The sequence below is a fragment of the Helicoverpa armigera genome, chromosome 17 (genome assembly GCF_030705265.1).
Source record: "Helicoverpa armigera isolate CAAS_96S chromosome 17, ASM3070526v1, whole genome shotgun sequence".
Lineage (NCBI taxonomy): Eukaryota > Metazoa > Arthropoda > Insecta > Lepidoptera > Noctuidae > Helicoverpa > Helicoverpa armigera.
Window position 1 is genome coordinate 8,835,179 of NC_087136.1, and position 232,766 is coordinate 9,067,944.

The 232,766-nt window shown below is 35.1% G+C and overlaps 4 protein-coding genes and 3 long non-coding RNA genes across 8 annotated transcripts; 4 read left to right on the forward strand and 3 right to left on the reverse strand.

The window, feature by feature from the left end:
- Positions 1–83,931: 83,931 nt before the first annotated feature.
- LOC135118059 (uncharacterized) lies at positions 83,932–85,473 on the reverse strand. Its single transcript, XR_010277335.1, has 3 exons — positions 85,330–85,473; positions 84,795–84,845; positions 83,932–84,063 (listed from the first exon to the last, which is right to left on the reverse strand). It is a non-coding gene; the product is annotated as an uncharacterized LOC135118059 (long non-coding RNA).
- A 4,273-nt stretch (positions 85,474–89,746) lies between these two features.
- On the reverse strand, positions 89,747–225,272 carry LOC110384298 (limbic system-associated membrane protein). Its single transcript, XM_064039008.1, has 7 exons — positions 225,025–225,272; positions 182,669–182,827; positions 119,831–119,958; positions 104,680–104,887; positions 101,645–101,818; positions 99,151–99,875; positions 89,747–89,880 (listed from the first exon to the last, which is right to left on the reverse strand). The coding sequence occupies exons 2-6, from the start codon at positions 182,739–182,741 to the stop codon at positions 99,727–99,729; spliced, it is 732 nt and encodes a 243-aa protein (XP_063895078.1). The 5' UTR covers positions 182,742–182,827; positions 225,025–225,272; the 3' UTR covers positions 89,747–89,880; positions 99,151–99,726.
- On the reverse strand, positions 96,625–99,029 carry LOC126054446 (uncharacterized). Its single transcript, XM_049840165.2, has 2 exons — positions 96,901–99,029; positions 96,625–96,815 (listed from the first exon to the last, which is right to left on the reverse strand). Exons 1-2 carry the CDS (start codon positions 98,778–98,780, stop codon positions 96,782–96,784), a joined length of 1,914 nt encoding a protein of 637 aa, XP_049696122.2. The 5' UTR covers positions 98,781–99,029; the 3' UTR covers positions 96,625–96,781.
- LOC126055164 (uncharacterized) lies at positions 137,725–142,067 on the forward strand. The gene is made up of 2 exons (XR_010277313.1): positions 137,725–138,141; positions 141,289–142,067. It is a non-coding gene; the product is annotated as an uncharacterized LOC126055164 (long non-coding RNA).
- Positions 208,331–211,658, forward strand: LOC110384276 (uncharacterized). 2 transcript variants are annotated; one of them, XM_064038869.1, is made up of 6 exons: positions 208,331–208,451; positions 208,731–208,844; positions 208,938–209,075; positions 209,601–209,669; positions 209,814–210,764; positions 211,087–211,658. In XM_064038869.1, exons 1-6 carry the CDS (start codon positions 208,409–208,411, stop codon positions 211,200–211,202), a joined length of 1,431 nt encoding a protein of 476 aa, XP_063894939.1. In that variant the 5' UTR covers positions 208,331–208,408; the 3' UTR covers positions 211,203–211,658. The 2 variants fall into 2 exon arrangements, with proteins under 2 accessions (XP_063894939.1, XP_063894940.1); XM_064038870.1 differs by having other exon boundaries at positions 211,090–211,658.
- LOC135118020 (uncharacterized) lies at positions 214,474–215,784 on the forward strand. The gene is made up of 3 exons (XR_010277312.1): positions 214,474–214,651; positions 215,227–215,340; positions 215,653–215,784. It is a non-coding gene; the product is annotated as an uncharacterized LOC135118020 (long non-coding RNA).
- Positions 215,897–219,005, forward strand: LOC135118048 (uncharacterized). The gene is made up of 4 exons (XM_064038974.1): positions 215,897–216,047; positions 216,425–217,114; positions 217,355–218,167; positions 218,821–219,005. The coding sequence occupies exons 1-4, from the start codon at positions 215,897–215,899 to the stop codon at positions 218,934–218,936; spliced, it is 1,770 nt and encodes a 589-aa protein (XP_063895044.1). The 3' UTR covers positions 218,937–219,005.
- Positions 225,273–232,766: the final 7,494 nt, after the last annotated feature.

The window sequence follows — 232,766 nt, forward strand, 5'->3', positions numbered from 1 at the left end:
ATACTTTTTCCTATCATTAGGCCAACTGTCGGCCAATTGACCTATAGTCAGTCTACAGTATGCGGGTAGGCTAAGTATACCTAGAATTTTGACCTTAAATTCGTTTCACTTCAAGTAATAAATCTATGAATAATAATCACATGTATGGTTAAGTAAATTCTAAAAATATAACCATCTACATTTTCGTCCATCCAAAAATGTCCAATTTACGTCACACCACACCGTCTCACGCTTAAAAATTAAAAACGAGGAAACGTAATTCAATTACTTTGTTTCAATTCTTGTAAATATTGTCTTAAGGTATATCTTTAAATGTAATGTAAAGACAACGATAAAAATAATTGTGAGATTAGAACGTGTATTCGCTTAGAAAACCAGCCAAATTGAAATATTGTTTACGTATAAAAATAAAATGTAAACTCATCGCTCGATTATAAGACTGTTTACAACAAATAAAAAGGATGGAAAAAATCTTTCTTGTTTTATTATTTTTTTACTCCTTTTTGTGTTAAAAATAGCTACAAAGTGGTAAGTGGTTTACCTGCTACTTATGGGTTGAAACAGGTAATACCCAAATCTTAACTTTTCTTGCAATGGATATTTTTCTTTCCCATACTTCGCAAATGGCAAACACCTGTCTATATAAACGATCGTAAGTATTTCTAAATCATATATTCTACATGATATCCTGTGGTAAGAAGTCACCATTTTAACCGACTTCAAAAAAGAGTTTTTTCAGTTTGACTGAATTGTCTCAAGTTTGTCTGTACCGACTTAGACGCAGTCTTCAGCATAGTATTTGTCAGATATAGGAGAAGATTAAAGCCATATTATTGAAGTCGCTTTAACTTTTTCGTAAAAAGGTTTTTTTTCAATTCAGAGTCTCTAAAATACCTGAACCACTCAACACCACAAATAAACAATAGCCAAATCAATTTACTACCCCTGTATATGAAGCTAAGTACTACTCTTCTAGTCAGCTTGACATAAGTCTAGTGTTCCGCATTGCGCTACAGACACAACTTTATACCACTACTGTACCTTTTCTGCACTGTACATGGACAGACTTTATTGCTCCAGTGTTCAACTGTAAGGTGTTTTTGAAGACTTAAGTATAGTTGGTAAGTTTATTTAATCGTATTTTTATTTTGGAAAAATATGTTAAGTTTATGATGCGGTAATATGGTAGGTCAAATAATTTATTTTAGTTGGTTTCTGGGAATATTCCAATTATGAAAACAATGTGGTTTTCGCATGGAGAAATTAAAGCAATTATCTTGTTTCATTATAGGCTACTACTTCAACCTGTACCTATTTTTATTTTATCTACTGCAAAAAGTATTTCTTGTTTATGATATTTATCAGCTGAACATATCAATATCAATATGGGTAAGTATAACGTTCATATGCGAAGAAAAAAATACTTCTAAACTTGATATCATCACGTAGCAACCATATTCGATTAAGTAGGTACCTACTCTGTAATTCTTCTTTTCACATTCCATTTATTCTTACCAACAAGTTAGATACAAAGAAAAGTCTAAAAACAGGGAAAAAGGCTTTGAAACGAAAGCTCCGTCATTAAAGCACATAAAATGTGAAACGCGAAGAACACACGTTATATTATATTTCTGCACGAAACATTCGAATACTTTACAATTCCTGAACGTTAAGGAAATACTAAGTATTGCTGTTTTTTTGTATGAAGAACAATTCTTGCCTGCTTTGGTGTGCTGCTAAGGTGTTAAAGTTAATTAAACCTTTATGTACTAATATAACAAATGTGTAGGTGGTATATTATACTTAGTCTACTACAGTCTGAAAAGCTTTTTACTAGGTCGCAGAAAGTAGTTCTTCCTGAATGTAGCTAAACCTACGGGGAACGGTTAGTAATAAATACTTAGTATTATATGTTTTATAGAATGGAAAAGTGGACATTAAATTAAAGTGGATTAAACAAAGGTTAAAAACCTACTTAAGAAACATTCTATGTTTTAGCACTTGAGAGTTTCCAACCATGACCTAATTGCCTCTACCATACTAGACCATAATTTTTAATAAAACGACAATAGAAACATCACATTTACTCACAGTTTCATATTTTCGTAAATAATGCAAAAAATAACAATTTCACAGCACGGCCGAGTCCAGTGACGGTGGCGACGCAAAGCGAAGAAAACGCAATTTATTTGATAAAATATTCAGTTGCACAGTTTTGTTTCTAGCTCCTACGCTGTAAAACTATGCAGCTGGGACAAGTTTCTTGCGTTACTGTGTTTGTATTAGATACTTTTGTTGCAGCGGGTTAGGAGATTCAGGCAGGATAAAGCGAAAATGTGCCTAATGCGATTGGCATTACGTTCATTTTCATTTACAAAGCTATATTTCAGGTTCAGTAAGCATGTTATCCGAGTGTTAATTAATATTTTCAATATTAGATTTCTAATTACTTTTTCTATCGATAGAAAATACAGTTCCAAGACTCTATTCAAAAATTCTGTTACCTAGTCATTTTTGACTATAAAAAAAACACTTGGCAAAAACTTACCACAAAATTAAATAGCAAAAAGCTATGCAAGAGTGATGATTTTGAAAATGATATTTTTCAAAACAAAAATCAGCCACAAAGGTATAATATTTTCAATAAAATCACAAGCAAAATGTGACCACCCCTTATAAAACAGCCAAACAGCCACGCCAGAGTAAAGGGTGTGTCTAATGTGTTGGCGTGACACAAGCGGACACAATTTATACAATATTCAAGCTTTACCAGCAAATGTTTTGACCTTTCCACTATTGATGGGGTTTTGTGAGCAATTTATACATGCAATGTTGTACAATTTAGAGTCATTTACTTAATAATGTTTTTGTTTAATTTAAATTATCAGATATTACATGCAAAAAATCCTACGTTAAATATTTGTATTAATATAGGTAACGCATAAGCTATAAGATTTATTTTGATGTAACTTGGCTGTAATGTAGCTTATATGTCAGTATAATATATAGACTACTTTTTATACGGATGCAGAAAGCATCGAAAAGCGGGTGGAAAGGCTGGCAGAATCTAGTGTTTAAGTTAAGGAGACAAAATATATATACATATGTATGTACCTGTAACTTATGTCAAAGTAGTAGTGACCTCTTCAAATAAGGTAAGTAGAACACCACCAATCCGCAGACATACCTGCAAACAACGAGCAGATTCAATATAAAGCCAGAATATTGATCTACTGAGCACTTCAAAAAACATTATAATAAAGTAAGTATGCTTCTTAATGAATTACAAGCGTTGGTTTGAAAAAGCGTTAACATTAAGTCTCTCCCACGGCCATCATGACATGGACTAACCACGGAGAACAAAATTGCTAGCGGAGGTGTCACATCAGAAAATCGCCTAAGAAAGTAGCGGTCCAAAATGCAGGTGAGCGGGAGACGAGAAAAGTTATCTACTGTTTTCGTTCTTACACGCCTTATTTGGACCCGACCATTTTTTGTAATACCAAAAATCGTTGACAGGTGTCTCAAAGAATTCAAACGAATCGCTTGTTCACTCGTAACTGATCCTTTTGGTCATGCCCACTGTACAAATTTGACCTAGAAGAAGGCGTCTGACCTATCTGCATTATCCCATCTCCGCTATCTTTCCTTACTCTGTGGGACTAACCAATTGACAGAACAATAAAATCCTACACGTGGACGAATGTGCTAAAATTATCTGCGACTATTATTGTATAGGAAGGATTTTTATTAACACGAACCCCGTTTATTTGTCCCGTAAATATTGGATGTACAGTCAACTTCAGGTCAGTGGTAACAGTTTTATAGGAAAATCGTACTTATTACTATTGAGTTAAGGTGCATGACAGTTACCACTGATGTGCGGTCTACCGTACTCTAAATAGAGTAAATAAAGAAAATAAAAACGTTTTTATTTTTTAATACAGCAGGATTTTTAGAGAGTATGTTTTAGACTTCAATCCAGGTGATTCGGTTGTTTAAAGCATTAAATCAGACTTGGCATGTCATTTGTGACGTAGTATGTAACTACTTATTTTTCTATGTGTGTAACCTATATATCTCATTGTATTAATCGTAATAATTATAAATCTTGCATCATACCTTGTGATGTTTCAATCAATCTGACATCCGTCCTTTTATGGCGACCCTGCCACTAAACAGGGCTTGAACACCCGAGTAGTAACTATACAGTAATCTTTGCCCGAGTACTAAAACGCTACTTATTTTCAAGAAACAAATAAAAAAAGGATTGCACTTACGTCAATTTATGCAACAGAAATATGTACATTAAAATAGTAGGTACTTTAAACGACCTTTCAGTAGTTTGAAATTTAACTTTACTATATGGAGAGCAACTAATCCTTCATTCAACCAAATTGACATTAGCATAAACCCTGATAAACCCAACACCCAAATCACTGACGCTAACACTAAATCAATTACAAAATAAACAGCAATAAATAAAAATAATGCCAGTCAGTATCAAATGCGGCGTCGTTACCGTAAATCAGTGTGACACACATCGATTCGCGAAGCATTCCCTACGGCGGCAATGAAATATGGCCGCGGTATCTGCCGCATTATGCTCGTTCTGATTAATATCTGATTATTGTGTGAACTATGTTTAACACTATTCAATTATGAGGTGATGAAAAGAAATAGGTTTTGGTATCTGTGGAGATCTAAGGGGGAGGCCTAAGTTCACCAGTGGACGTCTTATGGCTGAGATGATGGATGATGATGATCCAGTTCTTACAGAAAAATATAGAAGACAAAAAGAGTCCAGAAAAAATGACTGTAACTAACATCTCTGGCTTCGACTACCGGCTTTAATGATATGTTTAAAACATTAGCTTGGTTGAATGATGATTGAATCCTGTATGGAAGTCTGTTAACAAACTACGTACAGAGGTCGGTAGATGCAAGGACAACCTATCTAGGTTCTAAACTGATGACAAAAGATGCGGGTACGGTGTCGCACCACAAACAATGCGACACCTTCTGTGTTGCCCAAAATGCTTCAACACTTGCACATTGAAAGGCCTACATGTCGTTATTGATACTGAAGTGTGCTTAGTGAAATACTTTTACACACTAAGACCTTCTTCTTTACCTAAATACTGAAATGGTTTGTGCCATCCACAATAATAAATCAAAGCATATAGCACAATCACTCAATTTCTTCATACATTCGTTACATTACATTCAGTAATCTAGATCGCTAATTGTTTGGAACAGCCCTGAGGCGCCATCAATCTTGTGTCGGCCATGACAGATGGCATTGAACGCGAGATATCATTACGGCAAGATGCTTATTACTTTCAGCTATAAGGAATTTATCATAATACTTATCTGTTTCAAAGTTAAGTCATTAATTTTGGTTATATCATCAAGGGGGAGCTTGAATCGTCAAATAGCTGAAAACGTGGCGAAAAAATTGTAAGGACCGTTTGAATTCAAGGCAACAAAATAATCAAGCATTCGTTGGTAGATTTTTAATTCAAAGATTTTGAAAATGATCGAGCATTTCCTTCAACTTTCGAAATGACTTAAAATAAAAAGTCGACTTAAAATAAACACTTAAAGAACTGGCGAGAAACTTTTAAAAACTCGTCCTTTCAAACTTCCACTATCCTTTATCTTTCGTTATATTTTTTTCAACAAAAATGACTAGTGTAAACCAAGGAGCCGCGACAGCCACTTATCTGCAAGATTTATAATAATATCATGACAGTAAGGAATTCTCGTCTCCACTAACAAAGACAGGAAAAAATCGCCCGAAGAATGGCAGAGTTTTTGTGAAAAAAAGTGTTTTATTCGTCTTTTTGTTTGGAACAACGAAGGGGGTTCGCTGTTTTGTAAAATGGATAGTGAGCTCATTTACATGACGATATTTTTCATTCAGACTTAAACCTAAGTCTACATCTACCATAAAAATATAACTAATGCCATATCTTCGTCAAAAACCATGTCGCTTTTCGACTTCAAAAATAAATGAAGATTACGACTTACTAAAAAAAATCGAATAGAAACCCATTATCCCTGTATTCAGAAAAGTATTGAATCCTGTCAAAACCACACGAAAATTCCGAGAAAACCTACAACAAATAGCAAATGGCTCGCTAAAAATGTTTCTGTCAAAAATATATCCTTTTATAGAAAAGAACGTTAAACCTGGATGAAATTTCTCTAGTGTAGGAACTCTCTGAACTATTTTGTGCGTGTTTGGGTAGATACAATAGGCAGTTACAAGAAACCATGTAGGCAAGAAAGCTTAGTAAAATTAAAGTAAAATTATGGGGATAGGTACATAATGTTTTCATTTGGTTGAAGTATTTTTTCAACCATACAAGATTAAGTATTTCATTTCACAATACCAGCTCATTATAACTATTTTTAACTATAAAACGTTTTCAGGAAATAATTTCCATCTGAAAATAAATTCTGAAATTGCATCTATAATCCCGATTTCACAAAGAGTAATTTCATTTATTACTCGAATTCGGTTATACATGAGGAAATAATCTTCTTAATAAAATACTCTATAAATTAATTCTTCTTATTTAATTTACAACCATTTTGTTGAATATAATTTACACAATAATATATTTTTAAACGTGTTTGGAACTACATTGGAACTACAACTAAACATCATCGCATAGTGTATAGAAAATTTGTCGTTTAAAGGTACAGATAATATTTTATTGTAATTGTATGATCTATATTTAATTAAAATGTGAATCTGTCCTGCCTAAATTTGTCATATCATGAAAATATTGTATATACTAAACCTAATAACCCGTTTATCGAAATTATGCGCATGCTCAGTATTTTCAAACTATACTAAGCATTACATTAAAATTAAATATACTAAGGAAATCGGACCCTCAAGACACAGGCTGTAGCCTAGTTTGAGGGTCATTGCCAAACAATTATTGTAAGTTTTTTGATGAATATTTTTTTTTTAATTTTGAATTTTGAAATCGTTACACTAACATCTATCACCACCTCATCATCCTCCGAGCCTTTTTCCCAACTATGTTGGGGTCGGCTTCCAGTCTAACAGGATGCAGCTGAGTACCAGTGCTTTACAAGGAGCAAATGCCCTATCTGACCCCCTCAACCCAGTTACTGTGGCAACCCAACACCCCTCAGTTAGTTCAGTTCAGTTACAGCCTTTTTATCGTCCCACTGCTGGGCACAGGCCTCCTCTCACACGGAGAAGGATTGAGCATTAATCACCACGCTTGCTCAATGCGGGTTGGTGATTTCAGACTATATAGTCCAGGTTTCCTCAAGATGTTTTCCGTCACCTTTTTATCAGCCATTGGTGTCTAAGATATACTTAGAAAGTACATACAAACTTAGAAAAGTTGCATTGGTACTTGCCTGACCTGGATTCGAACCCGCGCCCTCATTCTCGAGAGGTTGGTTCTTTGCCCACTAGGCCACCACGACTATCCCCTCAGTTAGACCACCACATAAACTGAAATAAAATATATCCTCACCTTTACAGAGAAGTGTCACATCGTCTAGAATATATGGAATAAACGATAAACATTGTGTTTCTTGAGAAATATTATTGAAACAGGACAGGATGTTTCAAAAGATATTGAATTTTTCTGTTGCCGTGAATGAAATGAAATTATTTGTATAGAAGTATATTACTTTGAAATGGTTTTTCTGTGGTCTAATTGTCTGTTATATCTAGGGTTTGAGTGTTCATTTTATGTGTGTGCAATTACTCTAATTAATATTATTAGTTTGATGCTGTGTTAAGCGAAAGTTTCTAAGCATATTTTGTTGTTTCACGCAATAGCTACTGAACAAATTTTGTTAACACTTGGCAATAATTTATCCTTATCAAATAACTTGTTACTTTTTTTACCGGCTATGGTAAATAGTTCACCCAGGCAGGTGGAGCCGAAAGCAGCTAGAAAATACCATAAGAATCAACAGGAAAGTGTGAAACGATTAAGTCTTTAGAATATTTGGTTCTTGATAACTGGTCCTTTGATTGCAAAATGATCACTCTATCATCCAACAACCGTCATACAAAACCACCACCATAATTCAAGAAGAACTACATCTTTCTTAACCTTCTAAAATAGCAAGCATGACAAAGTTATGTAAAACAAAAGCCCAACTTCAAGGGGAGTATTCCTAGCGCAGTGTAATAGCATTCTCCATGACAGATTGTATAGAAAATGTCAAACATTAGCTTTACATTCCGTAATTTCGAACGCCATATTGCACGGAAAGTGCATTTTATCATACTGTAGCTTTTTGAACGGATTTGTCGTCTAGTTTTGTTGGGTGGTCTAAGTTATGGACTTTTAGAGTTTTTTAGTAATCTGTCTGTTGATTAGCTTGATAGAAATAGGATTTGGCAGTACTTGAATTACTACACTTTTTAACTTATTCGAATTAGTCAAAATTCAGTCTTCAGTAAGCAAAATAACAGATAGATCTGGTCTGGATCTGGAATCAGCAATTAGACGATTTTTGATCACCGAAATTTCAGAACCTATATGTATATTTTAGACCGAAAAACAACGCTGTGGCGGTACAAGTTTATTTGTTATAATACCATTTTTTTAACATCTCTTTACACACAATCATAATCCCTTCAACCGCTCGTCGCTCCTAACTTGAATCACCGCTAAACCCGTCAGCGCCAAGCGCGGCTTAAATAATAACTTCCCTCCAGCTCGCTCTTAGAGGAAATAGTGGCCCATACTTGTATGGGATTACCTAAATCGGGGATTTGACCTTTACGGGATTATTTCTGAAGGACGCTGAACAAATCATTCGGTTCTTCATCATGGGATTTCGTGTATAATTATGTTATGGGTGTTACTTATGGGGAAGTTGATTGATTTTGGTGGTAATGTTGTTTTGTTTATTTCGGGGTGTTCGTAATGTCGTTAAAGATTATGGGAATAGTATGAGGTATGTCAGCTCTGTAATTAATTTGAAAAAAGAACTAAATAATCGTCATCTTTCAAAGGTAATTTTGGTGATAATATTTATGTAATGAAGCTCCAATGTGCAATTAAATTAACAGTTTTGCTAGCTTAAAATATAGTCAGGAATTAAAATTGATATGAAACAATCAATGGATATATTCGGGACTGAAAAATGTATTTTCCTTTAGCAATTATGAAAAACAAGCATTCTCTTCGACGTTTAAAGAGTACTTTAAAATAATACATTTTTAACACAAGAAATGATACAATAAAAAAATACAATAATACAGGAAATGATTCGATAACTTTAATTGGCCAATTATAAAGGTATCAATCAACTTCGAAACCAATCAATTAATATAGTTTTTATATAGGTAATTTCCATATTTTAATGTATATATAACTATGTAGGTAATATCGTTAGTAATATATAGGTACGTAATGTTTATGCTCCTAGATAAATAGGCTATTAACAGACGAATACTTACATAGATGAAAACATAAACACACAACTTTATAATATACATAGGTATAGAAAGTGTATTGCTGTTACTTTACCTTTACACTTGCTGTTTTCCATAGTTCACATTCCACGGAGATTATAATATTTTATTTTGATATGGGAACCAAAATAGAATATATCCTATGCTTCCGGAGGACAGGGTAGTTCCCAACAGTGACATAATAGGAATCGGTTCAGTACTTTTGGAGCACACAAACAAGCACAAAAATTATTAAAAAATATTTAGTAATCAATTAAAGCTGTAATATCTAATTATAAAAACAGAATAACAACGACAGTACATTCAATAAACTTGTATTATTATTGTTGTACTCTTCAACTGCTGTAGACAGTACACACGAGCGGAGCATGATCGATGGGTTTCGTTATGGGTGGTGTGCACGTAGCCTTACAGGTAAGACAAAGGAAGCATGCAACTCTACTCCATTAGTGATAGCACGGGAGCCGGGATGAGTAAAATATTTTTTTAAAGAAAAAATGTTCTATGAAAAAATAGTTCTTGTTGAAAATAAATATTAATAACTCAAGTTATTGGAGTAAACGAAACAACCACATTTTATACCAAAATATGAATGAAAAAAAAGGTTTTTTTTTTCAAAAAATATACGTCAAAAGATTTTTAGTTTATAACTTTAGAAATAAACACTTTATGACTATGAGTCTTGGAAACAAAATTCCTAACAAACTTGATTCAACTTAATTGTGATATATTAAACTAATAGCAATTACAGCTTAAAAACTTCAAAGGAGTTTATAATCAATCCTTTAAAAAGCTTCTAAATAATCTCAAACAGGTCCTAAACTAAAGCTAAGTCTAGGCTTAATTAATGATCTTAAGACATAATTAATCCTAATAAAAATTTAGACTGAAACCAAAGAGCATGTACTTAGGCTTCAATCAGTAATTAGTTAATTTTCAATCAGAATTCTGATATAAAACTTCAAAGATTTTAATTTACTAATAGAAAGTTGATTAGTTTGATTGACGAAATAAAATTTTATTATAGAATAGTTCACGTTTTAATTTTATATTGATGTATGTCAATATTAACTTGCCATTTAAGTTGTTCTTTTAAATATTCTGTAGACATATTTAAATGTGCTTAGCATTAATAATTTTACTTTGAGTTTAAAATATCAAAAGAGCCATACTCAATAAGATTAAATTTGAATTTAAAAAATGTTAACCACTACTTAGTCTCATTATCATTTTATTATCTTTTAGTAATAGTAAAAAATAAATAGCTAATTAAAAATAAACCGGCCAAGTGCGAGTCGGACTCGCGCACCGAGGGTTCCGTACAAATCCTGTATAGATAAAAAGTGAGTCTCGCGCCAACCGTTCAGTTGAGAACAATCATAGTTATGATTATTTTGTGAGACCAAAATAGTTAATATTTTTTATTTTATAATATAACTAAAATAGTAGGCCAGTACCTTGTAAAAGTTATTTTATTAAAGTTATTTATATACTACATTTTGTAGTCATCATTCAGAAATCTGATTGAAAATAGCTAATTAAGGTCATTGGAAACCCTGAGAAATCGAGGGCAACTCTTGAATATTGTAGGCACGCATCGAGTCAAAACGAGACATGTGAATGTATTTTTGAGGGTACTGGTAAACAGTGAAGGTTTTTAGCTGATTTGATAATGGAGACTACAGAGAGTCGAGGGAACTCCTGAACGGTATGTTGCAACTACCACGTGTTTGGGCTTATTTTATTCGTATTGGCGAAGACTTTCCACATAGATAAGTTTGACTGCCATTGTGGGATCGATAGCAAAGATCAGATATAGTTATGGGAACTCCTTTACAATTTATAACGTAACCTTGTGTTGGAGCTTATTTCATTTTAGGTGGTGAGAATTCAGTACTAATGGGATCTTTTATTTTTGAGGGATTAATCACCTAACGAGCCCCAGTTTCAGGTTTTTTTCGAAACTGCCTGACGACTTGTAACTGTCGAATTGTAACAACGACTGCTAGAGTGTAGGATTCGGGGCTGCTGGCTTTACGTTTCTAGAGCCTTGACAAAAGTGGAATTCTGTCCTTTTCTTTGTTTTATAAAGTCGGCTTTATTTTATTTTGTAGCATTTTACAAACAAATCCAACTTCAAACATATAAAAAAGCAACAAGAAAACAAAAGCAAGAAAGAAATTAAAAAGATGATAGGTGCATCGGTCTAGAAGTCGGTGTCTAGAGAATGCATCTATATTTATTTAACCACCGAGATCTAGACCGATGCATATAAACAATTTTCTTGTTGTTTTTAGAAGTGTTTTTTTTTTTTTGTAAAAAGTTTTTATTTTTAACGTTTGTGAAAAGTTCTCGTCAATACGAATAATATAAGCCCAAACACGACGTTACTAAAACATACCGTTGAGGAGTTCTCTCGACTTTCTCACGTCTCCATCATCAGGTAAGCTCTAAACCTTCACTGTTTGATAGTATCACCAGACATACATCTGAGAATCAAGTTTTAATCCTATGCATGCCTACAATTTCTGATAGTTGCCCTCGATTTCTCAGGATTTCCATCATCAAATCCTGACCTGATGACAATGGAAATAAACGGCGAGTATACTCTTTTACTACAAAGAAATGTTTTCTCAAATCCGTCAAACTTGGTCGTTTAAATTCCCCATTGAAATGAGGAAAATATTTGATTTGATTTGATAATATTTTAATATTTTATGTAACTTCAAATTTATCATTTTCGCAATTTTTCCTTTATCTGTACTATATAACGGTGCTTCTTGCCGAATTTCAAGATTCTGAGTTCACGGAAAGTACCTTGTAGGTTTTGATTCCCTAGCGTGTGACGGAAATTCGTCTAAGGTGTCGGTATAACTACTGTATCTTTTGATCGCGTTAACTTAGAAGTTTGATTTTTTCACTGCCTAAAGGAACAATAGACCTATGTATTTGGTATAAATTTCAATTTGATACCTTTATTCGTTTGTGAGAAATAAGGTAGTAAGTTTCATTTTATTAAAATATTTTTTTTACATTATATAACTAAAAAAATGAGATTTTCGTAATTTTTCCTATATTTGCATTATATGACAATGCTTCATGCCAAATTTCAAGACTCTGAGTTTACGGGAAGTATCCTGTAGGTTTTGATTCCTTTGCGAGTGTCGAAAATTTGTTGAAAATATCGACATAATCGGCTGTATCTTTTGATTGGCTTGGCTTAGAAGTTTGATATTTTCACAGCTTAAAGGGGCAATAGATTCGAGTATTTCATGTGAATTTCAGCTTGATACGTTCACGCGTTCTTGAGATAAAGGGTCTTGACAGACAGACAGACAGACAGACAGACAGACAGACAGACAGACGGACAACAAAGTGATCCTATAAGGGTTCCGTTTTTTCCTTTTGAGGTACGGAACCCTAAAAATTAGTAAAAAATAGAAATAGTAAAAAAAACTCTTTTTAAAAAATAAGTAGATAACTAGCACTATACACTATGTATATCACCTTATCACCCCAACCATCAGAGACCATAAGTTAAGTAATGTTTGAAAGCAGAAAAAAATCCAATCGCTAATTTATATTTATTTAAAAAAACAGTTAACAAAAACCCGAATCCAACTCCCGGTCTACTAGGCCCTACTTAACCGTAACGGAACAATATAAATTGGCTTACTATCTCATTACATTACTGACTAATGGAAAACACTTATTGCCTGCAAACTGAATCAAAGAAAAATACCTTCGTCTTCTTTGCTGTTAAATATAGACTTTACAGGTTCTATTTTGAGATGAAGAATACATTTTGTTTGGCTATTCGTAAATTAAAGGTAGTTCAAAGATATTTTTTGTAACATTGCCCATAATAAAGGCGAAGTGAGTAAAATATGTATATGCGGGTGTGTGTGTGTAAGTGTATGTGTGTGTGTGTTGCTTCTTCAAGCCCAAACAGCCAAATGGGATTGGATGAGATATTTTGATGTATAACATACGATGGTAGTGATATACCTTAAAATATAAAATAGGTCACTTTTATCCCTACGAGGGAAACCGTTCCCTCGGAACGCGGTTGGAAGCTAGATTTATAGCACAGTTTATTAGATTACATTGCTATAAAAATAATGTTAAACCTTTAAATAAAGAGTGCCCTACAAATACAACATGCGTGGGAGTTGCGCAATGTCCTGAAAGACGCGTAGGCATGGCGTGGGCGCAGCAGTAACAAGATCACTGCAATTAAATACTTTAACTACAAAAGACGCTTGAGTGTAGATTGAGAGGACTTTCTTAGTAAGTTTATTAATAGCATAATATCAAGGCTGTGCTTCTTTTCTTGGTTTGTAAGGCAGATATGAATTTTGTAGATATGTTGATGATTTTCTATGGGAGAAAACGTGGTAGAATTAAAAAGAGTTTATGTATACTGGGTTTTCAAAAATTGAGGAAGTATAGGCCAATACTGTGATATTAAGTAATTTAATTAATTAATCCAGGTGTTTAAGAGACTTTTAATTAGACCAGAAAATTAACCATTCATTACGAAAAAAATACTATCAACTTTTTAACTGAAAGCTTATTCGCAAACACACGTAGGTAAATGGCTAACGAAACGTACATTAAAAATACTGGCCGTCTAAAAGTTAGGTTGCTTTTAAAAACTAAATAGAACTAGGTCATTTTGAATACACTGCAAATGAACTACGTGTTTGCAAATGTAAAAACGTCGACATTTCTACCTACTGTACAGTCTACAGTCTACACTGAGGTGCACAAAAACTGTACACGAATTAAAACAATTATGGAAACTTCTGCCGTATCTCGTTTGTGAGTTGTTCTTTTAAAATTAATGTAACACTAAGGATTTGCTTCGCTGTTTGTTCTACATCATGTTTTGAAAGAAAATAAGCTGCGTTTTTAATTCAATGTTAATTTTTCTCACATTTACGTCTTCTATATAAGCTTTAATGAAAACCGACTGATTATATATGTTACAGCCAAAGTGATTAAATATATATTATACATAATGACTGGTCATTGTATATACTACCCAAATTGACTAGACAGTGTGATAGATTAATCACTTTATCTGGATCTAATTCATAATAGCTGGTCAAAGTTAGCCAAAGTAATAAATATAGTATAATCGTCTGACTACTTACTAATTCTTAGAAACGGCTCAAGTTATTATCGACTCTTTATATGATAAATCATCAAATGATTCCTCCCAATGTGACTGTGACTGTGCAGCGTGAGGGACTCAGAGAGTGTGAGCGTGAGCGTGCAGCGTGAGGTCAGACTGTTAGTGGCTTAAACCCACGCGTTGAACAACGGTCCGTGTCTCCCAGGAGACGGAAGGCCGATAAGGCACCCGAACTCATCGCACAGGCCCACGTCTACGGTGGCTGGGAGTCGTCTCTCGACCACACAGAAGGAGACGATGGCATCCCAGTACCTCTCGCCCCGGACCTTGGCTTGAACCAGGGCCGGGCGCGAGAGGTCGCCGCTGCCGACTGCCTCGACGAGGACACAGCGGTGCCCTTCCCGGGCAGGGCACACTCCGGGCTGTCCGTACAGTGGCCCGAGCCACACTTCAAAGAGGGGACTTTTCGCTACTATTATGGGGTGCACTGTGCTAACTAGCCTTTTTCGAATTATATTAAGGTCAGCTACCAGGCACTTTAGTTAGTAAACATGAAAAAATAATCTTTACCTACTTGTTTTATTACATTATCTAAGTCTATGGAGATATTATATAAAATTGCTAGTTAATGTGATTAATTCTGTGTCAATTATCACTTTATCCAAATTGAGTAGATATTATAAATAATAGCTAGATAATATGTATAATATGCGGACTTATTACTTTGGCTGTAACATATACATAAACAACAATCTATCTGCCGAGTCTTTTCCCAACTATGTTGGATTCGGCTTCCAGTCTAACCAGAGGCAGCTGAGTGCCAGTGCTTTACAAGAAATGACTGTTTAAACGTTTGAAACATATTTATTAAACAACACAGAAATAATTTTACTGTACCTAATGTCTGTCATTCTTAGATTCAAACAACTATACCTGAAACAGGGCAGACTTTCAACGGTAATCTCAAATGAATATCAAGTAAACTTATGAAACACACGCTATACAGTTTAATCCCGAAGCATTCCGTGTGTCTGTCATACACATGACGGCTTGGTGAGTGTGGATATGCGTATAATAATAGCTTACTTAAAGCGCATACTTGCCATTTGTAGTTGGTTGCCACGTTTTAGTTCTTAAGAGACGGTGTTGCGTTAAATCTGAGTATAATCCTCGAACATAACTTAATAGTTACTGAAGGCAGGAGATTGTGACTAGAACCGACTACTAGATATGAATAAATGTCAGCCTAATGTCCTTGAGGTAAATGTCTTTCTGAGAATTCCTAAGGCTGACTAAGGCTTTAATTTGAAATTTCAGGTGTTAACTAAGACTATTCAGTTCCATTTAAAACCAGGACAGCTAGAGCAACACTTTTTCATAATGTCAAAATGATTCATAAATCAACTTTATAACAAGTGTGTGCCTACCTTTATAGGCCGCTGCAGAAAGCACGTATCATATTCTTAGAGTAAACCTTTGTGTACCGTAAGATATTGCACTTTTATTTTTATAGCAGTTTATTGAACTTTTGACAGAACATGACGCTGGTGTTTTTGACATTAATATGTCCGCTATATGTCAAAATAGTATGCGTGACAAGAAATAATGAGAACTGCAGGAAATTCACCTTTTTTATGGGAAATCGTCAAATGACCTCTCCCGCCGTGGTTTAGCAGCGTGAGATTTTTTCTATAGACTAAAACCCATCATATTCCTTTTTAAGCCCTTTGTGTACCAAAGTAAGTCTTTCGAACCATCCTGCAGCCCTCGGAGATTCACCTTAGAGCGAAAGAAGTATACAACATACACGTCTAGGTATTATCACATGCCTATAACTTACGCCTTTCCTTTGCCTTCATGTCGAAGAATCATTATTTCAACTGAATAAACAAACATGAATACTGCGTTTCCTATACCGACTTTGTTGACAAAATAACGAAAAGTTTCTAAATCTTAGTGAGTGCTTCGTCTAAAAATAGTGTATTTAAAGGACTCGCACAAAGGACTGGGGGCCACCACTAGCACCACACATTATTACTTTAGTTTATTGGTCAGCGTAATAACGTGGTAAATGGAAGAAAATAAATGTATAATAAAAATATTTGAGGTTGCAGTATTTTGTATTTCATACCGAATATTTTGTAGTTAATACCGAAATCTAATTATGAGATGTGTTAAAGTTTCTATGAGAAATGAAAAAGATACGTCATGATATAACATTTATAGGGTAAAGAATTTTCGAACTAACTGTCACTTGAGTTCCGCATCTCAATTTACCTCACATGGCTATATAAGCTTGAAAATATCTCACTTATACGACTCGTTTTAATATTCTGAGCGTAACGTACAAACATTAAAGTGTGTTATAGCGCTTTATGTAAGAAAATATACGATGATGAAAATACCTATAGGAAAAAATATAATAAACGCGCTTCATGTAGTGTAGTAAATTTACTAGAAGTTTATTGGCAAACGAAATGCCTAAAACATTTTTAGTAAGAAAGTGGAAGTAAAACATTTCATTACTACTACTTTATAAACTTCATATTTTTACGCTATCTTGTAAATATTAAAAGCTTGTACCGAACATAAACGAACATCAAAATTTCACCTAAAGCGATCCAGGTATCTAATTTACCAAAAGCCTAACAATAAAACAAACACCTTAATTTCCAACATTAAAACACCATTGATTTTTTACATTTTTTTTAATACACCAAAAAAAAACTTGTATCCAGTTACCAAGTTCTGCCTTTCAGCAATGTCAGTGTGTTCAGTCCCCGGATATTGCAGCTTGTCGGTCCGGCTTGTAAGCGCGGACACTTCGCCGAACATCCAAGATATTTTGGACTTGATTGAGTAGCTTTTCTAATAGCTACGATTTTTTTTTTCGGCGTTTTATAGGTAAATAGAGGGGCTTAGATTGTGTTGTAAATAGGAGGAAATTAAAGTTCGGCAGTTGTTAGAATTAGTGCTTAGTAAAGTATTATAAACTTTTATATAATATGGCGACTGTGTATGTCTAAAAACGTAATAGCAACGTTTTCTTGTACTGTAAGAATTCTGTCTGTGTATAAGTGTCAATAGTACATGGATATGATTGACTGAAAATGTCGTAGTAGTAGCAGTAGAGGTTCTTATATCTATTATTTCAGCACTTTTTAGAATTAAGCAAAATATTTTAAAATAATGTACAAAGTAATAAACGATTTATTTCATCAGCAAAACTATCACTTCAAATGAATAGTGACAAAAAGATTGGTGCTACAATTACCATCCTCACTCCAACATAATCGTTACACAGAACTAAATTCACAAATCGATGCCATTTAAAAAGCAAATACGACTTGATTCAAAAAGAAAACTAATTCCAACAAGTTTAAAGTACCATTAACATATTTCCCGTTGAAACTGTTCCATGGAACTTAGTTTTAACACAATCTGTTTCTTCTGCCCTCCGTTAAACCGACAAGTTCTTGGTTCATTCATTGTAAGGTGAATGATGCGGTACCTTCTTTGTAATATTGTTTTAAATGATGGGATTTTCTTTCATTCGTTCTGTTACTGTATTAGAAACTTTTGGATTGATCACAATTGTTTCTACTGAAATTTCTGCATTACTATCGCAAAATATCAGTCGCTCCTTGAAAAACACTGGCACTCAGCTAAATCCGGTTAGACTGGAAGCCGACCCCAACATAGTTGGGAAAAGGCTCGGGAGATGATGATGACTATCGCAAAATCTGACAACTTAAGAACCGTTACAATTGACAATGTATTTATTTGACCACGGAAGAGTAGAGGATATATGTAACTGCATATCATTCTATGCATGTTACCTACTTAGAACTCAGTGAGCTTCAACAAAACTTACCCAAATGCTAGCACTAGACTCAGGAACAAAACATGTATTACTTTATTCTAAAACCCATCACTACCCAGAACCGAACATATCTCCCAAAGAAGAATACAGTCCAACTCTTTAAACTCGAATGCTTCCCACAAAAAGATCCAAACCTCAAAAGTAATGCCAGACTAAAAGCCCGCTAGTTGTCCAGAGAAAAGATTTATGTAGCGTGCGGAAACAAAGTCGGTAGCCGTGACGGACTATCCGCGAAACGGAACGAACTACCGCTCGTTAAAAGTTGGAATAAAATAGTGAGCAGTTGCTGGTTGAAGATTTCGGTTTGTCTTGGTTTGCGTTTGACGCGAGGTGTTGGAGGGTTAAGTTTCAAAGTGTTTTGCTAAGACGTGGACTTTTTAAAGGTTTGTTGGTTTTTTGTAAGCCTGTTAAACTTTTTCCTCGTTACTGTATCATTAAGTGAGGTTTAAGAATAAGGTCTGTGTTTAATGAAGAATTTAACGTAGGTACATATTTCACTATAAGAAATCAATACCATGTTTTTCTCCTGTTCCCTCGCAATAAATATCGTACCACCCACACACGTCACATAACAAACATATTTTGGTGACGTAAGGAAAAACACGCATGATACATGCAAATATTTCCTTACATACCTGAAATGCTCACAGTATCATGTACGAACAAAGGGAAAAAACGTTGAAATACAAAAGGTTGATATCTCCCCTAATAGACAGGATGTCGTCAAAGGCACCAAACATCAACTAAACGAGGTAAAACATTCGAAAAATAGCTCCGCCAAAGATGATAAGTTGCCACATAAAATTGCACGAGACTCACTATGGGAACTCGATTTGTTTTCGTAAATGTGAGTTTGGACTGTAGTTGTGCCTAAAAATTTTAACTACTTAAAATTTCGAGCAGGAGAGAAGAGTGTGTATTTTCTATAACCTCAAAAACTATGACGTAGATTTTCATTTGGTTTCACCGTGGATAGTAGGTATGACGATTAATAGACGATACTTCACGGCTATGTAGGGCTATATATGGCTATATTTTGTAACGATTGTCCGCACAAACTTGCGGTCTGTGAAAGCTTTGAGCGGATTTGATCGCGCTAAAATATAGGCACCAATTAATTTATTTAATCCTAAATAATGTACTCATAGGATAATTATTTAGACTTTTTCTGGTATACAGTGTGGGCTAAGTATGAAAATATTAACATCAAAGTAAAAATGTTCTTTCATACATTTTTGTGAATATAAATTGTTGATACTTTGTCATATACGAGGCGTGGATTAGTGAGAGTTAATGAGTACCTCCCACATTACCGCCTACGTAGACAATTTGAAAATAACTTTTTTTTTGTATTTTGTACCTTCACCAGTCAACTGTCCATGGATAAACATGTTTGTGCTGTGACCATGCATAATAATTATTGTTTTATTTTGGGTGTATTCCTAGCGCTGACTCTAAAGATGGCGATTTGAGAATCGTCTCGTTTTTGGGAATTGTCTCATCCATCCTCATCCTCCGAGCCTTTTTCCCAAACTACGTTGGGGTCGGCTTCCAGTCTAACCGGATGTAGCTGAGTACCAGTGCTTTATAAGGAGCGACTGCCCTATCTGACCCCCTCAACCCAGTTACCCGGGCAACCCAATACCCGTTGGTTAGACTGGTGTCAGACTTACTAGCTTCTGACTACCCATAACGACTGCCAAGGATGTTCAATGACAGCCGGGACCTACAGTTTAACGAGCCGTCCGAAACACAGTCATTGGCGTCTAAGATATACTTAGAAAGTACATACAAAAATATAGAAAAGTTGCATTGGTACTTGCCTGACCTGGAATCGAACCCGCGCCCTCATACTCGAGAGGTTGGTTCTTTGCCCACTAGGCCACCACGACTTTTTTTGTTTTTGGGAATTGTCTATAAATACGATTTAATATCGGTCGAATTAACAAGGTAAGTAATGAAAAGAAAAAAATGAGTTTCGTGTAGGTTGACGACAGGATTTGAGTAACAAAAATATCCTTCAGCACACCTACTGGACATAAAATAGGTGTGGAAAAATACACCTACTACTACTTATATTAATGTTTACATTTAGTACAGGCAACAAATATAACTAATTAAGACGTAGGTGTTCCTTATGCTTCATTAAACAAAACTAATTATTTCATATTTACTCGTTAAAAATACTTATCTATAACTGTAAAAAATTAAATCAAAAAAATAATAATCTTAACAGCTTCAAACTTATTTCATAGCCATCTTACCTATTTAACGCACGCGGATATAACCCTTATGAATTAAGCATAGCCCACATCAAAGTACCAGTGGAACAATAACCGACTGACAGTCAGAGAACGAACACGAAATGACACACCGCTTTACAGTACTGGTCATGGAGAACAAATTGACGAACAGAGATATCATAATAACGGAACATCTCTTAAGAAAGTAGCGTCGCACTGTCTTACCTAGGGGTATTGGGTTGCAAGGGTAACTGGGTTGAGGAGGTCAGATATCTGCAGTCGCTGCTTGTAAAACACTGGTACTCAGCTGCATCCAGTTAAACTGCAAGCGAAACTCTACATAGTTGGAAAAAGGCTAGGCTGATGATGAAAGTAGCGTCGCCAAAATGCGAGTGTTCAGGGGACGAGGAACGTTACGGGCTAGATCATACGCTAACTTCAGGACCCACCCGTTTTTTTAAGCCATACCACCAGTCAACCGAGGTTAATCATTGAAAGATAAACCGCCTCGTTGCTGAACTACTTATCGTTGTGGTTACGCGTAAATTGCGTTATTTGACCTACAAGACGGCCTGGCCTACGTGCCTTACAGCAACTCCACTCATCTTTCCATCCTCCGTGGTACACAAGCGTTACGCGAAAATGGTCCTTATGAATCAAGCAAGATCCGCGTCCATACATCAAGCGGTTGAAAGGACCACTTAATCCACTTCACGGGTAAGTGTATGTGTGAGATATGATGTCATTCGTCACACAACTCTGCCACATGTGATACTGTGTGTGACGATTCACGTTGTTCCATGTAATTTGCCGTGAGCGCCATATTTTGGGGCCTAGGTTAGGCTTGTAAGATATCATTTTGGTGTGTAACTGGTAACATTAATATTAAGGTTTAAGTGGATTCTCTTTTCATACTTAGTCTTAGAATAAGTTATTTTAGTATAAAAAATATCGACTTCAATTCGGATGTGTACTCAGTTAGTTATAGGATATTTTTACATTATTTAAATACAGATACCTACACAACTTTTTCATAAAAACTGGCACGATGAATACTAAATTAAGAGGTAGACGAGTCACACAAAAAGTAATACACACTTTATTTTGAAGCCAGCAATATTTCAAGCGCATAATAAAGACAGCTAAAAATGCACTTTCTGCAGCGTAGTGTTAAAAATTTTATGATCACTGCTTGTCACCGCGCGAAACGTCAATTAAACTTTATGACGTCACTCTACAGACTCATTTTAGTGGAAACCACATAAAATTCCTTTGTGTAATTCTCGCCATGGAACCTGCAATAATAGGCAAACAAAGTTTTTTTTAAGAGATAAAATATTTTAAAAGTGATAAAAGCTTTTGCGCATTGAGTAAGGTACAGGTACGTATAGAGCTATTTTTTCCTTAGCATCAATATTTATGTAATAATAATATGTACGATATAAACAACTAATTAGTTGGTCTGTGTTGGAAGCCACTCCTCTGACTATAAGCTTAAATATATAGTTTCTTTATCTAGAACATCATTTATTTCAAGGTTGCCCACAAAATAATACTCTAACTTAAAATAAAATGACTGAATAACTCTAACTTATTAACTGCCACAATCTCAAAGCTTCTTCTTATTGCTTCAAACAAGTAACTTAAGTTATAATAGCTTAACGAAGTCTTAAGGACTGGTCCTAAGGGGTATCTAATAATTACGGCGTACCTACCCTTAAGGTTAGACCGATTTGGTGCTATCAAAATTTATAGACCGTTATTATTTCTGATGGTTCTATCTTGAAGTTTAATCGGACAATTATGGTCTGTTTTGTGGAACGTTATCAGAATTAAAACTTTGTGTCAAATTGTTCAGGTTAAATGACCATAAATAGTAATTAATACTGCTACTAAATTCGTAGTTTGAAATAGTTTGTTCTAGGAACGAAAGTTATAGCGCAACTGTTTGATAAACATGTCTAATGCGTTTGTACAGATAATTTAAATTGGTTTATTGCACAATTATTATTTTTGTATTAATTGTTCACAAGAGCTCGGCGTGAGAGCCTCATAATGGGGCCCACCAGGACGAAAGCCTGACAAAGCTGCGGATCAGTTAAAGTCTGATACTCTCTCAAGGTGCACCTACAAGGTGAGGGGTAAATTTTCCATCAAACAAAAACAAAACGGCATCATAACTTTCTGATTAACCTTGGTACTTCGTAACTTTCTCAGTCGTATCCTACACTGTTATAATATGTCCAGCTAAACATAAAACAGGTCCCGTAGTGTATACCTTTACATAGATTTAGGAAACGCAGAGTAAAATTGAGACTAACAGAACCAAAAACGGTAATACCAATAGCAGAACATTGAAATGCAAATGTATTTCCACCAGCTAATGATATCCCGCAAAACACATTCCACCATAAGATAATAGCATTTCATAATGTTCTAACTCGCGGTTTAAATGGAGCCTAATATCGGTGCTAATAGGCTATTAATAGCCACGTTGATAGGCAAAGGCTAGCCAATGAGATGGCTAACGAAATCATGGTAGCAGTGGGTAATGGATGGTGATTTAGCCAGGTTTTGATATTGAATTAGGATTTAGTTCATTGGATTTGACTTTTGGAGTGGTATGTTAATTTTAGAAGTCGTTGCAGACTTGTGGCTATTGTTGAATGGTTTGGAACCAGATTTGATAAGACTTTAAATTCATTCTCAGCCTTTGTAAATTCCTATTTTATCGAACAGGATGCTTCTCATAGAAAGAAGGAATAAGCCTTAATCGCAACACTTGCTCATGCTGTAAATTTCAGATTTTAAAGTCACGGTTTCCTAGAGATTTTTCCTAATTTCTCAAAAATAAATACTGAGAACTTTAATTTGTTTTGCACATTAAGCAGAATGTGTGTAAACTTATGTAGTTGTACAGCTTTCTAATTTCAGAGACAAGGATCCATTTTTATTTGTTAACGCTCAATGATGCTTCAAAAACAAACCTAAGCCGTGACAATAACAACACCATTCCTTAAACACTACAGTATAACCACCATCATACCAACTAAATACTTGAAACAAAATCTAATCCGCATGACCCGAAGAAAATTCCGGAACACAAAATCACATGTACCGTAGAAACCGCAACACCTGTACCCAAACTATACGAAGCCGCAAAGGTACAAGGGTCAGATCTACCACCATACCGAACTTCGCCGAAACAATCCATACATTAAGGAAGGGATGGCGAACTATTGGTATGAGGCAAAATCTTTGGGCAAACCAATATAATGTTGTGCTGCTAAAATTGTGAGAAGAGCTTTTATATCGATGACTTTGTTGAGGAAGCACGTATGGTTAAAAAAATGGAAGTAATTTTCGCGTCCCATGGATAGAACATAAGGATAGATTTTATGAGATAAAGCGGAAGGAGCTCTTGGCTGAGTAAAGAGGTGCACGAAACAATTGATCATGTCGTCAGTCCAGTCCGGTCGTTTGAATTCAAAACAAAAGTTGCATTCAAAATATTTGGCAAGTGCACCTAAAATTCTCATAACCACTACCTATCTATTTACGTCGCATTAGTTACCTACACGACATGAAAGCAAAACTCTGCATTATTGCAATTTATTTTTTAACTTTCAGCACGTAAACCAAAGGTTCTCAACCCCAGCATTAAGGAGTCAAGTGGCGTGTTTAAAGGAGCGGCCGTCAGGGTCGCAGAGTTATTGGTAGCTACCATTTCTGAACTAACAATTCACGACAAGTTTTTGGAGTTTGGGGTAATTTAAAGGACCCTGTTGTGATTAGATGGGGGTATAGTTATATCAAGGATAGGGTAAATGACCTTTCTGGAATGCGTCAAAGAACATCTTTAGCACTTTCTTTTTTAATTTTGTACCTAAGTTTACGTCGAAGTGAAGTGGTGAAGTGAAGTGTCGTAGTGAGTCGTGAAGTTGGTGAATATTTTGAGATAATTTGATTTACAAGGAATAATTTTCAAATGCATGGGATGATGGGCAATTTTGTATGAACCCTGGCCTGATAACCAATAAAGTTCTAATGTGAATTAGATTATTGCTTATACCCTACAGTTACTGAAATAAAACAGTTCATGTCAAGAATCGACCGGAAATAAGTACAGTCGGGCACAAAAGAGTTATACTTTTTGCACCATTTTTTTTTTGTTAAAATAATATCCATAGTAGTAAAATTCATTGCATGATGTATTTTCGTCAACTTATCACTTATTTAAATAAGCCTAGGGTAGATTATCAATTAAAATCGGTCTTAACTAGGCATAATTGTTTTAATAGCAAAACAAAACATAAAAACTTTTACTTCTACCACCGTATATTATTTCCATTATTGGAGATAGCATTTCCTCGTGTGATATGTCCTGACTAATATGGACAATAATATAATGCACTTAAACATCGCTTCCATACAAAATGAAGTGGTTCAAGTCCATAGGCTGTCCTATGCTATCAAGTGTCATATCTTCGTTCTCCGGTGGTTTACAAGGTTTTGGCGATAACAAAAAATGAAGCTTAGGGTATAAGCTATCATTTGATATGCGAATAGTTTTTATTGGATTTACCGGTTAGACTCACCAGAACGGCGGAATACGTACACCATACGTTGTAAATACTACCTGCTAAATAATCTTTTTTTTTCAATAAACTTGGAAAATATGGGCACAGATACCTTCTGTGACTCGTTCTGACAATTATTGACAATAATAATGCACTTAAACATCCCTTCCATACGCACTGAGGTGGTTCAAGTCCATGGGCTATCCTATGCTATCAGGTGTTATATCTTCGTTCTCCGGTGGTTTACAAGGTGGTGCCCATAACAAAAAATGAAGCTTAGGGTATAAGCTATCATTTGATATGCGAATAGTTTTTATTGGATTTACCGGTTAGACTCACCAGAACGGCGGAATACGTACACCATACGTTGTAAATACTACCTGCTAAATAATCTTTTTTCAATAAACTTGGAAAATATGGGCACAGATACCTTCTGTGACTCGTTCTGACAATTATTGACAATAATAATGCACTTAAACATCCCTCCCATACGCACTGAGGTGGTTCAAGTCCATGGGCTGTCCTATGCTATCAGGTGTTATATCTTCGTTCTCCGGTGTTTTACAAGGTTGTGCCCATAACAAAAAATGAAGCTTAGGGTATAAGCTATCATTTGATATGCGAATAGTTTTTATTGGATTTACCGGTTAGACTCACCAGAACGGCGGAATACGTACACCATACGTTGTAAATACTACCTGCTAAATAATCTTTTTTTTTTTCAATAAACTTGGAAAATATGGGCACAGATACCTTCTGTGACTCGTTCTGACAATTATTGACAATAATAATGCACTTAAACATCCCTCCCATACGCACTGAGGTGGTTCAAGTCCATGGGCTGTCCTATGCTATCAGGTGTTATATCTTCGTTCTCCGGTGTTTTACAAGGTTGTGCCCATAACAAAAAATGAAGCTTAGGGTATAAGCTATCATTTGATATGCGAATGGTTTTCATTGGATATACCGGCCAATTTTACCCATCATCCTCATAGATTTTGTAGGCCGAATTTTTTTTTAAGTAAATGTTCTATAAGTGACTTAATACTGGAACATAAAATAAGTACTTTATCGAACAAAACCTCATACTTCTTATTACTTGCACCACCCAAAACTACGAAACCGTCGGAAATACGACGAACACTAGGTTTTATTTGGTGACGCATATTGCTAGTCCTCACCTATGTGGTATATAGTCCGCCTTATATTCTTGATACTTGAGTCACCTTTACCTAACTTTGGTCCTTGGTCCTTTGAGGATTGTTGGAGCTTATTTATCTTTATTTTTCTTTTGTTTAGGTAGACTCGGATGATATGAGACCTCGGTGCTTCTTATGTGAATTGATATTACGATTGGATTATATAAATATATGTATCTTACAGATAATTTTCTTCCTTCTGAATTGTATTTTAATAAAAATGCTGAAAACATTTTCGCAAGCACTTAATTTATGGAACTTATTAGAAAATGATACATTTCCCTCAAACAATGCCCATGCCGAGAGAGAGCCAAAACAATCTTGATCACTTAAAACTAACTAATGATCCACACAAATCTGCTAAAACCACAAAACATTTACTAACGCCAACAAAATTATAATACAACTCTGAGATAACAGCAGAAATAATTAATGTTATATCCGTTAATTTTGCACAACAACAATTTATCAAGGGTTCTGAGATAGCAGGAAATCTCACGTTTCACTAATAAACTTTGGTTACGACTGTGATCAATGGTAGTGTGATTGTAACTAGTTATCGACAATGTGTGGATGTTGGCGGGTCTTCAATGTATGCGTCAAGCTTGCGAAGATTAGAAAAGAGATATGGCCCGGTTGGGGTCCATTTGAAGCAAGTTATTGTTGGCCAGAACGAGTCATCTTGAGTCAACATGTTAATAAGTAATTTGGATCCTCAATTGACAATTTTTCGAGAGGAATGAGCCAAAAAGTTGGTCTTTATTTTTGGTCCTAAGATCCGAAGAGAGGAAAGAACACATTCAGCCAGGTGTATTGATTACATACTACTTACATCGAAATCGCATAAAAATAAAATACAACCTGTTTAACGTCACACAATTCATATTTACCCCGAAAATTATATCGCGAATACAATCGGAGAACGATAAAAAAATTTGCCGCGCACACAAATTTGGGTATAAGGCTACACTATATTGAATTTCGACGGAATATCTACATTCTAGTATAACAGAGGAAACACAATTGTGGCACCACACTTTACGACATCCTATACCTTTTGGAATATGGGATGAAGGATGTTTATGGATGAATAAATTTATGTATTGTGCGAAGACATGCTTTTCTAGGGAGATGAGAAACTATTTCTTTCCTAGAAATGTTGCGTATTTTTGCTAAATTGAGAATTGTCCTGATGGTGACGAGGCTATAGATGAAATTGGAGAATAATATAGACATGATGAGAAATATACATAAAATGACACAGTTTAGAGGTCACTAGACACAGTTAGCATATTTCAGCAGCAAGATTACATGAGTAGCATTTAATAAAGCTTTTATCGTATTCCAAAAAATAATTACGAACCTTCAGAATCGTATTTTTAGCGATGATGTTAATACTTACTTCAATGCATACTTCAAAGTCAACAAGCGTTTACACAAAGGCACATACATTAGCTGTTATACCAATCATAAGTTAAACTTTTGATATTTTTAATCCAAAACTAGTACACATGTATTTGCTCAGAGAGCTCATACTTGTTTTCGCTTGTCATTCTAAAACTACTCGCGTTATGCATTTTGCATGCTACCAACTTTAGTGCACAGGTACGCCGTAAGTATTGCAATGTATTTCATGGAGGCGACATAAATGTACAGGCAGTATAAAAGTGCAAATTGTTCTTGTAATGTTTTGGCATAAGCCTTTAAGTGGCTCATGGCTCATCCTTGCTTTAAGGGAGACTAAATTAAGTGCAGTATATTTGTTGCTTGATGTGAAATATTTTATAAGATTTTGACATAAGCTATAAAATGGCTCATACATGGTTCATCCTTGCTTTAAGGAAGATTAAATTCAGTTCAATACATTTGAAGCCTGATCTAAAGTCTATTATTTCAGCCTCAAGGAAAGGCCTTGAATTAGAAGCCATTTTGATTTGATTTCAATAGAGATTATTTAATTTGAATAATACAATATTGAAGTTATTGTAGACTAAACCATTATGGAAGCTTTTCAACAAAGAATACATTTACTGAAACAAAAGAATTTTCTAGAACAATAATTTTGGATAATACATTTCAAACGTAGCCTCAATAAATTGTGTGAAATAGTCTAGTTACTGGGTTATAGGTATTTTACTTAACTAGTTTCCCCCAGCGGTTTCACTCACGTGCCGTGGGATCTATACTTTCTGAGGGATAAAAAGTATACGAAATCTTAATAAATGAGCTAACAGTAAACTAGTTTTTCGAGGTAGGGCATTTAAAGAATCTCTTTAACTATGTTATTAGTGTAGATTTTAAAATTCGAATATCTTTCTTTTTTCTTCCAGAAACAAGACTTTTAACACAACCAAAAATCTACAACGTCCTCATAAAACCGAACAACAAGCGGTACATTTTTCTACATCATACACTCTAAAACTTAATACTGCAGTTGTCCAATAAAAATATCGTAAGCAACAGCCTGGTTCGTAAAGTAAACTAAGCATGGCATCCGGCGATCCAACTTTGGTCAACTGACTACAAGACACACTCCGCTCAACTTGGTCACTGGCTAAGGCGAGTTGCAGAACTGCTTTTTGTATGTGGATGACTTAGTTTAGGAAGTACTTCGAAATTTGAAGTATGTATCGTATCATGGATAGGACAAAAATGTAGGGATTTTATTTTAGGAAGTTGGCATATTATAAGACAGTAGACAGTCGATCGATCATAAGGATCTTTGTCATAACTATTTCCTCCGTGTTTCGGAAGGCACGTTAAATTGGTGGGTACCGGTTACCTAAACGTCGAATGTAAGTCTTAGCAAGGGGTACCGGCTTCCTGGAGGAGTTCAAATAGCCGGTCAGGCTAGAAACCGTTTGGAAAAGGCTAAGCAGATGGAAAGGGGAAGGTTGTCTGATTAAAACCCACCCATGTTTGGTACATAGGTGGGCTAGACCCATATGTATTTCAGAGCCATGGTAACTCTTTTGAACAATCCCGCATATTGGACTATTATATTTACCAGATCAGAAGAGGTCTCTTTAGACCAATTCCTGAGCTGTCCGATGAAAATCGGTGACCAACAAAGGCAGCATTCTGTAGCCACCCTAATATAAACTGTTGGTGTTGATCTTCAGAGATATTAATCCTGCAGTTTGCAATGATGGGGGTTTGAGTTTGCTTCGAGTAAGTAGCGATTGATGGTCCAAAGTTCTTAATTAGTCTTATACAGCTCTGTGAAAGCATTTTGCAAATTCTCGGATTTAACAACGGTTATTGGTAAAGGGAATCCGGGTTACTGGGGTTAAATAATTAGGTATGTAGTCGCATCATGCAAACACTGGTATTCAGCTAGACTAGCATTCAATTAGACTGGAGGCCGACCCCAACATATTTAGGTAAAGGCTAGGCAGATGACTTTGATAAAGGAGACAATGCCGAGATTGCTGTAAGAATAAACTATGTATTTCTATTGTTACTATCTCGGCACTTCACGCTTCATTTGAAATTAATATTTAACATCAAAGTAGCAGATTTTAATTAAAAACGTACAAAAATGCAGTTTCGTTTTCAAAAGGCAAAGCTTATCCTAAAAGGACCAACTTTTTCCCAAAGGCTTCATTAACTAAGTAGCACCTCCCTCGTACTCAAATACTTACACAATTAAAATTTCAAACAAACACACCCTTTGGCAACAAAAATCCCTAAAAAGTAACATATAACAAAGCTAATAACTTGTCGTGGGTCTGAGAACATTAAATAAAGGGTCCATAATTATTAATGCCAATCTATGTACTTCACAATTAGCCAAAGGGTTTAATACCTTTGTATTCCTTACCTTGAAACATTCGCGATTTAATTAATTTAATTCTGTTCAACTTTCCTCCCATTATTTGAGTTCTGGGGGTTAATTCTAGTTATTATATTATCCGTAATGCAAACAATACGTAAATAACAAGCTGTGGTTTCTATTTATTTAACATGGCCGGTTTGATTAGGAGCGCTGTATTGTTACTGCGGCGGAGTTTTCGCCAAAGATGAATGGCAGTGTAATATGGAATTTACATGCGCTTTGAATATGAAAAGCTAATGAGGAAACCGGACTAAGTTGTTGTATCAGGCTAACAAGCTTGCAGTGCCGAGATTAATTTTCTTAATTGGAATCGTCGGTCCAAATGTGAAATGTAGTTAAAAATAATTTTGGTCCTTTCTTCCGCAAATGTTAACTACATTCAACTTTCATATTTTATTCCGAAATTGGAATAAGATCCAAGCTTTATCATACTGCGACATAACACAAGGTGAACCAGATTCACCCTCAGTTATCGGTCCTTTTTTCCTCAAACTTTTTCACGTATAAATCATATTAATACAGTTATAAATAACGGCCAACATTGAAAAATAACTAGGTACACGTATTTTAAATCTATCTACACGGCATGGCGCAAAAAGTATTTACGTAATTTTTTTGATTCATGAGCCATTAGGTAGCGTTATTGAACTTTCTGGAAAAAAGGTAAGGTTCCCTGACGACTGAGGGTGGAAGGACCAATATTAAGTCGTCGGCCTCTGGTCTTTTTAATAATGCTATAAGTTATATTCGTTCCTTTGTTGAATTTGGATGTTGATGTTAGTTTTGCTGTGATTGAATTAGATGAAGAGTTTTTAAATAATGAGGAAATAAAGCGACGAAACATGGTGATAAAGATATGTTATACATTCTTAGACATTAAAAGAAATCACTATTAATTATTTACTATACCTTAATTGAGCCATTAAATTCAGTCTTTCCAGGAGTAAGTTCATAGGAAAATTACGTAAAAAACTACGTAGTTTCCCGATCAAGTTTGATTATAGTTACACCAATACTATTTCGAAAAAAATCAAATGGAAACTACAAAACCCCATTCCACCACGTTTCCATACCAATATACGACTACGTATTCCGTATTTTCTACCTAAACATAGATACGTAAGTTATGAAAGTACGGATGGCCGCCAATCTAGTGCTGTCTTCAATCATTCCGGGATTTTGTCGCGACATCCCATTTCCGAATTCGTGACTCCCATATATATGTATATGTATATATAAAGCGGTAGGTAGGTTTGTATGTATAGGTGCGGTAATATCAAGGTGTGTGGGTGATTTTGTGAGAGAAATGTAGGCCTTAATGTGTTGGGTGTGATATGGTCTTTTGGTACAAGTTTTATGATAGGTATTAGTTATTTACTATTGTTAGGTACTATGTATTATCGTCATGAACTGTATCTAAGACGTAATTATCGTAAAAGAATACGCTTAAAGATAACTAAAATTATTGTAGGTTTTTTGACGAATGATCATGCCTTTTTCGACCTGTGTTCAATCCAGCTTTTATGCATTTTTTTTAGATACTTGAAATATTTCATTCAATTGTTTATGTACAAAAAATAACTATGTAGGAAACAAAAGACTAAAATAGTCCAATTATACAAACATCCATATATCAGCTTCACTTTTGTCAGCTTTTGATAAAAATGTTACCAATATCACTCGATATTTCCCTGACGAATATACAAATTAAGTATACAAGTTACCAATTAGTATTTCTTTTTTTATTCTCCGTTATATTGTTTCTCGCGGTTTCACCCGCTTAAAAATATAGCCTAGGTATGTTACTTGGGTATAGTCTATCTTTCCAACAGTGATTTTTTTTCAAATCGAATGTTTTGAATAGTTGACAGCTGTCAGTTTTCACGGGAGAATTTCCATTGTTTGTAATGACTGACACTTATATGGTGTTCTAATTCTCGCACAATTTTATTATATTTATTTTGTTTGAAAAAATCATTTACACGTATTTTATTTTTTCTTTGTACTAATCCACATAATATTAACTTGTATATTTACGTATTTAATTTAATGCGATTAGGTACGACACACTGTGTATAAGTGTGAAAATTAAAAAGTGCCACCGAAATATTATTAATGTGCATATCTAAACGCGATATGCCGCCGTGTTGCCGCCATATTGTAAATATTCATGAATTTATTTATTCGTTTACACCGCACTAGACATGTTTTGATATTTGCGGTCAGATTTGAAATTACGTTTTATATTTTGAAATAGAATTTATAGCATTGTTTTGTGTAATTAGAAGTTATTTTTAGGGATTAGTATATACTTTTACGTCATTTTATTATAAGTAGCCGTGTGGATGATAAGTTTTCCTTTTGTTTTTTTGAAAATATGTATTTTGATTGCTATTTCTGACGTAGTTCTTTCAAGAATTTAGTCTTTATACCAGAGATTTTTTTCTGAATATACTTAAGATTATTTAGTTTTTCATAATACTATAATTTTACGTACATGCAAATCCCGCCAGTCTATCCAAATAGCCATATCTTCACCAAGCAATATCATAAATTTCGCATTTTATAACCATAGTGCCTCACGAAGAGGTGTAAAACTTTTACGGGTTGTAAAATTTAAACTGGGCTCTTGGACACGTTTAAATATACATATACGTAGATATATATTTTTATAGTGTTAGTTTGATTTCAGGGAGTACAGATTTATGGGGTTGGAGAAAATGAAATACGGTATTGGACTTTTATTAATAGAGTTGCTGGTTTTCTCTTTCCGAGGGATCTTATTCAAGCAATGGAAATAAAGTAGGTTATTAAACTATCATCAAAAATGCGAAGCTGCGACAGCTTCAATACTGTTAAGATATTCTTAATTCTTACTAATATTATAAATGAAAACGTAACTATGTATGCATGTCTGTCATGCTTTCTGATCGTAACTATGTAACCCATTTAAATTAAAGGTACAGACACATTTCGTCTAAAGTCTGAGAAAGGGAAATAGGCTACTTTGTATTCAGGTGCGGGAAGCTAATTAAAGATTATTTTTACTAGCTGTTTAAATGTTAAAGATGCGTAATTCGGTGTACTGTCTATTTGACTAGAACTTCTCTATACACAGCTAAATGATTATATTTTTTAAAGAATACAGACATGGAAATAAACTTACCTTTCTATCTATGTACAAGTACACTATATACACCAAAAACCGAGACTATGTCTGACAGACAAAAAATGCAATAACCCATAACCGAAGCCAGGCTACCCAACTAGTACTCGCTAATCTTCGGCCATAATTCCTTCACGTTGGCATTCATGTTCTCAAGTAGAGCATAAGTCGCACATAATGAAATAAGTTTGGTACAACGTTTAAAACTTGAGATTTTTAATGCTTTAATATCATGTCGCTATGAAAGTTGCTCTACTTACTTTATTACGATAATAGCTGAAGTAACTTTGTGTGAAAAGTGTTCGGAATAAGTTGGATTGTCTTTTTTAATTGTTAGTCTGGGCTGTTTGCGTTGATTTTCTCAAACGATTTAAGTTTTTTCTTTGAGGGTTGCCGAAAACATATACAGAGAATTTTTTACGGGGTGTAAGATTGGATTTTGTCTTTCAAAACCAGTTAATAAAAAGATAAATATATCAAAATGTTTTATGTTCATTCCCTACAGTTATACGCTCATGAAAAATACTTTGGTAAAATTAGATATAATTATCACAGGCATGTGAATAAGCAACATAACAAATGAAAAAAAAAAAACAAAAGAAATCTCAACATGGACAATCATCAAAAATATGTCACCACTACCAAAAGTCATGAAAATACATACTTAGAGTCAATATTTCATAACAATTCCCAACAGTAATAATTCGTCGTAAAACTGATATTCTTGTACCTACCCGGTTTTGTACCACTCACCCGGGTTTGTACCACTCACCTTAATGAAAATGTTATTTTCAATTGTCATGGGAGGATTACGTTTCTACTCAGAGATGTATCAATAATATGAATTTATTTTGTATAAGGTATTTTCTGAAATTTTATATCATCATTTCATTTTTGTGGAGTAGGTTATTTTTGTAGTACCTGGAAGGCTATTAGATTTTTCTGGAATTTGTACCTATTTACTTTTACTAAATGAATTTCGATGAAACTGCGGAGTACCTACAAAGCTAATAAAATACATCAGAATTATAAATATAGGTAGGCTACCTACTTTTTATCCACGTGCGATTAATTTCACTTCGGGACACGAGGGAAACCGCGAGCGGCAGATAATTTTACTATAATTTCTAGAGTTCATTTCATTGATGAATTCATTTACATAAGTTACTTATGTGATATTAATTTAATGTTAATAATTATGACATTTCTTCAGCTGTTTCTTAGTCTCAAAGAAAACGTCCTATTACATCATACCTAAGTACACCAAAAGTACCAAACCAAATTCATTGACTCGCTATCGGAACAAACATACAAACAAACAGACAGACAGACATAGTCACTTAACCATTTGGTAATATTAGCGAATATTATCCAATTATTAAATAAATAGCGATTAATATTAAATCGGTTATCAGGAACTAATTTCGTGTAGTATTCCGGACTAATAATTCCTCCATTTGTTTCGGTCCACTTATTAAGCCAATTTAATGTGCTGAATGTCATATTAATATGTCGTATTTAATAATTCTGGAATATTCTATTTGAAATTTTCTAAAGTGAAAATTATTTGCAATGGGATTTGTTGGTTGGTGGATAATACTATGATTAATTGGCCTCTGCCCACGATTTTATCAGTTTTCTAATGGTTCCACTTTCAGCACATGGATGAGAGTAGCTTATTTTTTTATTGTGACAAAAGCTAATTATATTATTGCCCAGTTTCATGAAAATCTGTTGAGTTTTGAGTGTAGTTATAAACACACATCCATATATGATTCAAGGAAATAATTTTATTTTTTAGGAATTTAGTTACAATGAGCATGTATATTGAATTCCATATTCGAGATGTTAATATAATCAAAGTTAATTGGATCAATTTAAATAATTGCGTATTAAATACACCAATTAACAGTATTGCCAAACATTTTTGGATTTCGATTAAGTTTTTGAACACAAAATTCTGAGCACTTTCACTTGTAATTCTCACTCAGAAACAAAAGAGAAATTCCTCCCATTTTAATCTACTCCAAAGATATACTATGGTCGACTCCTTTAAACTTAGATCATGTAACCAACTGGAGCTGCCATGAACACAAAAAAGTCAGTTAATTTACTCGTGGGGCAATTCAATGCCACAAAATTAAGTAGTGATAATCCACTCATGCATTTTCGATTATATAATTTCAACTCGTACCTTCATAAAATTGACGCACACATGTATCATTGAAAAAGATCGGCGGTCTTATAGCTTTCGCAGATGGAAATTATCACGAACGACCGACCATCTCATACTTTTAGCAGGACAAAAGGCATAGCAACACCGTCTCCAGTTGGTTCAATACTCTAAGCCTTAAAGTCACCCGACTTATTTACGTCTTTTACTTTAACCCCTCTGCTCGACAAGATTTTGACATATGACTTTACCGTTGATTCGGCGGGATATTTTGAATCGCGACATGGAAGTCAAAAATTTGTACTAACTTTCAACACATGAATTCTAAGTCCGTAATGCCTGATCAGAAGTATTTTAACTATAACTTTAGGGCTCACTTATTTGACAACAACGTGCAAAGGTCAAATGGGGTCAGTTAATTCAGAAAAAGATAATAATTACGGTGTTTTTAAGTCTATCGAAAAGTTAGGCATTTCAAATTTGGTGAAAACTTACCAATAAATAATCGCATCACTTTCTCAAACACAACACAAACGTCATATTTATAACATTTTCAATCCGTTGCAATACATTTCGTGCACTTATTTATGTTCAATAACTAAAAAATCAGCACATAAAATACACAATAAAAATGAACAATTTACAAGATCAAAGAGAAGTAGACTTTGGAATGGAGTATGTATTTTTTTTTTTTCAATCAGCGGTGTGCATTCGATACCTAAATCGGATATTTATTATAAATAATCGAATACCAATTTTATATATACATACCTATTTTTTAATAGCAACTTATTTCAATTTTATTTATTAATTTTAAATTATAGGTTCAATTTGTTTTTGTTGTTAAGAAAAAACATATTTAAGTTTTATGAAAGTTTTTAGCATTAAATTTTTATATGTATTATTTATTTTGGTGTTGCGTCATTTGTAATAATTTTTAACTTTAATTGAATTTTTATTACCTATTACGGAATTTTAATTTATTCTTATATTATTTCTCAACAATTCTAAGATTTTTGTTTCGGCGGAGGGTAAGCCTGGTGTTCTGAAATATAATGCAATTTGTAACTACCAAAGTAATGTACCTACTTATTTGATGATGAGAAACAATAATAATAATTGATTGATTTTAAAGTCACCAAATATTTTTAACCGAATCCCAAAAAGGAGGTGGTTCTCAATTTGGATGTTTGTTTTTGGTCGAAAGGGTATATTCCCCATATTTGTTATTAGGTCCAGGATCTGATGATGGAAACCTTGAGAAATCGAGGGCAACTCTCGAAAATTGTACCTAAGCGTAGATAAGGGTATAACTTGACACTCAGATGTATGTCTGATAACACTATGAAACAGTAAAGTTTTGGAGCTGACCTGATGATGGAGACCAGAAAAGGTCGAGGGAACTCGACAACCGAACTTCTCTCGTCTACATCTCCTTCACTGTTGCAGAGGCCTCGTAAATACGAATAATATAAGCACAAACACGAGAAAGTTTAAATATTCAGTTGTCGAGTTCCCTCGACCTTCACTGGTCTCCATCATCAGGTCAGCTCAAAGCCTTCACTGTTGAATAATAAGTCGGCGGCGGCCATCTTTCCTTCTTGGACCAGCTTTCGATGAACAGCGAACTATTTGCCCTTTCAAACAATAAAATCGTCATAAAATTTTGCGATAACTACACCTAACTACGGCTCTCGTCAAATTGCTTTGCCGCTCAGTTAAAAAGTTGGAAGTAACGAATCGCCAAGTTTGGCAGGTCTACAGGAATCCTGCACATAAAACACCCGAAGAAATAAATAAGTCTTCATTTGCCGTCTTCAGAATCCCTAAAAACCGAAGATTATTTTATTCCGGCTACAACGTATTTTCTACCACTGATTTTCTAGCATTTTTTTCAAAATAAATTTACTTTTCCTAATTTATTTTCAGATTATGGTAAGTATACATAAATTGAGGTAAAAAATCTTTAAAAACAAGCTTTTATTTAAATGCGCTAAAAAGAAAAAAATAAACTTTTACTGTAACTTATAACGACATTTCATATTTAACATATTTGACACAATTTATATGTTTTAAAAGCTTGTCGCGAGATTTAAGTACTCGTATTTACTTAGTAAAATCGCGACAAGCTTTTAAAACATATAAATTGTGTCAAATATGTTAAATATGAAATGTCGTTATAAGTTACAGTAAAAGTTTATTTTTTTCTTTTTAGCGCATTTAAATAAAAGCTTGTTTTTAAAGATTTTTTACCTCAATTTATTTTATACTTTTTAGTTTTCACCTGGTAAGTTCCTAAGTCTAAATTCTGTAGCGGCGGTCATCTTAGATTTTGATTTAGTAAAGTGCAGTTTATTCTACTTGTTAAGCCCTGTCATTGGATACCCATATGGATGGGATTGAAAAAAATAGGTTATTCAGCATTTTGTAGCGGCGGCCATCTTGGATTTTTATTTCGTAAAGTGCAATGTGTTCTACTTGTCAATCCCTTTCATTTGATACCCATATTGTATAGGTACCTTAAAAATAATAACTAGTCCGCCATCTTGTATAGTTAGCCATGTTGGATTTAGGATGACGTCACATAGCTTAACATGCATTGTCATCCAAACTAAACATGTATGCAAAATTTCAGCTCAATCGGTTGAGAGCAAGTGCCTTAAAATTGAGTTGTAAGATTTCACCCGAACACACATAGTTACATACATACATACATACATACATACATACATACATTGCAAGTTAAATAAAAGCTTGTAAAAAGTGCAATTTAGTAATATTATAATATCAAATAATATAAAATTATTAAATCGATTCTTTATTTTAACGAATCGGATCATTCGATGCAAAACTTCTATCACCGTCGCCATCTTGTCTATGCGTCTTCAAATTTAAAAAAACAACTAATGTAAACAAACATGGCGAGTTCGATCAGAATTCCCGGTAATTACGATTGGATTTTAAAAAGGTATATTTCTAACGGGATGCCAAATATGAAAGGTTTGAATGCGTAAAAATAATTTAAATTTATTTAGTTATTTTATTTAGTACTCACAAATGTGGTTTGATTGGAAAGAAAATAAATATGAGCGTAAATAATTAGGAAAGCATATGACTGATTCGCAGACCCCAATTGGGGTCTAAACCGAGCTTACGGTGACATTGATGTTCAGACCCCGATTGGGGTCCGCTACGGATTTGACGGTTAATAACAGTACTTTAAATGACCGAAATTCCGTTTTAACGATTAAAACAGGAAAGTTTGCCAACTGAAATTTATCGCGAGGACGCTCAGTTATTTTTCAATTTGGTTGATCGTGGGTCGTAGAAACGTAGCGATTACGTTGAGAGAAAACTTTTTGGAAATATTGTCCGGGATGCGAATTGTGTCAATGTGGGCTCTATTTGTGACTGTTTTGAAGTTGAGCTGATTTAAGTGGATATTTCTGAAAGTTAAAGAGATAATAATGTGCTTATTTTTATCTTGACACAAGTGAATCAATCAACTGGGACTTATTACCACATTTTTTTCAGTTTAGTGCAGATATTGCCGAGAAGCTTTGCTTTTCCAAAATTCACAGGTATATAAAAATAGAGTGTAGAGTAATAGGCTGGGGAGTTTGTTCCACCACTTCTTCTTCCCATGCATATGCGTAAGGTTTCAAATGCATAATTTAAATGCATTGCAATGCAATGTTATTTCATGAGAAACCCCATAAACAAGGAAAAACCGGTATATAATAATAATTGTAGCTTTGACCATTTTAATGTTATCTCGCAGTAATACTGCAAAATTAAAAATAATGGGAAAAAAGCCAAAATCAGTTTGTTAGTTTGTCGCATTTAAAAAGCTGCTTTGATTCCAAGTGTTTTGCAACTAGCTGTTTTATTCATACCGTTTTATAGTTGGGAAACTGCTGTTAATTCTTATTACCAGCTTGAAGCGTTACATTTAAAAATGGTAATTTTTTAAATTCCCATTTCCATGGAACCGTGGAATCGGTTGGCTTTCGTTTTTCTTTATTTTAAATTTTTCATACTTTTAGCTTTTCTTTTGTTATTTAGGTTAGGATTATGCTTTGTTATAACTGGTGTCTGTCAGTGGTTTGCGCTTTTCTTGGTATCTATTTCCAGCACACGGATAAAAAGTATCTTATTAGAGGCTACTAGGCTAGGCTAGGTAGGCTACCTACTGGGTCGATTTATATCGGATCAGTCTTTCCTGTGGTGACAGCAATCAAGTTCACAAAAAAAAAACGACAGCTTTATAATAATTAATAGCTTTATTTAGTAAATATTATAAGCTTAATAAGTGCCTACATAATACCTATAACAAGCAAGAGAGATTGAAGATTTACGTCGAACAATACAATTAATACAAAATTCTATAATCCCATTCTAACTAAACCCGACCACTTCGATTTTACAGCGGTAACCAAAAACAAATGAACCCCGCATAAATCTCAATACAAATGACAAAAGCAAACAAAAATAAAAAGTAGAACAAGTCTAGGACATTTCGAGCACATTCGTGTATCTCACAATTTATCTGTGATATTTTATTTTTCTGCATAAACCTGGGAATTTTCCCATAATATTTCACTACTAGTGCACCTGCGGTTCCCGTCTTGTTGGGAATTTTAGAACAATGCGAACTGTATGGCGGTTCATCATTTTTAGTGGTTTGGGATATTTTTACGGAGTCACCTTAATATTGTTGTGGAAATTGTCTTGAAACAGAAGTACATAGTTGTATTTCTTTTAAAAATTAAAGAAAGAAGAACGTCGGTCTGGTCAGTTTTTTTCTTGGCAAGAAAATGGTTTTAGTTATTGAGATGGTGAAGCGTGAATCTACTTTTGTTCAACTTTTATGTAATTAATATTTAATTTTAAGTGTGTGAAGTAGTTTAAATTAAGTAAATGCAAAATTGATAATACACTATTGCATTAGATTCCCCTGTGATAATAGTTGTATTTTGTGGTAAATAAATAAAGTAAAACTGCTTCAGCCGAAGGATATTAAAATTTCTACTGAAAAAGAGCAGTAGGTAGTAAATGCTGAAGGTGCAATGATAGCAATGTGTGTAAGTACGTATAGCTTTAATATAAAAAAATGCTTATGATCTTATCGCTATTTAGCGATAGGACCGCCAATTGTACTGTCAGTTCTTTGTGTCTTGTGATGTCCTGTGTTGTTAATTTTGATGTACAATAAAGAATAATCTCTCTATCTATAAAAATTATATAAAATTTAACAGTTGCATGACTACTTCAATTTGTTCTGAAGCCCCCGATTGGTGGCAACGAAAAAAAAAAAAACAAAAAAAATATTTCGACTTCTCGATGTCGACTTTGACCTTTTTCAATACCTATAATAAATAAACACGTTTGATGTGAACTTAGTTTCTTTTTTCTATTTCGGTACCTGTATTAGAATTCTATTAATTCCTAAAAACAACTTGTCACAAAACAGACGACTTTGTACATGGTCTTTGATTCTGAAATGAAAGAAATAAGTGGATCTCACACTAACATGGGCCTTGTAATGCTTTTGGCGTTATGTCGAGTACCTCCACAGGCATAACAGTTTTTACATGAAGTCTATCTACTCCCCATGGTACCACGAAGGGAACTACATCTCGCACCAAGACGAAAAGTAGCCTTAGTCTTTTTTCAGGCTCTAGACAGGGAAACCAATAACTATATAAAAATGAAATAGCGTGTAGTTACTTGGGTCTATTATGGTCTACATGAGACCCACGTCTCAGTGTGGGATCCGCCAAAAGTTAACTTTCATTTGTAACATGTCGCGAAAAACACCCACTCTTTAATCCTACTAACATATACAGACCTAGTAACATAAACAAAAAGTTAAATGTCACACATTTGTACAAAAATATTTCGGCCTTTCTCTTCATAATTTCTGTACCTATTTGATATAAAAGTCAAACATGTTTTAATATGGAGTTATTACTACGGTCCTGGTAAAAAAGGAATATAAGTCGGTTTTTGTCAGTAAGAGCCTGATATTCTGATATGCGAGAGAGATGGTGCGTGAGTGAGTGTCAGACACTCACTGACTAAGGCCCATGATGTTGGGCTGTAGGATTATTCGAAAGAGTTACCGCGGTCCTGGTACATAACAGGCCTACGACGGAACACCACGGTTTTTAGTCAGTAGGAGTCTGACACTCCTTCACCGCTGCTAACCCACAGCGGGAGGAGCATTTGATGATTTTCAGCGTCATTAGAAAAAAGGCCCGTTATGTTCCTTCTGGAGCCCTTTATGTATCAGGGCCGTGGTAACTCTTTCGAACAATCCCGCAGCACCGACAAACAGGAGAACTTAGCCTACAATTTGAATTAGACCAATGTAATGTAAAGTTGCATAATTCAGCATGTTTTAACCAAAATGACGTCAGTTGCGTACGTTAGTAAAAACAGTAGGTACCTAGTTGTTTGTGTATGTATGTCCCATTCATCATTTTATATTTCACCTCACGTAATATTCACACTTAGTTTTAAATGTTATTACGTACCTCACGGCTGCCAAATATGAGCGCACGTATAGAACTATAACATTTCAATATAAAATCCAAATATTATGGGAAATAACAGAATAATGTAATAATATTTTGACGTGGAGCGCTTTTATTTGAATTCGTACTCGCATCTGTCGCGGGGTACATACAATTTATTACATGTTTTTCGACGAAGCATTGCTGATAGGAGTAGGGTAGAAGAATTTCACTTGATTTTGTTTTTTGAAGAGTTAAAACAATCATTTATGATTAGTTAAAAAATGATTTTGTTGTATATGATTTGGATGGAAAATCCGAAATCCAGGAGAAGTTTTAGTGATACAGGTAGCTATTCGAAAAAATCCAGTTTAAAATAGCTATGGCTACTTCATTTCCAAGTCGTTTAATTCTGTAACCAACGAAATCACAACCAAACCTCCTTATCCACACGAAAATTGTTATGCTAATCTACAAATATAACTCTCACCGTCACCTCGAAAACTTTGGCTAAACGTTAGACATTTACGACGCCACATATATCTGTTTTAAACATGTTTAAACATGCGAGTAATAATGACACAAAACCAGTTACCGTTTTTGCTGTCATCGCGAACAGCGCAAAGTTTCACAAGCAATTAGTAATCCCAGTTAAATTAGCATAATGCAGACAGAATGTGGACAAAAACACAAATATATGAGGAAACTCTTGGATTTGGCTGAGGATGAGGAAATCGTTTGTTCGCTGAAGTGGTTGTGCGAAAAACGGGATGATTTAGTTTGTTTTACATAGTTGAAGTTTTGGTTGGCGTTGGTGTTTATTGGGGTAATTTGCGATTCTATATTGTTATAATGGCTTCTGCCAGCGATTTCGCCCGCGTCCAGTGAGAATTGCTCCGTGCACTGAAATAAAAGGTAGCCTAGTCTTCTCAATTACTAACAGATATTTAAAAATCAGTCCAGCCGTTCCTGCGACTAACGCATTCAACAAACAAAAAAGTTTAGGTCTATGTGCCAAAAGCATTTATTATACGTCCAAAATGATACCCTAGATATTTTTTCAAAAAAAAAAATCTACGCTAAAAAAACAACAAAACTCAAAAAACAAATCCAACAAATTGAAATCTATCCGCGCAATTTACCACGAACACTCGATCCAAACCCCGTAATCCAGAGGTACAGGCCGAAAAAAAAGAAACAAAAAAACGAAAGTCACTCATAATAAGGCCCGTTTATTCCCCGTTAAGGGTCAAGCCACACCTGAAGTAAATTGAATTCCATGAATAAATTTCCCCCTGTGCACCCTAGCGGTGTAAGTTATGAGCTGACCGTTATTTTTTGTTTTGGGAGCAAACATTGGGGGAAACAATTGTTTTGGGGAGAATTGCTTACTTCCGTGTGTAGCGAAAGATATTATTTTCCACGTGTAGTGCGGGTTACTATGAGGACGTTATTATGAGGTTTACCAACACAGTCAAAATGTTGATATTGATTTAGTTAGCAAGTAAAGATTGCCAAGGTAAGGGTTGAGAAGGTCACTCGCAGTCGCTCCATTTAAAACTGTTACTCACTCAGCTACATCTGGTTTGACTGGAAGACAACCCCAATATATTAGGAAACTGCTGGCCCGAAATTTTTGTTATTAATACGTCCATAAAAATTACAGTTACCTAACTACAGGTAAAGTGAACCAAATAAAATGGTCTATTTTTTATGTAGCAAAAGCTTATGTGTTTAATATTAAAATCTCTTTTTACTACTAAAACATAAACATATTATTTTTGCTTCCACCATTTTTATCCCAAAATCATTCATCGCTTATACCACACACGATTTGAGTTCTGTGGCAACATTTCATCGGAAACAAGAACTTATTGCCCTGCGGCCCGTAAATAACTTAATATTATTAGATTACAAATCAAACGTGAGTCCTGTTACTGCTGTTTTTTATATCTATACTAATATTATAAAACTGTAAGTTTGTTTGTTTGGTTGAATAAACTTATCTCGGGAATGAATGGCCCGATTTAATAAAAATCTTTAGGTAGTAGGTTGGTCTTAAAAGGAAAGTCCTAAGTTAGGTACTTTTTACCCGGTTTTGTAAAGTTGTTACCCTAGTTCAGGGGTAGAACCGCGGGGATCAGTTAGTGTTTTTTAAATACAGATTATAGTGACTGTTATCAAATATTTTGGTTTTATATTTATCTGTTAATTAATTAAATATGTAATTTGATGTTGCAAATTATATAGCGGTTAACCCTAAATTGAATAATAGTTTGCGGTTTAAAATATGATAGTTATTGAAGTTGTAATAAGTTACTGTTATTTTTTTAGTTAATGTAAATTAACAGTTTTCACCACGGGTATATATAGAGCAATTATAATTAATAACAAAAATACTTATCTTCATTAATGACTGCTTTCCTCAATATAGCAAAATTCTTAATATTCTCCACTCAAATGGTTAACAATATATATTCTCCAAGTAAACAATATCACGGCATACGAGACGATTGTAAATGATCCACGTGCTGTATAAACGAATGTCCGCATTATACAAATGTGGAGGAGTAGTTCAGTGCAGACCTCTTAGCGGAGGACATACGGGGGAGAAAGGGGAACGGGGACGCAGGTGGGAAAATAACGAAAGATTATAGTTTTTTATTTATATTATTTTAAATTTTGGTGTCCAATGCGATTAATAAAGACCACATTCTCCGAGCCTTTTTCCCAAACTATGTTGGGGTCGGCTTCCAGTCTAACCGGATTCAGCTGAGTACCAGTGCTTTACAAGAAGCGACTGCCTATCTGACCTTCTCAACCCAGTTACCCGGGCAACCCGATACCCCTTGGTTAGACTGGCTTCTGACTACCCGTAACGACTGCCAAGGATGTCAATGACAGCCGGGACCTACAGTTTAACGTGCCATCCGAAACACAGTCATTGGTGTCTAAGATATACTTAGAAAGTACATACAAACTTAGAAAAGTTGCATTGGTACTTGCCTGACCTGGAATCGAACCCGCGCCCTCATACTCGAGAGGTTGGTTCTTTGCCCACTAGGCCACCACGACTTCGGCGATTAATAAAGACCGATAAATGTAAAAAAACAGCACAAAGATATAGGTATAGGAAAAAGACATGCTGCGCTGACTATCAATTCACATTTTGAAATGGGTAGGAAGATGATGTTGATGGTGAAGAAACTGATGAACATATAACGATAAGTGTGGTTGTGTTCCTTTTTTTTTAGCTGAACGAATGGAGTTGAAATTCTTTAAGGAGATTTCCATAAATGCTCGAAACTTCAGAAAATACGTGTGAAATGTTCCGTTCATAATCAATGTTAGCTTATTCTTTGTTCTTGGAACCAAGATAGGCCTTTAGTATCGAACTACATATATTCAAAATCCTGGCTAACAATCTTACCAAGCTACATCATGTTATCAAGTTGCCAGATGTTCATCAGATAGGCAGTCAGTTCCGTTTAAAGTACTGGATTTCATAGGTAGTATGTATACAGGCAGACTGGAAACTGAGCTCAGTATTATAGTAAAATGGAAGGTAAGAGGCGAAATATCTGTTTCGAAACCATAGATGCAAGATACTCTTGGTTTGGATTTTTAGTTGAGACATCGATTACATTACATTTGGATTATAGAGTAGGTCCTGTATCTTGTCATTTGCAGCGGATTTCAATAACCTACCTGTAAAATTGCTATCAGGAGATAGATAAGTGTGAAATGCTAGACAAATCAAAAGGTAGATAGCTTAGTGAAATGGCTATCGTAAGTCTGTTACGCTTATGTAAAAAACTACACAAAACCCAGCAGCTTAATTAGAAATTTTGACATATGCTTATGGTGACGATGAAGAAGAGGATCTTCATTTTTGCATGCGTATTGCGTTTACAAGGAGTTTTTTTACAATTTAAGTGCCAAACCATGGCGATTTAAATTGTCAGATTTTGACCTATCATAATTAAAATCACTCAGTATATTTAACATACGTGACTGCACTTATCAAGGTCCTGTATGTTTTCACATCCAAGTTCCTGCTGAGCGTTTATATTCGGCAAGTGTGCTTTCAGTTTCTTGTTGAAAACGGCAAAGTGGTTATAACGACCGTCTACAAAGTTATTTAGTTAGTATTTCATTCATAATAAACGAAATAAGTTTCCATGTTAATCTAGGACTGGGAGAAAAATCCATTAGGTTTCATTTACTTGAATAGTTATTTTTCTTACGAAGTTTTTTTAATTAAAGTTTTGATTTAAGTAGTAATTTTTCAAATATTATCGTAATGTAGAGTTTTATTGTAGACATTTATTTTTTTGTTTGAAAGTAGCTAGATTCTTGTAATCGACTTGAAACTTAATTTCATAGAATGTCTTAATGAGTTTGTTAAATGAAGTATCTAAGTAATTTTACTTTTGACATTGTCTTAATAATATAATATTACACACTATACAGGTTATTTTTATGTTTAAACTCAAAAGATCGAGAGGTGTGGAGGCAAAATGGGGAGGCCTTTGCCCAGTATGGGCTAAGAAAAAAAAAATTGTTTGTACCATACAGGCTCCTAAACTTCTGCACCGATTCTAAATCTATTTTCACTGTTAGGAAACTGAACGATATCCGGGTGTCATACGCAACTTTATCAGGGTACAATAATATTTTTTAACATCATCATCATCATATCAGCCACTTGCTGTCCACTGCTGAATACAGGCCTTCCCCAAAAAACGCCAGACATACTTTCTATACAGAGATGCAAAATAGTTGCCTCAGAGCGAAACAGACAGTGTTAAATTAAACCAACTCCACTTAATAAAACACAGAAAACAATAGCAATTTAAAACAGTAACACAAAGTTACAAATATAAGCCTGAATTTAATTGCATTTCAAGTTGTATCAACGGATAGCATTTATTCAAATGTAGGTACTTCGTTGCAGTAGCCAGAGAAAACCGGTCGAGGTTCTAAAAATATTACGTTGGGAGTGCTGAGTATTTTTGCGATAAAATTGCTTGTGAGAAACAAATTGTTAGTATGTATTTTAGAGTAACTATTCAAGTACCTACCGACATATAAGATTTTAAAGGGTTGTTTTAAGTGATTTGACCAGCCCTTATATATAAAGTTAAAAGGAGTATCAGACTCTTTAACGACTTCATTCTTCAGCCTATCTGTCTGTTCATACTCTTTCAATAACTTCTGATATGTCGAGAGGTGGTTTCGAAGATAACAAATTGTCATTTAAATAAAGCGTAGTTAGATGTAGTCATAATGAAATACAAGCAAAGTGAATAAATAAATCAAACTAATTCAATTTGAAATAATTAGCTCTTTATGTGTCCATTGGCGCCTGCCGTTAATAGCTTACTTTAATATAAATAAGAAACATTATATTTTCAATCCAATGATAAATAAGAAAATGAAATTCACAAAAACTATCCCAAACTAAAAGTGCTTATTGACGAATATTCCTACAAAAACTTGAGGGAACCAACTCAGGGCTGGCCTGCACCAAAGTGCTCAAATCTGCTTATATTTGAATAATACCCTCAAAGTCATGGGAAGTTTGCCAGAAAATGCTTATTTATGAAAATTGTTTCACGCTTAATGTACGCTTTATTGAATTAAAGCTGAACTATTGGACTTTCACATAGGTTTTGTTCAAGCTGTGTGTCGAATATTGCGATATTATTTTTGTGAGTGCGAATTTTACGGTAGCAAGTACGGCGAGCTTTTTTTAAAATCCGAAATAGTAGCGTTTTCATTTCAGTTTAGATTTTAAAAATATTGAATGTTTTCGATTAAATGTGAATTAATAAGTGTTTTTTTCCTAGTCAAAACTATATCAATGAAAGTTCAAATAACTACTAAGTAATGAATCAAGGTGAGTCTAGACTCACCTATAAGTATCCTAGAGTACGGTAGTAACTAAAAGCTTGTCAAAGGCAATTTTTATTAATACCTTTATAAAAGCATTCACAAAGGAAAATGGCATAATCGATACTCATGAAGTAACCTTGCAATGTGTAAGCCTGGGGCCTATTCTACATAGCTCAATGACACAAAAACATCGAGAATGATCGAAAATGTCCGAAATCTTCGAAGTCTAAGATTAGTTTCACACTTTCACATTTTGTCGTGCATATACGGTCAACAACGACAAGTGTAATTGTTTGAATCCATAGTTGTCAATTGTTTGCTAAATTTACCTACGATCCAAGCATTAGCTTGGTAATTACGGTAGTGTGAAAGCACTGTTTATTGACAGGGCGGAAAGAAACTTGCGAAAAAAATATATTTCACATCTTCATATTCCATTGAGTTACGGTTAAGCAGGTCTACCTCATGATTCGATAAGTAATTCTCACTTAAAGAGCTAAATATATCTCATCGGTTTTATTGAAATGTGAATGAACTCTGTCAGAAATCTCCTGGGGTTTTCTATTCAATTTCAAAATAGACTCCAAAATAGTTTAGAGAAATTGCTAACAATTTGTCTGGGTTTGAATGAGTTGTCGAAAGTTAAGTCTTAGATCTTAATCAGTGTTAGGGTATTTTGATTTTCTAATAGTTTTCTCTCATGATTTGAATTTATAATAACTCTAGTGTGACCATTATAGTGTTTCTCATTGAGAGTCAGTGATTAACAGTAGGGAGTTTTCAAAAGTCAAAATAATATTGAGCAACATTATACATGTAATTGTTTAATAAATATCACATATTCAATTAAAAACCACTGATTAAATTGTTAAAACCTATTAGTGCATGAAAACTATACTTAATATATTATTTTACGTCATTACGGAAATAGCCTTTTACATTGCAAAATAAATGTATAGAAGTCCTTCCGAGTCTATGAAAGGACGTCGACCTATTTTATTGATCAATGCACACCTTTTGCCTGATTGTAAGTTTTCTACTGATTATAACGAACCTTGAAAAAAATTGCTGAAATTGATTTGGTGAATAAAACTGTCTTGGTTCTGTACCCAAAGGGTAAAACGGGACCCTATTGTTTTCGCTCCTCTGTCCGTCCGTCCGTCTGTCACCAGGCCGTATCTCATGAACCGTGTTAGAGAGTTGAAATTTTCACAGATGATGTGTTTCTGTTGCCACTATAATAACAAATACTGAAAACTAGAATTAAATAAATATTTTGGGGGGCTCCCATGTAACTAACGTGATTTTTTTTGCCGTTCTTTTCATACATTTTTATAATCGATTTTCCTTCTCTGGAAATATTATTTTGGATATTTAAGACTTAAGTAACAATTAATTATTTGAGATGAAAATGTACCGTGTTACGAACATTATCGGAATTTTCAAGTAAACACTTAATAAGAGAGTCTTCAAAGATTGTTGCAGAACTAATTAGTTTTCCGCAGCACTAATTAGAGTTTCCTTCATCGTTTTATAATTAATAAGTATTAAGCATACCTTTGTTTTAATGTTTATGTTTTTGATTTAACATTATTTTGTAAAAACCCTTATAGGTATTATAATTGCATTAGGCTTAGGTTCTGTCAACACTGTTGACACAAAATTATACCCTCAAGGTTCTGAAACTACTGAAACGATTTGAAAAAATCTTTCACTATTGGAAAGCTAGACTATCCCTGTTTATGCAAAATAGGCTATACTTTGTCCGGATATGACAAAAAGTTCTCCCGGGACGCGAGTGAAACCGCGGAAAACAGCTTGTCGATATTAGGTGCAATTCTTGACCAATTGAAAGTTGTCCACCAATGATTGTTGGAGATCCCTTGACATTTGAGGTTTAAACCCAATTAGCTGTTGAACCTAGAGTTAGTGAGATTTCAACTAACCGCTCCTTATTTCCCAGAATTATGGATAATGGCCTTATTCTAGAAATATCCTATTCTAAGTAGGAAATTCTATATTCAGATCTATTGGGTACTTACAAAATTATTTTTGGTCTGCTATTATTGAAAAGGGTGGGTGAAAATTTAGGTATGCATTTTATTTATTGCAGCGATTTCTATGAATATACAATGAAAACCTACGTATGATATTTACGTCATAAATACTATTTGTAGTCTGTAGCCTCACATTGACGTCAGCGTGAATATAAAGAACGAAAGTAAAGAGTTATCATAATGTGTTGATCACTTTTGAAGGGAATTAATCTGACTGAATCAATTTAAGATGACATTTTGTATAGAAAAATATATAGTCTCAATCGCAGCAGATTCCGTTGCGACCAGCGGATTCCATCGCGGTTCCGTGCGATCGTACGGTATTGGTGCAAATACTGAGTAGTTTTCATATTTAATAAGTTAAAAATCAAGACATCCCGAAGGCGCTGTGTTTTCGCGTGTGAATCACCATACCTAGGAAACACGGTAAATACAACAAGACATAGCTAGCTTAGAATACACAAACTCTTCCTAGGCGTAGGTACACAGTACACACAAGGTTTAACACATTAATTTAAAATATAATATCGTATTACCGACAAGTTTACGTTTACAAAGTAAACAAACTGCTGTGTTATTTGTACCTGTTCCTGATGCGACGTATGTTGTTTTTCAGCGTAACTTGGGAAGGGGTGTGTTACGTGTTGCTATTTCTATGGATTGCTTTAGACATTAGTCTGTGATTAGTTGAATTCTAGTGTTGGTAATACAATTTTGGCAGAAAAATGTTAGGTATAATCTTATAGGTATGTAAACAATATGAGAAAAGGCTACTTTAAATTAAAGTCTGGCAGTTTTACTTTTAAAAGAATGTTGAATTATGATTTACATGATGTGCATTCAATTGCGTCGGTTAATTTGTGACTATTATGGATTCAGGTACCCTTTTTTCTACCTGAAGAATTATTACAGAATCAGTGACTACCTCGCTATGTTTAAAGGCTTTCTCATACGGAGAGCATATCAACCGATTCATGTGACTGTTATCATGTTACATGAAATTTAAAAAGTCGTGTGACCTATAAAACTTCAATCGATTTCCATGAGATAGAATCTAACCTCTATCAGTCCCCATCATATCTACACGTAATAAAACCCCCTCGGGGAATAGAGAATACATGTTCTACGTAGTGTATTCATTTAGCAGTGAAATGTTAGTTCGTATCAGATCGATGGAGCCTTAAGAATAGAGCTTTCAAATTAGATTTAGGTCGAATCAAACTCGTTTTGTAAATCTGTGAGGTGCTGCTGTTTTAAAATGGTAGGTTTTTTATGATTGCTTTTGTTAGGTGGGGTATTTTAGTTTTGACTGTGAATTATAATCAAATTATCTGATCTATTAAGTTATTTATAGCCTTTTTGAATTCAGCAACGCTTAGTTTTCATCGTCTTTGTGTCAGCGGAAAGACGTCCACTGCTGGACAAAGGCCTCCTCTCGTAGGTTCGCAATCCACAGCCACTGCTTCCCGTTATTTTTAAAAATACATAGAGATAGAAAGACATTTATCCGAAGTAGCTAGGTATACTGATTTGCACTTATCGAATTTGAATTTTACAGAAGACAGCCTCACAAAATGCCCTTTATATTTCACATATTGGGAACCAATCTGACAAATGAATTAAGTATCGTGCAAGCAACTTAAAAATAACACCCGTTACCCAAAAATAAACAACAACAAATTAAACCACCACTTAACACTACTACACACAACTTTTCCAAAACTCAAATCAAATCAACGAAACGCTATCAAAACGTTTAGCAAACATACCAATCAATACGAATTCCACAGTTAGTAATTATTTCTATAATTCGGCAACTTGTGCCAGTCACAACGAATCGTGGAATGTCAGGAAGATTAATGCCCTCAGCCTAATTAGAAAAGTTTTCCAACAGCTATTTAATGACCCCCGGTTGAACTAGAAACAGAAATGGGACGGGACACACTGTGGCACTGTGTTCCTCTGTGTTTACTGTGCAAGGAGTTTGCTTGTTTTGTGTCAAGGAGTAAGGAAAGATGAGAGATGCTATAATGGAGCTACATAGGTTTGGCGACTTCTTCTAGGTCAAATACGTACGGTAGGCATGACCAAAACCATCAGTTACGAGTGAACTAACAAAGCCTTCGGGTTCTTTTCGAAATCTGTCGACGAGTTTTGATAGGTACTTGCCCTGCCTATTGTAAAAAAATGGTCGGGTGCAAAGAATGCGTATTAGCTAGCACAAATAAGTTAAGTAGTAAGGGGCTGGATGCGAGCAGCCGAAAATCGATCTCAGTGGCGTGCACTTGGAGAAGCCTATGTCCAGCAGTGGACTGCGATAGGCTGATGATGATGATGATGATGATGAAGGAGCTCCAATCATTAATTAGTTAAGTTTAAGTTTTGATTTACCAATAAACATTTGTCTATTATTATAATTTACGAAACGTACCTCGTCCCCCGCACTCCCGCACTTCGGCGCGCTACCTTCTTAGGCGCTTTTCCGTTATGGCACCTCCGCTAGTCATTTTGTTCTCCATGTTTTGAACAGTTTATATTACCCGTGTGCACTTTCCTTAATCGATCTGTGTTGTACTGACGATTCTACGGTTACGGAACTTAGAAGGGAATTAAAGATAAATAGTAGATGTATTGTGTATCTTATCCCGTGGTTGGTGTTTTCTAATACTTTAACAAGTGCAATACAGACAGGAGGAATAAATTCGGGCCAGATTTAAATTTACACTCGGAGGAAGAAAATTTGGGTCAGTTATTTTAAGTGTACTTATTTGCTATGCATACATATTAATACCTATAACATTATGTTTTCTTCATTTTTACTACTGGCTGAATAAGTAAACTTCGATAGTTAAAATAATTTTCGATCATTATTAATTTTTGGTAGAAACTTTATTGAATAAATTAATAGCCCAGGAAAAAAAATATCTATTTCCGGAACAGTTTGTTTATAAGGTGAAATTACCTATATTTAATTCTTGAATCTTTAATAAATAAAAACACCACCATTCGTTAAAAGGATTAAAAATAATATGAATTCGTAAAATTTAATCAAAATTATCTTAAAAACCGTTTTACTGAAATGTGGAACATTTTAATTAAAATTGTAATGGAATATGTGTAAACAATTTCATGTCGAATCGGCAATGTAATTTATATAAAATTACCAATAAATGTATGGAATGTCAAATATTTTCATTTATTTGTCATTATTTGATTTAAACCGACGATGCTTGATTCTATCGTTGCAGTAGAATTTATAGTTAGATTCAGTGGCTTCAAAAAAACCAAGAGTCCATTTTCACGGAACAACTTTGTAGATAACATTTTCTTCATAGACGAGACAAACTCACTTTTAAAAAATAATCACAATTAAAAAAACTCAAATCTTCAAGACATGACCATTTTTTACAATCGTTTTACTTGTAAAATTATTTTCATTACATCGAACCACATTTCTTTACAAGCATCATTATTACCAACAACGCGAAAATAGTATGAATTCTTCTTCTACTCTCATACCACTTCTCATATAACTAGCTCACCTAGAGCCACTTCCAGCACACTCAAACAAAACATATAGCAAAGTATTCATCAAAACCACCAGTAATACGAACAGAAATTCCTTGTAGGAAACTAGCCCAGTTTTCAACTATAATAACAACCATTTATATAAAGGTTTTCTAGTCGCGAACACACGCCATCAGACGTTGTCCAAATGGCTATCATTACAGCGAGGTACTGAGATGAAATATATAAGAGTGGTGTAACAATACCAACTGATAAATTGCTCCCAGGATTACAAATGTTTGCTGATTCTTAACCTTTTTGTTTGCCAAAGAAAGGGCTCGAACGCTTTTTTAAAAGACGAGCCTTTTCGGGATAAAGGACCCGCTATTTAAGGTCCTTAGTTAAAGACCTTATCCTGATCTTTTTTTTTTGGAGTTATTTTTTTCCGGCATCATTAGACTAGGAGCTTTAGAATAGGTTTTTATTGTTGACTCGTTTTTTTTTTGTCTGGAGTGTAAAGATAAGACGCTATAAATATAACATTTTTGTGTACTTCGTCTCGTGTTTTCGTATGATGTCACGACGTATTTAAGCGAGACATTTATCATGTATAATTATAATTTTTTATTCACCCTGTAAAATATATTTGAATACTGACCTTCTATTTGTGAAACCCTTAAATATTTCATCCCTTCTCTGGAAAGCAAAGCAAACAAATAAAACACCGTATTTAAAATTCGTAACACAAATGACAAAAGTATTGAATAAAACCGGACTTATCTCTGAAACAAAATATTCCCTTTTGTTCTTTAAACGGCCCTTGTCATGTGTAAATTGTATATTTTTGCAGACACTCCGTCTATTGTGGTATTTCTCGTTATTTTTTCAAATGTATGTGGATCTGACAGGTGTAATAAAGCAACGGTGAGATAGGTAGCAAAACTATGTGTATTCCTACTTCGACCATATTTTTTGCGAATATAAGTACCACGGAGGAAGGAAAGATAGTGGAGATGCCATAAGACAGGTAGGTCAGGCGTCTTCTTGTAGGACATAGCGTATGGTAGGCGTCATTAAATCGATCAGTTACCAAAACTGAAGAGGCTTTCGGGTTCCTTGTCAAATCACGACCAATCTTTGACAGATTGGGCATGATTTTGGTCATTTCATTTAGATAAAAGTAGGCGGGTCCTAAAGAAGGCGTAGTAGGTACCTAACGTTTCTCGACCACCGAACGCATTTGAGTGCTACTTTCTCAGAAGATATTGCGTTATGACATCTCCACTAGTCATTTTGTTCTCCATGAAAACTACAGAGAAATGTCTGCAAAAATTACTAGTACACATTTTGTAGTTTTCCGGATTTATTATAAATGAAGAGGGTTACGTTATTATGCTATAAACTGCGAATACGCACCAAATTGCTTTGGTGATATTTATACGTTTATGACGCAACGTTTTTATTAAACATAACTTTAGTCGTTTTGTGAAAATGAATATCAGGAAAGTGTAGACAGGAAAGTGTAGACTATAAATAAATTAAAAAGAATGATCTTTTAGCATGATATTCTGGGTGCTGACAAAGGTTTTTTTGAATGTCCTAATTCCGAATAGTTTAGTTTTTATAACGACAATTTACCGGTTTAAAAGAAAAAAAGAGAAATGTCACTATATTCTACTAATATAACAATTCACTGAAGATAAACGAATTTTATTTCAATTACAATGATGCCTGCCAGCGAATAAAATGTCCGTCAAAAGCTCTGAAAAGAAAAGACAATGTAAACTAATTAAATAAAGACTGTTTATGAGAACTACTTTGTTACTTCATGTCGCTCTAATAAAAGATATTGAAATATCTTGACATTGTTTCAGAAATATAAATAGTAGACAGCTTCTTTATTTTTGCCTTGTCCTTCGAGTTGAGTGACAACAGGCAAAATCAAAGTCATTAATGTAATTTATTGAGTCTTCAGGTCTGTTAATATTGTTACATGTTATTACAGCAATAATTTAAAGATTCCTTCGTAGAATAACGTCTGGGAACTTTTAGATTATTTTTGTAAGATCATTTAATGCAACATCGTGTAGATCAGCTGTTTTTACATTTAATTTCATGGCAAAATAAAAACAACAAATGCAAATAAAAAGTCACGAAAATTTATAGTAATCAAAACACCACTTGCATAATATTTTCAAAAAAAGTTTTTTACAATGTACAGTCAACACTGCAACGTAAGGTAAGTTGTTATTTATTTTTATTATACAAAAAAAAGTTTTAGTTCGAATGGCTTTAATCACCAACAAACAGAATCAAAGCACGACAAAGTTATTTATTCCCGCGAGTTCACTAGATTTATAAGGCAAACTTGTGACTTCACCTTCTTTGTCACACTGTATTCCTTAAATTCGGCTTTTGAGTTATAGGCGGCAGCGGGAGCGAGTGAATGTTGTCAAGAAGAGTGGTACCGCAATGCAGACATAAGTGCAACTATTGGTTGCTTAAATAAATGTGTCTATTTATTAGGTTTCTTCTGAGATTTATTTCCAGTTTTTTTTTTTTATATATATTTTTGAGGAATTTGCTCAGGTACAAACTCTGGTAAAGAAGGTTGAGTATTGAGCAATCTATAATGTCATTTCATCGGCTCTAAATGTGTTGTTCATTCATTGATCACGATTAAAACCGAACGTATTTCTGTTGATTGCTTTGTTGCCTTACTAGCAAAAATCGATAATTTTTTTTTTTTCAAAAATATGGTTTTAATAAATTGCCCCGCTCGCCGCTTATTGCTTACACATACATAGACTCAGCAGCAGTTTAAATTGCTTTTTCAGGCACAGGCGCTTCTATTCAGCCACCAACAATACTACTAGTCTTAGATTTAAATTTCCTTTGGCAATTCTCAAAAGATACTTTGTAAATGAGCTTCGAGAACAACTTTGAATTTACAAATTTAAATACCTTTAACTTTTAGACCTGTCTTTAGTTTGGCCACTTTGAGATTCTCCAATTAAAGTGATTCTGAATAAATTGCGATATTCATTCGTTAAGGCTAGAAGCAGCTTATTTATATTTCTGTTAGCAAAACGTTTAGTAAAGAGAAATTTTAATGGCACTTGGAAACGAGCGTCGAACTTATTCATTATGATTTTCGCGGAGACTGTAGTACAAGCGATATAATTTTGATCAGAATAAATATAGCATTGCTTTTTGGAAAAGAACTTATTCTACAATATCATCTTCTCTTTAAGTTTTTGTCTATTATTGAGCTTACCAGTCTTATAATGGTAGAAAATGTGGTATTAAAAAGTAGTTACCGATTTTTGTTGCTGACTGTACTAGAACAAATTCAGTTATGACAAAGCAAAACAGTTTATACCTAAGTTGAAAGATTTCAAATTATATTAAATACTTAGACATGAAAATTTATTACATATTGAAGTTGGGCAATCTTATTTTTACATAAATAATAAAGGTATGTTGCTACATAATTTTCAGTATAATGCCTATATCCACTTACTATGTACTTAAGTAATCCAAAAAAGTAAATAAAAAGGGGTTTAGAGAAAATATTATGATGAATAGACCTAGGTGCTTACATGTTGCATTTTACCTGGGGGCGTGGAAAAGCAGTGAATGAAACAACAATTTTACTAAAAACCAAAAATATATCATAATCTCCCGAGCCATTTCCCAACTATATAGAAATAATCGGTTGACAGGAAGAGGGTGAAATTTGAACTACTAAATTTGACCCAAGAATCTATATAAATATTATAAAGCTGAAAAGTTTGTTTGTTTGTTTGTTTGAACGCGCTAATCTCAGGAACTACTGGTCCGATTTGATTTCTTTCAGTGTTAGATAGCCCATTTATCGAGGAAGGCTACATGCTTCTTATCCCGGTACGGGAGGTAGTTCCCACGGGATGCGGGTGCAACCGCTGGCAGAAGCTAGTAAATAATAAAACAAACGGGGTGAGCTAAATAAAACCGTTTAAAAAGTGTGACGTCTCAAATTCACACAATCGCCCACTACCACCCAAATCTTTAACCTTCATACATACCAACATATAACTACGTACAAAAGTAATTTTAAAACGTGGTCCTAAAACGCGGGGTCAACGCCCTCAATTCACAGGTGCGGTAGACGCGATTCATGGCAGGAATTTTCTTTCGCGACACAGAAAGAAACTCAACCCTTACTATTTGTGCTGATTTTTATTTCCTTTTTTGAGGTGAAAAATGGATTCAGTTCTAGTTACGTCAGTTTGTCAAAAGATCTAGGTCTTTAAAGTAGGTTTTATGCAAAGCTACCTTTTTTTTAATTTGTTCATCGTTTCTCATCATCCTCATCCTCCGAGCCTTTTCCCAATCATGTTGGGGTCGGCTTCCAGTCTAACCGGATTCAGCTGAGTACCAGTGCTTTACAAGAAGCGACTGCCTATCTGACCTCCTCAACCCAGTTACCCGGGCAACCTGATACCCCTTGGTTAGACTGGTGTCAGACTTACTGGCTTCTGACTACCCGTAACCACTGCCAAGGATGTTCAATGACAGCCGGGACCTACAGTTTAACGTGCCATCCGAAACACAGCCAATGGTGTCTAAGATATACTTAGAAAGTACATACAAACTTAGAAAAGTTGCATTGGTACTTGCCTGACCTGCATTGGTACTTGCCTTGCCTGTTTCTGCAACGTGCGATTATTTTCAACCGATTTCAAGAAAAAGGAGTATGTATGTTTATCTGATGTATGTTTGTGTTCTATTATCTCATGTTTGGCTAAGCCGATTTAGATGCAATTTTCACTTATAATACCACAAGAGCTTCAAAATTATCGGGTATTTCCCGATAGGTTCGTTGCAAACAAATGAAGGAGTCAAGTTTTTCAGGTTAAAAAATCACGAGCGCGAAGCGCGAGTGATTTTTCCTGGAAAACTTGACGACTTTATTTGTTTGCAGGGAACCTTGAGGGAAATGCCAGAGAATTTTGAAACTCGTGTGGTATTCGGGGGATTATTTTTCCGTCCCAAATGTCGGCCACAACCTGTCAGTTTGACATAGCAACGACCAGAGAAAATATTCAAAAAAAATTATCAGTATAATACCATGTAGGTTGTACCACGTGACGTCGAATGGTGCAATTCTATTGGTCGATATTTGGGTCGGAAAAATAATCAGCATATTTTTCAGACTTAGGAGAATATTTTAGGTTCCTTATTAAAGTCGATTTTTTCTTAATTTTTATGCTAAAATCTCTGGGTTTTACTTAGCTTAAAAAAATACATTTTGATGGGAACTCACAGATGAAATGAAAGGACAAAACCTCCATTTTTCAAGTCCCTTCAACAAAAAAAAATACAAAGAAAAGCCTGACAACTGAACTACAAGTTCAGACAATTCTCACAAAACTAGTCGCTCATGGTAGTTCCTGCAACCGCATGCACTTGAAACTTAATGTTTGTGCGCCAGAGATGTTTATTCTCACTGAAAAGAAACGCTCGCTCTGTACACGCTATAAAAATGTATTATTTTCTCCTATGCTGTGACATTCTACATGTATGTATGTTTATTGTATGTTTGTGTGCGATTATCTCACGTTTGGCCGAATCGATTTTGATGCAGTTTTCAGCAGACTTTGAAGAAGGTTTAATTTTTTTTTACAGCTTTGTCGTTGAAAATTGAGGATAATAGGTATAGCTTATAAAAATGAAATGAAAAATATTGAATTTTGGAGGTAACTCTCAGAGAAAATGTAAGGACAAAACACCTCTACTTATATAGAAACTACAACAAAAAATACAAAGAAAAGCCTTACAAACTGAGCTACAAGTTCAGATAATTCTAACAAAACTAGTCGCACATGGTAGTTCCTGCAACCGCATGCACTTGAAACTTAATGTTTGTGCGCTAGAGATGTTTATTCTCACTGAAAAGAAACGCTCGCTCTGTACACGCTATAAAAATGTATTATTTTCTATTATGCTGTGACATTGCACTTTGGAATGAAAATAAGTATTTGGGAACTGGGATTCTGGGAGTATTGGACGTGCAGAGTAAGAGGTTATAGGAATAGCAAATAGTGATTTTGTTACGCTGTTTCTGCTTTAAATATTGTGGTTTATAATGAGAAGCTTATTTATACATATTTACATCTAACTTAATTGTCAGCTTTAATGTTAAAGTTCTGTTTGGCTGTGTAACTCCATAGTTATCCATTTACTGTTCTTCGTTTCTAGGCAAAATGAAATCTTAAACCCGTATCTACGTCGATCGTATCACAAATACTACTAAGACGAGAACTCTCCTAGAAAGTACAGTAAAACCAGTCTCTTTACACTTCAAAAAAAAGTCTTATAGATTGCAAAAAAAAAAACCTGAAATCACCACTAGATATACATGAGCAGCTCAACACAAACTTGGTGAATTACGAATCGATTAACCACCAATTAAGCTCGCAGACGGTAGCTCTTCACAGAACTGTGGTCGGATTGTGGTTCCACTGAATGCGGTCCGTGGTTCAATTAAGAGTGCCTATATAACTGTAAATCGATTCATTTGAATCGAATACTAGAGCTGTCACCCAGTAATTTGTCTTCGAGTATCTTGTTAGATAAGTTGTGTGTTGAGTCAATATGGGGAAATTCATGGCTTTGAATGAATGGATTGTGTTTACAATGGTGCGGGTGTTGGCATTTATTGCTTCACTAATTTCTGATAGGATTTTAAGGAGAGACAAAAGGGTGTGAGGTGTTTAGCCTATGAATCGTGACCTTATTGATGATGTTCTTTGAAAAGGTCAAGTGCGTAATACTGAGTAGCGGCTCACGTTACCGACATGAGTTTTTTGCATTTGTGTTTTGAATACTGCTGTAAGATTTTGACAAAATATTCGTCTTTTTATGAAATTATAAACTAATACAGAATAAATCTTTAATTTATTGATGTGCCATCCCCACTTTTCTAATATAATCGATCCTACTAAATCCACTTCCTTACATTACGCATACCTGTGCAACTCGATACCCCCAAACAAGACTGGTTGCTAGGCTTTCTGACTACCCATAACGATTGCCAAAGATGTTCAATCACTGTCACCAATCCACGGATGGACCAAGCTTATAGAAAACCCACAAACTCTTCGAATGTATCACTAAATCATTTCTAAAATCGATGTTACAGCCTTTTTGTCGTCCCACTGCTGGGCACAGGCCTCCTCTCATACGGAGAAGGATTGAGCATTAATCACCACGCTTGCTCAATGCGGGTTGGTGATTTCAGACTATACATATAGTCCAGGTTTCCTCAAGATGTTTTCCTTCACCTTTTTATCAGCCATTGGTGTCCAAGATATACTTAGAAAGTACATACAAACTTAGAAAAGTTGCATTGGTACTTGCCTGACCTGGAATCGAACCCACACCCTCATACTCGAGGTTGGTTCTTTACCCACTAGGCCACCACGACTTCTAAAATCGATAAAAAACAAAATTCTATAACCCAAAAGTATCAATTAATTTCAAGTAAAAATATAATTAAGCTCGGCTAACAGCGAATCACGGATATAAACGGCTTTGGTAAGGAATTTTAAATTTTAAACCGGATTATCCGTATAAACGGATTACGTGTTGCAGTGATGGACAGTTTCATCATACATTGCTTGTTGTACATTGTTTGAGTTACTTATTATCATTGTGAGAGGACTGGGTTTTTGTGTAACTATAGGTACCTACATTGCGTAGTTTTTTTACATACGTGATCCGTTTATGAGTTTATAAAGTAGCTTGGAGTTGGTCCTTGTTAGTATGGTCTACAAGTTTGGATCTATTGAGCGGCATATGATGGAATTGGTAAAGTATGTAGTTCTTTAGACTTTATATAACAAGCTTCTACCAGTGATTTCGCCGGCCGCCGAAGGGAAAACCGGGACCCAGGTAAAAAGTAAGAATCAGTTCACTGAAAGTCGGACGGACAGAAGTTACTCTTTGAATTAGTAAATATTGCCGATTTAAGTATAAACTGTGGAATAAAAAGACATATATAGCTCTAGCTTTAAAATAAATGTAAAAATCTAGCTTACCGCACATTATTATAGGGCGCTATCCTGATAAAAGTGCAAGCTATTATTTGCTATCTGCCGATCTTCAGATTGTATTATGAAAATGCCAGTACCAGACTGAGTAAGCAAATATTATTATTCATTAATAAAATATCGCCGCTCAAAAATACCTTGCTTACCATACCAGAATAGGTAAAAAGAGGAGTACAAAGAAAAACTGAAATATAAAACGTTGCATATAAATAATTAAATTCACGTCAAAACAAAGCTTAGATAGCTTTACTTTTAATTAACTGTTGTGAACATACTAAAAATAATAAAAAAATGCATCTATGGGTATACTACTACTTTTCATCGAAATCACTTCACTCTGGAAAAGTTCTCCACTGCATCTGTCTTTCTGTGCGCGAACTCAAAAACTTATTTCATTAGAGATAAGCTGTGCCCTTGTACATTTTTTTCTATTATTTATTATTGTTTGTGTTTTATGTGTACAAAACTGTTAAATAAATAAATAAATATGTACCTTCCTGCATGAAAACATTGCAACATTTTCTTGATTACTGTAAGATACGCCAATACAGTTTTTTTAACCGCATATTCTCTTACAAAATGAAAGACAAGGCAATGAAGACCTTCTAGAACACTAGGAAAAACCTGCTTACCTTGTAAGCGAAATACAGGAGAACATCGAATAGGAACATCCCTACAAGAATTTCACGGACCTTTTCAGTAGTTAGTTCTATACATGGAGAACAAAAGGACTAGCGGAGGTGCCATAATGGAAAATGTCCTAAGAAAATAGCGCGCCAAAATGCGGGGGACGAGGAACGTTACTGTCTTAGCCCTTATGCAGCTTTTTTGGATCATATTAGTTTTGGTAATACCAAAATTGTTGGCAGATATCTCAAAGAACCCGAACGCTTCGTTAGTTTACTCGTAACTGATCGTTCTGGTCATGCTTGCCTTACGTATTTTACCTAGAAGAAGGAGCGTGACCTACCTGCATTACGGCGTATTGGCCGATCTTTTCTTACTTTCTGGTTGAATGGTCTGACCACGTTTTATTTCAGACTACTTACAAGTTCTTACAAGTTCGCAACCGTTTTCACTGAGTGCTACGGGATGGGTCGCGGATTTTGTTGTTTTTCTTACATTTACAACGATGTGTAATGGATGGAAAATTTCAAATGTTCAGGTAGGTTTTTATCATAATCTGATTGAGACGTATTCACTAAATAAATAGAATAAAATAGATAAATAAGGTATGTATATGTATTTTTTTTATCTCTTGTATATAAGACAGTATAGAGTTATAAAATATTTAAGGATAAACTTAATGATAAAATGTACCTAACATTTATCACAGCCAAACGAAATAAATATTATAAGTGTGTGTTTATATACCTGAAATCATAGAGAATCTTGCAAACTTGCCCGCGTCCGATCCGTCGTGGCTTGGATGCGTATGACAAGGGCATAAAAACGATTACTACGGTTCTTATAATGTTCACCATTTCGACACCTACAAGATATTTTCCCTCACTAAAGAAAAAACTTCCTCGTGTGTTTCGTTACGGTGTGATACTCGTCCAAAGCTCTTTAAAGGTATCTTGCTAGAGTTGACAACTTCTTGTAAGTTTTCTTATACACTAACAACCAACTAGGCATACATAGACCTATACATCTAAGTTCCTCTTGAAACACCCTTGTGTGCTCAGAAAATCTCTCTTAACATTATAAACAAAGCAGGTAAGAAATATTAGTTTAGTGTCAAGTGTTTGTACAAGTTTATCAAATGCTTCATTTATTTTCTTTAAATCTTTCAAATTATTTACTGAACCTTTTATAATTCAGCAATATTTATATTTTCACTATATGTCAGCCCGCAATATAACGTACCTTAGCACGCAGCGCCTCTTATACATAGACAACTTTAATACAGTTTGCCAAACTATTTCACGAATTTAACATAAAAACATATTCTTTATTCCATTTGAATAGATTTTGTATTCTCGAGAAGTTTTGATACAATCGTCCAAAGGTTCGGCTGTGTAAGATTTGTATGTCATTGTGAATATTAATATTATAGTATAGATTTTTTTTATTCGTGTTTTCTGTACATTGGATTTGTGAGTAGCAAACATTTTTTTATCGTTATCTCAAATGAAATATTGCTTAAAAAGCTAGCATTATTAATGTTGATTTTTAATAGAAACAAGTATTTTTACCTATTAGTTTTTCCTTTTTTTACCCAGTATTATCCAATTTTTATGCGTTTGAATGCGTAATATTTCAAACGTCAAACTAACAAATGAAACGGGATCCACTTCATTCAATTTGACACAGTGTGTAATTAAAACCAAAAACACACCAGTGACACACTCAATGACAGTTGTGACGTAATGAAATTTGCTAAAATAATGTAGAACCACCATTTGTTTGCCTAATGCAAATATCAGACGAATTTGTTTCATAAATTCTGACGTTGTGTAATAAAATAATGTTTGTGTAATAGTTTAATTTGCCTATAAATTATATGGAATTTTGATGATAATGAAATACGCATATGTTTATGTTTATAGGTGAATGGTGTATTTATAATATTTGTCGTAATTCACAATAATATTACGTAATAGAAGTATCTACATAATTATAATTAGTTTTCAATTAAAATCAAGTATGTTTTTGACACCAGTGATGTCTAAAGGTGAACGAAGACCTATTTAGGAAACCTGGACTTATTATACGTTAATCGGCAGTTTATCTTTTAACAAGCGTAGTGAAACTAACGCTCAATCTTTTTATGTATAAGAAGAGGCTTTGCTCTTGCAGTGGTGAAATGAAAAATCTTAATGATGTGGGGACATTTCTGAGTTACGATCAATTACTTCTATCGAATAAATCTTCGTAAATCGATATAATATAATTAGCAGTACTGTTACAATCTGGCACGTGCAAGCCTAGCAATTAAGCGTGACCAAGGCTCATTGTATGGGTTTCGGATAATTGCACCTCGCCACAATGCATTCAATTTGCTTCACCAGTCTATCCGTACGAAATTATTGCGTCAGGTAGTTTACAATCGATTGTGTATCGAGATGTGTCTTAGGTATCGATTCTGAATAAATCGATTTAATGATGTAAAGAGGAATTACCTTTTTACTTTTAGAGGATATCAGTAGAACTGATAAAAGAAGTTATAGTGACTATTTTTGTTAAATCGCTAACATACACCAGTATATATTGTGTTAAAAACGTATTTAAAACATTATGAATAGGAGACAGAGCTAGTGATAAAATTAATTTCTTTTCCAACAAATAACAGTTCAATTTTATTTCAGTAAATTAAAATGATAAAGTAAAAAGCAGATAAATATAAAACTGAAGAAGAAAATCATAATAAACTTACTCAAACTCGATGGAAAAGGCCCCTGAGACTGGCAAAAATCTAGCTGCGATAGTTAAGTTAGCTTATTGTCATGCTGGCAACAATGTTGAAAAAGTGTTTAACTAGAAAAAAAAGACATGATATCCTCACACCGAAAACAATACTTCTAAATAACATTAATCAACTTCTAGAAATTACCACGAAACTCACTCGTTTCTCACTCATCTACCTCCGCTTCGCCTTAACCCGAAAGCGCTCGCGACGTTGCCAAGTACATTCGGCGAGATTGAAATATAAATTGATTTTGGAAAATTTCAAACGCAGACTTAGTACTTCAATGAACACTTTTATGATAATAAATTACCTGTCATTGTCAAATGCAAAGATGTGTTGAGGGCGACACGTCTGTTTTGTTTTGGGGGCCTTCTTTGGCATAAATAAGAACAGTGGTTTGAAAAGAACTGCGTTTTGTAAATTATTTTTCATTGAAGGTCCAAAAAATAAGATGTTTATGTAATTCTTAATATGTAGGTATGTTTTTTTTACAAATAACTTAAATATAATCCTATTTTAAAATAATCATTTATCACATGTATTTTGCAACATGCAAAATAATAGAAAAGAAATGCATGGTATAAAATTACAAAGAGTTGGTCTATCTTTGGGAAGCCAGCTGCCATTTTGAATTACCAAAAATGACTGCCATTTATTCAAAGAATATAAAAGAAGTGTGAACAATATGCATAGCAGCTACAATAAGCTTTATAGAACAAAAAACAAAAACGCAGCAAAACTTCGCGCCCAATGAACATAATCGCAAAATTAAAACCGGTTAAAATCGTAAACAATATTCCTTTCCCCACGAAAATCTACGAACAAAAATAGTTTTGGCTCAAAAAACCGCGAAATAATATTATTTACAATTTACTCACACATTTTTGCATCCATTTTTACTTAAAAAAAAGTTATAATAACACGGAGTATGCACTGCGCGCGTAATCTAATTTCCATCGTGTTTTTAGGGTTCCGCAAAGCAATTATTGAAGAAAAAATTTCATGGTGCTATGACAAATGGGAATGGCGATTATGAGTGATATCTGACATCCCATGTCAATTAGATGTCAGGTAAACATGAATAATACAATTTTGGACGTTTGTTTATAAAATGTTAAACGTACTGATCCAATTTGGGTTTTTTGCAGACGCCCCATTTATCGAGGGAGGCTAAAGAAAGGTAACTTTTATCCGAGTGCGGGAAGTTTACCTATCCACGGGACTTGGGTGAAATCGCTAGTAGAAACTAGTCACCTATACAACAGGAATCCAGTTATGCTATACAACGACTAGGTACCTAAACATTTTCCCAGCCCTTATGCTTAAAAGTTGCTTCTGAATTTCAGTAGTAATAAAGTATGTATTATACTAGTTAACAATAACTTGTGGGTTGTCGAAATTGAGGTCAGAAACTATTTTCAACAGTAATAATGGAAATTAAAACCAAACCTCAGACCCAAACTCAATATTTGAGGTCCAAATCAAACAACTAAGCATTTGATATTAATCAAGTCTTTAAATAACAGGCTAGAGCAATTATTAATACAAATGTAATTACTATGGCCAAAATTTGATTAATTTTTAAAGCTGTTAATTAAGAGCGTAATAGGATAGAATCTGATCATATCAAAATTCGAAAGTGAAGCTAAAATAAAATGTTAATTACCAATTCATATTATAATTCGAATTTCGCTATCGAAAATGGCATTTATTTATTAACAACGATTTATAATGGAGTTGATTTTTATCGGGAATTACATTATCGTGTGTGTACGGAACCTTTAATCCAGGCGTCAAATTGTGCAAGTTTTTTATTTTCACGCGACTGCAGCGCCGGTCGCGAAAAGGTTTTTTACAATGCCATTGCGCGCTTGTCTGTTGTTCTGTACGAAGATTGCATTCACTGCAACGTTTATAAAAGCTTACGCGAAAAAGCGCCTTTTACGGTCGTCGTGCATTTTTGTTGTCTTTTTTTTATCGGTTTTGTCCCCGTAACTCTTTTAAAGGGTTAATTTTTGTCAATGCGCTTTGGAAAATTGGATGGGTTGTGTTTTTAGTGTCGTTTTCTGCTACTGGGTTAGTTTAATTAAACAAGTGGACACATACTTGAAATGCCTTCTCTAGTACCTGCTACCTACTTAGACTATACTATAGGGTGAGGTTTCATGTGTCATGACTCAAATAAAAAAATGGTTGCCCTCTTTCACCAACAGTCCAAAGCAGGCAATCAAAGAAGTGGAATACCATATTATCTTCCTATACCAAATTGCATCAGCAAGGACCCTAATTAGGGCTCTCCAAAGCTCATCAGAATCCCCCCGTTCGATCCACTCCGAAGTAATCCAGCAATCAGTACTGAGAGAGTAATAAACGCGATTTATTCAGAAGTCCCTATTCACCGCATCCCACAGACCATATTTCCTGACAAGTATAGAAGTTTCCCCTTGTTTATACAATACACTGGCTGTGTTCTGCGGTTTTACTTGACCTCCGACGGCGTTTGAACGTTTATACCTACCGTTTTTGTGTCCGAGGTTTAAGTGTCTGTAGTATGTATTTTGCAGCCATATATACAGCCAAAGATTTTAGGTTGTAATAATTATATCGTACCATTACCAATACCATTACCAGTACAATTGCCACACCTACTTCAATGAAATCTGGTATCTATTCTAAATCTAGTAGATTTAGGTGGTTCTTTGTACTCTATATACTCAATACTTTTATTACTTTCCACATGTATTCCTAGGTGGTAATACTTATAAACAGTTCACATGGACCCTGTTGGGCATAGCAAAAAAAAGGAGTTAGGAGAGAGGAAGCTCTTATTGGCTATGTTACTTATTATTGTTATGACTAAGACTAAAGTAAATAAGCAAGAACATGCGGTATATATTTTTTTAAATGGCGAGATTTCTAACTATCCTGAGAAAACCAAAAATTTTTTTCTTACAGACTAAGACATGATGTACAAACAGACTCTACAGCTTTGTATATTAGTACAGCTACACACAGTTCTCTGAATCACTGAGCGAAGCTATAATTAAATTTATTCGGCGCACATAACTGCCAGTTGTTGTTATTTACGCCTTTTCATTTCCGATCTGCTTTGGAGTTTTCTGTTCCGTGGTTGTGAATGTGTTCATATTATTATTTGTTTGTTTTGCCAAGGATTATTGTTACGAGAATAGGAAGGGTTTGAATGCGTGTGATTGTTTCATGTTTTTGTTTGCTTTTTTTTATTCGTCTGGAATTTTTTGCATTTTTTTCGGAGTGCTCGAATAAGGCGTGGCTGTTTTCATTGTTATTCGTTTTGCGGAAGACTAGGCTTAATTTCATAATAAATTTTCGAGCCTATGAAATTGGAATTTAACAAAACGTACATGGCAAAAGGTATCTCCTCATTAACACATGCCTTTTTTTCACAATGGGTAAGAATAGAGAAAATCATCATATCTTAATGATACTTCGGTAACATCTATGTGGATGATATCATGTCTGGTGAACAACCACATATTGTGGTTTAACTGACGTTCAAATCGAGAGCAGTCAACGCATTAGTCGACCTCAGCTTACCCTATCAACGGGTGAGGCCTGAGACGCTTATTGACCACAAACTGCTTATAATGTCAACTGCAGCACAAGCTTAGGAGAAATTACTGGTTATATGACAGTGGGAATTGTCAATACACATTATGGCTGTTTAGATTGTAATGAAAGATATAAATTATTACTAATTTGCAACCCCTTTTGATTAGAACAGTCCATTTATTATAAAAATATCATGATTAAACAGAAGATTTTTTTGTACAAAATCATGCCCTATAGATTGTTCGTACCCCGTGTTCAACTCGTTTTGCGTAACCAAAACCGAAAAAATAGACCCCTAACGAAAATTCCCTTGACAAAAAAATAACGAATCAGCAACCATAGCACAAAAACAAAAAAAAAAAAAACAACGTAGGTACGTAACATGTAATATTGGAGCACAATCAGCAACACCAGTTATTGCCTTTCCGATAACTTCCGATATCGCTACGTAATACAATTTCATTAATGAATTTAACACCTACAGGAACGCTCATAGTAATGATTCGGCGAAATCTCCCCTCGAAACAAAAGGCGGTGGTGTAAAAAAAAGAAAGAAAGAAAGTAACATGGAGAACAAAATGACTAGCGGAGGTGCCGTAACGGAAAATCTCCAAAGAAAAAAGCGCGATAAAATGCGACTGTGCGTGGGGAAGAGCACCGTTTCTGTCTTCGCCCTTATACGCCTCTTTTGGACCCGATCATTTTTTATAACATGAAAAATTTTGACAGATTTTCAAAGAACCCGTACGCCTTGTAGGTCCACCCGTAACTGATAGTTTTGATCAAGTTCATCAAATGTATTTGACCTAAAAGAAGGCGCCTGACCTACCCGCAATAAGGTTTCTCCGTTCATCTTTCCTTATTCCGTGGAAAGTACGAATTGAAAACAATTACGAAGAAGTTTCGCGTGATAACGATGCGAGGGACTTTTGTCAAGGAAAAGGACGTTTTTAAACATTTTCTTGCCAACAATTGTGGGTGTTCGTGTTTGGACACGATTCTAAAGAGATGTAATCAGTTTTGGAGTGAAGTAAATAAAATTGTGGGAAGAAAAATATTGTGAGTATCTTTGTTTATTTTTGGAGGCAAATATGGAGTGCTTCTTGAGTATTTTGCTGATTATTGTCATCAACTTTGCAGTATTTGATGTTCTTTTGTAATACAGTAAATTTTAATATCTAATTTCTTTTCCTAATGCCACGCAAGAAATGCTTACCGTTGGCAGTTTTTGGCATTCATTGCGAAAACTGATAATGTCAGTTTGTAGAAAGCAGCTACTAATTGATAATTTTGATAAAACTGTCTATTTTTTAAGTCAACGTAAAACTTTTTTGCAATGAGAATAAAAATGAACCTAACTATAAAACTAAACCATAAGGTGAGTATAGACTACAACATTCTCTCGAGCAAAAGAATATAGGCAAGCATACAGGCAAAAACTCAGTTTCCAAAACATGTTTAGTTCGTAAAAGGATGATACACTAGAACATATCGTAGAGCGGCTCGCTGTTCTGTTACAAGTAAATGGTCTATACTCACCTATAGTTTGTATTCTGCTTCTAGTAGTAACAATCTTTATCCACCTGTCATCGCTTCCTTAGCTACATTCTCTTCTATCTCTATGCTTCTCTGGTGACGGCTTGCTGTCAAGACAAATGTAACAGACTACGTTGTGTCTCTCTGACTTGTGTTTGCATCATACGATGTCATGAGTGTCGTGGAGCTTTGTGGCTTGCTCTTCGATGTACTTTGTCTAAAACCAATTCATTTCTTGTCTTTAATAGGTAGACACATAACGTAAACATTATTATTATTCTTTATTGCACACATAAATACAATTTGACAACTAAATTGTAATAACACGGTTCTCTCAAAAACCAAGTATCTAACTTTGCTAGTTTTATAGTCAGCTATATTCCCAGTACAAATATCTCCCTGTCATCGCTTCCTTAGTCCCGCAGTCTCTTCTCTTGGTGATGTCTGGCTGTCAAGACAAATGCTACAGAGTACGTTGTGTCTCTCTGACTTGTGTTTGCGTCATACGATGTCGTGTGTGACCTGCAGCTTGTGGTTTGGGTTTAGATGTGTGTTATCCAAGTGTTTAGTGTTTTGAATAGGTAATAAGTGAATGTTGATTTATGTATCTATAATAAAGAGGTAACATTTTTTTCTTTCTTTCTTTCTTTGTACCATTAAGGCTTTAAAAATACCGAACCTATTTGAAAAATGCTGCTACTGTTGGAAATCTGGACTATTCCCGAGTAACATAAGCCACATTTTGACGTGATTGAACCCGTCGGTTCCCCGCTGGGAAACAGCTAGTAATTTTATATGTCTATGTACATTTTTTGATGAGTTTTCTTTAATATGTATGTGTAATAAATTTAAATGACTAAGCTTCTGACGATGCATAAAAGACAAGTTCAAACAGAAAACGACGCATTGCAGTAAGGCAGTAGTTTGTGTTTAAACTTAACTACAGCTGTTAGATTTGTTTGCTTTGGCACACAGCGGCAAAGGCATCACATATGCATTGCAACAGTAAAGAGTCGATAAAGTAATTCTTAGAGTACAACTAATTTGGTCTGTATGTAACTCTTTGACGCTAAAACTGCTGAAGTGGTACGCAGATATTCTACAACTTGGAAAAGGACACAGGCTACATATTATCCAGGTTCGGAAAATGGTGCCCTCGGGATTCAGGTGAAACCGCCGGGAACAGCTAGTGGCAAATATAAAAACAAAAATAGGAAGCGAATAAGTTTTGCAGACTTTTTTTAGTTTTAAGTAAAAGAGACGAAACCGTTAACTATTTCCCGTCAATTGACCTTAAAATACAAAGCACCTACCTTCCACAACTTAAACTAAGTACTTATAACGCCTAAAACAGCCCTAACTTAACCGCAGCGTATTTCGAAACTGTCCCTCTAATAATATTAACACCTCCAGAGGCTTTCAGCGGTATTAAATGACGTCGACCGATAAACGCTTTTAAGGTGACGCATAATTCGGTTTGCTTCGTTACAGACAAGCATTTGCATGTTCGCTCGTATTTATAACAAAAACGACGAACGCGTAAAAGAATTTTGTCATTATTTATCCTGATTACACATGATAATGTTTATTTATAGTGGGGAGTTTTATTAATGTTTTTACACGTGGTATTCGATACTACTTCTTTTGTACATAAATCTGTGGGACAAAATATGAACTTGCATCCTGGACAATCACTGTACGATATTGTATTTGACTATAATATGCTTCGGCATTGATTACATATAGCTATATCAAGTTCCTTAGACTCATCTAGATATTCGAATGTTGTTACGAAATAACTTCTACTATACATATTTTTATATACAATTTTGTAAGGCATATTACTATTAAAATATAAATTCTTAGATAAACTTCGAAAGTTGAGCACAAAAGTTTGCTAATAAATTAAAAGAAATTTGTAAATAAAACACAATTATAATAAAAGTAATCTATATCTAGAACAGATTTGATTATTTTTAATTGAAAAAAAAAACTGCGCTAAAATACTTAGTTTAAAAGTTAAAATTGATTTTGTTGTGAAGATAGAGTTTTTAATAAAAACTGATTCAGCGTGCTTGTTATAAACTTAGTTACTCTTACGTTGGAGTTTGTTCATTTAAGGAAAATGTCTATACTTATTATAAAACTAAAGAGTTGGTTTGTCCGTATAGTTCAGCTAGTCTCTACAAATACTGATCCCAAATTCTTTGAAAATTAGATATCCTATATATTGCGGAATGCTATAGACTAAATATTATCCAGATATCCGTGAATCAACACTGCAGGAGCCAAGCAAAGCCAGAGGCGAAAACTACTTTGGAATTATGACTGAACCCAGACTTACATGTGTATATCAAAAATACATGGAGAAAAAATTATACCAACTCTGTTCCTATATTGTTTAACTCTTCAAAATAAGATGCATCACACATTTTTAACCCTAAAATAACAACATTAAAATGCGATAAACGACTTTAAGCCAACATAACAGGTTAGGATAAGGTTCTAAGGGTAACCCTTGTGGATACTATTGTTCTGGACCCTTAAATCTTTCACCTCTGCTTTAGTGATATACTACAGGTTAAATATACTTTAGTATGGTGCGTTTGAACGATTATTTATCACAGCCATGGTGAAGGGTTAAGGAAAACATGGGATTTTGGGCAAGTAAGGCTAGTTGAGGGTTTGTTTCATCAACGGTGGTTTAAAACAATAAGTGAGTTAGAGTGATTAAAGTAGGATTAAAATAATGCCAATGAATGTATCGTACCTATTTAAATAGGTACCTATAACTTTTTAGTGAGTCGCAAAATAAGTGTGTAAGTAGCTCATTTATTCTCTTAAAAAAGAAACCTGCATTTCGTATTTTATTATCATCAAGGACAATTTTTTTATAATGGTTTTAGAACTTGATAGAAAAACATGGAACATTAAAATTACCTCTATATAGGTACCTACACTGTAAAAATGACCCAAATATGCAAACATTTATTATTATTTTTGAAATAAAATATTAAAAAAAAAAACAATTTGATATACGTATAAAAACGAATACATATGTTTACGATCCTATACATACGCGGAAACTAAGCCCCGGAGGGTAACTAGTGAAAAATAATGAACAGAGAAAATACTACAAACAATTAGCACTAATTGCTCTATTAGTGACTGGCTGAAACAAACAAACAAATACACTGAAACTGACGTAAATAAACATAGAATAAAAATACACATAAATGTTTATTATTTTTGTGTAGGTATTAGCTAAGGAGCTGAAAGCTAGCTGAAATGCTTATACGTAATTATGGTATCTTTAAGTTATAATATTATTGTATTGCACCTATTATGGTATTTTTATAGTATAGTACAATAACTTTATGTTTTATAGTATGTATAGGCCTTAGTTGTCAAGTTACCCCTGGCTTAAATAAAATTAAAGATATGTCATTAAGAGTATTGATTTATTCGCTCTAGAATTCACTGTAGTTGTAATGAAACTACACCCTTTAATTTGTGATCACAAACCTTTTTAATGGCCCAGTGCAGGATTGTTATTATAGGTACCTACGTACTTTAATCATAATCGGAGCACCTGTAAAAAAATCTCTAAAGTCACTTTAGAGATTTTTTTAACACACAAAGATATTTTCTTCGATTTGAGAACCTACTTTTGAAATCCATTAAAAATACTCCTAATGTCCTAAAAACACACAACCACCACCTCAAAAACGATAATAATCTTCAGAATAACTTGAACATCCAAGTTTGCGCCATGCAGGGCAATTTCGCGTAATACTTTCTTCACGAGACGATTTACTCGAGTGCAATATCCCAGTAACCTGCGCAGATATATGACAGCTTATGTTTTAGCTCAAACACGTTTTAGTATTATTATGTTCGCTTGAAAATGTTTGGGTAATTTTTCATGTATTTTTTGAAGTGTGTTTTGTTGTTTCTGTATGCTGAATTTGAATTTGTAATTACTTAATGATTTGAAGGTGATGAGCAGTAGATCTTTGGTTGAAGTCTGCGTTCAGCACCAGATGGAAATTGGCTGATTATGATGATGTTGATGTATTTAACATACATTCGGTTTATGTAAAAAATAACTCTGAAATATATGTAAGTATACCTGTATAGCTTTCTTATGGCTGCGGAAATTACAGATCAGAAAAGGATAATGAATGAATAGCTTTAGTTCATTTCTTAGCCTTGTTAAATTATGCGGTCCTTTAGAAATTGGCTGAGATTTCAACAGTAATTCAATTAAAATAAATTATCAGAATTAAATACGTTTAGGATGACATCAATTTAAATTTTATTTTTTATTCAAGAAGCGATAAAAGTTCCCTAGCTATACCATGCAGCTGGTAAAACGCAAACCTATGTATCCTAGATAGAACCTACTATCACAGTAACCTAGCATTAGATACAGACTTTCTATACTAGTTACTATAGGTACTTACATCATTATAATAAATAGCAAGTTCATGAAGATCTCTTGTAGTTTATATTATGAAAACTTAAATCTTCTCCAACGGTACTCTTGGGACCCATTGAGATTTAATGCCAGCTCTTTAACTTGAAACATGTTCATCAAATTGTAATTATGTGTACGTTACCAAACATCGTTTTAAAATATACAAAAAAATGCGAGCTAAATCTAACTTTTTAAATGTATGTTTTTTAATCGTTTTTAAATGAATGTCTTTAAAATGTAAAAATCCTTTAAAAAAATATTAGGTAACAAAGAAAAAGTCTATAAACGTAATAAATAGGTCACAAGAGAGCCTTAAAAATGATAAGCCTATGAATATACTCTTAAACGAAAAGGTAAATATTCTTTAAAATGTAAAAAAAAGATATTTGATGACAAAATTAATTCTTTTCACAAGATTTAAAAGCAAACTAGGATTTGAAAATAATAATTTGATCAAGTAGTTTTTTGCAATCCCTCTCTCTGATTTTACTGTATTTGTTATTTCTTATTGTATGATATTTAAGCACTTGATTATTGATTAATCACAGTCTTAGTAGTTAGCCGTTCTTCTGATAAAACCATATCTCGATTTGTCTGCGGCTAAGAACAAGCGTAATATCATCTTGCTTATTAGACTACAAGGTAGACTTGACAAAACTTGACTTCACACTGTCCATACTCTATACGCCTTCTACTTCACAGACGACAAAAACCAAGCAACTCGTTCATAAATCATAAAATATAAGCTAACAATGTAGCAAGATACACAACAAACTGCAAATTTCGCAGCATATGAGCTCAATTTGACAACATACAAGTATACAGTACGTTATCATGGAGAACAAAATGACTAGCGGAGGCGCCATAACGGAAAATCTCCTAAGAAAGTAGCGTGACAAAATGCGGGTGAGCGGGGGACGAGGAACCTTACTAGCTTCATCCTTACATGCCTTCTTTGGACCCAAACATTTTATGTAATACCAAAAATCGTAGATGTCTCAAAGCACCCTGACACCACGGTAGTTCACCCGTAACTGATCGTTTTGGTCATACCCACCGTACGAATTTTACCTACTAGAAGGCGCCTGACCTACCTGCATCATGGCATCTCTGCTCACCTTTCCTTCCTCCGTGGAACATAATCATAGCATATTTCATTTAGCAGAGCTCGCGTGGTCTGTAGTCTAGGATGTTATTAAGTTCCTGCAACTTTGCTCGTAGTTTAAGAGCTAGGCTCGGCTGGTTATTACTGGTTTTTATGCTGTTGATAAAGGTTATTAGAGATGTTGAATAAAAAATTGTTATCTTAATATGAGAAATCAGTAGATGATTATTGTCTAGAAAAATCGATGTAAGTAATAGGTATTTGAAGGAAATAGATTCTGCTAGCGTTTTCACCAGTTAAAAAGCTTACTGCCTTTCTTGATAAATGGGCTATCTAACGTTTGATCTCTTTAGCTTAAAACATTACATGCATTTTTCACATGTGCAATTTTTTGTTGTTCAAAAGGTATTTCAGTTGTTTTGTAGTGACTCAGTCTCGTTTCGGGTCGCACCATTATGCTGAGCGAGGATCGTGCTGTGTTATGCTCATTTTGTTAAGGGCATTTTTCGCAATAAAACTCATTTTCTTTCTGTTTTTAGACCACTATTCGAACTCTAAAAAATCTACTTACTTACTTCCTTATTGCACATACCATACTACCAACTAAAATATAAAACACATTCGCTCCACGCTCTCCTTGCCTACTCGTCCGTGCGTGAGCGTCGAATATTTATAGTCTAAGAGTTCTTCGGCCGAACTTTTAGATATTAACCTAATGGTATCAGGTCACGTTTGCTGAGAAAAAACTAAGATAACGAAGAATTAAGTTCGTTCGGCGAAGATTGATATTTATTTCATAATGTTTACAAAGAACTTTTTTTGTGTTAGGCGTGGTAATTTGTAGGTTTTTTGGTAAGGTATATTTATTCTTGGATGAATTCTTTTTCAAAATAAGGTAGATCAAGATGTGGCCACCATTTCAAGTGAATGTAAAAGTAAATCAATGTAGGGCAATGTTTTTGCTAACAGGCAACTAAATTGATAAGGCACATATTCCTGCAATGAAACAAAATACGTATCGACTACAACATAAATGGAAAATTCGTAGGTAAGCCATAGAATCATTTGCAGCCAATTTACCTTTTAAAACTATTTTTTGTAACCAATACTACGAAAATAAGCCAATAAAGCACAAAAAATCAGTCCAACACCATTTTAACGAAACTGCAAAATTTTCGTCGAAAAACTAATTTGTGGTTCGAAAATAATACACTTTCCGAACACTAGCCACTAAATAGAAATTGCGCTTCCATGCCTTCCCCGAACTAATTAAGATTTCACACAACAAATACACTAAGAGTACCCAGCCAAGTTCACGCAAACAATTAAGTGAACTCCTAAGCTGAAAACAATTTCCTTCTGCAATATGTACAGTAGACTGCACATCAGTGGTAACTGTCACGCACCTTAACTCAATAGTAATAAGTACGATTTTCCTATAAAACTGTTACCACTGACCTGCAGTTGACTGTACCAGTTATATATGAACTTAATCTCGACAGGCAACGGGATATTGCACCAGACAATAGCTCTGTGTGCCAGACGAAACCACTAAAATCTTGATTAGCAAATAATATAGACTCGCCCATTTTATTACTGCAAATTGGATACGGAACGGTTTGTCTTAAAATGCAGAAGGATCAGATTTATTCGTCTGGCTGTGTCTGTGCCAAATGATTTTTGAAAACGGAATTTCATACGTCGAGGTATGAGTCAAGTAGGGTGAAAAGATATGACTCATTCCCGCTTTTATTTCCCCAGAAAAAAAAGACTAGTTATTCCCACGTTGTATCGTATTACGAGCTTGCTTTTTTGTTTACAATTTCCAAGAATTTCAATTAATTTGTACAGTAAAAATATTCAAAATTTAAGGAAATTTAATCAGTGTAACCGTGCTCTGATTGCAATTAATTTTAAAAGTATACAGGGAATTATCATTAAAACAATTTTTAATTAAACCTAGGAAGATTTTTAAATATAAAACGCATTTTTACCCAAAAGGTAGATTTTTATTTATACCGTGAAAATTATTGACAAGTTTACTACACCACGGCATAGAAACACAGATTGAACTGATTCCTATATTGAATTAAAAAGTTCTGCAAGAAATAATGTTTATTTACATAATTTCCATAATATGGGATCTCCCGGTCTACCTTGAACAGTTTAAGCCGTACCGCCGACGCAAAAATCCTGTATTTCATAGCGCTTAATTTATGAGGGTTTTGTTATAAATTTTCCGTTTTGAAAAAAGCTGAGGTTCTTTTATAACACCCGTTTGTATTCCCATTGCTGTTGGTTAAGCTTCTTGTTGACTTTTAACTTTACAATATTTTTATTCCCTTCGTTTACAAAGGATGGTAAAATTACCAACTTCGATGCGTATATGAGCGTGAGGTTTTGACTTATGTAGCTTTTTTGCGTGTCTTTATTTAGCAGGATTGGAGTAAATCTAGACTTTGCTCTGATGTCTTCTGAACTGAAGAAATATTTAAATAAATGGTATTTATGCTTCAAACATCGGGCTTTCTACTAGACTGTATATACCTAGTAGCAGAAACGATCATCAATATTATTATACATCAAATTCTTACTCAAAGTTATCCAAAATAATGTACCTATGTGTTTACATTGTTTTTCACAGGCTCAATTTAATTCACAACATCTACTATATTTATAGAAAATCTCATAACACTCAGAAAACAAGACGTTCCCAAAAATATATGAGGAATATTACTAACTAAAGGATCAAGGGTCAATACAGACAACGTTTAGAAAGAAAGTTTATTTTTATCCGACCCCAGTTGGCCCCTCCAAAACAAATTTCATGAATAAATTTTTCCTTTGTAAACAAATCGAGCAGGCTATATTAAATTAAGGTTCTCTGGTGACTGAAAATGCAATGGAAAACCCAAGAAATGATCTTTGCACGTGTCATTTATTTTGCGCATGCGTTGTCTCAGGAGTTTGGAAGATGAGGATATAGTTAGTTCAGCAGGTTGGAAGTATGGCTACTGAAAATGATGGCGTAGGAAAAATGCTTCGCTCACGACAAAAAAAGTGATGCCAGTACTTTTACGGTATTTACGCTCAATACGTATTGAAAATTACACTTAAAAAATATCAAAGTACAGTTTGCAGTAGCCTAAACACCTTGAATAATTAATAGACATTATTAATTTCTTCGCCTTGACATTCCCAACTTTATTAGAATGTCTATTTCAAAACTTAGTATCTCAACCTACATTATCATTTTCTATTATCATACCTAAATCCTTCTCCGTGTGAGAGGAGGCCTGTGCCCAGCAGTGGGACGACAAAAGGCTGTAACAGTAACACACCTAAAGTACCTAGCATAACACAAAATAAAAAAACGACTATTTAGTCGAACAACAGTTGAGATTTCTTAGAACAACAGTATCGTTGTAGGAACATCATAACTTATTTTGTTATTAAAGTTTTTACAGCCAAAACGGGTTAGGTTTCTTAAGCTTGGACGTCGTAAAATACTTAGATGGACACTTAAGAATTATCTTAGAAGATAAAGAAGTTTGAGGCGTTGTACACAGTTTATGACGGTCCTAAGGATGGGTGATGAAATTCAGGAAGCTGTGTTATGTACTAGATTAATTTTGTTGGACTAAGGACCGGTTTCATAACTTTGAGATAAGATTTACTAGTTCAATTCATAGTTGTATCTTTAGAGTTTTACTGGGGAGTTTTTTGAAAAACAGATAGGAAGTGGTGAAGATCAGGCATTTTGGGGGCTCTCTCATGTTATTTTAGAGTATTACTGGGGAGTTTTCTTTTAACACGTAGTGATGAAGGAAGGGTTTTTCATGTAATTTTGACTTTCTAAAAGCGCTATGTTCCAGTCTAATTTGAATTAATGTAAATAACTTTAACTGAGACTTACGGGGAATAGGTGTAACTTAAATAATTCAACCAATTTTTTTTATTCTAGACATATGGAGTATCTGATCTTTAGAACCTTAGTAAATGCTTAACACGATACCTTTCAGTAATACTTTTTATTAGAAAACCTAGCTATAAGTAGCTCTTTACTGCCGGCATTAATTGTCGGTAGTACAAGAATCAATTACAAAAAATCTGTTCACAAAATCCAAACCGTTTCATTCCCTCAACTAAAAATCTTAAGACCACTTTGTCAGCCATAGGGTCCAAATGGAGTTGTTTGATTTGGTAATCGTTAGCCCTGAGAGGGTCGGTCCCCTAAACCATTATTTTTACAATGCTTCTCCCGGAACGCTCTGTTCCGATAAATTATTGTTATATGTGTATTAGTTGGAAGATTGGTGCAATTTTTCTTTGGCCTTATAGATTTTTAATCATATTATTTTTTACCATTGGATATGGAATTTTATTTTATTCAGAAAGGAACTCCAACAAACGATGCACATTACATGCACTGTTTTACAAAGTTCTTTGAAGATTTGTGTTCCTTCAGTTATAGGAAATCACATCATGCATACATCATCATGAATGAATGCATAATTTATTACCTCTACTATATGTATTTAAGGTTAATGCTTGCAGTAGGAATCAGAGTTCAAGTTTTTTTTTTCTTCACTATCGACGTCATCAACGGTAACTACTGTAACAATACAAGACTCACGCATGCGCATTTTGATCATCGTAATTTCCAAAAAGCATAGTTATGTTACAAGACTAACTGTACTGTATCGATTCTTAGCCTAGATCTATTAATTCAAATAAAGTAAGGACAATAATCACGTTCACTAAAAGCAATTTAATTCAAAGCCGCTTTTCTAAATAATTCGTTTATAATTAGTGCCAAGACAAATCACAATGCCAATAACCACAAAACAAATAATTTCCTAGCAATAACTAAACACTGAATTTAATATCTTGGTAACGGGTCAATAACTTAAGCTAGCTAAACCTACCCTTATTGGATTTCATTAAATACTATCAATTTACAGATGGGCTGTGGATGTAACTTAAACTGTTTAGTACCACAGGTCAATATTGATCCAAAAATGTAGGAAAAACGTATTGTTGTTTTAGATAGTGCATATTTAATTAAAGCAAATTATTTTCAAGTAATTGAGATAGAGAATAATTAGATTGCTATAAGAAATTGAGAGCTCCTTTGTATTAATAGGTGAAAAGGAAACAGAGAGACAAGTCCTATGTATTAGCCCTGACTCTCGAAGTTGGTGATTGATACGCTCGTGCCTCAGAGAGCAAAAGATAATGTCGGCCCTGCGCCTAGGGTAAAGGCGGGATAGATGCCGCAGTGGGATAGATGCCCCATTTTTAAAAAACCTAACTTCCCATGCTCGTGATTCAGAAACAAACGTTTAACTAGAAGCCACCAGCACCCCGCACCTAAATTAGCCACGCGCCATCGAGGGGTGAGGTCGCGTTTCGCTCGTGTGTGAATTCATCTCCGCGGCGAACTTACAGCGAGCGTAAAATTTTTAAAGGTGAGTATTTGCTGTTGTATAACTTTATAAGTAGATATTAAATCCATCAATTTTTTTATTACGTATGTATATTGTTTCATGAAGTATACATTTTGATGTAAATAGTTGCTCTATTGTATTTATTTATTTTAAAAAATACTAGGGCATCTAACCCTGTCAAAAAGGATAGTTGCCCTGATTTTTTACGGTATAGGTGCCCCTAGGGGCATCTATCCCTCCATACACCACGTGTACCCTGAATGTATTATAAGTGCTTTGAATATATATTTTTTATATTTTTCATGTGTGTAGGTATTTACACTTTTTATTGATTACGAATGATTTACTGTTCAAACAGTGAAGATGAAGACAATTCACCTAAGAACAAAGTTAAGGAATAAAAAACTAAAGGTTTGCCGGTGAAGAAGACTAAAAGAGATGGACAGGATGAGCCTAAAGATACAAATAAAAATAACTGCATAGAATGCTTTGAAAACTATGAACAAACAAAGTCTAAATCCGACTGGATTCAATGTGTAATGTGTTAGTGCTGGTTACATAAAACCTGTACAATTTTCAGAAATTTTTGCCCGAGATGTAGAAAACTTAAAGCACTGTCCGGTTAAATATTATGATGCTAAGTATATTGTGTTATTTTAGTTTTTAAGAAAGAATGATTTTTATGATTTTGCATGTTGAAACTAAATAATTAATATTTTATAATAAGGGTTTAAAATATAAAATACATAATTTTTGTTGAACAAATACTTTTAGAATTTTATTGTGTTAATTTTAATTAATCTGATAATGAATATAAAAAGATTTTAAAAACTGCAAAATACTTTTCATTTCAAATAAATTAAAGTAAAAAATATATATAAATATTATTAATATAATATACTTAAACAGTATGAAGGGCATCTATCCCGCACCGTAGGCATCTATCCTCGCTAGTATTTTCAAGGTGGGGCATCTATCCATAGGGGTAGGCATCTATCCCCAAAAATGGAGGTCTACAAAAAGCTAAAATCCGCAAAACGTGTAGTATATAGGTCCAAAAAGACAAATCACATATAAACATAAAGGATTAAACTAGTTACATTCATAGGTGTTATTAATGTAGAACCAATATTTATTAAATTATAAGCATATTTCAAAAAGTGGGGCATCTATCCCGCCTTTACCCTAATCTCTCTCCGGTCTTGTCAAATTGCCATCCCATGGGACTGGAATAGAGAATGCACCTAATGCCATTACTAGAAAAGTAATACTTTAGTTAAGATTTTTTTTATTCGGCAACACTATTAATAAACATTTCTTTATCCTGTACAATCATAAATTCATACTTACCATATTTCATTTTAAGTCCATAATACTCTGATTCAGAAGATAGAACTTCTCGATATTCTGGCATATCCTGAAGAGAATTCTGTCTCCGGGGCCTTAGCTAATTTGTTGATACCAACTTTGTTGTATTTGAGTAAAGACAAGGTCTTTACAGTTTTTTTTCTCAATGTGAACTTACAGATAATTGTATAGAGCAAGAGTCATTAACACCTCGCTTGTCGGACCAGCGTACTCGAAAAGTGCGTCAAATGTCGACACTTTTACAAGCTTTGTAAAAACGTCGGGTAGGTCTTCAGAAAAACGAAAATTATACCCTTAAGCCGATAATAAAACAGTATAAATTATACCTTCAAAGAATCCTCATTACTTTTCCTATCTATTAAAACAATTACGTAATTAAATATAACTTACCTGACTTTGCAGTGACGAGATGTTTTCATTTTGATAACTTAGAAGAACAAAAAATTTTGAAGAGCACCCCGTTTTTCATTAGTTCGGAGAATTAATTCGAAAAGGAAGAGTGACGATTTTTTATTCGGTCGTGTTCCTTGATTGAATTTCGTGTTTGGTTACTGTTAATCGATTTACGAATATTGCATTTCGTGTAGCTGTTTGACAAAGGAACTTCTGAAAAATATTTGGAATTGAGAACTTACCTGTAAATTGTACAAAAGCCTGTTACACATACAAGGCTTCATTGTCCATCCATGATATAAAAATGCCTGTACTTTAAAGAAGAGTATAGCCCATGAATTTGTTTCGGTGTTTCATTTCAAGGCAGTCAGATAGGAAATACCTGCCTCATAAAGTGATAAAAATATAAACAGTTTCGGTAAAATGGTATATGGGTAAAAATAACACCACAAAGTTTGTTCTAAAATGTTTAATGGCATAATTGTTTACAATAATCAGGTTTTGGATAACAGTACTTAATTTGTAGGATACAAGGTTACTATTATAACACCTAAAGGATACATGTTTCGAAAATAATTGGAAACAAAATAATACTGTTCTGAGTATAGGATTTTATGATACACAAACTTCATCGTGATTTTTTGATATTGCAGAATTATGAAGTGAAAAATAATAAAAATTGGACAATGTGTTGTGACAAAATTATAACAACATTTTTTTACAAAATTAATGTTATTATTTGATTCTAAAATAATAACGCTTACAATAATGGCCCTGCTTATGTACATATTTACACTAAGTTATATTACAACAATAAGCTCCTAATATATAATTATTATTAATAATAACAACATCACTATTACATTTACCGTCCTTGATAACAAATTGACTGAATTATTGAATGCAGTTTTTTGTTTCACTGCTCCTTCTGTCAGACCTGAGAAAAAATAAAAATATAATTGTCAATAGAATTTACGAATTTTATTATTGACTAGCTTCTGCCAGCGGTTTCGGCCGCATCCCGTGAAAACCTCTGCACGAACCCGGATAAAAATAGCCTATATATAAATAGCCTTCCTTGATAAATGGGCTGTCTAACACTGAAAGAATTTTTCAAATCGGACCAGTAGTTCCTGAGATTAGCGCGTTCAAACAAACAAAAACTCTTCAGCTTTATAATATTAGTATAGATTTTCCAATATTCCTTCCCAAAACTGACTTTCCCCTTGGCTGAAAGTAATTTAATTTATTTATCTTTTTTGTTTTTTAGTATTTTTTTTTGTTTCAAAGGAGAAAAAGAAACATTCGGCTACGACTTAGCCAATGTTACGAGATCGCCATTATATGCGTAGTTGCTACGCAAATATTATCAAGTTGATGTCTACCAATAAAATTATTTTTGTGAAAATCATCCAAAACAGTATAGACAATCTTTGTATACTTAGAACTGTTACTTAGGTACAGCATCGTTTTAATAAAACAATATAAAGGCAAAAAAATCTACTAAAGAAAATCAATCCAACCCAAAATATCCCAGTAAAAAAATCAGCCTAAAACAATTCCCCAGACATGATCCTACATCTACGTGTTTCAATTTCCTTTCTTACATTAGGCATATATTTATTCATATCGGCAAATACCCGGAGGAGTTAAATCTTATTTACTTACCGCCTATGTTAACTTCAGCAGCCGATTGGGAACTGGGGTATAGTTTTATTTCTGAAAAAAAAAATGTACGTATATTAAGTTTCTTTGGGGAATTATGAGTATCTCTTTTAATATTCTTGTATTTATTTTATTGGTTAAAGTCTTTAATGCTGTATTATTTTTGTGAAGAAATAATGTGCGTGGTGTTAATTTTTATTATACATTTTTTGCTACATGTAATGTGAAATCAAGAAAATGATAATATTTCTAAGGTTCATCCACTTCTTGGCTGAAATTAGCTTTAACAACTCGTGTTAGAATAAATTTCTTAAAATTTACAATATACACCCTATTTAGAGTAATATATGTTTATATTTAGGATATAATGTTTTTATACTGCTACTAAAACCCAGTACGAAAATCGGTTCTAAACACTATCACCTGACACTACCGGACTTTTTCTCAAAATTGAATTCAATATTTAGCTCTCTCTCTCTCTCTCTCTCTTTACAACTAAGTAGTGTTCTTATTCCCTAAACAATAAGGTTGAACTTACCATAAAGTCTGAGCGTGCCCTCACTCTTACCGAGCGAGTTGGTGCTCACACAGTTGTAAGTACCGATGTCACTTCTTGAAAAGTGTCTGATGGTCAGCTTCATCATCACCCTGTATGATGATCGCTCTTCACTTATCACGTACTTTGGCCTGAGGACAAAAATATAAAATATCTTAAGATTTTCTGAAAGACATGGCTCTAAGCTATAAGACCGCCCATTATGTCTCTCTTACTTTAATTAATTCTAAGTTCAAAAATGTATCTCGCTCGTCATATTAACATTCAATCCCTTCTTATTCATGTCATCTATTAGGCAGTCCATCCATCTTTTCTTGAGTCTTCGTCTCCCTCTCCATTCATCTACATTCATACTTAACACACTCTTTGTTGCAACCCTCCTCATTACATACCCATATAGGTACCATAACACTATCTATGAATGAAGCCACCATTTCAAAAAAAAAGGAACAACAATTCGAAAATTAAACATGAATCATTGACCACCCCAACGAACGGCTTGATGAAGATTAACGAGTCCACCAATCATTAAAGAGCAATGCTCTCTACCCCTTGTTATTCAAAAAAAGAATGCTAATAAAAAGCCCATCCATTGGTCCCACTTGACCGATACAAGTGATTTTCATACAACAATGGGGTATCATGGTAGCCATTGATGTATTGTCAGCCTCAATAGTGAGGGTATCAATCATCTCTATAATATGAACTCTTTACTGCGGTCTATACAATAGATGTGGAAATATAACCCCTTGAACAGAGGGCTATGAAAACAGACGAAAAAATACGTATTCAACAACTTCTGAGTACTTATCTCGAATTCATAATTTGGAGTTTATAAAGCTGAAAAGTACTTACGATCCCAACTTAATTTTTTTCTCAGTCCTAACGGTCCCACATGGGATATATTATTCCAAATGTATTAAAATCTAGATATTTAAATGATGTATGCAGTACCCTCGGGAAGCGTAAAACACCGCATTTTAATAATTGTCAATTCACTGATTTATCTTAATAATACTTTAATCTCCAATCATCTTTTATATACACGCTTCTCTCATGGCCACCATAGTCACTCACTGCCGTTCATATGGTATCATCAAGTGGGCTACTCGTTATCATAAATAAGTACCTATAGACACCACAAACTAGGGTGGATCTATTTTCTACATAACTATTGAGCTGATAAAGGATTTCATAAAAAGAACATTCAAGTACCTACATCTACATATTACGATTCTAAAGGAGATTTCATTTGTTTTATTTGTCAAGTATTGTACTGGTGGATTTTCCGCTCGGTTTTTCAAAGGGTCAGCAAATAATTTATTAACTATCGTTTCAAAGAATTACACCTGGGAAAACACGCCAGGTTTTTGTGTTCAACGGAATGTATCGAGCTTAGAAAAACTGAGCAAATACGCATGATAAAATCGCCTAGTGTGAACGCGAGAATATAGCATTTCTGGCACAAAAAAAAACCTTCGGAAACATTTTGGCATTTTAATTCATATACCTAGACTGTAAAAAATCCAACTATTTATATCTTTTTTAATCGTCCTAACGGCATCCAGGTATTAAAATTGGCTGAAATACGACGAGAATACTATACGCTTTTGGCAATATAGCAATTTTAGTAAAAAATTTAAAGGTTTCGTATTGGAGAGTATGCGATTTAAAACAGATTGAGTGACTGCCTATCTGACCTCCTCTACTCTGTTGCCTGGGCAATCCAATACCCAAATATTCTGGCTTTTGACTACCCATGAAGTGCCAAAGATGTTCAAATGACAATTGGGGCTTACCAATTTAACATGCCTTCCAAAATACGCGTATTGGATAATTGAAATAAGACCGCATTGAACATCCCTTAACGTACCTGATAATGATAATTCAGCTCCAACAGTAACAAAGCCTTCTAAATCAATGCAAATAGGAGATAATATCGATCTATCGAATCCGTATATCTCATGCACGCCTGTTTAATCCCTCAAGCTTCAGAACAATGGTTGCTTTATCAGTATTAGGTTGTATTACTGTGAATGGTTTAGCAAAAATAATGAGCTGTGATATTATGCGGACGTAGGAGCAAAATATTGTAATATTAGCTGTTCTTCATGGTTCCACCCATGTTCCAAAAGGATCTACTTCCCGTAGTCGGATATAAATAAGCCCATATCCTTTGTCAGGCTGTAGCTAGAAGTCTAAATCCTCTGTGTGGCCAAAATCCGTGGAAAAGGACACTAATTTTGGCTCAGTGGAGTCATCAGTATTTGACAGTAAATTCATAATTGACACAGGCCTCACCTCATAGACAAAGGATAAACATTAATGACTAGGTTTTCTCAAGATGGTTTGGCGATTTCAGACTTCACTTTGGTAATAAAATATTTTTGGCAAATGGACTTACTCATTTAGGGTCAGATAGGGCAGTCGCTCCTTGTAAAGCACTGGTACTCAGCTACATCCAGTTAGACTGGAACCCGACCCCAACATAGTTGGGTAAAAGGCTCGGAGGATGATGAGGACTTACTCATTTAGAAAAGATTTTTTCTCCTACTTTCATTATACCACTCTGTGAATAAAATATAGGTATTAGGGTGTCCCAAGACATAAGGGGGAATTTTTTTTTCTCGAATTAATGTACGCATACCCTCTATTTTTTTTCGTTTTGACCTCATTATCACCTATAATAAATATTATCTCGATCAGACAGTGGAAACCCGTGCCGACTTAATGCCAAAGTTTTCACATGAAAATTTGTACTGACTTACTATGGAGAAATTTAGATCTTAATTATTATTACTAAAAATAAACCTCGAATACATCCAAATAATGTTTTATCTTCTCATATACATTGAAAAATAATTTCATTGTTAAAATTTTCATTTTAAAGTAGTTTTTTTTTTACAGTCAGAATAAATTTTCCGATGTTCTAGGACGGTACCTAACAATAATTGTTTTTGTTCCTCATCTACTGTGATTAATCATTAAAAGTCTTGCATGAACTTCACCGATCTTTCGGCCACATCGTTCACTAACTCTCAGTGCTGAAACTTTGGCTTCTTGATACGAAGCATTATTTGACTAAAAGGTAGGACACATTCATGTAGAAAACTGTCATTAATTTTAAGGCGATCGATCAAAGAACTCGTTTTTTACTGAAATGAAGTTAGAGGTGATTTTGTCATACAACGTACCGTTAAGATCTTCTTTTGAAAAAAAAAAAATACCAAAGACAAAATAACCCCTGAAAAACGATACATCCAATCGTTTTTTAAGAGTTATTTCCTCTTTGCTCCTCTGAGGCGCGTGCTTTCTGTAACTCGCGCTAACTGTAGGCCGGCTGCTCTCCTGGCTGTCATTTAACATTTTGGACAGTCGTTTCGGGTAGTCAGAAGCCAATAAGTCTGACTCTAGTCTTATCAAAGGGTATTGGGTTGCTGGGTAACTGGGTTGATAAGTCAGATAGGCAGTCGCTCCTTGTAAAACTCTAGTACTCAGCTGAATCCGGCAAGACTGGAAGCCGACCCCAATATAGTGGGAAAAGGCTCGGGACATGATGATTTATTCTTATTAATCAAAATCAAACAAATTACATATGTAAGTTGCTTAAAAAGTCGTGATGGCGTTGCTTAAAAACGTCTTGTGTCTTTTGTCCCTCCAAACTTGATACAAGGTGACGAGTTTCGTCACACAATTAGGCAAAGATTTTGTTGGAATACGCGCCTTTTCCCAGTAGATAATGCATTCGCGAATAGTAAGATTTACGCTTTCATTCACAATTAAATCAATTTCCCGAATAGCACTAAGTACATAGTATACAACAAAGTCGCTTTTTCTGTCCCCGTGTCCCGTTGTAAGCTTACCTAATTCTTCAAAACTACGCAACCGATTTTCATGCGGTTTTCTCTAATAGATAGTGTGATTAAAGAGGAAGGTTTACATGTATAATAACAAACATTAAATAGCGGAGAAATACTGCTATTCCGTGCGAAGCCGGAGCGGGTCGCTAGTTGTACAATGAAACTGCCAGAACTTGTCCATTAGACGGAAGTTTTGAGCCCGTCATTTGATGCTTTAGGTCCCTAATTGAAAATATACCCTTTTTATAACTGCGTAAGTCTAGTGACATGTTGGCTGTTTGAAAACAATGATTCGATCACTAAATAACAAGAAATCACAAGCACATCGACGAGTTAGATCGCGTTAGTCTTAGAGAGCAAGTATGACATACATACAAATGTAAGTCGGCACGGGTTACCGTGGTCCTACCATCATAAAATTTTATTTATAATAGTTTTGGACCAAAAGGAAAAAAATAGGAGGGTATGCGTTAAAAAAAATGATTTTGATTTTTTTGGGACACCCTAATAGGTATATAATAAAAATATACGTACCCGTCAAGCAGCATCTCCCCTCGGTTCTTGAGCCAGTAGTTGATGGTGTTGGGGAAAGCTTCTACCGTACACTCGAGCACCACATCGGTGCCGAGCGGAGCACCCAATAGTTGGTTCGGCACTATCACGGTTGGGGAAACTGGTGGAAGAAAGTTTTTAAGTTAATGGATGAAGAATAAGTCTGAAATTCGAAAGGAATAAAATATTTTTGTGTGTTTCGTAAGTCTTCCATGGTACAAAAAACTTGTAGTTTTTAATAGTTTTTTTTAATGATCTTACTAGGATGACTTGGCATAGCAGTGCTCATGTTTAGTCTAATAGATTTTTAAACAAAAAGTTTTATGATCATGTGCCTATTTCTTCTTTCTACTATGTTATTGTTCATGGTTGCACTCTTATTACTTTTAAAGCCTTCTCTCAAATATGTTGGGGTCGGTTTCCAGTCTAAGCGGGCGCAGCTGAGCACCAATGTTTTACAAGGAGCGACTGCCATTAGCCATTGCCATTCTAATCTCACTATATCACTTACAATTAAAAAGTTACACTATCAAACTGTCTACTTAACAGAAAATTACCTGCTTAACTCCTAATCTTCGTAACAGAATTACACTTAAACTGGAGTAGTACGCATAATAAGATTAGCTGTCAGCTCAGGTAAGACATGGCATCAATGCCAAATAATCCCGGTTCGATGAACCAGTGTGTTAGAATATTCATCGTACCTAGTGTTTGATCTAGAACAGGGGTTCTGAACCCCTGGTTTGGTAGGCCATAGGTATTATAATTACACAAGTACATACAATTAATTACATATGTAGTAACTTGCAATTGATATAGTTTGGTAAAGAAGTCAGCAGGTCCACCTAGGCTAGGTCCACCTTACTGAATTTGTCAAATTTTACCAATCGAACATTCACCTTCCACTGTTGTGATAAGGTTGACAATCTATTGGTGAAATTTGACAGATTGTTGTAGGTTGATATGCTGTTGTGTGTGCCAGAACTTACCTATCAATTACATAACAAAACGATAACTATATACATAGAAAATAACAACTGTAAGTAGGTACTTATTGCATCTTATGAACTATATACCATAAAATCAGACCCCAGTAGCATACCTCTTTATTTTATAAATTTTCACGACAAGAAACAAATGTTCACGACTCCTGATCTAGGATAATCATATACAAAGCTATATTTTGAAGCAGGAAGATATTTCGGAATATACCTGCTGTATCGCTGTAGTTTCAGGAATAGGTATAAGTGATACGCTGAAATACTACCTGAATGGTACTGTTGGTGGTTTCAGGGGAACTCTGAACATCGCACTATGTATTGTAAAGTAGTAGTTATGTACGAGAATAATTGAAGTAATATGGTCTTAAATGTGATTATTATATTAAACACATACTTGCCAATGAAATTGCTTGTTAATTTTTAAGGTTCACCATGTACTTATGATCGTTTAAGAGTATTTTAATTTCTGGATCACAAGTTTTTCTTCCCAATAATGTTTTGTACTTCACATAGCCATTATTCGATCTTAAAAACTAAGCAAAGCTATTTAGGTACATATAGTGAAAAATAAAATTCTTACTTTTTTAAAAGTATTTTTGTCGAAATGAAAAATTCAAACTTATATTTATCTGTACATTCTGCAAATCTGTAATCACATACACTAATTCCGCCTACTCACTTATCTCTAATACAAATTCCAGTCGCATGAAAAACAATTAGGAACGAAAGAATAGAGAGGCTCCTAAATGAAGGGGTACCGTGATTTCTGACTCAAGGGACCAACGTGCCTAGACTTGAATTATTTACAGCTATCGTAGTTTAGTTGTTTTTTTTTCTTTTCACACAGTCTATCTGTATCTCTTTTTATTCTAGCTCTCCCATAACGGGCCTGCTGGAAGACATTTTTTATGAAATAAGCTGTACCTTAGCACACTATTTGTTCTATTTTTCTCTGTGTTCTGTGTGTAACTGTGTACATAAACTATTAAATAAATAAATATTTTTTTGGGAATGACAAAGTGGTGTTTGTATTTTTTTTATTAGAGAAATAATATTTTCCATATATTTATTTTAAGGTTTTAAAAACAATTAGGAACGAAAGAATAGAGAGGCTCCTAAATGAAGGGGTACCGTGATTTCTGACTCAAGGGACGGCTCCGGGGACTAACGTGCCTAGACTTGAATTGTGTATAGCAATCGTACTTTAGTTTTTTATTGATGAAGTTAGGGGGTGATAAAGTGATATTTAGATTATTTTTTTGTGAAATAAATACTTGATTGAATATTTTTTTGTGTAGGTATTTTACTTTAAGAATTGTTTTTTTTGTATAGACGATTATAGGTAGTTAAGAGCTGCTGTTGATATGAATATTTAAATAGGTAAATGTAATGTAAAAATTGATTTTAGAGCAATATAGGTAGGTAAGATAACATTAAATCAAATAAAATTGTTTGAAAAAGTAATTAAATAAAATCAAATCCAAGAAAAACTTATTTTATTAGTGTAAATCCTCATAAAAACCAAAGTACACTACATGCCAAACCATTTAAGACAAAGATAAGCTTAACGCTAAAACTGAAACGCGACCATTGACTTTAAAATAAGCTATTACACCTACATTCACAATAGCCGTACAAAATGGCTTAAAACGGCTTAAATGGCTATTTGCAGGAAATGTTTACGTGTTAACGGGATGTTAGTGACGATATTCATGCAAAGTGCCTTCGAACAAATAAATAGCCAACTATTGTGGTAACACCGCTTATGATTGTATCTTTGAATTTTACTGAACATTCGCTATGTTAGCGAGGGAATAGATTTCAGTGGATAACTAACTTTATGGGGCTGGTTTTTGCAAAAAAATAGAAGTATAACTGGCTACGGGAGCGCAAAATAGTGCTTTTTTATGTATTAACGTCGAATGGATGAGAAACAGTGTAGGATATTGTAATTTCTGAGTGCCAATGCTATTTATTAATAAAAAAATGGCATTAATACAAAGATCCTAATATTAAGTGTATTGTAAAGTAATAAGTAGTCAAGCTATGATCAAGTAAAGTTAATAAGAAATATGTAAAAAGCGTAAACTGAGGATTATTTCAGTACTTTCCATTTAACATTCTTGGTACACATTAGATGGTATTAGCTATAGCAAGTAATACTTGGAATATAAACGTGTATGAAAAATGTGAGTAAGTAGATTTTCTGCTAGTTGATTTTTCTAGGAAACACGTGTCATGCGAGTAAGTATTTCAATAAACTAGTATTTATAAAATTTATCTAAGCATATAATTGCTGAACTTTTTTTCAAGTTTATGGGTAATCAGCGAAGGGTATAACCTATACGCGGAAGCCTACCTTTTGAATCTACATATATCTGTCTCTAAAAAACCGCACTTTCAGTCGTTTCAGACGCAAAACTGAAAGTTTTTGAGACGGTGAAACGATTATATTTCTGTCTTCAGGTAAAAATACAGTAAATGACATGAATCACTTAACCTACCTAAACACATCTCTTAAACAAAGTACATAAAAGCTTGACAATCTGAAGAACAATTGGAAATCTTAGCGTTCATTCAAGAGTGTAGAGTGAATTTCTCGAACCAGCGAGTTCGTTCCCGATCCCGGGACAATCCGGGATAAGTTCCCGCCTTATCTAACATTGCCTTACGTACAAACCGCTGTTCAAATCCTTTCGTTTGGTATAACGATGATTTTTTATTAAACCTGGCTCGATTTTCGGTATTTTTAGTCAATATTCTTTTTGATATTCAAAGAGTTGAGTGAATGGGAATGGGAATCAATTTTTTTTGGGTGTCAATGTGTTATTGGGGTAGTGAGCACTTGGAGTTTAATGGGAATCGAGACTGATTTAAAGGAAAATACCTAAATAAATGAGAGGTCTGGTCTGAAATCCACGTATGCAATTCAAAGGATTTTAAATGCATTTTTATATGATAGTATTTTAGCTTCAGTCGGGAAAATTGGAATCTGACTGGACAGTTTTTTTTTATGTTGGCACCCAATATGGAAACTCGCCGTCTTGACTAAATTTAATTTAATGTGTCATAAAATAGGTATAGCCTAAGATTAACATGACCTTTACCAAGAAACCAGCTAACTACTCATACAAAATAAACTATCCGATTACATGAGAAAATTACATCCCGTTAAAGCAGTATAACAGCGCATCACAAAGCAAATGCTGTCGTTAAAAATTTATTCTCCTCTTAATAGGACGGTAGACTATAAAAGTGTGTAAAGTACAAGTTGTTTCAAACAACGGCTGTTGTCGTAAACAAGGAGATATTTCATATTACCTACCTGTACCTAGGTACCTGTACCTAGGTAAGAAAGTGGTAGGTACTCTGATTTCGACACAGTACACTAAGAGTCTGACACTCCCTCACCTTGCACCCACAACGGGAGAGATCGTTTAGGTACAGTGCACTGCAACAATACAGATGCATCAATAATTACATTTTTAACTTATTAATCTTTTGATCTGTCCACTGAAGTTAGTTTCACTTTTAATGGCCACAACAAACCTATCATTCCTATGGAGTCTAGAGTCCTTCTTGTTCCAAGGCCAGGGTAACTCTTTCGAAATCCCGCAATCATAACTCGGTTATTGGTCTAAAAACACGTTAAGGGTTGAAAAATAGTGAACCAAATATTTTTTGGATTCTGCAAGATAACATTTTGTAATTTTCTAACACCTGAAAGTCTGTGTTTTAATTTTACTAAAATTACTAGATTTACAAATGTTTTCCCAAATAACTAATTTCCACTACTAACAAAAACTAAAATCCTCAATTAGGTCTGGAAACCACTAAATATTCCAAGTGTATGATCTCTATATCAGCTTAGAGAGGCTCCCGAACCCAATGATAGGGAAGAGTCAATTATACGCGAGGACGGCTTACAAGAGAGAGATCAATTCGGCTTTATCACGACTGGGGTTGTGGTACAAGGTATAAGAATAAAGCGATTGTTGACAATTGTTGAAGAAATGTAATGTTATGAGCAGTTTGATGACAGACGCCACAATGAGAGAGAATTACCTATACTTCCTTTATGGCCAAGCCTGGAAAAACTGCACGTGATATAAGGTAAGATCCCTTTTATTTATATTTATATCAACATCATTCTCAATGGGTGTTTTTTTCCAAAACACTGTGAAATAAGCTATCCGGTATTTACATATTTTAAGAGTCTGCAAACTACAGCCTTCACTTGTATGAGCATTAAAATTGGATAGAATTTATTTTCTAAATTAAAATTTTTGTAACACTCCCCGCTTTTAACTTGGTCCACCAGCTTAGTTATACGAAGGTAGGCAAGAGGAATAATCGTCTAATTGTATTGGAAGCAGAGGTGAGAGCCGCTCAATTTGTTTCATTCTACCTTATTTACAGACAATCGCTAAGAACTTCTCGTTATATCTCATAATCAACTTTGTTATTCAATATTAAATAATATTCAGTGAAATAGAATGTTCTCGAATACCTTCTTTGTGATTTCACGATATTATTTTTCCAATTATAAGTGACATTGGTGTTTGACTTCGCAGTTTGATTTTTAGTCTGAAGCTGATACTAAGAAATATTAGAATCTAAATCAATCAAAATTGGTTTAAAGTGATATTTATCTTCATAAAGATTTTGTTATTTGTAATATAAATGAAAGTCCTTGATCTTGGGTTACTTGAGTTTTATTTCACAACACACATTCACTGTACCACAGTTACATAGTCGACCCATACGAAGGATATGGAAAAAGACAGATGACAGATCATAGCGGAAGTTATTATATTAGTGACGTACTAATTAGTATTACTAATTAGTGATGTTACAACATCCCCCCTGTTAAGTTTAAATTAACCCTTGACAAACAATAGACTTAAGACTATGGACTGACTTGACAAAAATTGACTTTATTATACATAGTTATGATAGACAAAGGTTTTTACTTAATTATGACTTAATTTAGATTACAATTATATACTTAATCTATTTCTTCTATTAGCCTACGAGAAGGCTTTACAAATCGACCTGAACGTGTGACAATTTGACTACTTGAGGATTGAGATGAGAGTTCTTGAGGTCCAGCCTTCTGACTGTCACCATCCTCTCTCCCCTGCGACGATGACGACGACGACGACGAGTTGGATAGCATAGGAGAGTACTTATGCCTTAAGTGAATTCTATTTCTCCTATACCTAACTCCATTGACATCCTCAATGACATATGACCTATTATTTGCCAGCCTTTGCTTGACAATGGCATGTTCCCAATTATAATTTGGTTTTCTTTTAAAGTAGACATGATCATTAGGATACAACAATGACAAAGGCTTAGAATTTCTATTATAATATTTTGACTTATTGACATTATTCTTGTTTACACATTCTTTGTAATCTTTAAATTTTACAACCTTTGGTTTTAATTTTTTATATGACTTTGGAACATTATCTCTTAAATTCCTAGACATTAACAGTTGTGCTGGGGATGGTAAATTATTTTTAGGTGTATTTCTATATTGTAATAAGGCTATATAAGGATCAGACGAATTTTCTTTACATTTTTTCAACATATTTTTTACAATTTTGACTGAACTTTCTGCTTGACCATTTGACTGTGCATGATATGGGCTAGTAATAATATGTTCTATGTCCCATTCATGTAAAAAATTCTTGAATTCTAAAGATTGGAAAGGAGGTCCACCGTCAGACACTAATGACAGAGGTATACCATGACGGGCAAAAATAGACTTTAAATGTGTAATTACATTTTTGGCTGTACTATTTTTATTTAACAAAGCTATCTCTATGTATTTAGAGTAATAATCTGAACTTTTGACCGTAATTACTATGCTATTCACCCATTCTGTAGGCTTAGTGACTTTTTCAATGACTTGCATGCTCTCCATGCGATCCAACTCCTCGCGTAGCTTTCCAAGCATCGCAAATGGTACTCTCCTGGGAGGATCCACGCATGGTACTGCATCAGGTTTGAGTTTCAGGTGACAGACAGGAGGTAGACAGCCAAGACCCTGAAAAACATCATTATATTGTGTTAGAATTTGTTGACAAAAATTTTGTTTAGATACTGAAAAAACTCTTTTAATTATTCCTAACCTTTCACAAGTAGGAAGACCTAAGACATTGGGACATACTAAATTTGCGACTATGAATACTATATTTTCACTGACAGTGTTATTATTTAATATTAAATTGCATTTAATATTGACTTTTCCCATAATGGGTATTGACTTGCCACAAAATCCTGTGACATTTATGTGACATTTGACAAGTGACATTTGACTTTGTTGACGTTTTAAAGAAACAAAAGTTTGTTTTGACATTATGTTAAGATCAGCTCCTGAATCAATGATACAATTAAATTGTGAATGACCTACTTTAACATTTATGTTCCAAGACTGTTTACTATTGTTAATGTTATGTTTATGTTTTGACTCGACTGTATTGACTTGACTAAATGATGATGTGACTTGTTGACTGTGATATGGTGATGTGACTGTTGTGATTGTGTGAGGTGATTCCTCAGACATGTGTCTGTACTCATCATTGAGATACACACTTTGACTATCACAACTTTTATTTGAATTATGACAATATGACTTGAGAATTGATTTCTCTGACTGGTGACTGCTTTCATCACCGAGGTACTTTTCAGACCTCTCAGACATGACATTATCACCCTTATCATCTTTGAAATATGACTTGAGAATTAATTTCTCAGACTGGTGACTGCTTTCATCACCGAGGTACTTTTCAGACCTCTCAGACATGACATTATCACCATTATCATCATTGAAATATGACTTGAGAATTAATTTCTCAGACTGACAATATGAGTCTCGGTGAGATCTCTCAGGAATGACACCAATGTCATCACCGGAATCATTCCCTGACTGTGACTGACTATGTATGTGTGTAAATTGTGGTGGTGGAGACAAGTGGTACAGTGAATGTGTGCTTGCTGACTTGACATGTTTATAGTGACTGTTATATGACTTTAAATGACAATTAGACTTATGACTTTGACTGGAGCTATGACTATTCAAAATTCCAACAAAATAATCTTGATTATTATTATGACTATGACTTGAATTAAACGACTCTAAATGACTGATATTTTTATTTTTGAAGCAATATTTAGCAAAATGACCAAATGATTTACATGACCTGCATTTGACTCCTTGCGCTGGGCACTTGTAGCGGTGAGATTGCCCACAGCGGCTACACGTCCTCGAGCGCCTTTCAGGGTTGGGAGACTTCCCTGCGCCAGAACCCTGCTGACCGACTGGTGAAGCTCGCTGTCGACGATCCCCTCGACTACGGCTCCTCCGACGTAGATGCATGACATTTTCTGACTTTTCAACGTTGGAACTACTGACAATTTTTTCAGCATCCTGCTGTGCGACGATCAGTGTTGTTGCCAGTTCTCGCATCTTCTGATATGTCAGATCAGGTTCCTGGAGTAGTCTCTGACGTACATGCGCTAAATCCATATGCAGATTTGCAATGAAAATATCCCTGATGAGCGATTCCCTGAGTGTTCCAAATTCACAATCTTGGCTTTTGTTCTCCAGATCTGCTAGGAATCCTTCGATCGACTCGGATTTCTGTTGCTTTCTGGTGAAGAACATGTGACGGCACATGGTTATGTTCCTTCTGGGCTCAAAAAAATTCTGAAATTTGGACTTGACTTCGGCAAGCGTGGTCTTCTCAATGGTGAGGTTGAAAGTATTGAATATATTTAAGCCCTTTTCACCTATGAGATGCAACAAGATAGCTATCTTACGCTTTTCGGGTGCCTTATCCAAACCCGTGGCCAACAGATACAGCTCCAACTGCTGCCACCAGCGTTTCCACGCCTCCGCATTATTATTTGTGGAATCTGACGAAATTTGCAGTGATTTTATTTTGCTGTTAAGGCCTTGGACGCCATTATGGTCGCCCACGCCGCATGGCTCGGAACTCGACTGGTCCATTTTCGCGACCGACTGTCTTCCAGACTTCGACTTTTTTGACTTGAGTTCTTCTTGACTTCTGACACCATGTAATATAAATGAAAGTCCTTGATCTTGGGTTACTTGAGTTTTATTTCACAACACACATTCACTGTACCACAGTTACATAGTCGACCCATACGAAGGATATGGAAAAAGACAGATGACAGATCATAGCGGAAGTTATTATATTAGTGACGTACTAATTAGTATTACTAATTAGTGATGTTACAACATTATTTTCAAGAAGTATTTTCAAAATATTACAGTATTACCCATCTGCCGCCGGTCCACGCGCCACAGCGGCAGCTCACTGGCCACGTAGCTCTCCACTACACAACAATATACTCACAGTTAACATTAAGTATGATGCGCTTGCTGACGGCAGGCGGCACGTCGTTGGCGGCGATGCACAGGAACGCGCCCATCTGCCGCCGGTCCACGCGCCACAGCGGCAGCTCACTGGCCACGTAGCTCTCCACTACACAACAATATACTCACAGTTAACATTAAGTATGATGCGCTTGCTGACGGCAGGCGGCACGTCGTTGGCGGCGATGCACAGGAACGCGCCCATCTGCCGCCGGTCCACGCGCCACAGCGGCAGCTCACTGGCCACGTAGCTCTCCACTACACAACAATATACTCACAGTTAACATTAAGTATGATGCGCTTGCTGACGGCAGGCGGCACGTCGTTGGCGGCGATGCACAGGAACGCGCCCATCTGCCGCCGGTCCACGCGCCACAGCGGCAGCTCACTGGCCACGTAGCTCTCCACTACACAACAATATACTCACAGTTAACATTAAGTATGATGCGCTTGCTGACGGCAGGCGGCACGTCGTTGGCGGCGATGCACAGGAACGCGCCCATCTGCCGCCGGTCCACGCGCCACAGCGGCAGCTCACTGGCCACGTAGCTCTCCACTACACAACAATATACTCACAGTTAACATTAAGTATGATGCGCTTGCTGACGGCAGGCGGCACGTCGTTGGCGGCGATGCACAGGAACGCGCCCATCTGCCGCCGGTCCACGCGCCACAGGGGCAGCGAGCTGCCGACGAAGCTTTCCACTACATAGAACAAAGACAAACAAAGTTACGTTAGAAATCGAACAGAAAGACCCCATGCTCGGTCACGCCTGATAACCACTAGGCCAAGCAAAGACTCATATTTTAGTGCAGGCAACATACACGGCATTGTCAGTATAGTTATTTAGTCTCATTACAATCCGATATACAGGTTTATTCTCCAACAACTAGCTTTGATATCATTTCGTGGAATGCGCGTTAATTTATACAGGGATATTTGTGGTTAAATCCTGTAATAGCAAGATATAAGCCTCGCATTGATTAGAACATCCGTTAATGACCGCCAGCATAGTTTAGCAGAGATTCTAATTGTATTCGATAAACCAGGTTAAACCTTGGTGCCATAGTATAAATTGTTTTATTATTATTTTTTGTACATAATACCTATGAACAAAACTTTTCAATAAATAATAATTAAAAATTATTATTAAGTACTAATATTATAATTAATGTGAAAGTAACTTTGTTCCTTTGTCTATCTCGTTTTCACTACAAAACTAAATAAAATGAAGTAAAGTCTAGAGGATGAGAAAAGATATCACTCAGAGCATAAAAAAAATACCTAGGCACCTACATGAAAACCCAGAAAGAAAAGCTGAAACCAGAACACTACTCAATCTACAACAACAATATTCAAGATGAACCAAGAAAAACATACTAAAAATAACACCCACACAAACATAGGTATTTAATAACGTCCCACAACATACTGACCGCAACTATTCAATAACGGTCCAGAATACCTTCTCACAAAAGCCCATAGCGGACTATAAGGAAATTTCGTGGACCCAAGTAATCAATATATAGTTGACAGCCGGATTACTGTTACCGAAAAGACGGTATTAATATAAGGGCAAAAGGTTGCGATGTTATTAAGTAGTTTTACTTATATTAAGGGAGATAAACTCTGTGATAGGGATCGGAAAATAATAAAAGATGAGGTTTTATGAATAATGTTGTGTGGTTTAATGATGTTGTAGATAAGTAACAAAATAATGTATTATGTAGACTTAATGAGGAATAAGAAACATAAGTTGATGATCAAGCTGTTCAATAATTAACTTATTGTTAGATTTTTACATACATAGAGACCCTTTCAATAAGAACCCAGTGTCTAGCATTTGGGAATCCAAAAAGTAATTGTTTTGCACTTATGAATATTGAGCCAAATCTGGAGAGGACGTAACTCTCATTACTGAAACATAAAATTGCTTTTAGAATTGTTTAGTAATTTCAAAACTACAAGTACTAAAATCTCACAGCAATTTTTGAATTTCAGTCTAAAAATAAGTTCGAAATGAAAATGTTTCGTGATCAAAGCGGCTTTCGCTCCAAAAACTTTTCCAATAGTATCGTGACAAATGATTCCTTTTGTTTCCCATTTCTGGTGACTTGAAGGCTCTTCAAGTATGCAATGTTCCGGACCATTGGCTTTTGAGATTTCCTCCTTAAAAATTCATATGACGTATTTTTTGGATAAATCCCCTTTTGGGCAGCTATCAAATTTTAATGCATAATGAGATTTTAGAATGTTTTGGAACTAAATATTTAGCCCTTCTTTTCATTATTCTGCAGCATCAATATTTTAAATTACAGAAATAGCTGAAAGAGAAAATAAAAATAAAGACGACAAGTGGTTCTTCGTTTCAATTATTCACCTACAGGTATAGACTTAACCAGGATAATTGTAATCCCCAAATGAATGTCTAAATTCACATTTTATAACTAGTCGGTACCTTGTCCAAAAATACCTTTATAAAAATCCCTGCTCCCGACTTTCTTCAGCAACATAGGTTCATGATCCTCTCTCCTCCACGTGATCTTGGGAGGCGGGTGTCCTGATGCTCTGCAGATGAGGGTCACGTTATCCAACTCCTGGGCTGATACATCTGCTGATGTTTCTTCGTTTATGATGTCAGGTGGTACTAGGGAAAAAGAAAATGATAAGGTTAAGTCTACACAAGTAGCAGATATGGATAGATGGAACATATGTAGAGGACTAAAAAATAAAATGTAAATAATTTTATTTAAGCATGTGTAATATGTGTATTTTGGAATCTTATCATCATCATCATCAGCCTATCGCAGTCCACTGCTGGACATAGGCCTCTCCAAGTGCACGCCACTGAGATCTATTTTCGGCTTCCCGCATCCACCTCCTGGAATCTTATATTAGTGGGATATTTAATATTGAATGCATTTTACAATTTCTAAAAAAAAAACTCCAATTAGCAGTAAAAATCAACCAATGAAGTGAAAAACGCTATTTCCAAATTAATATTTTATTGCCATCCAACGTGGCAATGCTGCCAGTCTTTTGGGTACATTACCCAGTGACAGCGATGAGGAGCAATTTTTTGATGCCCTGTATTAGTTTTAAGTTGTATATATATATAAGTTTATTTTATTTTCTATTAATGTAAATATTTTGTGAATTAATAATATTTTATTTGACTATTATATTTCAAAAATATTTGGAAACTGCCCGAATCAAATATTCTTTTAACTGGACTCAATCGAATACATATATAAAAGGAAAAAATACACCAACACATACGTGAAAACATCAACACGTTTTTATATTGCTTCAAAATTTAGTAGGTAAATCTATAGGTATTTCAAATGCATTGAAAAACAAAACTAGATAAAAATATAACACCTGCAAAATGCAGTAGGTATGTACGGAAAACAGAGGAGAACGCAAGGCGGGTCGCATGCAATTTTGCAGGATATTTTTCCACATTTAAAGATTTGCCTGAGTCACTCTGCATTGGAGCGCTCATAAAAATACTCTTATGACTGTCTGTGTGTATTGCACCGGTCGTTTACTCGAAACAGTTTGTTATTTACTTTCGAGGAGATCTTGAATATAAGATGTTTATATCGATGTTCTGTAGGACTTGTTTGATAGGCTTTTTATTGGTCAACCTGCTTGACAGAAAATTAAATAGAATTTTCTTTAGCGACTTTTTGTACGAAAACTGTAATAACACTATTTTAATGGCTTGGGTACCTGTTTGAAATCAAGAAAAATATTAATCAAACCCAATTAAAATAAAAACAATTCCAGTCTAGCAACTTAGGAGACGAATAAAAATGTTAACATAATTTCTTTGAAAACATCAAACCGCTACCTTTTCTGAGAACTAAAATTTTGGTCTTAAAACTAAATGTTTTCTTAGCTTTATGTTATGTCTTTGTCATTATAATTTTTATATACTTTTATTATTTCATAAAATCAGATAATTACAAAAACATGATATTACTTGATTTATAACATGTTTGGACTTTAAAAGAGACTATGACCCCTGAGTTTGTTTCGGCGTTTCTTCTCAGGGATCAGTCAGTTAGGAAATGCCGACCTCAGCGTTCTTAAAATGACGTGTAAAAGTGATGTAATGTCCAACTTGCAAAATAAACGATTTCATTTCATTTCATTTTAAACAATTGATGAATTCTACCACGCTTGTCAAGCAACAGTTGCTAGAGTTACAAAAGTGAGCCAAAATCGATAGCTATCAAGTTGGTTGAACACTTCAAGCGATGAAACTTGAGGCGTCTGGCCAAAAGTTGTTTTGGGCTCCTAATAGATTGAATCAGAACAATTAGCAATCCTGCTTCACCGAGTAAGGCTTTTTACCTTTCAACAAATGTCGAAGTTGCCAGACTGCGGTGAACAACCAAACTATTCACTGTAGTTATATCTACAGTTGTTCGTAAAATAAGGTTCATTTTCATAAAGTTATTGGAAAGTAACGCGACCTACATTTTTCTGTCCAACAAATCCCGAAGTCTTAATTTCATTAAAATGAAACCTATCAAATATCCCCCTGATCCATACTTCCAAATATTCCATTTAGACTTTTACACAATTGGAATTCGAAAAAGAAAATCCCCCGTGACTACCGTCGCAATATTACATATTAAATTCTTCACCCCCCTAAAAGTTACGCCGCCTCGGAGACATAGTAAAAAATTCAATATTGAAATCCATACTTCAAAACTTGAGATTTGAAAAAAAAGAATAAACCCCCCCTCTGAACTAATTTGAGCTGCGAACGATAAAACTTGGCGCCCACCTCCAATGGTGCGGAGAAATAACGTTAACTTCTCTTAAGGTGATTTATTTTTCTGAAGAAAATACTTTTCCAACGTTCATTCGAGACGTTTCATTGATATTGAGTTTTGTTGTAAGTTCTACGTAAGTACTTTGAAATGTTTTGAAGCTTCGGATCCGTCCCCTATCCTTAATAAGCTTAAGACTTCCTCTCTTTTTATTCTTACCTATTACTCGTTTAAAGGAATCGTTCGTTCCTGAGTTTATATTAAAAAATATATTCCCTCCTGTTTGAGAAGTTTGTTGTGTCATTTATTTAAGTTCTTTACGGCTACACCTTTTCAATATCGTTGTACGAGTGGGGAGCCATTTCTCTTTTAATTTACGGGTCCAACCATAATAAATACTTAGGAGTTTTTAATTAAAACTCTTGAGTAAACGTTTAGATGGAAACAAGAAGCATCGTTTGTAACAAAGGATTATTTGTTAAAGATATTGATACCTACTACATCATTTGTTAGATACGCAAACAATTCTAACTTAAATAGAATTATATTGAAAGATTGAGTTAGTCGTTGAAATTCGAGGGATTCAATTACTTTTTGTTGTTTTTTTTTACCATCAAATATTTATAAAAGCTGATCACATAAGTCTTGTTCCTTTTCACAACACAGACTAAATTAGTACATAATAACACTATTGATAAGGTTAAAAATTACACACACTCACCATAAACATCAATACACCCAATCTGCCACTTCATACTAGGCTGCGTGTTGATTTGACACATGTAGCAGCCGCGGTCCTCAGCCCTCAGCGGTCTGATCCTCAACTGCCAAGTACTAGGAGTGTCCAGGTTTACGGAGTACCGTGGACTTAGCACAACTCGGTCGTTCAGGGATAGGACTGTCTGGTCTTCTGCTCGGAGCCAGCCCACCTGAGAGGAAATTAAAGAAGATTGGTAAAAAAATATACCTAGGTCTGCAAAAATAAATTCCCATTGGGTATCAAAAGCAAAAATTGAGAATCTAGAATCACACTTTTTCCCAAGAGGAATAACAACAAAATATTTTATTTATGCATATGTCTGTCCGTTTTAAATTGCTACATGTATGCTGGCTGTATTTTTTTAACCGACTCCGAGAACGATTTCATACGATTTGATTCTAGAACATGCCAACGATTTTCACCAAGTTTCGTAGATTTTATCTCTAAAGCAATTTATACAAAATTCAAGACCGTTCGAAATAACATTCCGCAACAATTTCATTAATGTAAACCATTCCTCACCGATCCACGACTCCCAGCGAAGGCATTTTAAAATGCGCAAATTAGTTTTTGCTCTTTCTCCATAGTTGCAACAGTACCAACAGTGAGGAATTTACATCTCATCCCGCCAAGTCACCGGGTCGTCTATTTAATTTACTCGAGACTGCAGCGGGCCGCAGGCTCTTTGAATTTTAAACAGGGATTAACATCAACGGACATTGACGAAATGTACTGAGAATACAAAGTTTTTCAAACGTTTTGTTTCCAGAATTGTTTTTCTTCTATTATTATGAGAGCAGGATACAGAAATGCATGCAGTTGTATGCAGGCTCCCCAGTGACTTGGCTTGCAATGTGTTCGTATATGCATGCAAATATTTCGTAGGTATACTAGATAGCAGAGAAGCCGACAGTTCTCCGCAATATATTCTTGCTAATCTTGAAAAGTACTGCTCGGATTTAGAAACAGTTTTTACCAAGCCTTTTAAGCAGTTTTTTGTACCCTACTTTCATGTTCATTGAGATTTAGAAGTGCTATTATTTTCAGATTTTAAAAGCTTTATACAGCAAAAATAGACAAGTAGGCCATATGAGCAAAAATATTACAAGTAATATTTTTGGCGATTAAGCGATTTTAGAAACCTTAAGTCAAGATAAAACTTAATTTATGTTCATTGAAAGTGCCCTTAAAAATACTTATAATAGTCTTAGACTGAGATTTAACGACGTGTCACAACTTTGAAAAATATTCGCTCGTTCATCATAACGCAATTAATTTTGACAGATGACATAATTAGTGCTAACCTAAAACTCATTTCTGAATCAGAACTCGAGAAAAGAGTATCCCACCAAAAACATTAAATGTAAAAAAAGCCAATCCTCTACGCAATTCCTCCACCGTAAAAAGTTTTGAGATCGCATAGAAGCCAAGTCCTGTTCAACTTTATTTGTAATAATAAATCAATATTTTGTGACCATATCAATAGTTTCGTTCACTTTACAATAATATTGACTTGGCCATGAGCACAATAAACTACAAATATAATACAGCATATCTTGGACAGGTGAAAGTCAATCATGAAGTTTAATATCACAGAATTAAATACTTTTAGTTTTTTCAATTGTTACTAAATGACCGACAGTCAGTATCATCCAAAATCATGAACTGCACATTTACTATGGCGCATGTTTGGTCCATGGTGATCTCAAATTCCAATCAGTCCAATCGTAAAATCATGTCCATATAGAATGTATCAATTCAATGGTATTTACACATTATTTCAGGGAGCGACTATTAACTTGTGCTCATGGCCAAGACAATATTATTGTAATGTGAACAAAACTATTGATATAGTCACAAAATATTGATTTATTATTACAAATAAAGTTGAACAGGACTTGGCTTCTATGCGATCTCAAAACTTTTTACGGTGGAGGAATTGCGTAGAGGATTGGCTTTTTACATTTAATGTTTTGGTGGGATCTAATTTATTTTTTGTAGGTCTCCTTCTTCTCTAAGTATATAACAAATTAAATTAACTTACATGCAACTAACTAAATATATAACAAACTAAATATGTAGACCTAAACTAGCACGTAAACAACATTTTTTTTTTAATAAATTAAACAATTTCGAAATTGTCGAATTTTTTAATCAAATATCTTTTAGAATAAAAGAGATTTATTTCAGAGGTAGATAGCGCTATCACATGAAATTATTTGTTTTTTTTTAACTAAAAACCGTAGCGCGATTTAGACCAGGACAACGCCATCTATCGAGCGAGCATGCAGTATTTATCGCACTGCATTAATATGAAAGATTTTATCATTATTTATTTTATTTTAACCTAGCTTTTTTATTCATATGTATGTATATTTAATACATAATAACAATATACCACACTACGTAACAATAAAACAAATAGTAACATTTTGTACATAAATAAATAACAAAGTTATCAATGCAGTCAAAATTCATACACAATGTTCTTGAAAAACCGCAAATATAAATTTGTTTCCTATTTTTTTATTAAGTTTAAGGTTTTTATAATTTTCCCTTTATATGTAGCCAATAACCTATCTTGGTGCTAAATTTGAAGGTTCTAAGTTTGCTAGAAGTACCTTAGACTTTTGATGATCGGTCAGTGAGTGAGTCAGTGACAAAATGGTGTAACTTTGATCGCTCATAACTCGTAAACTATTTATTCAAATTTCTTGTAATTTTGGGACTGAGCTTGTTCTAATACTTACTCTTGGTCATCGAAAACCTTAACTCTTAGCTTTGTTCACATGGAAGATACAGGGGGCTGAAATAGCCGCGAAACGCTTCGAGAAAAGATGGTACGGCCGTGCCCGCTTTGCTCGAGTCTTGGCTGGGGCACTGCCGTGCCCTCAGATCAAAGGGCGAGATTCCTCCCCTCGCAAAACAAATTATATCAACAGAATCACATACAAAAGGAAAATATTAGCAGCAAACACAATAATCTGTACCATTAGCCTCCATTTGTTGTTTCTCAGAAATTAATCCTGGAGTAACAACATTATCTATTATAATAATGTCTGCTTCGTAATGCATGACACTTTCATTATCAACTACATTCATTTCTAATGTACCTTCTATGTTCTTGGTTTGTTTGTGTGGGTGTTTGTTTACTGTTGCTTCGTTGTTTGTGTGCGTGAAGTGCTTTGCTTTTGATTTTCGTTTGTTTCTGATTTTGTTATGTCTAAGGGTGTTAATTGATGACATCGCTTTATTATGCGTTTATTGTATTTTTGGTACTTTGATTGAACAGTTGGTAAATTCTATCAAAGCGAAGTATTGATTTTGGTCTAGCAACCCAAACCAAGATTTTTGTACCTAAAGGAAATCTGTCTCTCAAATATTCGATTTATTGTGTAAATAAGCCACTTTATCGGAACTCAAATACAAAACGTTTCACCATAAAATAAACCTAATTATATTTCGGGAAGGCTTAGGTAAGGACCCTAAGCCAATAAATCTTTAAACCACTATAATAATACATATTTCCTTTCAATAAGGCCATAAAATTAATAACCCTGTCCCTTTTATTTATCAAAATTGATATAACAATGTCTAGTGCCTAACAAATTTTCGGTCGAAATCGGTACTTTGTTTGTTAGAAAATTAATGGATACTCCAAATTAATTTTAGCCGACTGAGAGCCTTTATCTTTTACAAATAATATTTTAACTTATAATTAATCTTCTGAATAATTAATATAATTTTGTTAAATCTTTTTAGGGTTCCATAGACAAAGGGAAAAACGGAACCCATTGACTACGCTGTTCGTCCGTCTGTCACCGTCATAGACGGTTGATTCTTTTACAGATGATGTATGAATTTTCTCGATGTAACATCAAATACTGAAAACTTTAGGAGGCTCCCAAACAACATACTTGTTTTATAAATAATATACGGAACGTTTCGTGCGCGAGGCCAACTCACACTGAGTCGTTTTTTTGTTTTTATTTTTAGACGGTCTTTAATTATGTTTGGTTTTTCGGTCATTAAAATTTACTAAGTTTGTTTCATGGTCTTGGTGTCATAATGTTAAACAAAATTATAATGAAGATAAATTATGTGTCTGTTTACCTATTCAAGATGTTTTCTAGACTAAAAAGAAAAAGGATAGCTTTGTCTTTACTAATGCAATACAGACGCAACATTTTTTATTTGTTTGTGAAAAAATTCTTTCACTGTTGGATAGCTACACTCTTCCCCAGTAATATAGGCTATACTTTATCCTGGTACGGGCAGCATTCTCCATGGGACCCGGGTGTAACTGCGGGAAAACGGCTAGTAAATAATAAAGAATCACAAAATATAAATGTTTGAGATTAAAATAAAACAGCAATTTGAAAACCAATTCGCGTATTTATATTTAAACTATCTCATTTTAGTTTTCAACGCTTTTTAATTAGCGCCAATTTGAAATTAACGCTGGCTATCTGGAACGCGATGATATTTTTCCAAACAAATTGCTTCTTAAGACTAATTACTCTCTTTTAATTAAAAGCTCTATTCGTTTTTTTACTACTTTTTTTCTCTCTCCATTAATTACTATAACTAACTAGTCAACATTAACAAAATCTTTGCTAAAAAAGAAAATAAAAAGTACCTTCGTTTTTCTGTCAATTAATGACACAAAAGAGATTTGAATGAAGGTAATGTAGTGTGTATGAAAAAGATTAGATTTGGTATGTAGTAAGTTAGTATTTTGATAAGATAAATCCTTACTAATATTATAAATCGGAAAGTGAGTTTGTTTGTTTGTTTGTTTGTTCCGCTTTCACGCCGTAACTACTGAACCGATTGCTTTGAAATTTTGCAGACGTAAAGTTAGAAGTCCGGATTAAATAATAGGGTACTTTTTATCCCGAAAAAAATAGATATTCCCGAGGGAAAACAAAAATATTGTTTGCTTGATGGATGGATTGTAGATGGCGCTGTGTGTCGTTTAAAACAAGGTAATATATTGCAAACGAATAAAAACATGTAAATTTAGAAGCTAAATGATACGATAATGAATCCCCGAAAATGAGGAATTCCCGAGGGATGATGTACAATTTGTTTAATCGTCTAAACTGTTTTTTTTTACATCTACTTATATATTGCAAACGAATATGAACATATAAATTTAGAAGCTAAATGATACGATAATGAATCCTCGAAAATGAGGAATTCCCGAGGGATGACGTACAATTTGTTTTATCGTCTTAACTGTTTTTTTTTACATCTACTTATCCTGAAATAACTATAATTCAACGAATTACTGAGGTATGCGATAGATGGCGCTGGGTGTTTTTAAAACGTGGTAACGATGTGTTTTTAAAATACGTAAGAAGTGGAATGATAGCTTTTTAAAACGTGGTGACGTTGTTTTTTTTAAGATACGTAAGAAGTGCAATGATATCTCGCGCTTTAACCTGTAGCTCATTGTTCAATCGCGAGCTTCCCGATAGCTCGATAGATGGCGTTGTGCTTTTCTGTATCGCGGTGTTTAGGTTTGCCGCGAATTAGTCTTACGGCCGGTTCACACATGTCTCCGTTTTACTGTTCCGTTTTATCGTGTACGTTTTTTTTTCGTCGATGGCGTTTTTACTGTATACAGAATACTGTGCCATATGTGAAGTCACTCATACAACTACATACGCCATAGACGAAAAAAAAACGTACACGATAAAACGGAACAGTAAAACGGAGACATGTGTGAACCGGTTGTTAGGTGTTTTGAACTCAGTGGGGCCCAGTAGCGCCAGAGCCAGCCGCGGCTGCGGGTTGTTCGAAAGAGGTACCGCGGCCCTGGTATATAAAAGGCCTAGGACGGAACACGACGATTTTAGTCAGTAAGAGTCTGACACTCCCTCACCGCTGCTAACCCACAGCGGGAGGGGTGAACTGAATTCCACGCGGGCGAAGCCGCGGGCGGAAAGCTAGTAATATTATAAATCGGAAAGTGAGTTTGTTTGTTTGTTCCGCTTTCACGCCGTAACTACTGAACCGATTGCTTTGAAATTTTGCAGACGTAAAGTTAGAAGTCCGGATTAAATAATAGGGTACTTTTTATCCCGAACAAATAGATATTCCCGAGGGAAAACAAAAATATTGTTTGCTTGATGGATGGATTGTAGATGGCGCTGTGTGTCGTTTAAAACAAGGTAATATATTGCAAACGAATATAAACATGTAAATTTAGAAGCTAAATGATACGATAATGACCAGGAGAAGTACCAGGCTGCGTGTCACTCAGCTTGGGCGGAACATTATTACAGCCACTATTTTAACTGGCGCAGCAAAGGGTGAAAGTGTACTCATTCCTAGGATTCCGATTATTCCAACAGACCTCCCATTTCAATTTAAAAGACTACAATTTCCTATAAGGGTTTCATTTGCAATGACCATTAATAAAGCACAAGGCCAAAACTCTAAGGGTTGCTGGAGTACACTTAGAAAAACATTGTTTTTCGCATGGTCAGCTCTATGTAGCGTGTTCCCGGGTTTCCAGTGCCCAAAATCTGCATGTTTTTGCTCCACAAGGGAAAACGTATAATATAGTGTACCATTCAGTTTTGGTTTAACAACTAATCGTATCCAGCGTTACATCGCGCTTCTTAGATTTTTCCGTGGGAATGAGAAGTTTTCTTATAGTTGTTTATACCGCAATATAACCGAATACCACGCGGGCGAAGCCGCGGGCGGAAAGCTAGTTTTTAAATAAATAAAAGAATACTTATAGTTGTCAGTCAAGATATTCCTTCAAAATAATTTATTACAATTTAAGCGTCATCGGTTTCAATCCTATTAATTGAAAGCATCAGGGTCCCCCATAAGCAACATGCTTTGTCATACCATACAGCACTTTGGTATGAGGGAATTAACGGAAATTCCTTATAACACTTGAAAAGGATATGACTGGATAAATAAAGGATTGTGAAAGTGACAAGATTATTCACTTTAAGCGATAACTACGATAATAAATATGATAAGTATGAGTATGAAGAACTGTGCTGAGAATTTTATTTAAACTTCAGTAACAGCACTTTCACACTAGTAGATTTTCCGCTCGGAATGTGTTGCGCGTGTATGCTCGGTTTTGCTACGCGCGACTGTAAAACCGCTAGTATGAAAGCGCTGTAAGTAATCATATTACTTAAAGTTGTTTTGTTAGAAATTATGTCTTCAGTGGCAACGCGAAATCTATGTTTTGAAAATTTAGAACTCATCATGTGAACAGGGAGTCTGCAACTAAGTACATATAAACATTTATGTTACTTATCTTATAACATTATATTTCAAAGTAAATATTTCAATGATTAGTTTATTTTGTTTTATAAATGAAAATAATGGATTTAAGCACTATTTATCTATAGATAAAAGTTGACAACTAATTGATTACTCTCAATAATAACAAAAGCTATTGAACGAATGAAAGCCATTTTTAAAATCAGTTTAGTTTTAAAGTAGTTAGACAGATTCAGTCATTCGTCACAATAACTGATAAGATAAATATTTACTTTCAACTGATTTGGAATTAATTCAATTATTCAGTGAATAATGATTGATGACCGAACTTTGATTTAGATTCATCTATTTTTAAGATTAGGTAATTATCATCTTAGACCTTACTTATGATAGGATATTATTTTCTTTATTTCAATCACTTAATTTTCATCAAGGAGCTTTCTACATATAAAGGCATTTAACTATTAACGAAAAATTACATTCCATATTTCTTGTTTTTTAAATATTTCGTTACTCACAAAATGATTTTAAAATAATTACTAAAAACATCCATCCACCCACGAAATGGCACTCAGAAATAAAATAGCACCACACGAAAGTTTTATTCTACCTTTTAATACCTTTTGCTATCGAGAACAGACTCACTCACAGAATGATACGTTTAAATTTCCTGCCAGTGTAAAGTATTGCTATCGAATGGACTCTTTGTAGAGTACTCTGTAGAGGGGACTCCCCCACAAAGTACATTAGTAATGAGATTTTTTGAGGTCTAAGCCTTATTCAAGATAGGACATTATTTTCTTTATTTCAATCAAACAATTTGGATCAAAGAGTGTTTTGATAAAAACATCATTGAGTATAATATGATTATGAAAAAAAAAAAAGTTTTTATTCATAATAGAATTATTATTTACAAATAATTACTAAAAACTCAACTCAAGTCACTAACACAGTCCTGCCGGGGCTGCGGGTTGTTCGAAAGAGATACCGCGGCCCTGGTACATACAAGGCCTATGACGGAACACGACGGTTTTTAGTCAGTAAGAGTCTGACACTCCCTCACCGCTGCTAACCCACAGCGGGAGGGGTCATTTGATGATTTTTGACGTCGGAAAAAAAAAGTCACTAACACAGTGGATCTCCGAACTCTCAGTGGATCTTGAATTAAAATTACACACAGAAATAAAATGAATCAGTCATATAATGATACGTTAAAATTTCCTGCCAGTGTAAAGTATTGCTATCGAATGGACTCTTTGTAAAATACTCTGTAGAGGGGACTCCCCCACAAAGTACATTAGTAATGAGATTTTTTGAGAAATGAGTATGAGAACGCATTGAGGTATTAATACTTTATGCTTGTGTGGTGTGAATGATGGTTTCAGTATGTTAGTGAAGTGGAAAGAGAGATGAATATGTCGGTCCCAAGATGAGGCTTTTATCTGCACGTTTTATAATATTTGTTTACGGTCGAGGTAATGTATGTCACATGTGTGTATATATCTGTCATGGTAAATCATTCTACCCCATAGTCAACGAAAATCTGTGCAAGCAGTTTATGAGTTTATCGCAGATAGATTGTTATAGTGAAATCCTTTACAAATGATGTGGTTACACAAATACCAAACTAAAGGCTCCTAACAAATATGATCCAAACAGACAAATGATCCCCATTCCGCTCATGAAAATAAACGATACAAACCAGAGACGTACAGCGTACATCAAAACAGTTATCAAACATCGCACATTTGCTGCCTACACTTCCCCTTATTCTTGTACATTTTACTACCCCATTGTTGCGTCTAGAGCGATGGGCCTCTCTCCTCCTTTGTTCGTCTCGAGGAGCGTTTCCAACGAATTCTGACAGGTACCATTAATTTAATGCGCAATGGTGATGGTCCAATTACTTTAAATACTGTTAGAAAATCTCTGAGTGATTCTTGTCAGGTCGGGTTTTGACACGGGTCTATACGATCGGGTTGAATAGTGTTGAGTGAGCGAGATTAACCTGTCTTCGGGTAGGTCAGTTGGTGCAAGATTTGCTTGGATAATCCAGTTTTGATGGGTAGACAGCATGCTTTCAACTCAACTTGGGATATGTCAAGTGGGATATTTGAATCATTCTGCAAAGTATTGATTGAATTGTGTCCAGTAATCACTAACACACTAAATGAATACGTCTTTGTCAATCAAATATGTAACTATACTTATTTTGGAAATGGCTTAGATTACTCAAATGGGCTGAAAGCTTCAAAAATAGTACCTACTTTTTAACTTATGATTTCACACTTGATGTGATCTCCACGCTCCAAAAATAATCGCTCTCGAATAGGTACGTTGTTCAATTGTTTTGCTAGTGCTTTCACATCGGTGGATTATTGTCGCGCATTATCATGGATAATCTGCTAGTTTGAAAGCGCAAAGTACATAACGGTAAATACCCAAAAAATATATAACCCCCTTGCTTTAAGCCGAGTTCATAGCTACTGAAATGCATCGTGATCCTTCAAGAGATTTTCCTAGTTTGATCGCTTCTGAATTGGACCACCTTCCACAATGACTCCCCCTTATTTGTTGCATCAAAATTTGTTCCTTCACCGAGGGATTATATTATATCAGATATTTCAGTCTTTACATCAGCCTATCAATTTATTATCGCGATTTATAATCAGATCTCGACTGAAATGAATTAATATTAATTGATTAATTAATCGGATTCTGCTTTTCCTTGTGGAGTCATTCATTTGTGAATACTTTTGGTCCTATTGAATTCGTATGTTATCTCGTTTCAGTTTCTTTGGAAGTATTATGTACCTATAAGTATCTAAATTATAAACCTTTGATAACTGTTTGAGCTTGGTTAGTAAGTTAACTAGTCGAAAACGCTGTATACGAAAGCATAAATCCTGGCGTCAAAACCCTGATTAGCCTATTGTGTCAAATAGTTTGAAATTTCCACAAACCGAACTGTGTTTTTCGAAGAGGCTACGTGGAAAAAGAGTCTTAGTTTCTGAAGCTTATTAAGATTTAAAAACTAATTTAATTGTTAAGTAAGTAGCCAAAATGTACTACTTAACGTTTAAAACCACAGCTATTTTCTTTGTATTCTCTTTAAAGACCAACGAAAACCAAATTATCTTAGCGCAGGTATTCTACACGAAGCCGCTTTCTTGAAATTAATTTTGTCTCTTATTTTACTGTTGACATTAATGTTGCTAATTATATCTACATTTAATAAAGAAAGCCCCTTGTACAAACGTATAAAATTAACGAGAGTAGAGCTGGGACAGGTTTATTCGAATAATTTAGTCGACTTTTGTTTGCACAATAAACGACTAGGTTCATTCGTAGTGTTTTATATGCTCATGTTTATTTTTAATTTAATCCACTGTGCAAATACGACTGATTAATTATTTTATCAAACAATGTTTGCAAATCAGATTTATTTTCGAATTCAAATTACGTTACTATTATTTTGTTTACTTTTTTTGAATTTTTCATGCAATTTTCGAACATGCATAAAAGACCTTTTTAGTTCGAAGATTTTAATTTTGTTAAGCTTGTCCACATTGCCCGACCGAATCGATTTACCAGATTTAATATTACACAAAATTGGAGCGCACTGTCCTCGATCCGCAAAATCGACTAACATCGAATAATTCGCACTGAAAGCAATCTCGTGTCCCATCACTATCCCATATCGGGTCGGGTATAATAACACTGCGTTTGTATGAGATGATAATCATATTTCCGGCTGCATATTAAAGATTATACGAACTCATAAAGATATATTAGGTGGTGGGAAATGGTATACTTTATTAGGTAATATTTACGTTTCATTAAAAGGTTTCATGCCGCGTGTTTATGATGGGATAAAAGGGGTATTAATTAGTGTCGAATGATATCCCTAGTAATGATATGGCTTTGCGTTGGATTCGGAATTTCATCGAATTATGTTTCGAATGGCAAATGTGAATTTTAGTGCGGCAATTTACTCAATATGTTGCCGAATAATATCTTGGCACAGAATTTTGTCTGCTTTGTGTTTTGTACCTTCAATTGTGTAGCGAAAATGGAGAAAGTGCAATGTTCCATTCTGATTCGATTTTATCCTTTAATTTCAATCATCGCAAACGTAAAGTTCCACATAATATTTCACTGTTTGATATTTATTACATAACAGCACTTTGAAATAAAATAAAACACAAACGGCCACTAGCAACACAATTCAGAGCTAACAAAAATCCTTTTATCTATTTCACTTTTATATCTCTAAACAACAAAAAAATATAGACACCATTTAGAGCCGCGTATTTACAAAATGTACTCTAATTCAGTGCTACATTCCGGCTGAGATGGGGTAGCAATTTTCAAGAATCACATAACACCCCCACCCGTAGATTACTATTCGTGCCGACCTATTGTAACTTTTGGCTCACAATAAAACAGAACGTGACCGAGGATTTAAATGTGGTGGTTGACGAGTACCAAATCAATTTGCTGGCTGTGCGTGATTCAAATTCTTCATTTACCATTTGTGATACAAATGTGCGCTGAAATTTATGATGTTTGTACGTAGCTTATATTGCTCTGGGGAGCTACAAATGTGTTTTATAGTTACGCTCGTACATTTTTTTTATTGTCTCTCTGTTTTGTTTCGTTGTAAAATCGTTGAGAGTTTTGAATTTCAAATAAAATTGCTTGTGTTTTTTATGATTACTTTGTTTTGTGAATAGTTGACAGGGAAATGTGTGGTCTAAAAAAATGGTTAGTGATAGGTATTGCTTGTGAAACAAACTGTGTATCAAGGATGATTATTACAAAGCATAAATTAGTGAGCTCTTAAATTGTGGACAATTTATTTATTTCTTCAGGTGATCACTACGTGTTAAATCCAATAAAAAATCACAATTAAATTTTTCTATGAATACTGTACTACTTTTAATGTATTTAGGTTAACAAATCGAGTTCTTTTTTATCAAGCACAAATAGACATGAAACCTAAATATTCTAACACTCAATTCACATACCTACCCAAGTATTTATGTCCAAAATGCCATCACCTAGGTGATTCCCGTTTCAAATTACGCAATATATCTTGGACTCTCCAAAATAGAACAAGTAGGAAATTCATAATTAAACACCCACTTACACTCCTGCGTACCTTCTTTTATAAGTCGGGTAAAAGCAATTGAGATTAACGTACGCCCTTTAATTACGCAAGTTTCTGGCCACGAATAAATATAAATGGAAAAGGTTTTTTCTACTTACGACTGAAGGTTTTTAGGACAGAATAGTAAATAATGTGGTTTGTTATGGGGTCTAATTTATTAGATACCCGACTTTGAGCCCAACATTGCTTTGCATGGTACCATAATTATAGAATGAACTAAGCCGTTTTGAAGATTACCTGACATATCTACGGATAGATTTTGATATTAGTATTGGTTAAAATCTTGTAACGAAAATAAAGATAAAATCAGGAGGTTTATCATACACCTCCTCAATCAAAATTAAGTCTCAACAAAAACATTTACAAACCAGCGTTTAAGCAATTTGTACAAGGAATGATATACAAATATGTCGTCAAAGTCAACTGGGTAAATAAACAGACGACTTGTCTTCATTACGATTTAGAATACCCGCACACTGACGATTAAATAGTCGGTCGACAGTTGCCAAAAAAATATGAATAATAGCTAGATAGATATTCTTTATTAGACACCAATTTTACATTTTCGATCTTAATCTAGTTAAAGTAGGCGTCATAATGGGCGTTCTTATCGCTAAAAGCGATCTCTTCTAGACAACCTTAAGATGGATTGAGACAAAAATATTTCTTTACTACGATCGCAGTTATAAATATGCTTTTTTTAAAAGAAAATCGTGATTTAATTCAGTTTTTAGTCGATCTAATACCAGTCAAATACGTGATAGTTGTTATAAGCGCGTCCCATACACCTCCATACTTATCAAGCGCCCGATCAAACAGTCGGCCGACTAAAATGTCTGTCGTGTACTTAAATACATAAACCAGCTTCACGGCTGCTTAGCTCAAGTGCGTAAAATTGTCTGTAAACGTGCTGAGAGGCTGATACGGCCGCCATTTTGTTTTGCTCAAAAGCCAGTGTTTTGTTTTCCACGTGGTTTCACAATTGGTTTATTGGCTGAAGAGGTTTTAAGACGTCAAATATTTAAGCCTAGACAAGAGCTCGATCAATACTTTGTTCAAAAGGTTGCAGAGATAAAATAATAGATGGCCTGAGATAGATTATAATATAATCAAGACTTTTTGTGTCGGATTGCCGCCCCATCGGGCTATGAGAGTGAAGGAATAGAGAGTGCACCTGTGTCTGTGCAAATGCTTGTGCACTATAATATGTCCTGCGCAGTTGGCTAATCTCCATACATGGCTAGGAGGACATCATCACAAGTCATATAAAAAGTCAAGCAAGTGATACTTCTTTCACTATAATTATCGACACATTTACTTCATTTTTAAATGAGCCACTTAAATAATGAAGAAAAAACTCCATGCAGAAATTGGATATTATCAAGTTTCTTATCTAGAAAATATCTAGAACATAAAAATCTAATTACCAGCCGTTGCTTGCACTTTTTAATGGCGTCCATTAATTAACTTCAGCCAGTAATTACGCTGTAACGTGCATCTTAAGGAAATAAAGCAACCAACGCATTTTGTTTCGGAAACTTCTGGAAGTTCTACAAATGAAGTGGATATTAAATAGGTACCAAAGTACCATACTAAAGAGGTTCTTTTAAATTGTATTTTGGAACGAAAGGCTTGATACTGTTGTATAATTTATCTTTATTTAAAAAACTACGTATTTCAACCAGAGACTTTAGTTATGTTAGAAAAGATTTTGAAGTTAAGGAATAGCTAATAATGCCCAACCTTAATATCTGAGTCAAGTTCCACCAGCGATGTTCACAAATGTTTTAGAAAACAGTAACAAATTGCGTGCGAACATTTCTTGAATGTCCGCGAAATGGCAACCTTTGTGCGCAAACTCATCCTAGCAGCAGACATCGCATATTTTACTGGAATCGCCATTACGCAAACAAAATTAAATTACTACCCTTCCAGTAAAAGCTAACATAACAATTAATGTAAAAAAAAAAACAATTTACAAAAGTAATCACGCGCAATAAGAAGATTCTAATAAGTTCCGTTTACCAAAGAAAATACGATTAATTAAATTATAAAACCGCAGTACATAATTAAGGAAAATAGCACTTCGTGTTAATTACTTTTATTATAATTAAGCCAGAGGGGAGACAGCGAAAACTTTTCAGTTTACGAACGTAAGTATCTGCTGAAAATGAAGTCGTGTTAGAAAAGACATTTTCTGAAAATTTCGGGTAAGTACCGAGTAAGTTTTATTTTTGTGGGGGACATAGCCGTTTGGTGCTGTTGGTGTAAAGTTTATTTATTAATTACAAAGTCGGCGATTGACTTTGTTAAATGATGCTGAATTTATCTTATTTGTTTGATCGTTTATCGATAAATCCTTCTCATATAATTAAGGTGTTCGGAATCTGGAAAATTCGCTATTCACGCAGTTTTTCGCATTTCTTTTCTTTATTTTTTGTGTTTATACATATACAGCCTTTGCTCCGTCTACGTGCTGCTAGTTCGCGAAAATCATATCATGTGCCAAATCTGGACGTGTCAAGATAACAAACTTTTCAGAGCATAACTTACTTTACTCTCTTAACGTCTCTGGAGCAAGCGATCTAACCGTATGCATAGCTAAAAGACCAATCTAATATAGATAAAAATCTCCTTCACAATTTCAATCCTTAATTTTTAGCAATGATTCCTTACCTTATGCTTCCCAAGGTTGATGACAGAGCATCCAAGAACAGCCTCCTTGCCAATGTGGAAGGTATGGTTGCCGATGGGTCTCTCGAACTGAGGGACGTCTATCAGCTTGCGGTTCACTACGTGGGAATCTGGGGACAAAAAGTTTCATTATTAAATTGTTTTGAAGCGACAATAGCCTATTGGCTAAAGACTCAAGTTGGCAATTCAAAGTTATGAGTTTCTCACCCATTGGGCTATTGCCATGTAGCCCCACCAGTTTGTAGGTGGTGTTAACAGACCAATCACAACGAATTAGTTTTTGTAATATATATTGTATTAGACAAAGTAAGATACACAGAAAAGTATCAGTTCAGTCATTATATTTATGCCTTCAAAAGCTTCAACAGTACGCCACAAAGCACCTCTAAATACAATCCTCCACATTATAAAATCTTTACCCATTTCCCAGAACACGACTATTATGAACTAAAAGGAATAAACTCACAAGAACTATATGTTCTTATTGTTAACTGAGTTATCTTAACTCGTGTGAGCTGAAGCACACTGACTTCAGTAATAGTTCGCTGTGAACTGTGCAAGCTAGATTATTTTATACGAATATATGTGGATGACTTAACTTGTGGTTGCCTAGTGGGTAGAGAACTAACCTCTCAAGTATGAGTTCGATTCCAGATCAGGCAAGTACTAATGCAACTTTTCTATCAAGAAGTCAGATATCATAAATGACAAGTATTGCCAACGGTCAAGACCTTTGAAGGTTTAGTACAAGACCGAAATTCATTCCCTGGGCTGATGGCTAATCTCCAAAATCAAAGCCACCACAATAACAAGTACATAAACTAACATTATTACCCATAGGATGGTAGATCATGGTAGATGAGGAATATCCATAGGGTCTCAAAAGGATCCATGGGGCTCAGCTCAGAAAATAAACGAATTTCAGAACTATTTTCAATAGCTTATTCTGATTCTCATTATTTTCCAAAATCCAACAAACCCACTCATTGAAAATCAAAACCACATCAAAACACTCTCTAATCGATGTATCGAGCTACCAAAAGCCATTCAATTTCTAACTAACAAAACCTCACACTAAAAAACTATTGTAACAAAGTAAAACCTACGTATACAGCTACTCAGCTCATACCAGTTAACCCTTACATTCTAACCCGGCAAAGTTTTAACAATCACTGGTCGAATCAGCCCCGAAGTTTGCCGCTTGCGCCCGCAATGTGTCATTTCTGTACCAAATATGCCAAATGTTTGGGGGTGTTTCGGACCCCAGGCGAATGTTAATAGGTTTATTGATGGTTTTGCTTTGATTGAAGTTTGATATTTTGGTTTTTGATTGTTTCGATAAAGCCCAATAGGTTCTAATTTCTAGTAATTTCACTCTTGGCGTTTTGGCAAGCACCAAAGCAAATTCATGCGCCTAGCCTTTTCTCAACTGTGTTGGGGCCGGCTTCCAGTCTAACTGGATGCAGCTGAGTACCAGTGTTTTGCTAGAAGCGACTGACTATCTGACCTTCTCAACTCAATTACCTGGGCAGCAAAGCAATCATTTGGTAAAAAAATATTTGGATATTTATCTAAATCATCGTCGACACCACTAAGTTTGATATTCACTTGAACTTATCAAATGGTTTATAATTAAATCGAACCCAACAAATTTTGTAAAGAACTTTCTAACCCAGAGCACTTCAGAACAAGTTACCTATCTATTAATCTACAAGCTCTCTGGTACAAATGAGGAACTGCCCATACATGGAGTTCGGGCCCAATCTATGTTTAACTTTTACTAATTGTTTACCCGGGGGTCGACTTCAATCACCAGTCTTACCTGACCTCTGCGTCTAAAAACATCGAAAGGAAAATGTTCCAAAATTGTAAAGGACTAGACAGGAGCCGGAGGTCAGAGTAAAGTGGACGATCCGACAATGCAATCTCCTGAAAACCGATGTTACATGAGAAACTTTTAATATGATTAATATTTAATTTGTTTATTGGTTGGTGAATATGTGAATTGGGTGGGATTTTATGTGAAGTATTTATTTTTTTGTAGGAGAAATATTTTATGAAATAATTTTTGAGTAAGCAATTTCTCCGAGCATCGTACGTCGTCTTGTTAAAATTATCTCTCTGAATATATTTTGTGAATTTTAATAATTTAATTGGAAAATTCGGTCCTGTAACTTGAACGCAATGATTTTAATGAAAACACATCCTTCGGTTTTATCTGTAAGCTATCAAGCAAAAAGTAAAATAATATTTTAAAACTCTGTGTGGAAAGTAGACAGTATAAAGTTCATGAGTGATTATGCTATGAAATTACCAAAGAAAAAACTGGCTTATTCACGTGAAAGCCAAAAGAGACACGTCTAAAATCGTAGATGACCCCTAAGAAAAAATAGTCATTAAATCGTCCACGTGAAAAAAACTTTTCACAACATTCCTTAAATTCTAACTACCCAAAAAAATACTCAAAAACCATCAAATTACCGTACTAAAATAAACAGAAAAAACATCAATTGCCACAATTGCTTGCAAGGCAATAAACCCGTTAGTCCGAGATCAATATAGATCTGCAATTAAAGAAATGGGCTTACACTCGTACCATTTGTGTAATTCGCTCCAGCGCCTGCATTAGTACCTAATGGGGTTTTAATAAAATTGTGGTACCCTCGCTTATCTGAGAAACGCTTTAGTTTTACGTTGATTTGATTTTTTATTTAATGCTGGCTTCTTGTATTTTTGTTATTAAGTTATAGAATCTTTAGAAGGAGTAAAATAAATGTTTTCTATGTAGAATCATGACAAATTTACTTTCGGTGGCCATACCAAGGTTATTAACTCTTTAATCAAAACGGCATAGAAACTTTTTGTAAAAGTAATTTTGGACTAAAACCTCTTTTGCATGCAAGCAACTTCAAACATACTGGCACAAAAGAAAAACAAAACACAATTCCCCCCATTTGAATACAATTTCAAAATAAGAACAAATTCAAAATCCAACCATTCTGACTCCCCTAATCCAATAATTCATATCGCCTATATAAATATTTAAGAGCGCGTTAATGGCGGCCACAGCTGTGTCTATATACATCAAGCAGTAAGGAAAGATGGACGGAGATGCCATAGTGCAAGTAGGTCAGGCGCCTCCATCTAGGTCAAATTCGTGCAGTGGGCAAGACCAAAACGACCAGTCACGAGTGAACTAACAAGGTTCTTTGAGAGATCTGTCAACGATTTTTGGTATTACAAAAAATGACGTGCCCAAAGGAGTCATATAAGGGTGAATACAGTAACGTTCCTCGTCCCCCGCATACCAGCATTTTTGCGCTACTTTCTCAGGCGATTTTCCGTTATGGCACCTCCGCTAGTCATTTAGTTCTCCATGACATACATGAATGAATATTTAAGACAGCAAGAATGCAACGGTTTGCTTCGTTTACTAGTATCGATCGCTATATCGAGGTCATGCTGTTTTACCCTTTGGCTTTTAATATATAGAAATAATTGTTTTGAATAGTTCAGGTTGGTTGTAAACTGAAAACTTACTGTAATGAATTCAAAGATGGATTTAAAGAATAGATATGTTTTGAGTGAGTAAAAGTCTTAATTATATTAATCTGTTAATCAAAAGGCTATCTAACGTTCTAATGACCAAGAGGCTCTTGTATATTTTTAACTTAGTTATTTAAATAACATCTTAAAGATGTTATTTATCTTTTAGTGTAGGTATGTATCAAGATTAGGTATAATAACTGTACGTTTTCTTGGGACTATAAGGCAGAAGGATTGCAGTATTAGAGCTAGTTACAGACAAACTATTTCGACTATTTCGTTTTTATCCCAATTTAGATCAACTCCAAACTAATCGGAGTTTATGAACCTCGTACAAAAATAAACATTTTTTTTTATTGAAATATAATCCTTAACGCAGCATGTATTAAACAGTAATAACATTACAGTTCAACAACATAAAACCGAATAAACAAACAAACAAAATCATCTCAATAAATTCGGTAATTTATGAACCCATTACGTTACTTATCAAGTATTCAATTTATGCAATCTGACATCAATAATTATGAAACTGCATGAGCGTGCAAAAGTATCATTCAGTTAATACCTAGCAGATTAGTTTGATTCATTGCTATTGGAAATTGGATGTGCATTGCTCAGTACTTCTAAATTAGTGTTCTCTATTACTCTGTCTGATAATGCATTTTGAGAATTGGTATAGTCTGTGAAAGGTGCATTTGGTTTTCAAAGTTAAGTTAGACTAAATTCTTGTAACTCCACAAGAAAGTACCTAATGTGACTATTTAGAAAAGCCTGAAAGTGTCTAAGTATGATCAAATAGCTGTTGAGGTTTCTCTCACAACCCGTAGAGACTTCTTCTCGTGCCCAGATAGAATATAGCCTATGTCAGCCGTGGATAGGGATAGCTTTCTCAATAGTGAAAGAATATTCAAACTGGTTCAGTAATTTTGGAGTCGTTTAGATATTTGTAAAGACAAAACATAACCCTGTTTTGCAGCAATACAGTAAGAAGTTAACGTTATTCAACCAGGAATACGTTTTCGTCAAGACACATTGCTAATTATTATTTCAGTCTATGACAGCCAAATCAACTTTCAAGAAACCACAATCACTAACTTCTTACCACAAACTTTTGTTCTAAAATCAGAAAATCAAAGTCCACAAGTTAATTACGTTTAATATAAAGAAGAATGTCGGAAAAGGCCGCAGAAATTAAAACTGTATATAATTGAGTCCTAGCTGCCTCCGCTTTGTGGCGTTCAGTGGAGTCACGCCACGAGGTGTGCGTTCCCATTGTAGAAGCTTAATGTGTTAAACGGTTTATGGAGAGAAAACGTGACTTTCTACGGTATTATACTTGCCTCTTTAGAGTATATAGAAAAAGAGTGGTCTAGGTATTATTCTGATTTAGGTACTACTTCTATTTCACCACCACCGTAAGGTAAACTTGTAGAGGACTGGTAAGTCCGTCGTTGTACAATGTGCATAAAGTATTTTAAATAAATAAAAAATATTATAATTATAAATAAAAAAATGATCTAGAAAGTTTCTTAAGCTGAAAAAACCATAAATATCTATACATCGTTATGCATACGATCACGTTTAGATTGTCGTTTATGGCAGAGTGCTTGCCCACGATTGGTTGGTTACTTTTTACCCAAGACTAATTTCATAAAGGCGATGCCTGCCGGAGCTGCTGGCTTGTTCTACAGAGTTTCTGCGGCCCTGGTACATAAAGGAATCCAGAAGGCACGAGGTGGGTTTGAGCCAGCAAGAGTCTAACACCTTTTCATCTTTTCATAATTTCCCCTACCAAAAAAGGTAGGTAGGAATGCTGTTAGTACAAACATGTCCAGACTTTTCAAAAACACAAAATGCAGTCTTTTGTTTTATTTAAGCTTTTAACATGTCATGGTGTTGTCACAAGAGTTCCTATTGAGTTGTCCAACGTTTTGTGTGTTGTATAGAGCACGTTATTGAATTTCTAGGAAACTGTATTGAATAGGCTGCGCTTCTGTCAATGAATGTGTGTCTTTACGGGCATGTAACGTTTAATAAAATGACCACAAATAAGATAAAATCTATTTTACATAAAAATAAAACCGAATTCAATAATATACCTTGAACTTTTTCGTAAGTCTGTCAAATAGTAGGTATGCTGAAAATCACATCACAGTCGGTTCAGCCAAACATACATACAGGCCAAATTAGAACTAAGAACCTCCTCTTTTCGCTTCAGCAAGTCGGTTAAAAATATGTACGAATTTCTAACAGCAAAAATACCCTAAAGCATGCCATACAAATTAAACCTAATCAAACAAAAACAACATTAATTACCCAAAACTTTAAAACAGAAAACACGTTAAAGCTTAACGACTAAAAATTAAGAAAACGGAAACAAACACAGCGTACCGGTGTCAGACACGAGCCGTCACCAAACCTTGTATTAAAACCTCCGTAGAATATAATTGCTGAAAATCGTATAAACACTGAACATTTTAACGTTATTTTGCAAATTATTTAGTACGATTCATCGTACCTGCAGACTGAAGACTAAACAGTCGGCCGACAGTTGATCCCATGGTTGGCAAATCTTGATTCCAATAGTTTGTAAAGGTACACATATTTATAATGGCAAATAAATTATTTTATTCTATTCTAATACAATCAAAGTTCTCAGTCGTTCTGATACCGGCTAAATACCAGCGCCTGATCTCTCTCCGGTCGTGTCGGATTGCCGTCCCATCGGGCTATGAGAGTGAAGGAATACTGAGTCCACCTGTGTTTGCGCAACTGCTTGTGCACTATAATATGTCCTGCGCAGTTGGTTGATCTCCATATACGAGAACAGCCTCCATAGCCGATAATCGGCTAGGAGGACAAAAGACAAAAGAGTCTATGGAGTTTCTTGCCGGCTCTTCTCCATGAGACCAACTTTTTGGAATCGTGCAACTAATGTGACGTTTCATAGGTGCCTGCAAAGGCCTATGTGAAACAAAAAGAATTTGATTTTGATTTTAGGACATCACCTCCATACATCTTCATACTGATTTATGGGCCCAAACAAACTATTGGCCGACTAAAAGTTTGCAGTGTATACTCTAAAAACCTTCGCAGAAAATAATTGCTGAAAATCGTATCAACATTGAACAATTTTAACGTTATTTTGCAAATTAAAATTTAGTAGGATTCGGTACTTGTGTGGGTAGTAATTTATGGATACTTTTGTGTGCATTGATTAATGGGAGCACGGTACTTATTTTCGATGTTCGCGAGTTGCAGTTATTTAATTCATTCTGTTCTGGTTGTTAATGGTGTAATGGTTTTTTTGGTAAACAACCTTAAATAACTAGCTTTAATTTGGGTTTATTGTAAGGTTTTGTGAAATCATTAAAAGAACACTGAATTTCTTTAAGTAGGTAGCTAGGTTAGTAGGTAAATAAGTATAATACGTACTCATCAGTGTGAATTTCCCACATAAGGGTCCGCGAGCGGTGTTATTAGTTAAAAAAAAACAACTACATAATAAAAAATCACAGTTGAACTCCTGATAATTATATAAATCGTTTATAATAATTGGATAAATTGTTTAATAAAAACAAACCAAAAAAGATAACGAGTGTCTATTCATAACATCGAAAACGAATCATAATTTAATTATTTGAGATTTACTTATCGACAACAGAATGTCAAAATGTTTTCTTAAATAATTATTATCACACAAATAAAACCCTTAAACACGTAATAAATGTTAAGATCCAAAATCTTTTTGAAGTACCATCAATTGAATTAAAAACCAGAGCTTTTTCTTTCAGTGTAAAACAAATGTTTACAGATTAAATTATCCTTTTCTCAGAAAACAATCTTGACGCCTACAGATTGTTTTAAAACGAAAATTAAAAGAAACGGCCTTAAAAGTTCAATAGTCATTTTCTGTTTGTTTCTCACGACCTTTAATTATTCAAGCAATTAATGCTAAGATCTTGTCCATTTTCATTATTAATTATTATTTTGGTAATTTAATAAGATGATGTCAACAATTTATTTTTGGGCGTTAAACATTTAATATAAAAGATACATTTCAAATGAAACAAAAATACATTTCATTTGAAACTTTAATTGATTTACGCATGAAGAAAAATATATTTAATACAAAAAATTAATAAAGAAATTAAAAATATTTGCCAGTATAACGAGGTAAATAAATTATGACTTCCTTTTCTGGTTTCCTCAACCAAAGTTTGACACGCAATAAGCTACATTTGATGCTTCTTTCATAACTTGCGTTTATAAATTGTTTAACGAAATTAATTTGTAATAAATAAAAAGAAATAAGATTGACAGTGTCATTGATAGAAGAGCTTGTGACTAGATCTGTAGATGGGTGACATACTGGGTGACGTACTAAAACATTCAAAAAAATCTATTATACAATCATCAATTTACTGACTGTAGTAAAGCGGTTCACTATCCCCTTGTATGCCACGCGAGACACAATTGATTTTCCATTGTTTTCTAATTAGTGGCATTCAAGCAGTTAAATAAAGAAACGGACTTACATTCAACTAATATCATAAAATACCTGTCATAACATTGACTACCACGCAAAACTATTTTGTTAACTGAAATTACATACCTATTAAATTAATAATACTGCATGAATACATAGGTACTTTACCTTTATAGAAACGAACATTTCAATTCAATAGGTTAAATAGCAAAATAAATAATAAGCGGTCACCATTCATTGAAGCATAAAAATAAACTGCTTGACAGAAAAAACGGGCATAAAAGAGCTCCCCTTCAAAACACACTATAAGAACGTCGGTAAACCCTACTTGACCCGACGAAGTGTGTTGGATGCAAACCTTATTACCGTGTTTAATCCTCTTATGAAGACTACCTCCTTACCCCCTTTTCCCCATCCCTTAACTCCCCCAACTCCCCGAGATCTTGTATTTTTAATGCGTAAAGTGTTTTTGTTTAAAATTTACATCAATTAGGGACTGTCGCACATCGCTGTGAGGTGAGGGTGGGATTTTCGGCTGCGAAAATTTGGGATAGGGATGGTTGTGTGATATCGAAACGTTTGAAATAATATTATGTATGCACCTTTTCGAAGTTAAGCTGGTGTATCGATATTTATTGATGATTATTCTTAAAGCGGGTTAAGGAGAGTTCAACTAATTTTGACTATAAAATACTACTGAAAATATGAGCTACAAATAAAAAAAACATAGCTAAAATAACCCAGCTAATATTTCCATTTCATCTGACTTTGTTTAACGGTCTATAAAAGTCTACAAAGGTCCGTTGTTGTTTTATTACCGAACTCTAAAAAAAGGGAACAAATTCTGTCGTGTCAGCATGACTCAGTGCTATGTGAAAGGTAAACAAGCAGTGACATTGATACAAAATTAATGAAATAAGCAATAAATAAACACAAGGGGAAGTTTATTAGGGTAAAAGTTTATCATGATTTGGGTACCCAATTTTTTTGGCTGTCACTGTAATAAAAAATCTATTCTGTAACTACTGCATTGGATTCGATTCTAATGAAATTAATTTGGGAAATATGACTATGAATGAGATAAAGAAAACCATTCATCAGCAGCATTTCTATCGTCCCACTGCTGGGCATAGGTCTCCTCTCACAAAACGAAGGATTGAGCGTTAATCACCACGCTTGCTCAATGTGAGTTGGTAATTTCAGACTTTATAGTGCTAGTTTCCTTGAGATGATTTCCTTCACCTTTTGAGAAAATCATTATCGGATAATTTTCTTGTTCCCGATTTGAATATTTACGCACAAAACATCCGAAGATCGTCTAAGAAAAGAAAATTGATACCAGCACATAAACCTACATATTTATGCAAAAGCTTTTACCTTCCGTAATTCCTGTTTACGAAGAAATAAATAAGCATTGAGTTCACTTCAGGGAATTCCAAATTACTTAGTCTCCTTCAATTTAAGGCGTCTCTTATGAAATTTAAATTTAGTAAGAAACTCTTTATGGCATTTTGTTAAAATCTTAAGATATTCTTCAAAAGGATGTGAAATTTTGTACTCCTGAAAGATGTGGGTAATTTCATATAAACGAAAACATTAAAGGGGTTTTGGCTTTCGGTTTTAGGAGATATGTTTCTAAGAATTCGATAATGTCTATAGAAATGTTTTGAATTTGACAACGAAAATTATTGATCTTAGGTTGAAATCTTAATTGGGCTGAAGTGATCTGAGGAATTTCAACGTATTTTTGTCAACCAAAACACACATAGCTGTGAGAAATGAATAAGTATAATTCATTGTTCATCCTTATTCTAGCGTAAGCAAACAGGCAGATAATATATGGCACAAGAATATTAACCTCTTTATTCCAGCCTAATTTAAACTTAGTAAAGTTCAAAGACCTTTCTAAGTACCAACATAATGTACGCGTTGAGAATAATAATTTAATTTAAAGACCCACCAACATAAATGTATCCTTTTTGCTAACATTACCTGCCCGACAGACGGAATACAGCGCAATAAACTTTATTATGTAAAAGATACATGAGAAAAGGTAATGAGATAATATTTCAAGCTGTAACTTGGATAATATTAATCACAGAAAACATGAATGTTGGGTTTTATCGTTTAAACGATCGGGGACAGTTTTGTTCTGATTCCGTTGAGAGATTATGGTTATAATACAGGTACCGAGTTGAATAAAAAAAGGTCCCCTGTTTAAGTGGTGTATGATGTATATTTTTATACGTTTCATTCTATTGAAAACTTCTCATACGACTTTTCCAAGGGACTCTTAAATCAGTTTATATTGTAGAGTTCTAACATTGTTTGTTAGTTGATCAAATATCATAAAATTAAAAATAATAAATTAATAAAAATGCAATTCATAGAATGTGTAAAATTCATTGAAAGTAATTAAATTACTTCTGTACAAATAAAGTCAAATTGACAAGTTGAACAAATAAACTGAAAATATATCCGAATACAGTTTTCCTATCTAGTTAAAAATTTCCCGGACGCATAAAAACTAGCCGTGCGAAAAAATTGTAGGTGAAATAGGATATTCCAAAAATATGACACAAATAAAAAAGGATTTTATGGTATTCCGTGTTATTTATTTAAAAATGTGAGATTTTGTTTACCGTATATTTTCTCGTATAAATAAAATAAAGTATCATAACTTTATATTTCTATAAGCTCTGCCAATGATTTAGTGAGTACGTTTTACCCGCAAATTAATGTTATTGTATTACTTAACGTTTGAAAATGGATGGGTGACCATGTTGGACGAACATTACCTATGCTCAACTATATTTGATTGTGACATGAAGGTTAGTATATAATTTAATGTACGTAGTCACAAAACTAACTAGCTAACAAAACCCGCAATCCAAACCTAACTAAAAATACATACAAATTATCTGCAGACTACCCTTAATTGTTGAGCACCCTTTCATTCGGTATGAAGCAGGAAATGAGTGCTATAGAACTCCTTACGATACGTGCTCCGATTCTAAATGTTACCACTCAGAGAATCGAATGGGTACGTAATTGAAAAATCGTTTTCGATGATCGAGAAAAAGTCTCGATTCTTTCGCAGGGTTGGTAGTTTGCAGGTAGCAAAGTTGTTTGAGGGTTGAATATGATTTGATTATGTTGTTTTGAGTCGGCAATTGTTTTTTTTTTGTATGGAGTATGTTCGTTTTTTGAAGGTTTTATTTTTATTTAGTGACAATTGTACTGCGATTGTTTTTTTCATAGGAAAGTTCACCGGTAGCGACTTATAACTTTTATAACTTATCTATCCGCCGACATGCGATTAGAGATAGTATTGTGATATAAGCTCGATATAAATTGTGTTTCATAGCAAAACAATGGATAGGTCGTGACAGAAATCCGCAGAAATCAAAAGTTGAGTAATTCAAGCATAGTTTATTACTATTAGCTGCTCCAATTAAAAACGTTGGTTACAAACATGGTTGAGCAATTGTCAACTTAAGCCTCCTTAATTAATCTATAGTTTACATTTAACACCCGTTAAAGTCAACCTCAATAATTTAACTAAACCATGACTATCAGATCAAAAGAGGAAATTAATATTAATCATTACACTTAACAGACAGACAGTAAGCACATACCTTAATATTAATTATTGTTATGATTGACTCGAGTTATGATAATTACTGTTTGCTTCTGTTAAATCGGGATCAATACTCAACTGTAATTAAGGGAAAGAGAATTAATTAGGCAAATGGTTGTTTAGTCAAGGGGATTTGGTTGTTCTTGATGTTACAGGTTGTTTTTAATCAGGTTAATTTTCAGTCAACTGTTACGGAGTACTATAGGGTACCTGGCAAGATCAAATGGCAAAATAAGTGATTACCATTAAGGATAAGATTCGGTATTTTAGTAAAAATATAAAGAAAACGTATTATGTTTATGGACGTTACGTATATAGGTAACGTATTCTTATGTAATCTATTCGTATATGCAAAAAACTTGTATGGAAAAACATTGTAAATCTCAAGACTTTGTTTGTTCAACTTCTGGACCGATTTGATCAACTCTTTCAGTATAAGATATCTTCTTCAACGTGGAGAGCTATAAGGATTTTTATCCAAATGCGCGGATTAGTTCCCACTGGACGCAAATCTCAATTCTGGTAAACGAACTATTTCAATTCAATTCGTGGTTTCCACCACAATCACCCAATGAATACCTAAAATTTTAATCAAACATTACTGCGGCGGAATAATCAAACAATTCAATAAATTATAAATGTTGTGTTCAGTCAGTAGGATATTATTGTTTGTGTGTACGTGGTAAGTTTAACACGGTTTGTTGGCTTTGTCTCGTGGCCACTTCACGTCTGATTGCTCTCGCACTTGACTGTTAACTTGCGATTGTATGTAGTTGGTTAACAATCGTAAGTTAACAGTGTTGACAATGATTGGTTTATGGTTATTTAGCGGATTAGATAATGTTTCATTTAGTTACGTTTTAAAAAAATTACAAAAAACCAACCTAAGTAAAGTTAACCTCGATAGAATCAGAGTAGTTTTATTTAAATGTCTAATAGTCGCGTAAGTGTCAGAAATCAACAAGTTAACAAAAGTTCCAAGGTGATGGAAAATCATTAATCAATAGTTGCCTTTAAAATATCAAAGAGTAACGCCATAATATAAATATTATATTTATTACAGAATCACACAGCTTTGCTAGTTCCAAACTAAGTTTGACGTAGTATATCCAGAATGCCCCCTATTTTACTTTTTGTTCCGAGCCTTTCTAGCAGGTAACCTAATATGATCCAATAACCAGTAACTAATAAGGTTCAATAGCTAAACAAGTAAAAAGCAACACATTTTCACTCAACCACATGTAACAAGTTCACAATAACACTTAACTTCTAACTTAAACCCTTCAAGTATTTGAACATAACTCGGCAATTTCCGCATGTTTTCCGATTGTTTTTCCTTCGTCCAAAAACCCACACTACGTATGTAATAAATTTGGTACGTGGGCAAAGCCGTAACATTGGTGATAAGTTGCCTTTACAGTAGCCGCACACTGCAAACTTTTAGTCGGCCGATAGTTCGTTTGGGCTCATAAATCAGTCATCATCCGCCTAGCCTTTACAACTATGTTGGGGTCAGTTTCCAGTTTAACCGGACGCAGCTGAATACCAGTGTTACACAAGAAGCGACTGCTAATCTGGCCTCTTCAACCTAATTACTCGGGCAAAAAAAACCCCTGGAAAGACTGGTTGTCAGACTTACTGGCTTCTGGCTCGAAACGACTACCAAAAATGTTCAAATGAGAGCCAGGATCTTATTGTGCCTTCCGAAACTACTCATAAATCAGAATGGAGACTTTACAAGGATCAAGTCATTGACCGGTATCGGAATTACTAAAATCTATGATTTGAATCAAGATTTTCTTTAAGATATTTTTTTTTTGCCAGCCATCGCCTCAACTATCGGCCTACTATTTAGTCTGCAGTGTACTTGAACTTTTAGGCTGCGCTTGAACTATTGTCAGAACGTGATCAGAATTCTGAAAGGTTAGAACGATGACTGATTTTTGATCGTATGCCATCAATGTTTTTTGGTGTGACCTTCGTAATGTTGCGATAGATAACGTAATTTGTTTGAAACTTTGAATTTACATAAGTGACGTAACGAAACCCGATTTCAGGGAATGGAAGCTTTTTTTTTCTTCAAAAAATATGTATCTTATAACGCATTAGTGTTGGCTCCAACTCAGCTAAAGTAAATAAGTAGATATAGGTGAAGATTCTTCATACCAGAAAATGAACAGAACACATAAAATATAATTCATATTGAAAATCTTTTACTTAGCTTTTAGAAACGTAGCCTTCTTATTATAGAAACAAGAACAGCTAACAAAGTTTACCCAACTAATTTATTCTTTATCTCCCTTTTCAAACATTGAGCCAAAATCCAGGTAATCACACACACAACTTCTAAAACAACTCCTAAGGTAAGGAATCCTAAATACATGACTTTGGACACCATTTGACCACTTTCAGGGGATAATGGACAGTCTAGTCCTAGTTTTGGTTCATTTAAGTTACCTAACTGGATTACTGGTAGCTTTATCCCCTGTAATTACACGTAGTTTTCAAATTCCTCGGCAAAAATCCTTTGTCTTAACATAGAAGGTCTATTTGACTCCTTAATTGTGCTAAAGTATCTCAAGTAGAGGAAAACCAGGGTAGATATAAAAGTTTGGAGTTGAACGCCTACAGCCACTTGACATGTAAAGCTACTCTCTGACAATTTCCAAGTTTAGGAACCTTTTAAGGGTTGGGAAGTAACGTATATTCTACGTAAGATCACCGGGTGTGAGTTAAGCAGAATTATGGCGTTCCAATTTATGTACGGAAGTGACAAGTCTATTGCTGGAAAGCGGTAGCAAATTCCAGGAATACTATTTAATGTAATCAACAATCTAATGGTAAATCTTCATGTGATTTGACTAATGAAGAAAGTAATAAAACTAAGAGGTATGTAAGTCCTAGTTTTATATAAGGTTAGGTGAAGAAGCACTCATGCAATCCACAAATATATAGCGTTACACATAAATATTCATACTCTTCATTCGCAGTCTACAATACATATTTATCTACCTGTTGCTCAGAAAAATGAAATAGTACAGTTTTCTTTGATAGTTTTCAACATCAGAACATGGAGCGTAGGTTTTAAAGTGTGCAAGAACACGGAGCAAGGAACGATAGCGGAGATCGGAGATGCCATAAGGAAGGTAGGCCAGGTGCCTTCTTCTAGGTCATAGTAACATACGGTAAGCGAGATCAGTTACTAGACTAACTAACGAAGCGTTCGGGTTCCTTGTCGAATCAATACCAATCTGTCAAAGATGTTTTGATTGAGTAGTGATTTAATTTATAAAATAATGCGGCGGGTTCTAAAGACGGCGTGTAAAGGCCAAGCTAGGATTGTTTCTCGTCCCCCGAACACCCGCTTTTTGGCGCGCTACATCTCCAGTAGTCATTTTGTTCTCCATGGTGCAGTCATTGAGAAGGTAAGTGCTTAACTTTGAACCTCTGTGGGCGTTTCCTGAGAGCTTCGGCAATTTGTTTCACATCAAAAGTGTCTAGAACTTCTGCCCCTTTGAGCTATCACTTTCATTCCTTGAATGTGGGCGTATGTGGTTTAGGTGGAACAAGGAACTATTGCGTGTAGAGGTGTCTTTTCTATTATTGTATTATAGCAAAAATAAAATATAGAGGAGAGAACTGATGTGATCGACTATGCCAGAAATTCGATCAAACAAGCCCACAGAAGCAGGCAAATTTTTTAAGTGTCCTATTTTCAGCTTTTTAGCGACATTTCTTCTCCTTTCCTTTTTTATCCCAAATTATTTATGTTACCATACATCGGTCGTCAGTAAAATCCAATAGGTTTGTAACATTTTCAATACTATCTCATTCCTTGAATATTCTCAACACAAATTCCTTTAGCAATGATCCTGTGGAACTTCCAAAAATCGGACACCATTTCACAACACTTGGACACCAGAATTCAGTGCAACGCTACCTGATTAATGGTCACTGTACGTTTAAAACGGACTTAAATAACATTTTTACAGACCGTGAATTATTTATCGTGAGTCATGAATAAAATTCGTATACATTTTTCAAGGATCATTTTGTGACATTTTAGTGCCCTCTAGTATTATTTGAAAGAATCTTACAGCAGAAAACCACTGTTATAACTGCTAAAAAAAATACTGGCTTCAATCGCATTCTGAAAAAACTTGGAAATACGGAGAAACTCGTCATGACATAGGCCACCCATCCACAAACCGACCGCATCAAGCGGTGCTTAACCTCGCGACCGAGCGACCCAAGTGTTTCTTAGCTTAGCTAAACATATTTTAATAGTCACACCATTAATTTAACACACTAATTAACATAAGATTCTACACTACATAACGCTTAAAGTTTCCAATTTACAGTCGAGGTCCGGTTACTAACTTACGGACGATAAGTAGGTAACTACCGGTCAGAAGCAAATTATTGAGGGTACCCTTAGTTGTTTAACTTAGGTAATTACCCCTTTTTGTTACCGGTGGCATGGTGGTGTGTTTATGGTGTATTTTGATTTGAAGGAGCATTTTTTGGGAGGTGTTGCTGGGAATGTTATTTTTCATGGCTTCTTTTTTTTGCAGTTAAAATGATAAAGGGTTTAAAAGGTGCTACATTGTAAATATTGATGAAAGGAATGCTAATCGAATTAGCCTAATTTCACCAATAGTTTTTGACTTTGAATATTTGGTTAGAAACATTAAAAGCGCAATTTATCAAATGACCTTAAACCTATACTAATTAAAATATATACCCTATATTAGTTTGATAGATACCTAAATAAAAACTTGCCATAAATCTTAACGCAAACGTTTTTGTTCTTAAACGTGTATCAAAAGAAATATTTATCAATCTCAAACAATCCGAAAAAACCTACTTTAATTAAATTTCGTAAACGCTAAATATATTTATACAACCTCGACTGCGACTGCTAGATAAATAACGCCAAGTTCTGACTTAAAATACTTTCCAAGATAAATTCTGTTACCCAATTTTAAATCACATTTTACTCCACACAACCCCACACTGTAAATTTATTGCCCAAACCACTTAAACTCATTAAATTCCACGTGTGTTTATCAAGTAATACCCGAAATAAGTTTAATAAAAGCCTGACCCTAAAACCGGACATATAAATGTTTCGTGAAAATAATTATCCAACTTAAACAATAAAAGGACCCAACTAGTGCTGGGACTAATTTGGTCTTCGGATTGTTGCTCTGGTCCAACCCTGGTCCTTTCAAATACCTATTTTCACCAAACTCCAGCTCTTTTTTCCAAAAAGGTCGGATCACGCTTCCCGCTCGAACGACTCCGGAGCCGCAAAAGAAATTACGTGTCAAAACGTGTTTTGAAACTTTTATAAACTGATTTGCATTGTTAAAAGATAAAATTAACAAAATCTAAGCAGAAAATTGTGAGAAAATGAACTTTTGGCGTTGTCTGACTTTTATCGCTTTTTCGAGGTCAGACAGTCAGGGACAACTTTCAGGATTAAGCTTTTTTGCCAGCTAAGACTGATTCACTTAAAATTTTCTAAAAAGTCATCCGAAAGTCATTCTCAAATACGAAATAGTTTACTCTACCTATAATAAAATTATTTCCGAGCACAGCAATTGGCTGGGACCCAAAAAGTTAGTTAACGGCCTCTTTCTAGGGTAATTATTTTGACCCAACGACAACACTTTGGGTTCACAATTATATAGGTAATTTCATTTTTAATTAAATTAAATTCTCTTTGTCATAGGGTTGCCCACTGTTCCGGAGGTAAATATAAAACATTTACTGTAACACTCATTCTAAATTAACGTACCTACTGAAGTAAGGAAAGAAACAGCAACCTATTTGAACAAATGCATTATGAGAACAATCAATTAATATTCTTAGCAGCACCAGAATAACCCACTTAACCACAATTAAAATGCCAGACAAAGAAACAACTGCATCACTACCAGACAAAAAAAAAACAAAAGAAAACTACAGAATAAACTTACCTAATGTTCAGAAAAATCTTAGATCTCTTCAACAACTGATTTTCTATCCTAAAACACATTTCGTATTACATCGATCACTTACAGAGAAAATCCGCGCGGAACGAGTATATTAAGCTCAACGAACACTAGGTTTGGCGGCCATCTTAGCTTTCTCGTCTCGGGGGCCCGGTAACGAGTTGACCGCTAGCCAAACCGCAGGGTAGCTGCCTTAGGGCCCCTACGCATTGTGCGGTTAGCCGGAATGCGGTCAGCCGTGCGGCTGACCGCAACAAAAGGTTTGTATGAGAATGTAGTTTTCATTCGCACTACGACGCGGCTGCCGCCCGACCGCTCCGGTCGTTCTGAGCGCTGCGGCCCGACCGGCGGCCAGCCGGACGGTCGCTATACACACTACGCGGATAAGCTAGTTTGCGGTTGCCCGCCATTGACGGTACACGTGTTCACCAACATTCGCGCATTCTGATAATGGATTTCGATACCGAAAAATTTATAGTCGAGATACAAAATAGGCCAGCAATCTGGAATACTAAATCCGCAGAATATTCCGATAAAAACTTACGTTCAAAAGCTTGGGAAGAGTTGGTGGAGATTTATGGAGCTGATTTATCACAGGATAAAAAAAAAGAACTTGGTAAGTGCCAATCAGTTTATTTGAAAATATTGTTTTAGTGATGATGATCCATCTTCTTTATTGTCTCAGCCTCAGATCAAAGAAATAGGCAGATAGAGCGCTCAGAACACGCGTGTGTCCACCAAAGCAAATAGGTACAAAATCAAAAGCGAATACAAACTCGCGACAGTACCGCTCTGTCACTCGACGTACTTGCGCGCGATAAATGCCTACCGCTCGCTGGGCCGCCGGTCGCCCCACGCGGCTCAGGGCTTTCAACAGTCACACGCGGCGCGCGCGCTCCAATATTGATTATTTTTATTTCGTGGCCTGTTGTGCTGTTGGTTTTTATTAGGTTTTTTAAGCTACCTAACAAACTGATGGATTAGTTTGACTTGTGTTGGTTTATATGCGACTATTGTAAGAAAAAAATTATGGGTATTTAGAAACATGTTATATGTATGAACTTATTTAGTAATTCTATTTTTTTTTATAAATTAATACTTATCTACTTTATGATTTTAACATCAGAGATCGTTAGGTATGTATCAGTAATGACGACTCGGAACATTACGCGTGTCGCTACGCAGAAACCAATTTTAGGTATGTATCAGCACTCGGCGAAGTTGTAACAGGGGGTATGGCACTTGTGCTCGAATATACCATATAGACAGTATGGAATAATAATATTAATAATCAAGCGCTCGAGCTTTTAAGGTTCATTTTATAACGCAGCTAGGAATTTTAGGTAGTTGGGGAACTTGTAGGTGCTTATAACAGTAGGTATGGACTTTTTTGTATGGAGTGATTTATCTGTTACGTAGGTAGTAACTATTTAGTAATTTGTGGTTTAAACACTGCAAAAGTTGTTCACAAAAACTAAGAAAACAAGATGGGATATCTGTCCACAGATAACTCTTGTTATTATTATTGTTTTCGTATTTATTTTCCGTAAAATATTTTCGGCTCACTTGAACACAAAACCTTGACAGTAAATCGTTTGTGATACCAGTAGCTATGACGGGAAAATTACCCTGAATTAGGGGAATGTGTATTGTGTATAAGAAACATCGATGTTGCATTTAAATTCATGACGAATATTTTTAACCGACTTCCCAAAAATGAGGAGGTTGTCGGCCGGTATGTTTTTTTTTTGTGTATGTACATCGATTACGCCGAGGTTTATAGACCGATTTACGTGATTCTTTTTTTGTTCGACGCGGCATAGTTGCCAGTTGATCTCATAGTCATCAGGTCAGGATCTGATGATGACGCTAAACAACAATATTATAAGAAATTGGTGCAAAACAAAGGCTGTTAAAGTTTAAAATTAAAGCGAGATACCTACTCGTAATTTCCTAAGACTAAACTAAATAATAATCCAAACTAATATTATAAATGCGAAAGTAACTCTGTCTGTCTGTCTGTCTGTCTGTTACGCTTTCCCGCTTAAACCTCGCAACCGATTTTGATGAAATTTGGTACAGACAATCTTTAGACCCGAGACAGAACATAGGCTACTTTTTATTTCGAAAAAAAGGGATGAAGGGGTTGAAATAGAGGGTGAAAGTTAGTATGGGCTTTCTTAATTTCAAAAGATAAAACCATGAAATTTTATATTTAAGCACTTGATAAGAAATCATTAAACATTTGTTCTAGCATTTTTGAAATTTCGACCAGCTAGGGGGTGAAATAAGGGTTGAAAGTTAGTATACAAGTTCGTCAAATATCACGTCATAAGAAACAAAAAATCGTTTGTTCATTTTGAAAGTTTTTTTTTTTACCAGTGTGGGGTGAAATAGGGGTTGAATCCCTACTAATATTATAAATGCGAAAGTAACTATCTGTCTGTCTGTTACGCTTTCACGTCTAAACCACTGAACTGATTTTTATAAAATTTGGTACAGAGATAGAGTTGACCTTGAGAAAGAACATAGGATAGTTTTTATCCCGGACTTTTGAAGAGTTCTCTTGGAAACGCGATATAACCGAACTCGACGCGGGCGAAGCCACGGGCGGAAGCTAGTTATTTTAATAAATACCTATGTTGATTGTTATAATAAATTGTTTATATTTTAAAATTAAAAAACCTATTAATTAAATAGCTTATTAATTTACTGTGTTTAACTACAATATTTGAGAACAATTTAACTGAACAAAATATATAGCTGCCGCGCACACATACATAAAATCTGGCGTCACTTTGTTGTTCGCGCACGTTCTATCTGCCTATATTTCTTTGATCTGAGGTCTCAGCATATTTAAATGAAATTATCTTGCCAGATTACCCTCCCTTCGTTCATGAAATAATCTGCAAATAATTCTCGATATCTCAAAGCAGTTGTATTGTTTCTGCGCACACTATCCCGAGCAATTGATTCAGTCAGTGGATTATTTAATGAGTCTTCAAAAGAATACCCATCTTTGTCTCTCACGAAGTTGTGTAAAATACACGCAGACTTAATAATATCATTAATTAAATCGGTATTAACATTAATGGGTCTATGGAAAATCCGCCATTTATTCGCAAGTATCCCAAAAGTACATTCAATATAACGTCTAGCTCTGCAAAGCCTATAGTTAAACGTTCTTCTTGTAACATTTAAATCGCGTCTTGGATATGGGCGCATCATAGTTTTACTTAAGGCAAATGCCTCATCTCCTACAAAGACGTAGGAAAACTAGTGCTATTAGATTCTGAAATCGGTGCAGGTTCAGGGATGTTCAAGCGATTCTCCTGCATTTTTTTATAAAAGCTCGAATTTTGAAATATTGCTGAATCACCGAATCTGCCATATGCTCCAACATCAATTAAAATAAATTTGAAGCTGCTGTCACAAATTGCCATCAAAACCAGAGAATGAAAGCTCTTATAATTAAAGCACATTGATCCACTATTGTTAGGTGCTATAATTCTTATATGTTTCCCATCACAAGCCCCAATGCAGTGAGGGAAATGTGCTCGGTTAGAGAAATCATTTGCAATTTGAAGCCACTTTTCTTCCGTTGGTTCTGGTAGGCATATTTCTTTTAAGCAAAACCATATCGCGGCACATACTTCTCGTACTATTTCGGCGACTGTGCTAACTCCAATCCTAAATATGTAATGCAATTCAGCGAATGAGCACCCCGTTGCCAAATATCTAAAACAAATTTTCTTTATTGCAGGTCTCAATATTCAAAAAAAGTGGCGGAACATTCGCGACGCTTTTGTAAAGACCCATAAAGCAAGGATAAGTCCGAGTGGGTCTGCAGCGAAAAAAAAGGAATCTTATATATTTTATGATAATCTTTTATTTATAAGAGATACAGTAACTGTTAATCGCACAGACGGTAATGCTACAGTAAATGAAGATATTGGGACAACTACACGGGATGAAGACAATCCTTCATCAAATACTGTATTGGCATCAAAGAAAAGAAAGAGAAATAATGAAGACCACATTGGTGCACAGTTAGTCGGAGTTTTAAGTAAAAATTTAGAAAAAAAAAATTTGGATGATGACAACGATCGCCTTTTTTTCTTGTCATTGGTAAAGGATTTTAAGAAAATACCCGATCACCTACGAATGCAAACCAAGTTAGATATTTTAAGAGTAATTAATGACGCACAACATTTTTCTGATTACTATGCAAACACACAGTGGAGTTCTTCAAGGCCCAATTCCTATCGTGGATACCAAACGACGCAGTATTCGAGAAATAATCCCAACAGTCAGCCTATGTATCCGTCGGAATTCGGACGACCACATTCTCAAGCGTCCGCAGCGAGTCCGTCGCAAAACTTGGATGTACAATCACCATTATCAACGGGCCAAGAGTCTCAAAATAGTGAACACTCGTCTTACTTGGAACTTTTTAATTCTTTAAATGATAATGACAATGATTAAAATGTGAACCCACTTTCTTTTGAACCATAAATAATAATAAATTAACCACATACAAAGTGTAATTTATTTTTCTTACCTTAGCACTAATGTTAACTTTAATTCCGGCTTAATGCAATTTCGAAACTGTGTATTTTGCTTTGTTATATTGGTTTTTAATATGTTCAAAAGTTCTTCAAACGATTTCAGACTCATTCTAGTATATCCAAAAAACTTGTCTCCATACTTTTTGAGCTCTTCGAAAAACAATTCAAAATGCTTGCTTTCATCTCGAGTTTGCAAATAAGGATGCACCCAGTACCTTTTTTTCTGTTTCTTTTTATAACGCGAGTAAATATAATAAATAGCTGCGACATCTTCGACGTCCATCTTGGAAATGAGCCGATCCAACCGCAAACTACTACGGTTTCTAAACGCACTTTCCGGTTGGAGTTGCGGCTATCCGCCACCCGGCTAACCGCAAGCGCAACCGCTTCCTACGGTTATCCGGACGGCTGACCGCACTCCGGCTAACCGCACAATGCGTAGGGGCCCTTAGGGAGACCTGCTTGAAGGTAGACGTGAAATGTATTGGGTATTTCTGTAGTAGGTACGTTTCTGTGTAGGCAGATTAGTGGGGATTGTTTGAGATTGGTGTGAAAGTTGTATTAATTTGGGAATAGGATGATTGGACAAATTATTGCTGACATTAAAATGTGGATGAGTGAATAGTGTCCATCCATGCTTAGGTACTTCGGACGTAGTGCTACCAAAAATGCATCTATTATTTTGGTTTCAAAAGTGACTGTAAAGCGTTAGGTATCATTTTTTTATTATTCCGAGCTGTATGTATTGTCTCAAAATCGAAAAAAAAAACATATACATGAAAAACAGTACTTTTAGAACATCAATACTTGCATGAGTAAATACCCAAAAATAACCACTCTTGTCTCTGAATGTGCTACGACTTTCTTATTTAATTTTCTTAAGTTAACAATTACAATTTAAAATATTCTTCTCCAACTAATTCTTCCTCATCACAAGTCAAAATGAGACAAGAAATACTCGCTCACTATTACACTAAGTGCTGACTAGCAAGGGATCATTACTCAACGTTCTATTCTCTATGGAGCGATGGCTGACCGGCCGTCAGATGACAGCGTTTGACACTTCCAATACTCTGTTAGGAATTGCAAGGATTGTTGGAATATTTTGCTGTTTGTAGTTAATTTTAACGATTATTCACTTAAATATGTTTAGTTATATGGAATACTAAATATTATTAAGAGAAATACTGGCCCGTTCTGTATTTTTTTGTTTTGGTTTTATAATAGGAAATATATTTCCTTCAGAATGTGAGTGAAACCGGTAGCTAGTGGTTAATGTAATCACTTAGTAACACTTTGTTTTAATAAAACGTTGTATTACAAAAAATACATGATTTCTAGCTCTAGTCAAATAACTTTGCCACTCTGAAGTCAGCAATTTGATGCTCCACGCATGCTCAATTTTGTTCATGCATTTTCACTATTTAACATTCCACATTACGCATCCAAACTATCTAAAAATGATACCATAATAGTTTCCAAAATGCAGGAACAATATCAAATTATTTCTATGCACAAATGCAATGTAATTTTCAATCGGTACTCATCGTAAATGCATTACAATGCAGCTTTGTTTCATTATTTGCTGAATATTTTGAAAGATACAACCAGACTGGTGAAACAATTGAATTTGCTATCATTACATCGTTCTCGTAACAATCACAATATTTAAATTACATTGTATTCGATTTTTCGATTAACCTATTTTCCAAAGTTAATTTGAAAATAAATACTTTCTAGAACTACCTTGTTCTTGTACTAACTTGTTCAAAGTGAGTAATTATTCATTTATTTTGCGTGACAATTGCGCTATCGTATCCTTAAATAATAATAATAATAAGCCCCGCAGGGCATCTGAGGCGGATGACGGGGAGTAGCGACCCCGCGGGGCTATATATCCGAGTGCTCCAGGGAGAGTATACTGTCCCCCATCTCCGGCTTGCCGGAGTGAAGCATGACGGGGGATAGGTCTCCCGCCTCTTGGCTTGCCTTCACCGGCCGGTCAGAGTGGAGTCGCTAGAGCAAGGTTCGTCCTGCTCGGAGGGTAGGTGCCTCGTGGTAAGTGGCGAGTGGGCCGGTGATGCTGGACCCACAGGGAGCGCGTGATCTGCGTTTAAAGTCCGCCGAGGTATCCTCACCCTTCTCAGCCGCTCATGTACCTGTTGCCCTCTTGTTGCTTTTCAGTGACTGATTCCCGGGGGCCCAGTAAGTGAGTTGGCGAGTCTCCACCTGCCATTTTTACGTGTATTTATTACATTGTTATCGGCAGGTGCCATAGTTCCCGTAGTTTCCCCATTCCTAGTCCATTAGCATCCCATCACAATAGCCCAAGTAGTTTTCATCCATAGTTAGCAATAGTTTAGCACAGAACCGGGGATTGTCCTTGGGTACATTTCTATAGTGTATACAGGGATAATCGTCGGTTTTGTGTCGCCATTTCATTAAAGTTGTCTCAAAAGGGCTTCAGCGTGTTGGCTTCGGCCCCACGTTCGCCTCCCAAAAATCCGGGACTCTGTAGTCCCGAGGTCAGAAAGAGACATACATTTATAATAATAATAACCCCCCCATGGGGCCACCTTGACGTGGTGGGGGGGCTTAGAGGAGGCATGAGCAATTAATCTAGAGGTCATAACAGCTAGACCCGACCCTGCAATAAAAGCAGGAGGTACGAATATAAAAGTCACTAACACCTTGACGAACCCTTCTAACCAACGGTCCCAAACCAACCCCTCCAATATGGAAACTAGATCCAAGAAGAAACGTATAGGGCCGCTGCCCGGGGGCGATCGCCGGGGCACACCTGGAGCTGACGCTGGGTGTCTCAGCATGCGATCCGTCAGTGGTGAGGAGTTGAGCAGGCGGGCTTCCACCATACAATATGCTACAGCCGAAGTCAGTTTAGAAGTAGACAGAATGAGTAGTCCAATAGAACCCTATAGTCCAAGTACGATATCATACGTACCTTCACTCTCATCATCACCTTCAATTGTCAGTTTTAACATAGAGAATACACCCATGTCCGATGGGAATGTACCCCACACCCCGTTACCTGAGGATGTTGCGCAGGAGGCACAAGCCGCTGAGCCTGCACCCGCCTCAGGTACAAGTCGTGCGCGCAAACGATGGTCAGAAGAGATGAATAAGTTCATCTGGCGCACGTATCTCATAGCTACCAAACTCAACACTAGTAAAATCTACCTCCAGCAACTTCATAGCGAATTTTCTCAAAAATATCCAGAGATGCAGGCATCTCGACAAAGATTAGGGGATCAATGTAGAGCAATTATTAGAAGTAAGTTACTACCACAAGAAACCTTAAACCAAATAAAAAACGACGTCACCATCTACCTACAACAAACTCACACTGAACCAAACATACAACCACACACTCATAATCAGCAAGGGGTAGGCCAACGAAGGCGATGGACCACCGAGCAAAATGAATGCATTGTTAGAAATTATTACAAAATTACAGAATTAGGACAAAATAGAACAGCTTATAGGCAGCCTCTTTTCCAAGCAGTCATTGCAGAACGTCCAGAATTAACTGGAGTGACTGAACAAAGGATATCAGACCAACTTCGAGTCATCTTCAATAACAATATGATATCTCAAGAGAGGCTGAAAGAAATTCAAAATGAAATATCTAACAATTCAATTCACACGTGTAATACCATAACAGACCCTACCCAGTACGTAACACACACAAACCAATCTAGAAATGAAGAAGTAGTAGAATACTCGTCACTCAACCACACCCAACTCTCACCTATTCCACTAACACCGACCCAAACACCACAAACGCACTCACAACTCCAACCAGAGACCGAAGAAAATCATTCGTATTTCACCTGCGACACAGAAAAAATTAGGGAACAGTTTACAACTGCAATAGATAAATTTAGTAATACAAATCCAACCAATAGACCGTACATACCAAAACAAAAATCTTCTAGGAAGTTAGCACAAATCGTAGATTACATAAACACAAAATTACTACGTGAACATATTTCAAAAGAACAAGATTTTAACACAACACACACAATAATCTACTGTGCAGCCTATACAGCAGCCATATGTAATGGAGCTAAAATTAGGGACTTAACAACGACGACTAATCCACCACCGAAAAAAATACCCATCTGGCAAAAGAGACTTCAAAAAAAGATTCAGGAATTAAGAAGAGATATTGCTAGGCTGTCAGAATATATTAAAGGTCAACGAAGCAGCAGACTTATAGTTCTAGTAGAAATAATAAAACACAAACATCATGTACACTCACAGCATGAAGAACCTAATTTAAGTAACGAAGAATTTCTTGACACTCTAAAACAAAAACTTAATGCAGCAGCGAGCCGACTAAAAAGATATATTAACTGTACACTTAGAAAGAGGCAAAACTCCGAATTTAAAAATAACGAAAAACTATTCTACAGACATCTAACATCAGATACACAGAGTAACACAAGAAGAGAAACAGGACAGACACAAACGCCGAACGCCACTGAGCTGCACAGATTTTGGGCTAATATCTGGTCGGAATCTATAGACCACAATACAACCGCTGACTGGCTAGACTCAGATACTGATTTAACTAACAGAATTACACCCATGCAATTTGAACTTATCCCAGTAGATATATTTACACGAGTTCTTAACAAAACCCATAATTGGAAGGCACCTGGGAGTGACCAAATCCATAACTACTGGTACAAAAAATTGACAACTTTACATCCCCTACTCCACAATCACATTAATGACTTTCTGCAGACACCAAACTCAATGCCACACTTTCTTACACAGGGCCTCACCTACATGATTCCTAAGGACGCCAATGACTATCTAAACCCAGCAAAATACCGTCCTATTACATGCCTACAAACTATTTATAAAATAATAACAGGATGCCTAGCTGAACACTTTCATGAACACATCACCAAAAATAACATACTTGCAGAAGAACAAAAAGGATGTCGTAAAAGAAGCCAGGGATGCAAAGAACAGCTCGTAATAGATTCAGTAGCAATGAAAGTAGCCATAGCAAAGAAGAAAGACATCCACACCATGTACATTGATTATAGAAAGGCCTTTGACTCTGTGCCACACAGCTGGCTTCTAAAGGTCCTTCAGCATTACAAAATACACCCACAAATTATAGACTTTCTACACTGCTCTATGCAACACTGGAACACAACTCTTAAAACAATAGGTCACTCTAGTATAGTCACAGAAGAAATCCCAATACGCCGAGGTATTTTCCAAGGAGATGCACTTAGCCCTTTATGGTTCTGCCTTGCATTAAACCCATTATCTTATATTTTAAATCGGTCTAATTTTGGCTACACAATCAATACACCCCACAAGCATATAACTCTCACTCACCTCATGTACATGGACGACATCAAACTTTTCAGCGACACTACACAATCTCTCCATCGTCTGGCAGATATAACACAATCCTTCTCAAACGACATTCGTATGGACTTTGGGATAGATAAATGTAAAACTTTCTCAGTCAGTAAAGGAGAAATAGTCCAAAATAGCTATACACTAGACTCAGGTAATATTATCGAACCCTTAGAACCACACGCGTCGTATAAATACTTAGGTTTTCAACAAGCTCGACAGATCAAACAGAAAGATAGCAAAGATAGTTTGAAAAAGACATTTAAGCACCGACTTAATATATTATTCCGATCACAGCTCAATTCACGAAATACGTGTAAAGCAATTAACAGCTATGCTATACCCGTACTTACATACTCTTTTGGCATTATTAACTGGTCTCAAAGTGATCTCCATAATCTCCAGCGTATTATTAACACAACCCTCACAGCCCACCGAAAACACCACCCACGGTCCTGCGTGCAGAGGATGACTCTACCGAGAACCGAGGGTGGCCGCGGAATAATAGATATAGTAAATTTACACAACAAGCAAATCACAAACCTCAGGCAGTACTTTCATCATCACTCACAACAGTCCACACTCCACGAAGTCATAACACTTACAGATAATCACCTTACACCACTAAACCTAACCAATAGGAATCAGCAAAGAAACGAAAGAATCGTCGATGCAAAAGAAAAAATTGCAACATGGAAGCAAAAGTCTCTACACGGACGGCACTACCACGACCTGCAGCAACCACATGTCGACAAACAAGCGTCGAACGCCTGGCTGCAGCGTGGGGAGCTGTTTCCTGAGACTGAGGCTTTCATGATGGCGATCCAGGATCAAGTTATAGACACTCGCAATTACCAAAAGTATATAATACGCGTCCCCAACATCATAACCGACACCTGTCGGCGATGCCATTCTTGCCCTGAAACCATACAGCATATCACGTCTGCCTGCAGATCCCTGGCACAAACGGACTACAAGCACCGACACGATCAGGTAGCAGCAATTGTCCACCAACATATAGCACATAAATTAAATTTTATAGATAGGAAAGTAGCGTACTATAAGTACAAACCAAGTACGATACATGAAAACAATAATTACAGATTATACTGGGACAGGACCATCATTACAGATAAGACCATCCATTTCAACAGACCGGACATTACATTATATGATAAAAATACCAAAACTGCCTTTCTAATCGATATAGCCATCCCAAACACCCATAACGTTCAGTCGACCATCGCAGAAAAATTAACCAAGTACCAAGACCTGGCCATAGAACTGAAACGCCAATGGCAGGCACAAACTATCAATATTGTCCCAGTTGTAATCTCGTCAACAGGAGTAATCCCCAAAAGCCTAAAACGCAGTCTAGACATCCTACAGATCCCACAGTATATATCTCACATAATCCAGAAAGCTGTCATCTTAAATACCTGCCGAATAACCAGAAAATTTCTAACAACCTCATCCGTCACATCTACATATTCCATTTCATAATCCCCTGACCACGCTTGGCTAAGGCCCGTGTGATCAGATTAAAATACCCCTTAAAAGGGAGACAAAAAAACACATAACCAAAAATAATAATAATAATAAGTTTTTATTTATCCACAGTTACATAGTTTGCCTTAAAATTAACTTAGGTACATTGATTTGGTGTAACTATATGTAGTAGCAGACATTGGTTTTTTGGATCGGCGGTCCCCAAACTAGGCTAGGCCTGTATCTTGGGAGCCCGAGTTGCGGTTACAATGAGTACTTTTGTCGAATTATAGGTCGTTGTTTATGTGGACAAAAATAGAATATAAAAATTTAACAAACAAGACGTAAAGAAAACTAAGAAAGTTATAACTAATTGTAGCTTCTTCTAAAAAAATAAAATTGTCTCGTTCTAGACATTAAAAGTAAAATAAAATATGTTAGTAAAAAAATTAAAATTATAACAAAATGCTTAATTTAAATCGAACTTAGCTTATCAGTCTCAAAAAAGTGAGTGCGCGTGTGTATGTGTGTGTTTGTGTGTGTGTGTGTGTGTGTATGTATGTGTGTGTGTGTGTGTGTGTGTGTGTGTGCACATGCGTGCGAAGTATGCTAATGCATCCTTTCGAGTGTAGATTGTGTTGTGAGAAGATTTTCTGTCTCTTCGTATGAGAGTCCTGTTAGCCATTTTTTGATTATCTTCTTACACGAGGAAAGTGTCAGCTCATTTGTGTCGTGCGGTAACCTGCTGTGAACGTTATTAAAGACAGTTGTGTGGAGATAGGTAGGGCATCGTCTGGTTAAGAGGGAAGTCGTGCGTGGTATTGGAATTTTGAATAAACGTTTTGAGGTGAGTGTATTGTAGTCTGTTCTTTTTTTCAAGGTTTTGTGTGTGTGTAAGTATGCATTAAGAATAAATAGTTGGCGGACACGTAGAACTGCAAATTCTTTATATAGGGTGTCTGTTGGGAAGAGCCACGGCTTTTTAAGAAGTACTTTGATCACTGCCCTTTGGGCTCTTTCAAGGTCTATGAGTGTGGTTTTTCCCGCTCCTCCCCAAACAGATATACCGTATTGAATGATTGATTGGCATATGGCATAATATACCGTGAGGAGTATGTCTTTTGGTGTTCGGTCTCTAAGTTTTTTCATAATGTATATTAGTTTTCTTACTCGACCTGACAGAGATTGGATGTGTATTTTAAAGGATAGATTTTCATCAATGAGGAGACCTAGGTAGCGGATAGATTGGGTTCGTTGAATGTGATCACATGAACAGGTTTCTCTTGATGTGTTTGGAGTGCATGTATGGAATTTAAGTGAGAGATTAGGAGGTGGGCTGGATGTTAGAGTTTTGAAAAATGTGATTATTTTGGTTTTTTTTATGTTAAGTGTTAGCAGGTTGTAGTTCAGAGTTTGTGCTACTGTTGCTAGGCCTTCTTCAGCTAAATTAAATAAGTGTTCCCAAGTTTTGGAATGAAAGATTATGACAGTGTCGTCAGCGTAGGATATTAGTTCTGCGTTCGGAAGGTTCAGATTGAGTATATCATTCATATAGATTATGAAAAGAGTGGGGCCCAAAAGACTACCTTGGGGAACTCCGAAGTTGATGTGGAGTTTATTACTGGTGTATCCCTCAGATTTGACATACTGACTGCGGTTCGTTAGATAGCTGTGAAACCATTCAAGCGGCTTACCTCTAATACCGGATGACTCTAATTTTCTGAGGAGAAGATTTGTTGAAATTGTGTCGAATGCTTTGGCTAGATCTAAGAAAACCGCCATGCATCGTTCCCCCCTTTCGACGCAATCTGATATTTTATTTGTTAATAGCAAGGTGGCATCTTCAGTAGACTTCCCTTTTCTGAAGCCAAATTGTCTATTTGAGATGAGGTGGTTCTTTTCTAGGAAATTTATCAAACGTTTATTTACAACTTTTTCGAGGATTTTTGACAATATACTAAGGAGTGCAATCGGCCTGTAGTTTTCAGGTTTATCTGTGGGCCCTCCTTTGTGAATTGGACTCACTGCAGCGACTTTCCAATGTTCAGGAAATACACCTGTTTCTAAGCTGAGGTTGATTATATGTGTTAAGGGAACTATAATAGAGCTTTGTATTTTTTTCAAAAGTCTCACACCAATTTTGTCGGGTCCAGGGCTGCTATCGTTCTTTAGTTGGCTGATAAAGTGGGATATTTCTGTTTCGTCAGTGGGGTGAAGAAAGAAGGTGATAGGTGAAGGTTTGTGTGGCGTATATTTGCTAGTTAGGGATTCTTGAGTTTCAGATAATCTCGTTAGTATGGTATCGGCTAAATTTTTTCCTACTGCTGTGAAGTAAGAGTTGAATTTGTTGAGACAGTCGATTGGATCTGCGGAGTTTGACGTTACGTTTGATGTGGCATTTCTTTGAGCGTTGGGGTCGTAGATGGATTTTAGCACTTTCCACAGCATTTGAGGATTTTTGTTGTTTTCTTGTATTTGTCGGCTATCGTAATCAGTTCTCAGTTTTCTTAATATATTATTACAAAAATTTCTGTAGCGAGTGTAAATTAGCTTTTTGGAAGTATTTTCTGGATCAGACCTTAGGGACAGATGCAGGTTATCACGGTGTTTAATACATCTTATGAGTCCAGGCGTAATCCAAGGTTGTAAGTTAAGTTTGCTTCGCGGTATTTTAATTTTGTGTGTGTGTTTTTCTATTAAGTCTGTGAGTGTTTTCGTGAGTAAGGTTGCTGCTGCGCTCGCGCAGTTTTGACTCATAATGTCAGACCAGTCATGTTCAGCTAGTTCCAGGGCTATGTTCTCTTCGCTTATTTTAAGTTTCCAGGGGTTATTTTTTTTCGTGGCGGTACTGATGGAAGGCACATGGGCCATAATCATGTCGTGATCTGTGATAGAGCTTTTACAGATGATGCCTTTCGGTTTTGTGCTACATTTGATGTATATGTGGTCGATACATGATTTTTCTCTCGTCGGTTTGGTAATAGCCGGAAGCAGTGAGTGTGATGCCATAAGGCACGTGTAATCGTGATGTTTGTTGTTTGTGGTGTTACATATATCAATGTTTGTATCTCCTGTGATAATAACTGTTGAGTATATGTTAATCGTCTTGAGGAGTTCGTCCAGTGAGGCAAGGAAACTGGTTAAGTTAGAGAAGGAAGGTGAGCGGTAGAGTCCTAGAATAGCAACTTTGTTGTTTAAAACTAAGAGCAGGCTGTCAGTGTCTTGTAAGTTTGTTTCAACCGGAGATGCGTTGTGCTTGTTTTTTATATATATGACTATTCCTCCATTCTTATTTTGTTGTGTGTTTGTTCGAAAAACGTTATACCCAGGAATATTGTCAAGTATCGTGCCTTCATGTAGCCAACACTCGGTCAAAACAATAGCGTCAAAGTTTACGTCGAGCCTTGTGAGTGCTACAGTAAAATCGTCAAAGTTACGCTGGTAGCTTCTAATGTTCAAAGACAGTATTATTAGGCCATCTACACGATTAATATTCTTACAATATTCCTTACATTCGTCCAGTTGGTTAAAGTCTTGACATTCCAATGTTGTTATTTCGTCAATATTTTGTATAACGTCAATTAACGCCATCTATGTACAAATGAGTGATATTAGTTGGTTTGACGTAAAAAACTGTGAAAGTTGTTGTCATGACTAGACTGAATGCGAATGTATAATAATATTGGAAGGAAACAATAATTTTGGCATAGATTGGATAGATTTTGAATAGAAGAATGTATTGTGCTCGTGTGTATGAGTGTGTTAGAGTGTTTGAATTTATGTAGGGTGTGACTTTATTATTTTTGTTATTTTGTATGTAATTGTTGGATAATTGTGGTGGTCTATTATTTGTATGAGTTGTTTGAGTAACATGTGGAGTGTATGTATGGAAATGATATGTGTTTATCTGTTTTGTTTTTGTTGTCAGTGTATGTGTATGTGTGCGTTTGTGGGTGTATTTTGAGTAACAAAATATTTTTATTATACAAAGAAGGTAAGAATAATTATAAATGCGATATTCTAAAGTTAAATCACAAAATGTTATTTTTGGAAAAAGCAAGATTAAAATTAAATGAATTATTTTGTCTCTTAGTGAAACATAACTAGGTACTGAAGTATAAATTGAGAGGAACGAGTAACTAAAGAAAAAGAATATAAAATAAAATCTGTACTGCTTAATACCATGGTGCGGCGCCTTATTGTAGGCTTGCTGGCGCGGGGGAGCGCTCGGCCGGAGCGGTCGGTGCGCGTCCCATGTGACGTTCCAGATCTTCCATGTTCTGTATGTGTATAGCGGGGTTGCCCTCTTGCTTGCGTATAAGTATTGCGCCGTTTCTGATCCAGCAGTATTTGTATCCGTGTAGCTTTGCAGCGTTTCTAGCCGCACGAAATAACTGCCTATTACTGGACGTAAGTCTCTCGTTCACAAAGATGTTTCTCGTAGGTCCAGCTATATCGATATCGGTAGAGGTCAATGACCTTCTCATTTTTGCCGCTTTTAAAAATTCGTCGCGTTTGTATCGTCGAACGAAACGCACTGCGAGATTGCGAGGCGGGGTGTCAGATGAGTCGGTCTTCTGGCGGCGGGGTCCCACACGAGAATGAAATGTCTGAACCGTTGAAGATGGCATACGGCCTGATGTTAAATGGGACCATTAAGATCATTATTGGCTAAATATTTATCCAGGTTTTGAACTAGTATGCAGAATCTGTGTGGCTCCTTTAGAAAAAGCTAAGCTAAAGCTAAGATTTGAAGATCAAAATCCTTAATCTACGTATACAAAAATCTCTAACTTGTATATGATATACGTATCATTTCTTCGTTGACAACGTCCAGTCCCAAATTCAAAATTTGCCAAAAGCCAGTTATAACCGGTTATAACCAGCTCAATATCAAGTCTCAGGGGCCTGATAACGATTTGAGTTGGAGCCAAACCGATGTCGAGGAGGCCAATTGTTAAGTGAATATGGTTAAAAAATGAGAAATCGAAGTGTGAACTCCAATAATGTTACGCCTGTTTTTGGAGTAACACCTACTGTTAAATGGAGAGGAAAAGAAACTGGTATTGGTGCCAATTTTCTTGGCTTGAGTAGGTAAAATGTTGTATTTTTTTTTGCAGTGATTTTAGTATGGGTCTTTAAGGAAAATCTTTGAAACAAAATTGGGCCGCTTTAGGACCTACTTGCAATGCAATAGCATTACTGAGTACCTGTATGTTTGAGCAACTTACTTATACCTCTTTCCAAATGCGAATCGTCCCCTCTTATCTCTTTTTGAGATATTACAGAAAAACTCCACCATGATAGAGGTCATAGTTACCCACCCAGTAACAAGGAACTTCTGACTAGCTTCAATGTAATGTAGGTACCGTATTGTCTGTTAGAAACAAAAGGTATGAAATTCATAAATACATATTTGATATGAATGAAAAAGGTGTCTTCCTTCAATTCCAAAAATATCTAAGCCAATATTTAACCGTTGTATAGAAAACGCCTATCCATTCCTCAATTAGTGTTGTTTTAAACTGTTCATTGTTAAAGAAACAAGGAAATCGTGTGCTGAGTCCAAACAAAGTAATTAAATTAAAATATAAAGCGTGTTTCTTTAAGCTGGAGTAAGGAGGTCAAATGAGGATAAAGAAAGTGTCACGTTTTATTTTTTGTAGCAACACTTCTGAGCAGGATTTGTGTACCAGATTTATTCATTATGGCAACATTTTTATGAAAACTTTCTGGCTTTTTGTTTAGTTTTGAAGCTAGTTATGCCTTTATAATGCCACTGCGTCCTATGTGCAGTTGACATATGTCAGTTTGTAAGGGATGATAGAATTGTTTTTATTGACTACAACAACTGTTAACTGCACAAAAGAACTGTCACACCATACACTGCACTATTTGACAACAATCCTGTTTCTCATTCAAATAAACATAGAGAATAAATAATATAGAGTTCAACAAAAAAATTTGAACACTAACCGCCAAAAAAAATCAACCCTTTACAAGCGCTTTCAAAAAAATAATAACCCCAATCTAATTCCATTGTCCGCCAAAAAATCCCAAACATTGCTGCACAATACAGGACAACTGCCATTCTACAACCAATTTAGTGTTTGGCGAATACAAAAAGGCTGAAATACGTTTTATCCGCGCGGAAACACGACTTAGCAACAATTGACGCAATATCATGGAGAACGAAATTATTAGCGGAGATGTCATAATGCAAAATCTCATAACAAGAGTAGAGCTCCAAAATGTTTGTGTTCGAAAATGAAATCGCTCCAAAAAGAATCAATCAAGATGAATCTTTGACCGATTGGTTTTGATTTGACAAGGAACCCGAATGCCTTGCTAGTTCTAGTAAATGATCACGCCTACCGTAGGTTACTTTGACCTACAAGAAGGCGCTTGACGCACCTTCCATTTGGCATATCCACTATCTTTCCTTCCTCCATGACCACAATTGACGCAATACCCAAAATTTTCGGTACAGTAAACAAATGTAATGGCTCGACAACGGGTGACGTTGCATTTAAAAACAAAACGCAGCCTGTTTCGATAGATTAAATGTCGGATTTATTTAATTTTTTGAATTGGAATTTATTTTGTAGCTGCACAATTGATACGTTTGATTTAATGTATGTGAAAGGACAAAATGCTATGAGGGTGACTAGATACAGAAAAAGTATCATGAATTCAAAAATTGCAAGTATTTATACAAGACTCTTTTCATCATCAATATTGATTCTTCTAAAATGTGGTGATAATAGCCCCCAGTTCTGCTCAAGAAACAGCCGTGCGCTGTACACATACTACATAGGTAACCACAGACACACTATCGTAAGTCAAGAAATCATCATCATCCTCCGAGCCTTTTCCCAATCATGTTGGGGTCGGCTTCCAGTCTAACCGGATTCAGCTGAGTACCAGTGCTTTACAAGAAGCGACTGCCTATCTGACCTCCTCAACCCAGTTACCCGGGCAACCCGATACCCCTTGGCTAGACTGGTGTCAGACTTACTGGCTTCTGACTACCCGTAACGACCGCCAAGGATGTTCAATGACAGCCGGGACCTACAGTTTAACGTGCCATCCGAAACACAGTGAATGGTGTCTAAAATATACTTAGAAAGTACATACAAACTTAGAAAAGTTGCATTGGTACTCGCCTGACCTGGGATTGAACCCGTGCCCTCATACTTGAGAGGTTGGTCCTTTACCCACTAGGCCACCACCACTATCGTAAGTCAAGAAATAGTAACAGTTAAATGAAGAAAGAGCATTTCATAACGCGACTATTCCGTAGTGAAATCTTACTGTACCTTGCATTTAAAAGCCCCAAGTTCCCAATTAAAACTACCTATCGGTATGAAGTTTTACAGGCATACCAACAACAGACTAGCTAAAGGTTCTAGCAATGGCAGTAATTTGCCACCGCTGGCTATAATACCCATGGAAAACAAAATAACTAGCGGAGGTGCCATAACGGAAAATCTCTTAAAAAAGCAGCGCACCAAAATGCAAGTGAGCTGGGGACGAGGAACGTTACTGTTTTCGCCCTTTATTATGCCTTCTTTGGACCCGACCATTTTTTGAAATACCAAAAAATCGATGAAAGATGTCCCAAAGCACCTGAACGCTTCATCATTTCACTCGTAACTAATCGTTTTGGTCATGCCCACCGTACCCATTTGACCTAGAAGAAGGGGCCTGACCTACCCGCATTATGGCATCTCTCATCTTTCCTTACTCCGTGACAATACCCCATGAATAGTGAACCATTAGGTTGAGTGTCATTCATTCCCAAGAGAGAGTCATGTTGCAGGCGTAATATACCTGTGTACTGTAGCTATTATTTAGTTGTTACTTGTAGGTAATAAATGGGCTCGTTTTTTAATTGAGTACCAGGAATTGACTGGATTACCAAATACTATGTAATTTTTTTTAATGTTGTAAATGTCGAATAACTCTGTTTTTTCGTTGGACTTTTGGTACAAAATTGTTTTAAAGAAATATTAAGAAAAAATGCTAAGGTTTACCCAGTTGAGGAAATAGGCTCTAAACTTAAAGCTCACTGTAAATGTAATGTAAAAGTGTTAAATTTTTAGGTATCTAACACGGTATATTTAAAAGCTATGTTTGCTTAATGTTAGTCTCCTCAAATATGTTTTCTTTGTGTAAAATTACAGTGAGGAAAAGTCAATATTTAAGGCAATATTTATTGCATTTCGATGCATCGATACGATTTTGACAGTATTTGAAACATGAAGTGCAAATCAAAATGTATAACGTTATCACTATGGAAATGTGTTATTTCGTTGGTATTCATGTGAACCTCGATATCTTTGGCTCACAGGTGTAGGGAACGAAATAGAGTTTGACCACGGAATAGGACATAACACTGTTGGACATAGAAATGAAAATGGAGAAATGAAATACATTTTAAGTGTTAAATCATTGAATAAAAAGCTTTCAAATATCCAATTATCGGTACTTCAATATGGACAAATAAATCATTGAAATCAAATGTTTGGAATTTTAAGAAGGTGGCGGGCAGGCAGTAGATGAGCTGCCCAATACTGGGATGGTCGGCGCTAATCCGGGGAGACCTAGGTTCAGCAGTGGATGGCAACAGGCTGATGATGATGACGCAGTTCCAGATAAAGGTATCTTCAATCTTAGGTCACTTTAACCAAAATACAATGATAAGGAATTGATTGGCAGTGTTACTGTTTACTAGCACCAACACCAACAAAATATACAAAAAAATAACACTCAAACCTTTACACGCATCATTAAAACGAATCAAAGGCCCAAAAAGTCCCATTAAACATACTCCGTTTGAACACTGACGACTGAATTCATATCGCTTAAATATCTTGATGTTTGTTCGAGATATCGCTCAGTAAATGGATATCGCGACGACATCTGTGGGCGACAAATTACCTATTCTATCTGTCATCTCGCGAGAACGGTGCTCGTGGATTGTTTGGGGTTCCGTTTTGAGGCTGATAAAGCTGTTGGTTTTGGGTTTTTGGTTTTATAGTTTAAGCCAGTAAAGCTTTTTCTTTTAATCCTTTACGTTAGTTTAGGGGGACTAACAGAAAAATCCTTACTGTCAAATTGTACAAATTGTCTAGTGTCTATGACTTCATTACTGTGCCACTATGTCATAAATCTGAACAGTTTAATGTCTACGTGTTTGTTTGCACGCGTCAGTCTCAGTAACTCCTGGATTGATTTTAAAAATTACTCGAGGGCCATGACTTTACTTGATAAATAAATAACTTATAAGCCCATTTATCAAGTAAAGCTATGGGCTACTTTTTAACAGAGAGGACATGTTAGCAGTTTCCACGGGGTGCGAGTGAAACTGCTCCCAGAAGCTAGTCTTCAAATTCAAACATGCGGAACCTCACCCCCACCCCTACCATCAATTCTCTCACACCTTATGTTTTCGCGGAATATTTTCGAGATTCAGTGATTGATGTTCGGTTGACGCGTCTTCGACTAATGCTAGCACAAGATTGATACGTCCCATCGGTATTAGGTACGTGTTTTCATTTCTCTATATTATTTAAATACCGTGGTATGGGTTTCGTTTGATGAATAGGTATTTGATTGCTTTTGAATATAGATTTTCTTTTGGCTTAAATGGGAATGTCTTGTTTGGGGATTGGTTATTGGAAGGTTTGCTTTTACGTGGTATTTTTGTGGCCTATTTGAAATGTAGCTTATTTTTTTCAGTGTGTTGCTAGTTCAAAATAAGACAGTCATAATTCAGGGTAAGCTACAGTAGGGGGTGATACAATTTTTTATTGTCTATGCTGCTGTTTAATTGAGCAATTAATGATTTTGAGCATTTCAAGGAAATTCGATTTTTTATGCAAGATACATTACAGCTAAATGTAATGATCATCAATCGTCCACACTCACAATCAAAGAAAACAAGAAAATGCAGTACATTTTCTTCCAAGGGAATCTCTTCACGTATTCCAAGTAAACAGTCGCACATTTAATCGCTAACAAGCTGGTTGAGCGATTGAAGCGCTTCAAGCGCTTGTTGACATTAAAAAATAAATAACGTTTGAAAGCATCGCTTTAAGTGTACGTGTCCGCTGGATTCAGCGGCTGAATGGGATGTTCTAATTTAGAAATTGTGCCGTTTCGTTCTGGGAAAGTAGTTAGTGAATATTCTTTTAGGCCATTTCACCACTTACCTGATATAGTCGTTCTGTCTGATGAGCGTCCCATGTACCTACTCATTTGCATACTATTTCTTTCCCAATATACTCCCTTATTTACTCCTCTTATATGACCAATTTTGTATGTACTTCCTTCCCGTGCAGCCACAATAAAGAATATGCATTACAAAATAAACCGCATGTCAAACTTATCGCATTTTTTTGCTAAGTGAATATGAGTCCACTAAATACCTGAATTTATTAGTTGACAATGTATGTGATTTAAAAAAAATTGCTACACCAGATAGATGTGCCCATAACCTATAGGGTCAGGATCCGCCTTTATTCGCAAATTGGTGAAAAACAGCAAAATATGCAATTTCTACCTAAACTACTAACTTAAAAACCAAACCAATAATCATCTCCAAAAACCATTTAATTCGCCCACAAATCTTTTCTCACCACAAGACACAGCACGACTTCTCAATTATTCACAATAAAATTAGGAGTAATTGGCGAGTCCAGGGAAGCAATCTAGATAAAAGCTTTGCTTGAAGGCCCATGAACGTTTTAGGAGTACCTACGTTTACTGCCAACCCTGAAATATGATAGGTGGCCAGATGTAATCATTTTGAGTATGTCCAGGATTTACTTTACGAGGGGGCTATGTTTATGTGTGTGAGTGTGTGTATTTGTGGGTGAGTGTGTGTGTATGGGAGTGTGTGCGTTTTAAATGGTTTGCTTTTTATTTCTGTTTAGGTTGAGGATTTATTAGGTAGGGGTGTATCTTAAAAGTACAGCTGGAGGTATTTCGTTATATAGATTAATAACGTACGTAATCTTCTGAGCTCATAATACGTCTAAAGATAAATCTTAATATGAGAGGAACAATTTGCCAAAAATTGAACATCGCCGTATCTCTTTCTTGCATTCGTATTAAAGAAAAATTATGTCAACTAATTTAGTAGAAGTCGTGGTGGCCTAGTGGGCAAAGAACCAACCTCTCGAGTATGAGGGCGCGGGTTCGATTCCAGGTCAGGCAAGTACCAATGCAACTTTTCTAAGTTTGTATGTACTTTCTAAGTATATCTTAGACACCAATGACTGTGTTTTGGATGGCACGTTAAACTGTAGGTCCCGGCTGTCATTGACCAACCTTGGCAGTCGTTACGGGTAGTCAGAAGCCAGTAAGTCTGACACCAGTCTAACCAAGGGGTATCGGGTTGCCCGGGTAACTGGGTTGAGGAGGTCAGATAGGCAGTCGCTCCTTGTAAAGCACTGGTACTCAGCTGAATCCGGTTAGACTGGAAGCCGACCCCAACATAGTTGGGAGAAAGGCTCGGAGGATGATAATTTAGTAGATTGGGAGATCGACCTACAACCTCAATTGATCTCCAAGGACCTGTACTGAACTTACCGTTTCCATACATTTAAGTGGATATTTAATGTACGTCCTTAAATTAGATATTTTACTCGAAATTCAGATTACAAACTCTAAAATTATAGATTTCTGAGAAACAATTTGATCCTCACTCGAGACAGGGCGCAAAAGGTGACCTGATTAAACTAATTTTGACTAAATATAGTACCTGCGCACGTTTTTAAAGTCACCTTGTTCTTGTCATTTAATTGCGATTGGTAATAATTGGTCATATCTACTATTAAACTATTTTTGCTGTATTTTATTTTTTCAGTTAACGAAATGCGGACTTATACTAACCTGCCCCGGAATAGGTATAAGACGATCTCGAAATATCATGTCTTAAATGAAAAGAATTAATAAGGAAGTATTTTCCGTTCCGTACCCAAAATGAAATTTTCACAAATTAAGTTTTTTTATTACCACTTTAACAACGAATACTGAAAACTAGAATCAAACAAATATTTTAGGGGGCTCCTATACAACTTAAAACAATTGAAAAACAAAATACACTTTTTATCGAACTTATTACAAATGCTTGTTAATTTATAAAATGCTACTCATTCAAAGCTTAATCGGTATTAAGCACTGTAATACCAATTTGGACGATAAAATGACAAATTAAAGTCCCAATGCAGACTGGCAGACTTAATTAGTTGCGAGTTTATAGTCTAGCAAAAGTAATTATCGGGATCATCAAAATCATGTAAAATGAAAATACTGTTAAAGTTATTGAAGCCTTTGTAAAGTTACTAATTTTTTGTTTTGATACCTTTGAACACTGGCAGCAATAAAAATGTTTACATGATAAGGTTTAATTACATGTGAATCTAAAACTGCTATAGGAATATGTGAAAGTATTTTTTAATTTCATTTGAAATCACTACGTTTTAACTTTTGACTAGGTTCAAACTGCTATAAAACGGAAAAGCCTCTAGCAGACGTTTGGTGATGGTATAACCCACCACACAAAACCAAGAGGGGTGTTCAATACCTTACTAGGAGATGGATTTTTGCATCTGCAAAACTAAATATAACCCACACTGCGCCAACACGCAATCCCAGGTGGGTAACGCCTTTGTCCAACAGTGGATTTTTTTACAGATGACATTTTTCAGGCACATTGGTCTCATAAAAATGGATAGATTATAAATTTTTTCATATAATTGTGATATCAAAATACATCAAAATGGATATACATATTATCCATTTTTATATCCTGTTAACAATATATTCAACATCACAGTTAACAGTACCTGCACCTAAACAATAGCATTAGAATTAATTCGCTGGACAATTCATTTGGCCACCGCAGCGACATCGGTTTAATGAATCAACGGGCCATGTGACATTGTACCGTATTGCGTTCCCGTTTCTATGCAACTAAGTGGAATTTTAGCCTCAGTTATATCTGAGAATGTTAGCTTTATGGAGATACATATTTTTTGTAGATTGAAATCTATATTAGTTTTGACTTGTCTATACTAATATTATAAAGAGGAAAACTTTGTTTGTTTGTTTGGTTGTAATCGATCAACTCAAAAAAGACTGGACCGATTTTATATACTCTTTCACCATTGGAAAGCTATATTATCTGCGAGTAACATAGGCTATATTTTATCCCGGTGCGGGCAGCAGCTCCCACGGGACGCGGGTGAAACCGCGGGAAAATGTCTAGTAAAATATAAACAACTGGTCCTTTTTTGAATGTGTGACGTTGTACCGTATTGCGTTCCCGTTTCTATGCAACTAAGTGGAATTTTAGCTTCAGTTACATCTGAGAACGTTGGCTATATTTTACTGTTTTATAAGTACATTTATTCGTTTTCTAGATTGAAAGATTTAAGAGTTTTGAATGCAATAAGAAAACTGATCCTTGTTTATGGGAAATCATCAATCCCGCTGTTCGTACAGTGAAAGGGGAGTGTATGAAAGAAACATATCCTGCCAATCTTTTATTAACAACAGCACCAGTTGTTTTAAATACTAAAGAAAATAATGGTATTTAACGTTAAATGGAAATTCAGTGAATATTTAAAAAAAAAATGAAATTAAATATGAATATTCTGAAAGCTATTTGGGTAAACGTATTTCGTGGTTAACATAATTAACATTATTTTATCTACAGCTACCAAACCTATAATAATTCAGCTTTACTATATCCGCAAACATCTATAAACGAAGCTAAAAGAGTACATTTACCCACTCGCTATTAAGTAGATAATTATGTAAATTCGTATGTAAATTTACTGAAACATTAAGCTGGAAACGAACGAAATAATGATACTAAAATATTAATTATACGACAATTATAAATGTGACAAGTATTGTTGGTTTTGTTAGCAGTCATATTCCGTGTTACCTGACATTTGTGTATGCGTTCAGAATTCATTAAATTAGTAGCTGTTTTAAATGAAAAATTGCCTTTTTCAGGAAGGTTTTTTGACTCTAGAATTTAACGCAGTATAATTAAAATCCAGATAATAAGATACCTAATTAAGTCGTCTTTTACGTGAATACAAGTATAGGTAGGTACACATAGCAAATCAAATGAAAGTACATAAAATAATCAATATAACAGCAAAAGGAATCTCTAACTTAACAAACGAAGAGTGATAGCAGCTCTAGACTTTGTTTGTTTCTTACTAAAATTCAGATTATCATTACTATCTATACCTCTCAGTTGATCGACAGTTTGATCGGAATCTTAATCAGTATGAAGATGTATGGTAGTCCTCAAATTACAAAGGAGGCCAGGTATCGGCCATCGAAAAAGTTTGATGTCATTCACGATCACCTTTTTGCTTAGTTATGTATTACTCAACCAATGTGACCGGTTTTTTATTTAGTCGAATCTGCAAAATTCTCTAATTTTCTTCTTTACAACTTCTAATTGTAACAAACAGCCCACACAAAAACACCCATTAGGTACTTATTCTTCCACAAATGAACGAAATAAAACATACACAGGCACCATAAAACCCAATTCTAATTCAGCAAGAGAACTCACAATTTCATGGTTTACCGAACTACCATTAGTGAAAGCCATTACAATCTTGATAATGGGATTGCAACGCCATTGAATCTTACATGTTGCTTTCAAGTTATTTGCTTAATTTAACTTATTGGTATTGTGTTTGCGAGTTTTGAAGGTTAATGGTTTTGTATTACGTTTAGTTAATAGGTAATAGTTTTGGTTTCATACGTAGTAGGGGCTCATCGATCAATTTTTACACTGTAGGTATATGTAAACTGTGTGTGTACTTAAGTTACAAGAATTCTTCCTATCCTAAAAATAACTTGTATACGTTATTTCCAAAATAGTCGGAATTCTTCGTGTTTTTCCATATAAATCTGTTTGCAAACTTAAAAGTATATTTGAACCAAAAATATCGTTACATCATTTCCTCAAACTCACCGCCTACGCACAATTCAAAATCAGCTCCCAAAAAAAACACCGATTAAAAGCTGTTTCTAATTACATTTGAAGATCGAAGTTTATATTTCTCCAACGCCGAGGAAATTACAAGTAGCTCCACTCTCTAAATAAGACAATGCTTTGGAATAATCACTGGAGCTTACCCTTTCATCGGTTTTAACTAAACACCGCTTAATCCAATTCTAGCGAAATATTTGTAGGTACTGAACTTGGTAAGTTTTGGTCCAAGTTCTGAGAAACAACGGACATTATATAAGAAGTTTATATAAGAACAATAACATTATATAATGTCGTCAAAAGCGATTTCTGGAAACGAGAGTCAATTTTCGAAGTAAATCAGTACGTACTCTTAATAGGAAATGATTATAGTGCTACATTATAGCACTCTCTAGTCCCTGAATTTCTAAGTGCGATGGGATGACAATCCGACACAACTAGATACAGATGAGATACAGGGCCGTCAGCCTTTTGGCGTGTTCTACGAAGAGACGAGACGTAGTTTTGTGTAAGTTTTTGAACACTCATAATGTAATTTCTGTCTGACTCCCGCGATGAAACCCCACGAAGGTTACCTATAGTTTATCGTTTTTTGATGATTTTCCAATAAAAAAGGTATTCCTTCAGCTAACTTCTGCTACATTTCTAGTGCTATATAATACAATATACTATATATATTTCAGATCTCCAAAACTCCCACGCTTCAACCCAAATCTTGGGACCCCTCACCAACAAATTATTTACATTCTCCTAATCAAGTGGTTGCTAACATAGTGACGGTGCACTAATTGAGTTCGTACGACGACCCACAACTGTGAGAATACATTTTTAACTAGAAACCGAGGATCGTTACCTTTGTGAGAGATTGGCTGGTTAACGAAAGGTTTTCGGCTTGATTGTAGTTCGCAGATTTAGGTCGACTTGTATAATTGACTGCTTAGTTCCACGACCCAAGCTCAACGACAAGATAAATGACTTTTTTTTTTAGCGTAGTATGATATTTCACGTTCGATTTTCAAGCAATTATTGCGATAGGGATGAATTTTTTGACGCGTCTTAGATATAGTGTTTTTTTTATTGTTTTACTATGATAGTTTTTTTGTGTTGTAAATATCTATGTAAATAACTATGTTATTCTAAGAAAAACAAACGTTTCTGCTGTCAGTAAAATTGAGCTTTAGTATCATTTTGAATTTTATTAAAAACATCTTTATTTCTAGCGACATCAATTAAGGAAAAATAATTCTTACGTTGCACCTTTCTTTTAAAATTCATTTTGTGTCAATCAATTTTTGGAGGGTTGGAAGGGGAGAAGTTCATTGACCTCTTACATCTTTGTAATTTTAAACCTTCGAAACAAAATTGTGTTACTTGAGTTTCATTCAAAGCTAGACTGTGTTATCTAACTGCAATGGTAAATTATGAAAACGGGTTAAAAGCGTGTTAGACAGCCATTTAATTCTTACTTTAGTTTAAAACCCAAGCATTACACCAAAGACCAGCATATGTACAATTATTCTCTGCTATTTAAAAATCTCAAAAAGCGCAATTATACCAATAAATCCTGACGAATTATGATACCAAGATGGACGAAGACGAATTGCTAGTCAAGCAAAAATGTCTAAATCTCGTACCTATGTTTTGATCCCGGGCTGAGCAATTAATTCAAATAAGTGATGGTCTCAACCCGGCCCGGGATAATGCCTGATGACAAATAGTCTTCGAAATAGTCAAGGAAAGGGTTCTCTAAGGTCACCCCTAAGATGTAGCATTTAAATTTCAGGCCAAGGCTCTCTCAGTATTAAACTCCGGATTTTGTTTGGGCCTTTAGAGTATTTTGTTAGAAAGGTATTTTTCCGTTTTTATTTGGAAAATGTGTGAGGGGAATTATAATGTAGCCTAAAGGTCTGGCCTGTAATGTTTTATGTAAAGAAGTTTGTTTTTTATTTATGAAAAGGCTTATTCGTGTTTTTGGTTTATTGAATTGAGTGGTCTACTAGACTGTGTGGTGTTACAAGAATGGATAAAGTGAGGAATGATTACATTAGAGGAAGTCTGAAAGTAGCGCCAGTTTCAGAAAAGATGAGAAGTAGAAGATTGTCGTGGTATGGACATGTAATGAGGAGGGATGATACGCATGCAACAAAGTGTGTGCTAAGTATGAATGTAGATGGATGGAGAGGAAGAGGAAGACCTAAGAAAAGATGGATGGATTGCCTGAAAGATGATATGAATAGGAAGGGAGTGAGTGTCAGTATGACGAGTGACAGGGGAAAATGGAGGAAAATGACATATTGCGCCGACCCCAAGTAATATAGGGAACAGGGCAGGAGAAAGAAGAAGGTCTACTAGACTGTCCAACATAACCAATCACTGTTATATGTCGTACTAAAAGGACATAAAAACGTGTCACGTAACTCAAAATTTGTTCTACGCACAGGCAGGCCATACACGGAACTCAATCACCAACAACACACACCACCAATATTTATTAACATCCAAAAACGAAACAACCAAACTATCTCTAACTTCACAGAAGTGGCAATCAACTCAAAAATCCGATCAAAAACCTAAAAAAACAAAAAGCGATCTAACCCTCTCGCTGCAGCAGCAATAAGTACAATCAATACGCAACTCTGTAACAAAACATAACCGCGGAACTGCAAAACAAAAAGGAGAACACTTAAAACCGGTGGAACTGCACAAACAGTGCCGTTCCGGAATCCGGATCGGAACTTATGCGATCACGTCCCCGGAAATGGAATTTTAAATCCACACATTGTACTTAGCGGTGAGGCGAGGCAGGGTTAGTGGCACAACGAGGCAGCCTCGATTTCGATGCGTCGCGGTTGATATAATTATGTGGTGTGGCACGTAATTACGTATCTTTTGTATGTGTTTAAATATTTATTGGGATTCAATAATAAAGTGGAACCCAAAAGGTTTTTTCACCTGTTTAATTTTAGGCATCAATGCGTCGTATTTATCATTTTAATAAATATTTTAAGCACCATATTATGGTGTTCAAACAGTTTGTTAGTTGTTTTACAAAAACAGTTTTCAAGAAAAGTAATCTTAGAAGAAAAAACGCCTTTTTGCGATTTATTTTTGTCTGTCCGTCTTCGTGGTATTCTAGACCTTACTCATACACAAAACTTACAACTTATGCCTCGCACTGTAATATGAGTCGAGGCAGGTGTGCCTCGCATGCTTCTAGCATTTCACGGTTAAAACATAGAATAACTTAAGCAGTGGCCATTAAAGGGTTGCGCAGAACGCCCAATTCACGAGTTCTTACATTTTAATTTTAAATTCTAGGGTTAGGAATGGAATTTATTGATCCTTTACTAATTTAGGGGATCTCATGTGAAAAATTCGATCTTCGAAGGCAGTGTCCTATGTAATTCGATACATGTCATGAAAGTAAATGTATAGTTTGTTAATTTTCTTCCTTCATCTGCAACGATTCTATAGAATGAAAAATGAGCGAAAGGAATATTTTCCCTTAGACATATTTTTAAACGGTTTTATAACAGTGACTAGTTCAGCAATTGACATAATAGAGTTTTGCTTTTTTATTTCATAGATAGTTTAACATACTTAATTCTCTAATCTCATCATCGTATCTACGAAAGACGTTTGAAATAACAGCCGTTTCAAGTTATTTGGTAGTAATAACTCCTTGAATTAGGAGCATTTTCTGGCTTTTTATCAACTAAAAGGAAAACATACCAAGTTTTCTACTCTTACGAGACACAAATCCATCTTCAATACCTACTTTAAAGTATAAACTATAATGACAACGCCGACCCATTCTATAGCAGACAGGTTCAATCCCCTTTATCCAGTTGTAAATAATTGAATGCGTTTTGCTTTCGATACTAGGGATGGGCTTCTAGTGATGTGCTACTTGTGGTTACTATCGATTACGCGTGACTTTAGAACTTTGTTAGCTGTGTGGGTTAAGTTTCTTTGTGTAGTTTGTGAGAATATGTGTAAGTTTGTTTAGGTAGGGGTGAGAAATGATGATTGCTGTTGATGAAAGATTATTGAGATGCTTGTTAAATTGTTTGGGCGTAAAATGACCTAAAACAGTTATTTTTATATAAATAGTTTATTAATCTAATTATTTATTAATTTATATTTTAAGCCGTTAGGTTCTGTTTCTCAATGAAGAGCTAAACAATAATATGTAGTCAATCGATTAAGTCTTCTCTGGTAAGAGAAGTAGCCAAAGTAGATTTTAGAAAATTATACTCTTGTAGATAATAATGTCATGTCAATGGCAGAAGAATCTAGGTAACGTAGGCAAGAAATTCTCATTTCTAAAAAAGTTTCAGTCACTATATAAAATATACTTAATAATACATATAAAAACAATGTCGAAACACTAGAACAACTCCATTATCTTAGTACACTCGCAACTTAACAAACCACAACAATACGATACGTAAACTTGAGTTCAGTAAAACTGACTCACAATGAAAATACCAGCCATTCATCTCGCCACCAGAAAATATTCATATGCCGAGTATTAAAGCACGCGAGAAATATTTTACATATGTATGGAATGAATGACGGAGATGTGGAAATACAAGATTTTGCTTCTACGCTGGTGCGAGGAAAGATTTCATGAATTCCGTGAACGTAGTCGAAGATTACGACTTTGTATGGCATTGGGAATGAAAAGTGGTTATTAGAATTTTTCTGTGCGTTATTTTTTTTTTTTTGTTAATTTTGAGGCGCTTATTAGTGATAGTGTAAAGAATTTTAATGTACTACAATCCAATATTAAATTGATAACCAAAATAAGTCAACAACACAGGTGCTAATGTGAATTATCTTATATTCCTATTAAATTATCTAAGCTGTAAGTCTTCCATATAAATTATTAAATTATACATCTTTAAACATTTCACTGAAACATTTAAAATACCAACCTACTCAGTCCTAAAACTTCCAGTCAATAAATCCTTAAAAAAGGACATTAGCATGTCTTACTCCGTGAACAACGAACTGTTGGAATAATTTCCTTGAGCGTCTTAATTCTTTGCCAGCCGTAATTAAAGGACAACCCGGGAGCCTGTCAAATTAATTACACCTATTCGAGATAATCACAGTGGAAACTGAAAGGGTGATTTTTTAAACATTTTTTTTTCTTTATTTTCTGTCCCCTTTTTTTTTGCAGCGCAGTGTAGTCTTTGAGTGAACGGATTTTGATGTTTTGAGTTTGTGTCGAAATGTAAAACTGTTTTTGCTGGAATTATTTTAATTTATTGTAACTTTAGGTTGTTTGAGTGAATTGTTTAACAATTGTAAAGATGAACTGTCAAACAAAAGTTTGAACAAAGGTCAAGTACAACTGGGAATCAGTTTCAATTGCAAGAAAATGTTTTGTGGTTCAACCAAACAGTTGCTTATAAATTGAGACCTGTCTCTCGTATGTTTCTACATTAATTGTAAAATAAATAAATAAACTAAGAGAATAAATAACTGGCTCCAAACAACAAAAACCGAAACAAATGCCATATAAAAAAGCAAAAAAAAACAATCTCATCACACACGAGCGATAAAATTAAAAAATTCATCACAACACCGTCATAACACACAATAGAAACATCGTGTGTTTATAACACCATTTAGTCACGACACGGGAACGTAACGACATGCGGAAATAAAACGTTTTATCCTTTTAACGTTTATGAAAACAGAACTCAGAAAGGTTCCGTAGCCATTCAAAGCTTTAAGGAAACATCGGAAAGATTTATTAAATTCAACGCGACGGGATCGTGTATTGTAAATGGCCTTTATAAAGGACGTTTCAAATATTTTTCAAGGGACGGACGAAGGGACGGATTCGTGTCCGTTTATTGTTATTTTGCTGTAATAATTGTGTTATTGGAGTGTTTTACACAAATTGTTTTTTTTTGTTTGTTATGATATTGTGATGTTGAGAAATGAAATTACGAGTGGTGGGTCTTTATTTCCAATCTTCAATAGGCGTCAACTTTTTTAGAAAAGGTTTAGAACTGACTTGAAATAATAAGGTTTTGGAGACCTTACACTAGAAAACTTGCATTGGAAATACACTTTTTCAAATAATATTTTTTTTAAATCTAAGATATTATCCATTATGAATCAAATCTATTTTGTAGGTGTATTAACACCGACCTACTTGACAATTTGTTGTACACAAAACTTACAAGAATAGACATAATAACCTTGACACCATGACACCATTGATTTAATCGTAATTGTATTAAACATATTATTATAGTGACGAAGCAAGTCTATAAGGATTTATAAATCTTTGTTTTGGTAAACCGTTTTCTATTCCATTTTATCATTGTTGAGGCAGTTAGTATATTATATTTCATTCAATATTAAATAGATTATTTGATATAGGTGATTATATATTTTTGCTTAATAAGACTTTTTTATTTTTTTAGGTTGATATGGGGCGTCGAAATCTAATCTCAACTTAATAATACCTACATAAGTTTAACAAATCATTTTCATAATTAGTCAAAAAAGGAAGGATATAGAATAAAAGGAGTATTGAATTAATATAACTAAATATGATTAAATATTAATAGTGAATACATTAAATAGGCAGTAACATAATACATAGTATCATTAAAGTCTATCTGCATTACACCACAATGCAATCATCATCCACAGTAATAAAAATTCCGCCCGGAACTTCCAAAAATGGCCGAACTTCACCCCACCAAAAAATTCATCTCATTTAACAATAACCAAAGTTGGCCATAAAATCTGTCAACCCAATTTATGGGTGCAACCACACATAATGATAGAGGTTTTGTCCATTACCAGGCGTTAAAGCCCGCGCAAACGACAAACTTTTAGTCGGCCGATAGTTCATTTGGGCTCTTAACATATAATGACTAATGTAAGTAATTATATAGATTGCACCTGGTACTTAGGTACTAATTATATCTTTGCGCTCTACGAGTAGGGCATAGTGAGACTAAATATTTGTAACCTATGAACACAGATTAAAGAGCTTTGACTTCTTATATCAGTACGAAGATGAATGGAAGTACAATACGTCACAACGATCAGGTATTTTTCCGGTATCGGACCGACCAAAAACTGCAATGGCGATGGAATGATAGAGACGTGTTGCTTGTCTTCATTAACCTAAGCTTAATACTAAGTACATGTTTATAGATAGATCGGGAGTAAGGTCGGCTACACACTACAAAACTTTAATTAAATTCACGATTTTCTAAAAAAAAATAATTACCTATACTTTCATTTAATTATTAATTAAAATTAGTCGGTCTGCTACAAATACGTGATCATTGTTATGTGTGCACTTCCATTCATCTTCATACTGATTTATGACCCCAAATCAACCATCGGCCGACTTAAAGTTTACCGTATGCCCGCGCTAATGGGAGCTTGCCAGACCATAGTTACAAAGTTCAACTGTGTTTTACTGCTAATCAAAATTCAAGTATGCTAATTTCGAAACACTATTAAGCTGAGCGATGAATGACTGCCATTTTGGGAAATTTCGCAAATTTCCCGCAATTTAATTACTGTGTCTGTTTGTAATGCTCGTGTTTACGTCGGCCTAGTTGACTGGTAATTGGCGGAAATGTCTTCATATTTGTTATTGGGGAAAGGCTTGTCAAACTTATTACTTCGTCATGAAGTGTGCTATATATGAAAGATTAAGAAAATTCGGGGTAAAATGCAGGAGGCAAGTCATGGGTATTAGCCTATATACCCGGAACTCAAATTCACTATACATCAGCATAACTATCTTTTTTAATAACGACATACTGTCAATATGAAATGTCATCCGCCGATGTTTGCGATAAACTCAAAAATTTCTGCACAGGTTTCCATGCGGGTTTCACCATGGAATGATTCATAAAAAAGGGACTGTACAAACATTTTGTGCCTACATGTGCAAGGACTTAGACGTTGCTAATATTAAATAATCTATTATTCTATATTCATAATACTCTGTAAGTACATAAATACATTTATAATTATCGGCTACTGAAGAAAAACTTACAGGTGAAGTACTGACTAAGTTCTTTGGCTCTGTCGCTTCGAATTTTAATTACTCTGAAAGCAATTTGCATACTTAATTTAAATCAATAGGTATTACTGCAGTAATAAGTTTCCATAATTTAAACATGATGAAATATAATTACAATTTACTTGAAGAGAATCTGAAAACTTGTTGTTTTACTTTACGCTAAATCTAACGTTTTAAGTATTAGTTTCAAACTCCCAAGATTTTGGAGTTGATAAACAAGAATTAATATTCTGTTTGTGTCAACAAAAGTTTTGATAGGCATTTATTTTGTTTGATATTTACGACAATATCTGTTTCTAATCCTTACTAATAATTTATTCGGAGTTTGATTGTTTGTATTTAACCGATGACTCGGAAATTTTAAAAGGACTTAACTTGGCAGCTAAGAAAGATAATAGCAAAGTTTTAATAGACTTACGTACCGAGTAAAACCGCAGAACAAAGCTGCATAGTATACCCAAATACGTATCCATTCTCCGGTGTCGCGACCCTAATTCAAAAAATCTTCTCAAACAAAGAAACTTTTGAATTAAATCGGTTAACAAAGGTACCCGGACCAAGTTCCCCGGATTGTTTCAGAACTGGGTGGCACACTGTCAGTTCATTTAGCTAAATGAGCTGCTACTACATTCACGGAAACTAACGTCCCAATTTCAACCTTAATACTGTAATACTAAGACTCATTTTGGGTCGCTGTGGTAACACAACTATTTTTGGCAGTGTTTTACTTAAATTACAGGATGTTTTCCACTTAAGTATTCGTGTGATTATGTATGTATATCGCCTGTCTGCATTAGAGTATCTTTTCCCAGGGGAAAGTCAAACTGGGTTTCCAAAAAGGTCATAGTGTAGGCTTTTTGGCAGGAACCCAGAACGGGCCGTGTAGTCTCGTAGTGTCGTGATATTGAAATGAAACGGTCGCTTCATTGTTGTCACACTAACGCCGTAGGATAGGTATATAAGCTGCCGAAATATGCCCTCTGGGTTTATTTTGGATGACGCTAGAGGCTGCCTAAAATAGAAGCAAATATTTATAATCAAAAATTCATAGCCGTTTTTTATTTTTCGTTTTTTCAATCTCTCGTTTACCTGTATTTTGCTGACTATCATAGCACGTGCACCGAAAAATAATTACATAACCTAAAAGCTTTTCATTTTAATAAATGATTATAGCATATTAAATAATCGTTACTGTACATATTATCGCTATTAATTTTTAATTTACCCTGCACCCAAAACTTTATCCCCAACATTAAACATTAAAAAACCGGCCAAGTGCGAGTCGGACTCGTGCACGAAGGGTTCCGTAAATTACAGTTAAATCAACCTATCTCAAAAACTATAAGAGATACTTTGATCAAACCAAAAATCGTTGAAAGAGTTAATTAGCATGCATCACCTCTATTTTTTTTAGAATTTTATACCCCGTAGTTATAAAAATAGAGGGGGGGGGACATACTTTTTACGACTTTGAGAGCTGATATCTCAAAAACCGTTCACTTTAAGAAAAATGTTTTTTAGAAAACTTTATATCATTTTAAAAGACCTTTCCATTGATACCCCACACGGGTATGTACATCGAAAAAAAAAATTTCATCCCTCAGTTACATGTATGGGGGGCCCCACCCCCAATTCTTTTTTTTACTATTTAGTGTCATATTTTTGTAGCGGTTCATACAACACATATTCCCATCAAATTTCATCACTGTAGTACTTATAGTTTCCGAGTAAATCGGCTGTGACAGACGGACAGACGGACAGACGGACAGACGGACATGACGAAACTATAAGGGTTCCGTTTTTGCCATTTTGGCTACGGAACCCTAAAAACAGATGCAACATAAAACTTGGAACGCTGAAAATGCAACTGCATTGTTTTCACATCATTTAATTTATATAGGTTTTTTTCATTCACAGTATCCACTTTCATTTACATAAGTTAATTGGCATATTTCGTGTCGAGTCTTTCGATGTAATGGATTTTATTATCGCGAAGCTCGATGGATGCACCCAAATGATCGGGCGATTAAACCTTTTCGTATGAAAGCTTGCGTTCCAGTTTTTTTTTATTTTTATATCTGTATATATTTTTACGCTGTATGAATGTCGTGTGGATTGCTTTTGCTTTTTAAGTTATATGACAATTTAATTTAGAGTTTTTCGTTTTGAAAATTACTAATTTTCGGTTCGTTGTGATGTTTTGGTGGTTAAGGAACCAACAGGTTTAATAGAAGTGAAGTTGATTACGTATGGGTAAAAATAAAGAGGTTGAGCCCTAATTTGGCACCACTATATGACTATTATTTTTAATGGTTAAAGAATGTAATACGAGTATGACAGAATAAGAAGGTTCCCTGTTGATGACAGCAATAAACAACAAAGATGCACCAATAAATCAATCTATTATTTGCTCCAGTGGGCCAAAAACCTCTCCAAACACTCCGTACCATCATCGTCATCACAGTTTTAGGACATCATAGAAAAGTAGCTGTACTTTCCAAAGCTACATCTATCTTCAAACAACTCCCCATAAATTCAAAAACCGATAAATATTAAAAGGAATCACAACAAAACTTTCAATATTTATTCGATTCAATTTCTGAGAAGCGTCGCACAGCATAATATCGAAAACATGAGTTGGAAACCGCTACATGCTTGTGGCAATGAGCCAAAGGTTTCTCACAGCTGGTTCACACTGCACTATATATTTATTATATCTATTATTAATAATGTACTGTATATTTTGAGACGGGTATTGCTTGTAAATATTGTGCATCTCTAGTAGTATTGCGATGTTCATTTCGATATGAAAGTTTCTCGTATTCGTAGTAGAAAAGTTATATTTGTATGTTTCTTATTTGCAAAAGCCATTAGCTATATTGGTCATTGTTTATAGTTAGATCAAATTATATGAAGTCAAATCGCTTAGAAAAAAAATATGCCGATCATTATTGAGGAATTAGCATTTATTTACCTAATAGTTGAGTTTATGATCGGACCGATACCTTCACATTTTGAAAATAATAATGGAACTTACTTCATGATCGTAACGTTTTAAAAAAACATAAATTTAATACTCGTATAGATCAACATTTACAACGAAATTCATGTAAAATTCATTGATCTGTTTGCACTATCTATTACTATAAATAATCGGATTTAAAATCAATCCAATTTTGACATCGTCAATTCAATCATTTCATTTATCAGCGACTGTTCATTAAGTATAAATTGACCGATAAAAGTATCATATAAATTAATTAAATTAATGCATCATTCATGGTATCATTCCCTTTGTATGACATCAAAAGGCTTTATTACAAATTCTGTATGCAGCCTCCCCTTTTTGCGATAAGCTTGTGTTTTAGTACATTATATTCTCACTTACAAGGCACAATTTTACAAAATAATAAATATACCAAACGAAAGTTTAACACCTATTAATAATCTGGGTTATTAGTCATCTCGACACACTAGAGTCATCACGAATGTGTCTAGTTGGTGAACCTCAAAATTTGTACATTTATCATTTCGTCAACTGGCCACGTCAACATTTTCATTCGTGTCCAGTTGGTGAAACTTAAATTACATAAGTTTTATGTTTTCGCCAACTGGACTCATTTTTTTTTGAAGAGTCGTGGTGGCCTAGTGGGTAAAGGACCAACCTCTCGAGTATGAGGGCGCGGGTTCGATCCCAGGTCAGGCAAGTACCAATGCAACTTTTCTAAGTTTGTATGTACTTTCTAAGTATATCTTAGACACCATTGACTGTGTTTCGGATGGCACGTTAAACTGTAGGTCCCGGCTGTCATTGAACATCCTTGGCGGTCGTTACGGGTAGTCAGAAACCAGTAAGTCTGACTCCAGTCTAACCAAGGGGGATCGGGTTGCCCGGGTAACTGGGTTGAGGAGGTCAGATAGGCAGTCGCTTCTTGTAAAGCACTGGTACTCAGCTGAATCCGGCTAGACTGGAAGCCGACCCCAACATGATTGGGAAAAGGCTCGGAGGAGGAGGAACTGGACTCATTTTAGCATTGCGTAGCAAAAGTACAGTCAACCACATTAATTTCGCATAAGGCACTTATGTACAATGATTTTTTTTATTATAAGCAAAAGTTTTTTATCTACTCACTTACGATAAGTTGCAACATTTTGCTGTAACGAAAATTGAAGCATTTTCAGTTCTCAAAACGCCGATTTGACCAACGGGTGACGAGTATACAGCTAGTCTAGATTTGGTTATCGTTATAGTTAAATGGTACAAATAAACCTTGAAGTATTTATTAATGTATTTCAACTCGAAATAATCTGATTTTCTTTTATAAAATTAACAAGTCGATTACTCAAGCATTTCAATATATTTTGCTTCGTCAAAACTTAAATTAAGTTCGAAATAAAATAAAAGATGGTCAGCGAAATTGTTGTAAGAAAAAACTTTGTTTTAATTTTCTTTACAGAAATAAAGCTTTGCGTATTTAATTAATTAAGAAGGGTTCCTTTCTTTAAACACAATCAAGTGTCTAATGACTGTTTTTACTTTTTTTCTACTTTTTTTCGTTTACTGTAAGACATTCCCTGACACGGCTCGACTGAATCCTAATTTAAGAGAATTATTGGATTTTCTTGTTGATTTATTTTTGTTTATTTTTACTTAGTCACAAAGGAAATTGTTTCTTCCTTCTAAAGTAAGATTGTTTTATTAGTGATGTTTATTTTGGGATGGAATTTAAATCTGGTAATTATAATTCCGAAAAGTAATTACACTGTACTTAAAGTTTTGTTTCTAAATATACGAACCTATCCAAAAATATCTAACTCAATAACCAGGTTGTCTCTCAATATTCCGTAAAATATGAAACAAGAAAATTCATATAAATATTATATGGAGGCGAGTTTCGAAACACTTCGCTCCGGGTTTTACCCGATGCAGCACTTTTTCTATAAAAAATATTATGAATAACGAAATATCCTGTTTACCGTAAGAGAAAATGTTTACGAAGAAAATGAGCTTCCAATACTTGTTGCGAAATACCGGCAAACAACTTGCTAGAAAAACTACAAAAAATATACGCTTTTGCAGATTACCCCTAATAAGAAATTCTTCGCTTTTTCACGGAAATAAGGGATGCGAAATTATGCTGTAATTTGATATTAATATTCTACAGCGTCGTTGCAAGTGTCACGGTCTTGCACAGCGTCCTCGGTTCGATTCCTACGTCGGGCCAACATTGCTTTGTAGGGTTTCACAAAGTCGTCCTATGCTTGGAAAAGTACGTAAAGTCTGCAGCTCCCTCTATGGAAGGAAGAAGAATATTTCCCTATATCACTTGACATACTTAGATATAAAACAGATTTATTTTCTATAAACCGAATCACGCAGAAATATATTCGATTCATTTATTTAGCTTCTACTAACGCCATACTCCATTTCTATTCCTAATTCCTTATCTAAACATCCGTATTTACCCTCGCATTTCACTAACAGCTCTTAACTTACCATTTAACAGCCTAAAGGACCAATTCCTCCGCCACTTAGCTACCTATTTAGAAAGAGGCCAAAAATAAAGCCTCCTAATACCAAGATAAGATTTAGGCTAAGCTTAACAGTACCCACACACCGCAAACTTTGAGTCGGCCTATAGTTTGTTGGGGCTCATAAATCAGTATGAAAATGAATGATAAACCACATTTTGTTATGTATCAGGTATTTAACCGTTATCAGACCGACTGAAAACTTTGATTGGAATCATAATTTTCTTTTGAAAAAGTCAGCAGACTAACCAGTCGGCTGACAGTTGACCCGAAGTTTAGCAAACTTCTTTTAAAAGAAAATCTGAAAATTTGGATTCCAATCAATTGGACCATTTTGGTTTTCAGTCGGGTTTATATCGACTAAATACCTAATCTTTGTAATGTGCGTACTACCAGTCATCTCCATACGGCGTTATGAGCCCAAACAAACTATCAACCGACTAAAAGAATGCCGTGTGCTCTAGATGTATCCACTTATCTATCCTAAAAGCCTACAATAAGCCTTGATATATTGATTTGCGAGTCTTGTGGCTACTTCTGTAAATAGGTTTCTTTATAAGGCTATTTATAAACGTTTGGTCACGAATGCATCGATCCGTTTAGCAAATGGAAGCTCACATGCTCACACCTGGTTTTATATAGAAATAGTTTTTTAGTGGATGCCATTTTTATACTGAGTTATATGAATTGGCGACTACGTGCTGCTTTGGTTGCGTTCATATTTTTACAGGATAACTATTAAATTTGTAATTTGTGGAAGTAACAATATTTACTAGATAAATAAATATCAATATGTGAAAACCCACATTATTCATTTCCACATTTTCCAGTCCACATTTGCAGAAAATGTGAGATTATCTTATATAATTGGTTTTAGAATGAAAACTAACATTGTATAAGCTGAAATGGCACGCCCCACTAACACATTTTAAATGCACCATGCATCGTAAATGCTTTAGTTTTAGCTGAGATGAGCTATACTGAATTCCGGAAAAAATAGAGGAGAACCAATCACCTAATTATAGCTTCACAGGTTCTTCACAGGAAAAATATTGTTTACTTAACTACACAAGCATCAAAATAACTTATTCCCCTTACTTGACTTTCTCAACTTAAGCGGAATAATAAGCGGGTCTTGTCAATATTCCAGCATTTTCCTTCCTAAATCGACGGAGACATTTATTTACTTACAGAGGAAAATGAGACTTTGTTGTAATTACGACAAACATTACTGGGAACGTGGGAGTTAGATTTTTATTCTGTATTTAATATTCTTTTTATTAATTAACAATTAACATTTCCAGGAAATTTTCTTGGCTAAGTAACAGTCCCACGGATCAATTGATTATAAGGCTGAACTCCGGATGTTTTACCATCTAGTCGTATTATAAGGAATGTTAAGAATATCATAACCGTATGTTACAGCTTGTTATTTAAATAATATCTCAGTCAATAAGTTGGCCTTTTGACTGAACAACGCCATTTAATCATGCATGCATGGATTAGCAAGTTGAAGTGGCAATAGGCAGGCCATATTGCTCGCAGAGCAGTTGGCCGATGGGGCCGAAAAGTGCTGGAGTGGAGACCACGGACTAGCAAGCGTAGCGTAGGACGTCCACCAACAAGGTGAATAGACGACCTTATAATGGTCGCCGGAAGACGCTGGATGCAGGTCGCCTCCAACAGGTATCTGTGGAGGTCTAAGGAGGAGGCCTTTGTTCAGCAGTGGACGTCCTGTGGCTGAGGTGATGATGATGATGATTCAATCATGAGCAATTTGTATAGTGCTCACGTTACCTATATTAGACTTATGTGAATCATATTTACAAGTATAAAGTCGTCATACCCTTTAATTAATCGCTTTCTGTACTCGGGTATTAAAAAAATTACAATCCCAATAAAAAGTCCAGTTAACGAACGAAAAGACCAATAAAACACGATCCTTTTATCCGCAAATGTATTACCTAATCGTTTTAAAGTAATACATTAATTAAACCTAGACACATTATTCATACCGTACAAATTGTACTAGCAAAATACTTTCAGCCTGACAAACTACTTGCAAACTGCTTAATTAGTCGGAAAACCGTTATCTTTGATCTCATCGCCTCTATTGTAGTAAACATAAGGTTCAAATTCCCAGTGTGTGGGAGTTTTGTGCATGCAAATATTTATTGGTAGCCGGTAACAATTTTCTGAAGTGTCAGTGGCAATTTTCCCCTACAGTATGCTGTAATGTAAAGGCAGGATTGACGTTTAAACAGTCGCTCGCATCAGACTCAAGTGTACCGGTAAAAAGTTCGATTACGTAACCCTGTAGGTAATGGGAAAGGTTTTATTAACACGTTTTCGCTGACACAGCAGTAATGGAGGCTTTGGTTTCGTGGCCTTTAGATTTGTAGGCCTTGTGTTGTTACGTTAACCTTCTGCAATTTTATAAGAATGATCCCTGAAGTAATAAAATATATATATCCTACTTATATTATAAATGTGAAAGTTTGTGAGAATGTATGGATGTATGTTTGTTATTCAATCACACAAAAACGGCTGGACCGATTTGATTGAAATTTGGTTATGTAGATAGGTGATACCCTGGATTAACACATAGGCTATTTATCGACACACCACGCGGGATATTACGTGCAGCTTTCGGTGACAACCAACACGGTATCCATCTGCACACGAGGACAGACGGAAAGCTGTTTAATATCACTCTCCTGAAATCTAAGAAAACCCGTGAGGATCTTTTCGTTGATAGTCTTCTCTTCGCTGATGACGCGGCCTTCGTGTCTAATTCCGCACAAGAGCTCCAGTCCATGGTGGATAAATTTTCGCACGCCTGCTCTCTGTTTGCCATGTCTATAAATCCCAAAAAAACAGTTGTGCTAGCACAAGGTGCTTCTACTACCCCGGCGATTTCACTCGATGGCGCGCCGTTAGAAGTAGTAGACAAGTTCAGTTATTTAGGGTCGACTGTGTCGAACAATCTCTTGCTTAATGCCGAGATCGACATCCGCATCGGCAAGGCGGCAACCATGTTCGGGAAGCTAGGTACAAGGGTATGGTACAATAAGCACCTTACTACTAAGACCAAGATGGTTGTCTTTCAGGCTTCCATCTTAAGCATATTTTTGTACGGAGCTGAAACCTGGACATCGTATGCAAAACAAGAACGTCGTCTTAACTGCTTTTACATGCGTTGCTTACGAAAGATCTTGGGTATAACATGGCAAGACAGGATCACAAACGAGAGGGTTCTAGACATTGCACAGCTGCCTAGTCTGATGGCGCTCCTCAAACAGAGACGTCTGCGTTGGCTAGGGCATGTGCATAGGATGGAACCCTCTCGATTACCACGACGTGTTCTTCTTGGTGCAGTAGCGAATGCAAAAAGAGATGTTGGGAGGCCGTTGCTTCGTTTCAAAGACTGCATCAAGCGAGACATGGCAGCATTTAAAATCGACCACCGTGACTGGGAGAAGCTCGCGGAAAAACGTCCTGAATGGCGCAAACGTGTCGCAGAGGGTCGCAAATTTTGCGATGAAGCCTGGTTCGGAGTGCTTGCTGACAAGAGACAGAAAAGACATGAACATAGTTCGACACTAATGTCCAGTTACTTCTCTTGTCAAGCCTGTGGTAAGAGATGTCGCTCTCGTATCGGTCTGTTCAGTCACGAAAGGCATTGTATCACAGACACCACCACATAAATCGTCTGCAATAGACGAAATGGCCGTTGAACGCGGGCGAAGCCGCTGGTGGAAGCTAGTAGGAAAATATATGCCTGACTTCTTTCAAATCACTCCTCCAGCTGTGGGTGCAGCGTGAGGTATTGTCAGACTGTTACTGACTAAAACCCACCATGTTGCTTCTCAAGCTCTTTATGTATGTAAGTCACGGCCTGCGGTAACTCTTTCGAACAATCCCAGGCAGGATTTGCCCCTAGTGGGCCCCTCTGGGTTTCAAATCACAGCATACTATTTAATAGTAGGTATTGTATCAGTGCCCCAACATAGTGCAGTTGTATACGAAACATGCCTGAGGCTTCTAAACCCAGGTTTGAGCGCTTTGAACTACTCTCAAATACCAGCGGGAAAAAAAAAAGCGTTCTGTTTACAAAAGCAAAATTTTAACAAAATTGCCTCTCAAGTTTTACCAACAAATGCAAATTTGAAACAAGAACGAGATCCCCAAGATTGTATCACAAAGGCCCACAGATTCAATCAAAGATACCTCCCACACGTAACAGTTTATGTAAATATTTTAAAGCCCAGTTTTGGCTGTATGCCAAGGGCAGTCTGGCGGTGCGTTAGTGCCCACTTAGTGTCAATCAGTATCACTTAGTTAAGTTGGGTTTAGTTAATGGCAGTAACAGCAGCTGCGGCTAAATGTCATGTAAAATAATCAGGGTCTTAAAATCAATTTTGGGATATTGTGCAGATATTCGTTTTGACCTTTAAAGTTCAGGGTACATAATTATGTCATTGTCGATATTGAAAGAAAATTGATGCCATGACTTGATAGTTTAACCCCATAATCTATGAAATTATATAAATTCACATTAACAAAATTATGTAAAGTTAATTTCCAAAAAACACAAAATACTCGAAATTCAAGTAAAATACTTAATATTTATTCACACTATTTAGACGGTCCTTTGATCAAGCATTCAAATTACTTAATACGAGAATTTGGGTCCTTTGAGACGTGTGTTAAATATTGACCGAGTTTTAGAAATTGTTGGTATTTACGAATTATATACCAAGTACGAGAAGGTATGTGTGAGGTTTAGGATTAGTTGAAAAAAAGTTTGTCTATACCAATATAATTATAAAGTTGAACAGTTTCTTTGTTTGTTTGCTTGAACGCACTTATCTCAAGAACGTCTGGTACGTTTTGACAATTTTTTTCAGTGTTACATATGCTACTTTTTATCCGTTGCAGTTCAGCGAAACTGTCGATGGTAGCTAATATAATACAGTTCTTGTGCAAACATTTTAATATTAATTAATTATTTTGAAGTATAAAAACTTACCCCTTATAGCAATAGTAGGCAGCATAGCGAAGCCATGTATGAGCGTCCAGAACAACTTTCTATACATCTTCATGTTAGTTTAATTGACACTTTTAGCATTTTCACTTAAAACTACTGTTTTGAGCACACATCACTGCTTTCGTTGAGTTTTCTTAGCATCTGAAACAAAGACGAAATAAAATTTAAGTAACGGACTTTTGAGCTACGTTGTCGCGTTGCTTATGAGTCTATAACCAATGTCAATTACAAAATAGCATAATTAATGTTTCGGAAATAATAAGATCAATACAAACACGTTCCGTACATTACAGCTAAAGACTAAACTGTAGGACGGTAGTTTGTTCGACGATTAGTTGACAATTTATTTTGAAGGTAGCCGTGAATGATTTTGTTTTTCTGTCTGATACATACTGGCCAGATCGTTTTAGGCTCATAATATACCTACTGTCCCTAAAATAATAAAATTTAATTTAGATATCAATTTTATGGACTTTTATAAAACGCTAAAAATTACATGCAAGTTTTTTTAGTTATCCATTTTGCCAATGCTTACGAAACGGCAAAAGTTAGATACATAGTTCAAAACCCTGCCACAAATTACAAGTCTCAATGTCAAGACCATTATAGAGCAAACCACCCAATTACACCACTCCTCTACTGATACATAATAAGTGATTGAACACGTATCGAGCACGCAACACGTCACACGCTCGCTTCACAGCAAGTCAAACACGCAACACGAGCATGCTTGCTGAGTAAACATGCCAGTATTAACAGGGTTACTTATGCATTTGTTGTGTTAAGTTTTGATAGGGTTGTGCTTTCAAGAAGTTGAATTCCAAAATTGTCCGCAAACAAAAATGTGGGCGTCGACGCGAATCCACTGTTTGCAGGCGTTTGGACATAAGTTGCAAGTTCTCTTGGCTGTTGAAATTCTATAGTTAGTCAAAAGGTGACATCAATTTTATGCCGAACCTCGATTTTATTTTGGAAACCACTTTGAGATTAACTTTCATTTCAAAATCGTTGGGACCTTTATAAGAAGTCAGAAACAATTTAACATCTTCACCATCAGTCTATGAGTACCATAGTGTTTAGAATTGTAAAGCATACACTGAAAGACAATCCCAATTGTAATAGTAGAAAGTATTCTTTAAGTTTTTTTATCATACTACAAAAAAATTGCAACCCCGTTAACAGAACACATGCACTGACGTCATTCGCGCTATAAAATAAATAGTTTCGGCGGCAGCCACTAGATGTCGCTGCGGCAGTAAAAGTCAAATAAAGTTACATCGCACGTTCACATGGCTATTCGAATTAACTGCTAGGTTTACCGCTTTTACGTACACTCGTAACTTCACGCCTTTGTACGCTAACTGGGTGGGCAGAGTTGTGGGTGGGACGTATTTGAAACATTTTGGAAATACGTGCCACTTAAAACATCATCTGTATTTCTTATAGTAATATTATAAATTAGAAACATTTTTTGTTTGTACTCTTAAGGCTCTGAAACTACTGAAAGATTAAATTATCCCCGAGTAATACAGGCAATATCTTATGCGGGTGCGGGACCAAATTTCCCCGAGACGCGGGTGAAACCGTGGAGAAACAGCTAGTGTTTAGTTGATTAAAATAAATACTGCAATTTGCATTAAACATACTACAATGATGACGGTGTTTAATGCATTTTTCAATCTAAACACCATAAAATACTCCAAGTAGATCGAACAACTTACAAAAAAAATCCATGGAATCTCAAACGCCAAACAGAGTACAGCATCTCTTTGACACAAAAAGGCGTCTATATCTGGACGTGTCTACGTGAAGAAATTCATCGGAACACGTAACTAATATTCCCCGTAACACCTATAAAACGCTTGCTGTTCAGGAAAAATCTTCAGCCATATATAAAAGTCAGGGTGCGTTTTTGCCCCGATGCCACAGACCACAAAATTCTCAGACGCGGCAAAGCGAAAATTTATCACTAGCGTTCTGTATTGTGCTTAGATTTTTTTGTTCAACTTTGTTTTGTTGGAGATGTAGTTTAATATAAAATTCTTGATAGAGAGCAATTAGTCTTTTGTCAGAAATTCTTGTGGTAAACACTGTGATTGCCAATACGTATATGAACATACAAGTAAATATTTTTTTAAGAAACTCGTAAAAGATAATAATATTTTTGACTTGCTTCCAAACGCAGCCTTAAAAACGTTCCAAGAGGAATGGTAATTCTATAAACTTTATAACGGCAAAGTTTTATAAAAATCCGATAAGCTATTGAATCGTGATTGAGAAACAAACATGCGAACCTATAGATTCTATGTACACTATTCAGTCAAAATGCACTGAATCATTCACAAAATACTATAAATATTTATAATACAATAAATGTATATTTTGCAACACCACACAGCATAAATCCCAGTTGGCTACAAGTCAATCACAAAATTACCAGCCAACCCACATTTCAATCAAATATTTTGATTTACAAACATTGTAGCGAAACTTCAAAATTCCATGCATTGACTACGTGTTGCCACAGCTACGCCACAGCTACGCCACACGCGATTCACACAAACGCCGGTTAACCGCGTTCACGGTCGATGATTAATCTCTTTATCCGAAGCTCTGTGGGAAAACCCTTTATGTTATACTCTACCCGTTTGTTATTCGTAACTGTTTACAGTTTTAGTTGGCTGAATTTAGAAATATTGTGGAGGAAGAGTTATTTTATGTGGACTGTTTGTGTTGTTCACGTCAAAACAAATCATGCATATTGGCAGTCTTCAGGATACTCGAACGTCAAAAATTCTGACAACCAGTCTTACCAAGAGGTATCGAGTTGCCTAGTACCTACACAGTTTCATAGAAGCATGTTAGGTCAAGTTAAAAAAACAATTGCGTGATCGGGTTTGGCAGCCTCACAATTGTCAACTGAATACCATCTTAACTATGTACTTATAAGGTTACATTATTTCGTTAAAACGCCTTCACACTAAACAAACAGACGTTTAAAATCATCTAACATTCATACTTTTCAACCAAATACATGCATGAAAATTTTTTGGTTTAAGAACGACTTTATTTCTCATAAAGAATTACATAATTCACTTACTGAGAAACAATATTTTAAACTAACATAAATGATTCGAGCGCACAAAGGTAGGTACTTCTATAAAGAAATAACACAAACAAAAAGAAATAAATACAAAAATGTGGGTAGATTGACAGTAAACTCAACACACAAACTTTTTGAACCAAATCACAACATAGATGCATGAAGCAGGTTTGCAGACACTGGATGTGGCATTGATGGCATATTAGTATTAAGTTATTTTTCTCTTATGTTTGTATAGTATGGTTTTATTAAGTCTTTTTAGTTTACTTAATATTTTATATATATATATATATATTTATGTTTCCCTTTTTTTTTTTTTTTTCTCTTTTTTTTTGAGTTATTTGTTTCTTGATTGGTTTAATTAAGTAATTACAAATAATATTTAGTGATATAATATATTATCTATATATGTAGTAATAAGTAATCTATGTATCTTTACATGTGTGTTTAATTTTTTATCTAGTTTATGTAAATTATTTGTATGAATTAACTATGTGACTTTTTAGTAGTTTTTAAATCGGACATATTTTTTTCTTTTTTATTTCTGATGGTAATTTATTATAAATTGTAACACCCTCAAACTCCAAGTTTCTTTTCCCATAGTTAGTTCTAGGTGGACGGGTAACTAAGTAACTAGCACGTCTTAGGTTGATCTTTCGGGTTTGTTGTTTAGTAACGAATTTTATGTTAGAGTGGATTTCCTTATTTAATATTTTACGTATTAGAATACACGTGTAGTATATGTACGTTTGTTTAATATTCATTATTTTTGTTTCTTCGTATACCTTTTTAGTAGATGTCCGAAATTTATAGTTGAATAAAATTTTAATCAATTTATTTTGACCTAGTTGAATTGGATCCAAATTAGTTTTCGTTGCAGTACCCCAAATTTCGACGAGATAATCGATATGAGGCTTCACCAGAGAGTTATAGATAAGATATTGTACTTTTCGAGGAAGACAATTTGTTATATTGCGTAGGACCCCTGTTAGTGTTCTTAGTTTCAGTTGAATTTTTTCTAGATGTGGCTTCCAGGTTAGGTTACTATCTAAGATTAGTCCAAGATATTTTTCTTTAGGTTTTTGTTCAAGTAGTTGGTCATTAATTTTAAGTTCGAAATTATTATTTATCTTTTTATTTTTTGCCGCAAAGATAACATAATTAGTTTTTGAAATATTAATAGTTAAAAGATTTGACTGAAACCACTCATTTAATAGATTAAGATCATTTTGAGCGTCGGCTATCATGGCTTCGACTGAGCATCCAAAGTAAAAGAGACTCGTATCATCTGCATATAGGGAGATATCTCCTTTGAGACCCAATCCACTAATACTGTTAATATAAATAAGGAACATTAGGGGACCGAGTATTGATCCCTGGGGGACACCAAAATTCAGGACACATGGATTGCTTTCGTAGTTACCAATTTTTACTATTTGTTTACGGTTTTCCATATATGACTTAAAAATCTCTAGTGCACTGCCTGTGACACCGCATAGTTCCAGTTTTTGTAATAATTTGACATGACTAATGGTGTCAAAGGCTTTTTTAAGATCGATGAATATACCTAGGACAACATGTTTTGATCAATTTTAGTTTTCATTTTGGTAACGAGGTCAATTGTAGCCGCTAGTGTATTTGATTGTGCTCTAAATCCATACTGTTTACTGTAAAAGAAGCCTTTCGAATTTAGGAATGAATCTAATCGGTTATAAAGAATTTTCTCAAAGACTTTAGAAATCACCGGGAGGACTGATATAGGGCGATAATTGCACGGGTCGAGTTTACATCCAGACTTATGAATTGGTACTACTTTTGCAACTTTTAACTCGTTGGGAAAAATTCCATGTGCCATGTAATAGTTAATGCAGGTAGTTAGTTCTGTGGCAATAATGTCCTTTACGCATTTGATTGATTTTGTACTTATACCATCAATGCCCGATGCAGTGTTACAGTCCAAATTATTAATTATAGTTATAACTTCGTTCCTTGTTGCTGGTTTCAAATACTGTAATTTCGTTTTATCGGTTGGTCTATTCTCTTCTAAGGTTTGATGTTCTTTAAATTTTTCAGGAATCATATTTGCTAAGGTTGAGCCAATGGTTGAGAAGTATGAGTTAAAGCTTTCACATATTTCTTTTTGGTCCGTAATAGTGCCTGTTGCAGTTTCAAGTTTGTCAGGTCCAGTTCTAAAAATTCTAAATTAAATTCTAAATTCTAAAAATTACTCTTCAATTTCACAAAACTTTCCCCTATTACATCATATGACGAGGAAAGTCGACCCAATTAAGTTCACTTACGACCTACGCCATAAAATAAAACCTTTTACGAGGAAAGCAAACATTTATTATATAGAGAGCATATTCTTATAATTTCCTTTTCCAATATCAAGCGTTATTCCGCAAACTGTTAGGGATTACACCCACAACATGTGTTATACGTATAACCATGCAATATAATATGTATCTAAGTAGTTGTTCGCCACGGTTCTACCCACGTCCCCTGGAAACTGCTTTTTACACCATCTTCTCGGTACAATTATTTACCGCCCCCAAATAACTTTGGAATACGGTCAGAAAGAAGTAGAAAGTCCACTTCTTCTATAATGCAATACTACGGGCCTTAATGTGTCTTACTAAACTATAAACTAAATTTACTATACCGCAGTTACCTTCACAAAATAGCACCTTACAGTAATAAAATATATTCAACTCACACCTCAAATGTGAATCTGTTGTTTATTTTGTGCGGAAACTTTGACTTAAATCAAGTTGCACATGCACTATTCATACTACGTTGAATGCTTGGCACTCGATCTAAGTTGCAGGGCACCAGTCCATTTCAAACCAAGTCTTAGCACTTCGGTTGCTCTATAGAAAATTTTCGTGTTTTCTCCAAACGTTTTCCACGACGCAACTGCGGAATTGCACTAAAGCACGGCAATGCATTTCGATTTACTAAGAAACATTCGAAGTTTGAAAATGGTCTTTTTGAAAATACGGTTCGGTAAGGCTTTGGAATTAGAGTTACCTTGTCATTGATATATAGGGTCGCCTGTGAGGCGGATTGTATTTCGTTAATAGGTTTTTCGGAGAAACTTGTAAAGTATGTACTAGGTTTTTATTGAAGTCTGTGCTGATATAGCTTTAGCTTTACATTCAGCAGTGATGAGGCGCAAATAGATTTGATAATTGTTAAATAGTACGCAGAGTGATTAAATAAATAATGTAATCATCCATATCAATTTCTAGGCTCTCTGCATGTAAAAATAAAGGGTAGATATAATACAAATAAAATATATTATATTAAAAGTATAAACAACAATGAATATAGAAAACGAAATATTTAACAATAAGCACACACCTATGATCGGATTTGTACTCTCAATCTCAAATGTATAACGATAATAAAGCAAAGTACAAAACAGTTGAAAATTTACAAACCCAGGTATATTTACCTAAGTAAGTCGAACCCTCTAAGGAGGAGATTATCTGATCTGTTTGTAGACACAACAAACCAATAATAGACCGAGTGAGCTCCGAAATAGCAATCAAGTGGCTTTAAGTGCAAGCTCACTCATTACATTACGAGTTGAATTGATTCCGTTACATTTCAGTGGAGATACGAGTAACTTAGGTTTTTTGGGAAACATGTATGTTGGATTTTTAAGTTTGTTCACAATTTGTTTTTCATCTTGTTAAGTTCTAAGTCAGCACAAATGTGCCATATGTAAGGCCGTGTGCTATATAAATTCCATTGACATAATCATACCATATGCCATATATGAGGCAGATTCATTATACCAATGCATTTCCAATTAAAAATTGAAAAAAACTTCCACCAACGGAACAAGTGAAACCAAATATCGAATAAGTTTCGTTGTGAAAATTTTAATATAATCAACTTTATTTTACAGTAACAGCACAAGACCAAGTGCTCCACAACAAGTTTAAAAGACAATCTTTATAAATAACCCTTACTTAATTAAAGTCAAAACCTCGCCAACTACTATTAAGACTGCAATCTTATCGAAAACCGAAACAAAACCAAGTCTATTCAACATTAAATAATTAGATATTCAGTGTTTTGGGGTAACTCCACCATTTTCAGTACATTTGCGAACAGACAAATTTATTCTTCAGGCAAACGCTTGACGCTACAAATCACGCCCCGGAAAGTACTTGCGTGAGGTAAACAATCTTATTAATGTATTAACAAACGATTTTAAACTTTATCTCTGAGCACATACGATACAATTTACTTATAAGGCACTTTCTGCTCTGTTACGATCCTATCAAGGTGAGAGAGAAATCAGGATGTTTACTAACGATTACACGTAGGCATGGGTACTGACAATATAATTTATACAGTTGAGATATACTTGATTAACCTTGTTCGCAATATGGGATAAATTACCGCCTTTGTCAGGTTAAAAGATAGATTAACAGGGGTTGGCCTTGAGTTAGGAAGGCATAGATATGTAGAGCGAATGGTCAGACAAAGAGTTTCAATACTTTTATAGGACACAACAATAAATACTTCTAAATGTTGGAATCATCTTACTTGTTACAATCGTCTGATGGGGTAAATGATGTTCTGAAAATTGTTATAAAATTAAATGTTAGTGAAAGTTTCACACATAATAATAACTATGTTTTGCACTAAGTACATTAAACAGTTTTGAGCTATGCACGTAGTTATTCGACAAGGACATTAACAATAAACCAGAAAGCCCATAATTAAAAAAATAAACAAAGAATATAACCTCGTTAATTTAACAACACAATAAAGTCTGGCAGAATGAGAAAATGCCTTGTTTCTTAAAGAAAAAAAAGCACTAATTAATGATACTATTTCATTAGGGTCACTTTTAATTACAGAACAAATATTTCTCTTTGGGAAATAATTGTTGTTTCTACCTTTTTGTTGCAGTACAACAATTAACAAAGGTCGGTTTACATTTTTGTTTGGGATGGTAAAATATTTTAACACTCGGATATAAAAAGCTCAATAAATATACAAAACTTTTCGTCGGATTTTGAAGGAACTTATAAGTAATCTGTTTTAAAAAAATCTTCTTAAGTTATAAAGCGAACTTTAATTAAACGTATTTCTTTATTTAGAGTACATTTCAAAGATTAATTTAGATAATTCCTAATATCGTTTTTATTCTGAAGTGCATTGATTCCAATCAAAGTTTTCAGTCGATCTAATACCGGCTAAATACTTGAACTTTGTAATTTGCGTACTACCATTCATCTCGATAAAACGGTCGGGTAAAGTAAATTTAAAAATCTGAATCAATAATATTATTAAAATCTGAATACACCTTTACCCGGTGTAAAGGGGTAAAACGAGTTGTAAAAATCCCGGTAACAATGTGAAATTGGAACTATGCCCAATAGTCTCGCTCGCACAGAATCAATTGCTTCTAATAGTTACATTGTATAAAATACGTAGGTACAATATTTGTTCAATATATTTTATTTAATAGTAGCATACTGTTTAAATGTTATTTTTATGATAGCTTTACGATGATTTTTATATTTTGATCTTATGATATTATTGTGTTAATTTTTTTTTTCAATCTTAACAGTGCTATTTACACTTAAATTACCCTAAGTAAGTTACGGCTATGAAGTAATTATTCCATCTTTATTTCGTGATTTGGATACTTCGCATAATGCAACCTTCTCACTACAAAGTTTCATGTGAAAGCAATACCCAACTACATTTATCACAGCAACTAATTTCCTTCATTCAAGAAACATCGCAACAAAATAAAAAGCATACCTAAAAGAAAGTAAAGGAAAATATTTACTACAAATCTCCAGTTCGTTCAGATACGACAATCCTTTGGTGCTGTATACCCACGGAGTAAGGAAGGATGAGTGGAGATGCCATAATGCAGTAGGTCAGGTGCCTTCTTCTAGGTCAAATTCGTATGACCAAAACCATCAGTTACTTACAAGTAAAATAACAGGCGTTCGGCTTCTTTGGGACATCTGTCAACGATTTTTTGGTATTACAATACGAAAATGGTAAGGTCTAAAGAAGGACTGCAAGGGTGAAAACAGTAACGTTCCTCGTCGCCTTCTCATCCGCATTTTGGCGCGCTACTTTCTTTATGACACCTTTCGTTTTGTTTAATGCAAAATCATCAAATGACCCCTTCCTGCTATGGGTTAGTAGCGTGAGGGAGTGTGAGACTCTTACTGACTATGTTCCTTCTTAAGCCCTTTATTTACCAGAGCCGCGAACTGCACTGCTATGGCACCTCCGCTAGTGATTTTGTTCTCCATGAGTATACCGCTGAACGTCGCTAGTTCTAAAGTATATTTTTACTGGAACACTTGTTTGTGACCCTCTTTCCGTAAAGATTAAAAGTGTATTGCAAGAGGTACTGTCGGTATATGTATTCTGTGTACTTCTGTTGATAGAAAACATCGTTTATGTATTAAATGTTTAGTTTATTCTAGTTAAAGATTTACATTAAACAGCTAGTGTAACCGTAGAGGTCGTTAACAATCAATTAACTACGTAATATAGTCCAGTATTGACACTTGAATTGAAACACAATACTTACATATAGTCATTTACTTTAATGTTCACTACGCTAATTTTATAAAGCTAATGAAGAGTTTGTTTCCTTGAACGCGCTAATCTCAAGAACTACTGGTTCTATTTGAAAAAGCTTTTATCACAAAAAATTAGTAGACTCGGAAAGCTGATTCTTTTACTAACACATTTTTCCCACAAACATCAAAACACAAAAGCAATCCGAAACACTCTTAATTAAAGCAACAGTTATTGTCCGGAACCAAAATAAAAATGTGCCAAAAAACAGCAATAACATTACGAAAATTTAGACAGACATTGTGAAAAAAAAATCCGCCATTAGGCTTCAGCAAAAAGGTTTAATCACGTAAATTAACGCGAATGGGGCATCGCGTGGCCGTAATTGGTTGAAACAGAACATTTGGGCATAGAGTAGCAAATGCAGATGACCAATAAGCGATCGATTAAATCAATTTATTGATTTAATAGGTGCATATGGTGGTAAGTTTAATAGGATGGGTGATGATGTTTATTGGATACTATGATGTTTCATTCTCGCAGTTTCAAATTCGTCTAGTACTGCACTGTTGCCGCTCTCAAGTTGGGGATTTGCACAAATCTCAAATACTCATTTTGTGTAACTATATGGCCCAAAAACTTCTCATATAAGTATGTTGTTATCTGGATCTAACGTTTCAAATTAGAAGCAGATTATGATCGCATTTGTGCAGTTTTATTAGCAGTTTCGAGGTATTTCGGTGTTTTTTTTTGTTTCACACACAACACCGCGCACCGCAGCGAACGGCGGTGACGATGTCCGGATTCCGTCGCGATTATCCGGAACATCCATTCACCACAACTGCTCTCAGTGCCTGTAGGCACGCAGTATCCTGGGTGAACAACCTTATTTTTACAAGCTTTTATTATCATTTCTGAAACTGCAGTCTGTGGCAATTTTTTTTTAATCATGGTAAAAATTCACCTACGTCATCGTCAAATGTGGGCTTAAATGGGATTTGCCGCTTAATCGATGCTATTTTTAGAGATCCGTCGCAAATTGAACCCGGGCTTTTAATGCAATTTTGCTCTTATCGATTACTCTTGCAATTCATAATAGACTTTATGGGTGCTGGTAAAAATATACATCATGGTGTTTAACTGTTTAATTTACTTTAGAATGACCTTACAGGTAAATAGGTCACGTACTTAAATAAATTAAGATATAAAATCTTGAAAAAATATAATACGAGTACTATCAGAATAAAACTGTACAGCGTCAGACGTTGTCGCCAAGTAAGTACGTTATGTTTTCTCTCTACATTTAATTATGATCTGTTCTACTAACCTACATTTTATGAGCAAGAAAACTGCCAAGAAAGAAGAAAAACTGAACAAAAATATATTTCAACATTTTATAACAAACGATGATAAATTAACAAGCAAGTCTGTAATTGAAAAGTAAATCATATCTAAGAGGGTAGCTGAAAAAGTACACTTAACTGCTGACGTGTAACAACCAAAGGTCAATTTAACTTGTGCTTCAAAGTTAGCAGTTACGTACTTACTTCAAAACATTTTACTTTGCTTATGATTTCTTGTAAAATTATTTTTTTTGTGAAGATTTTCACTGGTGTTAATAAGCTCATAATGAATAAATAAAATGGTCAATCTTGATGTACAGTTGTGTTTCGGAAATTCGGGAAAAACGTCTTGAGTCTACAAGGCCACAATTCTATGAGTCAAACGCTTAGAAAATTATACAAACCAATACTTTTAAGAAACATACAATTTAGGTAATAAACATAGACATTTTCCTATACAGCACTGGTAAAATAATATCCCCTGCGTACCTACCATTTACCCAAACTCGGAAACTTTACGAAAAATTCTAAGAAATGACAGTAGCACTGCAATGTTTCACAAAGGAAGTATAAATTGAAACTCTCGACAGCCACTTTCAATGTTTTGGTATAAATAATATAATAACATAATTAAAATGTCACTCAGTCTAACTTCAAATGACTGACGCAAATATAATGGTATTTTAATGATGTTAACGATAATTGTGTTTAGTTAGCTATCGCTGAATTTACGCTAAATTAACTATGAGTGGCGTAAAATACGCTTTAAGGTTAATCTCCTATTACGTAAACTGAAATATGGTGACATATTGATGCTAAATATCTGGGTAATATAGTTATAATGTGGAGCTTTCTATACACAGAATTATCATAAAAGTATAGAGGTATAATGTAGGTGATAATGCCATTATAAAGACGCAGAGAGTGACTAGGTATCGGGTGGACTAAATGATCAAAAATTGCAGTAACACACACAATTTTATTTAGCTCTGTCATCATAAACTAAAACTAAACTAATGAAAACTCCTTTTCATTTCCTAAAACCACTCATAACCAAAAAACTCATCCACCAAACTCCTTTCCCGCCTAAAACCATCCAAAAACAAATGAAAAACAGGCTCTCTAACACAAAACTAAAAAAACAAGATGGCGGACCTAGTTTTGACGTGAAGTTAAAACAATCTAACGACTAGTTGTCGGTGTTTTGACAGTCCAATTATCAGGCTTCGTCTCGATCCCTGTTACTGATTCCTGACTTTTTATCGAGAAAAACAAGAGATGGGCTTCGAGAAAATAATTGCTCTCCCTGAATGAGTATAGATAATAAATAGTTCGTTTTTTTTCTCGGTTTTCAAAGCGCACTTTTGTTTGCGGACTTCTTTTGTTTGTAAGACGGAGTTTTAAATATTTATTTGTTTTGTCGTGGCTCTTGTTATTAGAATGAAAAATATCGGTATTACAAATTGCTACTGTAATTTGGTTTTATTTTTGTTCGATATGTGCATTTTAATACTAGCAAAAAGTTTTAGTTGATTTCATTTTCACAAAATGTTAGTTTTAACTAGTTATCCGGCAGTTTTAAATATAATTACAGAATAGGAGATTAAAATTCACTATCATTCATACTAAAAATTTATTTAACGTTATAAACACATAAGCCTAGTTTAAATGAACAACCAAAAATAAAACACCCACTTTTCACTAAAAGGCTGATAAAATCAATACAGTTCTATCAAAATTCAGTTAAATAAAAACAAAGCGAACCCGATTCACACATCAAACTGGCATATCTATTACAAATTCACCCTGTTTTGCAAACTATTATACGATCAATCGTACCAACTTATCTTCAGAACCCCACAAAGGAAACTCAACCTTATTGCTTTGACACAAGGTCTGTATAGATCGCATTAAAAGTGTGTAAGAGTACAGATCTATTTTCCGAGATAGGACAGGCAATTTCGTCGTTGTTCGCCCGTTTGGACATATCCAGTTGATAGTAGATGTTCAGCGGATGGATGTACCTGATACTGACGTTTATAGATGAACACTTCAGGGTTATGGAGACGGGTTGAAGGATCTTTAGGCTTAGGGTATTTACATGTTTCAAGTACGGTTTGGATATCGAAGAAGTATGTGATGACGAATTCTTAAAGACTGTTTAAATATCTTTAACCTCTAGCGTATGAGATCCTTCAATGATGTTTGCAAACTACAAATGGAAGAGCTATTTAGTTGGATAGTTGGTATTCGTTGGGCACGGTTTGGGTGAGGCCTACGCTCAGCAGTCGACGGCGACTGGCTGAAATAATGAAGATGCTTATGAAATAGAACAGTAAATGGTAGAATTTGTATACATTAAAAAATAACATTAACATTTAATAATATGTCCTACGTCTCCGTACACACATTTAATGATTCTTCTGCAGCCTTAGTGTTGGAAGGCAAAGGTACGACAATCACAACATTGCCCATTAAGCGTAAATAAGAAAAGGTTCGTTTAGCCGTTGTAATAAAATAAAAACTAAATACCAACTTGCAAAAATATGCTTCCCAAACCAAGTTAGCACTACGTCTTACAAATACTGAAACCGCCGAAACAACTAAAAATAACTCTTAGAAATCTATCAACAAGGATATTTCAAAGTTTCAAACTGTTAATAGCAGACGAAGTTCAAGTTAAATCGAGTGTAGTCTGAAGTTACACACCACTACAGTGAGTACTTGTGTCAGCGTTTTCAGAACTTGCTGTTATTTTTACAGAACGAAATCATTTTAGTGCAATTTTGATGATGATTAATTTTATTTCGTGTTCTTCTATGCATCTGTGTATCTATATCGCCTACTTCCAGACTCAAGTCTTCAGAAAAAGCTATATCCAAACGACCTGCGAATCGAACCCGACGCCCTATGCAAAGCACTCAAGCCATGCGACTAGACCGACGAGGCAGTATGCCTTGGCTAAACTAGCTTAAGTTCTGTCAAAACTGGTTAAGTCCTATCTAAGACATAGCTATCAAGCAAAATAGTATGGAGTCCGTTGTCACATATTATGTAACCGGTTATTATCTTAACAGCTCCAGAAAGAAACAAATATTTTATGTGCTAAGCATTTTATTTTTCTATACACAAGGTACATACAAAACTCCCAACAAAATACTTTCACAAAACCGGCAACCGAATTCAAAGCGAACCCATTCATATTTGGCTCCATTTAAAATATCAATAAGATACATGTTTACGTCAACACATTTATAAAGCTATACGAAAAAAAAGTTTCTTTATGAATAAATTCAAAGCTGAAATCCTCACGGAGTTTCATAGAAAATATCTTTATTTTTTTCCGAAGCATGCGCCATTTGGTTCATCCGTTCGTTCGTTGAACTGATAAATCATTCATCGTGTAGGAATGACTGGTGGAACGTATCATAACGTGAGTGCGAATATTGGCTGAGGTGGAACTTGGTTAGAACAGATTTTGTACTGAGTAATAGTTTAGGTACACGTTAGCAAAATAATTTTTATTGTCAATGCTGATAATCATAATTTGAATGGAAAACATCAAAAAAGGGTATGTATTGTTACTGGTAAATTTAATAATACATTGGTGTACACACTACATGTAATGATATTTCTTTGCTGTATATTATTCTCGTTGACAACTTGAAAATATATCTACTTTCGGAGCCCCATACCTACTCGTTCTATCTATTAGTAGAACGCTCTAATATTATCCTATCCTTAATAATAATTGTTTACCTATTAAAAGCCGATAACCTCATCAAAACTTTTGATGTATCCTATAATACCCTTGTCGAACTATACCTCTCTCAAAATTCAAAACCCTTTAGCCAAACAAGATCGAATGAGCTCATCGGACAAATCAATTAATTTTACATCGAAACCAAACAAACATAAAAGCAAATGGAAATCTGATCATTCGGTTTATGATTGAAGAGTAAACATCGAAATAAGGGTATTGAGTTCATACATAGAAGGGTTAAATTACATGAAATTAAATATGGAAAATTGAAAAATTTGTGATGAACAAACTAGCTGTTTTGTTTTAACCGCATTTTGCTGTTTCTAGGAAATATCCCGATTATACTGCCTATATACTACGGCCAAGTGCGAGTCGGACTCGCGCACGAAGGGTTCCGTACCATTATTTATAAAACGGACAAAAAATCACGTTTGTTGTATGGGAGCCCCCCAAAGTATTTATTCAATTCTAGTTTTCAAAAATTCATCATCTGTGAAAATTTCAGCTCTCTAACTATCACGGATCATGAGATACAGCCTGGTGACAGACGGACGGACAATAGGGTGCCGTTTTACCCTTTGGGTACGGAACCCTAAAAACACGTACACATACATATAAGTTTCCCCCTTTTTTATCAGGGTTTAAAACATCCAAGCTGAACTCGTGCATTTTTAAAGCAACAAAATACCGTTCCCCATAATCGAGCAATCATCTTAATTTGAAATTCAACGATGTACCGCACAAAATTAAAAGCTGAACCGGTATAATAATAACAAATTATTCTCCTGAAACCCGTGAAACGTACACCGTTCACCTCAACGGCTTAAAACATAAACAGCCTGTTCAATTAAACCTTACACATCGCTCAAAGACTAACAATGTTTAAAGATCGTAAGAGCGCAGCCCTAGCGCTTAGGGTTGGCACGACAAATATGAATATTTCACTAAGTCTTTTGTAAAAGTTCACGCGACTCGCCCACTTAAGCTCCGCCGTCTCGGTATTTCTCGACAAAACATTGCTTTTCACAATACACAGTTTATATGAAAACAAGGGGAGTTTTGACATAACACTATCTTAGCTAGAAATTGGAGTTTGATGCGGCTTTCATACGAGTGGAATAATGCTCGTTATCTGGTTAATCTTCGCGTTTGAGGAATAAACTCGCTCTTAATATAGAAAGTGGATGGAAATTTAACAAAGACGATTTTGCTTAAGTTTATTTGTGTTTCTAATAATAGATGTTGGTCTATAACCTTTGCATTTAAGCATTAGGCGTTGCAAAAATAGATTTTCCTTTGGGAATCCTGCGGTAAATACTAAGTGAGATTGATTGATGGAGCACTTGATTTAAGACTCACTTGCAGGACTCTTCACTAAATACCTTTAAGAGTACGCACACACTACAAACTTTTTTAGTCGGCCGATAATAATAATTTGTTAAGTAGGTACTCATAAGTCACTATGTAGTACACACATTACAAAGATCAGGTATTTAGCCTGTATCAGACCGACTGAAAACGATAATTGGAACCAAGATTTACTAAAAAAAAAAAAATTGGCCAAACATCGGCTTAACTGATGGTCAACTTTTAGGACTAAACTCAAATTCAAAGTTCTTTATTCTCATACAGTACTTCACTACTCACCACTATTTCACCACACTTACATCGTTCTATATTTTTCAGTATTTCGAGATAAAACACCTTAATAATACCCCAACGAAATCACCCCCTAACCGACATCCACCAAATTATGATGGCTTTCTCTAAGACACCATGAATAAATTATTATTTCCAAGTTGGCTTGGTTAGGACCGTGGCCTACAGGGACCTGAAATAACAGTTGGGATCAAATGTACACAGATTGTATTATCAATGAGGTTTCAAACATTATCTTTGTTTTCTCGAGTAATCTCTGAAGGGTTTTGGTGTGGTTTTGTATGCCATTGGGGTTACTAAAGAGTTTGAAACCTTGGGAAAATTATGGTTTTAATTAGCCCGTTATTTTTAAGACCACAAAATCTGTCAATTTGTGATTTAGATCCACGGGATAAATTATCCACAAATTGTATACCTATTCACATCATCATCATCTCAGCCATAGGACGTCCACTGCTGAACATAGGCCTCTCCACAGATACCTGTTGGAAGTGAGCTGCATCTAGCGTCTTCCTATTCACGCAGACACAAAATACCTGAATAGAAAATGATTGTTTAAATATAAACCTTTTCAAGTTAGAAAGATAAATATTATCCTAAAAGATACAAAACAACCATAACCACGAAATTACTCCAAATTCCAAGGCTTACCACGAAAATCCTAATAAATAGTGGCTTAGACTTTTTAAATATTCACAAGGCGAAAATTTTGACGCTCATCCGGGTGGTATCAAAGTATTTTCATTAGTCCAAAGTGAAATTCATTTCTCCGAAGCCAATAGCTGAAGTTCAAACTTTAGATATTCAGCCTCACTAAGAATATTAAAGGAATTTTCATAATCCATCAATTTACTAGTACAAAGTCCGTTTTAGCTCGTTCACGTTCAATTGCGCACATAATTTCTCAAATGAATCTGTATTCTGCTTCGTGAGGTTCTTTATAATGGATATCCTCTAAGTTTTCTTGGTAAATAACTATTATTATATCTTGAGTTTGGTTCGGTCGTTCACCTCTATTGAAAGATATTTCGGTATCAGAATCGTTTATTGCATGGATTGTTTTAATCGAATGGGTCGATGACCTTTAGTGAGCTATTGTGTTATTTTGGCTTATAGATTTCCATTACACTTGCGACTGTAACTTACACACTGCAGTGGCGTAATCTAGAATTTTGACTTTGTTATCGATATGTAGGTATAGGTATACTGCATAAACTTATCAAAGAACAGAGGTCAAATACCAAAGAATTTCAACTGTGTCATGAACTTGCATTTTGCAAGGACTCGTCAGTTAGCAAAGACCACAAGCAAGAACAAATATCGGAAACAAAGGACTCAAGTGGCCTAATAAAAGTACCGTGAAATACATCTTTCTAATCTGCAAAGAACTTATCATCTAACTAGATCTAAAAGGCAACCAATAACCATAGAACGAACTTCCAAATTCGAACAAAACCTAAAACTTCCTAAAAATAGAACAAAGAAAATCCGAAAACACAGTCCGACCGGCCAGCAACAGTCCAATACATAGCATTTGAATCAATTTGTTGGTCCAATACCGGCCGATCGCATAAATCACACATTCACCGTATATATTACTGTTAGGACAAGAGCTCGTGGCTATTTAGATCTTCCTTTTTTAGGTTTTTTTTTTATATACCTACTTTAACTTGAGTGAGTTTGAGTGATTGAATAATTGGAAGTTTTAATTGTAATAGCCTTAGAAGGTGATGAAAACATAAGCAAAGCAAAATCCAGCTGTTTGGAAAACTCCTAGTTTTAAACTTTTTTAGACTGGCCACTCTTTAGTCAACTGCGTTATGCATTTATATATAATACCTTTATGTTCATAGATATGTACCTCTATTTTCCCGAACGACGTCTCGGCCAACTCGACTCGGTCTTATAAATATGTGTGCAAATTACGAATATTTAAAAATAAATTAATATTCTTGTATGACAGAAACCTGTGATCTATGAATGAGAGGAAAAAAAACATTCTTAATAATCTTTCTAAGCAACAACAGCAAAACTCGCTAGTAACCAATCACGCCTAATGGATCACTTAAACAAATCAACCTGTAAATTAACGAAGTTCTCCCAATCACGGGCTCTCAGCCTACATAGTGTGCGTACATGACAGTTGAAATGGTTGTGGGCCAACGACAGTAATTTGTTGAATTTTATGCATTGCGGGGACTATTGTACCTATGACGTGATTTCGAATATGTTGCGTGGTACATCAGAATCTGTTTGACGTTATCAGTTCGCGTTGGCTGTTGAGATTTGTAAAGCTAATTTGCATTTTGTGTTGCTTGATTTGCGTTTTGACCACTGTACATTACGACAACTTATTGATACAAAAGTGTATATTTTAGTGACAAATATCAGTGATTTGATTTTATCACAATGTCCAAAATCGAAGATGAAATTATTTAAATATAATAATAATTGTTTTTTTCAATTGTAATATATTTTTTAAGGCTAAAAACGATTGCATCTGAAATAAACATCATTAATGCCTGATTTTCATTCAGTATTTCTGCGTACGCTCTAGTCTCATAGATCGGTATTAAATAGTGAAGGGATCAGTTGATTATGAATAGCATTGAATCGATTTCTAAAGATCGTGAGGGTAGTTCAATGATACTTGTAGCCGATGACCCTGCCAGCAAATCATTATCGAGCTATTGAGATCATTCAATACACTGAATCATCTATCTATCGATATCGATATGTCAGTGGGATCATCACTACGTAGTTGCATCTCGAACGTTATAATATTCAAACACCATTTCGGGGCTGACTTGCACTAGTTTGACTTGCAATCTTACAGTAACCGCAAACTGCAAACTTTTAGTCGGCCGATAGTTTGTTTGGGCTCATAAATCAGTATGAAGATGAATGGTCGTACGCACATTAGGTATTTAGCCGGTATCAGACCGACTGAAAACTTTGATTGGAACCAAAACTTCCTGTAAAACAAAATTGACCACCATCGGGTCAACTGTTCGGCAACTGTTTAGTCTCCAGTGTGAGCAGGAACCTACTCTGAGATGTAGCTGAATATCAATATTATAATAGAGGGGTTGCCATCTGACCTGTGGAAGGTAGTTGGAGAATAGTACCATAGTAATAATATAAGGGATATGTATGTAATGTATCACTACTTCTATGCAAAATTAATATACCTCATTTATGCCATACGTGCTTCTGTTGGAAACAACGAATTGGTATGTGTAGAGAACAATAATAGGGTATTTTTATCATTTTTTGGAACCGTGCAACAAGTTTGATCAGAGAGAAATAAAAACCACTTTGGCAATGAATATTGACGAAGCCTTTATTGAAGATTTTTAAAAGTGTGAAATAGAAATGAATATTTCAAATATTTTTATTTGGGTAAGAAAATGAATAAGGTTTTTGATAACTAAAATGCATTGGCTTACACTGCATTGCACCAATCTCTTGGGACTCAGATTTTTCTCCAATGCAGGAATGTCACACGATCAATTTAATGTTACTGCTTCTTGCCTCTCACATAGTGGTACATAGTTATATGAAAACTTACATTTTAGGTGAGAAATATATTACGGGTTACAGTTTTCAGATTGATGGAATTATTGGTGTTAAGTGTATGTTCATGTACATATGTTGGAGAGCCTGCTGGTTGAATAAGACATTATTTTACAAAAATGAGTAACAGAGTGAATTTTGACAGTCATCAATGGGATTTGTCGTGGTGGCCTAGTGGGCAAAGAACCAACCTCTCGAGTATGAGGGCGCGGGTTCGATTCCAGGTCAGGCAAGTACCAATGCAACTTTTCTAAGTTTGTATGTACTTTCTAAGTATATCTTAGACGCCAATGACTGTGTTTCGGATGGCACGTTAAACTGTAGGTCCCGGCTGTCATTGAACATCCTTGGCAGTCGTTACGGGTAGTCAGAAGCCAGTAAGTCTGACACCAGTGTAACCAAGGGGTATTGGGTTGCCCGGGTAACTGGGTTGAGGGGGTCAGATAGGGCAGTCGCTCCTTGTAAAGCACTGGTACTCAGCTACATCCGGTTAGACTGGAAGCCGACCCCAACGTAGTTTGGGAAAAAGGCTCGGAGGATGATCAATGGGATTTGTCACTGAAAACGTGGAAAAATCGAAACGTGCCATATCTACATCATCTTTCACCAATAACATTTTACATTGTATACTTATTTATACCTCATTTCCATCACAATAAAAACCGACTTTTAAACACGAAAACAACTGCGTTAACGTGCTAAAAAACTGTCATCCCAAAATCTAATTTAGTCGCTTTTAATAAAGATTCCACGACACTTTTATGTCAATTTATCATATTAAAATAATAATTTGTGAAATGGCCGTCCCGTCGATAATCTTTGTAATCTGTGCTACCTGTGTAGTAAAATTTGTTTCCCTAATTATGCAGGACGGGACTTGACGCGATCGAACACGGTCCAATATAAAATTCCAATTACTGGCCATCGTTAGAATATAAATTCCCGATATTCTTTGGAATAATCTGATGTAAGGGATGTAGGATTGCTGGATGGGGCATTTTTAAACTGTCTTTTACCGTTGACGGCTGTACCTACAATTTATTATGTAAGTACTCGATTTAACAAACGGGTTTTTCCGTAAAATTGTCGAGTTCTTCTAAATAGTATAATGATAGGTACTTCTTCAGATACTTTATACGATAATAAGAAGGTTACTTCTGTTTCCAAGAGACAAACATTGAGTTAACCATTTCACATTTATAATATTAGCATCGCTACATTTTTCATTGGAATACCAAAGTCAAAATTGGAGTCAGCCCATGAAGCTTCAAACGCAAACTATATAACCTCCATATACTCAGATCCAACCTGAACCCAAACCGAAAAATTTTAATTGCCGCCATTTTATTCCCGTACGCAAACGCTCACTCGAGCACAATAGCTCATCTTGAAACATCGATATCCGTGGTCGATTGAAAGTGGGACTCTAACGAGGTTGAATGTATGCGCATACATTTACCACTCCCGATTGAATGGAACATCGTTCGGATTTGTATGTGTTGTTTGTACAGAGATAAAGATAAAATGGTCGATGCCCATCAATCATGTTTGAAACATTAATGGGTTTGCGATTATGTTGGTGTTAGCACGTTTTGTGGGGAAACTAGTTATTCAATTGTTTTTTTTTTTATAGACCACCAAGGTGCAACAGCTTTTTGTAAGAAAAACGAACGCTTGTTCTTGCAGTTTTTGTTGTTCTAAAATCGATGAATGAAATGGCAACGTGTTCTTAATATTATGACGGTAACTTTCCAACAATAGTTCAACTTAAACTATGATGATAATGCAGGTATGTTTTTAAATCATTAATTTCAGTGAAGTCCTTGAAGTACAATAACTCAAAAAAGAAAAGAAAAAAAAAGAACTACCGCTACAAATAAACTGCACCCAACTAAACATTATCCCATACCATGAAAAAAGCCCACAGAAAAATAAACATCCGTCTCACTCCATTTTCTTTTACACCGCAATGAAACCCGAAATCATCAACTTTATAAAAAATATGATCCCAAAATATATCTATCGTATTGATAAGTAATACGTGCTTACACGTTATGGTTACAAAAACCCATACGTTCCGGGTTTTCATGAAACTTTTATCAACCAACGGAAGCGGGTAAGACTATAAATTATTTATTACAGAACGTTTAATACCTACATTTTTATGGTTTGTACTTTTATATTTGAGTTTGGGAGTTTTTTTATTCGTATCGGAATCGTTCAATCGAATGATCGTTATGTCGATGGGTTACGAAAGTCTTTAAATCGTATTTGTTGTTCATTTTTTTGTAAATGAAGCTCTTTTGAAGGGCCTTATATAAAATACGAAATCGTGCGTGTATAAATCTGCTATTGATTGACACCGTTATAGAACAATTTAATCGAAAAGACGTTTTCAAAACAATACTTTTTTGCTCTTCTATATAGGCAACTATCTTACTCACCCGATGTAAAGCAGGTACTTATAATGTGACTTCAAGAAAATAAACCTCAAAAGGTGTTTTTTTTTAATTGCTCTCTATTCTCAAATTCGTATGCAAAAGCCTATATATTTTTTTAATATGACGTCTGGGTACCAAAGCACCTGCTACCAATGGTCCCCAAAATATTGAGTCGAAACTTTTTTTAATATTAAGCGCGTTTGTAAAGGGGCCCGAACATAGCACTTTTCTTGCAATTTCCATGACCGAATATTTGAGAAGAGATAAATCGTTTGCACGTGATTCTGCGGAACTGCGGTGACATATAGGAAATTGTTGCGTCATAAATATTGGAAGTAATTTTTTTGAGATAATGTAGTTCATATTCCAGTTTTTGAAAGTGTAAGAGGGGCGTTACCTAAAGATCTCTATGTCAGAAAGAACATGGTGGGTTTTAGTCAGCAAGAGTCTGGCACGCTACAGCTGGATCATTTGATGATTTCCCACAAATAAAGGGGTAAATCAACATTGTATTGCTCCAATCTCCATCTCACTTGCAAGTGGTACACCCTGCTGAAAAAATACGAAGTTCTGGCTACTGACAGTTGGCTGTGTAACTACGACACAGAACCCGATGGGACGGCAATCCGACACGACCGGAGAGAGATCAGGTGCAGGACCGACATTTACGTGCTCTCCGATCCACGGGTGTATCAATCTCCAACTTCCAGGCTCCGGACTGCTTTGTGAAAGTTTCGCAAATCCACAAAGTGATTTCGTCCCCAACCGGGAATTGAACCCGAGACCTTATGCTCAGCAGCCGCAATTGCGACAGCTAGACGTACACAACTAACGTCGGTTAGGTATTTGTTCGATATCAGACCGGCTAAAAAGTGTGATTGAATTCACGATTTTCAAAAAAAATACCTAGTAAGGGCCGACTAGTCTGCGGTGTGCGCGCAGGCTTATGTTGACGATGGTGGGTGATGCAAACCCATTGTAAGTTGCATGGTAAGGTTACTTACCAAGTATTTCATCACTCGTCTCTTTAGTGTTGGTCTGAGTCACATTTGCTTATCCGAGTTCTGGTTATGTATGTCATTCGAACGGATGCCCTAAAGAGTATACCTACATGCCTTCATTTGTATATTTCATCATCATATTCCTCTACACATTGTTTTAATAAAATAATATTTGATATAGACTAACCACATTGTCTACCAACTGATCATTATTCACGAAAATGACAGTTATTTAAAGCAAAAAGTAGCAGTAACGACTACCCAATTAGTTCTAATTGTCAACAGCACAATCAAATAGACGCGCCATCGATATAATTATTAGCAATTGACCGAAATAACTTAGTGATTTGTGACGTCATAAAAAAGTCAAAAAGATCAATGACACCTTCAGTCAATTATTGTGACCTTTGAATGGCAGAGAGAAGTACAGTCTATATGTGATAATTCTATTTATAACTCCTCACATACCTGAAAGGTCACATTGAAGACATCAAGGTCTTTTATGCAAGAAATTGTGTCTAATTTACTAAAAAATAGTAAGCAAATCAAAAAAGTCTGTAAAATTGTATCTTTCTTCTTTATTCGTCTACCTATCTAACAAAATATCAGGGTACAGAACATAAAACCTATTCTAATATCACTGTCAGATAGCTCAAAAGCATAAAATATTACCTTTAAATCCTACTCTCTATTCTTATCTTTTGTACCAGAAATCCGTTCAATTACTGTGTCCAAAAGCTGCCTAAAATATTCTGTATCGAGCGACCTCTTTTCATATAGTCTAGTAGACTGTTAAGCCACTTAGGTTTTAGAAAAACTGTTTTAAAATTGAGCTTCTAAAAGCGGCTGTGGTACATTTGCCAAGCTTTTTCCTAACTATGTTGGGGTCGGGTCCCAGTCTAACTGGGGGACAGCTGAATACCAGGTTATCTTTCCTGGTTTAGGTACGAAGATAGTGCAGACAGTGTAGAGTCTAAACTAGTATAGATTATTTTTACTGAATTTCATTTAAATCGGATCAGTAAAGGCTTGAAACTTAAAAGGGATTTTGATGAAGTGAAAATAAAGTCCTTTTGCATTCATAATATTACCTAGAATAGTCTACAAGGCTTGACTTGTGGAGAAGAATAAAAGTAACCTACCTCGGTAAATATAGAAATGACTGCTTGTTTGTTAGTTTTGTACAATAAATGAAACGCCAAATTCAAACTTGCGTCAGAACACGGTTAAAACAACAGGAAAAAATTGGTGACAAAATTATTTAAATAATTTAATAGATGATGTATTTCCTCTAATTAAATCTAATTAGAAACCTATGCCTATATATGTGGGCGTGGATTCTTTCCCAATATTCTATCTGTTGTTTTGCCTAAAGATAGAATTTGACATTAGCCCCCCTAAAATTGACGTAGATAGAATATTGGGACAGACGACCTTATAAAAGTTGCCGGAAGACGCTGGATGCAGGTCGCTTTCAACAGGTATCTGTGGAGATGTGAGGGGGAGGCCTATGTTCAGCAGTGGACGTCCTATGGCTAAGATGATGATGATGATGATGAGAATATTAGGAAAAGCCGTAAACCAGTGGCTATCTGCTGTTTTGACGGTTTAGACAGAAATAATCTAGTGGGACGGGCATTAGTCACCGATTAATGAAAGAACAATATGAATTTAAGCAACAGGAATGTCTCCTTACTATATTTGGTAGATAACCTTTTTAGACACTGTTTATCTAAAGTTTGAACTCCAGCGAGATATACTATTTTTAGCACAGCCTAGCATTACACAAAATTGAAACTAAAAAATATGTAGATATGCTAGATGATGAGAAGAAATCTTAAGATGTTCCATGACTACTATGGAGCAATGCAACCAACTTTTGTTGATGATTCTAAAGAATTTGTCTTCTATTACATATGCATAAGGTTGAAAATAAAGACAACATCTGTGTTTTCTTAACCTCATAAATACATCGGTAAATCCTAAAAACAAAATCATAATCGGATAAATTAACTTAATTCTTTTATCGGTGTTCTATTTTTGTATACTTCTTCATATAAAGTATAGCATTTGATGTGATATCGGAACAATTGTTATAAGGAAAAAATACAAAACTAACTGTTGAGCTATATTGCACATACTATAAATACAAACTTTTGCCACAGTGTGTATTCATTTCATGAAAAGATGTGTCATGTGAAACGTCTTATAACATAAAAAAACTTGGATTTTGCGCTGTGTGTGTCTGAGTTGATCTAAAATGTGTTCTGCGGTGCCTTATAACCCTGTACATTTAAATATACGTAAGTATTTTTTACTACTTATATCGGGTATTTGGTGAAGAATCAACCTCTCAAATATGAGTGGTGTGATGGTGTGGATGGTGTATATTTTCGAGACCAATTAATAATTAAAGGTAACATCTCGAGGAAACCTGAATTACAACTTTGAGTTACCAACCCGCATTGAGCGAACGTGGTGATTAACGCTCAATTCTTATATAAGCTGTGTGAGAGGAGAGCTGTGCCCAGGAGTGAGTCGTTTTTATGTTGGAATGTATATTAATGGTCTATTTTTTTCAGTACCACCTCCAAAATTTTATTACAAATCAGGAGATTCACTGGCTATTAACGTGACATTTAAGAATGTACCAAACAGTCGGAACCCTGGCTTTACAGTCATGCAAGGAAATTTAGGTAAGTTCACAATTGTTACCTAAACCATGGGATAACTGAGTGAAACCGCGGAAAACAGTTAGTAATTTAAAATTATTTTCCTTATAATTCCAGAAAAAGTATTTGTGAAACGAGGAGAAACATCATTTCAATTCAATGAAAAATTGACTTCTCAAAGTGTATCTCTCGACTTGGATCTGTCTGAAGGCAACCCTGTCTATACACTATACAAAGGAGAAATTCAGCCGCATGGTAATTATAATTTAAAAACTTCTTTAACATTCTTTTAATATGTAATGTAACATGGCGTCCATGGCCAGTTTCGGCCACGGCGGCTGTTCTCATTTAAGGAGATCAGCCAGCTGCGCAGGACAAATATAGTGCACGAGCGTTTGCGCAGACACAGGTGCACTCCCTATTCCTGCACTCTCATATAACTTTTAATATAATGGTACTATCAGTACCCAAAAACTTTGAACCAGTTTGACAGATGCTCTGTCATAGCTAACTAATTGTAATGACCCCACCTCAAAATCAAAATCAGAAATCGCTTATTCAAAGGCTGAAAAACAGCACTTTTTGAACTACAAAATTACATGACGCAATCCCAAAAACGCAAGTAACACCCCAGAAACACATGTCTGACTTTTGTATAAAAAAAACATCTTAATGATTATAATTTCAATACAAAATTGTGCCATGTTTGTAGGAAAATTCCTAAATCTGAAAAGAGAAAAAGGTCAAAAGCACTCCATAATACTAATATTTACTTTTCAGACATTGCTGTATGTGGCGTATCATCTTTCGAATTAAACTTTGATATAGATCTTTCAAATTCATATACTGGTAAGCATTGAAAACATCTGCCTGTGCTGTTAAATCTTTTCTTACCTTTAAAATAATTAATTAATTCCTAGTTTTATGTATATTTTTTGTATTATTCACTACTTTTTATATAAATAATCGGAAAAAAAATATTCATCTTTTCAGGTCAGGTGTTTAATGTGGAAAGTAATATAACAGATAAATGTGTTGCTGCAAAATATGGCTCCACTAAATGTAATGGTGGAACTATTAGAATCAAAAGTACTCTAGACATTTCTGAAAATGGTGGAGAGTATCAAGAGAAAACTTATCCAGATTGGGCCAAATGTAATGAAAACGCTACTAAGGATGAAAAGTGTGAAGAGAATAGATATTCAGATAAGACCAGGCATGTGGTATCCAAATTAACAGATGGTAGCGAATATATTGAAATTACTTATTCAGATAAGAGTAGACATTTTGAAAACACTGATAAAGATTGTAATAAGTATCAAGAAGATACTTATTCAGATGGGACCAAACGTATTGTGAACACTTTTGTAGACGGTAGCGAATATAGTGAAACAACTTTTTCAGATGGGACCAAACGTATTAAAAACACTACTAAAAATGGAAAGTATGAAGAGAATACTCATTCAGATGGGACCAGGCATGTGGTAAATACTTTAAAAGATGGCAGTGAATACAAAGAAAGTACTTATTCAGATGGAACCAAAAATATTGAAAACACTACTAAAGATGGAAAGTTTGAAGAGAATACATATTCAGATGGGACCAAACGTATTGTACATACTTTCAAAGATGGTAGCAAATATACAGAAAAAACTTATTCAGATAAGAGCAGATATATTGAAAACACTGATAAAGAGGGTAATAAGTATCAAGAAGATACTTATTCAGATGGGACCAAACATATTATAAATACATGTGTAGATGGTAGCGAACATAGAGAAACAACTTATTCAGATGGGACCAGACGTATTGAATATACTACTACAGATGGCAATACGCATAGAGAGACTATTCGTCCAGATGGTAACAGAAGGAATTGGAGAAGATCATCAAATTTAATTTATGGAAGGAGTTCTTACTCAAAAACGGACCCAAATGACGATGGTTGGTATTTCATCGTGTATTCTTCTAAAGAGTTTATTATTCACCATCAATCTTCATCCATAATGCTCAGCCTTTTCCTACGCATTTTCCCACTTATGTTGAGGTATACATAATATCTCTTGTGTCGTGTCGAATTGCAGTCCTATCGGGTTATGAGAGTGAAGGAATGGAGAGTGCAGCTCTGTCCGTACAAATGCTTGATCACTTTAAATATTTATATCTTGCGCAGCTGGCTGATCTCCTTAAACAAAATAGCCACTGTTGCTGATATTAATCAGTCTGGACGCCTTTTTTATTACATACAACAACTTCTTGTTTTCAGAAGCAGTTTTAGTATCTATAGAATCTTCTGGAAATCGTGTCAGTGCATACTCTTCTGCTGACATGTTGTTGGTGCTAACAGCCGTATTAAGTGTATTACATAAACTATTACATTAAGTTTACTCAATTCTTTTATTGCTTTTCACATGTATTCTTAGGTGTAATACTTATAAATAGTTCACATGGACCCTGTCGGGCACAGCAAAATAAGTAAGTTAGGAGAGAGGAAGCTGTAATTAGCTATATTACTTATTATTGTTATGTCTAAGACTAAAGTAGTTAGATAGGCAAATAAGTTATAATTTTATATTTAAACAAGGATACTCAATCTACAATGTAAAGTTGAAAACTGTGTGTGTATGTGTGTATGTGCATGTGTATGTGCGTGTGACTGTTTATGTCTTTATCATTTATTGATTGATTTAATATTGTTATATTACATACATGTTCTGATCACAGTCATCAATTTTCTTTTTATTGTAATAATTCATTGCGGTAGGTTCAACGGTTTTGTATTACTTTACTAGCTGTTGTCCACTCCTGCATTAAAAATAAATGCGATATACACAGAAAGTTTTTTTTTTTAATTCCAATCCAATTCTGAGAATATCACCATATTAACCCGCAACGCTTTATGTAGCTATGGATACAATTTTACCTTTAAAGTTAAAGGTTCAAATATGTTTTAGACCGACACTTCTAAAAGTATTATTTTCAACCAAGGTACAAACCAAAATATTATCCTTCCCATTTGGATGACGTCTTTCAGCCAAATCCATCGAGGTCACCAGTAGTGAGTATCTCACATACTTCCTTAATAAACCTTACCAACTTGACCCACCAATTAAAAGGATCGAGAAGTGTGAGGTTAGAGAAACAATTAAAACCCTAAAACAAGGAAAGGCTCCGGGATACGATTTAATTACTGCAAAAATCCTTCGAGAATTAGCTGATAGAAATTCACTTATTGACGCAACTATTTAATTGCATGCTGACCAAAGGCATCTTCCAACGCAATGGAAGATAGCCGAAATCAAAATGGTTCTGAAACCTGGTAAAGCGCCCGAAGAAACATCATCCTACAGACCGATTCGTTTACTGCCTGTATTGTCGAAATTTATGGAAATACTTTTCTCAAAGCTTACGGAATCCAACTACGGGGCACAGCTGCCACTTAGAACCTGGAAATACTCCAGAGGTTCTGGTCCAAAATCCTGAGGATAATCGTAGACACTCCATGGTTTGTAACAAATCAGCAATTACACTACGACCTTGAGATCAGGACAGTCCAAGAAGAGATCAAACACTCAATGAAGTCCTAGAGGAATAGACTGGAGAACTATCCAAACATTCTGACTGCGCAGTTAGTGAGCCTTCCATTCAGGAGACTAAGGAGAAAGACTCTTAGAGAGTGATAGGGATCCATTGAACATAAAAGATACCTGTTACTGGACTGACTGCCCTACAAGACACAGTTTTTTTAAGTTCATAACCCTATGCTCAATGTTCACATGAAACAGATTGCATTAAGAAAAGACAAGAAAAAAAAAGAAAAAAAATATATAACCGAGAAATGTTCCGTTGGTTATTAGAGTTTCTGTGGCTTTACAAATGTTACAATATCTAAATATAGTATCCAAACAGGTTGAAGAGGGCGTAATTCGTGTTGGTTCTTAAAATAACTTTACTAAGTCAAACGATTTAAATAAGTTCAATAGTGATGAAATAAATGAAACACCAAATTAAAAGAAGTTGCGTCAGAACACGGGTAAAACCACGGGAAAAATAGATGGCGAAATTGTCGAAATGATTAAATCGATAATGTACTGCCTAACTGAATCAAAAACCTATATGTATAGGCGTGGATTTGTTTCGAATATTCTATATAACTGTCGATCTTCTTCACATCTCCCGAGCCTTTTCCCAACCAAGTTGGGGTTGGCTTCCAGTCTAACCGGATGCAGCTGTGTACTAGTGTTTTACAAGGAACGACTGCCTATCTGACCTATTCAACCCAGTTACCCGGGCAACCCAATACCCCTTGGTTAGACTGGCGTCAGAGTGCCAGTACCTACCTACGACTAACGTCACATTCTTATCTCAAGTAAGAGATAGATAGAATATTGGGAACAGCCGTAAGCCAGCAACATCATGCCGTTTTAAGGCGCTGACAGCCCGAATTGCCTTGTCTCAAACAGTTTTTGACGGCGAAAAAAATAAATATTAACCTTGAACATATTTCTGAGAACCCTGTTAATTTCAAAACATGTTCTCGTAAAGTTTTCTCGATACAAAAAACTGTAAACTTTCCTCTTAAAATGATCTTCCAACAAAAATAATCTGTATTAATTATCAACGTACATTAATAAAATGTGTAACATTAACGAGTCCATAATGTGAATACAGAACTTGGTTATTTTTTTTTATTTTTGACTACTCAACTCATTTTAAAGCTATTAATTTTATGTATGTTACAAACGTTACGAACGTCGCGTCAACGGGCATCCCTCTCTCTCTCTTTCTCTCTCGTACGTATTTTGGGTGCTGTCAACCTCTTAATAGGATTAGACTAGAAGAATCTTGTGGGACCGGCATAGTCACCGATTATAATTATCCGTCGAGCTTATTAATGTAAGAAAACTATGAATTTTATCAACAGGAATGTCCCGCCTGTACTTGGTAGATAACCTTTTTTGCCACTGTTTATCTAAAGTTTGAACTCCAGCAGCGAGATATAATATTTTTAGCATTAGGACTAAATAAAGATTTGCTGCTGATTTATAAAATAAGCGAAACTGTATTCGTTGAAAGAAATCTTTAGATGTTCCAAGACTTCCATGGAGCAACGCAACTTTTGTTGATGATCATTTTAGCGAATTTGTCTTCTATATTACCATACTAGCCGTCTTCCCGCGGTTTCACCCGCATCCCGTGGGAGCTACTGCCCGCACCGGGATAAATTATAGCCTATGTTATTCGCAGATAATATAGCTTTCTAATGGTGAAAGAATATTTAAAATCGGTCCAGTAGTTTTTTAGTTTATCCATTACAACCAACCAAACAAACAAACAAAGTTTTTCTGTTTATAATATTAGTATAGATTTCATATTATATAGGTATTTGCCTTCATTACAAACGTAAAAGGTTGAAAATAAAGACAAAATTTGTGTTTTCTTTAACTCATATTTTTAGGGTACATCAGTAGATCTTAAAAACAAAATCATAATCGTATAAATTAACCAATTTATAGTTTGTATAGTTTATTTGTATACTTCTTGATATTAAAGTATAGCTTTTGATGTGATGTCGGAACAATTGTTACAAGGAAAAAAATACAAAAATAGTTGTAGGGAAGTTTACACATACTATAAAAACTAATTTTTGCCACAAAATGTATTCATTTCATGAAAAGTTGTGTCATGTGAAACGTCTTATAACATAAAAAACGTAGATTTTTCATTGTGCGTGTGTGATCTAAAAATGTTTAAATTCTTTGCTGCTTTTGTAATTCCATCCTTAATTTCTTGTTTCGCGGTGCCAAATGACCCTTTACATTTAAACATACGTAAGTATTTTTTACTGCATATTTCATAACTATTATATTTTGAGTCGGTAGTTCGGAAATATATATTTTATGATTTCTTCATCTTCTAATTTACAATTATGTATTAATAATGGTTGTAAAGGGCCTATGCAGACCACGTTTTTTTTTAAACGCGCCATCGACGCACGCGTATCGCAATGCTAAGGCGCGTTTGTTACAGACAAAACAAAGGTAAGATACAACGATCTGTAGGATAAAAGCGCGTCACGACGCCCCGCGCCACCTTTAAAAATTCCTTTTCTGCGTTGAGCCTAGTGGGTGAAGAACCAACAACTCAAATATGAGTGGTGTAGGTTTAGTTCCAGGTCATGCAAGTACCATTTCCGGTATCCTAATTTTGTGCGTCCTTTCTATATTATGGACCAATGACTGTTTAAAGGTGAAAGAAAAAAAAAATCGAGGAAACTTGCACTACTGCTTCTAGTTACCAACCTGCATTGAGCAAACGTGGTGATTAACGCTCAATCTTTAGTGACGGCTGTGGAGAGGGACGGTTTTGTGTTCTGATGTGTATTAATGGTACTTTTTGTTTGCAGTACCACCTCCAAACTTTAATTACCAATCAGGAGATTCACTGGCTATTAATGTGACATTCAAGAATGTACCAAACGGTCGGAACCCTGGCTTTAAAGTCATACATGGAAGTGCAGGTAAGTTTACAATTGTTAACTACACTATTGGCTAACTGTTTATTTTTTTTAATTTGAGGAGCGTTTTCTGAAATAAAAAAAATGTCTAAAGAGACTTTTTGCGGCGATGCCGGTAGCGGCCTATTTTGGGCACTTTGTGCTTGCACCTATTCTTATACACGTTTTTAATATAGAAAACATTTTATTGTTCAATTTTGTTATAAAAGGTAAAATCGCTTTGAAAAAATCTCTTCACTATGAGAAGTAAGTTCCTCGGGACGCGAGGGAAACCGCGGAGCTAGTTATTTATATTTTTTTTATTTGTAATTCCAGAAAAAGTATTTGTGAAACGAGGAAAAACATCATTTCAATTCAGTGAAAAATTGATTTCTCAAAGTGTATCTCTCGACTTGGATCTGGCTGAAGGCGACCCGGTCTATACACTATACAAAGGAAAAATTCAGCCACAAGGTAATTATAATTTTAAAAGTTCTTTAATGCCCCAAATATTATGGTGCACTATCAATACTCAAAAAACTTTGAACAAGTTTGACAGATACTTAGCTAACTAATTGTGATGGCCCCACCTCAAAATCAGACATCGTTTATACAAAGTATGCTGCAAAACAGCACTATTCAAACTTCGGAATTACATGAGATGGCCCCAAAAAACGCCCACCACTTCCTTTGTATTAGTACTGGGAAAAAGTGGCGCAACAAACTCCCAAGTAACAGATGTCTGTTTTTCTTTAAAAACTATACAGTTAATTTCTTACAAATAATGTCATTTATCATGTACAGGTAAAACTGTACTAGTACACCATGTCTGTGGTTTGTAGGAAAACTAAACTTAAAAAAATCCTTCCCAAAGCTGAAGAAAGAAAAAGTTGAAAAGCACTCCATAATACTAATATTTATTTTTTCAGACTATGCTGTATGTGGCGTATCATCTTTCGAATTAAACTTTGATATAGATTTTTCTAATACATATACCGGTAAGCTTTTAAAATATTCTTTTTAATATTTTCTGACCTCTACAACAATTAATTCCTCGTTTTATATATACATATTTAATTTTGCTGCAAATTAATTTTGCCTTTTTCAGGCCAGGTTGTCAATTTAGAAAGAAAAATAACACAGAAATGTGTTGTTGCAAAATATGGCTTCACTATAAGTAATGGTGGATCTATTAGAATCAGAAGTATTCTAGACATTTCTGAAGATGGTGGAGAGTATCAAGAGAAAACTTATACAGATGGGGCTAAACGTATCGTAAACACTACTAAAGATGGTAATAACTATCAAGAGAACACATATGCAGATGGTTCCAGACGTATTGTAAACACTTTAAAAGATGGCAGCGAATACAAAGAAAGTACTTATTCCGATGGGACCAAACGTATTGAAAACACTACTAAAGATGAAAAATATCAAGAGAATACATATTCGGATGGAACCAGGCGTATCGCACACACTTTCAAAGATGGTAGCAAATATATAGAAAGAACTTATTCAGATAAGAGCAGACATATTGAAAACACTGATAAAGAGGGTAATAAGTATCAAGAAGATATTTATTCAGATGGGACCAAACGTATTGTAAACACTTTTGTAGATGGTAGCGAACATAGAGAAACAACTTATTCAGATGGGACCAGACGTATTGCAAATACTACTACAGATGGCAACACCCATACAGAGACTATTCGTCCAGATGGCAAGAGAAGGAATTGGAAAAGATCATCAGATGTAATTTATGGAACGAGTTCTTCAAAAACGGACCCAAATGACGATGGTTGGTATTTTATCCCTTATTTTTCAGACTATGATGTATGTGGCGTATCATGTTTCGAGTTAAACTTAGAAATAGATTTTTTAAATTCATATACTGGTAAGCTTTGAAAACATCTGCCTGTGCAGTTCCACATTTTTTGACCTCTAAATCTCTAAAATAATTAATTCCTCGTTTTATGTATAAACATTTTATTATTCGCTACTTTTTATATAAAGATCTAAAAAAAAATCGTCTTTTCAGGTCAGGAGTTTAATGAAGAAAGTAATATTACAGAGAAATGTGTTATTGCAAAAAATGCCTCCACTAAAAGTAATAGTGGGTGTATTAGAATTAGACGTAGTCTAGATAATACTGAAGATGGTGGAGAGTATCAAGAGAAAACTTATCCAGATGGGACCACACGTATCAGAAACACTACTAAAGATGGAAAGTATGAAGAGAATACATATTCAGATGGGACCAAACGTATTGTACATACTTTAAAAGATGGCAGCGAATACAAAGAAAGTACTTATTCTGATGGAACCAAACGTATCAGAAACACTACTAAAGATGGAAAGTATGAAGAGAATACATATTCAGATGGGACCAAACGTATTGTACATACTTTAAAAGATGGCAGCGAATACAAAGAAAGTACTTATTCAGATGGCACCAAACGTATCCGAAACACTACTAAAGATGGAAAGTATGAAGAGGATATATATTCAGATGGGACCAAACGTATCAGAAACACTACTAAAGATGGAAAGTATGAAGAGGATATATATTCAGATGGGACCAAACGTATCAGAAACACTACTAAAGATGGAAAGTATGAAGAGAATACATATCCAGATGGGACCAAGCGTATTGTACACACTTTCAAAGATGGTAGCGAACATAGAGAAACAATTTATTCAGATTTGACCAGACGTATCGCAAATACTCCTACAGATGGCAACACCCATACAAAGACAATTCGTCCAGTTGGTAACAGAAGGAATTGGAAAAGATCATCAGATGTAATTTATGGAACGAGTTCTTCTTCAAAAACGGACCCAAATGACGTTGGTTGGTATTTCATCGTGTATTCTTCTAAAGAGTTTATTATTCACCATCAATCTTCATCCATAATGCCCAGCCTTTGCCTACGCATTTTCCCACTTCTGTTGAGATAGATATAATACAGTACAAACCAGGAGCAGCTGGGTACCAGCGTTTTAAATGTAGTGCCTGCGTACCTGATATCAATGACTTAGTAACTGGGCAACCAGATAGCTTTTGGGAAGACTAGATATCAGCTTTTGATCGGTCGCTCCCTAAGGCTGTTACTTAGGTACAGGCCCCGTTGGTCTAGTGATCGTGAAGACTACTGTGCGTGGGCTCATGGGTTCGATCCCCAAGTGAGCCCGCCATCGTTTGTAGGTTTTAAGAAACTGTTATAAATCAGCCCAGAGTCTGGAAGTTGGTCTTTTATGTACCCGTGCTTTAGAGAGCACTTAAGTATTGGTCCTGCATTTGACCTTCTGTGTCGTGTCGAATTGCAGTCCCAATCGGGCTATGGGAGTGTAGAGAATGCAGCTCTGTCCATGCAAATGCTTGATCACTTTAAATATTTGTGTCCTCCGCAGCTGGCTGATCTCCTTAAACAAAGTAGCCACTGTGACTGATAATAATAATTCTGGTCGACTTTTGTTTTACATACAACTACGTTTTGTTTTCAGGAGCAGTCTTTGTATCTGCGGAATCTTCTGGAAATCGCGGCAATGCCTACTCTTCTGCTGACTTGTTGTTGGTGCTGTCAGCCGTATTAAGTGTATTACATAAACTATTACATTAAGTTTCGTATTCTATTGCTTTAAATCTTGATTTAAAATCTGTGTTTAAACAAATTATAATTTTAACAAATTATCATGTTTATTATCATGCTGACCCTTTCGCAAATATTAGACATAAAAAAACTACTTTTACGGATTTTATCGCGGTTACATTAATATTATTTAATCCCGTTCGGATTAAATAATATTAATAATTTTTCGGATTCTTTACACTTTACAGCATCCGTGGTCACGGGCAGTCTGCCCGTAAAAGTAATTTTATTTAAATTATCATATTGTAATTTCAACGCTCAGACCATAAGTGAGTCAGTAAGTGTATGTGAGTGGATGTAAGTATAAGACAGTCAGTGTATGATCCGCCTATAATCACCAAGCACTAGTGATGAAACTATCCATGACCAGATATTAAACAAAAGAGGAGTTACCGAGCTAATAGGGATTAAGTCGTTGTTTAAAGTCAAACTCAGTTCCAGTAAAACTCCTACATGCAGTTTTTTAACGATGCATTTTGTGAAGTTTAACCAACTACATACTTATTTTAGCTTTAAAAATGTTTTAAAATATGTAGTAATATTTTTGCGCTGTTGCTCTTAAAAAATATTTAGGGAAAAGCTAGACAATCACGGAGTAGAAAATCTTTCGTTCTTTCCAATATTTTAAGACCCTTTTTGCCATACTAAACTGATAATAAGAAAAAAATCGGTGCTTTTTGCGTATCCATTTGTACTTACCTACTCTGACCCGTTACCCATGCAACCCAAACATATTCAACACACGTCACAATAAGGAACTCCTGGCCTTTTCAAAAACGCAACCCTACGCTCCAAAGGCAGCCCTTTTAGCCCAATAGAGTAATTACATCTAGAGGGTACCCAAAAAACCGTAATTTTGCCCGAAAAATACTGAGCAAAAGACCCACCGTCCATTTGTTGCTCCTAAGTAAACAATTTTAATCAAATCGGTGTTTTTTTACCTTAAATATTTGCAAGGAAAAGTACCCGAACTGACGTGCCCGAATATAAGGAAAAAATAAAAATGTTTCGCTTTAAAGACAAATCTAAGATTTATCAAAACTTTGTTTTGAACTATGGTCTCATCTAAAAGAGTTTGCAGTTCAGTGAAAAGATTAACTTTGTTATAATTCACTTAAGATCTAACGGAGAAATTGAATTAGAACGAGTTAACGTTTAAAGATTTCCAGTTTTCGCGCTCTTTATGAAGACAACGGCCATTTAGCGTCAATTCTTGTTATGGTCTCGGTAACAGAAATAAATGTAAAACTATAGTTTACAGTTATATTGAAAGTCATGGTGACCTAATGGGTAAAGAACCAACCTCTCAAATATAAGTGTATCACTTCGATTCCAAGTCAAGCCAGTACTAATGCAGCTTATCTAAGTTTGTACTTTCTAAGTCTACCTAGAAACCTGGACTATAGAGTCTGAAATTACCAACCCGCATTGAGCAAGCGTGGTGATTAACGCTCAATCCTTCTCCGTGTGAGAGGAGGCATGTGCCCAGCAGTGGGACGATATAAAGGCTGATGATGACCAGCTTTCACCAGCTTCCTACTTATAGGCACTATTCCCCGCACTCGGATAGATGTAGCCCGTGTTATATAGAAGCTATTCGATATCCATTTTTCATTTCCGAACGTGGTATTCGTATAAAGTGATTCGAGAAGGGTTGGGAGACAATATTGCAATAATTCATGCTTGGCAGATTGGGGTGAGCTTTTCTATAAGTTTTTTGCCACTTTTGCCTTAGAAGTTTATTAATTTTGTTTTAAATGTAGATTAGGTTAGCAACTGCCTCTCTTTAAGTTTATTTCATAGGATCATTGTAGCAAGTTTTTTTTTGTTGTTAAATGTACCACAGGGGTACTAAAAGAAATGAAAATCAATTTGAATATGAAGATAAGTTACCAAAAGAGAGTGTTAATATAACTGAAAACGTTTTTCAAAAAATTAAAACCGATTTTAACCCAAAACCTTCTCCTAAGCCTGACAAATACCATGATGAAAACGGCTACAAAATCGGTTATACCAAACGCGAGATAATCACGCACATATGGACAAACAGGTCAATCTAAGAACTTCTTTTTTTTAAGTCGGCTAAAAAGAGAATCCCTTGGTATTCGCACCCCAATTCGTACTAGACCTGTTTTTATTACATCCTCATAGCTTAAACCCGACTTATTTTTAAGTAAAACCTCACAGCATATAATAAATTACATGCAATTAACCGTGTTTCCTCAAAGTGGGAGTATAATGGTTAATTTAATGGCCAATTAATTATAAATTCTTATACTAATTGCGTTCTTTAAACCCGAGACGGTATGAATTTGTTGAGGTACCTTACACCTTTATGTGGGTACCTATTATGTTATTATTTAGTTAAAGAACATAGTTGTGAAGGCTTTTGTATGATTGTGGATTGGTATAGAGGAAAGAAAACCAAACCAACGACAGTTGGATTATGAAGACGGCAGATATAAATGTATGGAAGATGAAAGCATCAAACAGGTTCGCCTACCTTTACTGACAAGTGAAAGGAAAGAAATAAAATGTCAGTTTTTGCCTTCCTTTTTCCCTAATATGTTGGTGTCTTCCAGCCTAACAGGATACAGCCAAGTACTAGAGCTTTGCATAGAGCAAATGCAAACCCAGTTACATAGGCAACTTGATAAGGCTAGTTGTCAGACTTCCTATTCTCTAATCCAAAGATGTCCAAATGACAGCGAACCGTAACCAACCACCAATTTATCGAGCATTTCGAAACACGGAGGAATCCATTAGGACCAGATGGTCACCCATCAGCGGACCGACCGCAGCTACCGTTGCTTAACCTTATAATCTATAGGGCTCTTCGTAATTAACTGATAACTGATATAATGGCAAAAAAAAAAAAAAATCCACTCAACCGTATCCTGATGAAAATAGATAGATACATACAATATCGAAAACAGGGAATTTAATTAATTTTTCACAATTAAACGCTTTGTATTGCATTCACGCTTGAGGAGGTGAGCACAAAAGCGAGCCAAATATTCTGAACACGGCGTAATGAATAAAGCCTGAACTTCGCGGCTATATGTACAGTACATATATAATTATTTTAAGGATTTAATGTGGACACCCACTTGTTCAAAGCAAAGTAAAAAGCCTTTTTATTAGAAAAATGTCTGTATCATACATCGGAACTAAGTAATGTTACAAAATCATAAATGTTAATATATTTCTCTGTTATTTTTTTATTTTTGGTATCATTTATTCACATTAATTCATACTTAATCTAAATTTTAATGTGCATAAGTATTATGTAATTCCACACAATGAAAATTGTTATTGAATGAACAAATGATGATGATGTACCTTTACCGTCGTACCACAAAAACTTTTAAACGTTTGTTGAACACCTGTGTAAAAGAATTCAATTTATGACGTTGAAATATGGTTCGCTTTGCAACCACAGTTCCTGTCAAACAGATATTTAAGTTTTTGTAGTCAGGCAGTTAATTTTTACGTAGTTTAAATAATGCTATGCATCATTAAATGTTTCGCATTTAATTCCAAATATGTTACAATTATTCCAAAATTTTAAAGCTTATTAATATAATAACTTCTAATATCCATCCCCATTTAGTAATTTAACACTGGTCGACACCCGCCCCCTCTTAACCGCAGGTTATCAATAACTGTGACACTGACCCGTTTTATAACAAAGTGACCTTTGCCCAACTATCTAAATATCAATTAGAATATCATAATATTGGTCATCTATTTATATACACATTAATATTATAAATACGAAGTAGGTAACGTCTATTTATCTGTGAAACTTTCACTATAAATAAGCTGTTTTCGATGACATATGACATTTGATAAAAAGACCTAAATTACCTAAACATTTTCCGCCGACCCACAAAAACTTTTAAACATCTGTTGAACACTTGTCTGACAAATTATGACGTTGAAATAAGTTCCATTTAGCAGCCACACTTTTTATAGACAAGTGTTCAACATACGTTTAAAAGTTTTTGTGGTACGACGGTTTATGTTTAAAGTCATGTACTAATATACTTATTTAGCAAACAGGTTAAAACCATCACTTTTAAACCTCAAACATATTTCTAAAACTACTGACTACTTTAAGAAACACCGAAACCAACTCAAAGGTCACAGTCTCTTTTAACCTTTAACGTCACGGGCGGGGTCTAAGCAGACCCCACGCGCTCTTTTTTAACTGTATTTTTTCAAATTGACAAGCTACGATCGCACCATTTTGGCTAATCTCAGTGCACCGCCGACGCTCTCGACGGGTAAGACGTACGTGGCGATGCCGCTAAGGTAAGTACATTTTTTACTCGTGTGGGGATACCTGTGGACCCCACCCGTGATTATACGTAGTAACTTTTTTCACTTTGCAAATTTTTCAATTTGTTGTTTTTTCAGAATTACTGTTGAAAACTGCGAAAATGAGTCGCCAAATATCAGAAGACGCCATCGCACAAATTCTACAGGATATTAGTGACTCTGAAAGTGAAGATATTGATACAAATTGATCGACAAAGAACAGCCTTTGCCTAGTTCAGATGAGGCTGGTCTAGTGCTCCAAAAATGAAGCGGAGGTGCTCTATTTGTCCAAGGTCTAAGGATAAAAAGAGCACTAATCTTTGTAGATCATGCAAAAAAACTATTCGTAAGCCTCATTCAGTAGCAATTATACTTATTGTTTACCATGTCAACCAAAATAATTATTTTTTACTTCAGCGCCCGACAGTAATATTGAGGGGTTGTGATTTTTTGTATTAGTATGATTATCGTTTAGTTTTCCTTAGATTACGTTTCTTTGTTTCCTATTTTATTAGAAAGTAGGAATATATTAGTCAAAAATTGATAATTAAAAAAAAATTAAGAACATTAGTTAAGTGCCTTAAAAAATGGCTATGTACAAGATGTTATTTCGTTAAATGTTTTTTCACAATGTAAAGACTGATTGTTTTGCTAATAATAAAAACTTTTTACACGTATTAATATGTCTTTTCTTTTAATCTAAATTAATATTTAAGATTTTTTCAAAAATACGGAGTATAAATGTAAAATACTTATGGGGATACTTCCGGACCCCACGCGTGACGAAACGTTACCATAAACAACGCGTGTACTTAAAGGTTAAAATCCAGACATAATTTTACATACTAGGCATTCCGAATGTACCACTTAACGTCTTAACAGGGTAACTGAGAAGCTATGTGGAGTCAACTGTCATGGTACGTAATGTGGGGGAATGAGGATCACGTTGTCAGGAAGATCTTAGATATGAACGTGGATAGCTATTGAAGACCTAAGTCGTGATGAAAGGAGTTTTTAAAGGGGTATAAGGCTGGAAAGAATAGTATTGGAAGAATATAATACAAAGAAGTATGGAAGAAAAAGACTTCAAGCTCCAACCCTAAAGAAAGTTGTGACAAGGATGATTTTCAAAGTCAAAGTCAAAAACGTTTAGTGAAACTAGGCTAGCTTTTAGCACCAACACCCCCAAAACGTTTTGGGGCCCCCCTTTCACCACTTCCTAGTGTTATGTTTCATACGTGTTAACAACAATAACAGCCTTTGTAATGATCCACAAATAAATATGATTATCATGCAAGCAGCTGCACTGATCCAAGTTTTGACTGCAACGTTTTACTCATTGATATAATCGTGTATAAATATGTTATTGTGACAACGCGATTCTATGTGGCAAAACTATTGTCTAAACAAGGAACGAGTAGCAATAGTATCCTGGCAAAAATAAAACGTGTCCTTAAGAATTACTTAATTGTTAAATTATAATATTTTTTTGATCTAAGAATAACTCTGCATTAAATATTTAGACAAAGCAATCAATGAATTAAATTCATTTTTATTTAAATACAACATTCATTTTAAATCTACCACATAATACGTGTAATAAAATTGAAATAACAAAAATACCTACATTTTCCATCAGAATTTATCTCTGTAAAACCATTATTCGAAATGTTGAACCCATTCAGATTTAATGGCAAGGCCAAATTCACATAAACGATAAAATATAATTCCTCACCTTATTTCCGATTCCAAAATCGAAAGGAAGGAACAGAAAACCGCTACTTAATCACGACTTATCACTTCTGCTAACACAACCTACGAATCACTTATAACTTTACTAAATTACGAATGTATAACAATGTTAAAAAATGAAGTTTTTCTCACATATTTTCTATTTACCGGCATTATCACATTGTTCTAAGTTTATGTAATACCAGCGTAGCGGTCGCGTAGACTCGTAGCAACGCTACGACGGCTCGTAGCGGACTGAAGGCTTGACTATGGAATCCCGTACATATAATATAGTGCATACTTTAGTGCCGTATATATAAAACTTTTAAGTTTTTGTGTATTTAGTTGTGGCTAAACAAAATTGTTTGTAGATTTTCGTCGCTTATGAAGTGGTTATATACAAGTAACGCCATCTATCGCCAGGTGGAGTAATTACATGTTCGTTAGGTTTGCAATGTACTCGAAAGAGGTTTGTCGGCGATTTGAGCAAAGGCGAAGTTTCGTACAAATATAAGTTGTATGTGTGTTTGTGAAGTGAGTTGTGGCCGGTTGTTGCTCACTTGGTAATATTAATAAAAGTTGTGTTCATGAACGACTACGATTTAGGTTTATACAGTTTTCATAGAATATGCGCAATGATTGTTTTTTTGCATGCAGCCTGTACGATTGAAAATGTTAAGTATAAGACTAAAAATATCTGTATTTCAATACATTTATTGTGTAAGGTGACTAAATTAGGGTCATGTCTATACTTTGTCAAATAGGATTTCATTATGCCAGACTATGATTTTTTTTTCATTAACCAGTCCCGAGTGAAGGTACAAAATAGATCTGACCAATAATTAAAAGTTCCTAAAATACATATATAAAAGAGTAGAACACTTTAAAGACCGCACAAGATATTTAGAAGCAGGACGTTACAAATATAGCGGTTGCATCAATATTTCACACTATGCGATTGCCATCTGACCTCCGTAACCTAGTTGCAGGCCAATATTAATGTCCTAAGTAAAAGCTCGATTTTCAGGCTCTTTTTAAGAAGCCATTTTATGGTGGGAAACATCTGTTTTGTGATTGAGGGAGCTCGTGGCTAGGTAGTAATAATAATAAACTTGTTTATTGATGGCAAGTAGGCCCAAACTGTGTTAGTAATAATAAAACTTAGAATTATGTAAGTAAAAGAAAAAAGCTAATAGCAGCACGGATCACATAAGGTTAAGCAACGTTTGCCGCTTTCAGTCCTTGGATGGGTGGCTATGTACCGCAGAATTGTTCGAGAGAGTTACACTGGTTCTGGTACATAAAAAGCTTAAGAAGGAACATGGTGGGTTTAAGTCACCTTACAAAAACTTAAACATCTGTTGAACACTTGTCTAAAAAAAGTGTGTCTGCAGAACGGACCTTATTTCAGCGTCATATTTTTTTTAAACAAGTGTTCGACAGGCGTTTAAAAGTTTTTGTGGTACGACTGTAACCACAGTGAGATGGGTCATGTGATGTTTTCCCATAAAAAAGAACGGGTTATTATGTCTATCTTCCTCCATATTCCGGAATCACGTGAAATTATGGGTACCGTTTGTTATTTGTACATCTTTGGCAGTCGTTACGCATTTTAAAGGGTATCAGATTGTCCTGGTTGAGCAACTGAGTTGAAGAGGTCAGATAAACAGTCGCTCCGTGTAAAATACTGGTTCTCAGCTTCATCCTGATAATTTCGGAGCCCTTAGGGTGGACTAGTTGGGAAAAGACTGGGCATATACTTGTGATGTTCTGTTTACCTTCTCCTTCTTCCTCCTGCCCTATTCCCAATATTTGGGGTCGGCGCAATATGTCATCCTCTTCCATTTATCCCTGTCAGTCGTCATATTGACACTCACTCCCTTCCTATTCTATGTTTACCTATCGATGACGAAAAGGCATGACGATCACAGGTCGTCATGATTCTTTTGTATTTTTCTGTTACGTTTCAATTTACCCAGTTATAGCTATGTTTGTCTCTTGAACCTAAAAGTTCGTCCTCGTTTCAAGTACTAGTATAAAACATTGATAAAAAGATATTTTTTTCACTTTATATAAACTTATTTTAAACGAGCATTACTTTTTTTTACCAAGCACCGATTAAACTGGCATTATCAGTTGACCTAAATGTTCATATATCAGCTTTTAATCCGACATTTCTCACATACATACAATATTCAACCCTTGCATGTTTGACACGCGACTTCGAACATCAAATATTTAATTGGAAGTCCTAACCCTTTCGTCGCTACTAAACGGTATAGGTATGGATGTTTGTAACTATGCCACACAAAAACTACTAAATAAACTAACCAAATAAAAGCACATTTAGACTTTCTTTGTAAGTACTCAACGAATATTGATGAAAGTGGGCAGTAATTTTAGCTTATGCATCAGAATAACATATAGCCTACTTTTTATCTAGTACCAGTCTATGACCCATCATCAGTATAAGTGAAAACTAATAATGAAAAAAAGTAATTAAATCAGCCTTGTTATCATCATCTTCCGAGCCTTTTCCCTGCTATGTTGGGGTACCAGGTTTTACAAGGAGCGACTGCCTGTCTGACCTTCTCAACCCAGTTACCCGGGTAATCCAAACAGCGTTTAGGTATGGAGTTTCTTGCCCTTTCTTCTCCATAGCAAGCTACTTTTGGAATGGGCAACTATAATCAATTTTATTTATATTTTTTGACGTTCATAAGTGCTTGTGAAGGCCTAAATGAAATAAATGATTTGACTTTGACTTTGCGCAACTGAAATCAGTCTAATACTTTCTAAGAACTAAACAAAAAAACTTCCTCTTGATAAAATCATTACAGCTTTACACCAAAGCTAGTTCATAAATAAACTGGGATCCACGTATAAATAGCTCGATTTGAGACTACATATCGCTTACCCCGAGGGACGCACCTTATCCAAAGTTAAAGCATTATATTATCTATCGAGTTGTGCCATCTGCTAACTTTTAAACTTGAGGGGAATTCCGTATCAGGTTAAGTTTCCAAGTATCTTGGTTAGATACGTTTTTGGGTGAAGTTATAGGGTGCCAATGGAAAGTCCAGTTTCGGTGAGATTATTTAGTTTTGGTGCAAATGTGAATGTGCACTGATTTTTATGACATATATAAATTAGAGTGGGTAAAATCATGAAGAATTGGTATTTAATCTCCATTGGCATTTAGTTCGTATTATATTATATCATTTTTGAGATAAACGCCGTTCAAATAAACAAACTTTTCTGCTTTACAAAGTTTGTATACATTCTCTTTGTCAAACAAGCTTTTCTATAAAATCTTTTCATAGACTCCTATTAAATGCATGTGTGTTTGTGTACGTATACATAGGTACTCAGACACATACATACACACATAGCATAATATTATGCTCTTCAGTATAATCCTTCTATTTAACTGACATTTAATAAATATGTGAGACGCTGACGAGATACTTTGTATATTAAAACGGAGTCTTGTAAAATATTTGCAATTGAAAACTTTGGTTTAAGTTACAAGATTTCAGCGATTAAATCATTATCAGCTAATTTTATTTTTTATCTTCTTTTAAGATAAACATTGTCACCTAGCAAGCACAATAATTAGAATGTAGTATCTATTTAATTAGCTTGAAGACCTCTGTTGTGGAATTTAATCAACGACTGCTGTTCCTAGGACAATCCTCAATGTTACCTAGTAGCAATCGGTGTTAAAATTCCACGTCAGAGGGCGTCTGGCAGATTTGAAATAACTCTGAATATGAGGCTTATTAGGTGAACTGTAGAAATGTTAAAAATGACATTGCCCTGGTACACAAAGGGCTACAGAAGAAACATACATATAAACACACCTAAAGTGGAATCATTCGGGAGTCATTTGATGTTCTATCATCTAAAATATTGCAAAGGACTTCTTGATCAAATCAAAATCTATGTGATCACACCTACACTCGATTACTATATTTTCGACTGAAAGTTATTAACTTATACCACACCACACAAGTAAAATAATGATGTTGGATGGCAAATCAAAACGATGACAGAATCGTTAAAAACGACTTTGCACCGTACTGGCATAATAAAATATTCCTTTGAAGATAATACGTTTTATATCAACAACTTATTTTGACTTCCTAACAACAGTTAATTGGGTTTTCTGTTAATTTCTAACAGGTAAAGGCTGTTTTATCTTTTTGCTATTGTGAGAGTGTATTGACAGCTTTAATGGCACGGATTGATCAAAAATTTTATACTAGATATTCCCCATGATTTTACTCAGGTCCTGGAAGCTTAATGACAAAACTGAGTTTAGGATCTATTTGGCACAAAGATAAAGATTTTTTATGTATCTTTTGCTTCTATTGTGTAGTGTCAGTTAATGTTTTTTATATCTTTCTTTAACGTGTGTATAAAATAGAACTTTATAATTATTTATTGAGTGTAAATATACGTGCATATAGATTATATAGTATAGATATAATGAATGTAGGTACATATAGGTTATATTATGGGTGGGACTCAGTATCCTAACATCACCTTGGTCGAGAGATTACATTCAAAGCAAGCTTATTAATTAATACTACTACACATTACTTGCTTATTAAATTCAATTAGTATAATTATGTCGCTATCTATCTATTAATGAGCTTTATATTTATATATAACGTTTAATCTACTTACACTTCAATTGCTGAAGAGTTTGTTTGCCTGTTTGTTTGCGCTAATCTCAGTCATCAAAATAAATAAAACATTGAGTGAGTAATTTGGGGAATAAATATAAGTCAATTTAGTACAATTAAACTTCTTTTTGATATTCATAAATTGCATGGTACACGACAGGCAGAAACTTTTCTAAAATATTTTTACGCACGTCTTTTGTTTATCTATTTCAAATACCGAACTACATAACTAGTAAAAAAAGATTGGTCCTTTTTCAGCGCAATACATCGCACCCCAGATGATAAAATGCAGCTCCGAAAATGCTTTAAAAGCCAATAGAAAAAACTAGGCTTGTAAAGTATTCCGCGGCGGTTTCACAATCTTTTTTTTATAAATCTCTGCAGGTAACACTGCGAATGGTCAGCAAAGCCTAAAATAATGGTCTCGTTTCGACTCCCAGGTTTTTAGCGAGGAATATAGAAAACTTTGGAGTCGCAGGCTAACTTTTTCGATGATATTTTTTGGTCCTAACATCCCGAACTGGATTTAAGGGACTTGAGAGTTTTTGTGAGTGGTAGTTTATGTTTTGTTTGAAGCTAGAGAATTTTGCTTTCACCAAAATTTTATATTAGTGACTCCTATATTATGATGTTGTAAATAAAATATATCTTCTTAATAATTTAACCCCTCCATTCTATCAGTGTTTACAAGTGCTTAGGTATACTCTTATACTAAACCGGTGAGAAGATACCCAAAATAACAGATTTGTTTACAAAAATAGAATAATCAGCTAATTATAATAATTGAATGCCTAATCCTCAATGAAGCAAAATCAAAAAAAAAATCACCCAAAAATGCTTTACAATCGACCCCGAAAAATCACGTACCTACTCCCAAAATTCATTAAATCACCGTAACACGACAATAAACTTTCTACCCTCTCTTGACTAAATGATCCATGAAAGTCAAACTATCGTTCACTTAAAGAATGTCGTTCCCTTCCTACGTTCACGGCCCAACAGGTGTAACAAAGAGGTTCGTTAGTTCACTCGCCGCCATTTTGACGGCGGTGTGAAAAGCCCGCGAAACGGCACGTGTTTTGTCGACCACGACGTTTTTTGCGAAATCAGTGATCGAGTAATGGGGATTTATTGTAGATTTTTTTTTGGTGGTAATATATTTATTTAAATGTGTTTCACTTCGATAGGAAACACTTAAAACTGGTATAGTTTATTTTACTATTGATGTAACTTGTGTTATAACATCAATCAACACAAATTCGACATTATTGAAACTGTACCCTTGCACATTTATAAGTCCGCGGTCAGTGACCAAATCTATACATTTTAGTATTCAGAAAGCACACTTCTCAGACAAGACACAAGCATGAACAAAACAAAAATATTTTTAGTAGCAATAGTTGATAATAACAAAGTCAGTTTATTTATTATCGTCACACGTATCAATACATATGAGTTCTAAAAATAATAAAAATTCAAGCGCTTGTCTTGCATGTTCACCGTCCAGTTGTTCTTGGACAACTATTCCATAATGCCAACCAAGCATCTTACAGTTGTCCTACCGCCCAGTATCTACCAACCTTCAAAAACAACCACCTGGAAGCCATTAACTGTACTCAGGACCACGTAATCGAGATCTTAAACACTTAAACGTGGCACGTACCCACGCATCGCGACTCGTCCCGCCTTCTCGACGTTGACGAATACCACTACTATGTGTTTTAGAACTACAAAAGGGCCTGGATTTTTTTCTATTAATATGGAAAGTGAGGTGAAAAAATTATGAGTCAAGTTACATGGTAAGAACGCGTTAAAGCTTTAAGATACTCAAGCCCAAAATATGAAGGATTGAATTCCCAAGTAATGCGTATACCAATTTTGACATCAGTAAACGGAAAATGGTGACAAAAATGGTAGCATTTTAAAATGGCTTAAAGCTTAGGTGACCGAAGCTAACGTATCCGTAGTATTTCTCACCTCACTAAATAAGAAACACACACATACATAATTAAATAGCTCAACATAGTAGGGGCCACTGATAAACTTCCAAACTCGTTTCGAAACTAACTTTCCCGAATAAATGTACCAGAAACCTTTTGAAGGTTTAATCGAAATTCGCGAGCCCGGCTTTCGAGATAAAACGAAATTTTACAACGGCCCCAATGTGATTATATTAAAAGTGTTCGAAATACTGATTATTTTGTTTCCTATTATGGAGTGTTTAACTCGGATTTTTCGCGTACGATTTTTCCTTTTTCTGACTGTAAAAATTGGGCAGATTATGTTTTTATTTTATTATCTTTCGAATAAGCTGGTGTAAGTATGAAATTATGATGTACGGTAAGGATGGTAAATCATCCATACTTTTCGAGTTTGTTTCGAATGATAACCATGTACAATTAGACACAATGACAATTGCCTTTTCTATTGAGCTTTTGCTAAACATGGAGATAATCAATCAGTATGTATAGAAAAGGTAAAAAAATACTTGCGTGATGAAATTGTAACAAGTTTTACGTTATTTATACTTTAAATATGATAAGTCCTAAGTACATAGGTACTTTAACTTATATGTAAGTAAAAGGAAAACATTCACAAACAACACGGAAGAAACACTCCACATTTCACAAATTAAAAAGCAACAAACAACATATTTTCCTCAACCATTCATTAAAGCATTAAAACATTACTTTTCAACCAACAAGATAAAACTGAAAAATACTACAAATCTTAATACAAATGGTATTAATCGTAATAACATCGTAACTGGATTTCCTCTTGTTTTTCTTAGGAAGCTATATTTTACCGAAGCAGGTTAATTTTACGCGCAATTTACTTTATTACAGCGCCGTCCGAATTCTTTTGTCTTTCGTTTATTGATCAATTTATGAATTATTTTATTTATTTTTTGGGTTCAAGAATTATTTTGTTGAATGTTAAGCGAGTGCGGATTTTGGGGTTATTAGTAATTTTATTTTCATTATAAAAAATGCGGCTGCTGAGTAGCTTCGATTACAGTTGCAACTAGCATAATTCATATAATTCAACTAGCTTA

Coding starts and splice junctions, on each gene's coding strand:
- LOC135118048 (XM_064038974.1), top strand. CDS start 215,897: ATGGCCCCACCTCAAAATCAGACATCGTTTATACAAAGTATGCTGCAA. Junction 216,048..216,424: donor GTGGCGCAACAAACTCCCAA/GTAACAGATGTC, acceptor TGCCTTTTTCAG/GCCAGGTTGTCAATTTAGAA. Junction 218,168..218,820: donor AACGGACCCAAATGACGTTG/GTTGGTATTTCA, acceptor TTTTGTTTTCAG/GAGCAGTCTTTGTATCTGCG.
- LOC110384298 (XM_064039008.1), bottom strand. CDS start 182,741: ATGAAGATGTATAGAAAGTTGTTCTGGACGCTCATACATGGCTTCGCT. Junction 119,959..182,668: donor GCCTACTATTGCTATAAGGG/GTAAGTTTTTAT, acceptor TTTTGTCCCCAG/ATTCCCACGTAGTGAACCGC. Junction 101,819..104,679: donor TGGGTGTATTGATGTTTATG/GTGAGTGTGTGT, acceptor CTTTTTCCCTAG/TACCACCTGACATCATAAAC.
- LOC126054446 (XM_049840165.2), bottom strand. CDS start 98,780: ATGGACCAGTCGAGTTCCGAGCCATGCGGCGTGGGCGACCATAATGGC. Junction 96,816..96,900: donor GGTCTTCCTACTTGTGAAAG/GTTAGGAATAAT, acceptor GATGTTTTTCAG/GGTCTTGGCTGTCTACCTCC.
- LOC110384276 (XM_064038869.1), top strand. CDS start 208,409: ATGTGTTCTGCGGTGCCTTATAACCCTGTACATTTAAATATAC. Junction 208,845..208,937: donor AGTCATGCAAGGAAATTTAG/GTAAGTTCACAA, acceptor TTATAATTCCAG/AAAAAGTATTTGTGAAACGA. Junction 209,076..209,600: donor AGGAGAAATTCAGCCGCATG/GTAATTATAATT, acceptor TTTACTTTTCAG/ACATTGCTGTATGTGGCGTA.